Source organism: Bos indicus x Bos taurus, chromosome X, assembly GCF_003369695.1.
Source record: "Bos indicus x Bos taurus breed Angus x Brahman F1 hybrid chromosome X, Bos_hybrid_MaternalHap_v2.0, whole genome shotgun sequence".
In the NCBI taxonomy this organism is placed as follows: domain Eukaryota; kingdom Metazoa; phylum Chordata; class Mammalia; order Artiodactyla; family Bovidae; genus Bos; species Bos indicus x Bos taurus.
Genome location: NC_040105.1, coordinates 38,035,689 through 38,324,046, shown reverse-complemented (window position 1 = coordinate 38,324,046; position 288,358 = coordinate 38,035,689). Strand labels below are relative to the sequence as shown.

The window sequence follows — 288,358 nt, the reverse complement described above, 5'->3', positions numbered from 1 at the left end:
AATATATAAACATAGCATCTTCAACTCTGAAGAATGTGGCCCAAACAAGGAGTGGCAAAACAGACTTTGAATTAGCCAAAAGAGTTTAATTACTAACAGGAAACTCAAAGTATTTCACATTATGGTCAAGTTTAGCATGCAGCTCAATGCCTGACATGAAGAGCACCTTCAGTAAATAGTATGTGATCAGAGCCTGGTTCGTATCTGTCAATACAAATATATTTCATGATATGTCTAGCAATGTTTGGCATAAAAGTGGTGTGATAATATGTGTTGATTGATGGGAAGATAATTCTAAAAAAAAAAACACCATATGAAAAATATTTGATGTCACTAAGTAACCAACAATATTCATATTTAAATAAAATATCATTATTTCCCTATTCATTAGCACAGTTACAAAAGATGATACACAGTGCTCTTAAGGATGGAACCAGATGACAGTGTTGGGCAACATTTGTGTGGGTACAAATAGATACAACTGGTTTAGAAAGGCATTCAAATCAAGCCTTTAAAATGTTTATGCCCTTTATATCACTGCTAGGAATTTATCCTAAGGAAATAATTTTGGATGTAGGCAAACATCCAACATTATAAAGAGCAAGAAATATTGGAAACAGATTCCATTTCCAGCAATTGAACAATGAGTCAGTACTAGCTAATGTACATTTCACATTTATTATCTATAGAAACTATGTAAGGGACTCCCCTGGTGGTGCAGTGGATGGATAAGAATCCACCTGCCAATGCATGGGACATGGGTTCAAATCCCTGGTCCAGAAAGATCTCATATGCCAAGGAGCAGCTAAGCCCACGCGCCACAACCACTGAGCCTGCACGCTAGAACCCATGAACCTCAATTAAAGCCCACACAAAGCAATGAAGACCCAGCACAACCAAAAATAAAAACAAATTTTTAAAAAAAGAAACTAAGGTTTTGCAGGTATCTCATTTAACCCTTACAGAAACCATATGAAATAGCTAATATTATCCCCATTTTATAAATTGTGAGACTGAGGTCATTTGCGTTTTTGCAGAACTGAAACCTGAAAGATGAGGAGCAGAGTTGGGATCTGTTTGACTCCAAAGGATTTTCTCACACAGCACTTCTAGTCTATGAAATATGATGCATTCAAATGAAGTTTTAATGAGAGGCGAACATTTTAATGTTGAGTGAAAACAGGATAGAAAAATGTACATATTCAATCTTAACTTAGTAATATACACACACTGGAAAAACGTTTTCATGAAATTCCTACTCCAGGGGATCTTCCTGACCCAGGAATCGAACCCACGTCTCTTGCGTCTCCTGCATTGCAGGTGTATTCTTTACCACTGCGCCACCTGGGAAACCCCAAATATTATTAACAGTGGTTATTTCTGAAGGCATGTTCTATGTTCTCAGCTATTTTCTACTTTATAGTTTAGGAGTATTTCCTACATTTATGCTGTTATTAACAAATTACTTTTATAAAGAGAAAAAATGAAGTTGTGAGAGATATCCGTGTCCCCAGATAAACATGGGCTTATACAGCAGTAAAGATTCATCACTTGCTCTGGAGTCTGGTGGTAGGAGCACCAGCATACTCTGTAGGGATCCCAAAGTAATGTCTGTTTATTGGTTTTCATTTCTGTATCTCCCTCCATGAGCTATGTATCATGTGGATGGATGGAGGTAGATTTTCTATCTGACCCTGCTTTGCTGTGTGGGTTGTAAGATGCCTTCTCTTCATCCCTTCAAGCTAGCAGGTATCACATACCTGTAGCCTGTGAAGGTGTTCAGCCCTGTCCACTCACCATGTGATGGAAATGCATGTGGTGGCCTTATGGATGGGGGTCAGATTAAGCAGATCTTAATCCTGAGTCACAGCAGACGTGCCACACAGGACAGCCCTGAAAATACAGACCTTTTGTCACCTGTACCCTGAATACAGCCTGAGCTAAAGAAATGTGGACAAATGGCAGAATCCAAGTCCACACAGAAGCATACATATCATCTGTTTGGTTGTTGTTTCCTTGCTTGCTTGAGCAACTTGACTGCAAAGGATAATTGTCAGGTAGAGGTTTGTGGTGGTGGTGTAATTGCATTGTTGTAGAAGCTTCTCCACTTGACTCATAAAAAATAAGATATTCATTAAGCCATGCAGAGAAAACATTTCTTAACTAGTAAGAGACTGAGCCACATAAACTAGGAGGATTAAACTGATTTTTTTTGCTATCTCTTTTTTCTGTGACTCAATTGCAGAATCACATTGAGTTCTGTGCCCAAACACACAGTTTCTATACAGATGGTAGGGCTATCAATTAAAGGTCTGCGCACTGTGGCCTTATCAATTCACTAACATTCCAGCTGCCAGTTGGCTATAAATTATCTCCCCTCTCATCCTGTTCCTAGTCCATGAATTGGAGTTACTTTTAACCTCTATTGGTCTTCCTGCTCTGCTTTATTGAACCTATTTTGATGCAAACGTAATTAACTACTTTTTACTACATATTCATGAGCTAGTCAAGTTGGGCATAAACCTGCCTTATGAAATTGTACAAAGAGAAAGAAGGAGGAAAAGAGAATCAACTTTCTTTACTATAACAACATCCGCACAAGGCAGCAAGTATAAAGACAGCAGATATTAAAGCTCCTAGGTTCTCTATGTTATCTGGAGAAGTAATATACCAGGTGGACTCTTCATGGAAACTTAGAGTTGGACCAAGGTATTTTTGAGATAATATGATCCAGTGTCCTACTTATAGGACAACTAATGTAAACCCATTTGGAGAGATCTCTGCTAATTCACATCTTGAAGTCCTTCTGGAGTGATAACACACCCCTAGCTCAGAAACCCATCCTTGGGTTCTCTTGCTCCAGTTGACAAAAAGTCTTCTTTTTAGACCTGATGAAATTAGCTCCTGTCCTGTCAGAGTCTGTCCTTTCTTGCCTCTCCATGAACATGGGACAGAACTTTTTAGGACTCCTTTCTACCACCCCTGATCGCTTTATACCAAGGCACTCACCAACTTTCAGAAGTTCAGCCGTATGGACAAATGGGGAGTGAGGAAGTCCACAAGAAAATCTTTGTCTCTATAGCGTAGACAACTGCCCCAGGTTTGATTAATTAGTTCTGAACCCTTAGAGAATCACTCATCTTGAAAAATAAATTCTAAGAAATCCTAAGTGAGAAGTTCCTGGCGTAACTGCTAGAAACTTTCTCCATGGCTGGTGGTCCACTTGCCTGTTCTCTCCACATGGCATCATTCTTCAAGGCTTGAACTTCTTACAGCGTGGTGGGCTCATAGTAGTAACACTTCTTACATGGGACCTGACTTCCAGGAGACAGAAAATGGAGGCTAGCACAAGCTTAATTCTGCATTCTGTTGGTCAAAGCAGTCATGAAGCTTGCCTGAATTCAAGGGGAGGGGACATTGACCCCATTTCTCTGTGGAAAGTGTCAAAAGCTTGTGGCCATCTTCAGCCCACCACAACTGGGGAATTTGGATTATCTGCCTACCTGAGGCAATTGGACTATTGGGATATTAGAAACTTGCACAGATATCCTTGAGTGAGAGAATTTTCTGTCCCTACCAGAAGGTCTTCTTTATTGTGTGTGGTGGACAGAGCCTCAACTGAGGCCCACAGCTTCCTTCATTCAACAAGTATTTAAGAATTACCTTCCATATGCTGGCTACTGTTTCACATACTTGAAATATGAGTGAATGAAATAAACACAAATTCTTGCCTTCATAGAGCCTACATTCTAGTGGAATGTAGATGGGGAAAAAATGGGATAAAGTAACAATTTCCATGATCAGATGCTTGCTCCCCACCAGCCACTATACTTGGCACCTAGCTATATATTAACTCATCAAATCCTCATCAAATTCTAGAACCTCCAATGGAAACCCAGCTTCCATCCATGGGTTGGAAGAACCAACATCTGTGAAGCACCTACCATTTATAAAGAATTTTCATTTACTCTACCCCAACCACCATCATGTCCAACTCTTTGCAACCCCATGGACTGTAGCTTCTGTTCATGGAATTCTCCAAGGGATCTTCCTGACCCAGGGATCGAACCTGGGTCTCCTGCGTTGCAGGTGGATTCTTTACCATATGAGCCACCAGGGAAATCCCAACAACCATCCCATAAGGTTTAGAATTTTCTTTGCAGGTAAGAAAATGGAGATGCAGGAAGTTTCAAGGAATTATGAGACATCTGGTCCGAACCTTCCACAGGTCTGCCCAGATATGGAGACCTGGGCATAAGCACAGCCACAAGACTTGGAGGTCAGATCACAATCAATTAGAGAAGCCCATCTGGCAGGATACAATTGTTCCTCTACTATCATACAGAAAACTAGTGTCATGGCTCACAAAACTGCTCCCACAGGCCAACACTGAAAGAGTACTGACAATGATAGGAACCCATTGAAGAAATATTCCTCTTCTCCATCTACCTGTACGTCTCTCTTCTTCAAAATAGCCCTTTACTACCTTAATCCAGGTCAAAGGCTAACAGAGTTTTGCCAAGAGAACACACGGGTCATAGAAAACACCCTCTTCCAACAACACAAGAGAAGACTCTATACATGGACATCACCAGATAGTCAACACAGAAATCAGATTGATTATATTCTTTGCAGCCAAAGATGGAGAAGCTCTATACAGTCAGCAAAAATAAGACCAGGAGCTGACTGTGGCTCAGATCATAAGCTCCTTATTGCCAAATTCAAACTTAAATTGAAGAAAGTAGGGAACCACTCAACCATTCAGGTATGACCTAAATCAAATTCCTTACGATTATATAGTAGAAGTAACAAATAGATTCAAGGTATTAAATCTGATAGACAGAGTGCCTGAAGAACTATGGACAAAGGTTCATGATATTGAACAAGAGGTAGTGATCAAGACCATCCCCCAAAAAAAGAAATGCAGAAAGGGAAAATGGTTGTCTGAGGAGGCCTTACAAATAGCTGAGAAAAGAAGAGAAGCTAAAGGCAAAGGAGAAAAGGAAAGATATACCCATTTGAATGCAGAGTTTCAAAGAATAGCAAGGAGAGATAAGAAACCCTTCCTCAGTGATCAATGAGAAGAAATAGAGGAAAACAATAGAATGGGAAAGACTAGAGATCTCTTCAAGAAAATTAGAGATACCAAGGGAATATTTCACGCAAAGATGGGCTCAATAAAGGACAGAAATGGTATGGACCTAACAGAAGCAGAAGATATTAAGAAGAGGTTGCAAGAATACACAGAAGAACTGTACAAAAAAGATATTCATGACCCAGATCACCACGATGGTGTGATCACTCACCTAGAGCCAGACATCCTGGAACGCAAGGTCAAGTGGGCCTTAGGAAGCATCACTACGAACAAAGCTAGTGGAGGTGATGGAATTCCAGTTGAGCTATTTCAAATCCTAAAAGATGATGCTGTGAAAGTGCTATACTCAATATACCAGCAAATTTGGAAACTCAGCAGTGGCCACAGGACTGGAAAAGTTCAGTTTTCATTCCAATCCCAAAGAAAGACAATGTCAAAGATTGTTCAAACTACCGCACAATTGCACTCACCTCACACACTAGCAAAGTAATGCTCAAAATCCTCCAAGCTAGGCTTCAACAGTATGTGAACCATGAACTTCCAGTTGTTCAAGCTGGATTTAGAACAGGGAGAGGAACAAGAGATCAAATTGTCAGCATCCACTGGATCATCGAAAAAGCAAGAGAGTTCCAGAAAAACATCTACTTCTGCTTTATTGACTGGCCAAAGCCTTTGACTGTGTGGAGCACAACAAACTGTGAAAATTCTTAAAGATATGGGAACACCAGACCACCTGACCTGCCTCTGGAGAAATCTGTATGCAGGTCAGGAAGAAACAGTTAGAACTGGACATGGAACAGCAGACTGGTTCCAAATAGGGAAAGGAGTACATCAAGGCTGTATATTGTCACCTTGCTTATTTAACTTATATGCAGAGTATATCATGTGAAATGCTGGGCTGGATGAAGCACAAGCTGGAATTAAGATTGCTGAGAGAAATATCAATAACCTCAGATATGCAGATGATACCACCTTTATGGCAGACAGTGAATATCTAAAGACCCTCTTGATGAAAGTGAAAGAGGAGAGTGAAAAAGTTGGCTTAAAACTCAGCATTCAGAAAATTAAGATCATGGCATCTGGTCCCATCACTTCATGGCAAATAGATGGGGAAACAATGGAAACAGTGACAGACTTTATTTTGGGGGGCTCCAAAATCACCGCAGATGGTGACTGCAGTCATGAAATTAAAAGACGCTTACTCCTTGGAAGGAAAGTTATGACCAACCTAGACAGCATATTAAAAAGCAGAGACATTACTTTGCCAACAAAAGTCCATCTAGTCAAAGCTACGGTTTTTCCTGTGGTCATGTATGGATGTGAGAGTTGGACTGTGAAGAAGGCTGAGCGCCAAAGAATTGATGCTTTTGAACTGTGGTGTTGGAGAAGGCTCTTGAGAGTCCCTTGGACTGCAAGGAGATCCAACCAGTCCATCCTAAAGGAGATCAGTCCTGGGTGTTCATTGGAAGGACTGGTGTTGAAGCTGAAACTCCAATACTTTGGCCACCTGATGTGAGGAAATGACTCGTTTGAAAAGACCCTGATGCTGGGAAAGACTGAAGGCAGGAGGAGAAGGGGACAACAGAGGATAAGATGGTTGGATGGCATCACCTACTCGATGGACATTAGTTTGAGCAAATTCCAGGAGTTGATGATGGACAGGGAGGCCTGGAGTGCTACAGTTCATGGGGTCACAAAGAGTCAGACACGACTGAGCAACTGAATTGAATTGAACTGACCTTAATCCAAGCTTGGGCCCGCCCTAGGCCAGAAGCACTAATCTGTGTTGTGGGAAGAAAAACACTCTCCCATTATAAAATAATGTTTTCCACCTTGATGTTCCTATAAAAAACTTCACCATAACACCATATGGTGCCCTCCTTCTAGACTGAGCTCCTAGAGAGCAGGGACCAGCCTCCATCTTCATGTCTCCAATAACCAGTTTAATTTGTGACATATAGTAAGTGCTTTAAAATTTTTTATTAATTTTAATTAAGTATTATTGAGTCCCAACATGTCCTGAGAAGATTTTAAGGTCATTTATTTACTTTGGCCACCTGATGCAAAGAGCCAATTCATTAGGCAAAAGCAGGTAGGGGGCAGCAGATGATGCAATGGTTAGATAGCATCACCCACTCAATGAGCATGAATTTGAGCAAACTCCGGGAGATAAGGAAGGACAGGGAAGCCTGGTGTGCTGCAGTCCATGGGGTCGCAGAGAGTCAGACACGACGTAGCAACTGAACAACAACAAAATGACTTCAAATGTTTAGGGGTAGATGGCAATGACTTAATAAAATGTCTTTGGCATGTTTGTGGTTAAGCAGTATTAAAAATAAAATAAACAACAATAAGCATAAGTGTAGATTTCTGAGCATGCTAAAGTCAGTGTAAATATTAAAAGGGGCTTTTTTAAATAAAAGATTTTTTTGAAGAAAAATTTTAGGTTTATTAAAAAAATACATAGATAATACACCAGAGTTTTCACACACTCTGCATTCAGTTTCTACTATTATTAACAACTTACATTACTGTGGTAACTTTCTCATAGTTAACAAACCAACAATGACATATTACTATCACCTAAAGTCCATTCTTTTGAACTGTTGTATTGGAGAAGACTCTTGAGAGTCCCTTGGACTGCAGGGAGATCCAATCAGTCCATCCTAAAGGAGATAAGAGCTGGGTGTTCATTGGAAGGACTGATGCTAAAGCTGAAACTCCAATACTTTGGCCACTTCATGCGAAGAGTTGACTCATTGGAAAAGACCCTGATGCTGGGAGGGATTGGGGGCAGGAGGAGAAGGGGACGACAGAGGATGAGATGGTTGGATGGCCTTACTGACTCGATGGACGTGAGTCTGAGTGAACTCCGGGAGTTGGTGATGGACAGGGAGGCCTGGCGTGCTGCAATTCATGGGGTCACAAAGAGTCGGACACGACTGAGTGACTGAACTGAACTGAACAGATACTTTATCAATGGGCATTTGGTTGGTTCCAGTTTGGGTATTTTAGGAGTGAAAGGAAAATGGTTAGGAAGTCTCTATGTGGACAGATGTTTTTAGTTCTTTTGGATGAATACCTAGGAATGGAATTTCTATGTCATATGGTAAGTGTACATTTAACTCAAAGGGCTTATATTTTTAAAATAAGAAAGACAGAATAAATCTTTATCTTATTTTGGACTATATGGATTCTCTCACTGCTTGTACTTTCTCATCTCAGCTAGGAAAGAAGTTTTGAATTAAGTAAGAAAGTGGTGTCAGGGACATCCTCTTCCATTGTTTCCATCCCCAGGCAGAATTGCTTGGAATAGGTGATCAGACTTCATCAATTCCCTTCTCACTTGCACTTTGCCAAGCAAAAGTTGATGTCTCTTAAGTTCAGAACCAGAAACAGCTGTGTCTCTGGTTCTTTGGGTAATGTGTGTTTGATTTTTTTTTTTTTTTTTTGAGAAGATGTTTATAGAAAATGGCCTGCGGTATTGGCAGTTGTGAGAACAGATCTAACTTCTTCTTGGAACTGCTATAAATTTTTAAAACAAACCAAACCCTAACATCACAATATGGCTATGTAAGGTACCTCCAAGCCAAATCCATTAGATTGGGAATTAAATATTTATTATGATCTGAATGAGACAACGACAAAGAAAGGACTTTAGATTCCTTAAAGTTGTACTACCAAAACTTTGAATGTTTATTTTCCTACAATCAGTTGGTGGATTTAATCTCTGATTTAAATGTTTGGTTTAATTTAATAAGGTCTCAACATGATCATCAAGGAAGAAAAAGTTAACAGAATTCACTAAAGAAAAAGGAAATCTTTTCAAGGTTAAAAGTAAAGACTTATTTTGCTAATAAACCTTCCTAACCCATGTTTAAGGTAGAGAAAGCTATAAAGCTATTTCTTAGGCTTAAGAATTGTTTATAATATTCATGATCCCTCCTCTTAGCAGCTAGTAAGTGATATCCCCCAAATTTTAGAAATTCACAACCAAAGATAAAATTTTGAAAGCACATTGGTGAAATTTTTACTTTTCTCAAAAAATTAAATAATTTAAATTAGAACAATAAAGAACTCTGTAATGAAAGGAACAAAGATCTAGAAGCTGAGAGGCTTAAATTCTAGGCTTGCCTCTGTCACAGACTAGTTAATGGAAAATGCTAGATGATCTCTAAGCTTCATTTCAACTCTAACCTTTTTTGAATTCCATTGTCTAGTTTTCAATACACATGTAAATAATAGACTACATGTATTTGTATAAACAACCTTTTCATCAGAGTGTTTTAACTCCCTTCAAAGTAATCCTGGAGATGGGGGGCAGAGCACGAGATTCGAAGCATTTGTTAAATTCTTTTCTAGTATAGAGTTACTATTCACCTTACAAGAATTATAATACTAAATGTCTTCATTAATTTTTTTTAGTTACAATGTGATGAAAAATTTACATTACCTTTTACATCTTTATTTTTAGGTAGATTTATGTCTCCTTATTGTAAGGTTAAGCATTCACATGACACTTTGATGTTTACTAAGTGGTTAAGTATCATATGCAAGTCAATTCTCATGGGAGACATTTTAAAGGCTGTCTGGATTATTTAAATGGAAAGAAATTGCTTCGGGAAGAAAGTGTGTACAAATGGAGTTCACTTTGAAGGGAATATATGGCACCTTAATCTGAAGCCATCATGAGAAGCTGAGAGGGGCACCGCTATTGTCAGAGCGAGCTCCCTGCAGAGTGCATGACCTCCGTTCCTAAGGGATAACTAAGGTCACCTCTTGGGTGTTTCCCTTTCACATAGTCAGGATTACCATTTTGACAACTTTTCCATGCATCACATTTTTTTAATATCTGTGTTTTCTGTATTTGACACCTCTCTTCCCACACAATACCCCACAGTGAGGTACATCCCTTATTCAAATCATAAAATCATCTGCTTTTCAACTGAGGAAAAACCTATTGGAGTGGACAGTTCTGATGTTAGTCTAATAGTGTGAACCACAGTAACTGTCTTGGTGTGAAGATTTTTTTAAGGCCCCTAATTCACCTAAGGGACAAATGCAAATAAACAATAAGGTCATCTGCAAATTATATTCGCCATGAAAATGGAACCTTGACTTCTCTGACTTAAGTGATTAAAATATCAGATCTGAGTGTCATGGTGGCTTATCTTTCTGCATTTTAATATGCATAGTTGACAAAACAAAAGGCACTGTCCTTTTAAGTTGAAGAAAATCCAAACATATTGGCTGCAGGCATATAATGCACCATAGTTCGAAAACTATGATGTTCAGAATGAGTAGAGATAATTATATTGTTAAAATGACCAAAGAAAACAAATTACCCTACCATTGCTATAAAGGTAACATTATCACCTGAGTCCAGAAGTGAAATTTACCCACAGGCCTTCTTTCTGATGTAACATTGCTGATCATGATGCCATGAAGTGTCAGGACATAGTGTCCATGAATGCGTAGAGTCATAGGCTTATCTTGAAAAGGGAATTTCAAGCACACATAAGAATGTTTTTTAGACTACACTGTTTTCTCAGTTGAAAAAAGAAATGGTTTCTTTGGTCAAAAAATTTAAATGAACAAATGTAGACAATTATTTTTACCTGGCAATAATCATCAGATCTCTGTAACCCACTTTGGATAATAGTGTGTTTCCGTAACAGAAGAATTGTTAGTAAGAAACTGACCTATCCAGAGAAAAGGCTAGAATTTCTACCAGGCATCATACTATAGAACTAGACCATTTCTTCACATTTACAAATACATCTTTGAGGGGAGGAATTAGCTTGCTGAGATGGGGATGTGTTGGATCCTAGATAGCAAGATGGTTCTTTCTGTCTTTCTGGGAGGCATCTTCCAGAGGAGGCATGTTAAGAGTGACCCCTGTCTTCTCTTCGCATAGACCTTGGCTCTCACCTTGCATGTGGATGCCCCACCCCTCTCTCCTCAGCAGAAGGTGTGTCCTGCCCAGCAATGCTGGGCTTCCTCGTGGTCTGCTTGCTATCAGCAGAGCTGCCTTCCATGCCAGTCCTGCTGGCTCATCTTCTTTGCCTCCTTTTCCCCGTGGTTCAGCCCCCATCTCCCACCTTCTTCTTTCACTTATTATTCAACATACATTGAAATGTTTTGCCAAGTGTCCATAGCACTGTTGGCATAAAAGTTTGGAACCATCTTCTTTGCCCACTATTCCACACCTAAAATGATGTTCTCTATTCTTTCCTCAGTCTTCCCCCAAATGGATATTTGCATGGTCAATCTTCGTATGAGTTGAACATTTTAGAACAAATCATCTGTGTTAGCTATAGCCTGATTATTGTGCCCTGGGGTTTTGAACAGAGCCAATCTAGAGGCCTCTTGACTATTTGTAGTGTGTTGGGTTTGAGGGTGAGATTTGGGGTACATTTTAAAAAATGATACAAACCAACCATTTTAAAAGTAGATAAAAGTAGAATTCCTCCTATCAGTCCCACAGAAATACCCAGCAGTTGGAGAATATTCGCTATCCCTAAGGAAATTTTTCTATGGGATATACTCCAAGATGTATACTTTGCCTGCCTTGATTTTTAAAGGTATATGTGAACATGTCAAATTCTATGAAATGACTATGCCAAAGCCTTTGACTGTGTGGATCACAATAAACTGTGGAAAATTCTGAAAGAGATGGGAATACCAGACCACCTGACCTGCCTCTTGAGAAACCTATATGCAGGTCAGGAAGCAACAGTTAGAACTGGACATGGAACAACAGACTGGTTCCAAATAGGAAAAGGAGTACGTCAAGGCTGTATATTGTCACCCTGCTTATTTAACTTATATGCAGAGTACATCATGAGAAATGCTGGGCTGGAGGAAGCACAAGCTGGAATCAAGATTTCCAGGAGAAATATCAATAATATTTGCAGATGACACCACCCTTAGGACAAAAATTGAAGAGGAACTAAAAAGCCTCTTGATGAAAGTGAAAGAGAAGAGTGAAAAAGTTGGCTTAAAGCTCAACATTCAGAAAACGAAGATCATGGCATCTGGTCCGATCACTTCATGGGAAATAGATGGAGAAACAGTGGAAACAATGGCAGACTTTATTTTTTTGGGCTCCAAAATCACTGCAGATGGTGATTGCAGCCATGAAATTAAAAGACGCTTACTCCTTGGAAGGAAAGTTATGACCAACCTGGATAGTATATTAAAAAGCAGAGACATTACTTTGCCAACAAAGGTTCATCTAGTCAAGGCTATGGTTTTTCCTGTGGTCATGTATGGATGTGAGAGTTGGACTGTGAAGAAGGCTGAGCGCTGAAGAATTGATGCTTTTGAACTTTGGTGTTGGAGAAGACTCTTGAGAGTCCCTTGGACTGCAAGGAGATCCAACCAGTCCATTCTGAAGATCAGCCCTGGTATTTCTTTGGAGGGAATGATGCTGAAGCTGAAACTCCAACACTTTGGCCACCTCATGCGAAGAGTTGACTCATTGGAAAAGACTCTGATGCTGGGAGGGATTGGGGGCAGGAGGAGAAGGGGACGACAGAGGATGAGATGGCTGGATGGCATCACCGACTTGATGGACGTGAGTCTGAGTGAACTCCGGGAGTTGGTGATGGACAGGGAGGCCTGGCATGCTGCGATTCATGGGGTTGCAAAGAGTCGGACACGACTGAGCGACTGAACTGACTGAACTGAAGCCCTTTCTACCTCTTGTTGGCAGAGCTTCGTCTTCACTTGGGACTCTTCTTACAAGTCGCAATAAACAATAGCACATGGCTAAAAAGCACTACCAATATCCTAGACAGAAATGAAAACGCAAAAGGAGCGGGAAACACAAGAAACTGAACATTTCATCCACAGGCCTAGCAGAACACCTATGTCTTATGCCAGATCCCACACAGTGTTAATGATTACAGCAGAAAGAGACACAAGGATAAACACAACCATAAGACTCAAACCTCAGTTTGAGTCTTAGACTCAAACTAGTCTTAGACTCATCAAAGATCAGAGCTCTGATTCCTGCCTGCATTTCCCCTTCCTCCATGTCCAGGGCATCCCCCCACCCACCCCCCCAACCCTCTCTCTCAGCCTGTCTGTCCTTCCAACTTCCTCACCAGTGTGGCTCGAAACCCAGGCTCCCCACCGCCCACCCACAATGAAATGGGCAGTGTGGCCTCAGGCCCTGTGACTGTGCTGGCAGAGGATAAGGTAGTGGTGAAGTCATCACCATTAGAAACAAGATATCTGCGGCAAAGCCTGCTAGCTACCTTTGCCAAAATACAGTCTCCCCTTTCTCCTTAGGAACACAACTCTAATTTTTAGCTGGGCACATTGCCACCTGAAATAAACAAGTGCATTTTTCAGCATTCTTAGCAACTAAATATGTCTCTCAATGTAAAGCCATAGTCCTTCCAAAGGCTTTAAAAGTAAGTTGTGAATAAGATGTAACCAACAAACTATACACAGAATTATTTGTGGGAGGGCCAGGATTGCTGTTCATAAGGAACTGACTCAATTGAGAGTTTCTTTCTGCCCACCCTCCTGCCGGTAGAGTGAAATACGAACATATTATCCAGGCCAGCCATCCACCTTGTGCCATGAAGTATCCTTAAGGAGTGATGCCTAAGCATAAATTTCTGAGCTAGGAGCCTGATGGCACACCATGGGGTCACACAGTAGCATCCCTGGACACTTTGGCTTCATATTTCCTCTGTGCAGAGAGATTCTAAGTCCTTGTAATTTCAGTTATATTGATATCTGAGAAAAGACTGTTCTAGAAGAGAGGACAGTGAAAACAAGGGCCTCAATGCTGGAGCATGTCTTGCAAGTTTAAGGAGAACTGAAGTGGCTGGTGTGGCTGGAACAGAGTGATCAAGGCGGTAAGTAGGAGATGAGATCAGAGTGGTACTGGAAGGCACTCCATGTAGTCTTAAAGGCCTTCAGAAGGACATCAGCTATTACACAGAGAGATGTTGGGAGCTGTTGCAGAGTTTGGATCAGAGGAGTAACATGATATGATTAATGTTTCAATAATATCTATTTGGTAATTGTATTAATACATAAAAATTTATAGATGCAGAGAAACCCGTTAAGAAGCTATGACATAATCCACATAGGACATCATGGTGGCTTGAACCAGCACAATATTAGTAAAGCTGATGAGAAGAGGTTAGATATCTGGTATTTTATGAATACAGAGCCAACAAGATTTCCAGATAGATGTGACAGAAAGAGAAAAATCAAGGGCACCTCCAAAGATTTGGGCCTCAGCAACTGGAAGGTTGGAGTTGCCATTAACTTAGATGAGGAAGGCTGTAGCTAGAGCTGGCTTGTTGACAAGGTAATTAAAATCATCCCCCCTCCCCTAAAATCTGCTCCTTTGCTTCTGGTGCTTAGCTCACAAAGTCAGTGCAGATCTACTCAATGACTCCAGGAAGAATCCAAAAAAATCCCGCCCTCACTCGACCCTCTCCATAACCTCCATAACATCCCATCATGTCCTCTGATTTCTACTTTAGAAATTCCCTTTAGCCATCTACTTCTCTCATCCATTGCCATCACTTTATTCAAGGCCACCATCATCGCTCACCTGCATTATCACAAGAACCTCTGAGCTGGCGATACAACCATTGCAGATTGCACTATTCACGTCTCTGCATTCGGTGGCCACCATTTCCTATTGTCCTTGGATTCAGGCCAAAGTGCTAAGTGTATTTTTCGTTAACTCTTTGTTTTGAAATAATTTCTGACTCACAGAAAAGTTGGAAGAATAGTACAAAAACTTTCCATATACCCCTCACCCAGACATCCATTTTACTACTATCTCTATATGGAGAGAGCTATGAAAGTGAAAGTGTCAGTCACTCAGTCGTGTTCAACTCTTTGTGACCCCATGGACTGTAGCCCACCAGGCTCTTCTGTCCATGGATTCTCCAGGCAAGAATACTGGAGTGGGCTGCCATTCCCTTCTCCAGGAGATCTTCCCAACCCAGGGATTGAACCTGGGTCTCCTGCATTGACTGCATGACTAACACACACACATACTAATATATAAATATGTGTGGGTTATACAATGTATATAATTATAGTGAACACTCTTTTCTGGGCACAATTTAAATTTTAAAAGTGTTAATACAACACAACATATACAGTGGTGTGTGTGTGTGTGTGTGTGTGTGTTAGTCACTCAGTCATGTCTGACTCTTTGTGACCCCATGGACTATACCCAGCCAGGCTCCTCTGTTGATGGAATTATATATATATATATATATATATAGAGAGAGAGAGAGAGAGAGAGAGAGAATACATTGTAAAAATAATACTCTTTTACCCTAAATACTTGAGTGTATATTTTCCTAGGAATGAGAACAATCACTTATATAACTGTAACACAGTTACTACAATCAGAAAATTAACAGTGTTACAAAACAACTATGTAATATACAAACTACATTTTTTTCAGTTGAACAAATTGTCCATTTTCTCCTTCATAGCAAAAGAGATAGAGATGTAGATAGACATTGTTGGCATTACTGGCCCAGGAGCTAATCCAGGATCACATGTGGCATTCGGTTTTCCTGTCTCTTTTATTCTGGAACAGTTCCTCAGTCTTTGCCTTTTATGATATGGACACTTTCGAAGAGTATAAACCAGTAATTTTGTATAATGCCCCTCAGTTTGGATTTCTCTGGTGTTTCCTCATGGGTAGATTTAGGTTGTGCCTGTTGGGCAGGACAATCATGAAAATGACACATCCTTCTCAGTGCATCATATCAAGAGGCAGAGCCTTCGCACATTTTTAAAGTCTCTTCATAATGTTGCTTCTGCTTATGTGTCATCCTCATCTCTCACCCTCTACCCATCCTTGCTGCAAAGTTCTCAGGCATAGCCCCAGATAATCCATGCCAGCCCCATTTTCACCAGGCTAATCCATGCTGTTCCATCAGATCCCAACGTAAACTAGACTGTTTCTGGGTCCCCAGACCTGGTTTAGGGCCTCTCCTCTGAGCTCTCATAGCACCCTGCACCCACCTATAATAGCACTTATCAGGCTGCGTAGTAATTGCCTGTTTCCTTGTCTGTATCCTCTGGATGGCAAGCATTTAAGGCAGGGACTGTGTAATGCTCACTATGGTCACCGGCACATAGCCCAAGATCTGGTTCATAGCAGTTGCCCAACAAATATTTAATGAATGAAGCATTGCTGTGATGCAGGCTTCCTCTTGCATGTTCCCAGAGCCCTGCATAGCTCCATTATCTCTTCCATGGTGTTGCTAGATTGTTTGTGTACAAATGGTTTTCCCTGCTAGACTGGAAATGCCTGGAACCACATCTGAGCTCTTGCATTCGATTCCAGTACACCTTAACACAGAAGGAAAGAAAGGAGGGAAAGAGGGAGCGGGAGAGACGAGGCCTTTTGTCGTAGAAATTTGTTCCTTCTGAGTTTGTGTTGAGCAGGTACAGAGCGTTTTGGAACTTCTCTCCCAGCCACCCCTGCCCTCACAGCCCACTTCATGTTTATTCTGCTTTCCAGCATCACACTGGGGGAGGGGTGGGGCTGGGAACCATTCCAGTTGCTTTAGCTGCCTTCTCAACTCCCTGTCAGCCCCAATTCAGGAATGGTTGCCTTGAGATTGAATTTTTGCTCTTTATGAGAGTTTTTAACAAGATTCTGAAGCATCTAGTGTGAATTCTCCTCACCATATATACTAATGAGCAGTGAAGTAAAAGAAGAAAGAAATAAGAGAAGAAAGAAAAAGAGGCCTGAAATATTCACAGATTAAATAGAATAATCCAAAATTCGACTGCATTGTCTTATGAAACCTAAATGAACTAATCAGGTGAAAGATAAGGAACTCCTTCCTCAAGAGTTTCCTTTTTCTCCTTTCTCTGGCCCTTATATTTAATTAGTAACTAGCAAACACTTACTTTAAGATTTTACAAGTTATAATTCAATCTTTGTAATATCCTGAAGGTTTGGTTTTCCTTGTAACAACTTCTTTAAACCCTTCTTTCAGTATTAGGATTAGATTTGGCCATGAGCAACAGACAAGGAAGTGGCTTAAACAAGATAGCGGTTTCCTTCTGGCTTTTGAAAATGAAGTTCAGAGGTAGGTCATCCATGACAATCAGAAACCCAGGTTCCTTCTCTCCTGTTGTTTTGTTCTGAACATGTTGCTGCTGCCTTATTAGCTAAAATGGCCACTGGAGCTCCAGCCATCTCATGCCATTCCATTCAACAAGAAGGAGAAAGGAACAAAGGTATCTCCTATCCTTTAAAGATACCTTTTGAAAGTCAGAGGTGAAACTCCTGCTTTTAGCTCATTGGCTACAGCCTTGTCACGTGGTCACTCCAGCTGTAAGGGAAGCTGAGAATTAGAGCATTTATTTGTGGTGACCCAGTTCCCAGCTGAAGTTAGAGGGATAAGGAGAGAACAGATGTTGGGAAACAACAAGCAGTCTTTGACACAATTTGCTCTCTGTAAAATGAGGATAATACCAACATGTACTTCATGGAGTCTTTGTGGGTAGAAAGAGAGATAACACAGGTGTGCATCACTCTTGGTAACGACTTCATAAAAAGAAGAAAGTATATATAATAAGTGTGCTGCTGCTGCTGCTGCTAAGTCGCTTCAGTCGTGTCCGACTCTGTGCGACCCCATAGATGGCAGCCCACTAGGCTCCTCTGTCCTTGGGATTCTCCAGGCAAGAATACTGAAGCAGATTGCCATTTCCTTCTCCAATGCATGAATAAACCCAAATATGCCATCTCCTACTCATTGGAAAAGACCCTGATGCTGGGAGGGATTGGGGGCAGGAGGAGAAGGGGACGACAGAGGATGAGATGGCTGGATGGCATCACTGACTTGAAGGACGTGAGTCTGAGTGAACTCCGGGAGTTGGTGATGGACAGGGAGGCCTGGCGTGCTGTGATTCATGGGGTTGCAAAGAGTCAGACTCGACTGAGCGACTGAACTGAACTGAACTGAACTGATGTCCAGGTGCAAGCACTGCAGCAAAAGATCCCAGGTCCCAGCCTGTCTCACCAGGATACACAGAATGAACTGACAGAACTGGGACTAAATAGATTCTCTGACTCTAAATCCTGCTTTTTTTTCACTACTGGGCACCACCTTTCCTTCTACCTCCCCTCACCACAACCACCTCTCTTATTATGGCTGTCGTGTTCACCAAGACAACATCTGATATGTTTCTCCATTGAAAAGCCTTTACACTCCATCCCAGTACTAACTGCTCACCATTCACTGAGAGCTAGGAGTACTAGTGGTGAAGGCATTACTAATCAGATGTGGCTGTATAACTCTCTCTCATATATTACAGGTAAGAGAGTAAATGGTATAACCACTGTGGGAAACTCTTTCACAGTTTCTTATAAAATTAATTATATATATATATATATATATATATATATATATATATATATACACCTCTCTTATGAACTAGCAATTCCATGCCTATCTATTTATTGCCCCCCCCAAAGACTTGAACTAGAATGTTATTTATATATTTATTCCTGAAAGAAACAGAAACAACCTAAATGTCCATCAACAGGAAAATAGATAAATTGTGAAAATTTATGAAATGGAATACTGCTCAGGAGTAAAAAGGAATGAACTACTGACTTATGCAAAAGCATGGCTGAATCTCAGAAATACGTTGAATGAAAAATGCCAGACCCTAGAGTACATACTGTATGACTCAATTTATATGAAGGTCAATAGCAAGCCAAACTAATATATAAGGATAGAAATCAGAATAGTGGTTGCCTGGGGAGGGGGAGGGGATGATCAGAAAAGAACACAAGGAAACTTCTTAGGGTGATGAGAATATTGTGTACCTTTATCGAGGTGTCAGTTACATGAGTGTATGCATTTGTCAGATCTTAACAAACTATACACTTAAGATCTATATATTTTGTTGCATGTAAAATGTCAATAAAAAAAATAATAGTGAGATGGGAAAGCAGCAGAAATAAATGCTCTACATAAAGATCCAAGAGTATCTTCTAAAGGGGAAGAAGTAAGAATTTAAAAAATTGAGAGTGGATCTAAGATCTTAATCACAAAATAGGTAATAATGCTGCTATATTTGAAGCAAACCCTTTTAGTAACCTTTAGTAAAAGGTCGACTTTAGTAACCGTTAGTAAAAGGTTTACCTTTACTAAAAGTAACCTTTTAGTAAGACAGTGGCAGCCCCATAAGTCTGTTTCGTGTCTATGCAGGCAGGGCCACTGTCACCAGGACTAGAGCCTAAAAGAAAAATAAAATCTCTTTCACAAAAGAAGACTAAAAGTACCTTTCAGACTTGTTTTCACCAATTTGCTGTGTTTGAAATTCTATATTTTAGCTAGCCCCAAAAGCAATGAATGGATTAAGTGCCAAGAGTATATAACCTTTCATTTTCTGGCCACAGGCTAGAGGCCAAGTGTTTTAGTGACCTATTGCTTCTGTAACAAATTCCCACAAACTTGGTGACTTAAAACAATGTAAAATTACTCTCTTACAGTTCTGACAGTCAGAAGTCTATGATGGGTCTCATGGGGCTAAAATCAAGGTGCTGGAATGGCTATGTTTCTTCTGGAGGCTTTAGGGAGACTCTGTTTCCTCACCTTTCCCAGCCTCTAGAGTTGGCCTACAGTTTTTGGCTCATGGCCCCTTTCTCCATCTTCAAAGCCATTGAAGGCAAATTGAGTCCTTGTTATGCTGCATCACTCTGACTCTGGCTCTTATGCCCTCTACTTGCATTTCGAAAGACTTGTGATTAGATTCAACCCATCCCGATAATCCAGGATAATTTCAGCATCTGAAGGTCCGGTGATTAGCAGTCTTAATTCCAGCTGCAGCCAACCTTAATCACCCCCTGCCATGTAGGTGACATATTCATAGGTCCCAAGGATTAGGACACAGACCTCTTTGGGGGACCATTATTTTGCCTACCATGTCAAGCTTTAACAGAACTGTAAAATGCTACTTACCTCTCTCATCATCCATCACTTCTAAGCCTTCTATTCTCTACATCAGCCATCAGATGAATGTTTCCAAAGGTTCTGGGTTTATCTCAAGCTGTTACTCAGGTAAATGTGATAAACACAGACCCTGTTTCATAGATTACATTCTACTTTCAATTGTTTTCACTTAGTTCTACCATCTCCTGATATTTGGAAATAAAAAGTCTCTGTTCCCATTATCTATTGCTGAGTAACAAACCACGTAGTGGCTTAAAAGAATGAAAATGTTTTGCACACAAGTCTAAAATTTGGGCAGTGATGGATGGGGACAGCTTGTCTCTGCTCCACTTGGCATCGGCTTAGAGTAGCTCCAAGGCTGGGGGCTAGATCAGTTGAAGGCTTGCTCACATGTCTGGCAGTTGGCTGGGACCTCAGTGATGCTGTCAGCAGGAACACCTACATGTGGCCTCTCCATGTGGCTTGGGCTTTTTCACAGTGGCTTCAGCAGGGATCCAAGGATGAGGCTGTCTTTAAGAGATAGCCATGTATCTCATACAAGAGGAAAATGCCTGACCCTTTATGATCTGGCCTTGGAAGTGATGACCACGTGGATCTTTCAAGGCAGCACCAAAGCCCCACCTGAATTCAAGGTGAGGAGACAGAGATTCTGCTCTGGATGGAAGGTGGCAAGGTTGAGGAAGAGCATTTAGGGCCACAAATAACTGCCATCTCTTTGAGAAAATACAGTTTTCCACAACTTCTCTGCCACTTTCCATTTCTTCTCTTTATTTTAAGTCCCCTCTTCCTTCCATTCTATTTATCTCCCTTTATATAATTGCCCACCTTGCCCTTTTTTTGTCCGTCACTCCTTCTGTCTCAAAATCAGGTCAACCCCCAGTTGGCAAATGGCAATTTCATAAGGTGATGTAAGAAGCCTATAGCATGTCCACAGAGGGACATCTAGTTGCTGGAATCAGAGATTATTCAACCATTTGAGACTGACAGAAATGGCAATTTTATATGCTTCAACCTAACATTGACTGCCTGTCTAGGCAGAGAAAAAGGTACCACAACCTACTATGAGAAGACAATGATTACCTCCCCACTCCTCAGGTGTCCAGTGGGTGGGAGGACCCTGAGAGATTCCTTGCCCTTCTTCATCACTTCCCTTATCACATCAACCCAGGCAGAGATGGTGGAGTGACATGTCATAAATTTGGAAAGACCGGCTCAGTTTGGCTTTCTCGCTTGGGGTCAAACTGGCTGCAGGGATTAGGCTTTTTCCTCTGTTCCCCAACCCACTAAATGGAAAGGGCTACTGGTTTCTGAGATAAACATCTAAGTTTCTGGCATTTATGCCTCAAACACTTAAACTATTAAAGCACTGTCAACAAGTATTCACCACAACAGAAACTAAATTATACCCCAAAGTATCCATACAAGCTGCAATGTTAATTAGATGTCATGAGATACTACACCTTGTTTTGAATGACCAAATGTACACTAACTACACTCCTTGCGTTCTACACATAGTTTGACTGCTAGGGAACATATCCATGTTTTTTCACGATATATATCTTTCATTAAAAAAAAAAAAAAAAAAACAGGACTTCAAATTAATACCACATTGTGAACAATTTAAATAACTTGATCAGAACTGTGGTACTTTCATATTCATCCTTCCTTGACTACCAAACAGGAAATCTCTTCAATTAGATGTATGCTAAGTAGAAAAAAAATGCCATTATCCAAGGACACAACAAGTCTTGTCAGGTATTTCAACATGGTGGAAGAATAGTCAGGTTTTAATTGGTCCTACTGAGCTCACCCACAAGCTACAACATTCTTTACCTCAGCAGTGTGGTATTCAAAAGGAAAAAAAAAAAACTACAAAGTTAGTTTCCACCTTTGAAAACATCAAATGAATCATGTTCAGTTTCATCCTGTTAACTGAACGTGCTTGTTGATAAAAGTGCACATATCAACACAAGTAAGATTGGAATTGAAAAGTAAAACAGATTTGAGAAAACACCCCACCCCCAACATTGTTTATTTCCTCACAAAAATAAAAGAGCTGAGCTCTAGTTTTGCTAGTATTTTCCCAGTCTTCCTGTCTACTGGATTTGAAAGCACTTTCTTTAGACACTTCATAGTCAGACAGTGGCCTTTTTAACTCTGTTCTTAACTAAATGATAAGAATGTTCTCCAATCAAAATTCTTACCAATTTGGGATTATTAAAGTTGGGCACACCAGGAGATATATTTTTAAGACTGCTAGTCAAAGCATTCTGAAACAACAGACAAAGAAGTAATAAAATAAAAGAAAAAGAATGGGAAGATACAAAAATTTTTCCTCTTAAAAATAGAGAATGCCAAAACAGGAAGGGCTGATGAGATAGTTCTGGTTTTGGCAGGCTTTGTTTAGACAGATGCACAACCATTCGTTTTCTGCTTTAACTTGACCAAGACTTTTGACACTAAAAAGAAAACAGCTAACTCAATAATAAAAATAATAAAACCAAAAAAAAAGAATATTTGAGGAGGTGAAGTCTTCATGGTTTTATGGAAGAGGTATCCATCTGGGTCTTTACCATAATCACTACAGTTCAAGCACTGACTAGCAAGCAGCTGGAAAGGCCTATATATCAATGTACTTTTCCTTTTCCTTAACTAGCATTTCATTAATTAAATAACATTCTTTCAATGGAGCAAGGAGACTCCTGAGGGATGTGGAAAATAGAAGAACCATGGAATCTCCATTTGTCAATACTGAAAGAGGCCTAAAAGCTTGAGCTGCTTTTACTTCTTTTATTTCCTTTCTGCAGGCTTTCAAAACACTTGTTCACCCTGAAACCCAGGGAGGCCAAGACAAGAGAATAAACGGGAACTTCCAGCCTCCATTCCACCTTCTTATCTTTCCACCTAAGCACCATCCTTGGATAGCCCAGCTTGCATGGCCAAGCCCTGTCCACCGACCAAGCATGTCCACTCTCAGGAGGATAAACTTAGGGCAAATGCATATGAAATCGCTGCAATGGGCTCAGGGCCACCTGGACAGGGCCAAGTGTGTTATAGAGGAAGGGCACAAGCTCTGGGCACTCTGTTGGTTCTGAAAATTCCTTACCCATGGGGAATCGAAAGGCCTTACAAAGAATCAGCATGGGGGCCCCTCTAAAGTGGAGGGTCCCAAGGAAGGAGCCCTGGTCACATGAGGCAAAGGCCAAACACTACTGGCTTCCAGATACAGAAATAGTTACATTGGTCATGGTGTTGTTTAGTCACTAAGTCATGTCCAACTCTTTTGTGAACCCATGAATTGTAGCCCAAGAGGAAAATCCATAGGATTTTCCAGGCAAGAACACTGAAGTGGGTTGCCGTTTCCTTCTCCAGGGAATCTTCCCAACCCAGGGATCAGACCCAGGGATCGAACCCACATCTCTTGCATTGGCAGGTGGATTCTTTATCACTGAGCCACCAGGGAAGCCCTTATTGGTCGTAGATCGTCATTATTTCCACCACTTATCAGAAAGTTCTACTGGATGAACTTCCAGATGGACTAACTGGAGGCCTAATGTTTAGAGTAACTCAAGAACAACCTCTAAAATTCATTTAATGATTAAAAAAATTGAACATGGCCTTGAAACAGAAAAACATTTAAAAAATAAATAATTTCAAGTTGAAATTATCTTGCTAATTAAAGCAACTTAGCTTTGATCAGAAACTACAAAAAGTGTCAAATCTTAAAAAGATTAACATTCATTTTAAGAGACCATTAGTCCACATGTTTATAATTTTCATAAGTTTCTGATCCAGAATTTTTTTATTTGTTGGGGGTAAAAATTACCTTTAAAGAAAACATTCTGTCATTATTTTGTTCAGAATTCTTCAAAATATATCTCACAAGGATTGGTATAAATGTACTAGATGTCCCATAGAAAGATAATTACCTTTGGGGAAAAAAAGGTATATAAAATTTGAGCTCTCAGTCCATTAGGACTGTGTAAAATTTGCAAACATCTGAGACTCACAGAATAAGAGAAGGTGTGGGGTGAGGAGGGGAAGAAGAGGAACTGCCATCTCCCAAAAGATTTTTGTTCAGCAGCTAAAAATGAGGCATATGCAAATGACTTTCATTTTTTAAAACCATTGTTAACAGTAGACTAGTTTTCAAGTTGGTCCAAAGAAGGATAATCCCTGTAGCTGTGACATGCTAACAGTGGGTTCAGGTTCAGAGAAAGATTAAATCAGACCAGACCACTAAGGAACACTGTGTAAATGTAAAACCCCAAAAGCCCCGTGTGAGCAAAGCAGAAAGCTGTTTTGAGAGGCAAAAACAGGCCTTCTCAAAGGCTTTGGTGTGAGGTTTTGATGTAGAAAATGCTTATCAAATGTAAATATCTGGAGGGTAATCAATTCCCACATAAGCTGTTCCTTTTTGCCCAGTTCATCTACCCTCTGCCTTCCCTTTAGTCTCAAATTGCCACCGAGATAGGCCCTAGTAGACAACCTTGATCTCTGAGAGCTCTTTGAAGGAGGGGCCGTGCGGTGTTTGCAACTTTTAAAATCTATAAAGTACTTTGAGCTTCCTCAGGAAAGACCTAAAAATATATTCACTTATCAGTTGACCTTAGAAGTTAAACAAAAATTTAAATGGCTTGAGAAAATTTAACAGGTAAATCCGGTCAAAGGGATTTGACCTTGTATTGTTGCATAAATCAAACTTGAATAGTTATATCAATGGAATAACACTTACTGGGCCTGGGAAACCATACTGGTTCATGAAAAAAAACCCAATCCTCTTTTAACAGTGATCATCACTACTCCTAGGTCAGAATCACTCTTTATATATAAAAATACTCTCCATGAATATTTTCAAAAATAAAGTTAACAGCTTTATTTATAGTTTAGTTTTGCTATGAACATCTGCCTTTCTGTATTCTAAATACAAGAATGTTCTGAAAACATTTTAACATCTCATAAAGTTTTTGCTATCACTTGCCTAAACCATGACTATTTGATTTTAATTCAGTCTCTTCCCTGAGACTTAAGAGTTTACCTGTGGTTTCATGTATGTAATAGAAATTATGCTTTTCCTTAAAGTGAACATATTGTTGTAAGGTTCATATATTCCTCGAGAAAGGCAAGGAGGGAGATGAAGATACAAAGCAACATTCAGAGAGCTGGAAAGAACCTGTAGTGCCCTTCTGTAGTGCCTAAAGAAACTTCCACAGCAGCACACATTCTATATACAGTCTCCTTTCATTCTCGCTACAACTCCATGAAATAAATCTTGTATTATTATTACGTCTAATTTCAAATGTGGAAACAAGCTTGGAGAGTTAAATACGATAACAAGAGGACTTGAACACACAAATTCCTGGCTCCAAGTCTTGGTATTTCTACCACTTGGCTTCTGCAGTTTGCTTTTTTTGTATTTTTCACTTGCACTTTGATATTTTCAAGGGGATACAAGGTTAAGAGGCTGTATACCTTCTTTCTGGTGCTGCCTAGCTTATCTTTATGTATTAACCATTAACTTTCTCTGGCAACGCAGGAACCAGCCTTGACACTTCCCCATTTTTTCACGGCTGGTGAAAACTGATAATAGGCTTGAGCTACCCACAAGCACAAAAAAACTTGTGTTTTTTTTTTCTTCAAAGTTACATGTATTTTAAATTCAAGCTCTGTGAGCTTAGAGAATGTCTCATGACTCCAAGATCGAAAACTGAAGTTGATCTAAATACTTATTCCCGGCCTAAACAAATCATGAAATACAAAACACAGAGCATTGTGTTTCGCCTATTCCACTATCCCAGAAAAGCAGCATAATGGCATCTAAGGAAGTGTTCGGAAGGGCCCTGCTGCAGTCTTGCTCAGATCTGCTGTCCACAGCCGCAGACTGTCTCCCTGGAAAACTGGAAGCATTGCTGGACACTGCTTCCCAAAGCTTAGCACTTCACTGGGAATAGTCTAAGAGGCCACAGCGAGTGTTATAACACATTTAAGTCTCTCCTAAGATTAACATAGAAGACTTGTAAATACAAGACCTGCAAGGTGTGTGCACTAGTATTAGCTAGGGTTTTTCTTCCAATTTTTACCTCTCAGTAGCCAAGTGAAATTTCTGCCTTTAAGATAGGTTTCTAGGCCTCAAAATGCATGTGTGCTTGAGCCTCTTGAAAAATTCAAAATGTTAACTAAGCACTCTGATAAGCTAGTCTAGTTGGTTGAAAACTCTAATATATGTAACTTCCCATAAATACTCTGAGTATTTATGAACTTTTTGTTGAGACTTACCTTGGTATTGAGTTAGAAAGAAAAAGCTTGGAAGTAAATCTTGTTGGTAGTTTCTTCCCAAACAAATCTGAATACTTACAAAGGTGATTATCTACCACTTTGAAATACCAGAGAAAAATAAAATTAGCTTTTGCTAAAAAAAAAAAGTTTATTTTTATTTAATGACTAAGCCATTCATTGGCAGATTAGAAAGCAACAAACTTTTGTCAAGTTTCGTTAACACATTTGCTTTTTTTATTTTTTAGAATATAGTCTACATCTGGATTAAAAAAGTTTTAAATAAATTTAAGACATATAACAACAGTGGAACCCTTCATCATTCTATGTACAACATGGATAGAATGTCAGTTGGTTCCATCTCGGGTAAGTCCACTTTCTCATAATAATGTTATTATTTTCACCAAGTGGCAAGCTTTGTACAAGCTGGCACCGTGCCAGCTTACACATACTGGGGTGGGGGTGACATGAAAGGGATGGGATAGAGGTGCCACAGGACAACTATACAGTGTAACAGAAAATCATTAATAAACTAGTACCGGTTACCGACACAGTGCTGTTTGTGCGCTTATCACAATGGAATCGCCGAAGTTTCAGAGCAAGGAGGAGATTCGAAATACTTAGGACGGGGCAACTGTTACAAAAAGAAATAGTGCAAACAGGAAAACTGATGCAACCTTAGCAACACTGTGGCCTCCACCAGCCCAACGGCAGGGCGGCGGGAGGCTGCGCACCCGCCCAGCCTTCCCCAGCGCCCAGCTCCGGGCAGCGCTCCCAAGTGTGGCAACCCAGCGCCGCGCCCCGGAATGGCCTATTCTCGGGCCTTCTCCTCCGGAAAGAAAAGAAACTCCAGGAAAGGCACAGACTGAATGCAGGGCGTCAACTCAGGCCCATTCCCACCAAAGTAGAACACAGCCCCCTCATTCCCCCACCTCCGCCCGACCCCGCCGGGGGAGAGAAGGAAGTCCTTGAGCACTATCCCACCTCTTTGGCCACCACTTTCCTCTCTGCTCTCGCCAAAGAAGCCCCTTCCTCCATGCACCCTGCTGCGCCCCCATTATGTACGCAGCCCCCCAACTTTGCAGTCCGCCCATCGCGCCCTACAGCCAGAAAGAAAATAGCTTTAAGGAAAGAGAGAGGGTGAGATAGGGGCCAGGAAGGGTGCGGGACAGCCGCGGGCGAGCCGCCTCAGTGCCCCCAATTGCTGAAGCCGATCTCCTGCTTGTATCTGTTAGTGAGGATGTTGGCTTTGCGCGTGAGTTTGGAGAGCACAGTGTGCAGCCCTCGCAGGTGGTAGTGGAACTGCTGTTCCAGGTCCTCCTCGCCGGTGTCCGCGCCCTCCAGGTTGCTCAGGTCCACCAGGATGTCCTTGGACTTCCAGGCGCTCCCCTCCTCGCTCCCTGCCGCCGGCGGCTGGTGCAGGACCCCCCACTCGATGTCGTTGCGGATGGACTTGAGCAGCACGTAGTGGCTGTACATGTCCCGGGAGGGCGCGAAAAAGCTGCCATTGGCGCTGCCCGGGCTAGGGGCCGGAGGCGTGCGCTCCTCCATGCAGCCGCCACTGCCGCCTACCTCCACGCCGACGTCGTTGTCCAGCTCGGGCTCGGCCAGTGGCACGTCACGCAGCAGACTGGGCACCATCACCGTCTGGTCCATGTTGTTCACGGCGCCGATGAAGCGATTCATGGCGTTAAAGAGCGAGTGCTTCTGGTTGTAGGTGTCGCAAATTTGCATCATGGTGGCCGCGTGGGCGCCGAAGCACAGGGGCGCAGGGGCACGGGATGGCCGGCTAGGGCGAGGGGCTGCCCGCCTTCACGCGCTCTGAGAGGCCCGCGCGGGAGCCTGGCTACTGCCGGTGCGGCGGGATTCCCGGCTCCTCCTCCGCCCTCTCCAACTCTCGTCTTGATCGCAGCCCGGCCCTGCGGGATGCGCGACTTCTGGCTTTGGCGTCCGGAAGCTTGCGATATCAGCTCGTGGTCCCTGGGTCGAGCCCTTGCCTGCTTGGAAGACGGGGACGAAAGAGAAGATTATTCACCCAGCTAGGGTACCCGGTACCCTCGCCTGCGCGCACCGCCCCTCCCCTCCCCCACCCCCCCCCCCCCATTCCCTGGGTTACTGCTTCCCTGGGACGGCGCCCGGGTGGCTCCCAGCAATCAGGCGGTCCCACCTCCTAGCGCACCCAGTGCCTCTGAGAGAAAGAAAGTGGGCTCCCCACTCCCGTCTCCCTCCTCAAAGCCGGAGTCCAAGCACCCCCGAAGACCCGGCAGAAATGGGAAGGGGGCACGCACTTCCTCCGGCGCCTCGAGATCCCCTGCTGCTGGGTAGCTCAGTGTTCCCGCTCCCGGCGGCTGCTGCCTGCGGCTGCTGCGGCGGTCAGTGGCCGAACTGTGTTTGCGGGCGGTGGTGGTGGCGTGGGCCCCCTACCCATCCCAGGTGCTCAATTTATAGAGCCCCGGAAAGGTGTCGCCGACGCTCAGGGCCACCCCCTGTGTCTCCTCCTCCCGCCTCCACGGCAGCGCCGAGATAAAAGGCCCAAGCTGAGGATGACCGGGAGTAACACTCTCTGGGCCCTTTCTACAGCGGGGGCGGGGCGTGCTGGGCCAGCCCCGCCTCTCGCCTGATACCCGGGCGGAGGGAGGGCGCCGTGGCAGGGCAGGGCAGAGGAGAGATGGAGCAGCCAGCCGCACCCGCCAGCGCCGAGTGCAGAGCAGGCCAGTTTGGGGGGGAGGGTCAGGCGCTGTGTGGGTAAAGGAGGCGCCGCCGTTCCCTGCGGCCAGTGGGCGGGCTGGAGTGCGGGGGATGGGTGGGCCTTGCTCATGTTCCGGGGGTGGGAAAACCGAATTGCTGGTGCCCTGGTCGTAAAGTGAGCACCCCCCACCCCAACAGCGCATCTATGCTGGCAGTGGCCCGGAAACTACCAATCTGGTTTATTAATAGCCGTCGGGGAAAAGGGACCCGCAGTAGCAGCAACTCCATCCCGAGACTCTTACGTAAGAAGGGTGAAAGAAGGGTGACGGGGCATGCCGGCTGCACGTGGACGTGTGGTGCTCCCGCCACGGCCCTGGCTTTGGCCTACTGCGGGGGCGGGGAGAAGAGCCTCAGAGGCTTTTGCCTCCCTCCTGGCTGGGTCTTTCGCAATATTTCCAGTAAGTAACATCCGTTGCCAAGGGATGAAGAGCAACCCATCTTTGTATCTGCACAGTCTTCCAGGAGATCAGATGTGGCGATGGGAAGTAGCCAAATTCCTGACTTTTGCCCAAATCCCGCTACTCAGAGATCCGTGGCCTTTTGGCTGCCAAAGGGCCAGGAGAGAGTGACAGTAGGTAGGGTCGTGCCGGGTGTCTTTCATCATTTAACAGAAAAGTGGGGGAGGTGTCCAGTATTTTTTTTTAGGAGGGAGTTTGAAATGTTCCTTTCCAAAAATAGTTCTTAAAACGCAAGGTCATTCAATAGGGCCTAAAACTATGTACCAAATTGCTGGATTTAACTTTTCAGTCTTGCACCTTAAATTTCAGTTTGAGACTCTAAACCATAGCCCGTTTTCAGTTTTTTTTTCCCATCTCATTTCCTATGCCATGTCCTTCATCCAACAGTGTTTTCCAACAGTCCTACAGATAATCCAAGAAGACTCAAGTTTCTAATTTTTAATCTCTTTTCTCTAAAACCTTTTAAGGGTGCTTTTAGTACTGTTTTTTCACAGGACAAAAGTGCCAAAAGGGAGAAGCACAAAATAAGTTTATTTTTTCCCCTCTCTTTCACTTCAATAATCTATATTTAATTTTTTCCCACGGCAAACCATCTTCCTAATTGTCTTTTGAATGAAAATCTGACTTAGTGCTACAAGGGTGGGACAGAGGAGACAGAGCCCAGCCCGGGGAGCCCCCCTCCCAGGGCTTATTAGTTCTGCCAGACCATAGCCCTTGTTTTTTCATCTGTAAAACTGGAATCATGTTACTGGCTCAACCTATCAGGGTCTTTGGGAGAATCAGTGGAAAGAAAAATGTAGACCAAAAAAGCATTATATAAATTTCAAGCATTAAAATAATCTCATCCTCTGTTTACACATGTGGAAATTTACAAACTCATCCAGCCCCAATTTCCTCCTCAATAAAATGGAGCTTCTCCCATGGGCTGTGCCAAATTTTGGTTAATGGTGAATAAGATAATAGATATAAAATTATTATGTAAACTGTAAAGTATAAAGGTGAAATTATACTTAGTATAGGATCTTTTCATAGTCTCAAGGTTTTTACCTGAAGGGTCCGAAACCTTAAACATGTGAAAATGGTTCATGATGATTCACAGACCCTTCCCCACCGCCCCCAATGCTTAGACAACTGGCAAGTACAAAATACTCCAGCTTGAATTTAAGCCCTTTTGCACAATGACAGACAAAAATCATTGCAACAAGAAATCTCAAAAAAAAAAAAAAAAAGACGCACATCCAGTCTTCAATAACTGATTATCTATAAATTAAAACGCATTTTGTCCCCTATGACAGACAGGTTTGATATTTTAAGTACATATGCCTCTGGATGAAAATTTAGTATTCAGATTTGAGTTACTAAATGCTGGGATCCTGCCTCTTTTCTTCCCAGTTTCAGCAAAGTGTGATAATAACTCGCAGAAAACGGAAATTCAAGTGATCTAGCAAAGGAATCCCAGCAAAACCCCTCCCAGCTTGAGAGAAAGCCCCTAATGCCTTCTTTTCGGTCTCCACTCCCCACTCTGAGCTGTTTCCTTCCTTCTTCTGGGGTTGAGGTTACACTCCATCCCCCCAGTTTCTTGATTCCTTTTCTTTCACATTTCTTAAACACTGTAAGAGGAAGATGGCTCTTGCACCTGCCTGCAAAACTTCCCAAACCGGGCCTTCTCAGTTCCCCCAGGGCCAGAACAAGAACTCACGCCCACCGGGGTAACTCCGGAACAGAAAGGTCGGGATCCAGAGCTCCCGGCCCTTGGAATCACCCCACCACCGCCCCTCCGGCTTCAGCCAATCAGATGCTGTCCGGGAGTATTATGCAAATAACCCTTCGTGCCCTAGCCAGTGAGGAGACACGGCCCCCTCCCTCCAGCATCCTGTTTCACCCCAGCCGCGCCGAACTGGCGGCAGCGTCCTTGGCAACCGGAGCGCCGCCAATTTTCCCCTGCACAGAGGCTGAAAAAAAAAAAACATTAAAATGGTTCCTTGTGGTCATCTGGAAGAGGAGCGGGTGGGCCTGGCCAGGCCGCAGGCGAACAGCCTCTCCGTTGCTTCAGGCACTTTACCAGTTGCAATCTGGAACAGGCTGGAGATACTGAACAACCTGCCCAGGCCTTATTTTGCCTCTGGAAAACAGAAGTCATCCAGTGAGCAAACAACTTTTGAGTACTTTTTGCAGGCTAGCAGGCTCAAGGCTTCCTCCCAAATACGCTAAATTCTCTGTAAAAGCTTCGTCTGGAATCTGGCGCCCACCCGACTTCTTGATCCACAGCTCCAACTCCGGAGCTCAATTCAGATTAATTCCCCACGTTTACCTTCTTCAGCAACCAGAAAGTCACATTTTGCTGGTCTATCTCCCAATAAGTGTTCACAGATGCCCCCTTCTGTGTCCTTTGAATAGTTTGGGGAAAGATGGCATTTCAAGTAACCAGAAATTTATCAACAAATGCAATAAACTGGTCAACAGTAAACTGGTCAAAGAAGACAGATTGGAGAAAGAAGAGATTTGGCCTAGAGCTTATGTGAAGGTGGTATCCTTATAAAGCTAGAAACCAGCTCAACTCAAGAAAGTGGAGACTCTAGGTTACTATGAGGCAAAATGTAGAAGGAACCACTTCATGCTAAGTGTCCTAGAAAGATGATAATCAGACTGTCTTAAGACCATGTAGTCCAACCATTCACTTGTGCTGAAATTGCTCACAACATCCCCACCAAGTGGTCACCCTGGCCCACATTCTTATAGTTTCCATCTTCTAGGTTAGTTCTCCTGTCTTGAAGCAGCCCTCCAGGAAGCCATGGAGGACTGTCAGGTATTTGAAGGTAGATAGGTTCTCCAGTTGGAGAGTTCTCTTGCCTGGAAAATCCCATGGATGGAGGAGCCTGGTAGGCTGCAGTCCGTGGGGTCGCTAAGAGTCAGACATGACTGAGCGACTTCACTTTCACTTTTCACTTTCATGCATTGGAGAAGGAAATGGCAACCCACTCCAGTGTTCTTGCCTGGAGAATCCCAGGGACGAGGGAGCCTGGTGGGCTGCCTTCTATGGGGTCGCACAGAGTTGGACACGACTGAAGTGACTTAGCAGCAGCAGCAGGGTCTCCAGTTCAGTTTCTTCAAGCCAGCTATTCCAAGTTCCTGAAGCAGTTCTTCATGGTCTCTCTGGAGTTACTCATTCATCCTGGCCACCGTCTTTGGAAGTAGCTCCACTTTACTTGTAAGTGTGGCACCTGGAATTAATTCAAGCACCATCTTTTTTTAGGACAAAATGGAGTGGCATGGCCACCCATTTAACTTTAAATGGTACCTTTTCTAGATCATATTTATTGCCCACAAGTGCTTGGAACTTAGACATGCTAACACATTTAAACATCACAACAACTCTGAGAAGAAAGTAAGGATCACAGAATTTGAATGGCCAAAGTAGCAGAAGTGGGATTTGACCTAGTTTGCTGGTGCCAGAACCAATGTTTCTTCCACTACCCAACAAATATCTATTCCTTTACAATGTCACCTACCATTTAAATGGACTTGTTTTAGCTGCTACATCTATATGTAGCTGATTAACAAAATTCTGTGTATCCCGTTTGTTTTTTTTTAATCGGAGTATAGTTGATTTAAAATGTGTTAGTTTCAGGTGTACAGCAAAGTGATTCAGTTCTTTTTCAGATTCTTTTCCCTTCTAGGTTATTACAAAATACTGAGTATAGTTCCCTGTTCTCTACAGTAGGTCCTCATTGATTATCTGTTTTATATACAGTAGTGTGTATCTGTTAATCCCAAATTCCTAATTTGTCCCTCCTCCCTCATTTCCCTTTTGGTAACATTGTTTTCTATGTCTGTGGGTCTATTTCTGTTTTGTTAATAAGTTCATTTGTATCATTTGTTTTTTAGATTCCACATATAAGTGATATCATAAGATATTTGTCTTTCTCTGGCTAACTTTACTTACTATAATAATCTCTGGGTCCATCCATGTTGCTGCAAATGGCATTACTTCATTCTTTTTTATGACTTTTACACACACACACACACACATTATATATATATATATATATATATACACACACACACACATACATACATACCGCATCTTCTTTATCCATATATTGATGGATGTTTAGGTTTTTTCCATGCCTTGGCTATTGTAAGTAGTGCTGCAATGAATATTGGGGTGCATGTATCTTTTCAAATTATGGTTTTCTCCAGATAGATGCCCAGGAAGGGTATTGCTAGATCATATGGTAGCTCTGTTTTTAGTTTTTTTGAGAAATCTCCATACTATACTTAATAGTGGCTGTACCAGTTTACATTCGCACTAACAGTGTAGGAGTGTTCCTTTCTCCTCACACTCTCCAGAATTTATTATTTGTAGACTTTTTGATGATGGCCATTCTGATCAGTGTGAGGTGATACTTCATTGTAGTTTTGATTTCTCTAATAATTAGTGATATTGAGCATCTTTCATTTGCCTGTTAGCCATCTATATGTCTCCTTAGGAGAAATGTCTATTTAGATCTTCTACCCATTTTTTGATGTTGAGCTATATTGAGCTGTTTACGTATTTTGGAAATTAATCCCCTGTCAGTTTCATCATTTACAAATGTTATCTTTCATTCTATAGGCTGTCCTTTCATTTTATGATTTCCTTTGCTGTGCAAAAGCTTTTAATTAGGTCCCATTGTTTTTATTTCCATTACTCTAGATACAGATCCAAAAAGATCTTGCTGCAATCTTTATCAAAGATTGTTCTGCCTATGGTTTCCTCTAGGAGTTTTGTAATATCTGGTCTTACGTTAGGTCTTTAATCCGTTTTGAGTTTATTTTTGTATGCAGTGTTAGAGAATGTTCTAATGTATTTGGATATTACCCATATGTTTGATAACTATACTTTATATTTATCCAGGTTATTGATGATTTACAGGGAACACTGGCTGGCCAAAGGGCAAATTACTTTGAAACACTTGGAAAGCTTCTTCAGCTTGATATCAACCCATTAATTAGCATCTTTAAATAATTAATTAATTAGCACGTTTTGGCATATGTTGTTTCAGCCAGCTATGAATCATGTTAATTGTACAATCATCTAGCCCTTATTTTTCTTCTTGACCACAGAATATTATGAGAGGCCCTGCTAAGTGCCTTGCTAGAGTTCCAAGTTAATGGCCAGTTTTTCTTTTATGGAATTGGGAAGTTGGGTATTTTTGTCATCTGCCATGGAGGAACCACTGTCACATGATACAAAAATGCAGAAATGGCATCATAATATTCTGAGTTAAATTTGCAAGTGGGTGGTATTAATCTCAGTGTAATTGTCATCATAGTAAACACCCTCACAAAGATTTAGTTGGGAAAAGATAAGAAGATGCTAAAACCTGGGAACATGGCAGTAGTGAGTCTGCTGGCCTCCAACCTTGAGCTTGCAGGTTCTGGCATGTCCGAATATATTGTGGTTAGCACTTTGTCCCAATCTTGTTTTTAAGAAGCTTTTTTATTTTTTTATTTTATTTTTTTCTCTAATTTTATTTTATTTTTAAACTTTACATAATTGTATTAGTTTTGCCAAATATCAAAATGAATCCGCCACAGGTATACATGTGTTCCCCATCCCGAACCCTCCTCCCTCCTCCCTCCCCATACCATCCCTCTGGGCCGTCCCAGTGCACCAGCCCCAAGCATCCAGCATCATGCATCGAACCTGGACTGGCAACTCGTTTCCTACATGATATTTTACCTGTTTCGTTGCCATTCTCCCAAATCTTCCCACCCTCTCCCTCTCCCACAGAGTCCATAAGACTGTTCTATACATCAGTGTCTCTTTTGCTGTCTCGTACACCGGGTTATTGTTACCATCTTTCTAAATTCCATATATATGCGTTAGTATACTGTGTTTATGTTTTTCCTTCTGGCTTACTTCACTCTGTATAATAGGCTCCAGTTTCATCCACCTCATTAGAACTGATTCAAATGTATTCTTTTTAATGGCTGAGTAATACTCCATTGTGTATATGTACCACAGCTTTCTTATCCATTCATCTGCTGATGGACATCGAGGTTGCTTTCATGTCTTGGCTATTATAAACAGTGCTGCGATGCACATTGGGGTACACGTGTCTCTTTCCCTTCTGGTTTCCTCAGTGTGTATGCCCAGCAGTGGGGTTGCTGGATCATAAGACAAGAAGCTTTTTTAGACTTGAATCCAGGAGGAGTAGAGCAAAGGAAAAACTGAGACTACTAAAGACTACCTTTTATTGCTCTTAGTATTTCTGCATCTTTGGGGATTTTAAACCACATGGAAAATGAGGCACTTAATTTGGATGTGGTAAATAAGAAAATTGATTGATTTGTGAATTCTATAATTTTTTATAATTCACTATATTTTTAATCAATTTCTAGGTTTTCTTACCTACCATATAAGCTTTTCTCCATCTGATTATTCCTAGATCTCTTAGAATTCTAAGACTTTCTTACACCATCAGCATAGAAGGGACAATGGAAGTGGTCTTCCTTTCCTCTCTTCTGTTTGTGTCAATTTACTGAATTTGAATTCTTAAATTCAAAGTTTACAATTTATAGTACTAAAGTAACATTGAGAAAGAAGATATAATTATCAATATTTCATATGTTCAAGTCCTAACCTGAGTCATATATATGTGTATATATATGTCATACTTTACTGTTTTTATATACCATTTTTATATAGGCTTATATATACAACCCATTTAATTGAAACTACAATGTCATTAATGCAATGCTATCTGATACAAAACTTCAATAGTTCTATGCCATTATTTCCTCTTTTAACCCTAACAATAAAGGAAATTGGACCAAGACAAGATGCACTGGAGATGAGGGGACTCCATCTACATCATATTAAGTCCAGGTAGAGTATTTAGGCTAGTCTCATAATGGCACCCCACTCCAGTACTCTTGCCTGGAGAATCCCATGGACAGAGGAGCCTGGTAGGCTGCAGTCCATGGGGTCGCTAAGAGTCAGACACGACTGAGGTGACTTAGCAGCAGCAGCATAATTATGAGCCGGAAGAAAAGAATAGCATGGCAAACTAAAACAAACAAACAAAAGATAGTATGCAGAAGATATAAGTCTGGAAGTAAGTACAACACATAGACCCTTCCAGCTCTAGAAGACCTTAGTAAGAATACGAAAAACAGTAAACCATTAGGGAGATTTTAAAAAGGAAATGGCAGAGCAAAGGAACAAAATTTAAACACCTCCCCTCAAAGGCAAACAAACTAGTAGAAAGTTAATAAATAAATTATAAACAAAGTATTCATGAAAAAAGTTAAATTACTGGCATAGAGAGAGAGTTTAAATAATCACAGAGAATTAATAAAGAAAATAGAGAGGAAATGTTGGATATAGAAACAAAAACAACATGATATAAACCTAATTGACATCACTGAGGTAGAGATTTCAACAATCCAAGTTAGAAAAAAAATACGATATAGATATTTATATATCTAGATATAGATATATATGATATAGAAAACTTTGCAAACATGTTCCTCTGCAGATTTAATAAGCACACTATATACCAGGTAAAATTATTCAGAAAAGCTGACATTGAAAAACAAGCTAGTTATATTTTTCAACTTCAAGGAAGAAGAAAAAAGTCTTCAAGTATCCAAGCAGGAATAGAAGTCGTCAAAAAGATGGTGGTTACATAAGAGGATAGAATCAAACCAACTTGACAGAAACATTCAATGACAGGAGACAGTGGAACTATAAGTAAGAAATGTAACTCAAGAATATGATATTACTCAAGTGAAAACAATACTCAGACATTCTCAAATATGAACTCAGAGCTTTTCTTGAAAAAGAATACTCAGTGATAAAATTCTGCCAACGAAAAAAGGAATCAAAATAAATAACTCAGGAATGGAAAACTCTGATGAAGAGATTCATGGTGAACTTCAATCCACTGAAATATAAAAATAAGATTAACCAGTGAGGGTACTATGATTTCAGAACAGAATAAATATTTTAAACACTGACAGTGTAAAAATAATGCTAGCAACAAAATTGGTAGATGAGGGAATAAAGAGTGGCAGAGCTAATCACCTTTCATCATAGCAGGTCTATCAGTGAATCTAAAACCAAATTGTGCCATTTAAAAAATGAAGACACCAACATCTTAGTAATTTTCAAGATATTTTTTTCTTGACTTATAGGAATCTTTTTGCTGTTGCTTAATTGCTAAGTTGTGTCTGACTCTTTTGTGACCCCATGGACTGTAGCCCCGCCAGGTTCCTCTGTCCATGAGATTTTTCCCATGCAAAAATACTGGAGAGGGTTGCCATTTCCTTCTCCAGGGGATCCTCCCCACCCAGGCATCAAACCCGCCACTCTTGCATTGGCAGACAGATTCTTTACCGTTGAGACACCTGGGAAGCCTATAGGAATGTTTTAGGAACCAATATATTCTGGAGCAAGAATCTCTTCTAAAGTTCAGTATTTCAGTGTCATCTCACTACTCAAAATTCAAGTAAAATTAATTTTCACATTTCATTTAAAGTAGCATGCACAATAATGTTCTATTGCTTCATCTGAGTGCCAGCTGCTAGTAATAGAGGTGTGTTCAATTTGCAGAAATTTATTAAACTGACACATTTGAACATTTTTCTTCATATATGTTGTACTTGAATATATTTTTTGAAATTCTATTAATATAAACATCTCTAAGAGTGAAAGTGTGTATGTGAGAGAGACAACAGTCTGATATAGTGATCTGGTTTGGAATTAAATGCTCTCAGTATTGTTCTGGTAAAAACATTTGTGAACCCAAATATTAAGTGGAAATAAAAAAGTAGTAAGCCCTCTGAACTTTGGGTAAAAACACTATTGTTCTTGCTGTCTGTTCCTGTCAACTTGCAATTTAAGAAAGCCAATATTTGGAGCTTCCAAGCCTTGGTCTTAGAGAGATGATATTCTCTGAGGCAATTCCATTAAAACAGTGTTTTTCTATAACCCCCCTAAATACTGTTTCTAAAACTACCTTTGTACAGCACATTTATGAATAGGTAGCTGCCTCTGTAACATTATTCTATTGTTCATCTGTTAAGATGATTCGAAATACCTGGAAATCTGATATCTACTATTCAGTTTGTGAAGTCTGCACTTTTTTAACCCTAAAAATAGAAAAGTTCATGTTAGTCGAGTTTTAAGTCTCCTACCCACTTATCTACATCCTGAAATCTACAGTATATACAGTCATCACTCGGTATCTGCAGGATCTGCTTCCAAGAGCCCCTGCATAAACCAAAATCCTTGGATGCTTGAGTCCCATAATGGACCCTCAGTATCTGAGGTTTTGTATCTTCAGATTCAACCAACAGCACATCATGTAGGGCTGTAGTATTTACTATTGAAAACAATCCACATATACGTGGACCCTGGCAGTTCAAACACACGTTGTTAAAGGGTCAAGTGTATATACTGTTTACCATGCTACTGTGTATTATCCTGGCCACTTTGGCCTGCAGAGATTGGGCTCTAGATCAACATTGGTCCTGGGTAATCCAAAATTCAACTGGGACACATAATCAATTTCCTTTTTTTCCTAAATGGTTTCACAATTAGTAGAAATTTGAAAATTAACTCATGTGTACACACTATTAATAAGTGACTTTGTCATATTTATCATTGTTATAATTGTCATTTTGTTCCTGGAAGAATATTAGACAGGGAAATGTTTTCCATCTTTAAGACACAGAATGTCTTGTGTAATTTCATTTTGTGCCAAGAGGGTGATTACCTTGGCTGGAAGTAGAAAGTGTTTGTTTGTGGCGTAGAGTTCAGTCAGCAATATTTACCAAAAATGTTTATTTTGGGCTACATGGTATCTTTAGAAATGACTTATTTGGCTTCTGTTGGAGGGGGTCAAATATCATTCCAATCCTGATTTAAACTATAAGTGGAAATGCTGAGGTAATTCACATAGTAATTTGATTTTGGGTTTTAGAAAGAACAACCTTCATTTACTTAACAAAATGTCTGTAAGAGAAAAAATTGAACAGAGTTGCTATGTATGAAAACTTATCTCTCTCATTTAGTCTCCTTCACTAGCAGATTAACTAAATCATTCGAATCATAGTGCTTTGGATTCAGAATCCAGAATATTCCAAATTGAAGATTCTTCGGAATCTATAAAATATTAAATTAAGAAATTCTAGTGTGGGGTGTGATCCTCACCTAGAGCCAGACACCCTGGAATGTGAAGTCAAGTGGGCCTTAGAAAGCATCACACGAACAAAGCTAGTGGAGGTGATGGAATTCCAGTTGAGCTATTTCAAATCTTGAAAGATGATGCTGTGAAAGTGCTGCACTCAATATGCCAGCAAATTTGGAAAACTCAGCAGTGGCCACAGGACTGGAAAAGGTCAGTTTTCATTCCAATCCCAAAGAAAGGCAATGCCAAAGAATGCTCAAACTACTGCACAATTGCACTCATCTCACACACTAGGAAAGTAATACTCAAAATTCTCCAAGCCAGGCTTCAGTGATACATGAACTGTGAACTTCCAGATGTTCAAACTGGTTTTAGGAAAGGCAGAGGAGCCAGAGATCAAATTGCCAACATCCGCTGGATCATCAAAAAGCAAGAGAGTTCCAGAAAAACATCTATTTCTGCTTTATTGACTATGCCAAAGCCTTTGACTGTCTGGATCACAATAAACTGTGGAAAATTCTCAAAGAGATGGGAATACCAGACCACCTGACCTGCCTCTTGAGAACCCTATATGCAGGTCAGGAAGCAACAGTTAGAACTGGACATGGAACAACAGACTGGTTCCAAATAGGAAAAGGAGTTCGTCAAGGCTGTATATTGTCACCCTGCTTATTGAACTTCTATGCAGAGTACATCATGAGAAACGCTGGGCTAGAAGAAGCACAAGCTGGAATCAAGATTGCCGGGAGAAATATCAATAACCTCAGATATGCAGATGACACCACCCTTATGGCAGAAAGTGAAGAGGAACTCAAAAGCCTCTTGATGAAAGTGAAATAGGAGAGTGAAAAAGTTGGCTTCAAGCTCAACATTCAGAAAACTAAGATCATGGCATCCAGTCACATCACTTCATGGGAAATAGATGGGGAAACAGTGGAAACAGTGTCAGACTTTTTTGGAGGGGGGCTCCAAAATCACTGCAGATGGTGATTGCAGCCATGAAATTAAAAGACGCTTACTCCTTGGAAGGAAAGTTATGACCAACCTAGATAGCATATTCAAAAGCAGAGATATTACTTTGCCAACAAAGGTCCGTCTAGTCAAGGCTATGGTTTTTCCAGTGGACATGTATGGATGTGGAAGTTGTACTCTGAAGAAAGCTGAGCACTGAAGAATTGATGCTTTTGAACTGTGGTGTTGGATAAGACTCTTGAGAGTCCCTTGGACTGCAAGGAGATCCACCCAGTCCATTGTAAAGGAGATCAGTCCTGGGTGTTCTTTGGAAGGACTGATGCTAAAGCTGAAACTCCAATACTTTGGCCACCTCATGCGAAGAGTTGACTCACTGGAAAAGACTCTGATGCTGGGAGGGATTGGGGGCAGGAGAAGGGGACGACAGAGGATGAGATGGCTGGATGGCATCACCAACTCGATGCACATGAGTTTTGGTGAACTCCGGGAGTTGGTGATGGACAGGGAGGCCTGGCGTGCTGCGATTCATGGGGTCACAAAGAGTCGGACACTACTGAGCGACTGAACTAAACTGAACTGATGCAGTTATAGAATATCAAGCATATGGTAGGTAGTAAATATGTCACCTGGCTATGATATATATATATATATATTTTTTGTTTTTTACAATATATTGTATTAGTATATATCATGAGGCTCTATGTGAGGACTGTGAATGACAGTAAATACCTGTACTTTCTTGTAGCTCATCTATCTTTTGTAATGTGAAGCATTTTGGGAAGTCTTGAACCTCTTCCACTTGCAAATTTTGGGATTACATGATGCCTTTTTTTCTTTTCTCCTCCCTCTTCCTTCTCTTTCCTCTCTCTTTTCAGCTCTCTCATTATGCTCTCTCAGCACACATTCTTAAAACAATTCACAAATTCCTAATCGTACATAATGCGAATATTTACAGCACTCATGATTTAAATCTCTCAAACTTATTTGCCAAGAAAGAAAACATTTGAAGAAACAGGAATTTAGAGAGAAGTCATAAATGAAAGAAGGAGAGGAAGTTAGCCATGTGAATAGCTGGGGGGAAAGCAAGTCAGACAGGGGAAACAGCCAGTGCAAAGGTCTTGAGGCAAAGATGTGCTTGAAATTAGTCAAGGAATGACAAAGAGGCTGTTGTGGCAGTAGCAGATAGAGTAAAGGTGAGAGTATTAGGTGATGAAATTCAAAAGGCGATGGGGTCAGATCACAGAGGGATTTGTAAGCTATTTTAAAGACTCACTCTTACTGGAGGAAGAATTGTCATTGGAGTGTTTTGAGCAAAAGCATGACATGATTTGATTTACATATAAAAAGAACCCTCTGTTATTCTCCGGGTTGAGAATAACCTCCAGAGGAGCAAGAGTGGAAGCTAGATGAGCAGTCAGAAGACCATTGAGAGATGAAAGTGGCTTAGACAAAGATGGCAGTGGTGATAAGTGCAACCACTTAAATGTTCTAGGTACATTTAAAAAGTTGAGCCAGTAAAATCTGCTGATGGATTGAATTTAGGTGTCAGAAAAAAAGAAGATAATCAAGGAAGACAAGTTTTTGATCTAGGTAACCAAAAAGAGATAACACTGAAATGGGAAAGGCTGCTGGCAGAGCATGTTTGAGTGAGAAGATCAAGAATCCAATTTTAAACATGTTAATTTCAAGATACCTATTATACATCAAACAAGGACTCTGCATAGGTGATCACATATCAGTGTTGAATCATAGTAAGTGCTGTCCCAGATCTTTATTTTCGTAAGAGTGCAGTGGATCCAAAAGGTTTTGATGATAAAAAATCCACCACCAACAGTAAATATCCCTAACCCCCTCACCAGCCACACCATTCCTTTTGTACCCTGCACAAGCTGCCTTCCCCAGAGTTGTCTAAGCATCTCTGTCACCCCGTATTCACTCCTCAACCCACTCCACTCTAGCTTCTAGTGTCATCTCTCTACAGATAGTTTTCTCTGATGCTACTAGTCACTGTCCATAATGCAGATCAAGTTTTCAGTTCTCCTGCTACTTGATGTTGTCAATACTTGACACTGCCGACCAACGACATCCTCGTTGAGATGTGCTCTTTCCTCATCTTCCGAGTTTTTCTCCTTTCTCTCTTGCTTAGCCTCCATTGCTAGTTTATCCTTCTCTTCCCAGTCTTTAAATGTTGGAGTTCATAAAGACTCCCTCTTAGAGACTCTTTTCCCCTTGTTCTTTAGCCCGGGGAAGTGTCATCCATTCATGGTGTCAAATATCATCCATATGTGTTTGACTCAAAAATATGTGTCTCTAGGAACTTCCAGGGTGGTCCAGTGGTTAAGACTTTGCCTTCCAATAGAGGGGTTGCAAGTTTGATTCCTGGCCAGGGATCTAAGATCCTATATGCCTTGGGGCCAAAAAAAATGAAGCATAAAACAGAAGCAATACTGTAACACATATGAGTGGTAGCTGCTTCTTACAGCTCTTTTCTCTGCCTTGCCTCAGTTTTGCCTTTTTATCCTTTCAGCCCTCCACCACCTACATAATTAAATTCCAATATTAAAACCTCTCTATTAAAATACTTAGGGCAGTTTCTGTTTTCTCAAATGGGCCCTTACTGATACAACAACTTTGGTTATTAGTCCATCTGGGGTTTTTTCATCTTTCCTTAAGTCATTTTCAATACTTTTTATCTTCCTAGAGATTTATCCATGTTATCAGCAGACTTGTGCCAAGTATTTTCTTCTAGTTCTTTCAAAATCCTCTGTTTCTATGATAATAAACCTAATCGCATTCATAGATTTTTTTTTTATTCATTCTCATATTCTTCCTTATTTAGGGTATTTTAGGTTTTTGTCCCCTTTCTGAAGAAACAACTGCATTTGATTGACTTGTGAATTCTGTCATTTTTTATAATTCACTATATTTTTTATCTTATGAATGTATTTTTTTGCTTTTATCAGTTGTTTTCCTGTTTTTAAAAACATTAAGTTGGCTATTTAATTCATTTGTTGTCATCTTTCCTATCTAGTAATGAAACTGTTTAAGTGTATGGATTTTTCTTTGATTCCTACTTTACTTCTTTTAATTGTTCTTCTTTAGATAGACTCTTTCTGTGGCTTTGGTATCTTCTTTGGCCTAAAAGTTACTTGAGATTTTTTTAAAAGTGAAATTTGCTCAGTCATGTCCGACTCTTTGCAACCCCATGGAATATACAGTTCATGGAATTCTCCAGGCCAGAATACTGGAGTGGGTAGCCTTTCCCTTCTCCAGGGGATCTCCCCAACCCAGGGATCGAACCCAGGTCTCCACCATTGCAGGCAGATTCTTTACCAGCTGACTGACAGGGGAAGCTCTAAGTTCTATATAATTAAGTTATTTTAGTTTCTATACTTGTTATTGTCAAGGCTATGGTTTTTCCTGTGGTCATGTATGGATGTGAGAGTTGGACTGTGAAGAAGGCTGAGCGCCGAAGAATTGATGCTTTTGAACTGTGGTGTTGGAGAAGACTCTTGAGAGTCCCTTGGACTGCAGGGAGATCCAACCAGTCCATTCTGAAGGAGATCAGCCCTGGGATTTCTTTGGAAGGAATGATGCTAAAGCTGAAACTCCAGTACTTTGGCCACCTCATGCGAAGAGTTGACTCATCGGAAAAGACTCTGATGCTGGGAGGGATTGGGGGCAGGAGGAGAAGGGGACAACGGAGGATGAAATGGCTGGATGGCATCACTGACTCGATGGACGTGAGTCTGAGTGAACTCCGGGAGTTGGTGATGGACAGGGAGGCCTGGCGTGCTGCGATTCATGGGGTTGCAAAGAGTCGGACACGACTGAGCGACTGATCTGATCTGATCTGATACTTGTTATTAACTTAAGCTTCATTATTTGGGTCAACAAATATAATCTCCATTAATGTACTTGGGAGGACTTATTGAAGTTTTCTTTGCTTATGCCTTATTCCTTCAATTCTAATATAAACTTTAATTTTACTGCTCTTTTTATTGATTCTAAGACATTTTAATATTTATGAAATGTGACATCTTACCAACAATGAATGGTATCTTGCAGTTACCTATTGGTAGTGTTTTTACTTTCTTAGTGGGACATAAAATAGTATTAGATTTTACAGTCTGATGACATCTTAAATATAATGAATATATTTTGTTTAAATCACTCTAAAATTGTAACATGCCTCAAAATCTCTATGAAAAGAAATTTGACAGCTATTAGGTTTTTTCCCTACAGCTATTACTGAATCATTGGTGTATCTTATTGTTGATGAAATCTTACAATGAAGGACAAAGTCTTATAGTTCTACAGATACATGAAAAAAAAAAGCAAATACTACCTCTTTTCAGGGTATAAAGTTCAACATATATCTTTTTAATCAATTATCTTAATTATGTTGTTTAAATCCTTAGGAAAACCTTACTTAGATTTTGATGATAGTGGTACGTGAGGAGTTGGTATACTCAATCTGTTGTACCGCAGAGTAAGTCAGAGTCTCCAATTTTTGGACTTGTTTATTTCTCATTGTAGTTCCTTCAGGATTTAAATGTATGCATGTTGAATATACATTATTTGTTGCACAAATAAGTTAGTTCATTATTTGAATCTTACCTTTTATCATTAAAAATTGATTCTCTTTGTCATTTTAATGTGTTTTTAAAAATGTAACCTTACAGGATATTAATTTTGGTGACCAATTTTTCATTTTGGTTCCATTTGCCTGATGTTTTTGCCCATTGTTTTAATTTAAATCTCTGTATATTGAACTGTTTTTGTAGTAATTGGATTTTACCAGCTTCCCCAGGCCTTGGTTTTTTAATTTCAATTCATCTCTTGGTTGACTTGATTTTGTCATCAGGTGATTTTTTTCTCCCAAGAAGAGCTTGTGGGTGCAATATTCTCTGAGTTTTTTGTATGTTGTAAAATACCTTTCTTTTTTTATATCTGGACAACAGAGTGACTATAACATTATGGGGTCTCACTCCCTGCCTCAGAACTCTGAGCATTGCTATGGAGAAGTTTGAAGTCTCCCTGATTTATTCTAGCTTTTTTCATGGATGCCCATTAGATTCGAGGGCTTCCCTGGTGGCTCAAATGGTAAAGAATCCGCCAGCAATGCAGGAGACCCTGGTTTGATCCTGGCATCGGGAAGATCCCCTGGAGAAGGAAATGGCAACCCACTCCAGTATTCTTGCCTGGGAAATCCCATGGACAGAGGAGCCTGGTGGGCTACAGTCCATGGGGTAGCAAGAGTCAGACATGAGAGTGACTAACACACACGTAAGATTCTATGTCTTCACTGAGGTTCAGTAACTTTACTTGTATATGTCTCACTGTTTACTATTCTATATCACCTTTTCCCTTGAATTTAGTATACACCAATCCACAGATTCATGTCTTCCTTAATTTCAAGCGAATTTCCTTTAATTTTATCACTGAATATTTTTTCTCCTCTAGGTTTTCTATCTTTTTCTTCTGGTGCTTATCAGTATTCTTTTGTCTCCCATTCACAGCTGTCACTTTTTTCCCTATTTAGTTTCATTTATTTCCCCATTTTCAATTCAAGTTGGACAGTTTGTTTTCAAGGCATCTCCATATTACTTTCTTCTGATATCAGTAACATCTATTCTACTTTGTGTCTTTCAAATGTGATTGCATTCTGAAATACTTCATTTAAAGAAAGATTTTTAAAAATCATGGTGAATATGTCAATATTTGATAAAATTGGGTTGGAGGTACATGAGAAATGCATATCAAAACCACAATGAGGTACCATCTCATGCTGGTTAGAATGGCTGCCATCAAAATGTCCACAAACAACAAACGCCAGAGAGGGTGTGGACTAAAGGGAACCCTCTTACATTGTTGGTGGGAATACAAACTAGTATGGCTATGGAGAACAGTGTGGAGATTCCTTAAAAAATTGGAAATAGAACTGCCACACAACTCAGCAATTCTACTGCTGGGCATACACACCGATGAAACCAGAATTGAAAGAGACATGTGTACCCCAATGTTCATTGCAGCACTGTTTACAATAACTAGGACATGGAAGCAGCCTAGATGTCCATCGACAGATGAATGGATAAGCAAGTTTTAGTACATATACACAATGGAATATTACTCAATAGAACTCAATACTCAAAACTCAATTACTCAATAGAACAAAGGAATATTACTGAATATTACTCAAAAGAACACATTTGAGTCAGTTCTAATGAGGTGGATGAAACTGGAGCCTATTATACAGGGTGAAGTCAGTCAGAAAAAAAAAAAAAAACAACACCAATACAGTATATTAACACATATATATGGAATTTAGAAACATGGTAATGGTGACCCTGTATGCAAGACAGCAAAAGAGACATAGATGTAAAGAACAGACTTTTGGACTCTGTGGGACAATGTGAGGGTAGGATGATTTGAGAGAATAGCAGTTAAACATGTATATTCAGTTCAGTCACTCAGTCGTGTCCCACTCTTTGTGACCCCGTGAATTGCAGCATGCCAGGCCTCCCTGTCCATCACCACCTCCCTGAGTTCACTCAAACTCATGTCCATCGAGTGGGTGATGCCATCCAGCCATCTCATCCTCCGTTGTCCCCTTCTCCTCCTGCCCCCAATCCCTCCCAGCATCAGGGTCTTTTCCAATGAGTCAACTCTTCGCATGAGGTGGCCAAAGTACTGGAGTTTCAGCTTTAGCATCAGTTCTTCCAATGAACACCCAGGACTGATCTCCTTTAGGATGGACTGGTTGGACCTCCTTACAGTCCAAGGGACTCTTAAGAGTCTTCTCCAACACCACAGTTCAAAAGCATCAATTCTTCGGCGCTCAGCCTTCTTCACAGTCCAACTCTCACATCCATACATGACCACTGGAAAAACCATAGCCTTAACTAGACGGACCTTTGTTGGCAAAGTAACGTCTCTGCTTTTGAATATGCTATCTAGTTTGGTCATAACTTTCCTTCCAAGGAGTAAGTGTCTTTTAATTTCATGGCTGCAGTCACCATCTGTAGTGATTTTGGAGCCCCCAAAAATAAAGTCTGACACTGTTTCCCCATCTATTTCCCATGAAGTGATGGGACCAGATGCCATGATCTTTGTTTTCTGAATGTTGAGCTTTAAGCCAACTTTTTCACTCTCCTCTTTCACTTTCATCTAGAGGGTTTTGAGTTCCTCTTCACTTTCTGCCATAAGGGTGGTGTCATCTGCATATCTGAGGTTATTGATATTTCTCCCAGCAATCTTGATTCCAGCTTCTTCCAGTCCAGCGTTTCTCATGATGTACTCTGCATAGAAGTTCAATAAGCAGGGTGACAATGTACAGCCTTGACGTACTCCTTCTCCTATTTGGAACCAGTCTGTTGTTCCATGTCCATTTCTAACTGTTGCTTCCTGACCTCCATATAGGTTTCTCAAGAGGCAGGTCAGGTGGTCTGGTATTCCCATCTCTTTGAGAATTTTCCACAGTTTATTGTGATCCACATAGTCAAAGGCTTTGGCATAGTCAATAAAGCAGAAATAGATGTTTTTCTGGAACTCTCTTGCTTTTTTGATGATCCAGCGGATGTTGGCAATTTGATCTCTGGTTCCTCTGCCTTTCCTAAAACCAGCTTGAACATCTGGAAGTTCACGGTTCACGTATTACTGGAGACTGGCTTGGAGAATTTTGGGCATTACTTTCCTAGTGTGTGAGATGAGTGCAATTGTGCGGTAGTTTGAGCATTCTTTGGCATTGCCTTTCTTTGGGATTGGAATGCAAATTGACCTTTTCCAGTCCTGTGGCCACTGCTGAGTTTTCCAAATTTGCTGGCATATTGAGTATAGCACTTTCACAGCATCATGTTTCAGGATTTGAAATAGCTTCACTGGAATTCCATCACCTCCACTAGCTTTGTTCATAGTGATGCTTTCTAAGACCCACTTGACTTCATATTCCACATTCCCTTTAGAACTAACACCCAACAAAGATGTCCTTTTCATTATAGGGGACTGGAATGCAAAAGTAGGAAGTCAAGAAACACCTGGGGTAACAGGCAAATTTGGCCTTGGAATACGGAATGAAGCAGGGCAAAGGCTAATAGAGTTTTGCCAAGAGAACGCACTGGTCATAGCAAACACCCTCTTCCAACAACTCAAGAGAAGACTCTACACATGGACACTCTACACATGGACTCTATACATGGACAACACCAAAATCAGATAGATTATATTCTTTGCAGCCAAAAATGGAGAAGCTCTATACAGTCAGCAGAAACAAGAGCGGGAGCTGACTGTGGCTCAGATCACGAACTCCTTATTGCCAAATTCAGACTTAAATTGAAGAAAGTAGGGAAAACCACTAGACCATTCACATATGACCTAAATCAAATCCCTTATGATTATATAGTGGAAGTGAGAAATAGATTTAAGGGACTAGATCTGATAGATAGAGTGCTTGATGAACTATGGATGGAGGTTCGTGACATTGTACAGGAGACAGGGATCAAGACCATCCCCATGGAAAAGAAATGCAAAAAGGCAAAATGGCTGTCTGGGGAGGCCTTACAAATTGCTGTGAAAAAAGAGAAGCGAAAAGCAAAGGAGAAAAGGAAAGATATAAGCATCTGAATGCAGAGTTCCAAAGAATAGCAAGGAGAGATAAGAAAGAAAGTCTTCCTCAGTGATCAATGCAAAGAAATAAAGGAAAACAACAGAATGGGAAAGACTAGAGATGACTTCAAGGAAATTAGAGATACCAAGGGAACATTTCATGCAAAGATGGGCTCAATGGTATGGACCTAACAGAAGCAGAAGATATTAAGAAGAGGTGGCAAGAATGCACAGAAGAACTGTGCAAAAAAGATCTTCATGACCAAGATAGTCACGATGGTGTGCTCACTCACCTAGAGCCAGACATCCTGGAATGTGAAGTCATGTGGGCCTTAGAAAACATGTATATTACCATATGTGAAATAGATGACCAGTCCAAGTTCGATGCGTGAAATAGGGCACTGGGACAACCCAGAGGGATGGGATGGGGAAAGAGGTGGGAGGAGGGTTCGGGATATATATGTGTCCACAAATACACCTGCGGGTGATTCATGTCGATGTATGGCAAAAACCACAACAATATTGTAAGGCAATTAGCCTCCAATTAAAATTAATTAATTAATTCTAGAAAACAGAGTTTTTAAGATCTGTTTTAAGTTCACAGCAAAATTGAAAGGAAAGTGTAGAGATTTCTCATATATTCCCTGCCTCTACACACCCACAGCCTCCTCAACTCTCAGCATCCTTCACCAGAGTGGTACATTTGTTACAATCAATGACCATACATTGACTAAAGTTCATGGTTTACATTACAAATATAGTTGTTATTTCTATAATTGTTTTTGTTATTATTCGTATTTCCTGAGTCCTGCCAGTATATTATATTTCTTACTCAGTACCTTATCATCCCTTACTATCTCTTCCTTGAGCCCCTTTTCTTTTCCTCTTTAAAGACATGTAACTTAAAAAAAATTTTTTTGGAGTGTATTTTACAGTGTTGTACCACCTGAAAAGGTGTACAGCAAAGTCAACCACTTATACATATACATAGGTCCACTCTCCTTCTAGATTCTTTTCCCATATAGGCCATTACACACTGTACCATGAAGTAGGTCCTTATTAGTTACCTGTTTTATATATAGTATTGTGGATATGTCAACCGCAGTCTCCCAATTTGTCCCTCCCCACCATACCCCATGGTCACCATAAGTGTTTTTTATATCTGTGACTCTACTTCTGTTTTGTTAATAAGTTCATTTTTACTCTTTTTTTACATTCCACATATAAGCAATATCATATGATATTTTTCTTTCTCTGTCTGACTTGTTTCACTCATTATGACAGTGTCTAGGTCCATCCATGTTGCTGCAAATGGCATTATTTGTTCTTTTGATGGCTGACTAATATTCCATTGTATATATGTACCACATATTCTTTATTTATTCCTCTGTCAATGAACATTTAAGCTGCTTCCATATCTTGGCTATTGTAAATAGTGCTTCAATGAAAATTTGGGTGCATGCATCTTTTTGAATTATGGTTTTCTCTGGGTATGTACCTAGGAGTGGATTGCTGGGTCATATGGTAGTTCTATTTTTAGTTTTTTTAAGGAACCGCCATACTGTTCTCCATAGTGGTTGTACCAATTTACATTGCCACCAACCATGTAGGAGGGTTTCCTTTTCTCCACACCCTCTCCAGCGTTTATTGTTTGTAGATTTTTTTTGATCATGATCATTCTAACCAATGTGAGGTGATACCTCCTTGTAGCTAAACATGTAATTTATTTATAATTATACATTTCTTCTTAATTGAAAGCAGTTGTGTTTTTCCAGTTGTGTGTTTTTTTACTTCTTTACATCTCTCCTAATTTCTCATTGAACTCATCAATAAATTACTCTGGCTGAAAGTTCAAAATATCTCCAGGATATGATTTTATGCCCCCTTGCAGCTAGGAGAGGTGAGGTCTGGCCAATGACATGAAAGACGAAATTTCTCAGTGGCTCTCAGGTAAGACTTTTTAAAAGAAAACAGACTGTACTGGCATCTGCCTTTCGCCTTTTTCTATTTGCCCTTCCTCCCTTCTTACCATTGGAATAGCAGTTTCCTGCCTCAAATGTGGAGAAGGCAATGGCACCCCACTCCAGTACTCTTGCCTGGAAAATCCCATGGATGGAGGAGCCTGGTAGGCTACAGCCCATGGGGTCGCTAGGAGTCAGACACGACTGAGCGACTTCACTTTCATTTTTCACTTTCCACTTTCATGCATTGGAGAAGGAAATGGCAACCCACTCCAGTATTCTTGCCTGGAGAATCCCAGGGATGGTGGAGCCTGGTTGGCTGCCGTCTATGGGGTTGCACAGAGTCAGACACGACTGAAGTGACTTAGCAGCAGCAGCCTCAGATGCAGCATCCATTTGTCACTATAAGGAAGATAACCATATTTGCCTATAATAAAGCATGACTCTGTAAGAAAGGTGGTGTGGTCACTGTTATGATATGTGCAGGGGAGCACCATCTTGACTGATGGACACCATGGATGGAGTATATATTAGTTTCCTGTGGCTGCCATCACAAAGTGCCACAGGCTTGGTGGTTGAAAACAGAAATCTATTCTTTCACTGTCTTAGCAGCCAGAAGTCCAATATAAAGGTGTCAGCAAGATTGCTTTCTTCTGGACGTTCTGATGGAGAATCTGTTCCAGGCTTTTCTAGTGGTGTCTACCAGCTGCCAGCAATTCTTGGCTTGTATGTGCATTACTCTGATCTCTGTTTCTTCACGTGGCCTTCCTCTCTGTTTTTATGTATTGTCCTTTGCTGTCTCTTATACAGACACCAGTCTTTAGATTTAAGGTCCATCCTAATCCAGGATGACATTATCTACAGATCCTTACCTTAATTATAAAGACCTTTATTCCAAATAAGGCCATATCCAGAGATACAGAGTGGATATATATTTGATGAGGGGTACTATCTAACTCACTACATGTGTGTGTGTGTGTGTGTGTGTGTGTGTGTGTGTGTGTAGATAGGATAATATACATGCATTTTTTGTCTTAGAGCAGTCCTTTCATTTATGAATTTATTTCTTTATTTTTTGCTTAATTCTCCCTTTCTCTCTTCCCACATTAAACTTCATCATACTGATAATCCATAAATCAGGTTAGCCTATTGTAAATACTTTTATTTTATTCACAGAGATCTAATCCTATGCAAACACAATGTATATATACAGATAAACGCACACACACATATTGGTCAGCTAATCTGCATAATGAACTACCCCCAAACTCAGTAATTCAATACGGCAGCTACGTAATATTGTAGTTCATAGCTCATGAGATTGGAATTTGGTTCCTCTTGGATAGGTTCGCTCATACACCTCAGGATCAGCTAGGGACTCTACTCCAGGTTTGGTTTGTCTGTCTTTTATCTTTGCTAGAGTTGCTCTGATTCAAGGATCCCTCATCACCCTCCTGGAATCAGTGAGCTCACCCAGGAATATCCTTCCCATAGAGATAGGAGAAATATAGGCAGGCAAATTCAGTCACCCAGGCACTTTTTCAAGTGTCTGCTTGTGTCACATCAGTGAACATCCCTTTGGCTTACATCATAATCAGTGGGCAGGGAAATCTGTTTCATCTCTTTTTTTTCATTTTGAAGTTTTGGGGCTTAAAAAATTTTTTAACTTATTTATTTTTTAATTGAAGGATAATTACCTTACAGAATTTTGTTGTTTTCTGCCAAACATAAGCATGAATCAGCCACAGGTATACATATGTATTCCATCTCTTGATGGAAGAAATTGTGAAGTTACATGGCAAGGGCATGAGTACAGGAAGGAGCACAAAATTGGAACCATGATGCTATCTATCTTATACACAGATATGATAAACAAACATACATGCCTTCATCTGGTGAGTGTTTGCTTTACACATGTTGTTATTTAGTCGCTAAATCTTGTCTGACTCTTTGAAACCCCGTGGACTGTGGTCCGCCAGGCTCCTTTGTTCATGGAATTCTCCAGGCAAGAATACTGGAATGGGGTGCCATTCCTCCCCTCAAAGGTCAAACCCACATCTCCTGCATTGGCAGGTGGATTCTTTACCGCTGAGCTACCAGCGAAGCCCTTATGAACGTAGGTTTACACTAATTTGTTTGCATCTTTCTTTTCTCAATGACGCTCATGGAAATACCTCCAAGTCATTTTCATTACTCTGATTCAATTTTTTGGCTGCACCCCATGAGCAGTTTGTGGGATTTTTGTTCCCCAACCAGGGATCAAACCCATGCCCCCTGCAGTGGAAGTGTGGAGTCCTAACTACTGTACTGCCAGAGAAGTCTCTGATTCAATTTTTAAATGCTGCATATTATTCCATTTTGCAGATGTACTATAATTATTTAACCATTTCTCTCCTGATGGGTATTCAATTTATTTCCTTTTTTCTGGTTATTCATTTTGAATGATACAGAAAAAAAGTCTCTTCTGGGTAAAAGGTTATTTGTATTGCTAATTTTAATAGAAGTTTCCAGGTTACCTTTTAAATAAAGCTGCAGCACTTCAGTTTAATCAACAATTTATGTCATTCTTCCCTACATTACCCCTAAGAAGTGGGGGAATTGCTCTTTATTAATCTTTACCACTTTGTTGTATATAAAATGACTACTGATTCATTTTTCCTTTCTCTAACTGGTTCTGAATTTGAGCATCTTTTCATATGATTTCACCATTTGAATTTGCACTTCTGTTACTAGTCTGTTTATATCCTTTCCTCGGCTTTCTATTGAGTTGCTTTTCATTTTCTTATCAATTTATAAGAACACTTTGTATATTATAGAAACTATACCTTTGATTGTCTTATGCCATATAGTATTTTTCTGGCTCTTTGTTTATTCACTTAGTTTGTGGTATCCTTTGTCATGCAAAAGTTTTGTTTGAGGCTGCTTTTAATGTTTAAATACTTATTGAACTAAACAGTTCTAGAAACACTGCTGTGCTCACTAAGCCAGTGTAATCATTAGAAAGCTGAGTGGGGGAGGTGGATCATCTCTTGACACTGTGCAGAGCTTCCCCCAAATTCTCAGTGCGTGCAAAAGAGAAGTGAAATAGGGCATTTCAATTATACCTCTACAAAATTGAAAAAGGAGAGAGATAAATGAGAAGTCACAGGCAAAGGACATGTGACTGAAGCCCCAACAAGTGTTATTTAATGGAAAAAAGCCCACTTGGGTTAACTAGACCTGAAGGAGGGGCTCAGTTAGAGCACTGTATTCATTTCCTGGGGCTGCTATAGCAAGGTACCACAAACAGGATGGTTTCAAGCAACAGGAATTTATTGTCTCATAATTCTAAACATCTGAAATCAAGGTGTTAGCAAGGCTGTTTTTTTTTTTTTTTTTTTTTTCTGGAGGTTCTAAGTGGGAGGCTCTCTTGACTCTCTCCTAGCTTCTAGGGGTAGCTGGCAATCCTTGGCTTTCCTTAGCATGTAAACACATGACTTCAGTCTCTGCCTCCATTATCACCTGGCTTTTCTCCCTGTGTGTCTTGACATGGCCTTCTTATAAAAACACCAGTCATTGGATTTAGGCCCTACTATAATGCATTATGGTGACTTCCCTGGTGGCTCAGATGGTAAAGCATCTGCCTACAATGCAGGAAACTCAGGTTTGATACCTGGATCAGGAAGATTCCCTGGAGAAGGAAATAGCAACCCACTCGAGTACTCTTGCCTGGAAACTCTCATGGACGGAGGAGCCTGGTAGGCTACAGGCCATGGGGTTGCAAACAGTCGGACACAACTGAGCAATTTCAATTTCTATAATGCATTATGATCACATAACATGATCACATGTTAACCTAACCAGTTACATCGGCAAAGACCATATTTCTCAATAAAGTCCCATTCTGAGGTTCTGGGTTGACATGAATTCTTCAGGGACACCACTCATCCCAGAACAGTCTATCCTCTGCCTGCACCCCCTTCTAAAAATATCACATCAGTCTTGCGTGCAAATATATACCCAAAAGTCTTGTCACATTTCAGCATTGACTCTAAATCCAAAATCTCATACAAATACTATCAATTCAAAAGTTCAAAATCTTGGGACTTCCCCAGTAATTTAGTTTCATAAAACATTTGGGTAACCACTCAGTTCAGTTCAGTCCCTCAGTCGTGTCCGACTCTTTGCGACCCCATGAATCACAGCACACCAGGCCTCCCTGTTCATCACCAACTCCTGGAGTTCACTCAAACTCATGTCCATGGAGTCGGTGATGCCATCCAGCCATCTCATCCTCTGTCATCCCCTTCTATTTCTGCACCCAATCCCTCCCAGCATCAGGGTCTTTTCCAATGAGTCAGCTCTTCGCATGAGGTGGCCAAAGTATTGGAGTTTCAGCTTTAGCATAAGTCCTTCCAATGAACACCCAGGACTGATCTCCTTTAGAATGGGCTGGGTGGATCTCCTTGCAGTCCAAGGGACTCTCAAGAGTCTTCTCCAACACCACAGTTCAAAAGTATCAGTTCTTCGGCGCTCAGCTTTCTTCACAGTCCCACTCTCTCATCCATACATGACCACTGGAAAAACCATAGCCTTGACTAGACAGACCCTTGTTGGCAAAGTAATATCTCTGCTTTTGAATATGCTATCTAGGTTGATCATAACTTTCCTTCCAAGGAGTAAGCATCTTTTAATTTCATGGCTGCAATTACCATCTGAAGTGATTTTGGAGACCCCAAAATAAAGTCTGACACTGTTTCCACTGTTTCCCAATCTATTTCCCATGAACTGATGGGACCAGATGCCATGATCTTAGTTTTCTGAATGTTGAGCTTTAAGCCAACTTTTTCACTCTCCTCTTTCACTTCCTTTTTTTTTTTTCCTCTTTCACTTTCATCAAAAGACTTTTTAGTTCCTCTTCACTTTCTGCCATAAGGGTGGTGTCATCTGCATATCTGAGGTTATTGATGTTTCTCCCAGCAATCTTGATTCCAGCTTGTGTTTCTTCCAGTCCAGCGTTTTTCATGATGTACTCTGCATATAAGTTAAATAAGCAGGGTGACAATATACAGCCTTAACGTACCCCTTTTCCTATTTGGAACCAGTCTGTTGTTCCATGTCCAGTTCTAACTGTTTTGTTTTTTTAATTTAAATTTATTTATTTTAATTGGAGGCTAATTATTTTACAATATTGTATTGGTTTTGCCATACATCAACATGAATCTGCCACGGGTGTACACGTGTTCCCCACCCTGAACCCCTCTCCCACCTCCCTCCCTGTACCATCCCTCTGGGTCCATTGCTTCCTGACCTGCATACAGGTTTCTCAAGAGGCAGGTCAGGTGGTCTGGTATTCCCATCTCTTTCAGAATTTTCTACAGTTTATTGTGATCCACATAGTCAAAGGCTTTGGCATAGTCAATAAAGCAGAAATAGATGTTTTTCTGAAACTCTCTTGCTTTTTCGATGATCCAGCAGATGTTGGCAATTTGATCTCTGGTTCCTCTGCCTTTTCTAAAAGCAGCTTGAACATCTGAAAGTTCATGGTTCACATATTGGTGAAGCCTGGCTTGGAGAATTTTAAGCATTACTTTACTAGCGTGTGAGATGAGTGCAATTGTGCAGTAGTTTGAGCATTCTTTGGCATTGCCTTTCTTTAGGATTGGAATGAAAACTGACCTTTTCCAGCCCTGTGGCCACTGCTGAGTTTTCCAAATTTGCTGGCATATTGAGTATAGCACTTTCACAGCATCATGTTTCAGGATTTGAAATAGCTCAACTGGAAATCCATCACCTCCACTAGCTTTGTTTGTAGTGATGCTTTCTAAGGCCTACTTGACTTCACATTCCAGGATGTCTGGCTCTAGGTGACTGATCACACCATTGTGATTATCTGGGTCGTGAAGATCTTTTTTGTACAGTTCTTCTGTGTATTCTTGCCACCTCTTCTTAATATCTTCTGCTTCTGTTAGGTCCATACCATTTCTGTCCTTTATCAAGCCCATCTTTGCATGAAATGTTCCCTTGGTATCTCTAATATTCTTGAAGAGATCTCTAGTCTTTCCCATTTTATTGTTTTCCTCTATTTCTTTGCATTGATCACTGAAGAAGGCTTTCTTATCTCTCCTTGCTATTCTTTGGAACTCTGCATTCAGATGCTTATATCTTTCCTTTTCTCCTTTGCTTTTTGCTTATCTTCTTTTCACAGCGATTTTTAAGGCCTCCCCAGACGACCATTTTGCTTTTCTGCATTTCTTTTCCATGGGGATGATCTTGATCCCTGTCTCCTGTACAATGTCACGAACCTCCTTCCATAGCTCATCAGGCACTCTGTCTATCAGATCTAGTCCCTTAAATCTATTTCTCACTTCCATTGTATAATTATAAGGGATTTGATTTAGGTCATACCTGAATGGTCTAGTGGTTTTCCCTACTTTCTCCAATATAAGTCTGAATTTGGCAATAAGGAGTTCATGATCTGAGCCACAGTCAGCTCCTGCTCTTGTTTTTGCTGACTGTATAGAGCTTCTCCATCTTTGGCTGCAAAGAATATAATCAATCTGATTTCGGTGTTGACCATCTGGTGATGTCCATGTGTAGAGTCTTCTCTTGTGTTGTTGGAAGAGGGTGTTTGCTATGACCAGTGCGTTCTCTTGGCAAAACTCTATTAGCCTTTGCCCTGTTTCTTTCTGTACTCCAAGGCCAAATTTGCCTGTTACCCCAGGTGTTTCTTGACTTCCTATTTTTGCATTCCAGTCCCCTATAATGAAAAGGACATTTTTTTTTTTTTTTTGGTGTTAGTTCTAAAAGGTCTTGTAGGTCTTCACAGAACCATTCAACTTCAGCTTCTTCAGTGTTACTGGTTGGGGCATAGGCTTGGATTACCATGATATTGAATGGTTTGCCTTGGAAACAAACAGAGATCATTCTATTGTTTTTGAGATTGCATCCAAGTACTGCATTTCGGACTCTTTTGTTGACCATGATGGCCACTCCATTTCTTCTGAGGGATTCCTGCCCGCAGTAGTAGATATAATGGTCATCTGAGTTAAATTCACCCATTCCTATCCATTTTAGTTCGCTGATTCCTAGAATGTGGACATTCACTCTTGCCATCTCTTGTTTGACCACTTCCAATTTGCCTTGATTCATGGACCTGACATTCCAGGTTCCTATGCGATACTGCTCTTTACAGCATTTGACCTTGCTTCTATCACCAGTCCCATCCACAACTAGGTGTTGTTTTTGCTTTGGTTCCATCCCTTCATTCTTTCTGGAGTTATTTCTCCACTGATCTCCAGTAGCATATTGGGCACCTACTGACCTGGGGAGTTTCTCTTTCAGTATCCTATCATTTTGTCTTTTCATACTACTCATGGGGTTCTCAAAGCAAGAAAACTGAAGTGGTTTGCCATTCCCTTCTCCAGTGGACCACATTCTGTCAGACCTCTCCACCATGACCCTTCCGTCTTGGGTGGCCCCACAGCATGGCTTAGTTTTATTGAGTTAGACAAGGCTGTGGTCCATGTGATTAGATTGGCTAGTTTTCTATGATTATGGTTTCAGTGTGTCTGCCCTCTGATGCCCTCTCCCAACACCTACCATCTTACTTGGGTTTCTCTTACCTTGGACATGGGGTATCTCTTCACGGCCGCTCCAGCAAAGCACAGCCGCTGCTCCTTACCTTGGATGAGGGGTATCTCCTCATGGCTACCCCTCCTGACCTTGAATGTGGAGTAGCTCCTCTCGACCCTCCTTTGCCCACGCAGCCGCCGCTCCTTGGACATGGGGTTGCTCCTCTCGGCCGCCTCCCCTGACCTTGGGTAACCACTAGCCAAAATTAAATTAATTAATATAAAACTAATTAAAATTAAATGAAACTTAAATGCTGGAGAAGGAAATGGCAACCCACTCCAGTATTCTTGCCTAGAGAATCCCATGGACAAAGGAGCCTGGTGGGCTGCTGTCCATGGGGTCACACAGAGTCGGATGTGACTGAAGCGACTTAGCATTCGTGCATGCATTGAAGAAGGAACTGGCAACCCATTCTAGTATTCTTGCCTGGAGAATCCCAAGGACAGAGGAGCTTGGTGGGCTACCATCTATGGGGTCACACAGAGTCGGACATGACTGAAGTGACTTAGCAGCAGCAGAAACTTAATTACATATCATTAAAAATTTAGTCCCTCAGTTGCACTGTCATATTTCAAGTCCTCCACAGCCACATATGGCTAGTGGTTACCATATTGAGCAGCTCAGAAATAGGGCATTTCCATCATCGCAGAAAGTCCTATTGGACAGTGCTGCTCTAGAGTATCTGACTTTTTTTGTTTTTGAGCCTTTTCTTCTGATGTAAATTCTTCCTCCAACTTGTGTTTTATGTTTATTTTCTTCTTTTTTTTCCCCTAGTTTTGCAGGTGGGGGAGTAGAGGGGGTGCTAGAGGTGGTGCTAAGATTGATATAGGCCATGCAGGGTCCTTCTTTCCTTTTGCTTATCTTTATATGGTGGCAGTTCTGAAAAAGACCACTACTTAATAAAAACGTGATGGAGCTTTAGGCTTTCATCCATGCCTGACTAACTGGAAATGAACTTAACATCCGTCATAAAACACTAAAAAACTAGACAATATACAGGAGACAAGAGTTTGCTGACTTTAGACCACAGGTGGTAGTGATGGATTATCCTTGAGAGGATGGAACCACAGGAGGGGAACCTCAAATTCACGTCTCCTTTCTGACTTAGAGTACTTTTTGGATCATGGTGCAGACCAAGCAAAAGATGCCCATGTTTCTGAGTTGGGGAGGTCAGAGTTTGGGGCAGCTGCAGCATATGGAATTTTCTGACAGAGTACTAAAGAGAGATCAGAGCAGAACAGGACCTAGAATAGCCAATATAGTCTTGGGATTAAAAAAAAGAGTTGAAGTACTCAAACTATTCAAGTTCAAGGATTAATATAAAGCTACCAAATCAAGACAGAAATCAAGGCATAAAGACAAATAGATTAATGAATCAAAGTATAATACCTAAATAGATATAGATACCCAGTCAAGTCATTTATGATAAAGTGTGCTGTGTGCTAAGTTGTTTCAGTCATGTCTGACTCTTTGAGACCCTATGGACTGTAGCCCACCAAGCTCCTCTGTCCATGGGATTTTCCAGGCAAGAATACTTGAGTGGGTTGCCATTTCCCCCTCCAGAGGATCTTCCCAACCCAGGGATCCAACACGTGTCTCCTGGGGATCCTGCATTGCAGGTAGATTTTTTACCGCTGAACTATGGGGAAACCCTATGATAAACCCTATGATAAAGAGGCCAAGACAATTCAATGGAAAGAAGGAAAGTCTTTTCAAAAAGTTTGCCGGAACAACTATTCATCCAACTAATTTTTTTTTTTTTTTTTTGCCTCTTGATGAAACATAGACCTAAGCAAACAAGCTAAAATTATAAACTTTTGGAATTAAATGTAGGAAACTATCTTTATGAATTTAAAGAAGCAAGGATTTCCAAATCAAGACACAAAAGAAACTAATCATTAAAAATTGTAAATTTGGTTTCATTGAAAGCAAAAACTCCTCATTCAAAGTAAGTTAAGAAAATGAAAAGGCACGCTATGGTCTAGAAGAAAGTATTCATAATGTATATGTCTCACAAGGGATTTATATCCAGAATTCATAAAGAATGCCTTCAATAATAAAATAAGAAGCAGCCCAATTTTAAAATGCATAAAATACTTGAGAAGACACTTTGCAAAAGAAAATATATGAAGACCAATAAGCATATGAAAAGATATTCAACATCATCAGTCATCAGAGAAATGGAAATTAAATCACAATGTGATACTTCTTCATACCCATTAAAATGGCTCAAATCTAAAAGTCTGAAAACACTAAATTTTGGTGAAGATGTGGAGTAATTGAAATCCATCATTACAGCTGGAGTACAAAATAGTACAACCACTTCGAAAAACTGTGTTTCTTGTAATGTGAAATGCACACCTATACTATGACCATTGATTCTGCTCTAGTTCATTCAAAGAAATAACTTATGTCCACAAAAAGATTTGTTTAAGACCATTAACAGCTCTTTTTATTCATAATGACCGAAAATTGGAAACCATGCATATGTCTGTTGACAGAAGACTGGATATATGCAGTATATTCACAAGATGGAATAGCAGTCAGCAATAAAAATGAATGAATTGCTTATACATGGAACAACATGAATGAATCTTAAAGACATTATGTTGAGCAAGAGAAGCCAAACACAAACAAGTACATACTCAATGATTATGTTGATATGAAGTAGAAGAATAGGCAAAACTAATTGATACTGATAGAAATCAGAACAGTGATTGATTGTATTGGAGGGAGGGGGAAAGAGGAGTAGAAGTTGACTGCAAGGGGGCACAAGAGTGCTTTCTTGCAAGATGGAAATGTACTATTGTATTCTTGATCAGGATGGGAATTACAGAGGTGTATACATTTGCCAGAACTCATTGAATTGTAAATTTAAGATTTGTGCCTTTTATTGTAGGTAAATTTTACTTCAAACAAACAAAAGGAATATTGTGAGGACAATAAAAGGAAGTATGCTGTGGTAGCCTGCAGCTTTAAATCGGGTATGATGGCTTAGAAAACTGTCCAAATCTCTCTCTCTTCTATAGGATAAGGAGTAGATACTGTTTAAACTGGTTGGTTTAACTTTTCAGCTCATTGGAATTTTTTCTTTCATCAGTTTATGTTTTTCGTCTTGTTTGGTTTGGTTTGGTTTGGTTTGGTTTGACTTTTCTTTGCTATACAACTCTAGCTACTAGCTGCCTTCTGGCAAGCTGTTATTACTCCTGCCTCATCTAGTGAAAATTTATCTGGTCTGGGGAAAACAGAAATGGCATATCCATGGTGTTTTTTGTTTTTGGCTATGTTGCATGGCATGCTGGATCTTTCCTGACCAGGGATCCAGGGATAGAACCTGTGCCCCCTGCAGTGAGAGCACAGAATCTTAATCATTGACCACCAGGGAAGTCCATGCTGTCTTTTCTGTACCGCTGCCTTCCTTGTAATTCTTCAGGATGGAAATAAGTCTATTCAGTGATGGTCTCTAGTCCATCCTGGCCCACTCACCCTCTCAGCCCATTCTCAACCAACCCATTGCCTGTAGATGCCTTAAAACCCTCTCACTTATGTGCAGAACCCTGCTTGAAATCTGGAGAGTTATTTCTTAGCTCCCCGCATTCCCCTGGCATTGGCCCATAACTTTGCCCAAGGTTCCCTTTACTTGGCAAAATATCCTTCACTGCACTGTATGGGGGCTTAGTAATCATGTCTTACTTTCAGCATGGGTGGAATTTTCTTTTGTTTTCCTTCATTCAAATCTGTGGGCTTGGAGCAAAAGGGTGTAACAAAAATACATTTACTTCACCATCTTTTGTTGGAAACTCTGAATCTGGTGTGAGCTTTTAGAAATCCAGATTTGGCACTGCCCCTCCCATGGCAAAAGCCTTTGACTGGCCTCCCAGTGCCAAAGGTAGAGTCTCAAAGCCCTGAGATAGCTTACAAGGCTTGCCTTCTACTTAGCTTTCCAGTGTCATCTCACTGCTGGTCTCCCACATCTAGGATATCCCAGTCATTCTTTTTTCCTTTTAAGATAACTTTTACTGTTCTTTTTCAAATGATTAGAGTAACTGCATCCTGTGGTAGTGAATTGGAAATATAGAGAAGTATAAAAAAGAAAAGAAAATCACCTTTAATCATGCTTCCTAAAAGATATCACTGATAACATTTTGTCTTATTTTATTCCAGTGTTATTCCTATGCATAATATCCAGATAGTATTTTTATGTTATATTATATATACATATATAATATAAAATTTTAAGGCAATTAGAGTCTTTTAGACTTCTTATTCCACTCTACACTTTATTATAAGCATGTTCCTGTGCTATCATTTGCCATCATCATTATATTTTAAGTTCCAGTGAATATTAATAAGCATTTACTCTGTACCCAGTACTACTTGGCTAAGCGCTTGACATGGATTTTCTCATTTAATCCTTGGAACCATCTGTGAGGTACTAGGATGTTCCCATTTCACAGAGAAGGAAATAAGGGCTGAGAGAGGTTACATAACTTGCTCAGACTCACTGGTAAGTGTTGGAGCTGGGATCTGAATCCAGGTAAAGAAAATCTCAAAATTCTCCTGAGGTGTCAGTAGAATAGTCTTTTGAACATTGATTAAATATTGAATAGATTGTTGTTGTGTAGTCGCTAAGTTGTATCTGACTCTTTTGCAATCCCACGGACTGTAGCCTGCCAGGCTCCTCTGTCCATTGGATTTCCCAGACGAGAATACTGGAGTGGGGTGTCATTTCCTTCTCCAGGGATCTTCCCCACCCAGGGATCGAACCCAAGTCTCCTGCATTGGCAGGTGGGTTCTTTACCACTGAACCACCTGGAAAGCCCATTTATATCTGGGTTGAATTCTTTCAATAACCTGTTAAACAGCATCCTTGTTTCCAGTCTCTTGGCTATATTTGCCACCTATTTGGTTCCTTCATTAAACTGATTTTAATGATCTAAAATATATTTCTATTTTCAAAGTCAAAGTAATTTAACAAGCTGTGTTCAGAAAGTTTCACTTCAGTTACTATTTTCTCCACTCTGCTTCCTTCCTCTACTCTATAGGTAAATATTTTTCTTAGTTTCTCATTTGTCTTTACAGTGATTTCTTTTTTTGGCAAATACAGCAAAAATGTGTATCTGGACATATGTTTAGTCATATTTTCTCCCTTTTTAAAATATAAGATAACATGGTAAATACACTGCTTTGTATCTTTATTCCTTAATGACAAATTCTGGAGATGTATTATGTATAGAAATTGTCTTCATTCGTTTTTATGGTGGCTTAATATTCCATTGTGGGGATGAACTGTTCCTTTTCCAACCAGTCTCCGTATTGAACATTTGGGTTATTTCAAATCCTTTTACTGACAACAAATTTAATAAAAATACAATTGGTAGTCACGTCACTCCCTGCTCAGAAACCTCTGTGGCTTTCCATTGCTTGCAAAAGTGAAATGCCCTAGGAGGCTTTCTAAAGTCTATCGCAATCTACCTTCCCTACCTTGTTTCTCCCCCATCCACCTCGTAATCCTGTGTGGCAGCCACAGTGGAACCTGCCCACTCCATTCTCCAAATGTACTGCACTGAGCATTGTTCATGCAGCGCCCTCAACTGAAACTACCCTTCCCTACTGCCCCTCCCTCTCCACCTCTCCCCTGCACATTGGTTGGAATTTTTTCTCAATCCCTAGAACGAAAACGTCTCTCCAGGACTCTTTCACTGATTCCTGTCCCCACCCACACCTTCCCCCAAGTGAAATTAATCACTTCACCATGGTCTTTCCAAAGCATTGTGCATTTATTTTTATATTTTACTTTTTATAATTTACATCATGCAGTGTTTTCTGGTTATTTATGTACAGTTCTCTCCCCACACTCACCCCCTTATCAGTAGATTATGGAAAAAGCCATTCCTGCACAGAGCTTTTACATGGTTAAATACTCAATACATACTCCTTGAATTGTATGTTTTTATTAGATGTCTATAAAAATAAAGCACACATAATAACTAGAGCCAACATAGCTTATGGCTTTGAAAAACAAATGAATCTCACTCATCCTTCTACTTGCTTTGTTTTACACCACTGGGTGGTCAGGTGAGGGCCCGAAGCAGTTCCTGAAGAAATAAGGATTCTTGGGACAACTGAAGGTTGTTGTTTTTGTTTGTACAGCATATTTATGTAGTTTTAAAATTACCATGCTTGGACACATCAACCTTCCTCTTAATAGCTTTTTGCCAGCTACACTAAATTTCAAATTAAGTTAGTTAGGTTCTATCCAGAATGACTGCCAAGCACTTGTAGAGTTCAAGTGGTTTATTGATAACTGAAAATCAACACTTACATTTAAGGACATGAATTACCATTTCCCAGTGAAATTGATATGGCAGATTCAAACCATTTATTGTTGCTGTTCAGTTGCATTGCTAAGTTGTGTTCAACTCTTTGTGACCACATGAACTGCAGCACGCCAGGCTTCCCTGCTCTTCACCATCTCCCGGAATTTGCTCAAACTCATGTCCATTGAGTTGGTGATGTCATCCAACCTTCTCATCTTCTGTTGCACTCTTCTCCTCCTGCCCTCAATCCTTCTCAGCATCAGGGTCTTTTCCAATGAGTCAGATCATTTATGGGGTCTCTTTAAAAGATATATAGATCGAATCTCTCAGAATCCACTAGAAAATCCTTGGAAATATTTTATTTACTTCTTTCTGTTGTAAGAAAAGAATCCTCAAATTTTATTAAGCATCATAAGAAAGCATTATAATGAGCTCTTTCAAGGGAATTTTATAAAAATTAAGACAATGCTGTATGGAGTTTCTGATTCTAGTTTTTGTAGACTTTTTGGAAGACCTCAAAGATTACATCAACACTGATGGGATTCTGTCAGGTTCTAATTGACATGGATATTTCTGGTTTGTTAAATGTCAGTGTGTGTCACCAATTTAGTCCATGTATAGAATATGAGGTCTATACCTTAAAAGGCTTATATTCTCATTAGATATATAAAACCTCTCAGTGTGAGAACTATCAAAGACTGTGTGGCCATCTTTAATCCACCACAGACTTGGTCTAGGATAGTGACTATGAAAATAAGCAGATCCCAGGCCTAGCTCAAGCACAAAACCCCCATTTGTAGAATTGTTCCTGTCACTTAATATATATTTAGTGACTTAACAAATAGATATTAGAGATATTGTAGAGGAAAAAAATTAAAACAGCTGGGCTTTGTAGTAAATCATATGCGGGAAGCAAAGGGTAAGATGGAAACAAAAGGGATGAAGTTCTGAATTTGGGAAGCTGATGGGCCCTTTGATAGCAATCTCAAGAAAAGAATATTATCTCATTAATCATTGTGATGGATTAACTTTCAAAAAACCACTGAGAGACCATCCCCAGAAATAGTAAGCCTCAAATAATAAAAATAATAATGTTAGATCATGTCTTCAAGATAAGAAGCATAGGGGAAGATTTGGAAATCCTAGAATTACCAGCAATGGTTAAAAATGAAACAAATGATTTCATCCCTGGGAAAGATCGTAGCAGGAACGATTTTAAACAGTCACTGAGCAGCGCTGTTAATGAACACTATTACAAGAACATTTTTGTTGACCTTATAGGGGTTGTTCTCCCATTAGTGGTAGTAGGGGCTCCATAGAGATGGGTAGTAAAGATACCTCAATTCTGAGAAAGAGCCATTTTCCTTCCAGAACTTCAGAGGCTTCCCCAGTTGTCTGTTAAATTTGTTATCAGATGAAATATGGGTGACTCATATTCCATTCCCCGTTTCAAGTTTACATTTTTCCATAAACATTGATCTGGCTGGCTAGAAGGCAGAGGAAGCAGAAACCTCTTATGAATCAGAGCTGATCTGGCTGAGGTTTATGGAGGGGCCCTTGTAGCCTCGCGTTTAAATCCCTCCCTGCCTTCCTGGAGTGCAAGTTGTGAAGTGCTCCATCACCCCGTGACCAGGAGAAATGAGAGGCTCTGCGGAGACTGTAATCTCGCTCTAAACAGGTCTCCGGTGAGGGATGGTGAGTGGTGATACATCACGCCAATCACTCCTCTGAAGGCACCCGCTGTCACCTCCATGGGGCTCCTCCTCCCAGGGGGGAGATAGGAGAGCATCCAGGGAGCATCATATTGAGGTCTCCCGTGTGCAGCACACACGGTAGTTAGCCACTGAGCCATGGGCCTGGCCTGCAGCCTAATTATTAACATCTGAAAGTCAGCTGCTGGGCAACTGCACGAATCGCTCGTATGACATTTAAAAATATGGATTTTTTTCCTCCTTCCTACTGGACAGGCTTATCGCATATTAGTTTCTGGATATACCATCAATGCGGCTGAAGAAGCTATGGCCACTGTGACTTCTGTCATTATTGATTGCAGCTGGGATGAGACACGTTCTTCTAGGGACAATAAACATATATTGGGAAAAAAATGAAAGAAATATTCATATTACTATTTGAATATCAGTACTATTATTAGTACTAAATAATATTAGTAATATTAGTACTAATAATTAGTACTAAATAATATTAGTAATAATTAGTACTAAATAATATTAGTAATATTATTTAGTACTAAATAATATTAGTAATATTATTTAGTACTATTACTAATATTATATTTCTTTAACCACTTAGGTTCTAAATTCTATAAAAAGCAAAACTCTAGCAAAACCCTATCACTTTACACAGTATCCCTGCCCATAGGACATTTTCTGTTCTGTTTAGATAAAACAGACAGATGTGTTAGAACTACAGCCCACACATTCAATCAATAGGCCATGATGATTCATAAATAGAAAGTTCACTGAGAAATAGGACCTCCCAGCCTCTGAAAAAGCCTTCTGAGTTCCAAGAATATGCAATACAAGTATACATTTAAGAGAGTATTTGGAGCTGGACATATGATTGAATGCTAGAGAATGTGGGTTACCTTTCAGAAAAGGAATTTCCTCCATGCCCTGTCCGACAAATGGACCTAGACTGAACATGGCTCTGACAAGAGACAAGGGGTGACTTACGTGCCATGTGACATTTTCCCACAGTCACTGACAGATTCTAAGATAAGTCACATCCAGAGTGTGGCTAGTGCTGGCGTGTTGCTCCTTTCTTCAGGGAAGCCGAGGACCAGCTTCCACTGAGCATTCAGCTGATCGTGGGAAGGAAGCATCTGTTACAGAGATGCGCCCAGTGAGATGGTTTGGAACCTCTCTTCTTAACCCTAGATCACTCTCTCATTAAGGGCTGGTGCTTGCCTGATCTCCAGCTCATTGATTTAAAAGTCATTTTGTACTGTGGCCACAAGGAGAAAAGAGACATGTTCCAAGTTATTCACTTCATTATCCTATGACTCAGCCATTTCATCTGAAAAGCTAAAAAAAAAAAAAAAGAAAGAAAGAAAAATCAGAGGAAGAATACCCAGCCCAAAGTGGCTATTAAAAAGTAATGAGGGCTCCCCTGGTGCCTCAATGGTAAAGAGTCCGCCTACCAATGCAGGAGACACGGGTTCGACCCCTGCTCCGGGAAGATCCCACATGCCACGGAGCAGCTTAGCCCATGCACCACAACTACTGAGCCTGTGCTCTAGAGTCTGGGAGCTGCAGCTGCTGAAGCCCATGAGCCTTAGAGCCTGTGCTTTGCAACAAGAGAAGCTACCATAATGAGAAGCTTGCTCACTGTTGCTAGAGAGTAGCCTCCACTCACCACAACTAGAGAAAGTCTATGTGCAGCAATGAAGACCCAGCACAGCCAAAAATAAATAAATAAAATTATAAAAAAGTAAAGAACAAAAATTTTTTAAAGAATTTTCAAGTAAATAGCGATAAAAATAATAATCTACGTCTATAGAAAAATTTATATTAGGTCATGCTTTGTAAGTCACTTTGTATGCATTATATGGGACGTTTAAATCTCCAAGCCAACCTATGTAATGTACCAATACTTTATAAGTGATAAATAACTAATACCAGAACAAAGTAGCTTAAAAATTAACTTTATAGCTGACGTTATTTTAAATGAATAGAAAATCATTCTTTTAGTAGCTTAACATTGGCACCAATACCCCAGAAAGATAGACGATCTGACCTTAACTTTAAAGTTGTCTTCATTGTTAATTTCCATAAGAACCTTAACATTTGTCTAATTATAGGGTTCTGCATTCATTGATCTCACTAATTCAACTGTTTTATCTGAGTGCCTCTCTTGAATTGATATAATCTAAATTGCACATTTTCTAAACTGCTAAGCTCAGGAGAAATCTTGAAGGTGGTGCAAATGGCTGTTGCATCTTTTGCACCCGTCTAGCACCATCTACTGTAACTTTGTAATATTGGATTTATCGTTCTTTTCTCAAAACCATGATATTCAGATTCCTTTACCCTGTCCTGGCAATACTCCATCCACCAAAGGTGTATATTCATGGTTAAACTGAAAAGCAAGCAATTGGCTGGCATAACATATAAAAAGGAATTTTTGCCATTAAAATGAGTTTTAATAATCCAGTTGAATTTTACTATCAAGGAATGTCAATGATGTGTAACCATATTTTTATAAAAAGGGATTTAGACCGCATGGCACTATGCAATTTTATCATCAAGGAATACATTTCTCACATCTGGCTTGTCTTTCAGTCTGTTGCATCATAAGCTATATTTCTGCTACCTTTCTAAAAGGAGTGAGTAGTTACCTATGAAAAAAATTGTGGAGCCCTTGGATTTGCTTTGTCTGGGGAGAATGTGTTCACGTGATTCACACAACTTATTGTTTTATCATTTATCTACCTCCCTGGAAATAGCAGGACATAAAGAGAATGAAATCAATATTCTTTTCTACTTGCCTAGCACAAATGGATACTTACTTGGGGTCAATAGTCCTTTTTGAGAATTTTACGTAATGTTCAAAAATACCTCTACCCCAGGTAGGGAGAGGCCGGAGGATGGAATGATGGGGAAAACATAGAGTGAGCTGTAGTTATTACCAGGGTCCTGGCTTTAGTTTGGAACTGTGGATTCACAGGTGATTATTTTTCAAACTAACCAAGTAAACAATTTAAAAAAAAAACTAATTGAAGTAGACCAGGAATGGACAAATAAGAGAGTCCATTGTGGACCAAGGATTATGATAAATCCGATTTCTTACTCCCATAATCCATTGTGAAAATAAAATATTCCTACTTTGGTTTGAATATTAGAAACTGAAGACTTTCTGCCTAGTAAGATTTTGACAAGTGAGGCAACATCCCGAGTCAGATACTCAAAACTAGTTAGGAGTGGCCTAACTAGTTTCTCGATCTTCTAAGGAGTTTCTTTGTCACGAGTGTCTACATAGGCTACTCCTCGTTCAGGTGTCACTGTGATGCTGCCAACATTAGGAGATGGTATGTGCATCAAGAGACAGGCACAAGAAGGTTCCTAGAAGCACCATTCGTGATGGCCCCAAACTAGCAATAATCCAGATAGCCATCAACGGTAGGGTGGCTAAATGTGATATATTTACACACAGGCATACTCCAGAGCAATGAAAATCAATGAATCACAGCTACCAGAGCAACGCAGATGAAGCTCAAAAATACAACACCATGTAAGAAGCCAGACACAGGAAAGAATATATACTAACTTAAAGCATTTATATACAGTTCACAAAACAAGAAAATTAAACCATGTTTAAGGAGTGCATGTCTAGATAGTAAAATTGGTTTAAAAACCAAAGGTGTCATTTTCATAAAAGTCAGATTAGTGGTTACCCTAAAGGGGGTGAGAGAATGACTAGAAGGACTCATGAAGAGAGGACTCTGAGGCACTGGGAACATTCTGTTTCCTGGGTGGTGATTTCAGAGGTGTTTGCTGTTGTTGTTGTTGTTTAGATGCTCAGTCATGTCTGACTCTTTGCGACCCCATGGACTGTAGCCTGCCAGGCTCCTCCGTCCATGGGATTCTCCAGGCAAGAGTACTAGAGTGGGTTGCCATCTCCTCCAGGGCATCTTCCTGACCCAGGGATCAAACCTGAGTCTCTTGCATTGGCAAGTGGAGTCTTTACCACTGAGCCACCCCGGAAGCCCTTGAGAGATGTTTGCCTTATAATAATACCCTTAGCTAAACTTATGATTTATACACTTCTCTGAATTTTTATATTTCACAATTACAAAAAGGGTTTAAAGACAAATAAAGGAAAACCCTGCTATGTGTCTCCACTGCCCACACATTGCCTCATCTTATTCATCAGAGCTCCTCATATCTGCTCCCGGCTCCTGGCCTTGTCGGCTCCCCTCTTCTCCTCATCAGGTAATTCATGTTCTGATCATATTATGCTCTTCAGTGACTTTGCACTTTTTCCACTTCTGTGCCTAAGTGGACTCCTTTTCCCAACCCCATTCCCACCAATTGAATCCACACCCATCTTTCAAGGCATAGTCAAACCAAGACTTCCTTAAGGAAAGTGTCCCTGAATTCCTTGGCCAAAGTAGTATCTTCTTTTGAGTTCTCATTTCCATTTGAGCCTCTGTTACAACAACTATATTCTTGTTGTTCTGGTAGTGGGTGTGTGCCCTCTTTGTTCATAAGCGAAATGGTTTTGAGTTTGAGCACAGTAGGGGCTCAATAAATGTAGAATAAATTCATTCTTCAATAGATGAATGATTATCCATTTGGCTATTTGGGACTTAAAACAGAAGCTTGTCAACGGAAAAAAAAGTCATTGTTTGTTATAGGCACACTGAAGAATAACTCAACCCCTGCAGGAGACTTTACTGGCTATTATGTGAGCTGGGTTGCACCATTGTGGAAACTGACCTGCAGCCCTCAACTAGGTTACACAGGTCATTCTGTGCTGCTCATTCTGGGGTGTGTGTGTGTGTGTGTGTGTGTGTGTGTGTGTGTGTTAAGTCACTTCAGTCTTGTTCGACTCTTTGCGACCGCATGGACTGTAGCTCTCCAGGCTCCTCTGTCCATGGGATTCTCCAGGCAAGAATACTGGAGTGGGCTTCCATGCCCTCCTCCAGGGGATCTTCCCGACCCAGGGATCGAACCCATGTCTCTTACATCTGCTGCATTGACAGGTGTGTTCTTTACTGCTAGCGCCAGCTGGGAAGCCCTGTCCTGGGCTAAGTGACCCAAATCAGTTTTGTGGAACATATCTGAAAGGCTGTAGAAGCCAATGGGTAATTCCTAATGCATATAGTAAGACACCTTATCTGCATGTGAGTGAACATTTAGAGATCACACAAAGAGCCACCACTTTGTGTGTTGGGGGTGGGGGTGCACGTGTGCAATCACTTGGTAAATCCACATCTTCCAAATGTCTATGACCTTCACCTTGCTCCTCTCCCCAAAGTCTGTGGATCAGTGTGAAGAGAGGCTGAAACTGGGCCACAGAGAAGACTCTTAAGGCTGCTAACAAAAGCAGTTGATACCATCCCTGGTTAAGCTGTTTGTATGTTTACGAGATTCATAAGTTAGGCATTTCTGAGTCAAGAAATGCCTACATTATGAGTATGTATGTTCATGTTTACTTGTACATGTTATGGCCGGTATCTGGGAACCTGTTCACTAGCAAACCAGCGTCTCTTATTTTCATTGCTTCAGAGAATCATGCAAAAATAACTCATGTCACCAGATTTTGGAGGCAGGCTTGTAGTGATACAAATGTTGACTTGGGTAGAACTTAAAGCTAAACAGAGGGAAAAAAACAAAGCAATAAATCATTTAGAGAAGATTCTGGAGGACTTGGCTTGGGTAACTTTGAAAGGCACATAAAGTATCTTTGGATGATAAATCCTGTTAATCTGTTTAGCTCCAGTCAGAATCAATTGTTCAGATTTGGGAGGAAGGGAGGGTTGACCTGAGTGGTTACTGGTCAGGGCCATTGCTAGAGTTATAGGATCACAAATAAGTTAGTTTTACATGTGGACTCCAAATTGCATTATACACATACAAAGTATTAGATGCAAAGTGTAGTTAATGGCTAACAAATGTTTGAAATTCAAAGCTATTCCAGGAAAGGAGGAATGAAATGAGTCCATGTTATATTCATTAAGCAAAAGGCCTCAAAAGAGGGTATGTTTTCCAAACATTCTGTGAATTGCTGACTTTAACATGTTGCAATTTTTTTGGTTAAAAAATTACCAGGAAAATTCCATAGAAGTCATCAAAATGATACATGACACAATAATCCATGGAGTACTTTTAATTTAGAAGTCGTAGAATACTCCCTACACTTTTTCTCAGGTCCTAGATGAAATATAATTCAGGAAATGAAGTCATGCGATTAAAAAAATATCATTCACTTTCTTTGTATTATGTCATGATAACTTTTTGTGGCTTGTATAGTTTCTTTATAAGTCCCTTCTGCAAACTATAAACCAAATAATTATTTCTGTTTTGGAAAAATTTGGAACTGCCAGTGAATTTTATCTAGTTGTTCATAAGGAATCACAGAAAAAAAAAGTAGGTGACTGTTCAATTTTACCTTGAATTTGTTAGTTTAAAAGTATTCCAGCTGCATTTTTCATTGGGGTTCTCTGAAGAAATGTAGAGTTTTGATTTTGAATTTCAAGTTTGTCTTCTCTTTCTTTTCCTTCTTTCTTTCTTGCCATTGTCATTGACTATTTACAAGTGTTTTTGTGGATGCTGGAGAAAATGAAATAAACTGTAATAAAAATAATTTTGTCCAGGTGGTACATAAATCAGTTGAGGAAATACAGTTCTTTGTGGCAAATAAAAAACATATGTATTACCTAGTGCACCAAAATGTTATTATTCATCAAATGAATGTTAGAGATGTGTCAGGATTTAGAGACGTAAAGAAGAATATTAGGGCAGAACATAGTCATGTTGCATATTTTTGCCTAATGTGGAATAATTGGAAACAAATACATGGGGAATTTTACATGAATTTGGCAGAGCTGAAGTTCATTTCAGGGGTATACAGGGATTTCCCCATTAGGAAGATTATCTGTTATTTCCTCTTAATTTACGATTTGTTGAATACTGCCGAATTACTATCAAACACCAACTAGAGAATTCAAAAATAGAAACTGCAGTGGATACAGTTTTAGCTAGAAAAATACCTGATTATCAGTGTAATCTGGAAGCAACAGGAATGTCTAATTATATGTATGTGCTTGTGTGTGTGTGTATGTTTAGACTGTATATGTATACAATACATCTTTTTTTAATTTGGTTAATTACTAGGGTTTGTGAATTCTTTCTCTAACCTGAGATCAGACATTTCCATCTATGTTCGTTGTACATTTGTATAGACAGATTATGCTATATTATTTTATATTTCCATACTAATGTATTATTTTATAATTTCCTGGTTGTTTTATGTATATTACTTCCCAATTTGGTTTCAACTTAGAAATGATTTGAAACTTCTTTTGTAACCCCCCCATCTGCTACTCCCATAAAATACTAAATACACAAGACATGTAGGTACTTAAATCTGCTTTTAAACAAAGGAATGACTTATTTTTTTTGCTGTTATTTACCATTGAGTTATCTTAGTAGATTATACTCAGAGTTCAAGGAATTGGTGCAGGAATATTAAAAAGAAAACTTTAGAATGCTATAATTTCCTGGCTTTAGTTATAGCAATCATTTTCATATTTTCTTCAATTGTTTGTGTTTTTCTTATATTTTTATGCCAATTTTGCACGAAAGCTGGATGTTTCAGACTTTACTGAAAGTAAATGAAAATATAGTTTTGCTCCTTTTTTATGACATTTACTAAGCAGGAAGAGTCATTTCCATTTTAATTTTTAAAATGCTTTTCATGCATTATTTTCATACTCAAAATACTCCTTGATTTAATGAGAATCATTGTCATGTATCAGAAAGTCCAGCATCTGATAACAACTTTTTTTAAATGGAAATTTTTTAGTGGTTTTTCTCTTAAACCCAAATCTATAAATTATTTTGATGAATTTAATGTTGGCTAAATGAATACTACCATCATTTACTTTTTTAATGAACTTAATGTATTTATCACTTAAAACAGAGGTTTGACCTATGTCATGTGCTGATTGAATGCACATTTGTTATTCACAAATCATTTCTTCTTTGGTAATAAATTCCATCTCTTTAAATTTCACCCTCTTCCTCCTTCTCCCCCTCCTCTTCCTCCTTCTCCCTCTCCTCTTCCTTCTTCTCCCTCTCCTCTTCCTCCTTCTCTTCCTGCTTCTTGACCTGCAAATCATAAAGGGGGCAGAGGTAATAGAAATAAATTCTCAGAGGCTTATGAACATTTTGAAAAATAATATGAGTTAGAAAAGACCTATATGAACAATGACCTAAAACAAAACCAGAATGTTCTTTCTCGTGTAAGAATGTTTTACATTAAGACACATGTTTATTCATCTCAGCACACAGGTCAGACTGTGGTTAAAAAAATATTCCATGATTTAATACAATCAATTAATACAAGTTAAACTGATCACATGCACAAAATTATATCTTCTAACATGAGAGTCTTTGATGTAAACCTATCATGATGTGACAGTTCAGATCTGAGGAACATGTGTAGCCCCTGTGGTTGTCCCTAAGTGTGTGAACATGTCACATGGTCACATATCAAATGGGGACTTGATTGAAATGGTCTCACTTGATTTGTTACATAGTCAAACTTAATGTAACACTGGTTTTAAATGTGAAGTCAGCCAAGGGGGAGAGGATTGGGAAAGGGATAGATGGGGAGTTTGGGATTAGCAACCTAGTATATATAGGATGGATAAACATCAAGGTCCTATGTATAGTACTGAGAACTATATTCAGTACCCTGTGATAAACTATAATGGAAAAGAATATGAGAAAGAATATATACATTTATAACTGAGTCACTGCTGTACAGCAGAAATTAACATGACATTGTAAATCAACTGTACTTCAAAAAAAATTTTTTTTTAAACTGAAACTGGGGGGCTTCCCTGGCAGTCTAGTGGTTAAGATTCCACACTGCTAATGCAGGGGGCATAGGTTTGATCCCTGTTTAGGGAACTAAGATCCCGCATGCTTCACAATGTGGCCAAAAGATTTTTTTTTTTTAAAGTGAAGCCAACCGGTGATGAGGCTATCTTGGCTGCAGTATTGATCTTGATTCTATTTTAGTACTTAGAATATGGTCAAATGTGCTAAATAAATGAACTAATGTTTGTCTGAGGTATGGATCATTTTGTAAAATTAAGATTGGTCTATTACCCTTCACAATTCTGCATCCTTATTTATCAATAGAGGAGATCATCAATTTTGAGAGTGCTTTATGAAGTTGACAGTTGGCGTGTATTGTATCAGGTGTGTGGGAAGGGTAATCATGACCATCCCATTCACTTTGGGGACCAGAAAAGGAACAGCAAGTGCTTCAGGGAACTTGAGAGATCGAAGAGCTGACAGCTTCTTGGTGGTTCAGGGCTCTCAGATTTTATGACATTTTCAACATCCTCTAGTTCACATAAGAAATGTCACAACATGTCAGATCAGTGGTCCACCAATCTTGTGTTCTCTATCTGAAGGTGATACCACTCCTTTGTAAGAAAACGGCAATTCACATCCATGTCATCAACCTCAGGGGCTAAGGATGTAACTTGAACTTCCCTAATTTCCCCTTAGTGAACTGTTAAAGGTCTGTTATCCATGAATTGGTCCAAATTCTCCTTGACCACATTTACCTTCTCATCCTGCCCTGCTTTGAAGATGTAATGAATTCCATGTGTTTACTTGTCACTGCCTAAACAAATTCTCCATGTTTGTTCTGAAACCATATCCCATAAGCTTTAGGGTACATTGTACAGTCTATACTCCCATCAGTAAGCCCATCTTCATGCTGGCCATATTTTCTTGATGTTTTACATGTTGATCCTATTCCCTCTGTTTTAGTGGAGAATTGTACAAGGGAATTAAGATGTTCTAAGACAATGTTTCACAGCTAAGCCCAAATAAAATACATCCACGGTTTCAGAGTTCTGAAAAACTCTTTCAGAATGGAAGTTTTTCAGTGTTAGAGTTGCAAAACTCCCAGTGTGCTTACAATAGATTGGTTCTGTGACAAAGAAGAAGATTTGGTATGCAAACACGCCTAGCCAGAGCACATACTTTCATAATTCACTCAGATATAGCAGTCTAACCCTCAATATGTGATAAAAATTGATTATCCATTTAAAGTTGTTTCATGGTCCATGCATGTGTTTCCACTGGTGTTTTAAGTGGCTTTACACAGAGTGAAATAGCATTACTTAAACAGTAAAGTATAAACATAATATGGCTCGTTTATTAAGGTCCCAATGCTGCAGCTGGAAGGCATCCCAGGCAGTCTTGATGCACAGAAAATGTCAGCGTCCTTGGCTTCATAGCTACTGAGACAATTGAGACACCTCGATGTGGACTGGGACCCTTCTTTCCCTCCTCGTCAGGAATAGATGAGACACTGTGCTTTCATCTTTCCCTTTGTCTAATCCATTTCTTGTCAGCTGTGTGTTGTTCACCTGAGTTGTTTGGTAATAAAGTAGTCTTGTTAAAATTTCAGGTGGATTGAAGTCCATTTCAGTGTAAAAGGTTGGAGTCATCTTTGTGGGAAATCATGGATCACATCTTAGAAATATTCCACCCAAGGTAGGTATAAGCTGGGGTATTAGTCAGTTTCCTTTGTTGACTTCCTGGCACTGCCAGCCTGACTGACAGGTGAACCAAGGAGGCTCTGGCTCCCTTGCCCAAAGGCAAAGAGTTGCAGATGTGATCAGTTGAAGGCCATCTGATTGGCTTGCCCAGGAATGTTGACTGCCCAGGGGATACAGGTGGGCACTAAAAGTGTCAGCTGCAACAAGCATCCTGGTGTTTTGGATACAGCCACGGCTCACAGGAGACCAGATGTGGGAAACCTCACTAGGATTTTATGTGACTACTCAATAGTTTTTATTAACCACTTGTTTTCCATGATCTTGCTGACCACACTCCATCCTTTGACAACAACCATCAACAAAGATGACTGCTCAGTCACGCATGTCTTATTATTACCCCCGCCCTGGAATTCTTGCTTAGAAAAACTCCTTGCTCTCCCATTTATCTCAAGGTCTGATTCTAAGAGAATCCAACCTTAGACAATTTATATATATATATATATATATATATATATTCTCTGGTTTAACCTCAAATCAACTGCATCCATATCTCAGGGAAGTCAGTTGCAATAAATCCATATTTTTAACACATATAAGTGATCCTCATGTGTAACCCAGTTTGGGAAACACTACATCTGTTCACCACAATCCCTGTCTCCCAGCAGATCTCAACAGTGAGAAGGGAAGCTAGGAATGGCTTCCAGAACATGGCAGCCATCAATGGAGTTGTACTTACAGTGATAAAATATGGCTTCCACCACCTTCTTCCTGCTAGGAATCCCACAAACTCTAGGGAACTGTAGGTGAAGTTTGGATTGGGGCAACCTGCCCTTGTATTTTTTTAGACTTTCGGGAGGCCATTCTCTTTTATTTCCACTTGGATGCCATAGGTTAATTAGAAGGTTCTGAGTTGCCTACAGACCAAAATCACCAGGATGTCTTAAAACTGAACCGCATGTTTAGAATCGACTCTGGTTCATCTCAAGAACCAGGGTGGTTTTCTACTCTGTCTTTCAAGGCAAAAGCCCTTACTACTTAACAATGAAGAGTAATGCTAACTGAATTTAGGGACAAGAACCTCATTGTGCCTGTTAATATCTTTTAGTAACCAGTAGGAAAAGTTACCCAAAGCTGACCCCAAGCCAAACTTCATTCAGGAGTAATGAAGCGTTGATGGTTCAGAACTCGCTGAGGTCTTTCCTGATTCCTTAACACTAAAGGTTTTAGAGTAATTTCAAGAAGTCTGAATAAAATCACTGTGAAACCTAAAGAATGAAAATATAGTGTCTGAGAAGAAAATAGACGGAATTATGTTTATTTAGGGCTTCCCAGGTGGCTCAGCAGCAAAGAATATGCCTATAATGCAGGAGACACAGGTTTGATCCCTGGGTTGGGAAGATCCCTTGAAGGAGGGCATGGCAGCCCACTTCAATCAATATCCCTGCCTAGGAAATCCCATGGACAGAAGGGCCTGGTGGACTATGATCCATGGGGTCTGAAAGAGTCAGACACGACTTAGCAACTGAGCATGCATACATGCATGTTTATTTACTCTGAAGAAGATACTACTAATGGGATATAAGAATAAATTGTCATCGAACTAGGTCTTGAAGGATCCATAGGATTGTTGTAAACATTTATTTTCAGTAGAGATTCATTCATTTAGTTCAACGCATGCCTTTGTGTTGCTAATCAGGACCAGGTGCTATGTTAGACACAGGGTTACAAAGGTAAGTCAGGTGCAGAGCTGCTTTTTAATAAACTCACTAGTAGACAAAACGTCTAGTTTTGGGGGCATATGAACTGATAAAGTGTTAACATTCCTGTAAGGAACAGAGTGCTATATAACTACAGAGAGAGTAGTTAATTAAGATAATGTATGTAAGAAAAGGTATGTGTAATTGCTTTTAAGCTGTAAAGCACTACATAAACGTTATTATTATCGAGAACAGCTGTGCCTGGGGATGGTCTCCTAAAGACGATTTCAGAACCGCAGTGACTTTGGTGCTGGGGCTTGAAGAGGAGAAGGCTTCCAACAGGCAGGGGAGAAACGGAGGCAGTTCAGGGTGTGGGCCCAGTGTAGATGATGCTGGGAAGCTTGTATCTGGGGCCTCTTACTGACTGCCAATCAAATTCTGCAAGTTCTAAACATTTTCTATTCTCTCAAAGACCACCCACCTCTTCCTGCCTCCATTTTTCTCTCCCCAGCATCACAAGACAGCTCTGTGAACTTGCTGACTTGTCTTTCTCACCACTTCAACATCTCTGGATCTTTTTCCACCTCTCCTCACCAACCTCAGAGATGACATGTTCAGAAAGCATCAACTCAGCCCGTCTGCTCTCCACCATGGAGAGGTATCCTCTGCTCCAAGACCAGCCCCTCCCTCTGTGTCCATGATGTCATCTACCCTGGTTGTTGTGAGTTTTGAGCCCTCCCTCAATCCTGTCTGTCATCTTAAGTCTTTCCTACTCCACTGATTTTTTGTTTTTGCTTTTTGTTGAATTGCATATTCAAAGTTTCCCCTACCTTTTGAAACAAGACCCTGCCCAAACACCGTTCCCTTTCTCTTCCTTCTCCTATGAAATGCTAGCCCATCTCCCTTTCTTTCCTCCCCAGTCTTCTAGAAAGTTTCATCTATACCTGCTGCCTCTGCTTCCATACCCACTCCCTCTGTCATTTCTTGTAACTTCCTCCCACTTCCTCATAACCAATCTTTCCTCATGCCCCTGAGCTGTGCATTCTTTCAGGGCTTACCAGAGACCCGTATGGGTTTGCAGTCACCATACGAATTGGCGTCACATGCATCTCCCTACTGTTCTCTGGTCTGTCTCTACCCTCAGCTTTAAGGGGTGGAATTCACTCCTTTGTTCACTAAAAATCCTAGTTCTACCTCGTCCAGCTTCTCTGCTACGTGCCACCTTGATGCATGTGCAAATGAGCCTTGTTTAACTTTAAGGTGCTCACCCTCAGACCCCAACACTCAAGTCAATGTGTTGGAATAAAAGTATGTGCTGAGGATGCCTAGAATGCTGAATAGGCTGTGATTGTCAGCCTGGGTTTGAAGAAGTTTGGGGGATGATCCCCCAGGGCAGCTGTTGACTAAATGGCAGTATAGACAGCCATGCCACAAACAGAAGTGGAGAAGGCAGGAGAAGAAGCTGTAGTTTGTGGATGGTGAGTTCAGGTTCAGCTGTGGGGAGTGTGAGATGGACATTCATGAAGTCGAACCAGTCAGCCTGGTGCAAGATACGGACTAAAGAAGTGGGTTTGGTTGTCACCTGCTGAGGGGATGGCTGACACTAGGAGAGCTGGTGAGATCACTGGGAGGCAAGGCTACAGAAGAAGCAAAGAGAGCCAGGGGTGGGGCTTTGTGGTGAAGGCAGAAGAGAAACTAGTGATGCTCTGAAGGTGGTGGTGGGAAGGTATCTCCCCTCTCTCCACATCCTCCTCCACGCCATCCTGAGAATGATGGATTGGAAGCACAGATTTGTTCTGACCACTTCCTTCCTTAGAAACCCTCGGTGGCTCCCATGTGGCCTACAAGATAAAACAAATAGAAAAAAATATCTCCTTAGCACAAAGCGCTTCATGGTCTAATCCCTGCTTAGCTTCTCTCGTCTATCACCCTTCCCTGGCAGGGGCCATCCTCTAACCCAGTGGATCTGGACCTTAAGCATGCATCAGAATCACATGGCAGGAAGGACTTGTTAACACAGGGACAGCTCAGCCCTACCCCCAAAGTTTCTCAGTCAGTAGATCTAGGGTAGAGCCTGAGAATATACATTTCTAACAGTTTCCTAGAGATGCTAAGGCTTGTGACTGTACCATACTTTTAAGGACCATTGCTTTAATCCCTGTAGGTTCCCCTGACCGAGACAGAGCTCTCTGCCTCTGTGTGGATAATATTCTGGGCCTGTAATTCCACCTTCAGGGGCTTCCTAGGTGGCTCAGTGGTAAAGAATCTGCCTGCAATGCAGGAGGCACAGATTCAATCCCTGGGTCGGGCAGATCCCCTGGAGGAGGAAATGGCAACCCACCCTAGTATTCTTGCCTGGAGAATCCCATGGACAGAGGAGACTGGCAGGCTACAGTCCATAGGGTCACAAAGAGTCAGACACAGCTTAGCAACTAAACAACAGTTTCATCTTCTCTTCATTGCCCATGGCAATGTTCTAGAAAACTTCCTGGACCAATTCTCCTCAACAGCTGAACACCTTTATTCCTCCCTCCCTCCTGCTGATAGTTATTCTGCATTTCTGACAACAGAGACTCTGCTAGATTTGATCTGCCCAGGCAAATCACGGAGCAATACCAACTCAGCCCAGAGCCCCCGGATAGAGCCAGTCTTGATACGCTGATGTGCTGCCTGCCCAGGTCAGGACCCTGGGTGGTCCCACAGCTTGCAGGGGATGAGGGAGGAAGAAGGGACTAGCAGCTCTACCTGTAAGGCTCCAGAGAATGAATGATTCAGGGTCTGATGGTTGACAGTAGTGGCACATTTGTCTTTTGTCTCCCTCTAGAACACAGTTTTCTTAAATGCCAGAAGAAAAATCTCTTTGTATTCTGTGCTGCCTACAACTGCCTTGTACATAAGAAGTGCTTATTCTTGAATGAATGAAATGAGAAAGAGCAGTGTGTCCAATTTGTTATTGGCTTCTATGTTTATTTCAACAAAAGAGGCCATGACAGATGACATCTGTGCCTTATACATTTGTCACATTTATGTCACATTTATGTTAACATGCAGCTTTTGAAAGTACATTTCGTACTATCTCCATTATCTTCTGTTATCCTCCCGTTTTTATCTGATCAATTAGGAGGTAGCTTTTGACCAGCTGGCCATTAGGCAAAGAGACATATATTTACCTACTTGATAGAGCCTAGGCGACTGAGACTGTCCAAAATAGGGCATTTCTAAACAATGATTTTTTAAAAATAAGATATTAACTCCACATAGAACTTTATTTTCCAAAAATAAACATTGTTTTTTCAAAGGACAGTTCAATGGATTTGGATTTGGGGGATCAGTTTTATACCAAGCTTTTTCAGATGCCAGCACAGTAACATAGCACCATTTCGCCATCTAGTGTTGCAGGTCAGTATTACCTGTGATGGAAGCACCATGCACTTTGCTTCAGCCTTTATGAAAGCTTGCCAAGACGTCTGAGTCTGTAGGAGTCAAATATATCTTAGAACCCCCAAGTATCGATGTCTAAAAAGTCAGTCTTCTTTCTCATCCTTCCCTTCTCAAAGTAAACCAAGTGAACAGCCAGGCTGAGCTAACTTCAGACCAGATGGCAGTTGTGTCCTTAGAAATCACCCACATGCGTCTGCTAGATTTCCTTCTTGATGGGAGTAGATGGTGGAGAGGACAGTGCAGCAGCCACGGGAAATGAGCATGGCTTTGGCAGGGAGCCTTGGTTGATGAGGACGCCCAGAGCCAGGGTTTACACAGGTTGCTTCCTGGTGATGCTTTGTTGCTGTTGTTCAGTCGCTAAGTTGTGTCCAACCCTTAGTGACCTCATGGACTGTAGCAAGCCAGGTTCCCCTGTCCTCCATTATCTCCTTGAGTTTGCTCAGATTCATGTCCATTGAGTCTGCAGTGCTCCCCGGGTTCAAATCCTTGTTCTGCCTTTTACTAGCTATGGGCCTTTGGGAAGGCCATTTGTCACTCATCTGTCAATTGGGAACAATGATACTGGTTGTGGTTAGTATGAAATGAGTTCATACATGTAAAGAATACATGTTTCCTGCTGACTATATAATCTTGTTTGAATCTTTGGTCTCTTATTTGCTACTTTTGTGGATTTCAGCAAATTTTTTCACCTCTTTGAGCCTCAGTTTCCTTATTTATGGGGAGGATACCTTTCGGTTCTATGCATCACATACCTATCAATACTTGACACCCAGAGCACATTATTTTTAAATCTCCCTTCCTCTGCAGGTTTCCTAGCTGGTGCTAGTGGTAAAGAACCTGCTTGCCAATGCAGGAGACATAAGAGATGTGGGTTTGATCCCTGGGTCAGGAAGATCCCCTGGAGGAGAGCGTGGCAACCCACTCCAGTATTCTTGCCTGGGAAATCCCACGGACAGAGGAGCCTGGTGCCCTATGGCCCATAGGGTCGCAAAGAGTCAGATACGACTGAATCAACTAAGCACACACTTCCTCTATATGATGAAATCTTTTTTCAGTAATAATTATGAAATAAAACAAATGATTATAATGGCCAAGAAAGAAACACAAAGAGTGAAAAATCTATCTTTTGTTGAACTTTCCCTCTAGTAGAAATAGCAAATTGACTAAAAATAAAAGATGCCAGTCCAGGTTCGATGCACGATACTGGATGCTTGGGGCTAGAGCACTGGGACGACCCAGAGGGATGGTACGGGGAGGGAGGAGGGAGGAGGGTTCAGGATGGGGAACACATGTATACCTGTGGCGGATTCATTTTGATATTTGGCAAAACTAATACAATTATGTAAAGTTTAAAAATAAAATAAAATTAAAAAAAATAGAAAACTAAAAAAGAAATTATTAAATGAATAAAGATACAAGTAAAATAAAAAGAAATAGTGCCAAAAGGAAAAAGAAACTGAAGTGGATTAATATTTATTTATGTTAATGTATTTTTAAAATTTTTATTGGAGTATAGTTGACCTACAACACTATGTTAGTTTCAAGTGCACAGCAAAGTGATTCAGTTCGACACACACATATATTCATTCTTTTTCAGATTCCTTTCTCATATAGGTTGTCATCCGTTAATGTCTTTTTGAAGGAGGGGGAAACCACATGAAAAAACAAGTCCAACAGAGTAAGTCCCTCATGGTTCAGAGTCACCGCCCCTAGAATGACGATTGAAGCAACTCAACTTCTGTTTCTCCGTGTTCACAGTCACTGTGCTATCATTGTGTTTCTGAATCCCCTATTTGAATGAAGGAATCTGTAGTACCACCAGGACTGGAGACACAAACTTCAGCCCAGGGAAGCCCACATAATTTCAAACCAACACGATCTTACTCTAGAATCAAGTGTGTGTGTAGCCGAGATCACTGTGTCCATCACCTACTATGTAATTGGGGCTCTCTGCATCACCTCCCATGCAGAAAACAATGTTTCTTACAGGATAAGCAATGAAAATGTGCTCATCTGAAGCTTATATATTATTATTTAAAGTTCAACAGTAACTTCAGCAATTTTTGAACTTTAATAAGGTATTTGGGATATGAGAGGAGGAATATTATGACTTACATTGTTTAGAATTACTTGGACATGTTGATAATAAAAGACACCAACTTTTAGTAGGTTTTATTATTTTTTTTAAGTTCTCCACAAACAATGAATTCTCTTCTGGCCTGCATCTGGGGCTGACTGCTCCCACAGCCCTGCTCTGTTACCCATTGCCTGCAACCACTAAATGAGAAAAGCAGGACAATACATCCAATACTGGGTATTTAACACATCCAATATTCTTCTTCCATGACTTATCTCCTAGTTCCCTTCCTCTTTCCCACCCAAAGCCTGCTCTCCAACCTTCCATACATATATATGCATGAATAAATGATTTTGAAACTTTAGCTCAAACGAACCAACCAACCCAGCTGTCTATACTGTTGGATGATAAATAATCAACAGCTTATGTCTTCATTTGGAAACATGGGCCTTCTATGGGTTTCCTCTTGAGACATGTCTCAACTTCAAAAGATACAGTTGGACCAAGTTGCCTTGGCATTGGGGTGTGGAGGCAGCCTTGCAGGATGGGGCCCACGAATTTTTCATTTGCCTCTTTGCTCTCAGATCTCCTCCCAGCCCTTGGTATCTCCACTCGGTGTCATGAAGCGCCCCACTTCCCTGGCTTCTGGGCAGGTCGGGGCAATAGGAGGCCTAGGCAGGAGACTGCAGGGAGAAAGGAAGGAGGAAAAGCCCAGTGATCGCCTCCTCCCCTTACCACCTCAGGCACTGTCTCTGCAATAGCTCTATCTCCTCCATAGAGATACATTTTCTAAAAAGTTAATGAAGCCTAAGCTCCAGGGCCTCTCCCTTGCACTGCTGCTGCTGCTGCTGCTAAGTCGCTTCAGTCATGTCCAACTCTCTGCGACCCCATAGAGGGCAGCCCACCAGGCTCTGCCGTCCCTGGGATTCTCCAGGCAAGAACACTGGAGTGGGTTGCCATTTCCTTCTCCAATGCATGAAAGTGAAGTCGCTCAGTTGTGTCCGACTCTTATCGACCCCATGGACTGCAGCCTACCAGGCTCCTCTGTCCATGGGATTTTCCAGGCAAGAGTACTGGAGTGGGGTGCCATCACCTTCTCTAATGCCCTGTGTGTATACTTTTTTAACAGCTTTATTGAAATATCATTTACAAACCATGAAAATCACCCATTGTCAGTGTACATTTCAATGGTTTTTAGTAAATTTAGTGAGTTCTGCAAGTGTCACCATAGTCTACCCCCAATTTCCCTTGTGACTTTTCAGTGAATTCTGGCTCCCAGGCCCTGGAAACCACTAATCTACTTTCTGTCTCTCCAGATTTGCCTATTCTGGACATTTTCATATAAATGGAGTCGAATAGTATGTGGTCTTTTGTGACTGGTTTCCTTCACTGAATGTTTTCGGGGTTCATCCATGGTGTAGTATGAATCAATACTTCATTCCTTTTCATTGCCAAATAGTATTCTATTTTATGGCTCTTCCCAATTTGTTTATTCTTTCACCAGTTACTGAACCTGACCGTGATTTTTTATTTGTAATTTTTAATGCTTTGTATTTCAAGGGCTCCCCAGATTGCATAAGCTGTGGACCCCAAAACCAAAAGCTGCCTGTGCCTCTGTGGCTACAATCCTGTGATGGACAGCCTCTAAGATCTTGCCTCCTGCCATTCATGCCCTTGGTGATCCCTTCTTCTTGAGTGTGGGCTATACCTAATGACCCCCTTCTTACAAACAGAATATGGCTAAAGTGTTGCCAATGCAGGAGAGGCAGATTTGACCCCTGGGTTGGAAAGATCCCCTGGAGAAGGAAATGGCAACCCACTCCAGTATTCCTGCCTGGAGAATCCCATGGACAGGGTAGCCTGGCAGGTGACAGTCCACAGGGTTGCAAAGAGTTGGAAACAACTTAGCAACTAAACAACAACAACAATCTCTGTGTTGCTTGATGGACCACTCTTTGGCTTCTTACTCTTCTGTGACCAACACAATCAGCTACTGGTGTTAACCCCTCTCTGTTTGAAATACCTAGAGTGGTTTCTAGCATTGCAGGGGGAAACATTTCATCTTCTGTGACACGCAGGCTCACTTGAGCCTTCACAAGGCTGTTTAGAGAGAGAAAGAAATTAGTGTGGGACTGAGAGCCTTGTAGGTCCTAGAATCAGTCTTCATGAATAAAATAGGTTAAGACAGAAAGCCACCTGCTGAGCTACCAGATAGCACAGTAACAGCTCTGAAAGGTGATGACAGAGTGACGGAGCAGCCCTTCTCACATTCCAGTTTGCAGTGAGCATTCTCGGCCGGGTAGAGAGGGTGTGTGAGCCGGAGCATGTATTCCCCAGTGGCTGCAGCTATCCTGGGGATTCCCCTTTGCCAAGGCTCCCTGAGGCTCCAGTAGGGCGAGAGGCGGTCTCACAGCGTGGACACAATCATTCATGATCCTAGGAAGCAGAGCCCACCTCCTCTGGGACTTAGATGGCTTCACTGTGGGCTCCATACTGCTTACACGTGGCCCAGCTGCCCTGGGGATGGAGTTCAGCCTGCAACGTGTTGAAACAGTTTCTCCAAACTGCTGGAGGACTTGTGCCCTGGCAAAGGTGCTGTCTTCTTTATCCCTAGTGGACAAAGAAGTGGCTCTTTGCCAGACCAACCGGGAAAACAGCAGAGAAGCCTTTGGGCTAACTTCCTCATCTCTCAGTCCCTAGCTTGGTTGAGCGCAGGGGCTCTTGGCTGGGAAACTGTTTTCCTGGGAGATTATTTTTGCTTCCAGCCCCTAGTGCTGTTATCACGTCTTCTGAATGAGGGCTTGAGAGTAAACTGAGCAACAGACACAGCTCTGGGCATATTTTGGCCCTTCAGGGGCTCAGTGTCCTGCACAGCCAGCTGTCATTCTCCATACACCCTGCAGCCTGGGATTCTCTCTCCCCTGCCTCTTCGCCCTGTGTCCCATGTAGTTTCATGGACCAGCTCCTTTACACCCACCCCCAGCTCTGACTGAGGAATTGGCAGGTTCTTTTGACACAGCAGGCTTAGACACTCTTCCCACTCTGCAAAGGTGTGGAATTGCCCAGGAGTCATCATGTCCCTCTCAACGGGGCAGACACCCAGGTAACACAGGGACAGAGTGCTGGCAGTTGGCAAGTCTAATGTCAGAAACCCTACATGGAGTTTGTTTCGGACTGCACAGAGAGCACAGAGAGAAAGAGTGGAAAAAGAAGGAAATTAGGAATAAAATGGCTAGGAGAATTCTAAGATTGATTTCAATCTAGCTGCAACTATCAGCTGTTAGGGGAATCTGAGCCAAGGCCTCAGCTAGAGCTGGGGAGAAGTTAGACAACAATGGCTCATAAGAAAGACAGTTCTGCCTCTACAGACCACTGCTGCTCTCTCTGGCTGGAATAGATTTCACTGAGCAATTCAGTATTGACTCTAATAATTTACATCTTCATTAAATATTAATTTGGTATCCTGTAATTGTTCATTACTTTTCAATCTGGGCTGGATTCTGTGAGACACGGTGCTGATTTCTTCGGGATGTCATCACCGAAGGCTGTTGGGCAGGGGGCTTAGATCCAAAGCAGGATACAAGCTCACAAGCAAGGAAGTTCCTCAGTGCCCACCAGTGGGCTTGATGGTTATTACTCGTACGATGATGGGGAGGAACGGACATTATACAGCCTCTCAGGGCTCTGCCAGTGAATTACAGATCACTTTGTCCTTTCCCCTGTTAGCACATCCATAAATTACAACACAGCATGCGCAGAGCTCATATGGAAAACTATCCTTTAAAAAAGTCTTTTCTAATGCCTTTAACTGGTGGAGGGGGCAAAAATCAATTAGGTTACCAATCATCATAAACACTTAATGAGTTGAGAAACAGGAACCATCTCAATTTTGTGGATGAAGAAGACTTGAGGACACACAGTGGTGAATGTGGAAATGGGTGAGGGTTTGGAAAGGGTCTGTTCCCTTCAGTGGCAACTTCTGCACATTTTGACCAGCACATTAAAGTAAAACTGGATTTAGGTTCTATTGAGATACTTGAAAAGGAAAGAGCTCCTTTAATATGTATTAGCTAAGCTTTTGGCTGTAGATAATTATATACCCAACTAAAATGGCTTCACCACTAGGATACTTCTTATTTAATCAGTTCGGTTCAGTTCAATCGCTCAGTCATGTCTGACTCTTTGCAACCCCATGGACTGCAGCATGCCAGGATTCCCTGTCCATCACCAACCCCTGGAGTTTAGTCAAACTCATGTCCATTGAGTCAGTGATGCTATCCAGCTATCTCATCCTCTGTCGTCCCCTTCTCCTCCCACCTTCAATCTTTCCCAGCATCAGGGTCTTTTCCAACGAGTCAGTTCTTCACATCAGATGGCCAAAGTATTGGAGTTTCAGCTTCAGCATCAGTCCTTCCAATGAATATTCAGGACTGATTTCCTCTTGGATGGATTGGTTGGATCTCCTCACAGTCCAAGAGACTCTCAAGAGTCTTCTCCAACACCACAGTTCAAAAGCATCAATTCTTCAGTGTTCAGCTTTCTTTATTTTTATTTATTTTTTTTTAGACTGTTCTATACATCAGTGTCTCTTTTGCTGTCTCTTATAGTCCAACTCTCACATCCATACATGACTACTGGAAGAACTATAGCTTTGAATTATTTAATACACACAAAAAATCCAGAGGTGGGTGGGATCAGAGTCAGTTCATTGGCTCTACAATGGCACCAAGAACTCAGACTCCCTCCATCTTTCTGCTCTGTCCCCCTCAGGGTACCTAGGCATGTCCCCTCATGGTTGCAAAGTGGCTGTCATGGTCCCAAGCATTGAGTGCAAACATAATAATGCCCAACTGAAGAAAAGAGATGTTTCTACTCATGAAGTATTTCTTATTAGGGAGGAAGCCTTCCCCAGAAGCTCCCTTCCTCAGTTATCATTGGCCAGAATTGAGTCACATGTCCCTGTCTTAGCTGCAAGAGAGGCTGTAAAGTGAGAAGCTGGCATTTTCAGTCTCTGGGATGAGAGGTTCTCTGCCATCAAGAAAGGAGGAGGAAATGGCCTTTATGCTGATAATCAGCAATGTTATTCTACACTTAGATTCAACTTTTACTGAGGTCTTAGCCCAGGCTTCACACACTGCTAGGCACCTTACATTACTTACCTAATTAAGCTGTAATCAAGTTAGAATGGTCAATAAATTACCTGTTGGGGTCTTAGAGGCCACTTGTTCATCTGTTTATCTCTGAACCCCTGAGCTGTTCATTGGCAAATGAGAATACTACCCAGCCTATTCTAATAATCAAGTGAATTAAAAATCAGTATTAAAAAGAAAGACTAAAAAATTCCATTAACATGGGTTCAAACAACCTGGATTGTTAAGACTTGGATTTTCTTTGTTTCTAGCAGGGCGTTAAGCTAAAGAGACTGAACAAGCCACTGCTAACATCCAGAATAAAAGTCACAAGCTAAAAGGTCTTAATTCTAATTCTTTTTTTTTTTTTCTCTTTTTTTTTTCTCTAATTCTTTTAAATTGGGTCCGAAGCAATGTTGGCCACAGATCTAGACTCACTACAAGAAATGGCTCAGAGATAAAGATCCCAAGTACTCCCATGTTCCAAAATGTATTAGCTTAGGACAGTCCCATTGGCTGGGCTTATTTATTTGAGCCAGTGAGAGAGAATACACTGCCGTTTACCTACATTTTGCATTGGAGTTTCTGTCAACAAGTAATCAAGTCTCTCCAGATGTTTCACTTGCTATAACAAAGCTACTGTCACAAACAATAACACGCAGATGTTCCCTTTGAAAAGCAGATTAAAAATGTTTTTGTTAATGTTTTCAAATTATCTAATGAATTACAAAGAATATGGATGCAGAATTGGTTGCTGAAATATCTCCTTGAAACTGGATTTTTAAAAAATTAATTAACTATAACCTCTTTGGGTAAGATTAATCAAACTTCAAATAAAGGAGAAAAAACAAACTTCATGTTTTTTGTCAAGTAGGATTCAAGTGGTTAGAGGGTGTGAAATTTGCTTTTCACAGAAGGATTTTATTTCTGTTTCATTTTCTTTTCTTATCCCCTATTTCTCTTACTGTACTTCACATGGAGTCTATTTACTCTTGTGTTACTCTGAGTTTTTGTTTCTGAAATTTATTTTTTCTTTATCTGCTCATTCATCCCTAAGTCCTGAAAGCTCTTTTCAGACCCTCCTTTTGGTTAGCCATAGCATTTCAGAGCTTTGTCATTTCTGATTCACACTGCTTTTGTAACTGAGCAGGACTCAATGGGGGTCTTCCTGGGACAGACCTCTCCCCTATATCCTCTGCTTTAGCTCCTCTCTGAAGAACTCAGATAATACATTAGTTATTGCTGTGTTGTTTAGTCACTAAGTCATGTCCAACTCTTTTTCGACCCCATGGACTATATCCTACCAGGCTCCTCTGTCCATGGGATTTTCCAAGCAAGAATACTGAAGTGAGCTGCCATTTCCTCCCCCAAGGGATCTTCCCAACCCAGGGATCGGATCCAACCCATGGCTTTGTGTTGACAGGGGTATTCTTTACCACTGAGTCACCTTGGCAGCCTGATTCATTAGTATCTGACACTTATTCCCTGATTTTTCAGCTGCTAAAACTACCACCAAATGGAAGAAATTAACTACTTAATGATCGTGAGCACCTTGCCTTTAAAAATGTTTTGCTGAAACCCTTCGGGGACTTGCAATCAAAAGGGAAAATGATGGGAAAGTCCACACATTTTGAGGTGTGGGGAAGTAATTCTGGCTTATACCTGGTTTAACTTAAACTTTACTGATCAAATTAGCCTGTTTTATAGCCTTTTGGACATGTACTGTACATCTGCTTTTGGGTCTTGAGATGGGGAATGCATTTGAAAATCAAAATGGAGTAGCTGTGGTTCAGACATCCAAGGTAAAACTAGGTTGCCATTACGGACATGATTTCTGGCATGTTCCTGTATTGTTGAGAACTCGAATTTTCTGAGTTGTGTCATACTTAGGACCCCACCAGCCATTCTCAAAGCAGTGTCTGATGGCAGATGGCAGCTGCAAGCTTATAACCTCAAGGTCTTCTCTTGTAACTCTTAAATTTTTAGACAATAAAATTGCTTCGGATCAGATGTTAGCAGAAAAAAGGAGACGTGTAGTGACCATCAGCTCCTGTTATGTATATGTTAATACCACATCAGAAGTTAAAATCAGCTTAGATAAAAGTAGACAACTGGCTCCCCGGCTACAAGTCTCCCCCAAACTGCCAGGTCCAGACTGGTTTTCAGACTTATTCTCCTGAAGTCTTCAGGAAATGATATCTATCTTGGTGTAAGGTCAGGCTACTCAAAATGGCTACTGTCTTGCTCTCTGTACAACCCGTGCCCAACCAGTGCCTGCTTCACCTATACTAGACCCACACGACTGACGTTCCTACATACCTGTCCCAGACCCCAAGTACTGACTGTTTTTATACTTGTTTTCCTGGTAACCAATGAGCCCACCTGAAGTCAATTACCCTATAACTGGTAATTTACCCTTCCCCCTGGGAGCAAAAACTGCCACCATGCCCTGCCCACCATCTGCTTCACATGGTGGGGTTTGCTCCAGGATCTTGCCTCAGACATGTGAGCTCCCCCACCCATTAACCCACTGATGTCTCTGGTGCTGTCTCCAGGCCCTTTCTTCAGTCTTAAAACTGGGCAAGTACAGGATTTGTAGGCCTGTGGGATGCAGCCCAACACTTGTCTATTAAGTTTCAGTTGTCCCTCCTCCAGCTACTTCTAATTGGGTCAGCTGGCTCCAAAAGTGTGGACTAAGGGACTGAGATTTTAATTATACAAGACTTGGATCTAGGACCTGAAACTTGGAAATGCTTCCAATTCTGTCTCCATGTTACTGCACCAAACTTGGGTCCACTCACCCCCATGCAGTGAAGCCAATCTATTGATACCAGGTTGTGGTGAAGAAAAAAGGAGCATTTATTGTAAAGGCGCCAATACTAGGAGACAAGCGGCTGGTCCTCTAAACCCCCAAATTCCCCAGAGGGTTTCAGCAAAACATTTTTAAAGGCCAGGTGAGTAGGGGTGTCCCATGGTATGTGATCAACTCATGCACAATTCTCTGGTTGATGGTCATCTATCCTTAGGTTCCAGAAGGTCTGGGGGCTACTGCTCAGATCATCAAGCAGTTAATTTCTTCCATTTGGTGGTGGTTTTAGCATCTGAAAAACTCAGGAAATATGCATCAGATACTATTATCTAGGTACCTCAGGAGCTAAAAACAGAGGATGTAGGGGAGGGGTCTGTTGGGGAAAGCCCCATAGGGTTCTGCTTGGTCACATCCGTTCCCCAAGTTGAGACAGGACTACACCCCATTTGAGCAGGGAGTAGCCAGAAGAGTTCTCTCCCCATCCCCTGAAAGATTTGGGGAAGAATGAAACAGGATTGGAGATTGAAACCGAGTTTCTCAGCCGAGTTTACGATGAACCTCTATCCAAAATATTATTCTCTTTCTTTATATATATATTTACTTATTTATGTACTTGGCCGCATCGGGACTTAGTTGCAGCACTTCACTGAATCTTCACTGAATCATGTGGCGCACAGGCTTAGTTACCCCCGCAGCATTGAACCTGTGTCCCCTACATTACAAGGCAGAATCTTAATCACTGGACCACCAGGGAATTCTCCCATTACTCCCTTTCTTGTCCAACACCTGTTCTCCTCAAGATTGAGGGGTACAAAGTAAAGGGAGGAATTATAACTGAGCAGAACCCTACAGGCCCTTCCTAGGACAGACCACCCCCCCCCTCCCCGCCCCCAACACACACACACATCTTCTTCTGTAGCTCCTCTCTGAAGTACCTGGGTAATAGTATCTGATGCATATTTCCTGAGTTTTTCAGATGCTAATACCACCACCAAGTGAAACTAATTGACCAGTTGACGATCCTGAGCCGCTGGCCCCCAGGCCTTCTGGCACCTAAGTGATCGCTATCAACCAATCAGAGAATTGTGCACCAACTAATCACTACCCTGGGACGCCCTACCGTCACCTGACCTTTGAAAATGCTTAGCTGAAACCTTCTGGAAGTTGCAGGTTTTTTGAGCACAAACCACTCAGTCTCCTGCTCCAAACTCTGACATTTTGGTTTGTTTGGCCTTATGGGGCGAAGGGCACAAGAACTTCCATTCAGTAACACTTTTCCATAGCTTTATCACTTTCTTTTAACCTCATTTTGTATTATTACCTGAAAGGTTTTGTATCATAATTTTCTGCTGTGCCTTCATTATCTGTTGGCATGTTATTTGATTCTTCTTTTTTCCTTTGTTTCTTTTTAAAAAATTATTATTTTTTTGACTGCACTGGGTCTTTGTTGCTGCACACAGGCTTCCTCTAGTTGTGGAACGGGGCCGGGCTCCTCTCTGGTCACGTGTGCAGGCTTCTCATTGTGATGGCTTCTTTTGTCGTGGAGCATAGACTCAAGGGCATGTTGGCTCAGTAGTTGAGTTTCGGGATCAGTTCCTGCGGCATGTGCAAATTTCCTGGACCAGGGATCGAACCCCTGCCTTGGCAGATGGACTCTCATCCACTGGACCAGCAGGGAAATTCGCCTCTTTTTCCTTATTATATCATTGGAAAAGGTTTGATCATAATCACTGGTCATGTTTAAAGTAGATGGGTTTTCCTGTGTGTTTAGGAGATGGGTGCTAAATAGGGAAGAGGCAAACCAGAGCTGCTTTTCTAGCTTCCCTGCTCGAGGGTTCCCTTTCTGCTTTGGCTCCAAAGCACGGCTGGCTTCATGGGTACGTGGCCTGTGTAGCCACACAGGGTCCTGCTCCAGGTTTCATGCTCTCCTGTTACCATCTTGAAATTTTTAATCACTTGTGAACAAGGAGCTCTGGCTTTTCACTTTGCACTGTACTCTGCAAATTACATAACTGATTCTGCCACGGATTGTTAAAAACCATGGCCTTTCTGTAGCCACCTGCCCAGTTCAGAACCTGGCCAGTGTGTGAAAACTTTCTGTCTTCCATCAGTGTTTCTGGCTTGCTCAATTCAGATTCCACTCCCAACAAGCTTCTTTTGCAGAGAGAGTCTCAGTTCTTCTGGATGGGAGATGTTATTGTGTATTTTTGAAGTTCTTGTTGGTTTAATTTACCTTAGTACCCTATGACATCCCTTAGTGGGTTCTTGTAGTTCTTTCTGGACTTACTTGCAAATGGAAACTATGAAGATGTTTCTCAGTTGTTCTCAGATTCACCTACTGAACATTCCACTCAAAGTGGAGTACTTCTTTTGGAAGGATTTGTTGACAATTTCTGTGTCCTGGGTCTGCTAAGATGATCAGAACACCACTTTATCCTCCCTCTATTAAACTCGCACAGCTATTAAACCCATAGGGATCCTGCTGATGTCAGAGTTTGGACTCTCTCACACGTATTCTGGAATTCACGGGCGTACCAGTCACTTGCTTTCCTTGAAGATGTTACCTGTGGACTGTTTCTTTTGCTATCCTAGTTGCTATGAGGTGACTTGGAGAGATTAAAAAACTATATTGCCATCATGATCTTGCCCCCAACTAGAAGCTTTGACAAGAATGTTTCAGTTTGATGTATTTATTATAGGATCATTAACCATTAGGTAAGTACTACACCAAATTTCCAAGGGCTGCTTTCTCGAACTGTCTTTATCCAGGCATATATTATCTAAGAGGCTGAAGTAAACAATAGGAAAAGTGGTGTTGGAGAAGACTCTTGAGAGTCCCTTGGACTGCAAGGAGATCCAACCAGTCCATTCTGAAGGAGATCAGCCCTGGGATTTCTTTGGAAGGAATGATGCTAAAGCTGAAACTCCAGTACTTTGGCCACCTCATGAGAAGATTTGACTCATTGGAAAAGACTCTGATGCCAGGAGGGATTGGGGGCAGGAGGAGAAGGGGACGACAGAGGATGAGATGGCTGGATGGCATCACTGACTCAATGGACATGAGTCTGAGTGAACTCTGGGAGTTGGTGGTGGACAGGGAGGCCTGGCATGCTGCGATTCATGGGGTCGCATAGAATCGGACACGACTGAACAACTGAACTGAACTGAACACCAAATTTCCAAGAACTGCTTTCTCCAACTGTCTTTATCCAGGCATATATTATCTAAGAGGCTGAAGTAAACAATAGGAAAAGTGGTGTTGGAGAAGACTCTTGAGAGTCCCTTGGACTGCAAGGAGATCCAACCAGTCCATTCTGAAGGAGATCAGCCCTGGGATTTCTTTGGAAGGAATGATGCTAAAGCTGAAACTCCAGTACTTTGGCCACCTCATGAGAAGATTTGACTCATTGGAAAAGACTCTGATGCCAGGAGGGATTGGGGGCAGGAGGAGAAGGGGACGACAGAGGATGAGATGGCTGGATGGCATCACTGACTCAATGGACATGAGTCTGAGTGAACTCTGGGAGTTGGTGGTGGACAGGGAGGCCTGGCATGCTGCGATTCATGGGGTCGCATAGAATCGGACACGACTGAACAACTGAACTGAACTGAACACCAAATTTCCAAGAACTGCTTTCTCCAACTGTCTTTATCCAGGCATATATTATCTAAGAGGCTGAAGTAAACAATAGGAAAAGTGGTGTTGGAGAAGACTCTTGAGAGTCCCTTGGACTGCAAGGAGATCCAACCAGTCCATTCTGAAGGAGATCAGCCCTGGGATTTCTTTGGAAGGAATGATGCTAAAGCTGAAACTCCAGTACTTTGGCCACCTCATGAGAAGATTTGACTCATTGGAAAAGACTCTGATGCCAGGAGGGATTGGGGGCAGGAGGAGAAGGGGACGACAGAGGATGAGATGGCTGGATGGCATCACTGACTCAATGGACATGAGTCTGAGTGAACTCTGGGAGTTGGTGGTGGACAGGGAGGCCTGGCATGCTGCGATTCATGGGGTCGCATAGAATCGGACACGACTGAACAACTGAACTGAACTGAACACCAAATTTCCAAGAACTGCTTTCTCCAACTGTCTTTATCCAGGCATATATTATCTAAGAGGCTGAAGTAAACAATAGGAAAAGTGGTGTTGGAGAAGACTCTTGAGAGTCCCTTGGACTGCAAGGAGATCCAACCAGTCCATTCTGAAGGAGATCAGCCCTGGGATTTCTTTGGAAGGAATGATGCTAAAGCTGAAACTCCAGTACTTTGGCCACCTCATGAGAAGATTTGACTCATTGGAAAAGACTCTGATGCCAGGAGGGATTGGGGGCAGGAGGAGAAGGGGACGACAGAGGATGAGATGGCTGGATGGCATCACTGACTCAATGGACATGAGTCTGAGTGAACTCTGGGAGTTGGTGGTGGACAGGGAGGCCTGGCATGCTGCGATTCATGGGGTCGCATAGAATCGGACACGACTGAACAACTGAACTGAACTGAACACCAAATTTCCAAGAACTGCTTTCTCCAACTGTCTTTATCCAGGCATATATTATCTAAGAGGCTAAAGTAAACAATAGGAAAAGTAGTGTTATTGTAACTGGCAGGGCACATGTGCTCTCATTTATATACTGAACATTACAACTTTAAAATTTGGTTTAAAAAATAAAAACCTTCATTAAAGCTTCCATTTATGGGTCTTGTTAGCTGAGAACATAAATATGTCCATTACATTCTCCAAATCTGGCAAGTAGTAAACCCTGGGATAACTAAAGCAGATAAAAGTCACCCAATCAACACCTAGAAAAAGACACACCACTGTTTTAATTTTTTAATTGACATATAGTTGATTTATAATATCATGTAAGTCTCAGGTGTACAATACAGCAATTCAATACACACATACATACATACATATATACATACATACACTGGCTTCCCTGGTGGCTCACACAGAAAAGAATCTGCCTGCAATGCTGCAATGCAGGAGACCTGGGTTCAGTCCCTGGGTCGGGAAGATCCCCTGGAGGAGGGCATGGCAACCCACTCCAGTATTCTTCCCTGGAGAATCCCCATGGACAGAGGAGACTGGCAGACTACAGTCCATGGCATCACAAAGAGTCAGACGTGACTGAGCAACTAAGCACAACCCATATATACATACACACACACTTTCAGATTCTTATCCCTTATAGGTTATAATATTGAGTATAGTTTCCAGTGCTATACAGTAGGACCTTGTTGGTTATCATATTAGTGTCTGTTAATCCCAGCCTACTAACATACCTCTCTCCACACCCCTTTCCCCTTTGGTAACCACAAGTTTGTGTTCTGTATCTGTGAGTCACTTTGTGTTTTAGAAATAAATTCATGTGTGTTTTTTCTTTTAGATTCCACATATAAGCAATATCATATGATGTTTGTCTTTCTCTGCCTATCTTCACTTAGTGATAATCTCTAGGTCCATCCTTATAGCTTCAAATGGCATTATTTCATTCTTTTTTATGGCTGAGTAGTATTCCAGTGTGTGTGTGTACTGTATCATATTTATCCATTCATCTGTCAATGGACATTTTGGCTGTTTCCATATCTCAGCTATTGTACACAGTGCTGTAATGAACATGGGGTGCATGTATCTTTTCAAATTATGGTTTTCTCCAGAAATGTGCCCAGCAGGACACAGCACTGTTTTTTAAAAATTGTATCACAAACAAAATGAGGCAGTAATATATAATTTTCACTTAGTATATGCAATGATATTTTAGCAGAGTAGGACTGTAAAATAGGTACTTGACAGAAGTATTTAAAATCAGAATACCTGATATCCCAACAGAGTCCTTCTTCAACCAAAATTCAACTGCCATTTATTCATTCACTGATAAATGTGAAATGTACCATGTGCCAGAGATGCTTAGATAAGAAGACAGAGCCCCTGCTTATTAGAAACCAGGCAGGTAGTCTAAAATCCCATGGACGGAGGAGCCTGGTAGGCTGTAATTCATGGGATCGCTAAGAGTCAGACACAACTGAGCGACTTCACTTTCACTTTTCACTTTACTGCATTGGAGAAGGAAATGGCAACTGACTCCAGTGTTCTTGCCTGGAGAATCCCAGGGACGGGGGAGCCTGGTGGGCTGCCGTCTATGGGGTCGCACAGAGTCGGACACGACTGAAGTGACTTAGCAGTAGCAGTAGTCTAGTAAGTGCTCAGAAAATGTGATGGATGCTTAGTTCAGTTCAGTCGCTCAGTCATGTCCGACTCTTTGCAACCCAATGGACTGCAGCATGCCAGACTTCCCTGTCCATTACCAACTCTCGGAGCCTACTCAAAGTCATGTCCATCGCATCAGTGATGCCACCCAACCATGTCATCCTCTGTTGTCCCCTTCTCCTCCCACCTTCAATCTTTCCCAGCATCAGGGTCTTTTCAAATGAGTTGGTTCTTCGCATCAGGTGGCCAAAATATTGTCAGCTTCAGCATCAGTCCTTCCAATGAATACTCAGGACTGATTTCCTTTTGAATGGACTGGTTGGATCTCCTTGCAGTTCAAGGGACTCTCAAGAGTATTCTCCAACACCACAGTTCAAAACAATCAATTCTTCAGTGCTCAGCTTTGTTTATAGTCCAACTCTCACATCCATACATGACTGCTGGAAAAACCATAGCTTTGACTAGATGGACCTTTGTTGGTAAAGTAATGTCTCTGCTTTTTGATATGCTCTCTAGGTTGGTCATAGCTTTTCTTCCAAGGAGCAAGCATCTTTTAATTTCATGGCTGCAGTCACCATCTGTGGTGATTTTGGAGCCCTCAAAAGTAAAGTCTCTCACTGTTTCCACTGTTTCCCCATCTATTTGCCATGAAGGGATGAGACTGGATCTTAGTTTTCTGAATGTTGAGTTTTAAGCCAACTTTTTCACTCTCCTCTTTCACTTTCATGAAGAGGCTCTTTAGTTCTTTGCTTTCTGCCATAAGGGTGGTGGCATCTGTGTATCTGAGGTTATTGATATTTCTCCTGGCAATCTTGATTCCAGCTTGTGCTTCATCCAGCCCAACATTATGCATGATTTACTCTGCATGTAAGTTAAATAAGCAGGGTGACAATATACAGCCTTGATGTACTCCTTTCCCAATTTGGAACCAGTCTGTTGCTCAATCAGGGACCAAAAAGAAGGAAAGCTGTATTAGTTTGGGAGGTCAGAGAGGGCTGGGATCCACACTCTGACTTTGGTTCCTCCTATTTTATAAACTCAAGCTGCCCTCCAAGCTGAACTAAATCATTCTCTTTATCAAGTCTTAGTGATTCTACTTACTAGTTAAGTCTTACCTCCTCAATACCATTTTATAGTGACATTGCCCTTTCTTTGAATTCTGAAGTCCACAACACACAGTGTCATTTGTCTATATATGATTATAGAATCAGTCTACAGTTGTTTTGAGTGTTTATTTGTATATTGCTTTTCTCCAGCTGAACTATAAATATTTCCACAAGAAAAGACAATTGAAGATATAACTTCTATCTTCTCTAATATAGAATGTGATACTGGGCACACAAAGGACATCTAATAAGTACTTGTTAAAAAGGGAAGAAATAAGTGAGTAAATGAAGTTAGAGAGCTCAATTGCTGCAAACTAAAAAGTAAGGTTTGTTTATGTTCAATTAAGTTTGGTTTGCTACCTGAAATTTGATTAAATTGTTCCCACATATTTCCAAATGTGGGAGAGTGGAATTGCTTCTGAGATTTAAATGATACAATGATATTGGCCCACATTGGCTTTTTTTGCAAGGTAAATAAGGATTCTTTTACTGATACAAAATGTACCTTCAAGTGAGTTAAATTCCTACCTCAGAATATATAGCTTGTAGAGCATATAGCAAAATCGTGGAGTAGGAAGAATATAAGCCTTGGAAGAAGGGGCTGCTGCTGCTGCTAAGTCGCTTCAGTCGTGTCTGACTCTGTGCGACCCCATAGACGGCAGCCCACCAGGCTCCCCCATCCCTGGGATTCTCCAGGCAAGAATACTGGAGTGGGTTGCCATTTCCTTCTCCAATGCATGAAAGTGAAAAGTGAACGTGAAGTCGCTCAGTCATGTCCGACTCCTAGCGACCCCATGGACTGCAGCCTACCAGGCTCCTCTGTCCATGGGATTTTCCAGGCAAGAGTACTGGAGTGGGGTGCCATTGCCTTCTCCGGGAAGAAGGGGCACCTAGAATCAAATGCTGAGATATCATTCACCAACTAGGTGGTCTTAGAGAAGTTAATGAGCATCACTCAATCTGCCTCATGTCTTTATATGTATTTTGTGTACAATTACAGGTTTGCATTCTTTTTATGTTCTCAATTCAGCTCAATATAATAGGTTTTCAAGTCTCAACATTGTGTATTAATTGATACTATTATACAAGCTTTGCGTTGATGTTCTAAAATTGTGTTAGGGCCCCCAAAGTTTCTATAGTTATGGGACAGATCTAGAGAATGTCTTTAGCTTCCTGTCACATAGACGAGATCTTTCCTCCCAAGCCCCCATCACATACCATTAGAATATTGTTTGAAAATTGTAACATCTGAAACTTTTTAAAAAACATGGTCCTAATTCTTAAACTTGTCATACATGCAAAGCAGTAATTATAGGCTTCAGAACTGTAGAATTTTGTTCTGAGTTTGATGTAAAAAGGAACAGAAGCGTCTTTCTACCATATCAATACAGCAACTCATCCTATGATAAAGAAAGAGGTCAAATTCAATTCATTATTTGCTTGTCATCATTCTGCCAATACGGGTTCTCTTAGGCCATCAATTTAACAGGTCTAATATCAAGAGAGTATTTAATAAAGGAATCAGTTTCTCTTTTCCAGCTATTTTCTTCTTAGACTACAAAGCTAATGAAGCTGTTTAAATATGTTGACAAGAAAGAAAAAATATTTTTAAGAACTCTTATTTTTGTCTTCTATCCTCCATTTCATCCTGCTACCAAAACTTTCAGTTAAGGTCAAACTGAGAGCTCACAAATTTCATTCATAGATATGTAGAACAAATGTTTCCAACACTACCCTTCTGATGAACAGCTGAAAAACACAATGAAAATAGCAACACGTGGATGGTGAATCATACGAGACAGTATCTCGAGCAAACAGGAAAAAATAACCTTTCTTTTTAGAAAGCTTTCCATCTGTTCTCCAAAGACATGTGCATTTGGTGTATGTACACACGCATGTGTGAACAAACACTAAATAAGTCAAATGGTAGATGGTGTAAGATAGTGTAATGATTGCTATATCAATTTTTGCCTGGTAGTGAGATACTATTTGACATATTACTTATTTATTATATTTATTTTTTGGTTACACTGGGTCTTCCCTGCTGCTTGTGGTCTTTCTCTAGGTGTGGCGAATGGGGGCTACCCGTCATTGTGGTGCATGGGCTTCTCATTGTGGTGGCTTATCTTGTTGTGAAGCATGGGCTCTAGGGTGCTCAGGCTTCAGGAGTTCTGGCCCGTGGGCTCAGTAGTTGTGGCGCATGGACTTACTTGCTCTGCAGCATGTGGAATCTTCCTAGACCAGGGATCAAACCTCCTGTCTCCTGCACTGGCAGGCAGATTCTCAACCACTGGACCACCATGGAAAGTCCTATTTGACATTTCTGAGACTTTTAAAAAATACGTTAGAGAGATTTTTTTATAATTAAGTATGTAGTCAATTTTTGTAAGCAGTCTCCAATGTTTGAGAAAAATGTCTATTCACAAGCTGTTGGGTTTGGTTCTACAAAATCCATTAGCTCAAGCTTGTTAATTGTGTTGTTTGACTCTTCCATACACTTGAGTTTTCCTCTTCTTAACCTATATCTCTCTGAATGAGGTGTGTTAAAATTCCCCACTAATTGAATAGTTTTAGAATTTTTTAAATTTAAAAAATACTTTTAAAATTACCTATGCAGTATTGGTTTTATTTTATTTTATTTTTTGCTTTATATATTTGGAAGATCTGTTAAATGCATTCTGATTCATGACATATATATATATATATATATATATATATATATATATATATATTTCCTTTTTAATACTATGTAACAAGTTACTTTATCCCAAATAATGCCTTTTTGACTTGAGGATTATTTCATTTGACATGCATATTGTGGATATCTCATTTCTTTCTGTTCTTGAGTTGGCCTATTTTCTTCTTCTCTTTTGTCATCATATTTAAAGAATTTTTATTGATTAAAAAAAATCTAAGGTGATGCACACCCTGGACACCATGGGCTTGGCTGAGAACCAGGGCCCCAGGTGGAGGAGGTGCAGGATGTTGACAGGTGCAGGATGTCCACGACCAGCATCTATTTCCTCATGATCAGACAATTACTCAGCAAAGGTCCTGTTTCAGTGACCAAGAGCCCCTTGACTCTGCCTTGTCAGGAGGAGCTGGTGGGGCCTCTGATGAATCTCAGTAAGGTCTTCTGCTTGGTCCCTGAAAGAGTGTCCATCTGCAGCTCTGCATGGAAATACATAGAGACAGTTGCTGAAGTCCTGAGTGACTGTCCCCACCTGAGTACTTTGATGCATCATTACTAGTAGGTATTCTTGCATGTGCGTGTGAAGTCACTTCTGTCGTGTCCAGCTCTTTGTGACCCTATGGACTGTAGCTCTCCAAGCTCCTCTGTCCATGGATTTCTCCAAGCAAGAATACTGGAGTGGGTTGTCATTTCCTTCTCCAGGAGATCTTCCCCACCCAAGGATCTAACCTGCATCTCTTAAGTCTTATGCTTTAGTGGGTAGGTTCTTTACCACTAGTGCCACCTGGGAAGCCCCAGTTGGTATTCTTACAAAAGCCAAGGGTAAAAATGTTGGCCAGTCCTTGCAGGAGAAGTTGGACAAAATGAGTTGAATCTTCCAGCCAAGGGACAGAAAACTACTCATATCACCCCTCATGTCACCCTCCTGGCATCTTTAGTAGAAGGTGAGGCTGTTCGTTTGGCCTAGGACTTTGCCTGTGTCTGAAAAGCAGAATTTCCTAGTAAATACGTGGCTGAGTATTCAACCAGACCTCATCTCGGAGGACTGGAGAAGGCAATGGCACCCCACTCTAGTACTCTTGCCTGGAAGATCCCATGGACAGAGGAGCCTGGTAGGCTGCAGTCCGTGGGGTCGCTAGGAGTCGGACATGACTGAGCAACTTCACTTTCACTTTTCACTTTCATGCATTGGAGAAGGAAATGGCAACCCACTCCAGTGTTCTTGCCTGGAGAATCCCAGGGACGGAGGAGCCTGGTGGGCTGCCCGTCTATGGGGTCGCACAGAATCGGACACGACTGAAGCGACTTAGCAGCAGCAGCATCTCAGAGGACAGCATGTGATGGCAGCTAGGAAGAATATGGTGCTGGCTGCATATCAAGTGTGCAAAAGATTCACAGACCTTCTCAATCAAGACTGAACTCCCAATGGGAACAACCAGCCCACCCCATTCCTAGAGACCAACATCCAGAGCTGCTTGTCTCATTTCAGCCTGATTACCCATGGACTTGGCAACCAGGCCATCTGTGCTGCTGTGTCTACCCTGCAGAACTACATAAAAGAAGCCCTGAGAGTCATGGACCATCCTGGAGACCACAGTCCAGCCAATTCTAGCAAAACCCTAGAGAAGATGGAGAAGCACAAGAAGTAAAATGGTGGTGACCCAAGGGCCAAAGAGTCTAGAAGGAAAAGGACTCCCAAACCATCTCCACCAGGGCAGACTGGCACCTCGCTTGCCTGGGGGACAGAGTTGTTACCCACCTTCCTATGAAAAAGGCCTCAGTTGATTTCCAGGTCTTCACATGCCCACCTGGATTCCTTAGTAATTAAGGAGTGCTGAAGTGTCTCCATAACTCTGTGGATGAGATGTCAGAAGGTGATAAGTGCTGGTTCTTTGCCCGTTAAGCTTATGTTTTATTTTTGTGGAACTCCATTCTTCCTTTCTCTGAAAGTGGTGGTACAAGTTTTAGAACCTTTTAAATAAATTCCCCAGGCTAGCAAAAACCCACACACACTCGGCTGTTGAAATATCAAATGATATGATTCAGATCAACAATAACTTTCAGTGTTAAGGTAAAAGTATATAGCTTCTTCAGTCTCATCTTACATACCATAGAAGGCAAGGATCCTATCCCCACATAACAAGTGGTTAATAGGTGGTATTTGACACACTTTAAACCCCTTGTTCAAAAGGGCCCTTTGGGTTTTATGAAACTTGTAGAAACAAAGCCTACTGATGATTTTATGTTTTCCTTAAAAAAAAAAAAACTTTGAAAGTTAACTCTTCAAATAGGAGACTCTTTGAAATGACATGTTTTTTTTTTAAGGTACAGAAGCTTTATTCTGCATATTTATTTCACATCTTGGTGTTTCGAAGAAACTTGAAAAGGGAGGCATGAAGCATTGTTTTTTTGCTGTCTGTCATGCCCAAGTCCCAGAGGAGGCTCTGTGTTTTAAGAAACTGCATTGAATGTACAGATTTTATTTATGCATAATTTAATGGGGTCTGTAAATACGGGTGTACGTCTCATGATGTTTTGAGAAATGGGATTTGATTTTAATATTAATTTTTAAAGGTGACAGGGTAATCTAAGGTACATCTTTAGGTTTTATTTGTGTGTACTATTAAGAGTTAAGAGGATTTTGAGCTTTGTTCTTGACTCTGGAAGACCTATTTAATTGAAGCTTTCAGTTCACAAAGCAATAACTTTGTCTCATTTCTGTTGGGCTGAACCCAAAAATGTGTGTGTGGGTGAACAAGGAGTTTTAGAATTGAACTCCTTGCCTCTCAGTGTTCCCTAAATAATTGTTGAATATATGAAACCTGTGTAATAAAAAGTATTCTTCATAGAAAAAATCTGAGGTGAGAAACTGTAGCTGAGTTGAATAACTACATATATTTGTGATTACTAATATCTTTATTTCTAACATCTTTTTCATTTTCTGTGTATCATGCCTTCTCGTGGTTTCTATTTTTCACTGATTTTTTAAAATTTCTTTTTTTTCTCTCATTTGTAAGTTATCGTTCCATTTCTTTCTTTTAATGCAAACCTTTAAATGCTTAACATGAATACTTGACCTAAAAAGTTAGTGTCTTTACCCTCCACCTGAACAAGAGAAGATCTGGGAACACAAACTCTAAGCAGAATCCTCCTGCCTTCCATGTTTTTGTTGTCTAGTATTTAGCTGCCCCTCATTTATTAACCTCCCTTGTTACTGTTTTATAGTTAATATTTATTTAGATTTGAACTCCATGTTGAGCAATGACAACTCATATTACTCTTACATCCCAGTTCTTTATCTTGGGTTCCATTTCCTTCTTATTGAAATATATCCTTTAGAGTTTTTTCAGCAAAGTTCTATGCATGTCAACTCTCTCATTCTTTGTTTTTCTAAAATTATCTTTGTTTTGACTCAGTCTTGAATGAACTCAATCTTGCTGACAATAGAATTGAAGTTAACAGTTGAAGATAGTATTCAGTTATCTTTTGACATTATTGTGAAGTCTCAGTCTAATTTTTGTTCTTTGGTCTTTTTTCCTGTTTCACCATATTTTTGGTATTTTGCAGTTTCACTGTGTTGACCTCTACCCCATTCTCTCTAATCTCTCCTATTGGAATCTTATTAAATGTGTATTGTATCTTCTTATTCTTGCCTCCATGTTTCTTAGGTTTTTTGGGGCTATATTTTCCAACTCTTCATTTCTCTTTGCTGGATTATAAGTAATTTTCACAGGTTTGTTTACAGCTGTCTTTAACATAGACATTAAATTTCAATTTTGATTACTCTTTTTCAAATAACTCTCTTCAGATACTATTTTTTTCATGTTTTTCATTATTGTTTTAACTCCTATTTTTAAAACGTCTCACTTTAGTCTCCTTTTATATATAGCTTAAAAGTCAATGCATTACTCCCTCAGTAATAACTTCATTAAGTAGTTTGCTATGTATCCTTCTAGTGTTTCTTTATACAAATATAAGGATTTTTAAATGTGTATTGATTTTTCTCCCTTGTTTACCATAAGGCAACTTTATATACTATATTAACATTGGTCTGTTTTGCTTTTTGTAAAACATGACCTTATTCCTTTATGCCTTTATGTAGCATTCCATTGTGTGGATATATCACGGTTAATTTAACCAATACCTTACACTTGGATTGTTTCTAGTTTGTTGTTGTTGTTGTTGTTTTAACACTTAAAGATAATACTGTAGTGAAGGTCATTTTGAGAGCACTCAACTATATGGGATAGAGTCACAGAGTGGGATTGCTGGGTCAAAGCATAACTATAATGTAATTTTAATAGATACAACTCAATTGTTCTTCATAGTGGTTAGAACATCTTGTGCCCCACCAACAATCATGTAAGTGCCTTCCTGATTCTCCACAGTATCCCTAGTAATGAAAGTGTTAATCTCTCAGTCGTGTCCACTCTTTGCGACACCATGGACTGTAGCCCACCAGGCTCCTCTGTCCGTGGGATTCCCCAGGCTAGAATACTGGAGTGGGTTCCTATTCCCTTCTCAAGGGGATATTCCTGATGCAAGAATTAAACCCAGGTCTCCCACATTACAGGCAGATTCTTTACTGTCTGAGCCACCAGGGAAGCCCATATCACTAGCAGAGTGTGTGTCAAATTTCTTTAATAATTAAACATTTTTTAATTTTATATTATAGTTGATTTAATAATGTTGTGTTCGTTTCAGGTGTATAGCAAAGTGATTCAGTTATACATATATATTCTTTACCACCCTGAATGTCTGATCTCATCTATAATCATTTTAACATACATCACATCATCTCTTTTAGATTATTATGTCTCTAGTTCTTAGTATCTTCCTGAGTATTATTTGTGGACTTCTCCCTCAGTAAGGATCCTTTCTTCTCATGTTCATAGTTGTGTTAGTGAGCATCTCTTGCTCAGATTTTCTCCCCCTACCTTTTCTGATTATCTATTGCTACAAACAAATTACTCCAGAGCATAGTGGTTTAAAATGACTATGTTGCTCATGTTTTTGTAAGTCAGAAATTCAGGAAGGACTTGACTGAGTAGCTCTTACTTGAGTTTTTTCATGGTTTGGCCGTTAGATGCCAACTGAGCCTAGAGTCATCTGAAGGCTTTACTGGGTTAGACATCCAAGATGGCTCATAGTCATAGCTGGCAGTTGGTTCTGGATTCTGGCTATCAGTTAACAGCTCAGCTGACATGTAGGGGGGGCACCTACATGTGAACTCTCCAACATGGCAGTCTCAGAATGTACTTCTTTACATGGAGGTTTAGGGCTCTAGCATAAGTGGTTCAGCACACAAGGTGGTAGGTTCAAGACCTCTTTTTGTTAATTTATTTATTTTTAATTGGAGGATAATTACTTTACAAAATTGTGTTGGTTTCTGCCATACATCCACATGAATCAGCCATAGATTTACATATGTCCCCTCCCTCTTGAACCTCCCTTCCACCTCCCACCCCATCCCACCTAGCCACAGCAATCAGAGAAGGAAAAGAAATAAAAGGAATCCAGATTGGAAAAGAAGTAAAACTCTCACTGTTTGTAGATGACATGATGCTATACATAGAAAACCCTAAGAATACCACCAGAAAATTATTACAACTAATCAATATAGTAAAGTCACAGGATATAAAATTAATACACAGAAATCCCTAGCATTCCTATACACTACCAATAAAAAATTATAGAAATTAAGGAAACAATCCCACTCACCATTGCAATGAAAAGAAAAAAAATACCTAGGAATAACTCTACCTAAAGAGACAAAAGACCTGTATGCATAAAACTATAAAACACTAATGAAAGAAATCAAAGATGACACAAACAGATGGAGGTGGATTCTTTACCGCTGAGCCACCAGGGAAGCCTTGTATACACACCCCCCCCCCCACACACACACATACACAATAAAATATTACTCAGCCATAAGAAAGAATGAAATAACGCCATTTGCAGCAACATGAATGGGCCTAGAGATTGTCATACTGAGTGAAGTAAGTCAGAGAAAGACAAATACCTCATAGGTATAATATAAAAAAATATATAAATGAACTTATTTATAAAAACAAAAACACAGAAAATGAATTTATGGTTACTGGGGGAAAGGATGGGGGGGAGGGAAGGATAGACTAGGAGTTTGGGACTGACATGTACACACTGCTTATATTTAAAATAGATAAGCAATGATGACCTGCTGTATAGCACAGGGAACTCTGCTCAATATTCTGTAATAACCTAAATGGGGAAAGAATTTGAAAAAGAATAGACACTTGTATATGTATAACTGAATCACTTAACTGAATACCTGAAAATAACACAACATTGTAAATCAACTATACTCCAGTATAAAATAATTTTTTTTTTAAGAATGAAAAAAAAAATAATGTAGCATCACTTCAGCTGTACTCTGGTCAATGCAGTCATGAGCCTGCCCAGAATTAAGTGGAATATCAAGAATATTTTGACCAATATTTTCCAAGCCATCACATTTCTGAAGTCCCATGTGTCCTGGATTGTAGAAGGATCTCTACAGGATGTGTTTCCATTTCTTTCAGCCAGGTGGCTCAGATTTTATTGGTCTGAAACCAATATTGATTTTTCAGCTTAGGGATTCTCATACCATTTAAGTAGAAAATTCATATTACACATCTAGCAGAAACCTGTGACTTCATATTCTTCAGTTCAGTTCAGTTCAGTCACTCAGTCATGTCTGACTCTTTGTGACCTCATGAATCGCAGCACACCAGGCCTCCCTGTCCATCACCAACTCCCTGAGTTCACTCAGACTCACGTCCATCGAGTCAGTGAGGCCATCCAGCCATCTCATCCTCTGTCGTCCCCTTCTCCTCCTGCCCCCAATCCCTCCCAGCATCAGAGTCTTTTCCAATGAGTCAACTCTTCGCATGAGGTGGCCAAAGTACTGGAGTTTCAGCTTTAGCATCATTCCTTCCAAAGAAATCCCAGGGCTGATCTCCTTCAGAATGGACTGGTTGGATCTCCTTGCAGTCCAAGGGACTCTCAAGAGTCTTCTCCAACACCACAGTTCAAAAGCATCAATTCTTATTCTTAGAAACGAAATCCATTTAAAGTTGTGGGTGGAGACCACCTCCTTGTTAAATCCTTGAGCCAATCAGGGTTCTTCCCACGCCCAAGGTAAGAGAAACCCAAGTAAGATGGTACGTGTTGCAAGAGGGCATCAGAGGGCAAACACACTGAAACCATACTCACAGAAAACTAGTCAATTTAATCACACTAGGAGCACAGCCTTGTCTAACTCAATGAAACTAAGCCATGCCTGTGGGGCAACCCAAGATGGGCGGGTCATGGTGGAGAGATTTGACAGAATGTGGTCCACTGGAGAAGGGAATGGCAAACCACTTCAGTATTCTTGCCTTGAGAACCCTATGAACAGTATGAAAAGGCAAAATGATAGGATACTGAAAGAGAAACTCCCCAGGTCAGTAGGTGCCAAATATGCTACTGGAGATCAGTGGGGAAATAACTCCAGAAAGAATGAAGGGATGGAGCCAAAGCAAAAAGAATACCCAGCTGTGGATGTGACTGGTGATAGAAGCAAGGTCTGATGCTGTAAAGAGCAATATTGCGTAGGAACCTGGAATGTCAGGTCCATGAATCAAGGCAAATTGGAAGTGGTCAAACAAGAGATGGCAAGAGTGAATGTCGACATTCTAGGAATCAGCGAACTGAAATGGACTGGAATGGGTGAATTTAACTCAGATGACCATTATATCTACTACTGCGGGCAGGAATCCCTCAGAAGAAATGGAGTGGCCATCATGGTCAACAAGAGTCCGAAATGCAGTACTTGGATGCAATCTCAAAAATGACAGAATGATCTCTGTTCGTTTCCAAGGCAAACCATTCAATATCACGGTAATCCAAGTCTATGCCCCAACCAGTAATGCTGAAGAAGCTGAAGTGGAACGGTTCTATGAAGACCTACAAGAACTTTTAGAACTAACACCCAAAAAAGATGTCCTCTTCATTATAGGGGACTGGAATGCAAAAGTAGGAAGTCAAGAAACACCTGGAGTAACAGGCAAATTTGGCCTTGGAATATGGAATGAAGCAGGGCAAAGACTAATAGAGTTTTGCCAAGAAAATGCACTGGTCATAACAAACACCCTCTTCCAACAACACAAGAGAAGACTCTATACATGGACATCACCAGATGGTCAACACCAAAATCAGATTGATTATATTCTTTGCAGCCAAAGATGGAGAAGCTCTATACAGTCAGCAAAACCAAGACCAGGAGCTGACTGTGGCTCAGACCACGAACTCCTTATTGCCAAATTCAGACTTAAATTGAATAAAGTAGGGAAAACCACTAGACCATTCAGGTATGACCTAAATCAAATCCCTTATGATTATACAGTGGAAGTGAGAAATAGATTTAAGGGCCTAGATCTGATAGACAGAGTGCCTGATGAACTATGGAATGAGGTTCGTGACATTGTACAGGAGACAGGGATCAAGACCATCCCCATGGAAAAGAAATGCAAAAAAGCAAAATGGCTGTCTGGGGAGGCCTTACAAATAGCTGTGAAAAGAAGAGAAGTGAAAAGCAAAGGAGAAAAGGAAAGATATAAACATCTGAATGCAGAGTTCCAAAGAATAGCAAGAAGAGATAAGAAAGCCTTCTTCAGCGATCAATGCAAAGAAATAGAGGAAAACAACAGAATGGGAAAGACTAGGGATCTCTTCAAGAAAATCAGAGATACCAAAGGAACATTTCATGCAAAGATGAGCTCGATAAAGGACAGAAATGGTATGGACCTAACAGAAGCAGAAGATATTAAGAAGAGGTGGCAAGAATACACAGAACTGTACAAAAAAGATCTTCACGACCCAGATAATCATGATGGTGTGATCACTGACCTAGAGCCAGACATCCTGGAATGTGAAGTCAAGTGGGCCTTAGAAAGCATCACTACGAACAAAGCTAGTGGAGGTGATGGAATTCCAGTTGAGCTATTCCAAATCCTGAAAGATGATGCTGTGAAAGTGCTGCACTCAATATGCCAGCAAATTTGGAAAACTCAGCAGTGGCCACAGGACTGGAAAAGGTCAGTTTTCATTCCAATCCCAAAGAAACGCAATGCCAAAGAATGCTCAAACTACCACACAATTGCACTCATCTCACACACTAGTAAAGTAATGCTCAAAATTCTCCAAGCCAGGCTTCAGCAATATGTGAACCGTGAACTTCCTGATGTTCAAGCTGGTTTTAGAAAAGGCAGAGGAACTAGAGATCAAATTGCCAACATCCGCTGGATCATGGAAAAAGGAAGTGAGTTCCAGAAAAACATCTATTTCTGCTTTATTGACTATGCCAAAGCCTTTGACTGTGTGGATCACAATAAACTGTGGAAAATTCTGAAAGAGATGGGAATACCAGACCACCTGACCTGCCTCTTGAGAAACCTATATGCAGGTCAGGAAGCAACAGTTAGAACTGGACATGGAACAACAGACTGGTTCCAAATAGGAAAAGGAGTTCTATTGTCACCCTGTTTATTTAACTTATATGCAGAGTACATCATGAGAAACGCTGGACTGGAAGAAACACAAGCTGGAATCAACATTGCTGGGAGAAATATCAATAACCTCAGATATGCAGATGACACCACCCTTATGGCAGAAAGTGAAGAGGAACTCAAAAGCCTCTTGATGAAAGTGAAAGTGGAGAGTGAAAAAGTTGGCTTAAAGCTCAACATTCAGAAAACGAAGATCATGGCATCTGGTCCCACCACTTCATGGGAAATAGATGGGGAAACAGTGGAAACAGTGTCAGACTTTATTTTTCTGGGCTCCAAAATCACTACAGATGGTAACTGCAGCCATGAAATTAAAAGACGCTTACTCCTTGGAAGGAAAGTTATGACCAACCTAGATAGCATATTCAAAAGCAGAGACATTACTTTGCCAACAAAGGTTCGTCTAGTCAAGGCCATGGTTTTTCCTGTGGTCATGTATGGATGTGAGAGTTGGACTGTGAAGAAGGCTGAGCGCCGAAGAATTGATGCTTTTGAACTGTGGTGTTGGAGAAGACTCTTGAGAGTCCCTTGGACTGCAAGGAGATCCAACCAGTCCATTTTGAAGGAGCTCAGCCCTGGGATTTCTTTGGAAGGAATGATGCTAAAGCTGAAACTCCAGTACTTTGGCCACCTCATGCGAAGAGTTGACTCATTGGAAAAGACTCTGATGCTGGGAGGGATTGGGGGCAGGAGGAGAAGGGGACGACAGAGGATGAGATGGCTGGATGGCCTCACTGACTCGATGGACGTGAGTCTGAGTGAACTCAGGGAGTTGATGATGGACAGGGAGGCCTGGCGTGCTGCAATTCATGGGGTCACAAAGAGTCGGACACGACTGAGCGACTGATCTGATCTGATCTGACCCTCAGTGAAGGGACCACTCTTTTGGAAATCTGGTTTTATAAAACAAAAGACATTCCATCTCATCTTTCATTGATCCAAGGCCATATCTTCTGTCCCTATTGCTAAGTCGCTTCAGTCGTGTCCAACTCTGTGGGACCCCATAGACAGCAGCCCACCAGGCTCTGCCGTCCCTGGGATTCTCCAGGCAAGAACACTGAAGTGGGTTGCCGTTGCCTTCTCCATTGTGTGAAAGTGAAAAGTGAAAGTGAAGTCGCTCAGTCGCGTCTGACTCGTAGCGACCCCATGGACTGCAGCCTACCAGGCTCCTCCATCCATGGGATTTTCTAGGCAAGAGTACTGGAGTGGCTTGCCATTGCCTTCTGTCCCTATATGGCTATTAAATCCCAATACTTGGCCACAAGGAACTTTAGTTGGATCGGATGCTGCGCCCTATCCCCAGCCGAAACCCGTGGAGCCTTGTTTTCGATTTCCTTAGTTTTGCATTGTAAGGATTTGCTTTCCTTTATTTTGAACTAAGCTACATATTTGCAAGTTATTGTTCATTTATACTATCCAGCATCTCTGTGTGTCTGTAGTGAGAGGGTAATCTATAGTAACTCAGTCCAAGATGGTCCCCAGAGGTCCTCAGTTCTCCAACAAATTTCAAGGTTAGATAAAAGGAGCATTGTTGAATGATTGTCCTTGAAGGTAAGTTTAAGAGGTCATCATTAGTGGACAAGAATAAGCATTTTGCCTCCACTAGCCTGCTTTTCTGTAAGGGCATCTCTTTCTTACTTTCTGATCTAGATCAATGGGCAGATGCTATGTTAGCCAACCTCAAATGGCAGCTGAAGCATGTGTAGTCACTACCTTTTTGCCATCCAGTGCAGCTATTCTTCTTGTCATAGATTTGGCAGGATAATCAATAGGACCCAAATGGCAATCAACTTTATGTGATTGCACTTGGTTTCCCATCGATTTTAGTGCTGACTCTATGGCAGAATAATGAGGGAAATCTGATGCCAATCATTGCCTGTGAATGCCACTGCACATCTTTCTAGGTGACTGAACAACGTCAAAGAGAGTGGGAGACAGAGACATGCTGGCAAACAACAGTGAGGACCGAGCAAGCCCCATTGCTGAAGATGAAGAAAAAGATGTTAATAGAGATGTGAAAAGGAAAGCTTGACTTATGATACCCCTCTGATCCAAAACACCATTGTAAAACCTGCGTTGGTACAGTGGAGGATAAAATCAGCCTCAGGGCCACATAGCCTGAAAAAGATTTCAAAGTATGTTCCCCTAACAATCATGATGTTTAGTGGCTTAATCTTAGTGAGGAAATCCTGGCTTTAAGTTCACATTTGGAAATGATTAATTGCTTTTTGACCATCAAATGTCACTTTCTTGAAGCCAAGAATCACATTTTTATTTACCCACAAAGTACTCAGCCAACCTATGCCATATAAATTCTCAATGAATAATTGATGGAAATCTATGTTATACATTTTATAGGTAGCTTTTTATAATCCTGGACCTAGTAATGTACTATAGTATTCCTCACACTTATCCAGCCAATATTGACATCATCGTTTGACATATATCAGAGCCATCACACCAAGCAAAGGATCACAATAGATCTTAATAAGGAAGCAAAGTTAATAAAAACAATGAAACACATTTTACTTGGAGCTTATATTTTAGAAGAAATCTACTCCGCCTTTGTGTTATTTAGTTCTGACTTTGGCAAAAATTTTCTGCAGAGTATGTTTTTAAATGTTATTTCTATTTTTGAAAAGGAAATGTATTCACAGTAGCCAAAACTTCAAGTAATATGGAAAGACATATATTAAAGCATATCCCTTCTGCTGTCTCCATCTACTTCTTTCTCACCAGTCCCTTTTAGGCAATCAGTCATCCTACTTAATTGTGTTGCAGTGCTTGATGCAATCACAAGCAAATATGAGTAATTATTCCTATAGTCTCCATTTCTTCTACAAAAGGAAGCATACTCTAGATGTTCTTCTGCCTCTCTTTTTTCACAATATAACCTAGAAATTTTTTTCCATATTGGTACATAGAAAATAATACTTTCATTCAGTTTGAGCAACGGCATAGTATTCCATTGTGTGGCTGTGGCAAAGTTTATTTAACCGATACCCTATTATTGGACAATTGGGTTGTGTTCAATCTTTTGCAATTACGAACAGTGCTGCAATGAATAACCATGAAGATGTATCATTTCTTACATGGGCAATTGCATCTGTGTAATAGGTGCAAAAGGTAAACATGTTGGTATTTGTGATATTGTCAATCTGCCCTCGATTCAGGTTACAGCGTTTATATTTCTACATGTGCTGTGTGGGCGTATCTGCTGCCCCACAACTTTACCCGTAGAATGGGTTGTCAAATGTGTATAGAGTTTTGTCCACCTGACAGGTGAGAAATAATAGCTCTGTGTAATTTTAACTTGCATTTCTAAAATGATGACTGATGTTCAGCATATTTTTACATGTTCTAAGGGCCATTTATATTGGTTTTTTTTTTTGGTATGTGTTAACTATGTCTATTCTTTGTCTATTTACCATGTTTATTGACATGCTTTGATGGTTTTCTTGTTTCTTGCTTACATTTAAATGTTCAATTCATTTGAAACTTGTTCAGTTGTACAGTTTGAAGTATAGATACAACTTTGTACTTTTTTTTCCGTTCACAACCAAGTAGTATAAAGTCCTTTATAAGTCTACCTACGGGAAATGACATCTTTAGCAAATGCTAACATCATGTACGTCAAGGCTGTGTATTGTCACCCTGCTTATTTAACTTATATGCAGAGTACATCATGAGAAATGCTGGGCTGGAGGAAGCACAAGCTGGAATCAAGATTGCCGGGAGAAATATCAATAACCTCAGATATGCAGATGACACCACCCTTATGGCAGAAAGTGAAGAGGAGCTAAAGAGCCTCTTGATGAAAGTGAAAGAGGAGAGGGAAAAGGTTGGCTTAAAGCTCAACATTTAGAAAACTAAGATCATGGCATCCGGTCCCATCACTTCATGGGAAATAGATGGGGAAACAGTGGAAACAGTGTCAGACTCTATTTTTTGGGGGCTCCAAAATCACTGCAGATGGTGACTGAAGCCATGAAATTAAAAGACGCTTACTCCTTGGAAGAAAAGTTATGACCAAACTAGATAGCATATTCAAAAGCAGAGACATTACTTTGCCAACAAAGGTCCGTCTAGTCAAGGCTATGGTTTTTCCAGTGGTCATGTATGGATGTGAGAGTTGGACTGTGAAGAAGGCTGAGCACTGAAGAATTGATGCTTTTGAACTGTGGTGTTGGAGAAGACTCTTGAGAGTCCCTTGGACTGCAAGGAGATCCAACCAGTCCATTCTAAAGGAGATCAGTCCTGGGTGTTCATTGGAAGGACTGATGCTAAAGCTGAAACTCCAGTACTTTGGCCACCTCATGCGAAGAGTTGACTCATTGGAAAAGACTCTGATGCTGGGAGGGATTGGGGACAGGAGGAGAAGGGGATGACAGAGGATGAGATGGGTGGATGGCATCACCGGCTCGATGGATATGAGTTGGAGTGAACTCCGGGAGTTGGTGATGGACAGGGAGGCCTGGTGTGCTGTGATTCGTGGGGTTGCAAAGAATTGGACACTACTGAGTGACTGAACAGAACTGAGCGACTGAACTGACCTGAACATCATGTACATGGTTTAATTTCTGGACTTCCTAATTCTCTTCCATTGGTCTCATTCTTTATTCAAGCACTTTTTTTTTCTTATTTGTCTGTGTTGCATCTTACTTGTGGCATGCGAGATCTTCATTGCTGTGTATGGGATCTTTAAGTTGAGGCATGAGGGATCTTGTTCTCTGACCAGGGATTGAACCTAGGCCCTCTGCATTGGGAGCATGGAGTCTTACCCACCGGACCACTAGGGAAGTCTGAAAGCACTTTTTAAGTTGCTGAGCAATCCAAGTATGTTTTAATTCTGATAGGGTCAGTGTCCTTGTATGGTCTTTCTCTTTCAGAATTCCACTGGCTACTCTTGCTTATTTTTAAGTGAGTGTTTCTTATAGTTTTGTTTGTGATCATTTAACCTTGGGTGTGAGGACATGAAGGATGAAGCAAACTTCTGCATATTTCATAGAAACTTCTTTATATAGATTCTTTTTCTCTCCTTGATTTAAAAAAAAAATGAGGCTGAATGTTTAGATGGGGAGTTTTCTTTTGAATCTAAGGTTAAGTTTGCATTGGCTAACATATCCCCAAGGAAGTTTGTTATGAAAAATTAACTTGTCTTACCAAATAAAAATAGCATGGTGAACCCATGGTAGTCAGAATACCATCTTCCCTGGTCCTAGAATGGATTAAGCCAATAAGATCCTGGCTTCAGGTCTAACAGTCTTAAGGGAAAGGGTTCAGGAAGCAGTTTTCTGGCTCTGAGTGAAAGCTGGGAGAGATGCCTTGACATTTGTGAGTGAATGTTCCACAACTAGCTAGACAACTAGCACAAAAACACAGAAGTTCAGGGCTGCCTAGTGCATTCCGGGAGTGGCAAGTAATTCGGTGGAGCAGTAAGGAGATACATGGGGGCATGGGTGAGGCCTATGTGGCCAGATAGATCCTGCAGGGTCCTCTATGTCAATGCCTGGACCCAAAATCTAACTCCTTTCTTTAGTCTGTGGGAAATCACTGAAGGATTTGTTATTTTGCTGTTTTGCTGTTAAAAATGGAGAAGGAAATGTCAACCCACTCCAGTATTCTTGCCTAGAGAATCCCATGGACAGAGGAGCCTGGTGGGCTGCCATCTATGGGGTTGCACAGAATCGGACACGACTGAAGTGACTTAGCAGCAGTAGCTATTAAAAAATCTTACTTTCATACTAAAAATAGTGCCCATAACTCTTTCTTGCCACACTCCTCTCTTCCAAAAAGACTACTGCTGCAATTTCTTGTATGTATTTTCTGAGTTTTCTTTCCAGAAACATGTAAACATTATGAGTATATGTCCTTTTTAAAAGGAGATTGTATTATATCATACTGCAATTTGTTTTTTCTTCTTCTTAACTTAATTACTAGTCTTTTCTATAACTGCCCTTGAAAAGCCACATCAATTGAGGGAACACTATCTTTTTACAATCGGTATAAAATAATGATTTTCCTCCACAAAAAATACTAAATAAATGCAATATAATGAGAATTTTGACACTGTGGTTTCAAAGACATACTCACCAATTGACTTGAATAACAGCAGTTTCTAGTTGGAAATGAACTACTTTAAACTGTGTACTGTGTTTGGATGAAGCCAAAAGCATCTTGTTTTGTGTATGGGGACCCAGAGAAAGGGATGAAGCAGTGGCACCTCCCGCATATCTTCAGTCTGGAGTTCAGGTCGTCTATTTCCTTGTGATCCAAGCACTCTATGTTTTAGCCTTTAGTTCGCTCTCACTATCTTTTTTTTGTGCTATGACTTTATTTTTAAGAACAGACACAGGGCAAGGTAACTGAGCCACAGAAAAGTGAAGAAAATGGCACAGAAAGCAGAATTTTTAATAGGAACAGCTTCCTTGTGCCCCCTCCACCACCCACCATCCACTACGGGTAAGAACAACGAACCTTAATTATGTGCACACTTGCAAAAGGATGTGTATTCTTTCCAGAAACTTGTTTTCATAGTTCCATTGATTTCTTCTTTTAATTCACAAAACATTTGGGGGTATTTAAAGTTAGATTAGAGCACAACACAGTTTACCCAGTACAATTAACCTAGATAGTCTTTCATGAAACAGCTCTTCACTTAGTGGCCAGGCTTTCAGGAACAAATCATAGTCTAGGAGGGAGGATGTGATGGGTCTCCAAGACTGTAGATCACAGCCAAGGCCACAACAGCATGCGCTGATCTGTACAGTTTGGTTTATGACTCTCCAGGGTGTCCCTGGTAGCTCAGCTGGTGAAGAATCCACCTGCAATGCAGGAGACCCTGGTTCGATTCCTGGGTTGGGAAGATCCCCTGGAAAAAGGATAGGTTACCCACTCCAGTATTCTTGGACTTTCCTGGTGCCTCAGACAGTAAAGAATCTGCATGCAATGCAGGAGACCTGGGTTCAATCCCTGCATTGGGGACATCGCCTGGAGGAGGGCATGGCAACCCACTCTAGTATTCTTGCCTGGAGAATCCCTGTGGACAGAGGAGCCTGGCGAGCTATAGTCCATGGGGTCGCAAAGAGTCAGACACGACTGAGTGACTAAGCACAGCACAGTGTCTGCAGATAGCATAGTGACTCAAACCAGCCCCCTCTTTTAAGATTTTTTTTAATATGGACCTTTTTAAGAAAAAAAAAGTCTACTGAGTTTGTTACAATATTGCTTCTGTTTTATGTTTTGGTTTTTTGGCCACAAGGCAGATGGGATCTTAGCTCCCCTACCAGGGATCAAACCTGTAACCCCTGCGTTGGAAGGTTAAATCTTAACCACTGGACTGCCAGGGAAGTCCCTAACCAACCCCCCTTACTAGATGATCTAGATTTTATTTTTTAAAAAAGTCTACAAAAAATGCTGCAACAGAGAACCTTTTACACACGTACTAAAACCCTTGAGCAAGAATATCTTTAGGAGACATTTGGGAGTAGAATTGCTGGGTCAAAGAGTGTACACATTTACAATGTGAAAGCCAATGCCAAGTTGTCCTTCCCAGAAACTGCAACAATCTTAAACTGCCATTAACACTGATAAGAGGATGATAGCAAATACTTTCAGATATGAAAGTATCTGTTTTTATATGCATTTCTTTAAATGTTAGTGAAGTATACGAATGAATGAGAAGTATCTTTCATGTGCTTATGGCTATTTGCAATTGTTTTCTTTGAATTGCCTTGTCATGCCCTTACCCCACTTTTTCATTAACTTGTTAGCCTTTATTGAATTGTGAGGCTTAAGGATTAAAATACAATCATATTTTAGAAAGTTCTTTGGCTGTAAAGCACCCCATTATCACAGTTTTTATATATTAAGTGAATGATAAAGTACACATATTTAGTGATTTCTGAAGATTCTGAGCATAGCTTTCTCTGAGGCTCTCTGACGGAGAAAAACTGCTATTAAAAGCATGCCGTTTATAAAATCTCACAGGCTCAAGCTCACTGAAATACAAGTCTTTTTTTTTTTCTTCAAGTCTGAGGTTTAGACAGAAAATAACAGTAACCAGGGAACTTGATAACCAAAAGAATTGGGAACTATATCTTCTGGCAAATAGACACGGGGAAACAATGGAAACTGAGAGACTTTATTTTTGGAGGCTCCAAAATCACTGCAGATGGTGACTGCAGCCATGAAATTAAAAGACGCTTGCTCCTTGGAAGAAAAGCTTTGACCATCCTAGACAGCATATTAAAAAGCAGAGACATTACTTTGCCAACAAAAGTCCGTCTAGTCAAAGCTATGGTTTTTCCAGTAGTCATGTATGGATGTGAGAGTTACACTATAAAGAAAGCTGAGTGCCAAAGAATTGATGCCTTTGAACTGTGGTGTTGGAGAAGACTCTTGAGAGTCCCTTGGACTGCAAGGAGATCCAACCAGTCCATCCTAAAGGAAATCAGTCCTGAATATTCATTGGAAGGACTGATGCTGAAGCTGAAACTGCAATACTTTGGCCACCTGATGCGAAGAACTGACTCATTTGAAAAGACCCTGATGCTGGGAATAATTGAAGGCAGGAGGAGAAGGGGACGACAGAGGATGAGATGATTGGATGGCATCACGGACTCAATGGATATGAGTTTGAGCAGTCTGCAGGAGTTGGTGATGGACAGGGAAGCCTGGCGTGCTGCAGTCCATGGGGTCTCAAAGAGTCAGACACTGAGCGACTGAACTGAGACCTTCTGAAAATAAGAATTTGATTTGTCAGACTATTCAAAAGTAGAAAAGAAGAGATACATCAGTATTGTATTAATTTCATAAAAACACTGCTTTCCTTTCTCTATGAGGGTTGGAAACATTTCTTCTTTCTCCTCTTTGGAGAATGCATACTTGGTAGCTGCTGCTTAATGAAGGCAATGTTTTCCTGCTCTGAACTTTCATTTCCCCTATACACAATCTTCATGGCCCAGGTGGGCATTCAGGCATCTTTCAGCCCTGGTTCGAGCCACATTTCCAACAGGATCTGTCTCTCTTCTTGAATGTGAAGTGGGTGCTCCGTCCACAGTAGACATTACTTTGTTGTCTTCTTGGCCTTTGTGGTCAAGTTTCCATTCTTAGGAGAATCTCCACCCTGGCCCCCAAGGTCAGCCAGGTCTTGCTTCTTTTAGAAATCTTGGTTCCCTCAGTCCCACAGGGTCCCTCCAGATCTTGCCCTTCACAGCTGTTTGCCTCTTCCTTAGGCTTTCAACTTCACCTCTTTTAGGAAGTGTGTTTCATTTCCCAACTAGATTATGAGGCTCCTGAAGTCAAGAATCCCGTGGTCAATTTCTTAGTGGCCCCCTCCTGAATGGGGCCTGAAACACTGCCAAGCTTTCAAATAATTATTGACTGGATATAAGTAGGAACTTGGGTGCTTTTAGCCTGTAATCTGAGGTCCTTGTCAGACCTTCCTACCATAGATGGTTTCTTCTGACCATTTCTTCTCTGCTTCAGCCTGGTGACCCATGTCCTCACCTATCTCTTCAACCTTGGGGTTCTCTGACCATTCAGTCCTCACTCTTCTGGTCTACTCATTCTCAGGAAAAATCTCATTGACTCCATATTTTCTGCCAGCAGTGACAAGAGGCCTAGCCAACCTCTGGAATTCAACTCAGGCTCACCTGGCTTAGTCACGTGTTCATCAGACATCTGCAGGTGGACAGCGCTGAGGTGCCTCCAACTCAGCCTATCTGAAACCAGACTCCTTGCTATCTCCCAGCCCTGTTCATGTATCCCCTATCTCTGCCGGTGGCCCCACTGCCCTCCTAGTCATCCAAGCTAGAAATCTAAGCGTCATCCATGATTCTTGCTCACATATCAAACCCTGCCCATTTGAATCCCCTAGTGTCACCCCTTCCCACCCCAACTCTCAGCGCCTTAGCTCTGGAGAATTATAGCCTCTTAACCAGCCTGACTTTAATCTCCTACTTCTCAATGTCTTCCAGAATGATCAAATTTCCCCCATTCAAAACAGTTCCCCAGCTCTCTGTTGCCTACAAGGTGAAGTCCTCTATCCTCAGCCAGTTGTATAAGCCCCAGAGAGCTCTGTCCCTCAGGACTCCCGTTGCACACACAGCTGATGCTATCTGCTCACCCGCACCACACCCATGCTATTCTTAGCTCGCCTCTTGGTCCAAATGCCTGCCTTGGCACCAACCTTCTTCCACTTCCTCTTGACCTGGTCAGCTCTGTTTGTCCTTTAGCACTGGTCTCTGGGCACTCTTCTTCAGGAAGTGCAGCATTTGTTTATATCTGATCCCTTGTGTTTCAGCCCCCTACTCCCAGCTAAGCAGTACCCCAGCCAAATCACTGTGCTTTCGCATGAAATGCAACTTTCTGTTTATTCACGTGATCTTTCTTTTTCTGTATCTGGCTTCCCACTTGATTGTGAGCTCCTGAGCACAGGGTTTGTATTTTATGTATCTTTAGTCTGACACACATTAAGTCTGCTGAACGAAAAACAACAGTGTTTATTCCTCCTCAGGATATAAACAATCGCCATGAGTGATATATGGATGAAATTGTTTATGGTGCTTTATAAATGAACCTTCTACTGCCTTACAGAACATATGTCTGTGAGTTTATGTGGGATAAAGATTTTAGAATTGGTGTCAATGCCATGTTTTATTACATATATTGGGTACTTGTTTGTTCCTGTGCAACTTTTTCTGGCTAAACATCAACACATCATGACAGAGTGGGAGGCGTGAACTCCGTGCCTGTTGTGAAATGACCATGGTATAGGTTAAATGTGTGTGGCAATAGGTTGCTTATATAATCAAATTTGTCTGGATGTTGCTTCTGGGATAAGAGCAAGCTGCCAAATGTTGAGGGGGTAACCACAAGCATAAGCCAGAATAAATCAAGTGGCTGTCAGGATAAAGAGGACTATAAAACTGGCAATGGAGAGGAAAAGAAAGCAAAACAGTAGTGCCTTGTATTCGTGTGGCTGCTATCAGGGCTCCTGGGTCAGTATTTCTTATCAAATGGTAACTCTAGCATCAGAATAGAAAAGAAAGAATCAGGCAACTTTATCTTGGTTTCAGGTCCTTAGTAAGGAAATATGATAAATTTTCAGATTCAGCTTAACATATAGGACGCAATTATCAGCAGTCTTTCAAGTCACTCCAAGTGTGAATGTGTTCTCAGGGGAACCTGTTGGTCAGCTTCTGTCTCCTTCTGCCCCCTAGTGGTTCATTTGGAGTTGTTGACACGCTTAACCTTGAGCAGTTGGGGGCCCCTTGTGCAGGAAAGGGAAGACAGTTTTGCCTAGAAATGAAGAAAACAGTATCTCTGTATATAGACCCTAGCATTTTTAAAATTAGAATTTACAGAGTATATTTCTTTTGTAGCTATCCAGAAATCACCCACTCCTGAAAGCCTAGTTTAACCTATAAAACCAACATTATCAACCCTTACTTTACATAAGCCTGGCCATGCCCTCAAAAAACATTGTGGCTTCTTGATTCTTGTAGAATGATTGACACATTGATTTTATTACCTTCATCTTGTCTAGAATTATTAATAGTTCCTTGTGCTGCTTGATCTTCCTTCCCTGTTAATCTTCGTGAGATTTGTGGTTTGTAATCGTTTTGTAGCCAGCATTCTCAAATAATGTAGTTTTCATTTTATATTAATCTGAAATGGAATGTTATTGGGTAAAATACCCCTTAGGAGTATAATGAAAAGGATGCATTAATTTTCAGGGCAAGAGGGCTAATAAGTCCCCTCTCCCTTAAATCTGTATTAATTGCTAATAACTTTTAATAGAATGGAGTACATGAAGCTAATTTCGATTACTTCTTTTCAATGTGCAGCATATCTGAAATGCTTGGCCAGAATAAGAAAAGAAGCTCTAGAAGGTCGAGTACTTAATAAATATGCTTTATGATACTGCAGTTTGTAAATGAGCCCAAATTGAAAGAAATTTGGGGCTTCAAGAGGGAATGCTCGTGTTTTGAATTAAAGGGGAATGTAATACGGAGACTTGAACATTTTATGAGCACACACACGAGCAAAGCTTCATAGGATATACTTACCGCAGGGGTCCCCAACCTCTGGGATCTAGTGCCTGATGATCTGAGGTAGAGCTGATGTAACGAAAATAGAAATAAAGTGCACAACAAACATAATGTACTTGAAGCATCCTGAAGCCACCATCCCCTCCCCAGTCCATGGAAAACTGGTCTTCCACGAAACTGGTCCCTGGTGCAGAAAAGGCTGGAGACCGCTGCTTTATAGCGTCATTATAGAAAATAAGCAAGAGGCAGCATAGCGTGGTGGCTAAGTGTGTGGTACCGGTTCCAGATTGATTGAGTGAGAGTCCCAGTTCTGCTAGGTGACCTTGGGAAAGCTGCTTGACCTTCTCATTGCTTAGTTTATTAATCTGTAAAATGGAGATAATGAGAGTGCTTTCTAATTCATATTGTTGCTGTGAAAATTAAATGGGATAAAGCCTTTAGAACAGTTCTTGAGATGAATGTCATCAATCAACATTAGATATTTTTAGTACTAAAAGACATTCTCCTTTTGCATGCCTATGTTCACTGAAGCACTATTCACAATAGCCAAAAAGTGGACGTGATCCAGATGTCCATCACAAGACAAATGGATAAACAAAATGTGGTCTACCCATACAATGGAATATTATTCAGCCTTATAAAGGAGGGATATCCTGTTTCATGCTACAAGATGGATGAACATTGAAGACATCATGCTAAGGGAAGGCAAAAAGGCAAAGCACTTGCTCAGTCGTGTCCGACTCTTTGAACTCCATGGACTGTAGCCTTCCAGGCTCCTCCATCCGTGGGATTCTCCAGGCAAGAGTACTTTCCTTCTCCAGGGGATCTTCCCAACCCAGGGATTGAACCTGGGTCTCCCACATTGCAGGCAGATGCTTTACCGTCTGAGCCACCAGGTAAGCTCATGCTAAGGGAAGCCAGTCACAAAAAGACAAATACTGCATGAATCCACTTACATGAAATATTTAAAATAATCAAATTTATAGAAACAGAAAGTAGAATGTGGGGGAAGAGAAAAATGAAAAGATTTATTTAATGCATATAGCATTTCAGATTTACAAGATGAAAATTTCTGCAGATTGATTGCACTACAGGGAAAATATACTTAACACTAATAAAATGTACACTTAATAGTTAAGATGATAATTTTGGTGTGGTTTTCTACCACAGTTAATAAAAAAAAAAAAATCTCTTCTGAACAAGAGTGATTTTCCAAGGAGCTGGGAAAGTTCTATGTCTTGATCTTGGTGCCAGTGATATGAGTGTGTTTACTTAGTCAAAAATCATCAAAAACATGTTTATGATAGGAGTACTTCCTGTTTGTGTCTTACACTTCTATGAAGAGTTTAAAACAAGGATACTCCCTTTAGAGACTTAAGCTTGCAATCTCATAGCCAGCCAAAGCAAACAATTGCTTATGGAAACAGAGTTTTAAAATACTAACATATACAGCAGAAATGACTATTCAGTCAAATAGAAATGACTGTTTGGCAAAGCAGGTAAGCTCAGAATTCAAAGAATTAAAAAAAAAAATCTTTGTATAATGTTATAGCCAGAAGAAACTTAAGAAAATGTGACACAAGGAAATGGAGAAAGAATTCTTGCTAATCTGTACAAGGATTTTATTCACTTTTCCAGCCACCCATACTTAGGGGAAGACTCAGAAGAACTCAGTGACACAAAATATACCTTTTTAAAAATAACACACAAGCACTTATGATAAATTTTGCCTATTTAAAGTGTACAATTCAGTTATTTTCGTATATTCAGAGTTGTGCAACCATCGCCACAATCAATTGTAGAACATTTTCATCACCTCAAAAAGAAACGCTGTATCTTTTAACACTTCCAGTTTCTCCCCAACATCCACGCCCTCGTCCATCCACCCATGCTGCTGCTGCTGCTGCTAAGTCGCTTCAGCAACCACTCATCTACTTTCTGTCCCTGTAAATATACCTGTTAATTACATTTATATAAAGAGAATCATACAACATATGATCTTTTTCTGACTGGTTTCTTAGTGTAATGATTTTGAGATTCAGCCATGTTGCAGACACATTTCTTGTGTGATTGTTCTGGCTAGAACTTTCTGAACAAGGTAGAAAAGAATTGCTAATTCCTGGGATAAAGCACTATGAGTTAAAACATATATTGTTTTATATATTGTTATATAATTTTATATATTGTTAGATTTTATATATTTTATATATTGTTAGATTCGATTTGCTACTGTTTTGTTTAGGATTTTTTTCCATGTTCATTGGGATATTGATCTGTAGTTTTCTTTAATATCTTGTTTAGGTTTTGGTATAAGAATAATATTGTCCTTGCAGAATGATTTGGGAATTATGCCCCCCTACCTTTTTTTTTCAGTTTTATGGAATATTTTGTGTAACTAGTATTATCTCTTTCTTAAAAGTTTTGCAAAATTCACCAGTGAAGTCATCTGGACCTGGAGTTTTCTTTGTGGGAAGATACATTTTTCCCTCCTGCACTCTATTATTAACTTACTAACTGACTTATTTACCTACTTAATTTTTGTGATAAGAACATTTAAAATAAGATCTACCCTTAGCAAAATTTTAAGTAAACTATGCAGTATTATTAACTGTAGTCTCTATGCTGTTATTCTAGGAGTTATTCATCTCGTCTAACTGAAACTTTTTATCTTTTGACTAATCCCTCCTTGTTTCCTCCTTCCCCTAGACCCTGGCAACCACCATTCTACTCTGCTTCTGTGATTTTGACTATTTTAAATTCACAATAGCGGTGGTATCATGGAGTATTTGTCCTTCTGTATCTGGCTTATTTCACTTAGTATATTGTCCTCCAGGTTCATCCATGTTGTTGCAAATGGCAGAATTTCTTTCTTAAGGCTAAATAATATTACACTGTTGTGTACATCACATTTTAAAATCCAGGCATCCAATGATAGACATTTGGGTTGTTTCCACGAATTGGCTATTGTGAGTAATGCTGCAATGAACATGGGAGTACAGATAGCTCATTGAGATCCTGATTTCAATCCCTTTCAATACAAACCTAGAAGTAGGACTGCTGGGTCACGGTAGTTCTATCTTTACGTTTTTTAGGAACATTCGTACTTTTTCCCATAGTGACTGCACCAGTTTACCTTGCTACCAAGAGTAGGTGAGGGTTCATTTTTCTCCACACCCCTGGCAAAAATTACTTCTTTGAAAATAATAGCCATCCTAATAGCTGAGATGATCTCTCATTGTGGTTTTGATTTGCATTTCTTGGGTGATTAGTGATATTGAACACCTTTTCATATACCTGTTGGTCATGTCTTCATTGGAAAAATTTCTATTGGGTTCCTCTGTCAATTTTTAAATCAAGTACTTTGTTTTTGGCCATTGAGTTGTAGGTGTGCTTATATATCCATATATTTGGATATTAACCCCTTATCGGGTTTATGGGTTGCAGGAATTTTCTCCCATTTCATAGATTGCCTTTTCTTGTTGTTTTGATGTACTCCCACTTGTCTATTTTTGCTTTTGTTGCTTGTAATATTGGTATCGTATTCAAGAAATTATTGCTAAAGCCAATGTCAACAGGCTTTTTTCTGTTTTCTTCTAGGAATTTTACTGTTTTAGGTCTATATGTAAGTCTTTAATCCACTTTCTATTTGACTTTTGAGTAAAGTATAACAGTCCAGTTTCATACCTTTGTGTGCAGATACACAGTTTGCTCAGCACCATTTTTTGAAGAGACTATTCTATCCCCATTTTATACACTTGGCACCTTTGTCAAGTACTAGTTGACCGTAAGTGTGTGAGTTTATTTCTTGGCTCTCTATTCTGTTCCATTGGTCTGTCAGTTCCACACTATTTTGATTACCATATTTTTTTTTTGAGGTATAGTTTTAAATATAAGATTCAAGTACACAATATAGTGCTTCACAGTTTTAAAGGTTGTACTTCCTTTATAGTTATTATAAAATATTGGCTATATTCCCTGTGTTGTGCAATATATCATTGTAGCCTATTTATTTGATACATAGTGGTTTGTACCTCTGAATCCCCTACCCCTGTCTTTCCCCTCCCATCTTCCCTCTCCCTACTGGTAACTATAAGTTCATTCTCTAAGTCTGTGAGTCTGTTTCTGTTTTGTAAATAAGTTTATTTACATCATTGTTTGTAGATTCTGCATGTTAGTGATATCATGTGATATTTGTCTTTCTCTCTCTGACTTACTTTGATAATCTCCAGGTACATCTGTGTTGTTGCAAATGGCATTATTTCATTCTTTTTAATGGCTGAGTAATATTCTACTATATATATATATATGTGTGTGTGTGTGTGTGTGTGTACCACATCATCTTTATCCACTCATCTATTAATGCACATTTAGGTTGCTTCCATGTCTTGGCTATTTATTTCATTCTTTTTAATGGCTGAGTAATATTCCATTATATATATGTACCACATCATCTTTATCCATTCATCTATTAATGGACATTCAGGTTGCTTCCATGTCTTGGCTATTGTAAATAGCACTGCAATGTACACTGGGGTGCATGTATCATTTTAAACCATGCTTTTCTCTGGATATACCCAGTAGTGTGATTGCTGGATCACATGGTATTTCTATTTTTAGTTACTTAAAGAACCTCTGCATTGTTCTCCACAGTGGCTGTGCCAGTTTCCATTCACTCCAACAGTGTAGGAGGGTTCTCTTTTCGCCACACCCTCTCTGGCATTTGTTTGTACACTTTTTGATAATGGCCATTCTAACTAGGTGAGGTCCTATTGTAGTTTTGACTTGCATTTCTCTAATTAATGATGTGAAGCATCTTTTTATATGCCTCTTGGCAATCTGTACGTCTTCTTTGGAGAAATGTGTATTTAGGTCTTCTGCCACTTTTGATTGGCTTGTTTATTTGATATTGAGCCATACGAGCTGTGTGTAAATTCTGGAGATTAATCCCTTGTCAGTCACATTATTTGCAAATATTTTTCCCCGTTCTGTGGGTTGTCCTTTTTTGTTTATGGTTTCTTTTGCTATGCAAAAGCTTTTGAGTTTAATTAGGTACCATTTTTTTATTTTTGTTTTTATTTCCATTAGTCTAGGATATGTATCAAAAAGGATCTTGTGGCAATATATGTCAGAGTGTTCTGCCTCTGTTTTCCTCTAAAAGTTATATAGTATGTGGTCTTAGATTTAGATCTTTAATCCATTTTCAGTTTATGTCTGTGTATGGTGTTAACCTCAGATATGCAGATGACACCACATTTACAGCAGAAAGCGAAGAAGAACTAAAGAGCTTCTTGATGGAAGTGAAAAAGGAGAGTTAAAAAGTTGGCTTAAAACTCAACATTCAGAAAACTAAGATCATGGCATCTGGTCCCATCACTTCATGGCAAATAGATGGGGAAACAGTGGAAACAAACTTTATTTTTCTGGGCTCCAAATGGTGACTGCAACCATGAAATTAAAAGACACTTGCTCCTTGGAAGAAAAGTTATGACCAACCTAGACAGCATATTAAGAAGCAGAGACATTACTTTGCCAACAAAGGTCCATCTAGTCAAAGCTATGGTTTTTCCAGGAGTCATGTATGGATGTGAGAGTTGGACTATAAAGAAAGCTGAGCACCCAAGAATTGATGCTTTTGAACTATGGTGTTGGAGAAGACTCTTGAGAGTCCCTTAGAGTGCAAGGAGATCCAACCAGTCCATTCTAAAGAAAACCAGTCCTGAATATTCATTGGAAGGACTGATGCTGAAGCTGAAACTCCAATACTTTGCCCACCTGATGTGAAGAACTGCCTCATTTGAAAAGACCCTGATGCTGGAAAAGATTGAGGGCAGGAGGAGAAGGGGATGACAGAGGATGAGATGGTTGGATAGCATCACCGACTCAATGGGCATGAGTTTAAGTAAACTCCGGGAGTTGGTGATGGACAGGGAGGCCTGGCATCCTGCAGTCCATGGGGTCGCAGAGTCAGACATGACTGAGCAACTGAACTGAATGGACTGGATGGTGTTAAAAATGTTCTAATTTCATGTTTTTTACATATAGCTGTCCAGTTTTCCCAGCACCATTTATTTAGGAGACTGTCTTTTCTCCATTGTATAGTCTTGCCTCCTTTGTCATAGATTAATTGACCATACGTGCGTGGGTTTATTTCTGGGCTTTCTATCCTGTTCCATTGATCTGTATTTCTGATTTTCTGCCAGTATCATATTGCTTTGATGACTGTAGCTTTGCAATATAGTCTGAAGTCAGGGAGCCTGATTCCCCCAGTTCCATTTTTATTTCTCAAAATTGTTTTGGCAATTCAGGTTCTTTTATGTCTCCATAAAAATCGTAAGATATTTTTTTGTTCTAGTTCTGTGAAATTCCATTAGTAATTTGATAGGGATTGCATAGATTCTATAGATTGCCTTGGATAGTAGAGTCATTTTGACAATATTGATACTTCCAATCCAAAAACATACTGTATCTTTCCATGTGTTTATGTCATCTTCGATTTCTTTCATCACCATCTTAATAGTTTTCAGATTACAGACCTTTTGCCTCTTTAGGTAGGTTTATTCCTAGGTGTTTTCTTCTTTTTGATGTAATGGTAAATGGGATTGTTTTCTTCATTTCTCTTTCTGGGCTTTCATTGTTAGTGTATAGAAATGCAACAGATTTCTGTGTATTACTTTTGGATCCTTCAACTTTACCAAATTCATTGATGTGCTCTTGTAGTTTTCTGGTAGCATCTTTAGGATCTTCTATGTATAGTATCATGTCATCAGCAAAGTGACAGTTTTACTTCTTTTCCAATTTGAATTCCTTGTTTTTTATTCTCTGATTGCCATGGCTAGGACTTCCAAAACTATGTTGAATAAAAGTGGCAAGAGTGGACATCCTTGTCCTGTTTCTCATCTTAGAGGAAAAGCTTTCAGCTTTTCACTGTTGAGTATATTAGCTGTGGGTCTGTCATATATGGCCTTTATTATATTGACGTATGTTCCTTCTATGCTCACTTTCTGGAGAGGTATTTTTAATCATAAATAGATGTTGAATTTTATCAAAAGCATTTTCTGCATCTATTGAGATGATCATATGGTTTTAATTCTTCATTTTGTTAATGTGGTGTATCACACTGATTGATTTGTGAATATTGAAAAAATCCTTGCATCTCTGGAATAAATCCCACTTGATCACAGTGAATGATCCTTTTAATATATTGTTGGATCTAGTTTGCTAGCCTTTTGTTGATAAATTTTGCATCTATGTTCATCAGTGATATTGGCCTATACTTTTTTTAAATTGTGGTATCTTTGTCTGGTTTTGGCATCAGGGTAATAGTGTCCTCATAAAATGAGTTTGGGAGTGTCCCTTCCTCTGCAATATTTTGGAATAGTTTCAGGAGGATAGATGTTAACTGTTCTCTGAAAGTTTGATAGAATTCACCTGTGAAGCCATATGGTTCTGGACTTTTTATTGTTGGGAGTTTTTAAATCACAGTTTTCAATTTCAGTACTGGTAATTGGCCTATTCATATTTTCTATTTCTTCCTGGTTGAGTCTTGGAGATTGTACCTTTCTAAGAATTTGTGTATTTCTTCTACATTTTCATTTTATTGGTATATAGTTGTTAGTAGTAATCTAAGATCCTGGTGTCAGTTGTAACTTCTTTTTCATTTCTGATTTTATTGATTTGGGCCTTCTCCCTTTTTTTCTTCATGTCTGGCAAAAGGTTTATCAATTTTATCCTTTCAAAGAACCCATCTTTTAGTTTCATTGATCTTTTCTATTTTTTTACTCTATTGCATTTATTCCTGCTCTGATCTTTATGAGTTATTTCCTACTAACTTTGGAATTTGATTTTCTTTCTCTAGTTTGATTTTCTTTCTCTAGTTGCTTTAGGCATAAGGTTGGGTTGTTTATTTGAGATTTTTCTTATTTGCTGAGGTAAGCTTTCATCACTATAAACTTCCCTCTTAAAACAGCTTTTGCTGTGTCCCATAGGTTTTGGATACTTGTGCTCTCATTTTCATTTGTCTCTAGGTATTTTTGATCTACTGTTTGAGTCCTTCAGTGATCCATTAGTTGTTTAGTCACAATTAACAATACATCAGTGGATTAAGTCATCAACTTGTACACTTCAAGCCTATACAATATCAAATACATCTCAGTAGTGTATGCATGCTCAGTCATGTCTGAACTTTGTAGCCCGCCAGGCTCCTTTGTCCATGGGACTTCCCAGGCAAGAATACTGGAGGGGTTGCATTTCCTCCTTCAGGGCATCTTCCCAACCCAGGAATTAAACCCGTGTCTCTTGCACTGCAGGAAGATTCTTTACCACTTGAGCCATTGGGAAGCCCATAAAGCTGGAAAAAACTAATTGACTATATGTGAAAAGTCAAATGATAGGCTGAGAGAAAATATTTGCAATAAATACTGATACATCCAAGTAAGGATTTGCATCCAGAATACATAAAGAATTCCTACAAATCAATTAAGATAACTGAAAAAACGCACAAGACTTGAATACCTCATAAAAGAAGATATCGGGAATTCCCTGGCAGTCCAGTGGTTAAGACTCCATGCTTCCACTGCAGGGGGCACAGATTTGATCCCTGGCCAGGGAACTAAGATTCCACATGCCACACAGTGTGGCCAAAAAATAAAGATATCAAAGTAGTCAATGACAAAGTGAATGTTCAGTATTACTAATTATAATGTGAAGTCAAACTGAGATACCACCACACATTCAGAATGGCAAAAAAAAAAAAAAAAAACTAAGGCTGAGAATAACAAGTGTTGATGAGGGTGTGAACAAACTGGAACTTTACTACTCTGTGGTGGGAGTATGAATTAGCATAATGACTTTGGAATAAGGTTAGGCAATACCTTTTAAAGCTAAATATACCTTATTTCTGAGCAAGGTTGAAACATAAATACTTTATAGTTTTAAAGTCAAATAAATCTTTGTTAAATGTTTCACACTGAAATTATATAATGGTGAGATCCAAATTCAATTTAGAAAGTGTATAGATTTGTTTACCAAAGTATAACAGTATTAGTATACTAGTGAATGCATAGTTTGCAAAAAGGTGAACCATGGATGGGGCTCTATTTAGAATTTTACAGAAAAGCCTCATTTTATTATATAACAAAAGAGAAATGTAAATGAAACTTTGAAAAGTTTTGGGCTATAGAGAAGAGATCTCTAATTCTCTAAAAATGCTGACCTTTTGAAGAGGGAATATCTGAGGGTGTGGGTCAGATACTGTAAGCCTTTTAGGGTTTACTTCCTGTAGAGTTCAGACTAATATGTGGATATAGTTAGAACACCATCTCCATCAGAGAAGATCCTCTTATTTGGGAAAAGATCAATAAATGCTTCTACTAGTTTTTAAGGATGATCCATTAAGAAGGAATGGAAAAGGAAATGGCAACACACTCCAGCATTCTTGCCTGGAGAATTCTATGGACAGAGAAGCCTGGAGAGCTATATAGTCCATGGGGTTACAAAGAGTCAGACATGACTGAGTGACTAATACACACACACACATATTAAGAAGGAAAAAAATAGATTGCAGATAATATGTACTGTACCTATTGCTAAAATGCTCTTTAAATCAAGTATAAGGATTTCATACTTTAGTATTAATATAAGCCATGGCATTGGGACAACTGAATGGTATGATGTCATCTCTTCTCTAGATTGAGTTTATTCAATCCAGAGAAGAATAAAGGAAGGGAAGAATACATGATCATTAGGAACAATAAAGGGGAAAGTAGATGTTTGTTTTTTTTTAAAGTGACATTCAGACTTAAAAACTCTGAAATCTTTCTGCCTCTAGCCTGAAATATGAAGATTCTATTTTTGCAGCCAACAATACATCCTGTTTATGATAAATGATTCAAGTTCCTGGAATGTCCATTAAAAAAAATCTATCCCTTCAATTTTTACACTGTTCAATGCTATGTAGTGGAGTTGGAGCTTGTAAGGGGGGATGTGTCAGTGTGTACAGTGGCCCACCTCCGATCCCCTATGGCAGTGGTCCCCAACCTTTTCGGCACCAGGGACCAATTTCATGGAAGACAGTTTTTCCACAGACCGGGGGGAAGAGGGGATGGTTTGGGGATGATCCAAACGCATTACATTTATTGCATACTTTATTTCTATTATCATTACATCAGCTCCACACCAGATCATCAGGCATTAGATCCTGAGGGTTGGGGACCCCTGTCCTATGGAACAAAATGGAACAGAAATGTGTTTAAAAACTTTAAGAACAAGACCAGAACACAGTAATTTGTAATGACTATTTATTAATACATGTATCACAAATGTTCACAATATCAATGCATTCTTGTTGGCATGCGAGACAGAGGCATTTTTAAAGATCTTTTAAAAATATCTTGACTTTTGTTCCCCCTTCACACTCATTTTTAAATTGATTTTGATGAGGTCCTCGATGTCCGTAATGTCAATGCAAAGAAAAAATATAGAAAGAAGTAAAATAACACAATAGCAATTAATTGGGGAAAAACAGAAGTAATTATTTCCTTCACAGGAAGCAACAATACAGCTTTGTAACAGGGTTATACAGGTGCACTAAACCCTCTATATGTTCCCAGGCATGTAACAGCAAGGAGTAAGGAGGCCACCCAAAGCTCAATAATCTCCTTCGTGCATGACACATGCCCTTTTCTCCTCAAGGACAATTGCAAAGTATTACATGCCTAGGCAGCCTGAAGAAGGTAGGAAAGAGCCTTAGTAAAAGGGAAAACCCAACCAAAGGAGATTAAGCCAAAAGAACAGATAGCTATCTGCTTATCTATATCTAGGGGGTGTGCAGCGTTTATCAATCATGATCAAGGGCTAACAGGAGCCTCCCACACTACATGCAGGGCCCAGCAGGGCCAGTGATGGTGTGGAGAACCAGTCACCTACAATGAGCTGCAGTTGGACCAAGTACAGATGGAGGAGCTGGCACGCACAGGGCCTTGGGCGGGGTCCCCTAGGACTAGATGCAGGGAACCTGGCTACACTGTGGCACAACAGGGCTTCACGAAATGGAATGCTACGCATGACGCAGGCTGAAAGGTGGAGCAGAGGCTGTGTGGGAGCGTCAGTTGCAGTTGCACGCGGGGTGGGGTGGGGGTTAGGACAGGTGTATTATGTACTGTGCTCTAACATTCTTTGGAAGTCTTTCAAAGATTGCTGCAGTTCCTTTTGAAAACAGGTCTCTTATTCCATCATTCTTGAAAGACTAAGAGAGAAATTAAAACACGTAAATGACTCACCATTAATAAGGACTTAAGGTAACAAGCTGAAGAAAGCATTTTGATATTTTTCACAATAGCAGTAATCACATCTCTTGCCCAGCACCAGAGAAATGAGGCTTTGGCACATGGCCAAGTGCCACTGAGAACAAGGAGTGAAGTGACCAACCAGTACCCTCATCCCTTTGAAGGGGGGAGTCCAGGCCCCAAAGGGAGAGCCCTCCCCACCGCCACTCACCTCCTTACACCATCTCATACTGGTTGGCCGTGATGAACCGGGACAAACAGCAGGCCAGCAGCATGCCAATCAGCTGTTGGCAGAAGGAAAAAGACAACACGCTCTCAAGTCACTGAGGTAACACATTTCTTTGACCCGCCCCCCTCCACCCAGATATAATTTTTAACGACTGAGGGCTTTTGAACATGAGTGGGGAAAGGGCACTAGGGAAAACAGTCAAGCCTCATTTCAGTAGTGGGACCAAAGACTTAGGAAGTCTAGGTGCTGGTGGAGGACAGCTAGAAAGTCTTGAACTGGCCATAAGGTTACAGTTCTAGCTCACTTTGACCACTGAAAAATGACTTTTGACATGTAAGTAATATTAAAATGTGTTCCTATGTTCTGAGAGTAATGAAAAAAATTAAGTTACTACAGCAAGGTAGTAGTAACTACCCGGCATTAGTCTGGTAGAATTGAATGCCAGGGTTGAATTTAGAACCATAACCACATGCACTGGGAAGCTATCTCAGCACAGGCTGATACCCCAGCCATACCTGGCTGACAAGATAATAGTTCTTTCCCTGAGACAATGGGATGCTATTCTTGGAGAGTTTGCCAAGTCAGTAAGTCATGAAGTAAGTCATGGTTTGTGAGGTTGAGGGGGGGCGGGTTTGAACTTCTCTTTATCTCTAAACCATGTAGATATTGTAGGCCTAAATGGGCCCATCTACACCCAATGTCTACCCCCTGGTTTTTCAGCACAACCAATATCAGAGTACTTCCACCCTCCCAATCTTCTACCTACTTTGTGCTTTGACTTAACTTCTAACACAAGTGAATCTGATAAAAAGCTGTTACTTCACTGTATCTGTTCTGCTCACTGGAGACCACAGTTCTCATTCCTGACTCAGGAAGATCAGCACTTTTTGGACAGGACCCTGATTGTGTACTTGAGTCTGACTGTCTGCAGCTTCTCTTGGCTTGGTGAGGGTCACTTCTTCTTAAGCAATTGGCCATGTGTTATTGGTTCAGAGGTGGCAATGACCTTGAGAGACAGTCTAGTATAATGTCAGCTTCCCTGGTGGCTCAGCTGGTAAAGAATCCGCTTGCAATTCAGGAGACCTGGGTTCAATCCCTGGGTTGAGAAGATCCCCTGGAGAAGGGAACGGCTACCCATTCCAGTATTATGGCCTGGAGAATTCCAGGGACTGTATAGTCCATGGGGTCGCAAAGAGTCAAACACAACTTAGTGACTTTCATACTCTTCTGTGGCCCCAGGACCACCCAAATCAGCATCATCTAGGACTGGGGCCCAGAAACTGATGTTTTAACCAGACTTCTAGGTGACAGAACCACTCATCCAGTCTATCTGGTCACCCTTATCTTACAGATTACACACTGGGTCCTACTATTGATCAAGGCAACACCCAAACTCTATTCTCCTTCCTCTCTGCTCAACCCTGCAGGCTGCAACCCACCTGATTCCCCCTCTCGGTCAAATCCCAGATTCTTCTCTTCCTTTATGAAATGGAAATTGTGCTATAAAACATGCAGATTATAACCTCTGTCAGGTAAGGAAAAGTCACCACCTTATTGGACTCATTTCCTACCAAGACTCTGGCCATCATTTTGTGCCACAAAATACACAGTATTATGCCTATACCAAGTGGCCAAAGTAACCATGGCTGTAACCTCCAAAAAGTGTTAGTTGTCAGTCGTGTCTGACTCTTTGTGACCACATGGACTGTAGCCAGCCAGGCTCCTCTGTCCATGGGGATTCTCCAGGCAAGAATACTGGAGTGGGTTGCCATTTCCTTCTCCAGGGGATCTTCCCGACCCAGGGATCAAACCCAGGTCTCCCGCACTGCAGAAAGATTCCTTACCCTCTGAGCTACCAGAATAGCGTGCCAAATGAGAAAATAAAATCCCCTCCATGAGTACAAGGATTTTGAACCTTATAGTTTGTCTCTTTTCATTACAACTGCTATTTTTCAGGACCAATATACACCAGATCACACTTTAGATACTCTCAAAAATCAGATGCCAGCCAAAAACCAGAGGCACACTGAACACTTGGGAATACCGAGTTATTTAATCCCTAGTACATACCTGGGCAGTACTACCATCCCAATTTTTCAGATAAGTAAATGGGTTCAAGAGAGGTTAAAGAACCCCCCTCAAACCATACAGGAAGCCCACACAGTTTATGGCTCCAGCCTCTTCTTCTAACCAAGAAGAGCCCCCTTTCCAGCCTAGACCCTTTCCTCTCCAGAATAACTCCTTTGCCTCTCACCACCAGGGCTCCCTTCCTGCCTTACATTGCAAACTTCAGGGAGAGGGCTTTCAGTGGGCATCACTTTATTTGATCTCAAGTTCCTAGACACTCCTTTCTTTGTAAAGCTTATTAGCACTTCAGGTTTTTTTTCATTGACCTCCTGTATGTTTCAGCACTTACAGTAGTCAGCATGCCACCTCACAGTTTGCAATGCTCCTGTATTCAGTGGTCTGCAGTGCTCTCAGCCCCCATGCCAGTTCACAAGCCACACAGCCAAAACATTCTGTAGTATGCATCAGTATTTCTTGTATCTAAAATGCCTATTTTCAAGGCAATATAGTGTGTTCCTCCACCTTTTTACCCCCAAACAGAATCAGTATCATTTTTAAAGCACTGGACAGACTTTCTCACAGAAATAATAACTTTAAAAATATAAGTAAAAAATAAAAGCTATTTGCTTTCAAACTGTATTTTGTATTTCTAGGGCAAGAACATACCTTCTTCTGTTTGTTCATGGGAGAAGACAGATTTTTAAAAATTATTTTTTAACATCTACTAAGAAATTGTTCCTTAAAAAAGTCCTGAGCTGGGGTATATACAAGCTTTGTGAAAACACTAATTTACATACATTGGCTTTTATTCTAGTTAATTCTGGTGTAAGAAAAACTAGAATCTGGGATACGGTGGGTGTTCTGAATTATTTGCAGGGTTACTGATTTCACATTTGCTACAGTGTTTCACCATATTTGAGAGAGAATTTTGATCTCTCGTTTCCCTTATCCCCAAGTTAAAGGAAAATGGGGAGGGGGGAACATGCTATACTTAATACCATTTATTAACAGATTATTTCTAGGTACATAACTGAAAACCTATTAAAGGTAAAGATACGGGCTCTTCCTCAGTCTGAATCAGGACCAAATGCTCACTTGCCACTAGACCCAATTATTCTATAGATAGAAAAATCCATCCTTATTTAGATGAAACCTTTCTTTAGGTTAAATATATGTAACTTCCTCAAGAACAGAGGTATGTTTTGGGGCTGATGTGTTAAGGCGGGAGTATGTGGGCTCCAAAATCACTGCAGATGGTGACTGCAGCCATGAAATTAAAAGACGCTTACTCCTTGGAAGGAAAGTTATGACCAACCTAGATAGCATATTCAAAAGCAGAGACATTACTTTGCCAACAAAGGTCCGTCTAGTCAAGGCTATGGTTTTTCCTGTGGTCATGTATGGATGTGAGAGTTGGACTGTGAAGAAGGCTGAGTGCCGAAGAATTGATGCTTTTGAACTGTGGTGTTGGAGAAGACTCTTGAAAGTCTCTTGGACTGCAAGGAGATCCAACCAGTCCATTCTGAAGGAGATCAGCCCTGGGATTTCTTTGGAGGGAATGATGCTAAAGCTGAAACTCCAGTACTTTGGCCACCGCATGCGAACAGTTGACTCATTGGAAAAGACTCTGATGCTGGGAGGGATTGGGGGCAAGAGGAGAAGGGGACGACAGAGGATGAGATGGCTGGATGGCCTCACTGACTCGATGGACGTGAGTCTCAGTGAACTCCGGGAGCTGGTGATGGACAGGGAGGCCTGGCGTGCTGCAATTCACGGGGTCGCAAAGAGTCAGACACGACTGAGCAACTGATCTGATCTGATCTGATGTGGGTACAGGGACAAACTTCTGCTTTAACCCCCAGAGAGAGAGACAGGAAGAGGAGAGCTTGCCTCTTATGCTAAAAAGCCTCAGGACAGAGATCCCAGAGCCACCTCTCCGTCTCCTCGTGGCCGGTGAAATGCCAAATCCCATACAGCCTAGGGAGTTTGAGATCAGATTCCTGGTATTTGGTCATCTAAGGCTTTGTAATTAGCCTTCGTCTAATTGTTGGAAGTAACATTTTATTTCTACCACTCAGCCTTGTCTGTACTATATTCTGCTTTCTTTTGGGTCACGAAAGCCTCAGGGAGGACCTTCACGAACTGAGAAGCCACAGAGGGAAGGAGAGAAAAAAGGCCCTTGACTCACAGAAGGCCAACTCTAGCTTTCTCAAAGCTTCCCCACAAAGAGAGCTCCAGTAACAGGGATCGTGTCAATGGGGCTCTGCAGATCCCCAGGAACAGGGTGGAGGCCAAGGGGTGGGGGAGAGGGGCTGAGAGAGGGTGGAGTCTAGCTCAACCAAGACCAGGGCTGTTGGAGGAAATGGGGCAGGGGTATCTTCCCCTGCAATCACCGTGGCCACCAAACGGGCCAGTCCTGATCCCTGAGGGGCAAAGAGAGGCCAGGTAACAAAGCTATAAAAGACAACTTGCTTAACAATAGGTCTAAAATTTCAATCTTCTCAATGCCTCCCCTGGTGGCTCAAATAGTAAAGAATCTGCCCGCAATGCAGGAGACCTGGGTTCGATCCCTGTGTCGGAAAGATCTCCTGGAGAAGGGAATGGGAACTCACTCCAGTGTTCTTGCCTGGGAAATTCCATGGACAGAGGAGCCTGGTGGGCTATAGTCCATGGGGTCCCAAAGAGTTGGACACAACTGAGCAGCTAACACTTTCACTTTTCATAATGCCTGTAGAGATTTTATGTTGATGGCCTAACTGGGAAAGTAAATAAAACTTCCACATCTTTAGGAACATGCCAAGGAATCCGATTTAAAACAAAACCATATAAATACTTTTAGGGACTGTTTCAGAGCCTGAAAACAGTAGGGGAATAGGTAAAAATTCTGTTAGCCTTATTTAGCCATGTCTCATCAAGGCTACTGACAGCTTTGTCTTGTCCTCGATACAGAAAAGATAAACAAGTCCTGGAAAAGAACCCTCGGTCCATAACAAATCACGGCAGCAGCCTGTGGGCCCTGGAGGAGGCCCTGCAGAGGAAAGGGTTGGGCAGGACAAGGATGGGTATTTTTTGATGAGGACCTTTCTCCTTGCAATTTCATGGACTCAAACACTTTCATTATAAAGGCACAAACTGACTTCCATTTAGGTGCTACGTGAGTCAAGAACAAGGGTTATATTTGGCCTAAATGTTGAATGCCGTGGACCAGATGAGATCATCTGAACTGTATCTACACTAGTCACCCAACGTCAAGCAAGCCGCTCAGCTCTCCCTTATGGAAAACAGCTCTCCCATCCTTACTCAGGACTGTAACATTCTGTGCTTTGGGGGGATTAATCCAGCCTAACAGTTTCCAAGTCTAGTGAAGCTGATTACATCGTAGACAGAAGTGCTAAATACAGAGACCCCATAGCAGAAGGCCAACCAAGTTCCAATGCAGTATCACAAAGTAATATCAGTGTCTGGACTTGGATGCTTGGCTTCCAGTTCATGTTAAGCGTGAGGGAGGCGATGACTGTGTGTGTGTGTATGTGTGTGTCCATCCCCAAGCCCCCTCAAATAAAAGAGTAGCTGCCAAAGATGCAAGGGAGGAGGTACTCTATCAAAACACACTCAGCTACCTGCTATAAATTAATAGGGCAGCAGGACCTGCCCATCAAGTCTGGACAAACAGGCTTTGCCTTGAGAGGGTAAAGGCACCTGGGAATTTGTGGAGAGAAGTATTTAATGCCTGCCAAACCCCTACTGTCCAAAACCAGCACTCAAGGTCTTTAGCTAAGTTAGTTAACAGGGGACCGAGCACTCACAAGTCTATTAAAAGCTTAGACTTCAGCTTAGTTTTCCTTGTCCACTATACCACATTTAGGTACATTATACCACACTTATGTTTAATTTCTAAGACAACAGGTGTGCAAGACCGGTTTGTTCCAACCAAGGACAGCATGGATGTCATGAGAGCAGCTGAGGAGAAGGGTAAGCAGAAGGTAGGGGCAAGTGGGGAGTTGAGGGGCGGGGGTTCTATTCTTTTCTACCTACTTTGATCTCCCTATGGCCTCTCCTCAGCAAAGCTCGCTTTATTACTGGAAGCTCAAGACATATTGATTTAGCCAACATTTATTTGCTAAGTGTCACTCTGACACTTGTCCTAAAATTTCTGAACACATGTGGCTGAAGCTTTGGTGCAAGGTCAGTGACCAGGATCAGCAGGGCTGGTTCTTCTTGAACACGCATCTGCTAAGTGGCCACCATGGTCCCAGAGAGGCCCTGGATCCACTGACATCTGGAAGCCCGCTTCAGCTTCCAGGTTCCCTGAGGCTCCTGGCACCATTCAAAGCTGCAGCTCCCAGTGCATCTGACTACCAAGAGCCACCCATGGCCATTCTTCTCCCTGCCCCAAGGTGAACACGGCAGATCTCAAATCTCTGCACTTGACCAGCCACATGGGTGAAGGGTACTGCCTCTGTGATGCTCCTGGGTTTTGGGTTTTGTTTTCTTATCCCAACAACTCTGGAATACCTTGATGAGACCTAAAGTCTCTGTGGAGAGAGTCTGTTTCAGGCTTCCTTGGGGCTTCCCTCTCTCACTGCCCACAGGGCCACAGAGCCAACTCAGTGAGCCCTGCATCAAGGGTTTCTCCTAGGCAGCACAGAAAAACTTTTTGACTTACCTCAGGCTAGGCCCTCCATATGCAAAAACTGCCAGGCTAATGTGCTATTCCTTGATGGTAAGTACACAGATAGGCTCATCTTATGATAACTTATTAAGCTGTATACTTACAATTTCTGCACTTTTCTGTATATGCCATATTTCAACAGCAAAGTTTTAGGAACAAATTTAGGATTAAAGTGTATCTGTATTGGTTCAGCAAGAAGGAAAGAGGTCTGGGGCCTGCGGGGGCAGGGGGATAGTAATTATAGTCTGGGAGGGCTGATGTAGAATTCAGGCAGGTAAAACCAGAACCATGGCAACATGATTGAGGTGACATTAATTGGGCTTTGTTGGAAAAAATGATCTATTCATCTGAAAAAATTCTGCATTATGTTTGTTGTTGTTGTTAGGTATATATGCTCTATCATCTGACCGGGAGATCAGAAGCCCATGGGACAACACACTGCCTGGTGAAGGTGGGCAAAATTTTAGATTTCACTTAACCATGTTGCATCCTTGAGTATATGTGGCCCGCTTAGTTTGCATAATTGCTTCTCTCATTCTTTTCTGGAGGCCAAGTGGAGATAAAGGGATATAACATTTCCTATACACAAATTCAGTTTCCTCTTAAGAAACAACAATCAGACCTTCAGATCAAAATAATGATCACAGGATGAAGTTCGCTACATTTTTTTTTTTAAGGAAGAGATCTCATGCACAATTCCCAGGAACTAAGAAATCAAAAAAGGACAGGTCAACCAGGAAAAGAGCCTCTCCCCTCTCCCCCCAAATCCAAATCAGCCATTTGATGTTTGGAGTTGTTTATGCTCCAATTAAGGCAGCACTTTGTTCAGCTAACCTCCATTTGACCTACAGAAGAAACGAGTTGTTTTTCTGGAGCTAGTCATTAGTTGAACTGTAACCGATATTCCCTCGATGGCAAAACTTCATTTAAGTTGAAAAAGGAAAATCAATAAACAGATGACCTGAGGATTAATGAGCAAGGAGTTCTGACCCCATCCATCAGCTTTTCCCCAGGCACAGGGAGGCCGCCAGAGAATCTGCAGACCACGAAAAGTGAGCAGGAGACAGAGGAAAGGCTAGACCCGACCACAGGATTACCTGGGAGAATGCAATCCCAAAAGCCACTCCAGCGATGATTCCCATGTTGGTCTCCATGAAACTGGTCACCAGATCATAACAACCCTGAAAACACAGAGACACAGTCTCAGAGACATGTTTTATCCAGGCCAAATGGGCCTGGGTTATCTTGCCACACTCACACATACACCCCAATCTTCATTTCGCAAATACAATGAAAAATTTCAAACAAACAAAAGGAACAGAGGGTGGTACAACAAACTCCCAAGTGACCCTGCCTCTAACATCACAATGAACATATGGTCAGTCTTGTTTCACTTCAATTGCTTCAACACTCATCCCCTGGCTGGAGTATCTAAAAGCAAATCCAAGATATAGGCTTTCGTTCACAAATGTTTCCATCATAGGATGAAACTGAACAAGAAGGCTGTAAGATCTATGAGACCAATGCTGTAGGGATACAGAGGCAGATTTGAACAGATGAAAAAGCATCCCGCATCCTTGATCAGGAAAGCTCAGCATGATAAACACATTTACTAGCATTTTCACAACAAATGACAAAATCATAGATAAAGTGAAATCTGGTTAGAAGGAGGTGGTTGAATGCCTGCCAACTTTATGGCACTTTAGGGTTCTTCATACAAAGACTGCTACTTTTTTTTTTAGTAGGGAAAAACCTATGTTCGAGAGTCACTTTTCCATAGATTTACTGTGTGACCTTGAACAAGTCACTTTCCCTCTCTGTCAATAACCTCATTTGTAAAATGAAGTGAGTGTCCCTTTGCCATCCTGTGGAATCTCTGCATGTTGTGATTAAGCTGCTGCATTGCCCAACTGTGCTGTACTCAGTCGCGTCCAACTCTTTTGCAACTCTATGGACTGTAGCCTGCCAGGCTCCTCTGTCCATGGGATTCTCCAGGCAACAGTACTGGAGTGGGTTGCCATTTCCTGCTCCAGGGGCTCTTCCTGACCCAGGGATTGAACTTGGGTCTCCTGCATTGCAGGCAGAGCCCATGTTGTGATTAAAACCAACACCGATTTTACCAATTTCAATTGTTTAGTTTAAAATGGATAAAATTCAGTTTCTTTAAAACAAATGATCTGATTTTGATTTTCTTTGGAACTGGGCCAAATCAACCAAGCCTTCTGAAGTGATGTATTCAGCTTTGGAAAATACGGTCTTTTTCTAGTTCTCTGGAAAAGGGCTTCAAACTTGAATGCACGAAGCCTGTGAAAAATCAAGACATTCATTTCAAAAGCAGGGTCCAGAGGATTGTAGTTTATCAAGAAAGGCCCACTGAATTGTAATAATATCTGAAGAACAAGAACAATGAAAAACATGTCTCCCATTTTTTAATTCAAAATGTAATGATTTAACATTTCTCATGGAGCCTAGGAAAATCCCATCAATGCTGTATCTTCTAGTAAGTGATATTTTATGCATTCATATTCTGTTTGCAAAGAAAGATGCATTCATTTAGCAGCAGTGCTTTGACACATGTTTTCAATGCAATGAATAAACTATGCTCCTCGGTTACCTGGTGCAAATTTGAAGGCCAGGGCAGGGGCGGGGGGGCAAAGGAAGTGTATTGTTGTTCATGGGAAGTTTTATAGGAGGAGCTTGCTCACTAATTTCATTTCTACTAGTGAAATTATACATCGCACTCTTTTCCAACAGGTATCAGAAAGGAGGTCAGTTCAGGTTAAGAAGTCAAATAAGAAGAGAGGTTGATATTCTATTCATAATAGCACTAATAGCACTTTCTCAAATGGCAACAGCTAAGGTAGTGTTTTTCTGTGCTGGTCATTGTTCACTGCTGTATCTCTTCCCCACAGTGATGTGGGGGAGGTGGAGAGATGAAGTTCAGACCACCAGTGTTACATCAGCTCAAAATACAGAAGCACAAGCCCAATAATAGAAACCAGAGAGAAGTCATGTGGTCTATTTTCTTACTCTGCAAAATAGTTTGGAATCGGTTTGTTTTTGGAATAGTTTTGTTTTGTTTTGTTGCTGTGAACTTCAGTTCTACACATAAGGTGAATATGTTTTCCTAAAGTATGATTTCTTCTCCAGTCAGTCAGTCACATTATTTTTGATAAGTCCATTCCAACCAGTAAGAGAAACCAGAAAAATGAAGTAAGGGCTTTGCGTTAGCACAACTGTGGCAAAATCATTCCTTTAAAATCTGGCTCCTCAAAGCGGGGTTTTCTCTGAGCAGCAGCAGTATTCCTGGGAGTTTTGTTAGAAATGCAGAATCTGAGGCCTCAGTCCAGACCTACTGAATCAGAATCAGATCCTGGGGTCACTCATTTTTAATAACTTTTCATGAATGTTAACAATATGTCTAGATGTTTCACATGCCCATTAAAGTTGGAGAAGCACTCTTCTCTAAGTTCCCCCACTACTTTTCACTCCAAAGAAAGAACCAATTAAATTATAGCAGTAAGAGAGTTAGTTAAGATGAGAAGATGAAAGTGATTAGCTTCTTTGTTTTTTCAACAATACAAGATCCAGCTTGCAGTAAATGCTTTCTGTCTCCAGTGTTTTCTCGTCATTCACTCTGTGGACCCACAAGCCCATTTCCCAGGACTTGGCCTAGCTGCTGCTGCTGCTGCTAAGTCGTTTCAGTCGTGTCTGACTCTGTGCGACCCCATAGATGGCAGCCCACCAGGCTCCCCCATCCCTGGGATTCTCCAGGCAAGAACACTGCAGTGGGTTGCCATTTCCTTCTCCAATGCATGAAAATGAAAAATAAAGTGAAGTCACTCAGTCGTGTCCAACTCCTAGCGACCCCATGGACTGCAGCCCACCAGGCCCCTCCATCCATGGGATTTTCCAGGCAAGAGTACTGGAGTGGGGTGCCATTGCCTTCTCCGAAGACTTGGCCTAGCTCTGCCCAAACTGCTTGGATCCCACAACCCCAGTGCATGTTTGTCTTCCACCTTAAATTCTCCGGGAAACCACGATCTTATCTGCCCATAACGATCTCATTTCATGTCCTAAAATGAAAGCCTGGTTGTCTAGTGTGAGATCCAGCCACAGAGACCTGCTAAGTGTCCTAAGAAACATCCAGAAACAGCACAGGTAATTTGCTCAGCCTCTCAGCAAGTCTAAATCAACAGAGTCTCTGATGGGAAACACCTGGAAGTGGCAGGCTTTTCGGTAGCAAGAGTAGACGGCTGCTCTGCGGCAGGCTCTGGGAGGAGGCATCTCAGAATAACTTTCTGTCTTCCTCTTGCCCTGGCAGCTTTAAAAACTGGCAAGAAATTCCTAGGTGGGAGGGGCTTGGTCAGTGCTATGAGCTAACTGAATCTATGGCCATTTCATCATTGTGTGTAGCAAAACCAAAACTGTCCTCAAAACAATAAACATCCTGCTTAACTGTTCTCACCTCTTGCCTGCTCTCTTCCAGTGATTTGGACAAGACTATCCCACTCCATATGCATCGCCTTTAAAAAAAAATATTTATATGTTTATTTGGCACCATTGGCTTCATTGGGGCACATGGTCTTTGTTGTGGTGGGCAGGCTTAGATGCCCCATGGCATGTGGGGTCTTAGTTCCTCTCAGTTCCCCAACCAGGGATCAAACTCCTGTGTCCTGCATTGGAAGGCAGATTCTTAACCACTGGACCATCAGGGAGGTCCCTCGCCTACCTTTTATAGATAAGGTGTCAAGAGACTCAGACCTGGGAAGTAATTTGTCTGAGAAGTTCAAAGTTCAAGTGGACGTTCAATGAGAATACCTAATGAAACTTAAACTAGGCCAATTTCAGTTGTCACTCACTTTTTCTCCGGAGAGGGAGCCAGATAGGAGAGTAAACAGGAAGTGAGGGGAAAGTACCTCTTCGAGGTATCTGAGATGTTCAGGAAAATGTAAAGTAGGATTGGGGGGATGGCGCTGAGAGCGAGGTAAGTTTGTAGGTTATCAGTAGAGTGAAAAAAATGCTCCCCAATCTTTCTTTCTGGAAATCACTGTCAGGATTAGAGAGATGCACTATAGAAGCTGCCTCTAAACTTGCTTTTGAATACAAACAAAAGACTCTGGCTCCAAGGACCTGCTACATCATTTCTAACGAAAGGTACAGTGTGGTAGAGTGCAAGACAGATGTCACTGTCATGACATTGACACCACAGCTGCCATTTAACATGACAGCTAAAATGTTCTTGTCCTTACTCTCTACCATACAGTGTGCTTTAGACACTTTATCTCATTCAATCCTATCAATCCTAAGGGGCAAGAATTATTCTCTCCATTTTACAGATGAGAAAAGCGAGGCTGCAATAACTTGATCAAGATCACATGACCAACAAGTGGCTGAGCAAGAACTTAACTGCAGTCTGATGCCAGACCCTGTGGTCCTGACTTCGAAGTCCTCAACTTTCACAAAAAGTAGTAGTTTGAGTGAAAAAAAAATTTTTTTTTTAAAAAAGGCTTTTCTCAAGAGTGATGACTGCTGTATCTGCAAAGGATCTCCTGAGGCTCTGCTGTACCAATATCTTATGGCCATAAAGCACATCTTGCCTTTTATACATTGGAGCACCCACTGAGGGCCAGGTCAGCTCAGCACTACATACAATGGCAGCATAATGACAGATAGGGGATTAGTGGAGGCGTCCAGGAAGAAACCAGGAGTCACCTCACTGTCAAGAGGTGAACGAGGCCTCAAAAATTCCAGTCAGAACAAATGTCCTCTTGGCTCAGACAAGCAGCTGTCTGTACTGAACATCTTACCTCCCCACATTGACAGAAAATAATAAGCCCAGAATGACAAATTGAGCTTCTAGAATGGCAACAATGCCTTGTAGCACTTCTGCTACAAGTATAGACATTACATGGGTAAAATATAGAAAGCATCTTTCTACATTCAAATCTTGAAAGGATTTCTGTGAATCATTCAGTAGTTGGCCCAGATCCCATAGGATTTTGAAGATCTTCACTTGACCTTAGTCAGAAAAGAAAAAATTTACCTGATGGTGGCAACCATAGGTAAACGCAACAGTAGGGTTTTGCTCCCTTTTGTTTCACCAAAACATATTTCCTACATGGCATTTCTCTAGATCTTTAAAAATAGAGACGGCCCTCACACACAGCTGTGCCATGTCCTCAGAGTGGAATACAGAATTGATTTTCCTTTTTCTCTGACTACCTAAATTTCATTTCCCTCATTTCTACTATGTACTAACTTTCAGATTGCTCTTGGACAGCTTTTTCCTCTGTCTAATTTCTTTAGAAGTCAGGATGTTGACAGTGAGCCGAATTGAAGTCGTTGATTTCTTTTCCTATAGCAGTGACGTCCCTAAAATCAAGCCCCACCCCCCTCCTTGCAGAACCACATGCTGTCAACTCGACTCCCTCTTTCCGCTGAGGACTGGCACCCAGCTGGGAACAATTTCATGTTTTGAAGGTATATTAAGCAGAAGACAGACACCCAGAAAGAAGAAAGGCAGTGTTCCCTGACATCAGCATCAGGGTTAACAGGAACCACTTGCAAACCCTTCCTAACTATGCCTCAGAGAGTCTCGCTGAGGGACAGGAATGCGAGGCAAGCGGAGGCACAGCTTTCTCCTTCAGAAATGGGGCGCCCAGGGCCTCTCCCTGCCCAGAAAGAACCACAGAGAAAGATTCTTGACTCTCTCCAAGATGACCATTTCTAACCTATTTGTCATCATTTCACAGAGACAAAAAAGCCCTCTGCAGATGTTCACCACTGAGTTCCAAGTGGTCGGGAGGGAGCGAGTACCTTCTGGTTCACTTTAGTGGCGGCAACAGTCAGGTTGTGCAGATCCTGGGGGTTGCAATAGGTGTCATTCATGCAGCAGCTCGAGGGGACGCCGTGCTCCAGGAAGTAGGGGCTGGTGCTCCAGTTGGTATAGTTCTGCACGCCACAGCAGCTCAGCTGTTAACAGAGAAAGGGAAAGAATTAAGGGTGGCACATCAAAGGCACTGTGGTCTCCGCACTTAGCGCCTTGCAGCTTTTAAAAGAAAAACATGGGCCCAGGCCCTAAGGGGACAGGCACAGCTTTGGTGAGCCAAGATGTGCTAAGGCGCTGCTAACAATTCTACTTACTGACCAGCCCGTGTGAACTCAGCAAAGTAAGTGAGTTCTAGATGATATGTCGTGTTGGTTTCCTTAGCATCTCCACAAAGCCAAAGAGGTGCTCTCTGGCCTGGCTAAGCACCAAAATGAGCTAGCGTGTGACTGGGTGCTGCTAAAGAGACTGATATAGAGATCAACTGAATTGAGATGGTCGACGGGGAGCTGAGACAAAAATCTTTTACAAAGCTCTCCCCAGGATCTGCACTAACAGGTACATAAGTGGTTTAGAGCAGAAAAAGATGCACATGGAGGGAGAGAGCTGGTGTGGGTAAACCACAGCCCGCCAGCCACCTGGTCTTGTAAATCAAGTTTTACTGGGACACAGACGTGCCTATGTGTTACACGTTGTCTGGGGAGGCTTTTGTGCTCCAAAAGCAGAACTGAGTGGCTGTGATGGGCTGCATGGCCTTCAAAGCCTAACATAATTCTTGCTTGACCCTTTACAGCAAAGATGTGCCAACTGCTGACACAGAAGATAGGGAAGCACACGGGGCAAAACATATCATCAGTTGGTGAATCTAGGGAAAAGATGTTCAGCTGCTTGTACTATCCTTGCAATTTTTCTGGGTAGATTTGAAATCCTACCAAAATAAATAAGCAGAAACATAAAAAATAAGAACGTCTCTAGGTGATCCTGATGGGCAGTCAGGCTTGAAACAAGCCAGGTTTGTTTCCAGACAAGAAACACCTACTTTCCTCATATCCTCTGTAAAGATCACCATGCAGCCTAAACCATTCACATGCGTGCAAGATCCCCAGTTTCTCTGAGATCTCCCCATCCCCATGCCCACTGTAGCCCTCAAGCCCACGAATGCAGCTCAACTGAATTCTCTGCCCAGCCTCAAGACACCATTTCCAGAAGGCTGGTCTTAGGGAGGCAACTCAAAGTAAGGTTGTCCCACACTCACTGCCTACCTCCTTTCCAAGGCTTAAAATGTTTTTTTTTTTTAATTTATTTTTTACTTGAAGGATAATTGCTTTACTGATGCTGAAGCTCCAATACTTTGGCCACCTGATGTGAAGAGCTGACTGATTAGAAAAGACCCTGATGCTGGGAAAGATTAAGGGCAGGAGGAGAAGGGACGAGAGAGGATAAGATGTTTGGATGGCATTACCGACTCAATGGACATGAGTTTGGGCAGGCTTTGGGAGTTGGTGATGGACAGGGAGGCTTGGCGTGCTGCAGTCCATGGGGTCGCAAAGAGTCAGACACAACTGAGCGACTGAACAACAACAATTGCTTTACAGAATTGTATTGGTTTCTGCCAAACATCAACTTGAATCAGCCATAGGTTTACATATGTCCCCTCCCCTCTTGAACGTCCCTCCCACATCCCATGTTGTCACACCCTCTAGGTTACTTCAGACCCCCTGTATGAGTTCCCTGAGTCATACAGCAAATTCCCATTGGTTATCTATTTTACATATAGCAATTTTAAGGGCAAACTAGCTCTGCTGTCCTTGGGATGCTCACATCCTTATGCATGAAAAGCAAACCAGACAGGAGTGCTCCTTGACACTAATTACCTGGATTAGTGGACACTGAACAAGTACTGTATGTCCACTCTTGGAAAGGGAAGTGAACCAAGAGGTGGGGAGTGGGGATCAGCCACAAACACTGCCGGTCCAGTGTCACCTGTCACCGGCAGCCCACAAGTCCCCCAACCTCGCAGACAGTCGCAAGCCCCACCTCCTAGCTGGAACTTACGCTGAGCTGCACGTGGTCCACTGCCCGGCTCCTCTCGTCGTTGCCATTGTAATTCTGCATGGCGTCTGTGTAAGTCCTCAGGAAGGTGTCCTTGATCTAGGGAAGACAATGAGGGATGGGGTTCCAGTCTACTACGGCCCAGGTGGACACAGATTTATACCAATTTACACCCCCAAAATAGCCTCTTCTGAATAAATGTAGGCCAGGGAAGGGATGCCCTGCTTTCTGAGACAGAAGAGCTCAGAAAATTCACCAAGAGGTTTATTAGCTCAGGAGTTTAAACAAATTGTTTCCATTACCCCCAATTCAGAGGAACCCTGCCTAGTTAAATGAGCCACTGAAAGTGGTCAGATTCAGAGGGGCTCTGATGGTTTTTTAGTTATTTTCTTTGAATTGGTTAATGACTATCCTTCTTTCTAAGACTTTTTCTGCCCTTTCTCAGAAGAATGACAAAGAACAAGCCATTGGCGGTACAGGGGTCAAGGGGAGGCAGAAAGACTGATGTTTTGACTCAAATCAGACCCCTGGTCTACCATACAGGAGTGAGGCAAAACCAGCTTCTGCTTACCTGTCTTCATTGAAACAAAAAATAAAGGCTATAAGGACATGGACTTTACTTGTTAATAAATGGTTAACCAAACCCTTTCTCCTCTGTGAACACATTTGACCTTGGGTTAACTTTCATGTTCTGTTTCCCTGGAAACCTACTGAAGGCGGAGCATCAGAGTGTGTTACCAAGCAACGCTGCTTATGGTAAAAAACTGCCCCCTGATTGGTGAAATGACTCAGGCCTGGAGGAGAGCAAATGACAATTATTACCTGGCAGGAAGTTTAGGGCTAAACATGGAGACTCTTCTAACAAGTCATGTTCCTTGCTGAAATACTGGACACTATGCCCGTGGGACAGTTACAAGAGATAAAAAACTCCACAGGGAGTTCCTAAGACAAGGAGGTAGCCACATCCAGCTGTGTCCTCTTGTTTTATTGCATGTGCATTGTCTCTTAGGCAAGGGCATGTCTACACAGGCTTGAGCCTGGGCCATTTTGAGGACTCCTGATGAAGAAACCACCCACTGCTGCCCTGCCTGCTCATTGTATTTCCTTTACTATACCCTTCGCAGTCAACACTGCCAGGTTGTGACCTATTCTCATCATATGTGTTTGCCAAACTGAAGCCCACTGCTGGTGGCCAAAGAGTGGTGTTGCAACCCCCAGCCACCCCTTTCCACTGTATTTTTTTTTCCAGTGAAAAGAGTCTAGGCAGCTGAGGAGGTTCAGGTCCTACATATCAGGAACCATGAGGGGTAAAGCCCTACATGGAACCCAGTCCCAACAGCACTGGGAGGGAGCTGGGCCTGGCATTCACACGGGCACTGGGGGCACCTCTTGGGCTGTCAAGGCTGTGACTTCATCAGGTTTTACTTCAGCTGAGAATAAGAATGGGGGGGTCTAACTTCGGATGCAGCACCCACATGAAATGGGCATCTGAGAGGCCATATCTGGTAAAGGCGAAAGCAGGGCTGTAGGGGAAAGGCACAGACAGTGCCTAAGGCAGGCTCACCAGACTCGGCCAAGCACAAAGGCAGGGCCTGTGAGCAGCTGATGCCAGACTTCAGGAGCCCCAGTAACATGCCACCTCGCTGTCTTTCTCACCTCCCTCTTGCTATTTCTTTCCATCCTAACACAGGTATAGCTGCTTCTATCTTTACTGTTATCTACAGCAGGGGTCCCCAACCTCTGGGCTGCAGACTGGTGCCTCTGGTCAGATCAGTGGCAGCATGAGATGAGAAATAAACTGCACAATAAGTGTCAGTTTATTAAACTGACACCCCCTTACCCTCGGTCCATGGAAGAATTGTCTTCCAAAAAATCGGTCCTTGGTGCCAAACATGATGGGGACCGCTGGTTTAGAAGGGACAACAATGAATTTGGGGAGGGGGGTTAGAACCAGAATTTATTGTAGCATATACACTTTCCAACCTCTCATCAGTATATACATCTGAAAAGTGATACTGCAGTGGCTACAGATCGTAGGAGAGCATCCCATCTCTGCATTAGCATCTCTACATTGTCTAGAGCAGCCTCAACAATGGTACGTGGAAAGATAGCCACACGTGACATAGGACAGCTGGCAGTATCCTTGAAACGAGCAGTTATGATCACAAAACAGGATTCAAAATGATTTTCCACCAGCTGTAGAAGTCTCAAATTTTACATGTAAATGGAAAACAAAGTGCAGCTGTAGGGGTTTTCAATCATGACTGTCTTCTCTCCTTTTCTCCACACCACCAAGCAAAGCCACAGGGCTCCTCACCAATGGGGTGTAGATTTTACCCCGGTGGGCCGTGGGCACCGCACAGGGACTCTGGGGAGCAGGCAGGAGAGCACAGGCTGCTTTGGAGAAATGGAGCACTTTGTCTTTGGCAAACGACTCATCTGGTTTGCCTTTGCCCTCTGAGAATTCCTGATATACAGACACACGCTTGTGCCTCGCTGCAGAGGCTTTTAAGGTATTTAACCTATATGGAAGGTCACTGTTTTAAAACAAGCCAGAGAATCCTTTTATGTCGCAGCTAAATAAAGAAACAGTGAGGGTCAACAATAAGGTTTCAGATTTGGCGAAATTTCTGCATGTAGAATTTTCTGGGCACTTCAGCTCACAGTAGGTGGCATTTGGAAACTAGCAAATATCACTGGAGATGCCAGCTAGCCTCTCTGTACCCTTTACACATTCCAAGAGGTTTCAAAAGTCTCCCCCCAGAGACCCTTGAACTGAGTTCTCCACTTGGTGTATACTCACCTCATGACGAAACACGAACCCTGAAATGCCAGCCACGAGCTCAGCCAGAAACACCAAGGACAGAAACATGGCGTACTGCAAGGCAAGTAGACACGGACACCGTCAGACATGGTGGGAGGGAGGACACTGCCTCTTTGGACTAAGTTCCTTCTTGTCAGAGGGAATTAGACAAGTTGTTCTATTCCCTAGGTGGAAAAGTGGGAAAATCCCCTTCTCCAGATGTCCCCACACGACCCTCCATGTTAGCTTGTGTCTATTCAATACATAGAAGCATTTGGGGGCACATGGGCCAAGGACAGTGCATCCAGGGACCAACATCAGGCCTCCCAGGTTGGCTCCAGCAGGAGAAATCTGGAAGGGCTTTTTACAACTAAGTATCCATTACTGTGGCTCAGATAGCAAAGAATCCGCCTGCAATGCAGGAGACTTGGGTTCAATCCCTGAGTCAGGAAGATCCCCTGGAGAAGGAAATGGCAACCCACTCCAGTATTCTTGCCTGGAGAATCCCACGGACAGAGGAGCCTGGCGGGCTACAATCAGTGGGGTCATAAAGAGTCAGACATGACTGAGTGACGAACACTTTCACTTTTCTCATCCGCTATTCTTCATGTTAGGCTCCTCAAGGTAGAGTGTGCTAGGGGAGGGGGGCGTGAGCCCTTTATACCACGTTCTTCATCAAGGTCACTTGGAGTCCGCAAGTTGAGAACACTCCCACCACCTGCCCATTGCTGGCAGCTCATTCAGCTTTTAAACTATTTCGATTGCTAGAAAGCCTTCTTCGCCTTGGCCACAGTGGGCCTCCTTGTAACTTCCACTGGTTGGAGTCGGATCTGTCTTCAGGAGACACGAGAACCAGCCCGACTTCTCTTCTATGCTACAGCCCTTTGTGTGAGAACCCAGTCACGGATGGACCCAGCTGCTTCTCTCCCTTCGGGCATCCCCTCCCATTTCCTTAAGCACATCTCCTATGAAGTGGCTTCAAACCCCCTTCTTTTGTCAGAAGGGCCGGAATATGCACAGGCGACATGACATACTTCCTTGCTCCGGCCTGAATGCAGCCCCTGCAGCGATGGGACTCTTACCTCTGTGTTCTGTGGACTCGATAGCCTTTTGAAAAGCAAATCGGCTACGCTACTGACAAATAATGTTTGCAAGCATTGAAAACCCTCACTGCTTCTTATACATTTCATGCTTCTTGTACTTTCCAAGGCGATTGTGTGTATGTGTGTGTGTCTGTGTGTGTGCACGCGCACGTGAGCATGTGTGCCCAAGTTCAGGGATATTACACGGTACTTATGAGACATTAAGGCTTTCCATTTTTGCGACTTTGAAAAGCAGATAAAAGGAAAGAGAATTGATTCCTTTCCTACGAGGCATATGTCTTACAATCTGCTTCTTCTCATCCTGAAATGAAATACACCAGTCCCGAATGTTGGGAATGGTCCTTGGTGATGCCCTGGAATTTGGGTACCCTGCACATGGCCATATTGCTTACTTGTAAAATACACATCTGTGCACAGGATCATAAATTATTTTTTTCTGCTAGGGGCATCTATATTCGGAGGAGGAAATACAGCCTTAAAATGCCAGTCTCTCTGCACGTTGAATGCACAGGCACTACCAAACACACAGTAATGAAATGAAGGCTCCATGTATACAACTTCCTCTCTCAACTTGGCACAATGCACAATTAGAAACACCCTTTACTCTAGGGAGAGTCTCACCCCAGGCCTAGACTCCACGAGACAGTACTGTGAGACAGTAATTGTTAGGAGGCAGGTAGGAGGAAGAACTTTTGACTCTGTGGTCAGAAATCCTCCTGGATTTGAGTCCTGGCCATGTTGTAGAGTAACTGTTAGGCAACAGGCCACCGCTCTGAGCCTCCATAAAGTGAAAACAGTTATTTTTAGTTGTTTTGCAATTAATGAGGTTAAATGAGGACTGTAAAATTCTAGAGAGACAGTTAATCAAGTGACTTCTGTTCTGCTCAGCTAGATCAGCAGTTTCGCGTCCCTGGGAGGTTCTCGGCTTCTGGAAGCTTCCAGACAAGAGCTGTTGCTCCTTCAGAAGGCATACTGGGGAGAGCCTGCATTACATTCAGGTGGTAGGGTTCAAGTTTTCTCCAAATGAAAATACTGCAGTACAAACAGTCCTGGCTTTGGAAAGAAGCTTCTCTGGGTTCCAAACCCAGGTCTGTGAACACAAGTTGTGTGAATCTGCACAAGGCTCACACATACCTCCAAGTCTTGATCACATAATATGAAAATACAACCTGCACTTCACGGCGGTGGTGAGGAATAAATAAAATGTAGTACGCCCACAGGACAACACGGAGCAGGGAACAGGAACCAACCAACCCCCAGCCCCAAACTTCTCGACTCCCCAAAAGGCTTGCTTGTCAGTAAGCTCACAAGTGTTAGGAGAAAATGGAAGCGTGGTGTGAAACCACCTTCAGAAGAGGCCAGAGACGACTGTTCCATTGTTGCATGCCCTCTTCTGCTTCAGTCATAGTCTTTAGGTTGGAAGAAACCTTGGTGATTTAGTCCCATAGTGTTCTTTCATAAATGGGGACAGAGGCCCAAAGAGGTTACATCTTTGCCGTCAAGACTTAAGCCAGTTATTGTCAGGGCCTGTCAAGGTCTCCAAGTCTCTTCCCTTCTTGTCTGGACAGGCGGATCTGCAGAGGTCTCTGCCTCTGGAGTTAATTCTCCCCTTGTTAATCGCTGTACCCAGGAAAAGGGTCTCAGCCCTGGCTGTGCAATAGTACCGCCTGGAGAGCTTTCAGAAAATACGTGGCCAGACCCTCACCACCATAGATTCTGGTTCCATTGGCTGGGGGTGGGTCCCTGGCAGAGCTGCCCAGGTGACTTAGACATGGATCAAAGTTGAAGACTACCAACCCTAGACCAAAGGAAACACTAGTGCCTGCAAGAAGTGAAGGCTGACTCAGGGTCCTAGTGAGGCAAAAGCAGCAGAAGTGCCTCAGTGTGGTCTCACTACGGCTTTTCCACCAACCTGGAGGACCAGTGGTGGCCAGGGTATCAGCTTCCCACATGGTCTGCAGGGCAGAAAGTGGCCAAATCAAGCACGAGCTCCATGAGGCTGTCAACAAAGAGACCAGGAAGATGGGTCCTTTGGAGTGAATCATCTTCACACCCATATCTGTCACTAGACGGTATTAAGGGTTACTACAATCTAGGGCTAAACAAGAAAGGACAGGCGACACAGCACTCATGGAATCTCCTCTCTCCCCTTTCAGAGAACAAGAAGTCTGAGAGAAATCCTTTTAAATAAAGTTGTCTTTTGAGGAGAGCCCCTTGCAGCCTTTTATCTATGAAAAGTATTGAAAGTGTTAGTCACTCAGATGTGTCCAACTCTGCAATCCCATGGACTGTAGCCCACCAGGCTCCTCTGTCCATGGGATTTTCCAGGCAAGAATACTGGAGTGGGTTGCCATGCTCTCTTCCAGGGGATCTTCCCAACCCAGGGACTGAATCTGGGTCTCCTACATTGCAGGCAGACTCTTCACCATTGGAGCCACCAGGAAATCACTTTTATCTATGAAAATGTTCCACATTAATGGGCAAGAGAGTAGAGAATTAGGCAACTGGTCTACCAAAAAGTTGAGACTTGCAGTAACCATCTTTCAACAGCCTGCCTTACTCTTTGGGAAACATCACTGCTGTGTTTGTCCTATTACCAGGTCCGGGTAGCCAATACTTGGTCCCATATCAACCCTCTACTGAGTGGGGAAGCTCTGGCTTAGTTCAGCTCCCACCACATGGAGCCAGGGGATGCAGATGTAGAGGAGAGCATGCCCGTGCATCCAAGCACGGCCAAGCTCAAGGAGGCAGAAAAGTATTTCTCCACTGGGAACTTGGGCATGAAAGGATGCTTATGTTCAAGATACTGCCTCACCCACCAAGGCTGCATATCACATGCTTCAAGAGATTTCTAAGACTGAATTCAAAACTAGAACAGGGCATCTTGCTATAAATGGCTATAAACGGCTTATTGGAACTGCTGGCCACTGCTCTGTCATCATCTACCTCGAGGGACCAGGACTGGATTTTTTGTGCCAGGCTGTGTCTGGGCTTGTCTGTCCCTCTAGGGGACTAAAGGGTAGGTTAGGTAAGAGTCTGAACTAAAATTAGAGTCAATGAATATCAAGGTCTCGTCTGTGGCTTCAAGAAGGGCCACTTCGCTTTCACGTGATTTGCATTTTTACAAAACAGAATCTGGAAGCAGTATTCCACTGTGACCTACTCACCAGTTTCAGCATCCATGGGCTACCACGGCATGTGGCAAAGCATCCAAACAGGCCAAACACGACGATGGTGGTGCCAGTGCCGATGAGCACATAGGGAGCATTTGTGGAGTTCTCGGCGATAAGGGAGATGTAGGTGCCCAGAGTAAGTTTGCCCCAGACTCCAACGGCCAGCAGGATCACCCCAGTGATCTGAAAAGGGCAGGAGGGAGAAGGGACAGTAAGACTGCTGTTGAGAGACATGAGAATCGACACCGAGCAACGTGGCCAGAATCTGCAGACTCCAGTTTCCGGGGAACAAGCAGACACTTGCTGTAGGAGTCCCTGAAGCACTGGGAAAGGCCAGAGCCCATGAGCCAAAGCCATTATACAGGAAAGACACTTTGATTGTGTCCCTTATACAATCCCATAGGCAGGTACCATGTTAACTGGAAGTCAAGCCAACATTCAAGAACTTAAAAAAAAAAAAAAGCTGCTTAACACATTATTGGACTTCCCTGGTAACTCAGTGGTAAAGAATCCTCTTGCCAGTGCAGGTGGTGTGTGTTCAATCCCTGGGTTGGGAAGATCCCCTAGAGGAGGAAATGGCAACCCACTCCAGTATTCTTGCCTGGGAAATCCTAAGAAAAGAGGAGCCTGGTGGACTACAGTACATGGGGTTGCAAAGAGTTGGACACAACTGAGTGACTGAAAAACAACACATTATTGATGCCACAGGCGTTATCTTCTATAAAAATCTCTTGGTCAGGTCAATGATGTGTTTAAAAGTACATCCTAATACAGGTCTGAGCACCTTCCCAGGTCTGGTCTGAGAGCTGCTGCTCGACACAGAGCTGGGCACGACTGCAGTAAGAACATCAGCTGACCTTGATGGCACATGTGTTTACAGAATATTTTAAGGATATCCTGCATGATGTTTTCAAGAACAAGGTGATCTTCTTTGACTATCATGACAAAAATCTCTACAGAAGCAAAATACTGAAAGTATTTTTTAATCCCTATTGATGTGCTGCCTTATTTGTGATACTTCATTCACTATAAAACAACAGAAGAATCTGAATAGTTCCTGGAGTTAGCTATAACACGATTTGTCAAATTGCTCTGATTGGCCCAAAGGAAATCCCCACAGTGTACTAAACCACAGAACCGTCCATCAGTCGGGCCCTTACTTCAGGGCACAGACTTGGGGCTGTGCACCATGTCTGACTCTCCAATCCCTGCAGGTCACGCACCCTGGCAGCCTTAGCTACTGAAGCCAGCTGCTGACTTTGTGTCTCCAGCTTCCCAGTCCATCTCTCCCTCAGTTTACCAACAGCTGAGCAGCTCATTTGAACGGACATCCCTCCAACTGCCACCACTTCTGACATCTTATAAGGCTTGAAAAGAGGCCTGAGTGTCCAAGGTAGCCCTTCTGCACCTTCTCCTACCCTATCCCCTGATGACCCACACCAAGTGCTCCCCAGGAGATGCAGCTTTGATCCCTGGGTTGGGACTGAAGGAGGGCATGGAAACATACAGATTCTTCACTTTACTAAATCTATTACCACTTGTCAAGTGAGGAGAAAATAATAAAAAGAATGAACTAATGGATGGAAGTTGAGATGATTATATGGAGTGAAGTAAGTCGGATAGAGAAATCTGCCTGCAATGCAGGAGACCTGGGTTCGATCCCCAGGTCAGGAAGATCCCCTGGAGAAGGAAATGGCAACCCACTCTAGTATTCTTGCCTGGAGAATCCCATGGACAGAGGAGCCTGATGGGCTATAGTCCATGGGGTCGCAAAGAGTCGGACATGACTGAAATGACTTAGCAGGCAAGCGAGCACAGATAGGTAGATAGATAAACAGATAAATATAGAGTGAGGAGGCAAGATAAGAAACTGAAGAAAATCTGTATGAAACAAATCAATACCAGCCTCTCCAAGGTTTCCCCTGTCAATTAACATACCGTTCCTTAACGTCTGTAAGTGAACACAGGCTACACGAGGAATCAAATACCTAGACCAGTGGATCTCCAGGACTTTCTCTCTTGACACTTCCTTCTGTAGTTTAGAGCCATCAAGCTCCACCATCAGATTGTCTCTCTGTGCAGGAAAAAGAACAGACCCTCCACCTTTCCCCATATCAGCTAACAGGGGGCTCCAGCAGTTTGGGGAACGGGATCAGTGGAAATAACAGGAGCTTGGTGAATCTCCCCTACCCCTACTTTGGAGAACCATCACCGTGAAAGACAGACATAAAATCTTTTAAGTAGAAAAAGGTCAAGGAATTTGTGCTAATTTTATAAGGTGAAGGAATGTGATACAATTTTGAGGAGAAAGTGTTTGACTAATATTTGGGAGAAAGCGGCCCAACGGAGGTCTACCGCCTTTGAAAAGTCAAAAGAGGGATGGCCTTAGTGAGTTAGGAAAACCAAGCACACATTTGTTGTCAAGAGTTCCAAGTCCTCTACTGACACCTGGTGGTTGCTAAAGAAAGTACCTCCCTTGAACACCTTTTCTGCCACTCTAATCCAAAGGGAAACAGAATGCTTTTCGTCCACTAGAATCAAAATAGAAGATTCAACTCTACTCCTTAGGGTAAGATTGCAGTGAACAGTAGGTAGTAAGGACAGTGCCATCTTTTATTACTCAACGCTTAGCACAGTGCCAGACTCAGAATAAATGCTTAATATTCATTGACAAACACATTTCATTTTTCTGCGTCTTAGACCTCTACTTTATAAAAGAGTCTTTCACATGCCAAACAGTTACAAAACTTTTCCATCAAGTAAATACTGAGAGGTAACTTAAAATGAAACTAAAGAGAATCTTTCTCCCCTAATTCCCTCTTTGGCATTAACTGCCTAAAGATATAAATATTAATAATGTAAGTGTAATGAACAAAACAAAAAATCCCATTAAATTAGGCATTGTTTAGACTGAATGAATATGTCTCATCCAGACACCTGTGATTTCATATGACTGCCCCCAAAGATTTAGTTACCCTTCATACATACACTGAATAGCTGTATTCTATATACTATTATTGCCGGTTATTATTGGAACATGATGGCTTTAATGCAAGTGTATACTTCTCACCAAGTATAAGAGTTTGATATTATCTTTTACTTCTGTGGCCAGTGATTTCATGAAGTTCATTTAATAACCTAACAAAGATTATATGCAGTATGTCAAAGTTAACACAAATCCTGATTTTAAGGCAAACAGTATAACATTTTTATTCCTTTTCTTTCAAAAAATAATTTCTGCAAATGCAGCCATTGCTTTGAGTATAAAATGTCTCCTCATATAATATCAACTTGTTAGAATGTTCATATAACGTAAATTATACAAATAATCCGCTTTTTAATTTTTTGGCAAAAGGACTATTTTTGCAGACCTCCAAGTGTACCTCTTAAAGACTGCCACTGGGCACAAACAAACACAACAGTGTTAAGAAGAAAGAAGAAGAGCAGCAGCAGACAAGGGAGGAAAGGGGTCAGGTCGAAATGGGCCCTGAAGTGAGTAAAACTGTATTTGCTAGAAATAGTGGTGGTGGACTTGGGATGAGCCTTGGAAGAAATCGCCAGGTAGTTGAAGGGAAAAAAACACAAGCAAAGGGCTAACGAGGCAATGTGCGTGCGTGTGTGTGTGTGTGTGTGTGTGTGTGCGCGCGCGCGCGTGCGTATGTGCGTGTTCAGTCATGTCCGACTCTTTGCGGCCCCTTGGACTGTAGCCTGTTAGGTGCCTCTGTCCATGGGATTTCCCAGGCAAGAATACTGGAGTGGGCTTCCATTTCCTTCTTCATGGGATCTTCCTGATTCAGGGATTGAACTTGTGTCTCCTGCATTGGCAGGTAGATTCTTTACCGCTGCACCGCCTGGGAAGCCCCATAATTAGCAAACAAGCACTTACTTACGTCTTTCCTACTAGAATAATGCTTCTTAGCAAGAAAAAGAAACATACTATAGGATTTTCTTTCTTTCCTTTCTTTTTTTTGACCATACCACAGGGCATGTGGGATCTTATTCCCCGACCAAGGATTGAACCTGCGCCCTCTGCATTGAAGTGTGGCATCTTCACCACTGCACCACCAGGGAAGTCCCCGGATGTTCTTTCCTTGGATCCTGCTCACACACACAGCAACTCTCACCCCTACATGTGCCTTGATGAGCACCCACAGAGTGCAAAGTAAAGAACAGGTTCTCTTGACCTGTCTCTTATGCACTGGGCTGCAGTGAATAAGTGGGTTCAAAGCTCACCAATGCAATTTTGAGTCTCAGCTCTTAAGAGACCTTAAATTCTGAAATCAAGCAGCATGTCACTGACTTGGCTTTCTCATGGAAGTTTTGCTTCCTTCTCAGAAGAATCAATTTGTAAGAAGCCAATAGCGCAGCCAAAGAGGGGACAGATTAGAGCCAAAACCACGCTGAACAGTCTGGCGAAGGCCCTGCCACCTTCCACGCTCCTGCATCGACCACAAACAACGAGGGCAGGCCTGGTGCCCACCAGCAGCAGCCAGGCTGAATCTTGGTCTTTTTTAATTCCCAGCATCTCATGGTGGCTCAATATTTTCTGCATGCCTGCAACACAGCTCAAAATGTATGGGGGGCGGAGCACCTCCTGCTACTACTAATTTAGGCTTGGTGAGGAGACTGAGAAAACTGTAATGGTAGCATCAGAGAAGGTAGATCAGAGCTAGAAAAGGTTTGGTGTGATCACATTACTTGAAAATTATACTGAAAGAAAACCATAGATGGGTTTGTCACTGTACTAAGGGGTGTCTGAAATGCTCTGGAAGAGACTTCCTGAGGTTTATGTTCATCTCGAAGTGGATACAGAGGGGGAACGGGTAGCAGCGAGGAATGAGCCCCCTTGCTTCTGACAGATCAGCACTGCGAACACTGGGAAGTCTCCTCACAGCATCCTCATCCTCGGAGAGTGGCCAGGGACACAGCAGTGCCATCCATTTCACACACCCAGAGGTGTTTTTTTTAATTGTTTTATTCTTAAAGTTTTTATTGGGGCATAGCTGATTTACAATAATGTGTTAATTTCAGGTGTACAATGAAGTGAGTCTCTTCTACATATATCTACTCTTTTTTTAGCTTCTTTTCCTATATAGGTCATTACAGAATATTGAGTAGAGTTCTCTGTGCTATACAGTAGGTCCTTATTATCTATTTTTTATATAGGATTGCATATGTCAATCCCAATTTATATGCCCACATGTGTATGATCTCCCAATTTATCTCTCCTCTACCCTTACCCACCCCCAGTAACTATAAGTTTATTTTCTGCATCTGTGACTCTATTCCTGTTTTTTTGATAAGTTCATTTGTACTCTTTTATTAGATTCCACATGTAAGTGATATCATACATTTGTCTTCCTCTGTCTGACTGACTTCACTCAGTATGACCATCTCTAGGTCCATCCGTGTTGCTGCAAATGGCATTATTTTGTTCTTTTTATGGCTGAGTAGTATTCCATTGCATATATATACCACATCTTCTTTATTAAGAGGCTTTTTCTTGAGCCTACTCCCTTTCTGCATGCAGACCACAGACCTCCTGATTAAACTGTAGCCACTCCTCTTGTGCCCGTGAAAGGTTGTGCTAGGTTTGGGTTTGACAGAGTAAACCCACATATTTTCTTTTTCTTTAACTATACAATACACTAAATAGGAGTTTGTGGCATCATTAGGATAATATGAAGATGCTCACGTAGAAGGTGAGGCTCATGAGCCATGTATTATGAAATTAAGGGGAAAAAGATAACAGAAAATTGAACACAAGCTATCTAGAAGACGCACCCTTCCCTAAGAAGCTATATGGGGTAGAAAACACAGGATCTAAAACTAATGGAAATGAACAGGCAGAAGAAACTGTGGGCAGAAATCTCAGCTAGGGAGCCATTTTAAGTGAAAGCCACAATTCAATTATCCCAGAGGTTTATAGGTTAATTCACTCTACACGACACCCAGATATGGGGAAATGTTCTTCCCCCATTCCAGATGATTCTGTAACTCAGGAAAAAATGCCTGACACACAAACTCCATATATATCATCAATAATGCAAACCCAGGTCCTTGGAAGTTAGAGTTTAAAAGGAAAAGTATCCAACCAACCCTTCTTTCAGTTCATTCTTATGTGTGTGTGTGTGTGCTGAGAGGACGGCGGGGGAGAACAAGTCTTTGCAGTTTGCTGACCTGGTTTCAGAAAGATGGATAAAGCAATCAGAAAGACAGAGAAGCCAGCAGCTTCCACCCATGAGCTGATGGAAGTTTACTTCTTAAGTGTGAAGAAGTAACAGTGTGAAGCTCTCATATTTACAACTTAAGCTATTATTATGAGTTATTTGTGTAAATGTTTAATATGTTCAAATAGCCTAAGGACCAGGATTTATTGGGGTTTTTCAGTGGGCTTGAGGACTCACATCAGATGAGCAGCAGAAAGAGATTCAACATATTTAAAAGGCAGGTGAATGCAAGAGCTCTAGACTTGGGGTTATAATACTAGCACTTCAGAGGCAGTTTTGTCACTAATAAGCCGTGTGACTTTGGGCAGATTGCCTAACCTTTCTGGGCCTCAGTTCCCCCTTCAGTAAGATCAGGAGGTGGGAAAACCTGATTGCCGGGGCTTCCTCCAACAACTACACTCTGATACAACAAGTCCGAATCTCAAACTTGACATGCCTATTCTCTCTGAAATGCATTTTTACATGTGCCACTGGGCAAATAAGCACCAGGAAGTTTATTAGTTCCTCCCTGTGACTGACAAACCATCAGTTGTGGGGACAGGAAGGTCAACTCATTTCTGGATTCAAGGCCAGTCGACTGTTCTGCCAGCTTTCCAAGGTGACAAGTGCTTGCTGGGAAAGAGAAAGAGGGTCATGCACTGTAGTTATACCCAGACATCCAAGAATGAGTAAGGTCACCAGCATATCAACAAGCTTTACTTTTTATATGAAGATGACACTGTCATCTTAAGAGCAATAAGATATATGCATTGTGCTATTTAGGAGCCTGGTGGGCTAAGTCCACAGGGTCACACGGACTTAGTGACCAAACAACAATTTCTTTCTAGGCAAGTATATTAGCCAATTCAACCCTTTTGATCTGTCACTTTTACGTTTATATGTGCATGGGTGAATGTGTATATGTACAGAAGAGGACACACGTTCCATGGCAGGGAGGTTAGTGGTATCATTAAAAAGATTTAGGGAAGTTGTGAAAGGGAAGATAGAGAACTGAGATGCTCTTAAATGCTGACTGGTTAAGACTGAGTTTGAAAATCAACAGGGAACCTGAAGACCATATGGTCCAGGTCCTGTTTTCTGTGGTGTTTGAGGTGACCAAAAGCCATGCGGTAACAGGTTCAGGAGGCAGCTGTGGATGTGGGACTGGAGCTCGGGAGGGAGTCCGAGATGCAGGTGAGGGCTGAGGCTGGAAGTGACAGTGAGGGAGGGGTGTATCTCCGGAAGTGGAAGCAGACCACACTGGTCAATAGCTTTTACCAGGGGCTGGTGTGGCTGGGCTTTGTGCTCAGCCCGGGGGAGTCCAGCTGGGGACTGGTTCATGCAGCTGGCTGGCTGGAGACTGAACCCTCTCTCTAATGTCCTAGAGACCCAGAAAGTAGTGGAAATGGATCAATAGGGTCACAGTGATTTCTGAATTAAAAACTGGGTCTGAACACATTAGAGACACCTGAAATAGGCCTATTACAGAAAATCAGGGCTCTGCTGCTGCTCAAATCATAATAAAGACCACTTTATCAAAATACAGCCTTTTACTAGCTGAAAAACTCACCCCCTTCGAATGCAGCCCAAGCAGTTCCACCTGATACTTACTTCCACTATTCAACAAAGGGTCATGGGAAATTTGCAAACATGTTATTAGGGACTCTGTATATCCCATTAGGAAATGATAAAGAATGGCAGTCCTGAATTGGTTTCACATTTCCTGGATATTATTCTAAAAGATTCTGGACTTTAGATCTCCACCCTCTTAAACAAATCTCTTAAGAAAGGCCCCAGAATAAAAAAGAAAATCCTCCATGTTTATTAGCACACTGAGAAACATTCCATTATATCAGGCAGCTTTTTCTGAGCCTCTTGGCGTGGCTTTTTATTGGTAAGTATTACTGTTTCTGCAAATGTTTAAAACAAACTGAGGGGGTTTTTATTTACACTAATAGGAAGCATCTTACTCTGACTTCCAGTCGCCAGGAGCATGTGAAAAGAAGTGAGCAAACCAGAGGTTAAGACTGTCTGGATGTAGTTCACACCTCTGGTTTTGCCGATGACTCAGATATTTAAATAGATGGCATATAGGTGAATGCCTGTTAAGAATGGGGGCCGGCACTTACAAGATTTAGAAATCAGGATCAGCTGCAGTGGCTAAAATGACAGAAGCTCAATGTTGGGGGGACTCCCTTTATGCCATGCCTCCTACATGGAACCCCCAAGTTGATGTCACTCATATTTAAAATCTGCTGGGCCAGTTCACACACAGAAAGGCAGGGGAGTGGCAGGAGTCCCAAACCTTAGCCTCCTTAGCAAGGGCCAACCAACCAAAGGAAGAGCTGTGGGGAGACACCACGTCCCTTTATCAGTGCTCTGAAAATAGGGATCAAATTGCACGCTAATAAGAAAAGATATTTTAAAAGAAGTTCACATCAGGGTAAGTGTATAAACAAGAGCTGCTGCTGCTGCTGCTGCTGCTGAGTCACTTCAGTCGTGTCCAACTCTGTGCGACCCCATAGACGGCAGCCCACCAGGCTCCCCCGTCCCTGGCAAGCTATAAGTCTATTATTGATGTGTGTTGACAGACAATTGGTGCTGACCACGCATTTATCTTGTATTATTGTATTGTTCTGTATTGCCTTGTATCTTGTTGTATTGCCCTGTATTGTTAAGTGTCTGTCCATCAAGATTCAAAGAGACTTATGGGAGGAAATAAGGTCTGTTACCTCCTTTGTCTCCATCAAAGCCTCACCCACATCCTGCGCCTGATCTTCCGAGACAACAGGTTAATCAGACATTCTGTCCCAAGGCCTTGGGAGTCACTGCATGGGAATGAAGCCAGTTAAACTAGTCCTAACAATGATTCCTTAAACATGACCCAGAATGCCAATCTGTGACCCAAGAGCACACGTCTCTCTCGGATTATGTTGTTGAGCAGATTTAGCTTCCTGGGAGTTCCATTTGGTTTTTTTTTTTTTTTTCCCAAAAGTGAAAACATTATTTGCACAATTTCTATATGGGATCATCATCTTTCAAACATCTACACCTATCCATGTGCCTTATACATACAGGTAAAAAGGAAATGAAACTGGCAGTCAGTGAAGAAATCCCTGAAAGCCTGTGCTCTAAGTGTTGATGGGGGTGGAGGTGGTGGGGTGTTAGAGGGAACTCATGCCTCTTTGCAGGTGAAATTGGATAAGACATCATGCCAGAGGACCTAGTACTAAATGAGTAAAAACATCATCTGTGGGAGAAATGTGTGTGTGGTATTCAATAACAAGATTCTTACATCAATGATGAGATGGTGTTGTCCTCTTAGTGGTCCTAACTCCCTCCTGAGATGATTTATGGGGGAAGAAAAAACCCACTTCTATTAGTGATGTAAGTAATTTTCAACATCAAATATCTACACTGCACACACCAAATAAGACACACAGAGAGGGGGCTTCCAATGGTGATCCAGTGACTAAAACTCCACACTCCCAACACAGTGGGCTGGGGTTCGATCCCTGGCCAGGTAACTAAGTGCTGTATGCTGCAACCAAGAGTTCACATGCTGCAACGAAGACACAGGCAACCAAATAAATAAATAGTTTTTAAAAATACACACAGGAAAACTTCAGAAGTGGAGCAGAATATTGTGGGGGAGAGGAATTAACCTCAGTCATCTCAGAAAAGTACAAAGAAGACACTTTGCCATCTCCAGCAGTATTACTTAGGCTAAGCCACCATCTCCTCTGTCTCTCCTAGCCTCCAGCTTTGCCCCCATGCTGTCTTTTCAACCCAGTCGGGGTGATCTGTTCAAACCGAAGTCCTTTACTCAAAACTCCTCCCCTTCCAATTAAAAATAAATTTTTTAAAAATTCAACAACAAAAACATTCTTCTACACATTCCAGGTTTCAGAACAAAAGCCAATGTTCTCAGCCTAGCCTGCAAGGCCCTATTTGACCTGCACCCCTTGATACTCCTCTGACAGGACCTCCACTGGCTCCCCCGTGCTTACCACACTTCAGCTCCACAAGCCTCTTTGCGGCCCCCACCACTCCTGACCTGGTTCCTGCCTCTGAGACTTTGAACTTGCTCCTCCCTCTGCCTGGACTTCCAAGATCTCTCATTCAAGTCTCTGCTCCTCGTGGGCCCTCTTAAAGCGAGGACCTTGGCCTTCCAGCATTCCTCATTTCCTCCTTTCCCTGCTTTATTTTTCTCCACTGTACTTATCTCCTTTGAACACTGCTGAATTTACTCTTTTTTTTTTTTTGGTCACACGGCATGGCATGCGGGATCTTAGTTCCCCAATCAGGAATCAAACCCACACCCCCTGCAGTGGAAGTGTGGAGTCTTAACCACCGGACCTCCAGGGAAGTCCCTTAATTTACTTTCTTAGTCTGTCTCCCAAAAATGAATGCAAGCTCTGTGAGGGCTGGGAATTGGGCCCTGTTTTATTCATGTAGCTCCAGAGCCAAAACAAATGTCCACTCATAATAGGTGCTCAGTAAATAGTTGTTAAGTGATTGAATATAAGATGACAGGCAGGTGAGCAAGGGGGAGCTTTGGAGGCCATGAGATGGGTCGACACTAAGGAAGCCATGTGGTGGACTTGACTCTTACAAGGCCCGGGCAGTTGCCCTGAGATACAATTCAAGTCTTTGGCCCATTGGCTTCTTATCCAGCACATCGCTTCATCCGTGTCTGCTTTTGACCACAAGGGGGACTAAGTGAGAAAGCACAGTCCCACCTAAATCCATCACCACTAATGGAAACATAAATCAAAGCCCAGCATCCTATAACTCCATGACTATAATTGATGATTGGGAGTTGAGAGAATAAGCAGTGCTTATATCAGCAAGATTTCTCTTTAAAAAAAAAAAAATGTACTACAGCAGGGGGTGGGGGAGACAAGCGCTTACTATGTGCTGGGCATGGGCACGAGGCTAAGTGCTTTAATGCTTTATCTAGCTCAATCCTCCTAATAACTCTATGAAACTAGCCTGAGGTGGTCACTGCCAAGTGGCAGAATAGGTACTCACAGTCCTGGCCCTCAACCATTGCCTTCCCTGCACGTCCTCTTAAGCGGCCTGCTTAAGTTTCTTTCTCCCAAACTCTCCACACTTAACAAAGAAAAGCTCACAAGCCAGTATCCTGCATCCTGGCACAGAGGCCAGGTTGGATTCTCAACCCTGAGAATTTGGCTGCCACAATTAAAAACTCAAATCCGCAGGCTGGTTTCCAATTTATTTATCTAAAAAATGCTGTCCATTATTTCTCCCATTTCAAGCAGGAAAAGCTAGAGAAATGGAAACATGTTCTGTTCCAGCTACAGCTTGATACTTTAAAAAACAGGAGTTGGGGGGGAAACAGATGTGTAGATGGGAATGAACCAGAAAGGTTAACAATCACAAACGGCAGATACAAATCTACATACTGACCAATCTGAAGAATCAGTAAAGCTTGACATGCAAACAGAGAACCATAGCATGTTCTGGGGAAAGTTAAGGTAGTTTTGGGTTTGGGTTTTCCCCCAGAGAAGAGGAATGAGAGACCATGGCTGAGACACACATGAGGAGAACCACTCTGGAGCTGTGGAGTCATCTAATTTTCAAAGCAGACGTGACCCAAAGTGATGGGCTGAGTCACCAGCTGAGGTAGCGGTATGGTATCTGACTGCCCTACAGCCCAGAAGGGAGATGCGATCAGTCCTTCACGAACTAAGGGCAAAGTCCAGAAATACACTTAACTGGGTGTACAGGCCTGTGATGAATGGCATTTGCTGAGTAGGTGGTGCAGTGGTAGAAAATCTACCTGCTAATGCAGGAAACACAGGAGGCATGGGTTTGATCCCTGGGTGGGGAAGATCCCCTGGAGGAGGAGATGGCAACCCATTCAAATCTTCTTGCCTGGGAAATCCCATGGACAGAGGAGCCTGGCGGGCTACAGTCCATGGGGTCGCAAAGAGTCGGACAGGACTGAGCACGCACACACTGTGCTCTCTATATAAGGTTATCACATTTACTATTCATCTGTCTTGCAGATAAAAAGCAGGCTGTGAAAACTGAGGCTCTGAAAGGTTCAGCAATGTGCTCAAAGCCACAAAGCTAAGTGGTACAGGCCTGAGTTAAATTCATCTCTGTCCTACCTCAAGGCAGTTTCCCAACCATCACCATCTCTGCCTCCTGTGTGGGCCACCTTCTAGAGCAGGGGTCCTCTTGGCCCAATATTACCCAGTCCTCGGTCCTCCCCTCTAGGTGGGTGAGTGATGGAAAGAGAAGCCTGTTTTTCTTTACACTGCCCCAGTGCACCTTAAGAGGGCATGATGAGAAAACCAGCTTTCTGAATCAATTTCCATGAGCTCTTTACGCAATTTCTAATGTTCAACGTGCAGGAAATATGGGGAAGGGCAGGGATGGGAAGAGATGGAACTTACAGACTGCCCCTGGGAGCAATGGTCTTCCCTTTCTCCTTTCTTAGGGCCTGGGCCTCCCTCCCCTAAGCCCCTACTGGGCGTGTTCCAATGGATGAATGGGGTTGCATTCCAGATTACTGATACACTACTTGTGTGCAACTCAGAATGCATTTTCTGTTGGAAACTGTATTAGACCTTGTGCCTGTGTTTGTAGGTCAGTCCTCAAAGGTCTCTATTTAAGCCAGTAATGGGGAAAGTTAGAGGGAAACAGACTGTTGTCTCCACACAAGGAAGTCCTACGGATGGGAAGCTAGCAGCAAATGCAGATTGCCTGAAAAGTCATTCTGAGCCTGCCTAGTGCCCTGGAAGCCTTGTGCTTTTCCTGGCTGATTACCTCCCTAGATTTTCATACATGAATGAACAGTACCTGCAGCAACACAGGAACCAGGGCAACCACTTTCCCAGACTCCAAGCAACCTTTCTTTCCTTCCTTCCTTTTTTTTTTTTTTTTAAAAAGAAGTCTTTTTTTGTGTGTGGACCTTCCCTCCCGCCCCCCCCCCCACCCCTGCCCCATGTTAGTTCTAGAAGATCCTGTAGGTCTTCACAGAACTGTTCAACTTCAGCTTCTTCAGCATTAGTGGTTGGGGCAGGGACTTGGATTTATTGTGATGTTGAATGGTTTGCTTTGGAAATGAACTGAGATCATCCCAACCATTTTTAAAGTCTTTATTGAATTGGTTACAATATTGCTTCTGTTTAATGTTTTGGTTTCTTGGCCGTGAGGTATGTGGGATCTCAGTTCCCCAATCAGGGATCGAACCCTCACCCCCAGCATTGGAAGGTGAAGTCTTAACCACTGGACCACCAGGGAAGTCCCACAACATTTCCTTTGATCTGCAAGCATAAATGCTAGGCCACATACTTCTGTCACATGAAGAGTAAGAGCAATACCTGCTCAGTGAAATGACATCACAACTAACATGAGCTGTGTTCTTTAAAAAGGGGAAATTGCACTTAAAGGAAGGTTTGCTCGATTATTCTAATCCCGCCATCTTCCCCAGGCAAATAGGCGCACACTCCACAATTTCTCAGCCAGGCATTCCTGGCTGGCTTTCAGCATCAGTGAAGCTGGTTAAAGATAAGTGTACAAATGCTACAGAGGCAATCCTCATTCTTTTCACATAGAGGCAAAGACTCTTTCAAAAACCTGACATTGAAAGTAAAAAAAGAAGGTGTCCAATAAAATGCTGCTAGTAATGGTGTACTGCATCAGAAATTTTTTCTCTCTAAAATAAGTACATAGCTCCTCAGAAGAGCTATGTGATTAGGACTTGGTTATGTGTGGACAAATACAGCTCCACTATTTACCCGAAGCTCACCCCTGCCTGTCTCAGGCTGCTTCTGTGTGCTCGACCCTCCTGCCCCATCATTGCCCAGCCAGGTCCTCCGGGCCCTTCAAACACAACTAAATTGCCCTTTCCACCCAGAGGCCTTCCCTGATGCTCCAAGATAGTAATCATTTCCTTAACACGATTAGGATTCATCACCTACGTCATAGGACTGCCATTTCACTGGGTTGGCCGAAAAGTTCGTTTGGGTTTTCTATACCACAGTAAGAAAAAAACCAAACGATTTTTTTGGCCAACCCAGTACCTTGCACCCTAAGTGTCTGTGAATACCTTCCCACTGAAGGTTGAACCTCTTCCCACTGGAGAGGAGGGGCTGTGAGCAGGCTACCTGGTCAGCCTCACTTTAAACACTCTGTGGACCTTGTGGCACCAGAACATTCTGCTGGTGACCAAGTCACTGCTCCATTTCCAGCCCAACCCCAGATGTGCCCCTTGTGTGTTAGTAACTATGACATTGAGCACTTGCTTTCGATGACTAAATGTCATCAGAGAGTGCTTTCATAGCACAAGCCTCATGGAGGACAAATCAACAGGCACCTGACCTTAGCCCCTGAGGTTGCTGAAAGGGCCTGGGATGGGTGAGGTGGGTGGGGGTCTGGACAAATAGAAAGGACTGAAGATACACCGATAGCCAGGTGTGGTACCCGCATCAAATGTTAATGCTTGCCTCCATGCTGTGCTTAGAAACAAACACGACTGCCGTGGGCTCTGGCAAATGAGCCGTTCCGAAAAGTCACCAGGCACCCCAAACTCAGGGGCCACTAATCTAAGTCCCCTCTTTCCCTGACAGTCACCATCTACCTTCTTTTGAAAAACAGGCTTCCCACATATGGGAAAAGACTCTTTAAAAAGAGTATGTATAACTGATTCACTTTGCTGTACACCTGAAATGAACATAACACTGTACATACGGCAATAAAAATGAAAAAAAAAAAAACTTTTTAAAGGCTTCCCAGCAAAAATCAGAGATTCTTTCCCACTGACAGAGAGTACTGGCTGAAAGTGACTGCAAGGAACATGTAAGTGACAAGATCAGCTGAGGCCCCTGTACTCCACACGAGTTAAGGACCAACAACATTCCTTCCTGGGCGCAGGGGAAGCGGTCAGATCTTCCATATTGGCACTCAATGTCAAGAGCCATTGAAGGCTTGGCACACACTGTAAGTGACTGCCTTGCTGCCCAGGTGGGCCAGCAGGCACCATGGGTATATTGTGGCCTCTGAGACCAAGGGCTATTGTTATTTTTGCTAAACTCTTCTTTCAACTTATCTGACCTTGCATTGTTCAACCAGAAAGTATCACAACCCTGGACTGCAAGGTTGCAGGGAAAAGTGTTACCAGCCACCTGGAGCAAAAGGGGGGGGTGGTTTCATTGAGGGCCCTGGGCACCTTAGGGGGCAGCTCTGGGGACAGGTACCAGGGACGTACCCTTTCCCTCCTCTAGAAGCAAGTGCTCTGGTTTGTGCCTCCATTGTACATTTGCCACATTCTTCTCCATGTGCGTAGACTGGGTCTCTCCACACAGTGACAAAAGCCTCCCTTGAGAACACCACCTAATGCAAACATCCAACAGAGATCAAAGGACACTGATTTCAAATCTGTGGAGGAGAGAATGTGAGGGGCCCAGAGTCAGGTCAGGTAACCTCTGGCATGACCGGCTGTGATGGGGGCAAGACCATGTCCCCATGCCTCATCTTATCTGTGACTCTGAACTTGCTTTTCCTTCTGCTTGGACTTCTAAGATCACTCATTCAAGTCTCTGCTCCTCCATGGGCCCTTCCCTAGTGACTCTTTAAAGTGAGAACCCTGGTCCTCCAGCATTCCTCACTTCCTTCTTTCCCTGCTTTATTTTTCTCCACTGTACTTATCTCCTTTGAACCCTGCTTAATTTATTCTTTTTTTTTTTTTAACCACATCACACAGCATGCAGGATCTTAGTTCCCCAACCAGGAATCAAATCTGCACTTCCTGTGAGCTGGGCAACACACTGATCAGCTTGGCCTTCCCCTTCCTCAGGGAACAAAGCAGAGGGGCTGCAACGCAGTCTACCTGCTTGGTCTCGCTTTAGACACTCTATAATGTGTGCAGCACCAGGACATTCTGGGGGAAGAAAAACCAAGTCACTGCCTCTTGAGAGAGTGCCATCACCAGCATAAGCCTTTGCCCAGAAGAGGCCCTGGGGTAACCTCAGTAGGGCAGCCAGAACCAGCTTACATGAGCATTAAGTCTTGACCCCCTAGCTGAGGTGCCTGGTGGGGAGCGTACACGGTTGGCAACTCCCAGGAGGTCAGATACTGTCCTAAGCTCCTCCCTCAAAATGTGGCCTGGGCTCTTGACCACACCTGAAGCCCACTGCCAAGGGACCTCAAATAAATGAAGACACAACCCTAACATAACCTGTAGGTTCCAGAACAGACTCCACTCTATGGACCGAAGCCATTCTCTATTAAATCTTCCAGTGGGGTTGGCGGGATCCTTCGGACACCCTCATGCCTATACTGCCCCTGTCGCCACATCGGGTTAAAACCCAACCCTCTTCTGACTTGCCAGTTCAGCCGACAGTGGTTCCCACTACTGCAGCTGGGACTCTACCGACACGAGGATGAGAGCTTGGCTGCTGGGAGAGAAATGGGTAGCTGTGGAAAATACTGTATAGGAAAAGGCATCCCGCTGTGTCACAATCTGTTAACACAACCATTTGGGAAGATGCAAGAGCCTGAGGACCAAGTACATGTGAAACAAGCACCTTCCAAAATGCTAGAGGGTATTAATTTTTTTAAATTTAAGTAAATGATACAGTAAAAAAAAAAAAAAAAAAAAAAGCAAACAAGTCTGAAGTTGCACCAGGGGCCCCCATTACACCACGGGGATAACATAACATTGGCATCTGTTGATTCTTCAGTCATTTAAATTGCAAGAGTCTAAACTAACCTACATTGACAGCGATCATAAGAGTGATTATCCACAGAGGGGATGAGACTAACAGGAGGGGGTGATAGAGATGATCTTCATCTTGATTGAGATGTATTTTAAGGAAGGATTGCAAAACACAAAGAGAAAAAGAGTAGGGAAAGAAATGGTGTTATATAATCATGAGAGAGCACAGGAGGAAGAAAATGGCTCTTGGATCTTATGTAAGTAGTAACATTAAAATATCAGCTCATGTCTGAAATGTGCTTTGCCATCTCGAAAGTATTTTCATTCAGAAAATTCCACTGAATACTCATAATAACCCCATGAGGCACACACAATTCACACTTCCATTTGCAAGATGAAGGAGCAGGTGCAGAGAAAATTAAGTTCACCAAAGTCCCACGTTCTGTAAGGGACCAGTTCAGTCACTCAGTCATGGCCAACTCTTTGTGACCCCAAGACAGAACTAAAACCCAATGCCCTGGTTCAGGGGCCAAGTCCTTTTGATTATACCATATTAGTAACTTTTATAAACTAACTTGCCTGACAGTTTAATTCATTTTATTTTGTGTATCTGACTTGGGCCTGAGTTGGTTCTCCAAACGAAGTTCCTCTGAAGTGAGTTTATTAACAACATCACCCTAATGTATAGGAATCAGGGTTGACAACCTACTGCCAACTACAGAACTCCATCTGTGCTGAAATCCAGTGTCTAGGGCTCTCAAGTAGTCAAACCCTGAGAATAAAGACTCCAAAGCGAAGAGTTAAAATAAAACCTATTCGATAAACACTGCTACAACCGTGTCAGTTCATAAACTGCAGTTTCGATCTGTCTTGAAAGTTTCCAAGTGTCCATCTTGTCATTTTTTTGTCATGCCATATAATTTTATTCTTTTCTCTTTTCTCTTTTTTATATTGAAGTATAATTGATTTACAATATCATGTTAATTTCAGGTGTAAAGTGATTCAGTTTTACGTATGGTGGTGGTTTAGTCACTAAGTCACGTCCAACTCTTGCGACCCATGGACTGTAGCCAGCAGGCTCCTCTCTCTATGGGATTTTCCAGGCAAGAATACTGGAGTGGGTTGCCATTTCCTTTTCAGGGGATCTTCCCAACTCAGGGATTGAACCCGGGTCTCCTGCATTGTAGGCAGATGCTTACAGGAGCCACCAGGAAAAATTTCACATAGCAACTTTCGAAACAAAAAAAGAAAAATGTATACATATATATGTATGTATGTATGTATGTATGTATGTATGTATACGTATAGTATATATATACACACACACAGACATACATATATGCTTCTTTTCAGATTCTTTTCCTTTATAGGTTATTACAAAGTATTGAGTACACTTTCCTATGCTGCAAGGTAGGTTCTTGTGGGTCATCCATTTGATATATAGTAGCTTTCATGCATTGGAGAAGGAAATGGCAACCCTCTCCAGTGTTCTTGCCTGGAGAATCCCAGGGATGGGGGAGCCTGGTGGGCTGCCATCTATGGGGTCGCACAGAGTCGGACACGACTGAAGCGACTTAGCAGCAGCAGCAGCAGTGTGTGCATGTCAATCCCAACACTTTGTCATCTTAATAGCATGCCAGCAGTAGTGGTCAGGAACTGAGCCAGTGTGTTTTACATTTCCAGTAGCCCCCAATGGCACCCTACTTATAGTACCCACTGAAGAAATGCTTGTTTTGTCAATAGATTTGGTATCTTTTCAAAATTAACAGTGTTAAAAACAGAATCCTGTGACACAAAATTCTGTATCACAGAAATGTACTTCAGTAAAACTCAGGACAAATTTACTATGATGGTTTGTGTATTAATTGTGTGTGTCCTCTCCCTTTAATCCAGTGGGAGAATAACTGACAGAGTGTAACCAAAGGACTACAGCTGGTGAAACCAACCTGTCAGAATTTCTGTGTTAGAACAGCAGGGAGGATAATTTTTCAAATGTTTGCATTTCTAGCTGAGCATCATCAGAAGAAAAGCTCTAGTCAGAACAGCCCTTTTCAAACTTCAATGCCTATCTTTTCCTCGGAGCATCTTAATTCTTTCTGAAGGTCAGATGGCTTTGGGGTTGAGTTATCTTTAAGACACACTTCAGTTTTGTTCTTTCTAAGTGGAGCACACAGGGATGTAAGTGACCCTAGTAAAGAACTCTGAGTTGCGACAACCTGCTCTCCCATGGGTACCAATCTCTGGCAACAAATATTCTGGAAGTAAAGAGAGCAAGGATGTTGCAATGGTGCCAGCTCACTTGCTCTCTCTGAAAGGTGAAATTTTTAAAATCGAGTCACACCCCATTCAAATTGCACTTGAATGCAATATTTTAAATTTACAGACATTTCAGTTCATAGGACTGCAAATAATTACAGCATATAAATCACATCATTATGTGCTTAAACTGTGAAGCCACTGGAGCATCTGATCTTTTAAAATTATACTCCTTTTGGCAAGCACAAAAAAGCTCATGCCCTCCTTTAAGAAAATCTGGAATTTCCAAAACTCTTCCAGGCAATGGCAAGTGTGAACTCCTTTTCTCCAGCTACACCCATCACTCGCATCTGGTTTCTGACATCTCTGGTTGAGGACCCCCATTTTACACACACCCATCCCTTCCCAATCTTTCCACTCAAAACCACTGCCACCCTATTAGGGAAAGAGTAAAAACAAATGCGTGCTCAGCCACTCTGTCCTGTCTGACTGTAACCCCATGAACTGTAGCCCACCAGGCTCCTCTGTCCATGGGATTTCTCAGGCAAGAATACTGGAATGGGTTGCCATTTCCTCCTCCAGGGGATCTTCCCAACTCAGGCATTGAACCCACATCTCTTGCATCTCCCACATTGGCAGGAGGATTCTTGCCAACTGTGCCACCTGGGAAGCCCAAAAACAAATGGCATCTTCACAAAACCACACAGTTCTACATGTTAATTTCTCTGAGCCAACTGGCCATGCCAAATTTACTAATAAGATCCACAGCCACATTCCATTCTCCACAAAATCGTGGGGCTTTTCCTCTCATTAGTGAACATGCAATAGAAATGCTATTAGAGCAAAAGCTCTATGGTCCTGTATCTATATTTTTTGCCAGAAGACTTTCCCCAAAGCTTTACAGGCTTCATTCGAAAACGCACCACCAATGGCCAGATGAATGACCAATAGTTATAAACTGCATGAGCTGTTCGTGAATTTTGGAGACTAATCAATCCCTTACTGGCCATATCATTTACAAATATTTTCTCCCATTCTGTGGACTGTCTTTTCATTTTGTTTATGGTATCCTTTGCTGTGCAAAAGGTTTTGGGTTTAATTAGGTCTCATTTGTTTGTTTTTATTTCCATTACTCTGGGAGACAGATCAAAAAAGATAATTGTTATGATTTATGTCAGAGTTTTCTGCCAAGATGTGGTACACATAACACAATGGAATATTATTCAGTCATTAAATGAATGAAATGCTGCCATTGGAAGCAACATGGATGGACTTAGAGAGTGTTCTACTGAGTGAAGTAAGTCAAAGAGAAATATCATATGATATCGCCTGTATGCAGAATTGTTTTAAAATGATACAAATGAACTTATTTACAAAACACACAGGCACTCACAGGCTTAGAAAACTAACTTATGGTTATGGGAGGGGGGCAGGCAGGGGGAAAAGGATAGTTAGGGAGTTTGGGATTGACACGTACACACTGCTATATTTAAAATGGATAACAACAAGGACCTACTGTATAGCACAGGGAACTCTGCTCAGTGTTATGTAACAACCTAAATGGGAAAAGAATTTGAAAAAGAAGAGATACATGTATACGTATAACTGAGTCACTTTACTGTACACCTGAAACTAACACAACATTGTTAATCAACTATACTTCATTACAAAAAAGATTTAAATTAAAAAAATCTTTTTTAAGTCCATAGTTTTAAGTCCATTTGGCCAATAAAAAGTCTGAAACTTGTCAGTTCAGTAACTTGTTGCCAGGTGACAGACACGCAGTACTCTAAGTTGAACAAAAATTGGGCAGACACCAGAAAACACAACCCTATACTTCCAAGCTCTTCACGTGTACAATGGCTCTATTATTTCATAAGGTTGATGAGTGGTTGAAACAGACAATATGGCTAATGTACTCAGCAGCCATTCATGCCTGATAAGCAGGAAATGTTAAACAAAAAATCACATCTATTCCATTGTTATTCTATTAATATTGATCTTATTAACTCTTTCAAGTATTTCCACAGCCATGAATGCTACCAAGAACCTGGACTGCCTAGAATCCTTTTATGTTTCGAACTGCCTCTTGGAAGAGTCTTTCATTCTGTTAAGCATCTAGATAGTTATGAATCTAGAAGTCTGCTCTGGCTTTTAGGAAAAAAAAAAAACATGGTTTTTGCAGCTACAGAATACCCATCTCCTCATTTTCTGCATGGCCAAATTTCTGCCTTCTCGAGAAAAGGCTTGTTTTCATTCATATTCAAATCTGTGCTAACAAGTTGTTTTAACCTGAGCTCTTGGAACAGGCACAGGGTCTGGCAGCTCCTTCCACTGCAGGTCTGCTTGGGATTCTTCTGCAGGGATCCTGGTCAAGGGGGGTGGACTCGGCCAGGCAGCAATGGGCTTCTAGGGCAGCAGGACTAAAAGTTCCTTAAAGAACCAACATCTCCGGAGATGCCACACATCAGGGGAGCAATGAGCCGCCAGAGCAGGTTCAACCTGGGATTGTCAGAGGACGAGTGCAGATGAGTGGGGTGGCTTCACTACAAACACTTGAGGTCAGGACGTTTCCTAGCCTCCTGCCCCCCGGATATCACATTAGAAGTCACCTATATCAGCAGGGAAGGAGTGAGAGGCTGGGGGCAGCGGTGGCCATGAGAACAGGCTCAGGGGCAGCTTTCCTGGGTTAGAATAATCATGTCTACACCACTTACCACCTAAGAGATTTGTTTCAAGTTATCCAAATGTGTGGCAAGTTACCTGTGGGGTGAGGGATGATAGTATCTCCTTGACTGCGCTGATGGGAGGATTGAGTTAAGATGTATAAAGCACTCGATGTACTTACCTGCTGCATCAGAAGCTTTCAATCAATGTCTTCATCAACATCATCACCTACTCCCACTCCCACAATTTGATAAATGAGAAGACTGAGGCCCAGAGAACCAAAATGTTTGCCCAAGATCACACAGCTAGTTAGAGGCAGACACCAAAAAACAAAACACAGAGCCAAGACTAGAATCCAAGTCATTCATCAATCCATCCAGACACCTTCAAAGTGTCCCTTTAAAGGCCTCTAAACAGTTTATTTTACAGAGGAGGGTTTAAGAGAGTTTCTAGAGAACATGGGTAGATTTATCAGGACTGTGTATAGTGATAATATTTCATTTACTCTGAAATTAAAAAATCATCAAGAAATTGCAAATGTCACAAATTAAAATATCAGGACTGTGTACAGTGATACTGTTTCATTTACTCTGAAATTAAAAAATTGAAAACATCACAAATTTTAAAAGGATTACCATATGTAAATAGGTGGCCAGTGGGAGTTTGATATATGCTGCTGCTGCTGCTGCTGCTGCTGCTGCTACTGCTAAGTCGCTTCAGTCGTGTCCGACTCTGTGCAACCCCATAGACGGCAGCCCATCAGGCTCCCCCATCCCTGGGATTCTCCAGGCAAGAACACTGGAGTGGGTTGCCATTTCCTTCTCCAATGCATGAAAGTGAAAAGTGAAAGTGAAGTCACTCAGTAGTGTCCAACTCTTCACGACCCCATGGACTGCAGCCTACCAGGCTCCTCCATCCATGGGATTTTCTAGGCAAGAGTACTGGAGTGGGATGCCATCGCCTTCTCCAGATATATGACGCAAGGAACCCAAAACCGGTGCCCTGTGACAACCAGGAGGGATCGGGTAGGGAAGTAGGTGGGAGGGGTCATATGTATACCTATGGCTGATTCATGTTGATATACAGCAGAGACCATCACAATATTGTAAAGTAATTATCTTCCAATTAAATTAATAAATTTTTAAAAAAGACACATTGAATTAGTGAAAACCAAGCTATGGACATACTGTATGAAGATTTCTTTTGATGTCAGTGTGATTTCTCCCCATTCCCAATCACTGTCCTGCAGTCACAGAAAGTTGTAAAAAGAGATTATATATCACAGAATCCAAGTCATTATCGTGTCCCACTCTTTGCAACCCCATGGACTGTAGCCTGCCAGGCTCTTCTGTCCATGGAATTTGCCAGGCAAGAATACTGGAGATCCCTTCTCCAGGGGATCTTCCCAACCCAGGGATTGAACCCAGGTCTCCCGCATTGCAGGTGGATTCTTTACCGTCTGAGCAACCAGGAAAGCCCGTGTATCACAGAGCACCACCAGAATAACAGTGCTGCTGCTGCTTAAACTCAAGGTCAGAAGCATCAGAGTTTCTCAGCAAAATGATTGCCTAAACAGGTGACTCGAAATAATTTCAACCTATGCATCACCCTATTGAATCCAAGTCTCTCTCCTGTGCATAGTTTACTGAGGTCAGTGCAATCTGAGAAGAAGCGGGGTGCAGTCTGGGCTCCACTCATTTTATCACACCCACTGGAAGCATCCATCCTACACTGAGAGCAAAATTCATACCACTGGAGTGACAGAAGCGTGGAGCATTCCTGGGATGCTGTGAACTCCGGCGAGTTACCTCATTGGTCTTTTACAGCAAAGATACCAACCAGCCTCTCTGCCCTTACTTCTAACCTTTCATTCATTACCAGGAAACCAAAACTGGCTTAAATTTCCAATTTCCCCTTCTTAACCTGTGCTTTGTCCTCTTTTCACCAAGTTCTTTCCTCTCACGCCCAGCCTCCTTCCTAACAATTTTCCTTTCCTTAGTAAAATCAGGGAAACTCAAGTTTATTTTAGGCTACATCTCAATTCCAAAGATGTCACAAAGAGTCAGACACAACTGAGTTCAGTTCAGTCGAACTGAACATCTCAATTCCATGTTTTAGCATGAAGTCCTTTCTCCTGAGACTTAGCAACCAACCACGTGGCTGGAAATGACCCCCACTTGCGATCTTTTTTGTATATTCTTTTGTATTTGTTTGAGACAACAGCCTCAACTCTATACCTTGGCTCATACACTCCCTGCAACCTGAAAAGCACTCCTTCCTGCCTATCAATATTCTAGCCATCCTTTAAAGCCCAACTTGGGTCATAATTTCTCCCAGGGTTTAAATCCCCTACATTTAAATCTGACATTTAAGTTCTAGGGAGCTGCCCTGTCTTTGCCTTCACAGAGTTATTAGCCAGGGCTGCATACCATGTCCAACCAAGTCAGGGCACACAGTGGGGAATCCTTTTCTTCAACAGGCCCTAGAGAGTAGGGGCAGTGGTTTCCTGGGGGCCCCAGGACTGATAACAGTCAGCTGGCTCATTTGGGGCTGGGGCAATCCATTACCTCTTGAGGGGCCTGCAGCATACCTGATCCTGACATGTCCTCTGCCTCATGATGAGACTCAAACTGCAGCAACATGAAAAGTGGTTCTTTCTGCATCACTCAACTGTCACAGTGTAACTTCCCAGGTTGTGACAGTGGTAAAGAATCTGGCTGCCAATAAGGAGAGGCAAGAGAGGTGGGTTCCACCCCTCTGTGGGGAAGATGCCCTGGAGGAGGGCATGGCAACATACTCAACTATTCTTGTCTAGAGAATCCCATGGACAGAGGAGCCTGGTGAGCTATGGTCCAAGGGGTTGCAAAGAGTTGGACACGACTGAAGCAACTTACTCCTTGGAAGGAAAGTTATGACCAACCTAGATAGCATATTCAAAAGCAGAGACATTACTTTGCCAACAAAGGTTCGTCTAGTCAAGGCTATGGTTTTTCCTGTGGTCATGTATGGATGTGAGAGTTGGACTGTGAAGAAAGCTGAGCGCCGAAGAATTGATGGTTTTGAAGTATGGTGTTGGAGAAGACTCTTGAGAGTCCCTTGGACTGCAAGGAGATCCAACCAGTCCATTCTGAAGGAGATCAGCCCTGGGATTTCTTTGGAAGGAATGATGCTAAAGCTGAAACTCCAGTACTTTGGCCACCTCATGCGAAGAGTTGACTCATTGGAAAAGACTCTGATGCTGGGAGGGATTGGGAGCAAGAGGAGAAGTGGACGACAGAGGATGAGATGGCTGGATGGCATCACTGACTCGATGGACATGAGTCTGAGTGAACTCCAGGAGTTGGTGATGGACAGGGAGGCCTGGTGTGCTGCGATTCATGGGGTCGCAAAGAGTCGGACATGACTGAGCGACTGATCTGATCTGAAGCAACTTAACATGCACGCACGTGACGCCCTAATGTGTGACCTTGGGCAAAGCCCCCCATCTCTCATGTGTCAGTTGGGGATCACAGACTTTGCTCATGGAGGGACAGTCAGGATTACGTGAAATTGGGGCTTGGGATCCTACCTAAATGCTAGAAAATGCTCAAGAAATGTACTGCTCACTGTTGTGACTTAACCTCCAGAGCTGAGTCCGCCACAACTCTCAGGCAGATCTTCTACTTAATGTAATTTGAGAAGCATGAGGTGGGATCCTGCTCTAATCTTTCCTTTCCAGATAAGTGTCAGAGTCCCTGAAATGTCACTTTAAAAGGCATATTTCATAGTTAAATTTTGGCATTAGGGAGAAAAAAATAACCTTAACAGGCAATAAAACAGCAATTCATCTCAAAGTGCAAGTGATCTGATCAAGTCAGTCTTGGCAAGGGGGTGGAGAGAGCTTGTTCAGGAGAGACTCACTGAGAGAGTCTATCTCTTATTCCACACAGAAAATTTCAGAGCTTCTCCCTGAACAACAAATGCTGTGGACAAAGAGCTTTGGGGATAGGTGGTATGCACGTGTGCTCGATGCTCAGTCATGCCTGACTCTTTGCGACCTGATGGACTGTAGCCTGCTAGGCTCCTCTGTCCATGGGATTCTCCAGGCAAGAATACTGGAGTGGGCAGCCATTCCCTTCTCCAGGGGATCTTCCCAACCCAGGGATCGAACCCGGGTCTTCTGCATCGCAGGCAGACTCTTTTCCGCTGAGCCACCTGGGAAGCCCAGGGGAAGGTGGGCCTGGAGTCAAGCCAGCCTTATCAGATTGGGGCCAATGTACCCTTGAGCACCACTTCACGGAGCCAGCTTCCGTCACTCTAAAAACACTGATAAGATGTGATCTTGGGAATGGCCCATTTGTTCCCGTATTTTGTTCTTAATGTTGTTTATGAGTTTTCAAAGGGGGATGGGGGGAAGCCGGAAGGAACAGAGCACATTGAATGTGGAGCCAGCACAGAGCAGGAGCTCAAGAAATTATAGCTTTCCTTCCCTGGTGGCTCAGATGGTTAAGCATCTGTCTACAGTGCGGGAGACCTGGGTTCGATCCCTGGATCAGGAAGATCCCCTGGAGAAGGAAATGGCAATCCACTCCAGTACTATTGCCTGGAAAATCCCATGGACGGAGGAGCCTGGTAGGCTACAGTCCATGGGGTCGCAAAGAGTCGGACACAACTGAGTGACTTCACTTCACTTCACTTCACCTTACAAAGAAAGCTCTCTAGACATCCAGTCCTGGTAAACCGAGTTTCAATTACCTTTCAGACTTTCAAAATGCAAAGAAAATCCAGTTTTGATACTGGCATATTTAAACCTACTTCTATTTTTCCTGCCTTCCTCCCCATTCCCTTTCAAAACTCATGAAGGTATGTTAACAGCAAAAAGTGGACCAGATCTGTTCATTTTTGCTTGGGTATATATTAAAAAAAAAAAAAAAATCCCAGTACAGCTGAAGTTCCTAAAAGAACTGGTCTGACAAATACAATCAGAAAATCAATGATTGTCATATAAAATCACTTCACAGTGATTCCTGTGAGGTGAAATATTCTCATCCCTCAAGAATAAGAATCATGTGGAAAGAATTGAGAGGTTTGGCTTAGTATATACATACTATTGATACCATGTATAAAATAGGTAAGTAATGAGAACATGAGGGGCTTCTCTGGTGGCTCAGATGGTAAAGAATCTGCCTGCAATGCAGGAGACCTGGGTTCAATCCCTAGGCCAGGAAGATCCCCCGGAGAAGAGAATGACTACCCACTCCAGTTTTCTTGCCTGGACAGAGGAGCCTAGTGGGCTACAGTCCATGGAGTCACAAAGGGTCAGACATGACTGAGCACAAGCACAATAAGAACCTACTGTATAGCACAGGAACCCCTACTCAGCACTCTGTGGTCACCTAAATGGGAGGGGAATTCAAAAAACAGGCGATATATGCATACATATGGCTGATTCATTTTTCTGCATAGCAGAAACTAACATTGTAAAGCAACTATGCTCCAATAAAAATTAAAAAAAAAAAAAAAAGAACAAGGATCACTGCTCAGAGATGAAGGAAAGGTGGAGCCTGAACTTGAAATTGCCAAAGCAGGCCCCACTGATGATGAGAGTGGGTACTTCCTCACTGAAACCAAAGCAGCAGCAATAGAGCCATCCACTGAGAACTGCACTGTAAGAGCAGGTACCACGTCTGACAGCAATAAGTCAACATGCAGCAGAATGTGCCATGCCACAAGAAGGACAAACACGTGCCCTGTGGGTACAGGGAACAGGAAATCGCTTCACGACAGTTAACATTCAGGCTGGTGCCTGCCAGATGGAATAGATTCTGACGGCAAGGGATAAGCAGGAGAGAACATTTCAGACAGGAGGGACTATACAATCAGTATAAAGAGGCCACCCTGCTCCCCTTGGCATGTGAGTGCTGGTTTAATGTGCTGGGCTTCCTGCACTGGAACTCAGGCATGCAACCTTGGATGCTACGCAATTTCTCTAACACCCAGTTTTCTTTTTCCTCAAAGGGGGATGATGACAGCCACCTGGGAGGGTTGTTAAGCGGATCAGATGAGACAATATGAACTAAGTCACTTAGGCCCATGCCTAACAATCAACACCCAAGCAACTGCAACTGCCACTGTCTCATTTCATTCTCCTTCTAAAGACTAAATAAATATGTCTTTGAGGATACTTTCTCAATGTGGCTCAGAGGAGCTTGCTAGAACAATTCCTTACCTATGCTCTGGGTCGGAGGCCCAGGGTATTGTACCACTCCCACTAGGAAGGCCCCGCCTATCACAGCATGAACACCAAAGGCACCAAGGCCTGCCCTTTCCCCAGAGAAGGTCCCGGCCTGCTGCCCACTTTACCCTCCTCCTGGGTTCTAGGGAGAAGCGCCAACGAACCTAAGTGCTTACAGTGTTGTGTTGGGGCCCAGTTTTCTTATTAACTGAGAATTAATAGAAAAACCAATGTGTTGTAACTCATAAAAAAATTCTTAAGTCCATGAGTATATCCTTCGCCTCAGAGAGTACAGTGTGGCCATGATTTAATCTGTCTGATGATTTAAGACCTAGCAGTGCCCCAGGTTATATAACTAAGACTGGTTCTGCACAGTGGAGGTTTTGCAGGATACAAGCTGGGCCACTTGGAAAAGCAAGTTGATGGGAGAGTGAAAGTGTTAGTTGCTCTGCTGCTGCTGCTAAGTCACTTCAGTCTGTCTGACTCTGTGCAACCCCATAGACGGCAGCCCACCAGGCTCCCCCGTCCCTGGGATTCTCCAGGCAAGAACACTGGAGTGGGGTGCCATTTCAGTCATGTCCAATTCTTTGCAACGATATGGACTATAGCCCACCAAGACTCCTCTGTCCATGGAATTCTCCAGACAAGAATACTGGAGTGGGTTGTCAATTCCTTCTCTAGGGGATCTTCCCAACCCAGAGATCGAACACGGGTCTCCTGCATTTCAGGTAGATTCTTTACTATCTGAGCCACCAGGGATTCTGTTTATGGGAATGGGAGACAATTTGAGATTCAACTAACAGTCAAGGGTTTCAGACTTGACCACGATCGATCTATGTAAGAAATAAGATTTATATCGAAACCCTGTATATACAACGTAAATGAGGGTTTCTCAAAGCAATACTTACCCTCATTCTGAACATGTATCCTAGTGTTTTCTACTCTACTGAAAAACTTTTTAATAAGTAGCACTCCTTGTACCTCAGAGGGCCTCCTGCCTTCTGTGCTTTAGAGAGTGTACCACATAGAGTTAAGGACAAAAATCCATACAATTTCTATTAAAAAATAGAAGATCAGAGGCTGCAGCACTTTTCCATAATTGGAGAGTGAGAGGGGAGAGACGTTCAGCTCCCGAAGATGCCAAGCTCTAGGGAGCTGCCCTGTTTTCGCAGAGTTATTAGCCAGGGCCGCACGCCATGTCCAGCCAAGTCAGGGCACACAGTGTGGAATCCTTAATAGTTTTCTTCAACAGGCTCTAGAGAGAGGGGGCACTGGTTTCCTGGGGGGGGGGGGCTCCGGCACCAATGTAACAGCCACCTGGCCCACTTGGGGCTGGGGCAATCCATTACCTCCTGAGGGGCCTGCAGCATACCCTAATCTTGATATATCCTCTGCCTCACAATAAGCCCCAAACCACAGCAACATGAAAAGCTTTTTTTTTTTTTTTTTTTTTGCATCACTCAACTGTCACAAATATGTGTGGGAACCCTAAGCACACCAGAGGAACTTCTCCACAAAGAATCATCTCTCAGAGAAGAGCCTACTGTGCCACGGGCCACCTGTGTGGCCCAGTCCACCATCCAGGGAAAATCAACTGCTTGAACTAGACAAAACCATTGGCAGCCATCGATGCTGGCAAGCAGCCACGTGCACATGGAGAGATTTCCTATCAGCAGGGGTTTGCTCTCCTGTGGGGAAAGATGGCAGCGTTTCAAGAGGCAACCGGGAAGGAAAATCTGAGTTCAGCATCCCCAACCGTAACAATCATAAAGCAGTGCGGGAAGGGAAACAAGCTCTACTGAACTGGGCCACCCTAGGGACTCAGAATGGAATCGAAGCAATGCCCGTCACGACGATCCTAAGCCTAGGACCAAAGGCGCAAGATTACATATGTCTTAGATACAGACACAGCCTTGAACATGTAAAATGGAAGCCAACTGGGGAAATCTTAGCGGAAGCAAATGTGTGTCATAGTGTATGAGGTTTAAAGCCATATCAGAATAAGTGGATTCATAGGAACTCATGGGTCATAGGAATTAACAACTGCACTTTGAGTTTTTTTGTTTGTTTGTTTTAGTTGAAATATAAGAGACTTACAAGCACTTTTGGAATTTGACAGGAAGGAAATCTGCCCATTAGGATACCCAAAGGCCAGTTTGCAGGATAAAGCAGCAGTAAGCTGAGATCACAGCCAGGACACAGGAACTCCCAGTGTGGCCAGCTAAGGAAAAACCTCTCAGAAAGTCACGATGCAACAATGATGTTGAGTTATGAAGGGGTAATTTCTTACAGGCACACGCTTTGTGACAGCTTGGCAATGTGCCCTGGGATGTTTCTACAACACGACAATAGTCTGATGAGAGAAGGAATGGGGAAAAAAATCCCTGCCTGGCCCTCATCCTGATTATTGGTCACAAGGGGGACAGGGCCTGGGAGACCCCTGGGCTGGCGCATTCCAGCAGGTGCCTCAGCACTGACCTCAATATGGTGTCATCAATGGCCTTGGGGCTAGAGTTCCAACTTTTTCCACATTGTTCTACTGTCTTTGTGTTAATTCTCATCCAAACATAACCTTGGAGATTTGCCTGGTGGTCTCACTGATCCTAAGTGTTAAGACATTTGACTGGGAACAGCAACAACTCTTTGGAACAGAGCTTAACCTGCAATTTTAAATGTTTCTCTACCAGGAAAGAGTGAATAATAGCTATTCACTCAGAGTACTGGTTATGAAACAATTTGAGCAAGGGGAAAAGAAAACAAGAAATGGCTTCTGTCTTATGGCTAAGTGGCTTGACTTATTCAAGTGTGGAGAGGGCAGATATTCTTAGCTATTCTAATCAACAGCAAGAGGGTTTTGCACTATTTGGCTCAAATGTGGCCTGAGGCTAGAGTACAATCTGTAGAAGTTTGGAAAATAACCTCCTAATTAGCAAGTGTGTACACAATAGTAGGGCTTCCCTGGTGGCTCAGTGGTAAAGAATCCGCTTACCTATGCAGGAGACACGGGTTTGATCCCTGGGTCAGGAAGATCCCCTGAAGGAAACGGCAACCCACTCCAGTACTCTTGCTGGGAAGACAGAGGAGCCTGGCGGGCTATAGTCCATGGAATTGCAAAGAGTTGGTCACAACTGAGTGACTAAGCACATGCACACGTACGCATGCACGCGCACACACACAGACATTAGTGGAGCTTCCAGTAAGGAATTTTCAGTTTCATCTGGAAATGACTAACTGAATCCTTGACCAGAAATTGGAAGCTTGTAGTGAAATTTGTTGGGGTACTAGTCACCATCTAAGGCCTGTATAGCCCCTCTCTGGAGTTTGCAATGGGGGAGCCACACGCTCTCTACCTCAGTTTCCTTATCTGTTAAATTACTATCTAAAAAGGTAGTATAATACAAGGTCTGCAAAGGATTAAATGAGGTGACACAGTGTGGAGCATACAGTAAGTTTTCAACAAACATTAAGTATCACTTAATTATCAACAAACATTAAGTATCACTTTTCTCAAGGTTCTCAAAGCCTGCTTTATTTTTCTTCTCTTTCTGGCAAGGACATTTCCAAAAGTGAAATATCATTAATTTTCATCAGTAAAGGATGGGAAGTGGTGTCAGTTTCACAAGTGATTTAACCAGAGACCTACACCATCTTTCCCAGGGAAATGGAAATAGTTCAGAAGCAACATCCTTTTCTGACATTGCCTCTGCCCCCAAAAGTCGTGCCAAAACTCAACAAAATTTAGCAGAAGAGATAGTCCACAACAGTTTACTTTCTTTAAAGGCGCCTCTCCTGGAAAATCCTTCCTCCACTCAAGTTTGAGTACAAAATTCAAACTACATCTTGGGGCATGTTTCCTTTAAAATTAATCTAAAATTGGGACTTCCCTAGTGGTCCAGTGGTTAAGATGCTGCACATCCAATAAAGAGGGCACAGGTTCAATCCCTGGTCAGGGAACTAAGATCCCACATGCTGCATGGCATGGCCAAGTAAAAATAAAATAAATAAAATTAACCTCAAATTGATTTCATTGACTAGATTAATTAGGTCTTTTCCAAACTTTGGGGTTCAGGGTAAAGATGTCCTTTATTTTTGTAGTGGGAAATCATAAATCATAGTAGGTTGCCATTTCCTCCTTCAGGAGATCTTCCTGACCCAGGGATCGACCCTGAGTCTCCTGCATCTCCTGCATTGCAGGCAGATTCTTTAATGCTTGAGCCATCAAGGAAGCCCCAGAAATCATAGAAGGATCCTCTGTGGAAGGTTGCTATCAAACCAAGAGGATCTGAGAGGGCAGTAATAGAAGCTGCACGGAATCCAGTCAGCAGATATCAAAGCTCCAGGACCAGACAGCGACCCCTGCCCGGATGTTCATGGTGGAGTCAGAACCAGGGCTATGGCCCTGCCTGCTGGACCACACCCTGCTTCTCTTGTGGCCTTTGTCTGAGCTGAGTGTCCTCACGTTTGTTCAAGTGAGCAGAAGGGCTCATTTCCCAGACACCTCCTGACCACAGCTTATCAGCTTATATAACAGGCAGTTGAGGGTTAGCAGCATCAGACAGCTGAGTTTCAAGTGCTAGTTTTTACACCTCTGAGTCTCAGTTTTGTGATGTCCCTGGCCTATCTCACAAGGCACCAAGAGGCTACAAAGAAGTTTTATGAGGACCCTCTGGATACTGTAAACAGCTGTGTCAATAAATGTGAGGCCCCTCATGAAGGAAAGGGGGCAAGGCGGCAAAAACTCTGGATGCTGAGAATCAAGTCCCTAAGCAGACAGAGGAATGAGGAATGCTGCTATCATGGAGACTCTCTCCTGTCCATTCCTAAAAGCCAGCCAAGGGACTTCCCTGGTGGTCCAGTGGTTAAGACTGCACTTCCAATGTAGGGGGCACAGGTTCGATACCTGGTCAGGGAACTATGATCCCGCATGCCACAAGGCGTGGCCAAAAGATAATTTTAAATAAAAGTAAAAAAGTGAGAATGACTCATTCTAAATATTTTGATTAGCATACTTTCCAAGTATTAACTACCATGAACTAGGATAATAGTGCTATCTGACATCAATTTTTTCCTAATATGACTGAACTAGTTCTGACATAGGCATCTGTAAGTCATCGCTAAATATAATAAAATTTGAAGGCAGGAGTTGGGTCACAAAATTTAAAAAAAAAATATATATATATATAGATATATATATATATATATATATATTAGCAAAGAGGTAGATATCTAAAAACCCAGAATAAAAGATCCTTAAAAATGATAAGCATTTTAAAAACAAAACAGCAATACAAACTACAGGTATTAAATATATGTTTGCTATGGTCTGCATGAAAGTGTTAGTCTCTCAGTCATGTCCAACTCTTGGCAACCCCATGGACTGTAGCCTGCCAGGCTCCTCTGTCCTGAGGATTATTCCAGGCAAGAACACTGGAGTGGGTTGCCATTCACTTCTCCAGGGGGTCTTTCTAACCCAGGGATAGAACCGAGGTCTCCTGCCTTGTAGGCAGATTCTTTACTGTCTGAGCTCCCAGGGAAGACTACTTTATCCAAACTGAGAAAGTATTGGGAAATATAAAAGGAAAATAAAACCTAAGAGACCGGATGGCACGAACTCATAAATAAGAAATGCTCCATTAGCGATGCTGCTGCTGCTGCTAAGTTGCTTCAGTCGTGTCCGACTCTGTGTGACCCCATAGACGGCAGCCCACTAGGCTCCCCTGTCCCTGGGATTCTCCAGGCAAGAACACTGGAGTGGGTTGCCATTTCCTTCTCCATTAGCTATATGACCCAATAATTAGTTCACAATGAAATGAACAAAATATCCAAATTTCAAATTCCATAACAAATGAATAAAAAGAAAAAAGTTTAAAAAAAATTCAGAGAATATACTTTCTTTGTGAATGTGTATGTTCAAGAAATTTCTCATGATGAAATTCACCATCTAGATTTACTTGGAGAAGTAACTGAATCTCTACCTCAGCCAACACTGTAAATTCTATACTAACCAATTAACAAAATTTTTCTGATATAAAAATTACTTCACTGAAAAACATTAGAAGCACTTTTAAAATTTAAATTTATTACCATCTATAGGAGTACTGGTCCACTTTGTAACCACCATTTGTGTACATCAGATCAGATCAGATCAGTCGCTCAGTCCTGTCCGACTCTTTGCGACCCCATGAATCGCAGCACGCCAGGCCTCTCTGTCCATCACCAACTCCCGGAGTTCACCCAGACTCACGTCCATCGAGTCAGTGACGCCATCCAGCCATCTCATCCTCCGTCGTCCCCTTCTCCTCCTGCCCCCAATCCCTCCCAGCATCAGAGTCCTTTCCAGTGAGTCAACTCTTCCCATGAGGTGGCCAAAGTACTGGAGTTTCAGCTTCAGCATCATTCCTCCCAAAGAACACCCAGGGCTGATCTCCTTCAGAATGGACTGGTTGGATCTCCTTGCAGTCCAAGGGACTCTCAAGAGTCTTCTCCAACACCACAGTTCAAAGGCATCAATTCTTCGGCGCTCAGCCTTCTTCACAGTCCAACTCTCACATCCATACATGACCACAGGAAAAACCATAGTCTTGACTAGACGAACCTTTGTTGGCAAAGTAATGTCTCTGCTTTTGAATATGCTCCTTCCAAGGAGTAAGCGTCTTTTAATTTCATGGCTTCAGTCACCATCTGCAGTGATTTTGGAGCCCCCCAAAATAAAGTCTGACACTGTTTCCACTGTTTCCCCATCTATTTCCCATGAAGTGGTGGGACCAGATGCCATGATCTTCGTTTTCTGAATGTTGAGCTTTAAGCCAACTTTTTCACTCTCCACTTTCACTTTCATCAAGAGGCTTTTGAGTTCCTCTTCACTTTCTGCCATAAGGGTGGTGTCATCTGCATATCTGAGGTTATTGATATTTCTCCCGGCAATTTTGATTCCAGCTTGTGTTTCTTCCAGTCCAGCATTTCTCATGATGTACTCTGCATATAAGTTAAATAAACAGGGTGACAATATACAGCCTTGACGAACTCCTTTTCCTATTTGGAACCAGTCTGTTGTTCCATGTCCAGTTCTAACTGTTGTTTCCCGACCTGCATACATACCTTCTATTATTGGACTATGGCTCTTAAAGCCAAATTCAGGTATTATTTAACTTTGTAGTAAGGTCTTATTCAAAGGATGTACTCAATAACTAGCTGATGGTTGAATGAATGAGGATGACCTGCTTCTTAGAAAACTAAAATACATCTTCTCCTTAACAGTTAACTGAGCTGGCTTTAGCATCAGGAAATTGTTAAAGATCTCTTAAAAATTTGTTTATCACATGCAAATACAAGTGAACTTATTCTGCTTTGCTCCCCAAAACAAAACAAAGACCAAAAAGATAAATGTTTTAAGAAGGCACATTCAAGAAAATGTCTTTGCAAAATTCGAATTCAAAAACATCCATGCACCCCTATGTTCATAGTAGCACTAATTACAAAAGCTAAGACATGGAAACAATCTAAATGTCCATTGACAGATGAATGGATAAAGATGTGTGTGTATACACATACACACACACATATACATACAGTGGAATATTGCTCAGCCATAAAAAAGAATGAAATAATGCTTTGCAGCAACATGGATGCAACTAGAGATTATCACACTAAATGAAGCAAGTCAGAAAGAGAAAGACAAATATCATATGATATCACTTATATGTGGAATCTAAAAATAAAACACAAATGAACCTACCTATGACACAGAAACAGACTCACAGACATAGAGAAGAGACTTGTGGTTGCCAAGGGGGAGAGCAGGGGAGGGAAGGAATGGGAGTTTGGGATTAGCAGCTGCAAACTATTATATACAGGATGGATAAACAACAAGGTCCTACTACATAGCACAGGGAACTATATTCAATATTCTGTGACAAACCATAATAGGAAAGAATATGAAAAAGAATAAAATTTTGCTATACAGCAGAAATTAACAAAACACTGTATAATAAATCAACTATACATCAATAAATTCTTTTTAAAAGAACAAAACAATAAAATGTCTTTGTATATAAACCTATAGAAGACTGCCTTAGACTACTTCATGGGGTTATACGTGCCCCATCTCTGGAGGTTGGATTTTCCTTGATCCAGGAAACAGTGGGAAAGACTTCTTCAGTTAAAAAGAAAATCTAAACCAAATGACTCTAGTCTTCTCTCCCTATGTGGCTGAATAGCCCCCTGAGGTTTGCCCTTCTACAGATGATTTTTATTCCTCTTTATCAGTTAACAATCTGGTTTATATTCTTGAATAGTAGAGCAAAATTTTTTCTCATTAATAGTGATGACAATAATGAAATCATTCAATATTCAAATCTTCAAAGTGTCCCCTCCCTGATAAGAGCCATTTTGTAGATATTCACACATGTCACACTCGGTAGAGATAGCTTCCTGACCGTGTAACAGTGAGACAGTCAGCGACTATTACGGCATTCAGTCATGAAATGAAACCGGACTTCAACCTTTTCCAAGATTAATTAAATGCCAGCAGCCAACCATTTCAAACCTTCCTTTCTAGCTGCCAGCAGGCAAATGGAAGTGAACTCTGGAAAGTACAGTAGCTCAACAGAATTAATAGCTAAAATGAACTCTGGCTCTGCTTGTTAACACAATTTTCTTTGCCCCCAGCTCAAACTTAATATTCTAATGATTCTACTTTGTAGATTATCTTGTAGCAGCATTGCTCTGAAATAAAATGGTCTAAAAAAGGGTTAATAGCCACTGATTTGGATGTAAAAGGAGAGTCTACAAACCAACCAAAGAAACACTATCCTGGAATCCTACAACTCCGTGCTGTGGAATTTTACCAATTAGCATCATCACTGCTACAGGTACAAAATGAAGATCAATTGTCTGGGGTGACTTCAGAATGCCAGACTGATGAAACCTTAATGGTATTAGCTCAATTAGATGGCAAGCAGTTTACACCAATTAAGGTAGGTGTAATTTTAGAACCAATTCACTAGAGAATGTTCTCTAACTGATGTGTCTTCTACACAGTCCTAAGACTACAGATTTCATTGCTTAAGATACAGCACAGATTTATTAGATCTGCAAAAGCCTTTGGAAGTTTAACACGTATTGGAACCACTGTCCTGGACAAGTAACGTCATAACACCAATGAAAGCTGAGAGTTTAAGCAAATACATTCAACTTTATCCTAAGGTATAACAGATCACGTGGGCTTCCCTGGTGGCTCAGTGGTAAACAATTTACCTGCCAATGCAGGAGAAGCTGGTTCAACCCCCTAGTTGGGAAGATCCTCTGGAGAAGGAAATGGCAACCCACTCCAGTATTCTTGCGTGGAAAATCCCATGGACAGAGGAGCCTGGCAAGCTACAGTCCATAGGGACGCAAAGAGTCAGACACTGAGTGACTAAACAATGACGACAAATAGATCATACAGCCAAGAAGTAACTGCTCTTTCTGGAACCTGCATCTCCCAAGTTAGGAGAGCAATAGAGGTGATGTCTTAAAACCGTAGCAACTTCTCCATTTTGGAGAAACTTCCAAACAAAGAATGAGACAATGCTCACTGAATGATCTCTATGCAAATAGGTGAGGAAGTGAAATTTCCAAAAGGACTGAGGCAATTCAAAGGCTGATCCTCACCTTTAATTTGTCCCCAAGCTTCCTGCCACAAAATGCCCTGAGACCACCACCATTAGGAGGCTAGAATAAAAAATAAACTCATAATTGATGTTTAAGACTCAGATGGAAGATACTTTTAAGGTCAGTGGATTAAAAAAATAAGAAAATTTAAAGCAGTTTGTTTTTAAAAAGTTCTTACACCTATGATTAATGAAGAATCTATCAAACTGATCACTTACTTGATTTAAAGGGGAAAAAAGTCGTAAAATTCAGAAGCAAAAATGCCGGGGTGGGGGGAGTCTAGCTGTCTCACTTTGCCCCAAAGGTAGGTATAAATGAAGATGAATTCAGCTCTTGGTTCTCCTGCTCTTGCACTGTGTACATATGGACAGGAGCAGTGCTCACTTGTCACAGATGGGACATTTCTGCACAACAGTGATGCAGTATCACAGTGGTCTTCTCCAGGTGACTCAGGAATAATAATAGATCATTTGAATCTATTCTGTGTGTGTGTGTGTGTTAGTTGCTCAGTCATACCTGACTCTTTGCGACACCATGGACTGTGGCCTACCAGGCTCCTCTGTCCATGGGATTCTCCAGGCATGAATACTGGAGTGGGTTGCCATTCCCTTCTCCAAGGAATCTTCCTGACCTAGAGATTGAACTCAGGTCTCCCGCATTGCAGGCAGATTCTTTACCATCTGAGCCACCAGAGAAGCCCAAATCTATCCTGCTGCTGCTGCTTCTGCTAAGTTGCTTCAGTCGTGTCCAACTCTGTGCGACCCCATAGATGGCAGCCCACGAGGCTCCCCCGTCCCTGGGATTCTCCAGGCAAGAGTACTGGAGTGGGTTGCCATTGCCTTCTCAGAAATCTATCCAAGACCATACCAAAAAAAAAAAAAAAAGTAGAAGGAAAAAAATCAGGGGGATTTAGAAGGACAGAAATTCTGGCCCCCTAAATGGTCTAAAGGTATATTATAAACCATAAGATAATCGTTTTATCAGAACTGTTGAGCTATGCACAAAAACTGCCCTATATATATTAAGTTCCCATTTGAAGACATGTTTTGGTTTTAAATCACATTATGTTAAGGATATTGCTACAGCCAGAAACAGTCTTTACCCAGGCATACCACTGTGGCATAATCCTCACTATTGAACCCAACTTTGAGTCTGAAAGTGAAAGTGAAAGTTGATCAGCCGTGTCCGACTCTTTGCGACCCCATGGACTGTAGCCTACCAGGCTTCTCCCTCCATGGGATTCTCCAGGCAAGAGTACTGGAGTGGGTTGCCATTGCCTTCTCCAGGGGATCTTCCTGACCCAGGGATCGAACCCAGGTCTCCCGCATTCCAGGCAGACACTTCAGACGCTTTAACCTCTGAGCCACCAGGGAGTCTAAATGAGGGTAAATGTGGTCCTACCACGGGAAATGGAAACACAAACTAAATATAAAACAAAAACACCAAACGTATTTATAATAATATTTCTTAGGAAAGCCTGTGCATTTACCATCCTTTAAACCCATAGTCTGTTGATTTTTTTAAATCATTAATATAAAATAGCTATAGACCAGAGAGGTGTATCTGATACCTATTTTCTCCTAGAAACAAGTACACGTTTGGCCATAAATCAAAATCACAAATGTAACAGAGCATGGCAACACATTTTAGACTAGAGGAAGGACACAATCATTTTCTAAACTGACTTGGACATTGTGGATTGTGTGTGTGAGCATGCTAAGTCACTTCAGTCATGTCCGACGCTTTGTGACCCTATGGTCTGTAGCCCATGGCTCCTCCGCCCATGGGATTCTCCAGGCAAGAATACTGGAATGGGCTGCATGCCCTCCTCCAGGGGATCTTTCCAACCCAGGGATCAAACCTGGGCCTCTTATGTCTCCTGCATTGGCAGGCAGGTTCTTTACCACTAGCGCCACCTGGGAAGCCCTTGTGGATTGTAACTGGACATAAACTAGCTAAACTAAAATGATCGCTTTTTGCTCTTTTCTCCTTTGTAACAAACAATCCAAAGCTTGGAAATGCCCATTCTTTTTCTCAAGCACCACCGCAAGAATCCTAAACCTACCATAGTACAATATTGTAGAAGCTAGACTCATTTGGCCATAACTATACAGTTAGACCAATTCCTGAGTTCCTCTGGCCTCTCCCTTTACCAAAAAAAAAAGTCAGTAACATTTGTTTTTTCCTCTAGTTCCCTGTACTATATGGTAGGTCCTCATTGTTTATTTATTTTATATGCAATAGTGTAGTATATGTTAACCCCAAACTCCTAATTTATTCCTCCCCCCACCAATGCCATTTAGAGGAAAATGGCCTGGTTTCCAGCTCCAGAGGAAATTCTACCACCATTGTACAACAACAAATACTAAATTGAGCAGGGATCTAAAGATGAAACAAGTCTGGGTGGAAAAATGGCCATGAGAAGGGCCAGATTTCTTAAAGTCCTACCTACACGTGTACTACTAGCTTCAGGGCACTGCAGGTCCTTAGGTCAGAGCAGCATTAAGCTGCAACCAGTTCTAATGCTCTTAGATACTTTTGTGCGGAGTATCACACCTCCCGCCCAATTTCCTAAGAAGAGTGACTATAGCCTTGAATCTGTAATCATGCATATGTGGCCACATGAATGCAGTTCTGCATCACAGTCAGGCTGAATCATTTCTGATTAGCTTTGCCATTCCGGGGCTCTTTCAGAAACAGCAGTAGTTCTCCACAAGGTCTCCTCCAAACCTACTCAAAAAGCAACAAGATGCTGAAGGATAATCAAATGAACAGTGTGATGACTACAGACGTAATTGAGACACTTGAAATTTATCACCCCAAAGTCAATCAGGATTCATTTTGATATTTGGCAAAACTAATACAATTTGTAAAGTTTAAAAATAAAATAAAATTAAAAAAATAATAATTCAGCTAACAAAATATGAGAACTGTGGCGAAAGGTTCTCCACACAACATGCCACCCTCTTAATACTGTCAGGTCTGCGCTACCCATTATAGGAAGAAACAGCAGCCACCGTGGCTACCATGCACTTGAAACATGGCTAATGCAAACAGAGATGGGCCATAAGTGCAAGCTACACACCGGGTTTCAAAGACAGCCTGCAAAATAAGAATGAAAAACATTTCATGCATTTTACCTCTTTTTACCTTTCAATGTGGGCACCAGAAAAATGAGGCTCATATTTTATATATATATATATATATATATATATATATAATTACTTTTTAAATGTTTTTAAACAAATTTTGCTTATTTTTGGCCATGTTGTGTGGCATGCAGGATCTTAGTTCCCTGGCCAAGGATCGAACCCATGCCTCCTGCAAATGGAAGCATGGAATCTTAACCACTAGACCACCAGGGAAGTCCCATTTTTTGACATTTTTAAAAATCAAAGTACAGCTGATTTACAATGTTGTGTTAATTTTGGGTGTACAGCACAGTGATATAGCACAGACATATATATATACACACATATATATCTGAATCACTGAATATATATATATAGGTTATTAGAAAATACTGAATATAGTTCCCTGTGCTATACAGTAGGTCCTTGTTGGTTATCTATTAGTATTTTCATGTTCTATTTCTATTGAACAAAACTGTTGCAAACTTTAATAAGAATATAAAAGAGAAAAATTTGAAATACACAGCATAGTTCTTGTCTCTATTTAGGCTACTTAGCCCAAGCCAAAGATTATCTAAGACCTAAAAGTGAATGGCCACCAAAAACAGCTATAAAAATGCAAAACATCCCTCATTCCACTAATTCCCTTAGGTCAGAGGTTCTCATCTGTATTTGGCCACAGGCAGAGGTGCTCTGGGTCTCTCTCAGTCAGGCTCTCATAACCCCGCTCCCCTGCTGTTAGTCCTGTCTCCCAGGAGAGCCAGGCTTCCCAGGTGGTGCTAGTGGTAAAGAACCTGCCAGTGCAGGAGATGTAAGAGATGTGAGTTTGATCTCTGGTCCAGGAAGATCCCTTGGAGAAGGGCACAGAGACCCAATCCAGTATTCTTGCCTTGAGAACTCCCATGGACAAAAAAGCCTGGTGCGCTACAGTCCATGGGGTTGCAAAGAGCTGGACACGACTGAAGCGACTTAGCATGCATGCACCCAAGAAAGCCACTTTGGCAGGTGGTCTAGAAAAGCAAGTGGGGACAGAATTTAGCAATGGGGGACAGAATTTAGGAAGAAGAAAGCACACTGGGTCAGAGTTCTTAATCTATGCATCTTGCAGATGTTAACGTTTTTCAGATTGTCAAAATCACAATGAGGTAATACAGTTGAAAACACCTTGTGAATGATGAACTTATGGTGTGGGGATAGGTGTGCATAGATCACTGGCTAACCAGCTGCATGTGAGTAAACCCAGCCAAGATTCTCAGAGCCATGTCGAGGAATGTCAGGGCCAAATTATCATGTAAAGTCTGGATGTCTCAAACTTATACCAATGCTTTAGTGACTCCAACTGCAGGTCTCCTGGGGGAAAAAAAAAAGTCTTCTCAGTGAACCTCAGCTCCTTTGTTGAGGAATAAGCTCCTCTCCTTGGAATGTCCCTTTCAACTCCTGTCCTCTACAGAACCCAGGTCTCCTCTGAGGATACCATGTCTTCTGTGGCCTCTGCTCCTATACCCAACACACTCATGGCCATGAAGCTTCTTAGAATCTTTCTTATGACCCAACGCCACTTCCAGGCCATTGTCCTTCCACTTGTAAACAGCTGATGCTCAGACCACACTCTACCTCTTCCTATAAAGTACCAATCTCTGCATGTTTTTGAAGATTGACAGGTGGTTGGCAGTTTTACTCTCCACTCCACGCCCTAACGGGGCTTCCCTGGTGGCTCAGATGGTAAAGAATCCACCTGCAATGTAGGAGACCCAGGTTCCACCCCTGGGTCGAGAAGATCCCCTAGAGAAGAATACTCCAGTATTCTTGTCTGGGAAATCCCATGGACACAGGCTATAGTTCATGGGTTGCAAAAGAGTCAGACACGACTGAGCAACTAATACCCACCCACCCATTCCCTATCATCCAGGGTGACTTCTTACTTTTAGCATCTCAAGCCTGAGGTATCCCCCAATGGCAATGGTCTTTACCTCCATGCCACTGCTGCTATCTACTCCTGTAGCCATAACCCAAAATTTGTCAGCACATGGAAACACTCACCATCCAGGAGACTAAATTAAAATCCCACTCTGTGTCCATACCCTCCCATTTTCCCATCTCTCACTTCCTTAGTGTTACTATATTTATTCTTCGATAAGTCAGCCATTTATTCAGAATCTGCCAGGCACCATGCTGAGCACTGAAAGAAAAACTAGCAGTGAACAAGAAACACAGTCTGTGCAGTGACACTTTCACATAATTTCCATTCTTCATGAATTCCTGACACTACCTCTATTATCTCCGTAGTATCTCTTTCCCACTCTTCACAAGAGTTTTTTTCAAACATCCCCTCCAACCACCCACCCCACCTCATGATGTTCCCACAGATAACTTATTTCTTAATATGGAAAGTCCCATATATACCAATCTTCAAGTTGCAAACTTTCAAAGATGCAAATGTGTGTTCACATGTCCAGTCACATAAGTTCACGTATCTGGTGAACATTGTCACGTGCATGCATCCTCTACAAGTGGCTGCACTTTTATGGACTTCACTGTACAGTACTCCATCACTGGGAAAGGTCGGTTTTCATTCCAATCCCAAAGAAAGGCAATGCCAAAGAATGCTCAAACTACCACACAATTGTACTCATCTCACATGCTAGTAAAGTAATGCTCAAAATTCTCCAAGCCAGGCTTCAGCAATATGTGAACCGTGAACTTCCTGATGTTCAAGCTGGTTTTAGAAAAGGCAGAGGAACCAGAGATCAAATTGCCAACATCCGATGGGTCATGGAAAAAGCAAGAGAGTTCCAGAAAAACATCTATTTCTGCTTTATTGACTATGCCAAAGCCTTTGACTGTGTGGATCACAATAAACTGTGGACAATTCTTCAAGAGATGGGAGTACCAGACCACCTGACCTGCCTCTTGAGAAACCTATATGCAGGTCAGGAAGCAACAGTTAGAACTGGACATGGAACAACAGACTGGTTCCAAATAGGAAAAGGAGTTCGTCAAGGCTGTATATTGTCACCCTGCATATTTAACTTATATGCAGAGTACATCATGAGAAACGCTGGGCTGGAAGAAGCACAAGCTGGGATCAAGATTGCTGGGAGAAATATCAATAACCTCAGATATGCAGATGACACCACCCTTATGACAGAAAGTGAAGAGGAACTCAAAAGCCTCTTGATGAAAGTGAAAGAGGAGAGTGAAAAAGTTGGCTTCAAGCTCAACATTCAGAAAACTAAGATCATGGCATCTGGTCCCATCACTTCATGGGAAATAGATGGGGAAACAGTGTTAGACTTTATTTTGGGGGGCTCCAAAATCACTGCAGATGGTGACTGCAGCCAGGAAATTAAAAGACACTTACTCCTTGGAAGGAAAGTTATGACCAACCTAGATAGCATATTCAAAAGCAGAGACATTACTTTGCCAACAAAGGTCAAGGCTATGGTTTTTCCAGTGGTCATGTATGGATGTGAGAGTTGGACTGTGAAGAAAGCTGAGTGCCGAAGAATTGATGCTTTTGAACTGTGGTGTTGGAGAAGACTCTTGAGAGTCCCTTGGACTGCAAGGAGATCCAACCAGTCCATTCTAAAGGAGATCAGTCCCGGGTGTTCATTGGAAGGACTGATGCTAAAGCTGAAACTCCAATACTGCCACCTCATGCAAAGAGTTGACTCATTGGAAAAGACTCTGATGCTGGAGGGATTGGGGGCAGGAGGAGAAGGGGCTGACAGAGGATGAGATAGCGGCTGGATGGCATCACCAACTCGATGGACATGAGTTTGGGTGAACTCCGGGAATTGGTAATGGATAGGGAGGCCTGGCGTGCTGCAGTTCATGGGGTTGCAAAGAGTTGGACACGACTGAGCAACTGAACTGAACTGACTCCATAAAGTACAGTAGCACAGTTTCTTTATTTCAAGGCCAGGATGTCTGGAAGCAAGTGTAAAAGCTGTGGTGTAGCTAGTACTTCTGTACTTTTCAAGATATCATACTGTAAGATTAAAAATATTTATTTTTTGTTTGCTTTTTATGACAAGTATTATAAACCTATTACAGTACAGTACTATACAGCTGATTGTGTTACTTGGGTACCTCCGTTAACTCTGTTGGACTTATAAATTGGACTTCCAAACATGCTCTCAGAATAGAACTCGTGCCTATGTAGGGGACTTCACAAAGAACAATGGAAGTCATCAGAAACAAAGCTCACCTTAACTTCCTGCCAGACCCCTAAAAGCTCTTGTAACCACACTGCTCCTTCCTCCCTCCCTAAGATGTGTCCTTCCATCCGTTCAAGACTAACACTTCCACCTATGCTCTGAGTGCCCTGTCCCAGGCTGTCTACTCCATTCTTTCTCCCATCCACTTAATCTCCAGTCTTTCACTGAGTCATCAATGCACAGTAGCTACCTTCATGTAGACCTAGCTGCTCATACAGTTAACTCCCCTGCCAAATGTCTCCTTTAACATTATTTTTCTTGTTCATGTGGAATTATATGGTGGCTATTTAGCAAAGACATCCTCTCTTGCAGCCAGCAGATGGGGAACAATGGAGGATGATACGGGATCAGGGTTCAAATGTCAAGTCTGCCACTTACCAACTAGGTAATGGTGAGCTGGTCTCAGGACTTATAAACATTATGGGAGATGCTAATAAGAACCTCTTACACAAACAGGGCATGAAATGTATCTGCTCCATGCCATGGGAACTGGTGATGGACATGTGGCTAGTGCTCCAAAGTCTACAAAAGTATCATGTTTACAGGCGAAGGGGAACTGTTTTTTTGTTTTCATATCTCCCACAAGTAAGTAAAGATCTGGAAAATCCCCAGGAGGCTCTGGTCTCCTCCAGAAAACAAAAAATTAGGACAGATGTCTACAAAATATTTTTAAGTCCCTGTTAGGAGAATTCTCAATCCTTGGTTGCACATTAGCATCACACAAGGCTCCCCAGGTGGCGCTAGTGGTAAAGAATACACCGGCCAATGCAGGTGATCTAAGAGACGCAGGTTCAATCCCAGGGTCTGGAAGATCCCCTGGAGGAGGAAATGGCAACCCACTCCACTATTCTTGCCTGGAGAATCCCATGGATAGATGAGCCTGGCAGGCTACAATCCACGTGGTCACAAAGAGTGGGACATGACTGAGCATCTGAGCACATGGGGAGTTTTCAAAACTCCTGATGCCTGGTTCCCACCCAAAACCAATTCAATTAGACTCTCTGGGGGGTGGAACCCAGGCAGCAGGGTTCCTCAAGCACCCTGGGGACACCAATGTGCAGCCAAGGTTGAGAACCATCACCTGCAATGACTGGCCACTTATTGTATTTTTGCTTTTTAATTTGAGTAAGCAAGCTACAGAAAGATTAAATATAGTACTTATAATCAAGCCAGATTCTGCCTTGATTGGTTTCTTCTCACCTTAATCTTTTAGGGTCTAGGAAATATTTCTAGGCAATGATTCTTAGTTCAGAGGCCATTAATACTGAAACCTACTTCTAAGGTTACTCAGAACTCACAGGTTACTGTGAGCTTACTCAGTCCTATTGAGACCCTAGTAAGAGCAGTCAACATTTATTAGTTGGAAAGCAGAGAAATATCTCCACTGCTAGCATGCATAAATAATTTAATAACCTGAAAATAAATACAATAATTTGCCCTTCCAAAGCACCTTGCATCATGAGCTGGTTTTCAGGGTCTCAAGAGATGTACCTGGTCAGAAACCATCTGGCAACATTTCCTCTGGCTGGTAGGCTTGATACAGCTTTATGATTCACAATTTTAAATAACAGCACTCTTGAGGGCTGAGGATTGTGGTTGACTGAAGAGAAAATGGAAATACTGAATGGAAAATCATGGCTGATATATTATTTGGTTGCACCTCTTTCCTGGAGCCAGCCTGGGCTATTATGACTTTAATTCCACTGAGATGGCTGGGAAAGGTACCACCCCAAAGTTCACACAGCTGTTTGCTGAGAAAACAAGAATCCATGATACCTGGCTGGGAGACCCTGGACTTGTGGCCTCAGCCTTCAAACAAGTGGATGACAACGTGTTTCAACTCTAAAACTGGGATACTTATTTCTCCTTCATGTCATCCTTGGTGAGGAGGGGGAAAAACATGAAGAAATATCTAGAAAATAATTGGGGAAAGAAAGAAGTGGGAGCTTAAGGAAGGGCACAACTGCAAGTAGAACTGGTTCTTGGTGGGTCTTTGTTGTTGTTGTTGAAAGAAGATGATCAGTTTAGACTAGGGACACACTGAGTCGGAGACATCGAACTAGAGAAGGCAGCCGGAGAGGAGTTTGCATTTCAGGAGAAAGTCTGGGAGTTTCAGGGATTTACTTAGTATTTAAAAAGTCGTGAAATGGAATAAGGTCACCGAGGGAACTGCTTTCAAGAAAAGAAGCACACACTGAGATCTGGGACCCAGCTACATACAGATTGAGGAGAAGATGAGCTACAAAAGGAGGCTGAGCAAACCAGTGAGTAAGGGAAAGCCAGAGAACAGGGTGCTTTGGAAGCCTGATGAGGCTTCAGGTTAAGAAAAATTCCTAAAATGTATGGCAAGCTTTAACACTCTCACCCATTGAAGTTCAGTCCTATTCTTGCTTAATTGGGGGAAAGGAAGTTGAGCTGCAGGAAGGCTTTTGATCTTACTCACCACATGCCCTTCGCTCCAGTAGCTTATCTCATCATTCCAGTGAAAGCCAAGCTTCTCAGAAATCATGGGGTCTGCCAGTCACACTTACGAAGGGAAATAAATAAAATGGACCATGATCTTGTACAACACAGGGAATTCAGCCAATATTCTATAATGACTCTAAGTGGAATATAACCTTTAAAAACTGTGAATTGCTGTCTTGTACATCTGAAACTTATACAGTATTGTACATCAACTATCAGTTCAGTTCAGTCACTCAGTCGTGTCCGATTCTTTGAAACCCCATGGACTGCAGCACTCCAGGCTTCCATGTCCATCACCAACTCCCGGAGCTTACTAAAACTCATGTCCATCCGAGTCAGCGATGCCATGCAACCATCTCATCCTCTGTCATCCCCTTCTCCTCTCGCCTTCAGTCTTTCCCAGCATCAGGGGCTTTCCCAACGAGTCGGCTCTTCGCATCAGGTGCCAAAGTATTGCAGCTTCAGCAACATGACTTCCAATGAATATTCAGGACTGATTTCCTTTAGGATTGACTGATTTGATCTCCTTGCTGTGCAAGGGACTCTCAAGAGTCTTCTCCAACACCACAGTTTAAAAGCATTAATTCTTGAGCGCTCATCTTTCTTTATGGTCCAACTCTCACATCCATACATGACCAGTGGAAAAACAATAGCTTTGAATAGATGGACCTTTGTCAGTAATGTCTCTGCTTTTTAATATGCTGTCTAGGTTTGTCATTGCTTTTCTTCCAATGAGAAAGCATCTTTTAATTTCATGGCTATAGTCACCATCTACAGTGATTTTGGAGCCCAAGGAAATAAAATCTGCCACTGTGTCCATTGTTTCCCCATCTATTTGCCATGAAGTGATGGGACCAGATGCTATGATCTTAGTTTTTTGAATGTTGAGTTTTAAGCCAACTTTTTCATTCTCCTCTTTCACTTTCATCAAGTATACTTCAATTGAAAAATTAATTAAATAAAATTAAAAAAAATTTTTGAATGACCAGGATCACACTTCGATGTTTACAAAGTGCTATCTCACACAGGCTCCCCGTAGAACCCTAGAACCTCCCTATGACATAAGAAGGGGTTGTCCGCAAATGTGCAGATTGAAATTTTTCTTTAAAAACCTAACTCCATTGCAATTTGTTCAAAGTCAGCCATTTCAGACTGTAGAAAAGCTTGATGAGAATTTGACTCCTCTGACCTCAGATCTCTGGATTCCACCTCCCAAATCATATTGCTTGCTGTGTAAATGAGGAAAAACCCAGCTTCTTCTAAACCTCAGTAGGCAAGTTTCTCCCAGAAACAGAGAAGTACACAACTAATATTTGCACACTGCTTAGTGGATCATGCTATCGTGTGCTCATTACCAAAGAAAGAAAGAAAAGAACCAAGCCTCAACTGAATGACTTATTGAAAGCAAAATTAAACAGATGCAAGAAATATGGCTGTTTTTCTTTGCCTCACCATCATCTTACATTACACTGTACTGAAGGTAAATTGCCAACATGATCATCATTTCCTCTACTTTTCCAGTTTCCCTGGTGGCTCACATGGTAAAGACTCTGCCTGCAGTGCAGGAGACGTGGGGTAGATCCCTGGGTCAGGAAGATCTCCTGGAGAAGGGAATGGCTACCCATTCCAGTATTCTGGCCTGGAAAATTCTATGGACAGAGAAGCCTGGTGAACCCCAGTCCATGGGGTCGCAAAGAGTCAGACATGACTGAGCAACTAACACTTCACTTCTACCTTTCTAAGTAGGACTCAATCCTGATCTAAAGCAAGATATCATGTACTGCTGCTGCTGCTGCTAAGTCGCTTCAGTCGTGTCCGACTCTGTGCGACCCCATAGACGGCAGCCCATCAGGCTCCCCTGTCCCCGGGATTCTCCAGGCAAGAATACTGGAGTGGGTTGCCATTTCCTTCTCCAATGCATGAAAGGTGAAAAGTGAAAGTGAAGTAGCTCAGTCCTGTCCGACTCTGAGCCATCCCATGGACTGCAGCCTATCAGGCTCCTCTGTCCACGGGATTTTCCAGGCAAGAGTACTGGAGTGGGGTGCCATCGCCTTCTCCGATCATGTACTAGCAGAGTCTTAACCAAAGTTACAGCATTTTATTTAGTGTCAAGGAAATTCAGTTACTTGTAGCCTTTCAGTACCGGGCAAATTAAAGAAAGTTTAGATCCTAGAAGTAAGCAGGAAAAACTTCAAGTTTTTTTTTTTAAAACTAATTTCAAGACTGATAATCAATATACTGGCCAAGGCCTGGCAGCCTGAAAATTTTAGGACTCGCTTCAGAGATCTAGAAGCAGAGGACTACATCTGTTTGTTGTTTAGTCACTAAGTTGAGCATGTCTGAATCTTTGCGACCCCATGGACTGTAGCCCACTGGGCTCCTCTGTCCATGGGACTCTCCAGGCAAGAATACTGGAGTGGGTTGCCATTCCCTTCTCCAGAGGATCTTCCTGACCCAGGGATTGAACCCAGATCTCCTGCACTGCAGGCAGATTCTTTACCATCTGAGCCACCAGGGAAGCCCACTGGTATCTACAACCCCTCAATAAAAAGATGATGTATACAATGCAGGACAGCCCCAAACAATCCTAAAATTCCATTCTTCAACTGTATACAATTTTGCAGTTGAGTCTCAGTATGCTGAGCCAGCAGTCCATGAATACAGAACAGAGAACAACACAGAAGGTGGAAGTCACAGAGCTGCTTGGATTTCCAGTCCAAACTAGGAAGTAAGGGTTCTGAATCTCAAAGGACAATCTGTGCTGCCTGGAAACAGGCTCCTGCCTTTCACACAGCTATCAGCTCCTTCTCAGCTTCTGTGCTTAACTCTAAAACTAAGTGGCCAAGGATCATTTAAGAAACAACCCAAAGACCTTTTGAGTCACTTCCTGAGAGGGATCCAAGGTAGAGGGCACGCCTTAGCTGAAGAACACTGATCACCCTCCCATCCCAGGTGCCCTGGAGCGGAAACAAGGCGAAGGCAGGCAGAATAACTCCTGCAAAAAGGGAACAGCACACTTGCCGGGTTCTTTCAGGAGGCACCAAGCACTGTGAGCAGAGCGAACATAGCAGGTGCTGGGTGGCAGCCTGCGGGGCACACATGGGCATCCCTGACCCAGGCAGGGCAGGCCCTGGTGAGACATTCCTGGTGGAAGTAGGGCCCAGACAGCTGCCATGGCTGCTGCCACCTCTGCCTCCTGCTCAAGCAGGAGACCTGGGATAGCCCAGGGGCCGCAGTGCCTACTGGTAGGACATTCTTATCACTTAAGTTCTTGACACTCATATCTTTGGCTTAGACTTCAGAGTGAATATAACTCGACATTGCCAGCAACACAGGCAAGTTCTGAGATTTACTCTCAAGGAGAAGACAAGATAGGGATGAAACCCTCAGTAAGATGCAGGTGTTAAAGGAGCATACTGTGCTCAAAGCCAGCATTTAGACACCAGGAAGTAAAGCCGTTCAGCTTGCAGTATCACCTACCCCTTGTCCACAGTGTCTGCCACCAGGAATGCCTCCCACCTACCACTGACTCCCAACTCCACACAGCCATTTTCCCTTGTGTTCCCTTGTGTCCCTGTGTCCCTTTTCCCTGAAAGCCCCCTGCACAGCATCATTCAGAGAATGAGGGGATGGAAAAATGTCTGCCCTTTAAATGCTGAACTCACCAAGCTAAGGAATTCACATGAAGGCTCTCCCACTAGCATGAAATGATACCATTTCCAAGGTCGCTCTGGGACTAGGGCTCCAATCTGAGAAGCTTGAACTGTTTGAATGAAAGACTTTAAAGGGGCAGGGGGCACTGAACTCTTCTCTCTCCCACCTTCACTGTGATACAAAGGACTGTTCCCACTAGAAAGCAAGTCAGAGGGAAATTCCATCTCAACCACCCTGACTTGCCGATAATTTCCAGATACTCTGTATCAAGGACACCCACCCATCCGCCCCTATGCTTTTTCAGACAGAGAGAAAACTTAGCCAAAAGGAAGTCAGCTTGCTGACAGTCAGATTTTTCTGGACTTCCCCATCCTCAGGAAACTCACAAGACAGGTTCACTGGTCTGGCCAAAGAGGAACAGCATCTGATGGACCAAGACAGGGCTGGTGGTTAAAGATGTGCAGGAAAGCAAACATATAAACGAGGGCCAACTTAATGAGTTCTGAGTTCCCTAATGTGTTTATTGAAGTCTCTGTACTCCTGATTGTTTAAAACTCATGCTTCCTGCTTTCCCAGTCTGTGTCCACCCTACAGCCTTTTCCAGCACAGGCCTAATTCTCCCAGTCTCTCTCTACCTTCCTCCAACTGTACCAAGAGCATTCAAGGTTCACTTATCCTCTGTGGCAAGCATCCTTTCCTTAGTTCCTCTAAACTATTTTTATTATCAATTCAGGTTAAGTCTCCCCCTCCATCCTTCAGTCCCTCTCCCTGACGTGAGCAAACAGTAAAGATAGAAGATGAGAATGAATGTTGCTCAATATCCAAACTTCTCCGCTCCCCACTGCATCTGATAACAACAACAAAAAACTATTTGTCACCTGTCTGGTCAACTGTATGGGAGAACCTCACAAGATGGGGTTGCTTTCCGTAAATCAGAGGAGAGAAGCATGGAGCAGAAAGAAGGAAAAAGAGCAGGCAAACAATGAACCTTCACATGATGTTACTCCAAGTGTGGTACGAAGCCTTCCTGCTGGACTGTGGCTTGGAGTATGCAGATTTCTAAGCATAACAGAACCTACAGGACCAGTGTCTTGGAGGCGTATGAAATATGCGTTTCAAAGGAGAGCTCTGCATTATCTACACATGGCACACCCTTCCAGATCATCATGTTCAAGCTCTCACTCCCCTTGAGCTTTCGGGTGTGTGTGAGTGCTCAGTCGCTCTGTCGCTCAGTCGTGTCTGACTCTTTTGCAACCCCACGGACTGTAGCCCACCAGGCTCCTCTGTCCATGGGATTTCCCAGGCAAAAATACTGGAATGGGTTGCCATTTCCTCTTCCAGTGGATCTTCCTGACCCAGGAATCAAACTCAAAATCTCCTGCATCTCCAGCATTGCACGCAGATTGTTTATCACTAAGCCACACACGCAACTCTTTAAATGATAGGTGACTGGTAGACATTACAATGGACATTGTCCAGTTTTGAATGACTTTCCTCCCCACCCTGCAGGAAAAAATCAGATTTGCCGCCATATGCAATTCAATCCCTTCACTCAATATAAGCGTATGCTTTATTTTATTTTATTTTTTAACTTTACAATATTGTATTGGTTTTTTACTTTTTCCCTTTGAATTACTTAGAGTGTCTGCCGAGTTCCTTAACCCAAGTAAAACAGAATCGTTAACCTGTGTTCATTTTCACAACTGCATGAGAGAAATCATTTTACTTTTTTCTGAGTATCAGCCTTGTATTGGGGTAGCACCCAGGCATCTCTATCTAAAAAGGTACGCTTAGGCACTGCAAAGTAGGGAAAAGCGCTGTGCAGGGTTGACAAAAGACAGCTCTCTTGTCAAATGTGGCCAGCCAGCTTCTTTCTGTAAATAAAGTCTTCTTGGAACACGGCTGTGCCCATCCATTTATTTATTGTCTGTGGCTGCTTTCAACCTACAACAGGGAAGTTGTGACAGAGACGCTATGGTCTGCAAAACTGAAAATCTTTACTGTCTGGTCCTTTATAGAAACACGGTGCCAGCTCTTGCTCTAGGGGTGTTGCTTTCAAAGATCTGTATTTACCAAGTGAATCTTTCATAGTCCCTTCGAGGCAATGACATTCAGGTTGGCTATGGGGATCAGCTGTGCTGCAGAAAACTCAGTAGAAATGCTGATGCAGGGTTTGGCACCAGCTCTCTAAGGCGAAAGGAGGTGCACAGGAAAATTGAGTAGGGGACTCTGAAGAAAACACATTTTGCAGAGGAAGCATGGACCTCCAGAAAAAGTTCCCATCTTAGGAAGTTATGGAAATTCCTTCACATACTCATTCAGCCAGCACTTATGGGGCACCTACTATTGTTGCATACAGCACGCATTTACTAGCTGTATAACCCAAAGCACACAAAACTCTCCGGGCCTCAGTTTCCTCATCTGTAAAATGCGGATGTTAATGTGTATGCCTCAGTTTTCTCATAAAATGGGGATATTAACATTGTATCTATCTTAGAAGGTTTTCATGAGGCTTTAATGAGTTGCACATAAAACCCTTAGAACAAAGGCTGCTGCTGCTGCTGCTAAGTTGCTTCAGTCGTGTCCAACTCTGTGCGACCCCATAGACGGCAGCCCACCAGGCTCCCCCGTCCCTGGGATTCTCCAGGCAAGAACACTGGAGTGGGTTGCCATTTCCTTCTCCAATGCATGAAAGTGAAAAGTGAAAGTGAAGTCGCTCAGTCGTGTCCGACTCTTAGCGACCCCATGGACTTCAGCCCACCAGGCTCCTCCGTCCATGGGATTTTCCAGGCAAGAGTACTGGAGTGAGGTGCCATTGCCTTCTCCAAGAACAAAGGCTAGTAGGCAGTAAACACTGTCAATTACTGCTATATTATGACTAGAGCTCCCAGTTGTACACTGCTTGTTACAGCAGACTCCCCATGTGCATTCTCTCTAAACTGTACAGTAACCATGCAAGTTGAGATGTATTTCCATTTTACTGCTATAGAAACAAGCCCAGAGAGGTCAAATGACATTTCCCAGAATGCAAGGTATGGGCAGAACTGAAACCTAGAATTCTGAAGTCTAGGCTTTTTTTAGTAGAAGCTCCCCCCTGCAAGGTCTAAAGAGATGATGACCTCAGGATTGCAGGTCTATGCTGACAAGATGTTCTAAATTTCTCTTCTGATTCAAAGTTTGGCTATGGTATAGCATATGTTTCTGATATGAGGCACCTAAATATTTTCCTTTGGGTAATAAGAACAGAGGAGATGATATTCCCATGATGAAAAATGTTTAAAAAAAGAAATTAAAATATAAAGGTAAAACTTTATTACTCCCAAAGAAAATACTCAAGGTGTATGTTATCCATCATTTTCTCTCCTAGGTAAAGCTGTACTTACATTTGAAAGCCAATACTGTAAAGCAGTTTACAGAGTGCCCTTAAAATGTTCTTTTCTTTAGAACTTGAGAGAACATAAAAAAGGCCCCAAATGTGCATTTTAAAGCAGCTGAAATTGGTCCAGCACTCTTTTAATCCCTTTAAATGAAAAGGGTTCTCTCCACAGAGAATAAAAATAATTTGGCTCAAAATGGTGTATTAAAATGTAACCCCAGCTAATTTCAAGGGTTCATAGGCAGAGGCAGGTTAATAGTGCTTTGTATTTAAAAAAAAAAAAAAAAAACCTATTTCCGACCATTTGTGTTTTTTATTACATTCTTCTAGGCAAAGGACTACCTTTAGTTATGGGAAAGAATACAAACAGAAGTATTCTTAACAAGCAAGCAGCCATGTTTAGAAAGCTCACTGAAGCTATTTGGGAAAAAAGTCTCATTGTTTACCAATATTTCTAATACTCTAATATGCAAACCTATCAAGTCCCACCTTAAAGCTTTAGGCAACACTTAAGCTCTGAAGTACACTTCTTTGGGACACATAATTTGGTCTGAAAATTCTGGTTGGAATAGAGGTTGCAAAAAACCACAATAAATAATTAAATCTGTACAGACTTTAAAGCTTCTATTTCTGGTTGCATGTCTTTTCCAAATCAATGCCTTCATAATGCTGCAGAGCAGAAGCAAAACTGTCAATAGGAAAATGAGATGGTGGTGCTCAGGACGCTGAATGGACAATAGAGTTACCCAGACCTGTGGCTAGACAGAAAAGAAGCCCTTGGTCACCACACATTCTCACCAGAGGACACACCTTCTCCTGGGTGGGCCAGAAAATCATGTACACTTTGTTCTACAGACAGATGGTACAACAGTGCCCATGACAGACCTTCAGCTGCACACCCAGCTAGCCAGGAGGCACGAGGTGCTACAGCTGGGGAAAGCAGATGCTTCTCAGGCTTTGTGGGTGCCCCCCCATTCACTTTTCAAAAGCCCAGGCTAGGTTACTCAGCCCCATACATGTCAAAATCTTTTGCTCCTTCAAAGTCCAATGAACTCAGAGCTTCTCATAGAATTCACAGGCATTTGTTCATATCAGCTTTTAGGATAAGGAAATTCCTGGGCTTGTTAAAAACTTTCACAGGGTTTCAAAAAGCAAATCTTGGACTACATTCAGATCCCAGCACTGCCACTCTTTTAGCAGTGACCTTGGGTGCACGGGCTGAAGTGGAGGTCAGTTTTGTCTTTTGTAGACTAAGGATGACAGCCATTCCTACTTGGATGTGTACACATGGCAAGGGCTGGACGGCACCTGGCACAAAGGTGTTGGCTGAATGGTCAGAAACCTTGTTAATGGACTTGACCTTTGGCTTCCGATAGTTAAGATGTGTACTGGATCCAATGATGTAAAAAAAAAAAAAAAAAAAAGACAAGAAGTTCCAGCTTAAGTTGATAAATTGGTAAACACATGCATCTAATTTCACTCTCCTATAACCCCATCAAGACCACATAAAGGAACTGCTGTTTTAAAAATACAAGTTTAGGAGAAAAGAGGAGTAAGGAGCAACAAATTTTCAGATTCTGCAAAGCAGAGAGGGGAGGGCTAAGCGATTCAGGAGGTGAGGAAGAAAAAAAAGATCTCAAGCCATTAGGGAGGAAAGTGGAAAATGGGCACGCTGCTCCTCCAGAGCTGGGGAAACAGAGGACAGGAAAAGTGCAAAAGGCTGGAAAGAAAGCTGTTTTAGAAGCTAACTTCTAGCTTCTCATCCCATTCCATGGAGTGACTGCCCCTTCCCCACCAAGGCAAACATCCAGAGAGATTTATTTCCTGAAGAGGGTAAAATACAGGGCCATCTGGCCTGGGAGGCATCACGAGGCCATGGGTAGTCTGGTGAAAATAGGGGTGTCACATGAGCAGACATGCACACTGAACCCTGAACATAGACAGCGCCCACCCCAGATCTCTTCCCCCCAGGAGCTGCCAGGCTGAACTCCAGATCCACCCCTCCTGGGAGAGACTGAAAGTTTCTCTCGGACATCTAAGCAGACCAAGAAGGAAGGCCTAAAGAGACCAACATTGGGGTTTTCCACCAAATACCCAACCTGGATCACTCTATGGGGAAATAAATTTGACAAGGTCCACCCACCTGCTCAGAACTTCACAACAGCTTTCTAGACCCCAAGCAACCAAGGATTATCAAACACCTGTGAAAACCCTCTGAAAGTGAAAGTCACTCAGTCATGTCAGACTCTTTGCAACCCCTTGGACCACACAGTCCATGGAATTCTCCAGGTCAGAATACTGGAGTGGGTAGCCTTTCCCTTCTCCAGGGGATCTTCCCAACCCAGGGATCAAACCCAGGTCTCCCGCATTGCAGGCAAAAGCCTCTACAAAGATGATAAAGATCAAAACAAGCAAAAAGAAGGGAGCAAGCTGGAGAAAGCCTGAGCTTCAAGCAAATGTCAGCAAATGTGTATTAATGATATTCATAGAGAAGATCGAGTATCCATGAAAATAAAAAAGTGATAAATAACAAAATCCAGAAAATTAAAAACCAAAAAATTCGCAGAATTTAAAGAATGTTATGAGAAATTAAAAACTAGAAGTGTTAGATGGTATCTTCTAAAAATTCAAGTATTAAAGAGATTAAAAAGAGGAGAAAATGAAAAATCAAATAATGGCTATGGAGAGTCCAGCTCCTGAATGCTACCTGCAGGATGAGAAGAGAACATGGAGAACAAAAAGAACATTCAAGAAAGATTCCCAAAACTGAAGGAACTGAGGTGTCAGAGGGAAATGGCACATAGTATGTCAGAGACCATCCAGCACAGTGAATGAAAAGAAACCCATGTTTTGGCCCATGAGCGGGACATTTCAGATCCTTGAGGACAAAAAAGACATTACAAGCTTCCAGAGAGAAAAAAAAAAAAAATCAGGTCACACGAAGCCTATCAGAAATCAGAAGAACTTCATACTTTGCAACAAAAACAGTGGAAAGAGAGAACAAACAGCAATGTGTTAATTTCCCTTCAGGACTTGTATTTCAAACTTGCAATTCTATTTCCAAACTGCCAATCAAGCGTGATGGTAGAACAGACATTTTTAGGCCAGTTGAGCTTCAAAAAATTTACTTCCCACGAACCTTTCCTCACAAAGTTACTAGAGGATGTGCATTACCAGAATAAGAGGAAGACAAGATCGAAGGAAAAGCAACTCTAGGGGACTTCCTAATGGCCTCATGGTTAGGATTTGGTGCTTTTGGTATGGAGGCCCAGGTTCAATCACTCATAGGACTGAATCATCCTGCATGCTGTGCAGCATGGCCAAAATACAAAAATAAACAGATTTTTTTTAAGAAAGCACCTCTAACCCAGGAAAGGCCAAGGGAACCCAGGATGAGAGAGAAGGAGGCGTCCAGGATGACAGCCAGGCATCGAAAGTCCAGATGGGAGCAAGGAGACTGGATGGGTACACTGAGGGCTGTCCTCACTAGACCCTTGCTGCCATTAAACCTGAGGACAGAGTGACCCAGGAGGGCTCAGATCCTTAGATCCTGTGTTGCTCTTCCTGACCACTGGCTGATGTCAGCCCCACTCTTCCCATCAGGCACTCCCCAGCAGCATTCTGCTTTGACCTATTACTATGCACTGGGAACAGGTCCCAGTGAGCTAAAAAGAAGAAAATGCCGAGGTGCCCATCTCCCCCAACTTCCTATTGGGCACCTAGTACCTGGCCCTAAACCACAGCACCGTCAGAGGTCCTGACACGGAGAAGCCCCCATTATCCCTCAGACTCATTTGTGGCCTTGCCCATCAACTTCCCCGGAATAACTTCATGGAACCTAAAGCCCACCTTCTCCTGGAGACCTGGCTCAACTGACCCCCACCCCCACCCCAGCCTTGGGAGCTTCAGCGACAAGAAGTGTGGTCTCCCTTTCCTTCCACAGCTAGGTGTGTGCACACTACTTGGTTTTCAAAGCAATACAGTGTGTAAGGAGACACACACACACACACACACACACAGATACTAAAAAATAAGAAAATGAGCAACACAAGGCAGGACAATGGTTATATCTGGAGGGAAGGGGGTACCATGCAGCTGCGGCAGGGTGGAGTGGAGAGGTCTCTAGGGAGCTATTAGGGTCCCATTTCTTAAACCAGGGGGTGGGCACATGGCAGATTATTATTCTCTATACTCCAGTTCCAGCTACGAAATCATCTTCTGTATTTAGCATATATCTTGCCATTTAGGGAATTCCCCAGTGGCTCCGGAGAAGACAATGGCACCCCGCTCCAGTACTCTTGCCTGGAAAATCCCATGGATGGAGGAGTCTGATAGGCTGCAGTCCATGGGGTTGCTAAGAGTCAGATACGACTGAGCGGCTTCACTTTCACTTTTCACTTTTCACTTTCATGCATTGGAGAAGGAAATGGCAACCCACTCCAGTGTTCTTGCCTGGAGAATCCCAGGGACTGGGGAGCCTGGTGGTCTGCCGTCTATGGGGTCGCACAGAGTCGGACATGACTGAAGCGACTTAGCAGCAGCAGCAGCAGCCAGTGGCTCAGTGGTAAAGAATCTGCCTTTAATGCAGGAGATGTGGGTTTGATCCCCAGGTTGGGAAGATCCCCTACAGGAGGAAATGGCAACCCACTCCAGTATTCTTGTCTGGGAAATCCCATGGACAGAGGAGCCTGGTGGGCTACAGTCCATGGGGTCGCAAAGAGTCAGATACAGCTGAGCTCACATGCACCAATCTTTGCCGTTTGGGTAATAATTCAGGTCACAGATTATATTACAAATCCCACAGAATCTGTACTGTTTGTCTCTGCTAAACAGTGGTAGACAGCATCTATTCCCATCACCAGCATCCCTTTTATATGCCCTGAGACAGCCGTCACACAAATGCAATTCTCGAAGACACTTTGACAACAGGAACAAAGAGAAAAAGGACCCCGTGTAATTAGCTTTTGTGTACAGTCATAACGAGAAATGCCCTAGTGCACCTCTGCCAGTGGGATTCCCTGCGTGCCTGATGGACTTCTGAGACAAACTCAAGTGTCCAGGAGAAATGACTGTGCTCACCATTTCCTCGACAGATTTTAGTCTTGTTTGAACAGGCTGCCAATTCTAAAATAAATGCCCCGACCCACAGGTTCACTTTCCCAGCATGATTCAGATGGAACAGCAGCCATGTTGACCATTAACTACTGACCCAGCGTTGGTAGATTTCCTTAAATGCTACGGATGCTCTGCTCACCCCGCCATGGCTGGAAGGCATTATTCTTGAAAGGCTATTCAATTTCACAATGTCACTCCAACAGAAAACTTCTTTCCGAATTCTCACCTTCTCTTTTCTGGCCAGTTAAAGAAATAGAGTACTCCAGCTTTTCACAGAGAGCAGAAGAGGCCACAGCCTGAGCCTCTTGCTGTTCTGCCATCTGCCTGAGACCTGGCCTTGCTTCCCGACTGCCACTGATTTTGTTCCTTCTTGTGAGATTCAGCTGGAGCAGATCAAAACCAACTAGGCTCAGATTCAACTAAGGGCATCGATCCCACTCACCCAGGTAATAAAGCGAAACAGCTGGCTGAATTATATGACCACAGATGGATTCACAGCCCCGTCCCCAGACTTGTCTCAAATAGTGTCAGAACCAGAATCTTCAGAAGGAATCATTCTTTCCCACGCTCAAACTGCCTCTGCTTGAAACAAGACTGCTCTTTTGTGAATAAGCTCACCTCTGGAGGAAATCAAGACGTGGCCGCAGTGCTTCTTCCATGAGATGTTTTGCGAAAGTCATGGCCATCAGTAATGTATCTTCTCCTAGATCTGGACTTCTCAACCTTGGCTGCACATTGGAATCACCTGGCGAGCTTTAAAAACTACCAGGCCTGGGTCCCACTGATTTCCTGGGTCAGAGGTGTGGCCGGGGGCTCCTTGAATTTGAAAAGTGTGCAGCCAAAGGTGAGAACTACTAGTCTATTAGAGAATAATGGTGACCAGTTTCTTTCCGTCAAAAATAGAGGCTATCATTTCCTAAAACCCTTTACCTGCCAGGCAGCACAGCTAGGGATCAGGAGTCAGGCTGCCTGGGTTTGCCTACTGGCTGTATCACTCAGTATTCTTGGGCAATTTATTAGGTTGCTCTGTGCCTCAGTTTCCTCACTTGTGAAATGAACTAATGTTAGTACCCAGATCTCATAGGATGATGGGTAGTATTGGGTTGGCCAAAAAGTTCGTTCGGATTTCCCATACCATCTTACAGATGAATCCGAATGAACTTTTTGGCCAGCCCAATAAATTAGATGATATTTTTTACAGAATACTTACAATGCTAGTTATGACACAGAAAAGGCCGGGGTAGAGCACAGAGAGCTCAGTTCAGTGCCCTAAGGTGGCCTAGAAGGGTGGGATGAGGTGCGCGAGGGAAGCTCAAGAGGGAAGGGATATATGTATACGTATGTCTGATTCACTTTGCTGTACAGCAGAAACGAACAGAACGTTGTAAACCAATTATACTCTAATAATAAAGTAAAATGATCCTTCTATAACAAAGAAATGCTTGTTTAATAAAATATCAAGCCAGGTTTCTGTCAAGGCCTCCTCAAGAGAAACTAAAAAAGAAATTGGCAATTGTGTTAACTGAAATAATTCAGAATCAGATAAAACTTTCTTTGGGATGCCAACTGCACATTCGGGGGACAAAAATTCCTAAAGTTGTCTCCACTACCTCTTACTTTTATAAAGAACTTTATTCAGCTCTGGTGAAAGAGGCATTTCTAAGGTCAAGAGGGAACTTTAACATAACATGGCAAGATTCTCTCTTGCCATATCCACCCTTCTCTTCATTGTTTCAGACATCCATGTCTTTGTTAATAAGCTGGTGTGAAATCTGAGGTCTGTATTTGCAGGACTTGGCAAGAGTGGCTTTAGAATTCCAAGTTTGTCTTTTCAAAAGGAATACATCCCTGCCTCACTCAAAAGATAAAGCAGTATTTTTTCCAAAGGGTTCTCTGCACTGCTGTAGGAAAACAGGTCCCTGAATTTTTTCTATCTTCAATTTTTTTAAGCTGTATGCCAAGCACCACGCACAGGAAACCATTCATTCTAAAAATATATTTAAAACAGGAGATCAAGACTGAATATAGCCTTGAAATGTATGTGTGAACAGATATTGGGCTGCACAAGCTTTTTAACTTCACAAATAAATATAAAATAGTATTTGAGGAAAGATATTTTTATACATGCAGCTCCTAAATACAGAGGAAGCCTGATGAGCAAACATCTCAGAGTCCTGCCCACTGGCTTCTACTAATTAATCAAGACTGCTTCATCAAGGCAGTGCAAAAATGCTGCAGAAAGATTGTGTGAACAGAAAGCTCCAAATGTTATTCACCAGCAATACTTCAAACGCGTTCAGCTCGCTAAAGCTTTCATTCAAGAACCATCACTTAAATTCTCTAATGCCATGAAGTAGCGTCTTAAAAATAATTTAAAAACTCATTTTGAAACACGCAGATTACTAACCAGACACTCCTGAGAGTATGTGTAAAGGGAGCCAACATCTCTACAGTGCAATTAGGCACTGGGAATCAAAAGCATGGAAAGACAGTATATCCTATGAACCAGGATTCAGCTTCTAAGGATTTATCCTTGGGAACTAACTGGACACACATGTAAAAATGCACATTCCAGGAAGTAACGTTATCACATTGCTTAATAGCAAAAAAGGGTGCAGAGTATCATAGAGCACTGGTTACCTAGAGAATGATATATTCACAAGAGTCATGGGGCCCAGACATGTATTGAGCTAGACGGAAAAATATCTGCAATAAACTTAGCAAAAAGAGGTGGTTAAATTATTTGAGTAGTCAAACTCGATTTCTGTAGAAAATATGGCAACTTCATTTTGTAGAAAATATGGCAACAAGTCATTGAAAAAAACATGGTGGACCTAGATATCATCATACTAAGTGAAGTGAGTCAGAAAGAGGAAGACAAATATCATATATCACTTAAATGTGGAATATAAAATAGAACACAAATGAACCTATCTTTGACAGAGAACCGACTTGTGGTTGCCAAGGGGGAGAGGAATAAGGGAGAGAAGGATTAGGAGTTTGGGGTTAGCAGATACAAACTACTGTATATAGAATGAATGAATAATAAGGTCCTACGGTATAGCACAGAGAACTATATTCAATATCCTGTGGTAAACCGTAATGGAAAAGAATGTGAAAAGTCATTTTGCTGTACAGCAGAAATTAACTCAACGCTGTGAGTCAACCATATTTGAATAAAACCTTAAAAAAATGTTCAAAAAAGTATGAAAGGCTTTACACCAAAATGTTACAGTAAATTCCCTCTGATAAATAGGATTGTGGGAATTTTTCTTTTGAGGAGTAATTTCTGACTTTTATTATGTATGGCTTTTCAAGTAAATAAATGAATAGAATATGAAACATTTTAAACAATAGACAGTGAATAAAATAGAATAGACTACTTTGTAACTTTTCTCCCATTTCACAAGTGCTCTATATGATAAGCCTCAGGAATAACACCTAGGAAAGGAAAATATCACATGACTCTTATTCACAAGAAATGGCCAGAAAAGACACACAGTTGGAATGAACGTTTCAAATCAAACACTATCTTCTAAAGTGAGCACTTTCCACACTGGATTTTGCTGCTGGGGTGGTTAGCAGCCAAGTTTTTCTGGAATGTCAAGTTCTCAAGACCCTAGCTGTGACAAATGCTAACAGTTCAGTTACCCTTGCTTTCTTTTCTTTAAATGGCATCTCAAGAACTCTCCCAGGGGTGTGAACTGTCTATAAGAAACAAATATTGAAAGGAACTAAAAGCTTAGTGTCCTCAACTTACTTTGACTTATTAAACTCTTTGCCCTCTTCATCTTCCCTTTTATTTCTCCAGTTCTCCCATATTTTCCCATAGGCAGGATCCTTTCTTACCAAGACCAGGAGCTTAAGTCAGGGAAGATTTGGGTAATGCCAGAATTTGGGGATGCCTGGGAGGCAAAAAGATAGAACACTGAAGCCATTCAAGACTCACATGTTAATCTTAATTCCAAGTCAGAGCTAGCTTGTCCTCTGTTTTTCTCCCAAGGCTAAAATAAGACCGGAAACCAGTCTGTCTGTAGACCCTAAGCATGGCCATGATTTGGTTTCCGCAGGGTCAGCAAGTGAGTCCTAAAGATGGTTGAGCAATTAAGTGATCAGGCAGTGCTCATGCCTCCTGTGTTGAAACATCAACTTACAGAATTGTAGAGCTGAACTGGGCCTTCTCAATTTTACAGGTGAATGTGACCGAAAGCATGGGAGTTCAGCAGCATTGCTTGGGTATGAGTTTGCGGGCCTCATCACGGGTCTTTTGAACCAGAAACTTTGAGGTGGGGGGTCCATGTGTCTGCAAGCTCTCCATGTGCTTAAGGATCATCTAGGGGAAAACGAAGGCCAAGGGGCTTCCCAGTTGGCTCAGTAGGTAAAGAATCTGAAGTAGAGGAGATGCAGGTTCAATCCCTGGGTGAGGAAGATCCCCTGGAGGAGGCCATGGCAACCCACTCCAATATTCTTGCCTGGGAAATCCCAAGGACAGAGGAGCCTAGTGGGCTACAGTCCATGGGGTCCCAAAGAATCAGACATGACTGAGCATGCACAGGAGAAAGAAACAGAAGCACAGTGAGGGTATAATTGTTTGTCTTCACAAAACTAAGAGACAAAAAGCAGTTGTTCTAAGTGAGACATCCAAATAAAGCTATAATCCCATTTCAAGATCCACAAATACTGTACCTACGGGTCTCTAGATTATCTTTACATCCTAGCAATCTTTTCCCTTTTCCATCACTACACTTAGAGAAACTGAGGTAACCAAGACAGAGCAGCCCAATGCAGTCTTTGGAGTGTGAAGAAGCATTTAACTCAAACTCTTTTTACAAATCGCTGGTGGATGGTGACTGCAAGGAAATCACATTTAACAAGATAAAGAGCCTACTTCTACATTAGCTCCCAGAACGTTGGACCAACAAACACTAGAACAGGAATTTGATGATGCACAAATCTACCAGAAGAACAGCAGCTCCTTATCTTATTTTCTCAGGCTGTCCTCCTCTGGATCCACACCAAGCCTCAGAGAGGAGCTGGTGTGGTAGGAGGTTCTCTCACAAAAAAGCCGGGTTCCCAAAAGATCATTTCTAAATCAGTTATTTGAAACCTGGACACATTTCCTCATACAATGTTATGCATGGACTTAGCTATCTAATCACAATAGATTTACATAAAGCTGATATTATTTAAATAAAGTTTTTGGTGAAAATGTCTTTTTATTTAAAACTGAATGAAGTTTTTGGCCAAGCCAGTATCAAAATATCTTCCAGCTCAAGTTGTACAGCCAGCTTTCCCATTGCTTGGTGTTAGCTCAGGACCTTATCGGGCTCTGACCTCAGCTTGAAATGCTTCTAGAGCACATGGGCTGTGCCCTCACCTCATTCAGGCCTCTGCTCCAATGGCACCAACTCAGAGAGGCCTGCCCTAGAATTGTAACTCCCCACTCCAACCTCAAAAGCAGAGACATTACTTTGCCAACAAAGGTCCGTCTAGTCAAGGCTATGGTTTTTCCAGTAGTCATGTATGGATGTGAGAGTTGGACTGTGAAGAAAGATGTGCACTGAAGAATTGATGGTTTTGAACTGTGGTGTTGGAGAAGACTCTTGAAAGTCCCTTGGACTGCAAGGAGATCCAACCAGTCCATTCTGAAGGAGATCAGTTCTGGGTGTTCTTTGGAAGGAATGATGCTGAAGCTGAAACTCCAGTACCTTGGCCACCTCATGCGAATAGTGGACTCATTGGAAAAGACTCTGATGCTAGGAGGGATTGGGGGCAGGAGGAGAAGGGGACAACAGAGGAGGAGATGGCTGGATGGCATCACCGACTCGATGGACGTGAGTTTCAGTGAACTCTGGGAGATGGTGATGGATAGGGAAGCCTGGCGTGCTGCGATTCATGGGGTCACAAAGTCGGACACGACTGAGCGACTGAACTAAACTGAACCCCAACCTCTCCATTCCCTTGCCCCTCCTTTATATGTTGTTGTTAAGTCGCTCAGTGATGTCCGACTCTTTGCGACCCCATGGACTGTAGCCCACCAGGCTCCTCCGAACATGGGATTCTCCAGGCAAGAATACTGGAGTGGGTTGCCAATTCCTTCTCCAGGGGATCTTCCCGACTCAGGCATCGAACCCCTCCTTTATATAAGTGCTCTGAAAAGACTTCAGGAATTGATATTTGTTTGTCAGAACCTTAAATTTGTTTGCCTTTCTTTGATTACTGGTTGACATGAATGTTTTCTTATGTGTCTACTGCCAGTCATGTGTATATTTATATTTCTTCTTTTGTAAACATCATCTTCATGACTTTTGCTGATTTTTTCTATGGACAGATTTGTCTGTCTTGTTAATTTTTAGGATTATTATCCCTTTGTCTATTGTCTATAATTTTCCCAGCTGTATTTTCCTTATTCATTCTCAGTGCTTGCCATGTAAGAGTTCTTCATTTTTATGTAGAGAATCTATGAGTCTTTACATTTATTCACTGCTTTGGGGGCCTTATTTTCAAGAATAAGCCAAAGGATTTAGTTTTCTATTTCAGAGACTTTCCAAATAAATCCATTTGCCAGAGTGTCACATTACCCAAGAAACTTCATCTTCTCCTCTCCTTAGCTCTCATCCTTCATCACAGCAATGAGAAGATCTGCTTCCATTTCACCGAAAGCATTTGGCTCAAAATCCTTCCCAAAGTCCACTGTGGGAGATAATGACATTCACACCCCCAACCAGTCACACCTCTCCTATCCAAGCCCCCGTGTAAGGTTTTCTCCCACAAGGCCTCTGGGTGTGGTGATGGGATTTGCTGTGGTGAGTGGGACTCTGGTAAACATAAGGTAGATCCAGGCGTGAAGAATGCTGGTGTGTTACTGCCAGGAACTTTCCTGCTAAGATGTGAAAAGGCTCAAGCTGGTCCCCTGGAGGACAGGAGAGAATGAGGAGATAATGCCTATTGTTATTAGAAAGAACATAGAGCAGTTTTCCTGCTAATTAGGGGGGGAAAATGCCTTTAAGTTAGAAATTACCCAAATTCAATCAGGCAATAAGTCTATGACACTTGCTGTGCCCAGACAAGGGCAATGAGGCTTGGAAAACACAAAACCATTGCTAAATTATACTCTCTCGGGCCTCCTATTTATAGAGAGGCAAACAGTTAAGATTCCCCTTTTAGCTGGGCTGGACAGACACGACAGAAACAGCATAATATCTCTGGAGGTGACAAACAGCTGGCAGAGCTTAAGAGCTTCCCTTACAAGAGGGAAGAAACAGAACAAAGGGCGAAAGAAGAGATCGGCAGCCAGTAAGCTGAGGTGCTTTTCACAAGAGGGCCTTCCATTTCTGTGCTTTACAAAAAAAAAAAAAAAGAAGAAGAAGAAGAAGAAGAAGAAGAAGGTAGGGGGTTGGGGAGAAAAACAAGATCAAGGGAAACTTAAGACCCTTTGTCTGCTTAGGCTTCCCAGCTGGGTACACAGCTCACCCAAATATCTATCCTCTCCTGCTGTTACTAAAAATACATGGACGAGCTATTCCAGGAGGAAAATGGTCACAAGTCACCAAGGAGACAGGAAGACCCTCATGATATAGTTTTAAAAATGACTTTGGAATCCAAGCAACGCTCAGTTCCTCTCTCTGGATTCCGCCAAGAGGACTAACGAAAGCTCCTGCTGAAAGAGAGAAAGAGAATTCAGATAGAATTTTGTCTGTTTGCATCAGCTCCTGGGAATCAGCTGAAATCTAAAGGGCCTTAAAATGAGCTCATTGTGAAGGCAGACATTCTGGCATGAAAACTCGAAAAGGCTGCCACCAAAATAAATGCGCATTGTCTTGTACCAACTGCTACTAGAAAGAGATTTCAAGGATCGTAGCAGAAAAGGGAATGTAAGAGTGACGAGAAATTGAGCATGAGAGCAAGTACTGGTGGGAGAAATGTAAAACCAAATCATTTTCAAAGGAAAGACATTTCTCAGAAAATTGGAAGACAAGGCTCTTTTTCTGTGGTCTGCAATGGGCAAAAGATAGGATGCGTGTTTTTGTTACAAGCCTCACACAGTTGTTCTTCTTTGAATAGTGCCCTCTGCTTGCTTCCTGCTGCCAAGAAAATGTAGGACAAGCTAATACAAATGCCACAAAATGAGGGACGGCATTAAAGCTGATTGCAATTCACCACCACGTTTCCAGGACTTGATTGACTCAAATAAGACAGGGTCTTTGTGCCCTGTTTCCTTTACTTACTCATTTTCATAATGCTTATTGTCTTGGAATTCACTGTTAATATTCTATTTTATATCATCATTTTATTCACCTTCTTCCCTATATGCAAAATTTAAAATTCTTACGTATGTAAGAATTGATTCACCTTCTAGATAGGGTTAACGGTGGAAGCTTCCCTAACATTTCCAAACAGGGATTTTTTTCACTGTAGAACTCAGGTAAAGAGAATTAGATAAGTCATAGTAATCAAAGTCTTTAGTTCCTGACCACTCATCATGGCCTTGTTTATTAGTGTTTATTATATTAACATACACACACACACACACACAAATCCACTACTTAACACAGAAACTAGAACATGGACATTAACTTATCTCTTTCTACGTAGTCGTCCCCCTTCCCTCCCTACGCCTCCCTCCTCCCAAGGTAACCACTATGTGCAATCTTATAATGAACATGGATACACACACACACACACACACACACACACACCATGTAATCTTGAGGAACTTATTTTCATTTATTACATTAATAAGATTCATCCATAGTGTTCTATATAGCAGTAGTTCATTCATTTTTGACTGCCATATATTACTCATTGTGTGAATCAGAGAAAGGAGGAATTAAAATCTAGAGTGTATCAATGCTCTGTTACATTAATTCACTCTATGTTCTTCTTGAACAGTTGCTACACTAAACATCACATGTTTTAAAACAACTGACCGCATAAAACAAGTTGCTACTGTTTTAATTGTACTTCATAACTAATCTCTTCACCCTCTTTTTTTTTTATTTTCCAGGATTGAATGCTCATTGTGGATTTATTTTGTGCTGGGTTTCCTTGAAGGTGAGTGATATGAGAAATGGGCTGCTGATACAAAACTAGTTTGTTATGATACTAATCAGATCAGACTCACTCCTAAATTCTCATTTATTCAACACTGTGACCTCATGGCCAGATACTCTTATGAAAGGGCAAGTGACACCTAGCTGAACATTCCTTTCCATCAAGGCTCTAACAGAGAATTTTTTTTTTTTTTTTTTCTACAGTCCCAACATGAGAGGTACTTTTCAGCATCTTAGACTCAGAGGCAACTTCCTGGTAGATGAAGAAGAAAGGGAAGCAGAGAGACAGAAGTCATCTCTGAGAGAATCTTGAGCATTATTCCAAGGTAACTGGGAGTCACTGAGAGATTTCACAGGGAGAAGGGAAAGGATCCGATTGACTATAGTAGCAAGTGGGCTGCACTGGAAACTGGACTGTAAGTAAGTGCATTTGGAAATCAGGCTCCAGGCAATAAAAGATGTGGATCTGGACTGAGGCAGCCACACAGATCATGGATGCAGGAAGAAAGTTATGGGTTTTGAGAAAGACAACACAGACCCAAAAGAAAATGAGCTTAACACACAAATTGGAGGTCTGAAAGTAGCTGTCGTACAATTGCCTTCACAAGCCTCAAAGAAGGCAACCACACAGGAAGACCGAAGCCTGCTTATCACATTGCCTCTGTCCCAAGAAACCCTCCAAATACTGATGAACGGCTTTCTGTCAACTACCAGGTGTTTTTACTTGAAATTGCACTCCCAGAAAACAATTAAAAGTTTCTTATTATAACAAGTTAGTCTTGTCACCATCCATAAAAGAGAAAATGATGCTCAGCTGGAAGCCTAGCCTAATTGATTTTTCAACATACACTCGATGCCCATTATTTGCAGCAGTTATGTTCTATTAAGTCGCCATAAACACTGAATGTAACAAATACTGACCTGTTGCTTCTAATGGAAATACAGAGTTTGCTTCCTAAGAACTTTGGGTCACAACAATTTGAATAACCAATCAACATATAACCTTGATTTATGTGTGTTCCTGGTTTGTAACATCTTATTTTGTATTGGAGTATAGCCAATTAACAATGTTATGATAGTTTTAGGTGAACAGCAAAGGGACTCGGCCATATGAGTGAGTGAATGAGTGAGTGAGTGAAGTCACTCAGTCTTGTCCAACTCTTTGCAATCCCATGGACTGTAGCCTACCAGGCTCCTCTGTCCATAGGATTTTCCAGGCAAGAACATTGGAGAGGGTTGCCATTTCCTTCTCCAGGAAGTATAGCAATTATTAGAGTATAGCCAATTAACAATGTTATGATAGTTTTAGGTGAACAGCAAAGGGACTCGGCCATACACATACATGTAATCATTCTCCCCCAAACTCCTCTCTCATCCAGGTTGCCACATAACATTGAGCAGATTTCCCTGTGCTATACAGTAGAACCTTGTTGGTTATCCATTTTAAACATAGCACTGCGTACATGTCCATCCCAAACTCTGTGTTTCTGTTTAAAGACATTTATTTTATAATATACTGTTGGTTCACTAACATTAACTCATGGCCAAAATCACTAGGGCCCGTGCCTGAACGAAGCTTATCTAACACACATTTTCTCTGTAAGGCACATCACAGCCTTCTTATGCTGAGGGAACACTAGTCAGCACTTCAGCACTATACTTGGGGGCCATTTTTAAGAAGTAAAATCACCAACAAAAAGCACAAAAATGGGGACAAAGTGGTACTTAGTAGACTGCAAAGAGGACACTTAGTTAAAATATGAGAGCTGAAACAAGGCTAAGCACTGCATCCTTCAGCCTCCAATGGGAGTATCTGTGTCAGGTGACTCAAACTTTTTGCAACTCTGTGTGTCCATGAATGACTACAAGCGCGGTGAGTATTGATTTGGGGATTACAAATGGGTTTTAGCACAAATCCGAAAATACAGAATCCATGAAAAATGAGGGCTGACTACATCTCCAAGGGATCATTCTCAACCTTAAGGTATCAACAGGGATTCAGTAACAATGTGAAATCTTTATTTTTTTCACCATTTCCCAAGTAATTTTATTTTCTTTAATTTTTATTGGACTATTGTTGCTTTACAATGTTGTGTTTGTTTCTACTGTACAGCAAAGTGAATTAACTATATATATATATATATATATATATATATATAATCCCTTGTTTTTTGGATTTTTTTTTAAATTTCCTTCACAATGCCAAATTTTTAGCCATGTACTTCCCCCCAATGAGTTCAAATGTGTCTCTTTAGACATTATATCAAAAGGACCCTTTTGTTCATCTTCTGTGAGCTAGGAAAAACCCAGTTATAAATCAGTTTTTTTTTTTTTTTTTGGCCACATTGCTTGGCATGTGGGATCTTATTTCCCCAACCAGGGATAGAATCCATGCCCTCTGCATTGGAAGTGAAGAGTTATAACCACTGGACTGCCAGGGAAGTCCCTATAAATCACTTTTTAAATCTTAGAAAAAGCAAAACTTTGGAGAAGACAGATGTTCTTGTTTCAGAAAAAGAAAAATGAAAAGAACCAAGAAGAAATTCTTCATGCCCTGATTCCTCAACAAATTGTTCATCTTCTAAGTTAGTGCTTCTTGAACTTTACTGTGCTCATGAATTCCCTGGGAATCTTGTAAATAATGTAAATCTTGATTCAGGAGGTCTGAATTCTTTATTTCTAAGAACTCCCAGATGATGCCAAGGTTGCACATACTTTGAGCAGCAAAATTTATTTCTACTCAAGAAATTCATCAGCCCCACCATGGACCTATATTCAACAATCATGCCTTAGATTAAAAAAAAAACAAAAACAAGCACTTCAGTTTAAGATTATGTTACATAGTAAAATGCAACTAAGCTTTCAGAATATCAACAGTGCTATATGTAAAATAGTCTAAACAATGGCATTCAATTTCCTACCCAAGTCTATCAGTGTTGTAGGGAAATTAAAACAGAGTATTAGAATCTCTGAAGGGCTTCTCAGGTGGGTAAAAAACCCACCTGCTACTTTGGGAAACCTAAGAGACACGGGTTTGATCCCTGGCTCAGGAAACTCTCCTGGAAAAGGGAATGGCAACCCACCCGAGTATTCTTTCCTGGAGAATCCCATGGACAGAGGAGCCTGGCAGGCTACAGTCCATAGGGTCGAAAAGAGTTGGATGCAACTGAGCAAACATATTAGAATCTCAATATTGCTTTCCAAATAAGACCTCGGATTTGGGGGTATTTTTCTCTTCTTCCAACGGACCACTAGCAGCATTAAGGAAGTAAAGGAACAGTCATCTGAAAGGTACAGAATGCTTCACCTCCTAGCAGCTGACATAGTGGGCAAAGTACCATTTGACCATTTTAACATGCAGATAAGGGCTAGGGTTATTAGGAAGCTGTTCTCTGCAGATAAAGGCATTTGCTTCTCCTTGCCTTTGAGCTCTTACCCCCAGATACATACAATCAATCAAAGATGACTTTGTGAAATAAAGGACAGCAGAAGTGCATATCTGGTGACCTGTCATTGCGGAAGGAAATCTGGCACCAAGGAGCCTGTGAGGAGAACACTGTGATGCAAAAGCCCCAGTGGAAATTTGGCTCCCAAGATAGAGTTCAAAGGAACATTAGTCTCCCACAAAGATTTGCAAAGCTGCAAAAATAACAGCATAGCAGATAAAAAGAAGAGTGGGTTCACTGGTGCTTCAATGAGTGAAAATTGCTCAGTAGTATCGAGCAACCCCATGGACTATACAGTCCATGGAATTCTCCAGGCTAGAATACTGGAATGGGTAACTTTTCCCTTCTCCAGGGGATCTTCCCAACCCAGGAATCGAACCAGGGTCTGCTTCATTGCAGGCAGATTCTTTAACAGCTGAGCTATCAGGGAAGCCTGCTTCAGATGGGCAGACATTAACGGAAGGCAGAGAGTAAGAACTGCCTTTGGGGCTATTCAAGACTGATCCTTCCAGGCTACTGATTGCAACTTGATACTTTGTGTTTGCAATTTTAAAAATTCCAAGTTCCATTTGAGACCAAGCTTAGGGTTCTCCATCAGGCAAGCAAGTCTGATTTTCCATGCCACTTGAAAACTATCCATAGTGGTCTTTTCCCTTTAAACCAAGCTTCTTTCAGCACATATGGCACCAGAGGCAACTAAGAAGAAAAAATTACTATCTTCAATTGACTATCATGATGGTAACCCCAGTTTTGTTGTATTTTTAAACTTGACAAAATGCAGATAATTATACTTCTAGAAGCCAATCCCAGCTTTGGCTACGAATTAAGGACATTTCAGAACATACATAAGAGAGTTCTAGGAAAACAGATATTTAAAGAAAGAGGGAGGAATGACTACAGGAATCTAATGCTCAAGGGATGAAGATTAGGTATTACAAGGGGTGTATTTGAAATACTGACTCTTTGTGACCCCATGGACTGCATGTAGCCCACCAGGCTCCTCTGGGATTCTCCAGGCAAGAATACTGGAGTGGGTTGTCATTTCCTCCTCCAGGGGATCTTCCTGATCCAGGGATCCAAACTGGCTCTCCCGTATTGCAGGCAGACTATTTACTGACTGAGGCACTAGGGAAGCCCTATTTGAAATACCAAACACATTAGAGAAAGTCCTCATCTACACTCCTATACAAATTTATTTTTGCTTCACTCAAAACCATGAGAGGAAGGAAATGCAAAGACAGGCTACTATTTTCTGATATTAATGAGAAATTTTTCAAGCAGACAGAAGGACAAAAAGGGATATTGTGTTCTATGAATCCCACTTCTAGGAATCTATAGTAAGGAGACATCTCCAATACAAAAATACTTAGGCAAAGATTACTCATTGTAAAATCATTGTAATTATAAAATATCAGAAACAACCTAAACATCAATACACAGTTGAGTGCTTAAACTATGAAACACACAGCCACACAGCAGTGTTTTGCTACCATAAAAAATAAGGAAGATCTCCATAAATTGATATGGAATGGTTTGCAGGATAGAGTATTAAGTGAAAAGGCAAAATGCAAAAAAAATATCTATGGTTATACTACACTTCAGAGAAGGAAATGGCACCCCACTCCAGTACTCTTGCCTGGAAAATCTCATGGACGGAGGAACGTGGTAGGCTGCAGTCCATGGGGTTGCGAAGAGTCGGGCTCGACTGAGTGACTTCACTTTCACTTTTCACTTTCATGCATTGGAGAAGGAAATGGCAACCCACTCCAGTGTTATTGCCTGGAGAATCCCAGGGACGGGAGAGCCTGGTGGGCTGCCATCTATGCGGTCGCATAGAGTTGGACACGACTGAAGCGACTTAGCAGCAGCAGCATACTACACTTCATGTAAGAAAAAAGAGGCTATAAGAAAACATTCATGTAGCTGCTCATTTGTGCAAAAAAAAAAAAAAAATACAATAAGGCTAAACCAGAAACTAAAGAAATTGGTTATCTAGTGAGATGGACAGGAAGGGATGGAAAGGGGAGCAAATGGGAAGAAATAGTAGGGATGAGGAGGGACTGACACTTGTGAGTTCACCCTTTTGTATAACTCTGACTTTGAGAACCATGGTGATGTTGACATACCAAAAATATAGATAATTAAAATCAACCAGCATGTGTGTGCTTTAGGGGAAGAGAGCAAAATGGAATGCAAACACTAAGAATTCAACTGTATCACAAGTGAATAATGTAACCACATTGAAGAGGATGAGGCAAAAAAAAAGAATTAGTCTTAGTAACTGGAAATAGAATCTTAACTTGAAACTGTTAAGACCAAAAAGAAACTGTGCCTAAAATTGTACTCTAACTAGTAAATGCGTTTCCCACAAGAGTTTGGGTTAGAAATTCTCAAACCACTTTTGTATACTAGGATTAAGGAGGTTAGCAATCATATTTACATATATTGTAGATAATGAGAGTCTTACTTCTCACATCAGAGAAAGAAGGCTAGAATAAGCCATGGATTGGAATCAGAGGTATAAATATGAGCTCATGACTGGATAATAGAACAGACACACAAAAGAATGAAAGAAGACAGATACAGACACATGTGTTTGCATGGTTAGTTAGTTCAGTCACTCAGTCGTGTCCGACTCTTTGCGACCCCATGAATCGCAGCATGTCAGGCCTCCCTGTCCATCACCAACTCCCAGAGTTCACTCTGACTCAGGTCTATCGAGTCAGCGATGCCATCCAGCCATCTCATCCTCTGTCATCCCCTTCTCCTCCTGCCCCCAATCCCTCAGTTATGTCTTAACCCTTAGGAGGGCCTAGAAGCAATAACATTCCAGCACCACAAATGGACACTAGAACCCTGGCTCTAACTTCTAAATACCATTCTGCAATAAAAGGCAACAAGAAAGGGTGGGGACAGAAAAAACATTTCTAGAAATATTGGCTAATAAGCCAACAGATGAGATAAAACAGAATCATTAAGAAATAATCAAAAGTAAGGCAGAATCAAGGGATAAAGAAAAGGTGGGACAAATAGGAAACACTGCAATATAATATTTAGATTTAAACCTAATCATATGAATAATCATATTAAATGCAAGTAGTTTAAACACCCCAATAAAAAGGGAGAGACTATCAATTTGGATAAAAAAGCAAAGTGTGTATCTTGTATCCAACTATATGCTGAATACAAGATACATACTTTACATATAAAGTCACAAATAGGTTAAAAGTAAAAGAAGAGAAAATATATATCATACAAACACAGTCAAAAGAGAACTGGAATAGCTATATTAATATCAAAGTACATTTCAAAGTAAAGAATATTACTAGGGATGAAAAATGTCCATTTCATAATGGAAAAAGTGCTCAATTTATCACAAGGACACTTAAGAACAGAGCTTCAAAATACATGAAGCAAAACTGATAGAACTTTAAGGAGAATTAGACAAATCCAGAATTCTAGTTGGAGATTTCAAAAGAATATTTCAATTGATAAAACAAGTATTGGAAAAACTCGTTAAGGATAAATTTGACCATTATCAATGTTGACATACATAGAACATTCCACACAAGAGAAAAATACATATTATTTTCTAGCACACATGAAACATTTGCCAAGACCTTATTCTGGGCATTTTAATGACTTTCAATAAATTTAAAATGGTTTCAAGTCATATCAAGTATATCTTTCTCACAAAGAAATTAATTTAGAAATCAATAAAACACATTCCAGCTATTTGGAAACAAAGTAACACTATTCTAAATCATCCATGAGTTAAAGAAAAAAAATCAGAGACATTAGAAAAAATTTCGAACTGAATGAAAATACAAGATATTACAAATTTGGGAATGCAGCTAAAACAGTATTTAGGGGGAAAGTTACAGCATTCAATGCCTATATTAGAAAGGAAAAAAGATCTCAGATCTCAAATCCATGATTTCATCTTCTACCTTAAGAAACTTGGGGAAAAAACATTGAACCCAACATCAGTAGAAGACAAGAAATAAGATCAGAGCCAAATCAATAAAATTTTAAAAAGTTAAAAAAAATAGAGAAAAATCAATAAAACAAAAACTTGCTCTTTCAGAAGAGGAATAAAGTTGATAAACCTCTAGCAGATTGATGTAGAAAAAGAGAATGAAGATACAAATTACAACATAAAGATGAGAAAAGGAAACATCACTATAGATTCTACAAATATTGAAAGCATAATCAGAGATTATTATTAAAAAGCATTATGCTGATAAATTTGATAACCTACATGAAATGGACTAATTCCTTGAAAGATACAAACCACCACAGCTCACTCAAAAAAAATTTAGATAAACTGAATAGATTTATGCCTTTTAAAGGAACTGAATTTATAGTTTAATACCTTCCCGTAAAGAAAACTCTAGGCCCAGATGGCTTCACTGGTGAAGTCTATCAAATATTTAAGGAGGAATTAATACCAATTTTGTATGATCACTTTCAGAAAATGGAATAAAAAGGAAGAGCAATCAGGAGGTTGATTATAACACTGCTTGATGTTAAGCATTATTATAACGCTTCAGTAATCAAGGCAGTATGGGGGTAGACTAAGTATAGAAAAATGGATGGAGCACAACAGAGAGTATAGACATGGAGCTATACAAATAGAGAACCGATTATCAACAAGGGTGCGAAGTCCATTTAGTAGGAAAAAAACAGTCTTTTCAACAAACAGTGTTCAAACAGCTGGATACCCATATGCAAAAAATATACAAATAAACTTGAATCCACACTTTGTACTATACAAAAAAATCAAACCAAAATTGATTATAGACCTGACTGAATACAGAACATAAAAGTATAGAACAGCTAGAAAAGAACACAGGAGAAAACTTTAGTGACCTTGGGTTAGGCAAAGATTTCTTACGTATGAAACCAAACACATGATCCTTAGAGGGATAAACTGATAAAGATCAAAAACACAAGCTCTTTCAAAGACACTGTTAAGAGAATGAAAAATAAGCCGCAGACTGGGGAAAAATATTTGTAATTCACATATCTAATAAAGGACTTGTATGGAAAAAATATAAAAAACTCTCAACACTCAACTTTAAGAAAATAACCCTTCAAAAACTAACGGGAAAACAATTTGAATAGACATCTCACCAAAGAATATATGTAGATGCAAATAAGCACATGGAAAAATGCTCAATATCATTAACCATTAGGGAAATACAAAGGAAAACTACAATGAGATATCATTACACATCTTTAAAATATATAAAAATTTTAAAACTTACCATGCCAAGTGTTGGTGTGGATATGGAGAAACTGGAACTTTAGGTGTGAATATAAAACCTTATAATCATTTTGGAGACCAGTCTGGCAGTTTCCAGAAAAGTTAAACAGATACCTACCATATATGATCCAGCGATTTGACTCCTGGTATTTACCCAAGAAAAATGAAAGCATATATCCAGAGAAACATTTGTACATAAATATACATAGCAGCTTTATTGCTGACTGCCAAAAATTAGAAAAAACACAAATGTCTGTCCATCAACGAATGAATGAGTAAACAAACTGAGATACAACCTTTTAATGAAAAACTACTCAGGAATAAAAATGAATAAACTTGAAATGAAATTTAAAAAGAAATGAAATAAATACACATTGCCTCAAGATGAATCTCAAAGTAATTTTGCTGAGTGAAAAAAAAACAGATTAAAAAATACATACTGCATGTTCCAAGTATACAAAATTCTGGGAAAAATTAATTATAGTAATGGAAAACAGATCAGTAGTTGCCTGGGAATGGGGAGTGGCATGATAAATACGCTCACTTTCTTAACTGTGATGATTCCCAGGTATGTATGTATGTATGTATACACACACACACACACCAAAATTTAGACTGTACTCTTTAAATATGTTTAGTTAACTGTATGTCAATGATATCTCAATAATATCATTAAAAACAATCAAACAAAATCCTATGTTTTATTTCCATGTCTATTTCATGCCACCCACCATTGGAATATAAACTCCTTTAAGAGCAATGAGTATGTTAGACATTCATGCCCAGGCTAAAAGACATGAACCATTTCCAAAGCCTATGACACTGTAAAACTAAAGGGAAATTTTCTTAGAAATTAAAAGACAGCATTTATTAGGTAACTTGGATCAATGACTCAAGTAGCAAAGATAAATAACTTTATGCAATTAAAAGTAATGACTTAAATACAATAGAGTAAAATTTTAATCCAGCTCATGAGGTATGAGACAATTAGGAAAAAATGGGTGAGAGAGGCATAAAATTGCTTGAGAAAAGGAGAATCCAGACCAGACCAGAAGTGCTCAGCTATAACGACTTAGGACTATGACCAGTTGGATCACAAAGAAGTAAATGGACATTTATTCCAATATACAATACAGCATTATAGCTATATATGAGTTTACTTTTTATTTTATCAAATTCATAATTTATATGGCTCCTCCCTCATACATTAGAAAGGAATGACAAATTAGGTAATCTGCAACAACAATAACAAAATGGATTGACAGCTTTACTCTATAAACACTCTTATAAAATAATACAGTAACAGAAAGACAGTCAGAAAAAAGGACAGACAATTCATGAAAAACAAATAGACTTTCAAAGGATCACTTTATAATTAAAATATTTATATATAATTTACCATTTTAATCTATGAATTCTAAATTTTTAGAAATATTTATCAATGGCAAAAGAGTACTGTAATTGACATTTTCTTCCACATTTAGCAGAGGGATATTGGCAAACATCTTTCCTGAAAGCTCTTCAAGCCAAAGTTTTTAATATTTAAAAACATTTATATTTAATTCTACCATAAATAAATTAGCTTAAGCAAGTAATGAAATGTAAACCAAAAGATTTGCGAAGTTACTAATCACAATTTTCTATTAGCAAAAAACTAGAAACAACCTATAAATGCAACAGCAGGGAAACTTCTAAATAAATGAACCTCAGGATGGAAAAATACATGGCCATTTAAAGCTATTTTTAAAGAATTTTTTTTAAAACATGGGAAAATTCTGATTGAAGGAGAAATATCTGGACACAAATCTGTTTAGAACAGTATGATTCCAAATCTCTCACTCCTCCAGATTTTGAAAGTTTTGCCCTGCTCTTTAAGTACTTTCATCAAATTATGATTTTAGTGGCTTACTGCCAACCATATGGCTAACCAACTAAAGGCCTGAAAGCATCATCAAACAAAAATTCTGAACTCAGAAAATCCAACCCATCCTTCTCATGCTAACCTGGCGACAGTCTGGGGGTTTAATAACCGCAGATCCATCAACAAAACACCCTCCATTTCAAGAGGGACAGGAAATAAGCAGTGAATAAAAATAGGTGCAAATGGGAAATTCAAATGCCTGAGATTTTTGCCCAGACTCTAGTTCATTAACAAGAATAATCTGGGATCATTCTGTAATATTAACACCCTCTTTGAAACAAAGATAAGGTCATTCACTCTTGGAACTCAGTTGCCAAGATGGCACCACCTTGGGCTGAGAGGCCAAGGAATAAAGGACTGAGGACAAACATCCCCACAGAAAAAAATCTTTTCTTAGCATTTGAAATGTTGTTCCAAAGAGTCCTGATTTTCTCAGGTCAGAAGCCTTTTCATCCTGAATATTCTGAAATACTAAGATTACCATAAGGGATGACAGAAATGATCCCAAGATTACATGGTGGAATTGGCAGAATTATTCAATATGACTTTATCCAACCATTCTTGATGGGCACATAAGACCAAGAAAGGAAAATCAGCAAACACAGCATTTTCAATTTGGGTGTACATTTTTTTTTCCTTTTCACAGAGTATGATTTCAATGCTGTTGATAGTTTGCCACACAAATAAAACCAGCAAGATTCCTATGGTTGTTCCAAGCCATAGCCTACAGTGTTAGAACAAAGTTAAATACCTCCTAAATGCTGCAATGCTCCAATCCTTACCTCATTTTTTATTATACACAATTGTTATATTCTCATTAGAGCACAATATGACCATAAATCACGAGTAACTGCTTACACCACCTTTCTACCTAACTTTTCCATTTTTCTCTTTGAGACATGTGGACAAACTCCCCATGAAACCTGAAATATGAATACCACCTTTACTAGAAAGCAAACTAAAGGGGAAAAGTGAAAACACTAGCCAAGCACTCAGACTCACTTATCACTCCAAGTCTCATCTCAAACCATCTCCCAAACTCCAATTACAGCAATTAGTGGTCAAGGCAGAGCTCCCCCTCTGAGAATGTGGTTCAGCAAAATAAGCAAGGGTTTCCATTCGCTTTACCACAGACAACTGCTACTACTTACCGAGGTTAAAGTCAACCACCAAAATAGCCAACATTCTGGAAATTAGCCTCTAGGAGAAAAATGCATATTCTGTATTTGCTTTCAAATACCAGTTTTAGTTTAACCTGCATGAACCAAAAAAACACTACAAAGTGCAAAGGGAATCCAAAAAGTTGTAGACCATAAAATTCAGTACTAAAGATAGAAGCTAATATAGGTTTTCTGTTTTACACTGAAGCAACTATCATCTAAGCCAGTCTTTCAGAGGTCTGAAAGCAACTCCTCCCCCAGTAAAAATAAAGCACCTACTAGATTCATATTAAAATAGAGTGAAATTCAGAACTCAGCTCAAGGGCATTATCCTTCACAAACTACCATATACATTCCACCTATTAGCCATGAGCTACTCATTAATACTTGAATTACTTTAAGTTTCCTTCTGCCCTGGAAGATAGTATCATTTAATAAACATATATGTGAAGCTACAGAATTAAAAATTAAACACATTAACCATGATTGCAGCGGTGGTTGCACAACATATACATTTGTCAAAATTCACCAAACCTTACACTTAAAATTGGCAAATTTTATTGTGTAAGTGTGTGTGTATAAAATCTCTCCAACAATATGAATTGTATTAGAGCTCCACGGAACGTGAATGTGAACTGATAATTCACTCATAAAATATGGATATAACAGTGACTGAGAGGGAAAGAGAAAAACTAACATATACTACCTCAGGCCTTCTCAGCCCCAGTATTACTGACATTTGGGGCCAGATGCTCCTTTGTTGTGGGGGAGTAATCTTGTAGGATGTTTAACAGCGTCAGGGGCCTCCACCCACTGGACACCAGTTGCATCTTTCCCCCTTTGATTGTGACAACTGAAAATGTTTCCAGACATTGCCAAATGTCCCCTGGGAGGAAAGCCACCGCCTGGTTGAGAACTCTGCATAGCTCCTTTTTACAAGATCTATTATGTAATTATGTAAATTCAGCTAAAGCTAGAGGTAACAATCACAGAAAAAGAAAAAAATGGTGAATGATGATGACTTAGGACTTATACAGGATACTTTCAAATATAGGAAATGAATATAATCAATGCCCTCCTCCATAGCTAAAGACAGGTAACTCTGAAAACACTTCAAGTCCATTTTTCCACCTTTTGTTGTTAAGGTTTCATAGCTATACATCATCACCATGGACCAACTCTCTCAATAACTTTGTAAAGTGGTCATTTGTTCTGGTGCAACATAAAGGAATTAAAGAACTGATTACACACTCTGAGGACAGAATGCAAATAAGCCCCAGACTTTCAATGAAAATGACATTTTAAAACTCAAGTCCTTAAATTCAACATTTGGTGACATTCAAAGCCCTAGATGTCTGTTGACAGATGAATGGACAAAGAAGTTGTGGTGCATAACTCAGCCATAAAAATTGAACACATTTGACTCAGTTCTAATGAAGTGGATGAACCCAGAGCTTGTTATACAGAGTGAAGTAAGTCAGAAAAAGAAAGACAAGGTATATTAACGCGTATATATTGAATCTACAAAGATGGTACTGATGAACCTATCTGCTGCTGCTGCTGCTGCTAAGTCGCTTCAGTCGTGTCCGACTCTGTGCGACCCCAGAGACGGCAGCCCACCAGGCTCCCCCGTCCCTGGGATTCTCCAGGCAAGAACACTGGAGTGGGTTGCCATTTCCCTCTCCAATGCATGAAAGTGAAAAGTCAAAGTGAAGTCGCTCAGTCGTGTCCGACTCTTAGCGACCCCATGGACCGCAGCCTACCAGGCTCCTCCGTCCATGGGATTTTCCAGGCAAGAGTCCTGGAGTGGGGTGCCATTGCCTTCTCTGATGAACCTATCTATAGGGCAGCAAAGGAGACACAGACATAGAGAAGAGACTTGTGGACACAGTGGGGGAAAGAGAAGGTAGAACAAATTAAAAGAGTAGCATTAAAACATATACATTACCATATGTAAAATTAGATAGCCAGTAGAAATTTGTTGTATGATGCAGGGAGCTCAAACCAGTGATCTGTGACAGCCTAGAGGGGTGGGATGGGGTGGGAGGGAGGTTCAAGACGGAGGGGACATATGTATACCTATGGCTGATTCATGTTGCTGTACGGCAGAAACCAACACAATGTTGTAAAGCAACTATCCTCCAATTAAAATTAAATGCATTTTAAAAAAGAAAAAAAAATTGACACCATCTCTGAACAAAATCCCTATTAAATAAGGCCATATATGAGACACACTAAGTAAATAACTAGTTTCAACTGTCCACCTCCTAACACAATAGAGAACAAGCTTAAAAGAAATAAACTGTTCAATAATTTCATGTTTGGAAATATATTCCAAGGAAAAAACCCCCAAAAGAAGTTAGATCACAAACATTCAAAGCATTACTGATAGCAATTATTGCACAACTCCCAGTGCTGCAAACTAAGGCAAAGCAATAGACATAATATTTTATCAGACACATAGATGATGGTTGAAAGAAACCTGAGTCTCTAGTCCAATGCCTGGTCTCCAAACCACTGAGGGGACCTGAAGGTACGAAAGAGGGCTTACTGGCCATTTGCACAACTTCTTTTTTAAAGTGGTAGCTCCACTACCATCCAGGTAGTGGTGCTAAGCCGCAAGATTCAGAAAAACAAAGAAACAAGCACAGTCAGATGGATAAATGACCTGGTTAGCCATTACATATTTTTGTACTGCATACAAATTATTATTTGTATGCAAATACTATATAATATATTGTATATAAACATGAACAGTTAGATCTACAAAAAACAAAGTATAATTTGTTAGTCAAAAAAATCTTTCAGATTACAGAGTTAGGGGAAAAAATGAGATGCCTTTTTACAGGGAAATGAAATATGGCCCCAGAATTGATATAAGAATCAGCAAGAAACATATGAGAATATAGACTTGCTCATTATTAACCAGGGGAACATAAATTAAAAGCACAGTGATGCTATTAAACATCCAGCAGGTTGGAAAAACGTTGAAGAGTTTAAACAAAATCAAGTGCTGGAGAAGATGTAAAATAATTAGAATTCCCACCAACTTACAACCACTTTTAAAAAGAGTTTATTTTGTTTGGTTTGGTGTGTTTATTTTTTTTCCCACACTACACATTGAATGAAAATCAAAACGGAAGTTTCAGGAAATGGCAGGCAGGCTCATCCTAATTTTATTCGCTCATTCCAATCACAATTATATTTAACACCAGAGTGCTTTATATCATGTTGCTTGTTGTTGTTTAGTTGCTAAGTGGTGTCTGACTCTTATGTGACCCCATGGACCATAGCCTCCAGGCTCCTCTGTCCATGGGATTACCATCTCTTAATTCCCCAGGTGTAAATTAACCAAGACAGTCCTTTTCCATTTCTACTCCATGGTTTATATACCTCTCTTAAAAATAAATTTAAAAATCAGGTTTGTGTTTTTTCATGCTAAAAGAATAATTAGGAATACAAATCTGGTGCTGCTGGCAGTTGGGGGTAGGGGTCAGTGGCAGCCACCCAAAAGAATAAATTTGCTAAGTTACCTACTTCAGCACAGATAACTGGACTGATCAGATTAACAATGGTCAGAAAACAGCAAATAACACACTGAATTCTGCATCATCCAAATGCAAAATTCTGGGTCCTCCTTTTTCTTTGGGACTCAGTTCAAATGTCACCTGCTTAGGGAGGCTTTCTGTGATCACTGTATCAAGAAAGCCCCCATGCCACTGTCCCATGAACTCTGTCGTTCAGAGAACATATCACTGAAAATGTCATCTCTGCTTTCTTTTTTATTGTCCATTTTCCTCCCTTCCTAACAGAGTATCTTGTTCATTCTGTTAAATCCCAGAAACTGACATAGAACAGGCACCCAGTATTCCTAGAAAATTTCTTGAGCAAATGCAATGAATAAATAGGGAAGACTGGCAGGTAAGCAGGTAAATGATTATCATACGAGTACTATCAGCAAACACACACAGAGAGACAGATAAATCTAACTTAGGCAGGTAACATGAAAGAACTACCGGTTTTCAGCAGATTGTTTTATTTCAGAACAATTGCCTCAACGTAAGAGATGGGATGTAATGAGGAGATAGGGAAACAGGAAAACGCTGTAAAGGTGAGAGAAGAGTGGTAGTAAGACAGTGGTAGTAAGATGGAGAAAAGGAAAGTGATACGCAAGCTATTAGAGAATCAGAGCGTAGTGATTCACAGGATAAGAGTGAGGGTGAGGCCAAGCAAAACTCCAGCATTTATAACTTAGCCAACTGGAAATAACAAATACATATGTAAGCAAAGATTTGGGAGAGGTAGGAATGAAAGGGGGGAAAACAAGACTAACTCCATTCATTAATTGCTGGAGGGGGTTGTTGGGAGGCTCATATACAAAAGACAACATAACTTGGCATAAGCTGCTCAACCTGGACTTAACCTGAATGCAGCTTTTTCTGTCTCTCTGATCAATGGCCCCACCTACAAACAGGTTTTTTTTAATGTCTTCCAGAATCTTTATTAAACTTTACAATTGTAGGGACCTGATGCAGAGGGAAGTGAGAGGGCCCCAGAGCAGGGTCAGAAAATGTTGCCATGGTTACACAGGAACACTAGACTGAAGACAGGTCCCTTGAAGCTGGGCCCCAAGTCAACAGGCCCCAAGGTCCAAATCACTTCTTCTGCCACCTGATTGATCTGGGATGGTGATCTGGGACGGGAGAACAGTATCCCAGTTTGGATGATGGTAGAAGTAGAACACATGTGCGTTAACTAACAGAGTTCAAAGGCTAATTTCTGTTAATTGTCTTTGTAATGTATGACAGGTTATTATCACTGTCTGTGTATGGTTGATCTTATGGTTTTAGAAAAGGCAGAGGAACCAGAGATCAAATTGCCAACATCTGCTGGATCATGGAAAAAGCAAGAGAGTTCCAGAAAAACATCTATTTCTGCTTTACTGACTATGCCAAAACCTTTGACTGTGCAGATCACAATAAACTGTGGACAATTCTTCAAGAGATGGGAATACCAGACCACCTGACCTGCCTCTTGAGAAACCTATATGCAGGTCAGGAAGCAACAGTTAGAACTGGACATGGAACAACAGACTGGTTCCAAATAGGAAAAGGAGTACGTCAAGGCTGTATATTGTCACCCTGCTTATTTAACTTATATGCAGAGTATATCATGAGAAATGCTGGGCTGGAGGAAGAACAAGCTGGAATCAAGACTGCTGGGAGAAATATCAATAACCTCAGATATGCAGATGACACCACCCTTATGGCAGAAAGTGAAGAACTAAAGAGCCTCTTGATGAAAGTGAAAGAAGAGAGTGAAAAAGTTGGCTTCAAGCTCAACATTCAGAAAACTAAGATCATGGCATCCAGTCCCATCACTTCATGGCAAATAGATGGGGAAATAGTGTCAGACTTTATTTTTCTGGGCTCCAAAATCACTGCAGATGGCGATTGTAGACATGAATTAAAAGACGCTTAGTCCTTGGAAAGAAAGTTATGACCAACCTAGATAGCATATTCAAAAGCAGAGACATTACCTTGCCAACAAAGGTTCGTCTAGTCAAGGCTATGGTTTTTCCAGTGGTCATGCATGGATGTGAGAGTTGGACTATAAAGAAAGCTGAGCGCAGAAGAATTGATGCTTTTGAACTGTGGTGTTGGAGAAGACTCTTGAGAGTCCCTTGGATTGCAAGGAGATCCAACCAGTCCATCCTAAAGGAGATCAGTCCTGGGTGTTCATTGGAAGGACTGATGCTGAAGCTGAAACTCCAGTACTTTGGCCACCTGATGCGAAGAGCTGATTCGTTGGAAAAGACCCTGATGCTGGGAAAGATTGGGAGCAGGAGGAGAAGGGGACAACAGAGGATGAGATGGTTGGATGGTATCACCAACTCAATGGACTTGGGTTTGGGTGGACTCCGGGAGTTGGTGATGGACAGGGAGGCCTGGCGTGCTGCGGTTCATGGGATCGCAAGGAGTCAGACATGACTGGGCGACTGAACTTACTGACTGATCTTACAAGCAGAAAAGGAGGCCCATCTACTGGATGTGATTTTAGCAGCCTGGAAGGGACTTCCTTTTTAAAACTAGATCTTCTCCAGTGCACTCCAATGTCTTAAATTCTTTTCATTGGAGCGAAGATAGCTAATTACCCTCATATAGACAAGAATTCCTTTTGCCACCCATAGTGAGTAAAAATGACTGGTCAGATTGCTTCCTGAAAGCAAGTTCAAGGGAGGAAGCAAGATCACTCTAGCTAACAAACTTTTACTTGGTAATGGTGCCTGTGAGCTTTATCTGTGTTTCTATTTGTAGATTAGATAATTGTATTTAGGCTGGTGTCAGCTCCACAGGAAAATGCCTGATGATGCCCCCTGCTTTCAGCTTTGTTTCCTTAAAGCAAAGAGAAACTGCATCTCCATCAGTTTTTAACGCCTTGGCTTCCATCCTGTTCAAAGTGGTTGGGAGCATAAAAGACAAGTTCACACCCTTACCATTCTTACCAGCAGCAGGAGAAATTATACCCATGCAGTTTGGGCCAGTAATTTGGAGCCTTTCAGGCATATGATTTTTTTTTTTTTAATGAGAGTGGAAAGACTCTCAGGATTTCTTATGTCTTGACCACACAAGCCACAAACTATAAAGGGGAAAAGACATTTACAGGTTCAAACCTTTGGAAGTGAATGGGCAGTTGCCCAGCTGTTCAGGAGGAACCCTGAGCCTGACATTAGGACCCCTTAGACAGTCTTGAGCATCCACTATCTGTAAAAGAGTATAAATCTCACTTGGGAAACTGAAGTTTTGAAGTGGCAGGATCGGAAAAAATGTGACAAGATGGCCCTGGCTTCCATTTTCTACAAAGGAATCACGTGGGATAACTACTCCCACTGAAGTTGTAAATTTTGACCTTTCTGGAAAACCTAGACTTCTCCTTTGTGAATGAAGCCTTGACCAGCCTGTGGGAGCCAAGGCTGAAACCAATGAGGAGTTTACTTCACAGCAGTGTGGGTTCTCAAAAAATACCCTCTAACCCATCTACCAAGGTTGATCGGAGAACTGTGCCCCTGGACATTGAGCATCAGGCCAGGGCAGGTGGAGAGGTCCAAACCAAAGCCTCATGTGAACATGACCTTGGGCTAAACTCTGAATCTTAGCTGCCTCTTCTCAAAATGAGGCATGGCAATTACTACCTCAACAGGCTGTTAAGAGGATTAAATAAGATAATGCATGTGAAGTGTTTATCCTTGTCCTTTCAGAAATGCTCAATAATCATGTAGCAACTATTAATAGTACCAACAATAACAACAACATCACCAAAACCTGAATACACTTAAGTGCATACAGTCGGTAGTGCCGTGTTGCTACCAGGACCATTTTGTAAATCTTGCTTTGCTCCATCTGGACCACTCAGCACTTTTCTCTCTTCCAGCAATAAAAATTCACTTGTAGGAAAACCATTTAAATCAAGAATTAAAATATCTTTTCCATCTCAAACCACTACATAACATGCTTATCAGCTACAGGGCTGGTAATCCAATCTGCCTTGGATTATTGTTTGTTTGTTTTGCTAAGTATGAAAAACACACCAAAATACAGTAAAAGCTCAGTTGTTTCATGATCCATATGCCACACTAGAAACTCTCTCAAGTCACATGGTAAGAAGATAAATATATATACTGCTGCTAAGTCGCTTCAGTCGTGTCCGACTCCTAGCGACCCCATGGACTGCAGCCCACCAGGCTCCTCCATCCATGGAATTTGCCAGGCAAGAGTACTGGAGTGGGTTGCCATTGCCTTCTCCGAATATATATACTACTGTTCACCAAAACACCATTTCTTACAAGTAAACAGGAAATAAGTGTCCACAGGCAGGAAAATGGATAAATAATGATATATCCATACAAAGAATCGACTAGATAAGAGGTCAGCAAACTTTTTCTGCAAAGGGCCAGATAGTAAATATTTTAGGCTTTCCAGGCAGTACAGCCTCTGTCACAAACTCTGCTGCTTGGTGTGAAACGGTTGTAGATAATACATGAAGTTTATTTACAAAAAGAGGTGGCTGGCTAGACTTGGCCCAGAGGCCACAGATTGTTAACCCCTGAACTTGATCCACATCCATCAAAACGGACACACGTCAAGCAATGTAGAGCCAAATATGCAAGTTTCAAAACAATATGCCTGGTATGATTCATTAACTCAAAGTTTAAATATCTGAAAGCACTAACTACTTTCTAATATTTGTGTATATGTATATATTAGTAAATGTATAAAAACAGGCTCAACTGATAAACTCTTGAGTTCATGACAGAGAGATGTAGGAGAATCAACTGCAATTTTTTTTTTATATTTCTTTAAAATCCAAATATCCAACTCCAAAGCAAATAAGGCATAATGCCAAGACCTGATAAAGCTGGGTGGGAGAGACAGCTAATTATCACATTATTCCCTGTCTCAGGATTATATTTGAAAAACATCTCAAAAATTTATTTTTAAATGTTTAGTAAAAACAGGCATTTCCCTTTATTTTGAGGAGACAAGGCTTAAGAATCAAGTTAAATGTGTTTTTGCTCTGCATTAGTCTAATCCAATCGCTAAAACAGACGGAGGACTAAAGAACTGCTACATTATAAAGGAGTCCAGGTGTAAAAACAAACACTCTGAGAAAGAAAACTACGTACTATAAAACACCTAGAAAAAAAGTTGTTTTTAAAACAGCATTCACTGTTTTCTCAATTATAAAAGAATTTGTGCTATGTGTAAGAGGAGAAGAAAAACTTCGGGGGGGGAAAAAAAACAAAGAAAAATGTTACCCATGAATTACCCTATCACCCAACCATAACTATTAATATTCTGATGGGAGTAGCTGTCTAGGATTTGTTATGTGCATTTTTTACTTACAAAAATGGCATACCATATATACATTCTGTTTTGTAGACAGCTTATTTGAACAGCTTTTTTATTAGAATATTCATGGATGCACCTCTCTTTTCCTGGATTTTTATCTCAAAGTAGTACACATGCTATACACAGACTTCAGTCCTGACAGCTTAAAAGACTTTGATCGGACTTACCAGCCAAGTGGAGAAGTGCATTTCACCTCCATTCGTCATCTAGACCAAATCGAAGCTTCCTCAAAGCCCTCACTGAGTCACCACTCAGAGCTGCTTATTCTAAGCTGTTTATAACAAATGTCAGGTTAGCTACCACTGCTGTAGACCAGGACTATCTAATGAAAAATACAACCTACAAAACTATTGCTTGTTGATCATGAAAACATCTCTTAAGGATAAAAACTAAAACAACTGCCAACCTTACTTTGCAAACAGAGCAGCTGTTGTTAAGGAGATTAATAAGTAACTTGCTCCAATAACTTGCACCTACCCTATAGCAGAACCTTCATCCCTTGAACAAGATTTACTGGAAACTCAGGGTTCCATTAAGCCAGAGTTAATGGCTGCTGGCTGAATGCTGTGCTACATCTACTACACTTCTTATCAGCAAGTAATTTAGCATCAACTGCACTGAGCCTCCAGGGAAGCTGGAAAGAATATTGTTTATAATCTCATGCCTCTTACATGAACAAATTGAGCTTTTCTCAACTTTGCATTTCCACAAAACCCTCTTTTCATTCCAAACCTGCCTTTGTAACAACTCCAAACATCCAACTAATCACCCGTCTTGCTTGGCCATGGAACATTACTGTTCAGTCGCTCAGTCATGTCCGACTCTTTGCGACAACATGAATCGCAGCACGCCAGGCCTCCTTGTCCATCACCAGCTCCCAGAATTCACCCAAACTCGATGTGCATCGAGTCAGTGATGCCATCCAGCCACCTCATCCTCTGCCTTCCCCTTCTCCTCCTGCCCCTCATTACTGTTAGGAAAAAGAAAAAGGAGGGGGGATAAGGAGGAAAGGAATCAAGCCCACTTGGCCATGCCTCACCAGAACCTAGAAAAGGCACTCTTTCTTCCAGGCTGGAAAGGAAAAGTATGGGATGCAGCAGATATGTCCAGGAATCTATGTAGTCTAGTGGCCAGGAGTTCACTGATCCCACTCACCCCTCCATCACTCCCACTGACGCACTTTAAACTTTTTCCCCGTGACTTCTCCCTGTTTCTTTCTCTTGTCCCTACACCAGCTGTCTCTCTTGTATCTCAAGTTCAAATGCCTAAAAAAGAACCGCTCCATTTGGATCTTACAAGTCTAATCATCTCAAGTTCCACTGACCAGCCAACAAGCAAATAGCCAAGTTCAGATCCTTTTCCTTGATCAATTAACTGCAACTGTGGTGGATGGCGGGAAGGGTCAAAAGTACAGAGACAGCCAAATCTAAAGAACTGCCCAGGCCACTTTTGCCAGCAGAAGACTAAAGTGAGCAAGCTTCTGAGAGCTGGCTGGTCTTTTAAAGCTACTGGTAACTCATGCGAAACATTTATTAGTCTCAAACCAACTTCTAAGGTCTGCATTTCCGTGAAGGCATTACCAATATCCAGTTCATCAAGCAGGATAACACTGGGGTTCTCACTCATTCACAGATATCCTTGCCACAATATAAAGTGGCTTTCCACTGTCCTCTATTCTCCATTCCCATTTCACCCTGTATTAGACCTTTGGTCTTTCTTAGTTAACTTGGTTTCACTGTTTATTGCCTTTCTTATTCCAACCCAATCAGTTTATTTTTTCTTAGATTAGATCTATAAACAACTTTCAAAGTTACCACTCCCTGCTCAAAGCTATGGTCTAGTCATCTCATCCCCCTTCCCTCCCCTGCTGGCAGCCAAAATAGGTCCAAACGCTAACCCATGCAGACGACCCACAATAAGGCTTATGCCTACTTCCCAGAGTCATCACATGCTTTGTCCCTTATTACAGCTAAACTCACTTCTGTTTCAACACACAAACCATTCTGTGGTCTCCAGACGTCTCTTTATAACACTTCCTCCATCTGATAGCATTTATTACCTTCCTAGGGTACCACTTGCCAAAATCCTGTCATTCTCCAAGGTCAGTTCTGTGCACATAGCCTTTCCAAACTCCCCAGCAAAATGAGCTCTCTCCCTTGGTCCCATAGCACTTAATTGAAACTTCTATTACTTCTAGTCCAGTGCTGTCCAGTAGAGATGTGTCTAAATTTCCTAGTAGCTACATTCAAATTGAAAAGATGAAATTTAATAATATTGAACTCAATGTCAAAAATACTACCAGGTCAACATGTAATCAATATAAAAAGCGAGATATTTTGTATGTTTCCATATTACATCTTCAAAATCTGATATGTATTTTACACTTAGAGCATATCTCCATGAACTAGCCATATTGGAAGTGCTCAAGTGGCTGCCTTTTTGGATAAGGCATGATCAGCTCTTTCGAGCTAAAAATGGTATTGCTTCCTTCATTCCCACTCCATAAGCCCATGTTAAGACTTTAAACTTTGATTTTCTTTTAGTCCCAAGCTTCTAATTTATCACTCCTCCTCTTTCCCCTTTGGTAACCATAAATTTGTTTTCTATGTCTGTCAGTCTGTTTGTTTTGTAAATAAGTTCGTTTGTATCATTTTTTTTAGATTCCACATATGTGGTATCATATTTGTCTTTAACTTACTTCACTTAGTATGATAATCTCTAGGTTCATCTGTGTCGCTGCAAATGGCATTATTTCATTCTTTTTATGGCTGAGTAATATCCCACTGTGTGTGTGTGTGTGTGTGTGTATCAATATACACACACCACATCTTTACCTATTCATCTGTTGATAGATATTTCGGTTGCTTCCATATCTTTGCTACTGTAAACAGTGTGGTTATGAATGCTAGGGCACATGGACCTTTTCAAATTAAAGTTTTCATCTTTTCTGGGTATATGCCCAGGAGTGGGATTGTTGGATCATATGGTAGCTCTATTTGTAGTCTTTTAAGGAACCTCCATGCTGTTCTCCATAGTGGCAGTACCAATTTACATTCCCATCAACAGTGCAGGAGGGTTCCCTTTTCTCTACACCCTCTCCAGTATTTGTCATTTGTAGAGTTTCTGATGATGGCCATTCTGACTGGTGTGAGATGCTACTTCAATGTAGCTTTGATTTGCATTTCCCTAATAATTAGCAATGTTGAGCATCTTCTCATGTGCCTGTTGGCCATGAGGATGTCTTCTAAACTTTAGTTTTTCAGGCTATTATACCTTCCTTATATTGGTATCATCTAGAGCAGAAGTCAGCAAACTAAGGCCTAAGAGTCAAATCTAGCTGGCCACCTCTTTTTGTAAATAAAAGTTTTATTTTAATATCTTTGCTTATTCATTTACATTTGTCTATGTTGCAAGCAAATTCCAGAAAAACATCTATTTCTGATTTATTGACTATGCCAAAGCCTTTGACTATGTGGATCACAATAAACTGTGGAAAATTCTGAAAGAGATGGGAATCCCAGACCACCTGACCTGCCTCTTGAGAAACCTATATGCAGGTCAGGAAACAGTTAGAAGTGGACATGGAACAACAGACTGGTTCCAAATAGGAAAAGGAGTACGTCAAGGCTGTATATTGTCACCCTGCTCATTGAACTTATACACAGAGTACATCATGAGAAACGTTGGGCTGGAAGAAGCACAAGCTGGAATCAAGATTGCCAGGAAAAATACCAATAACCTCAGATATGCAGATGACACCACCCTTATGGCAGAAAGTGAAGAGGAACTCAAAAGGCTCTTGATGAAAGTGAAAGAAGAGAGTGAAAAAGTTGGCTTCAAGCTCAACATTCAGAAAACAAAGATCATGGCATCTGGTCCCATCACTTCATGGCAAATAGATGGGGAAACAATGGAAACAGTGACAGACTTTATTTTCTTGGGCTCCAAAATCACTCAGATGGCGACTGCAGCCATAAAATTAAAAGATGCTTACTCCTTGGAAGGAAAGTTATGACCAACCTAGATAGCATATTCAAAAGCAGAGACATCACTTTGTCAACAAAGATCCGTCTAGTCAAGGCTATGGTTTTTCCAGTGGTCATGTATGGATTCGAGAGTTGGACTGTGAAGAAAGCTGAGCACCGAAGAATTGATGCTTTTAAACTGTGGTGCTGGAGAAAACTGACAGTCCCTTGGACTGCAAGGAGATCCAACCAGTCCATTCTGAAGGAGATCGGTCCTGGGTGTTCTTTGGAAGGAATGATGCTAAAGCTGAAACTCCAGTACTTGTGGCCACCTCATGCAAAGAGTTGACTCATTGGAAAAGACTCTGATGCTGGGAGGGATTGAGGGCAGGAGGAGAAGGGGATGACAGAGGATGAGATGGCTGGATGGCATCACCGACTCGATGGACGTGAGTTTGAGTGAACTCCGGGAGGTGGTGATGGACAGGGAGGCCTGGCGTGCTGCAATTCATGGGGTTGCAAAGAGTTGGACACAACTGAGCGACTGAACTAAACTGATGTTGCTTTCACAGGACAATGGCAGAGTTGAGTAGACACAACAGAGACCATATGGCCCACAAAGCCTAAAATATTTACTATCAGGCCCTTTACAGAAACAGTTTGTCGATTCCTTCCACAGAGCAGTAATTCACAAAGTGTGGTCAGTAGGCCAGAGCTGGTCAGCAAGCCATTATCAGTCTCAAATGAGAAGGAGGTTCCATCAGAACGTAGATTTGTTTTTTTTCTATAAGATTTTCTTAATGAAGAAAGCAGTATATTAGCTAATAGTCTGGCACTGGGTCTGAGTCTCACTATAATTGTTTAATTGATTTTATTGTACTTATGTCACATAATTTAAAAAATTGTATAGGCAAATACAACAATTTTTTAAATAACACATTCATTTATTTAGGGCTGCACAGGGTCTTCATTGCTGTGCCTGGGCTTTTCTCTAGTTGCAGTGAGCAGGGGATGCCCTCTGGTTGTGGTGCACAGGCTCCAGGGTGCATGGACATCAGTAGTTGCGCTTCACGGGTTCCAGAGCACTGGCGAGGTAGTTGTGGCACACAAGCTTAGTTGCTCCATGGCATATGGGATCTTCCCAGACTAAGGGTCAAACCTGTGTCGCCTGCACTGGCAGGCAGATTCTTAGTCACTGGACTACCAGGAAGTCCGATTTTTTAACTTCATTGCTTCTGAGGCTCCAACTTGGATAAAAGAAGTTTCTCTGATTCCTGTATTTATATATCATCTCTATACTTTCTTACAGAATTTTGTTTTGTGTTCATATCTAAGCATTTAAGCCAACTAGACTTTTTAATAAAATTCAAGTAAGGGCTCCAATTTTATTTTTTCCAAATATACAGTAGTATTAGAATAATTTAAATGTAGCCTTCTCTAAAATGAATGTCCCTTTTCATATATTAAATTATATACACTAGAATTTATTACTGGATTCTCTATTATTTCACTGACCCATTTGTCTCTTTATAAGTCAACATCATACTGAATTAACTAGGGACTTTATAGTTTTATTAACTATGCATTGCTATGTAACAATATTATAAGAATAAAACAGCACACAGTTACTACCTCAGAGTTTCGGTGGGGTCAGGAGTCTGGGCACAACTTTACTCTGTCTTCTGTTTCAAGATCTCATTAAGCTTCAAGTTGGGTGGTTGCAGTCTCATTTGAAGCCAAAATGGGGAAGGATGTGCTTCCAAGGTCACTCGACTGATGGAATCATTTTGTTCCTTGTGCACTGCCAAACTGAGGGCCTCAGTTTCTTTCTGACTGTCAGCAGAAGACTGCCTTCAGTTCCTGCCCTGTGGTCTTCTCCATAGGATAGATCGCAACAAAAGAAACTTGTTTCTTCAAAGCCAGCCAGGGACAAAGTATCTCAGGAAGACATTACAATCTTATCTAATATAATCATGGACATGTATTCACACACATTGAAATACCTTTGTTGTATTCTCCTAGTTAGAAACTAGTCGCAGGTCCTGCCCAAACCCAAATGAAGGAGATTACACCAGAACATGAATACCGGAAACGAGGATGATGACAGTGGCCATCTTATATACAATAGTATATTCTGACAACAGCGGTAAGGCATATACTTCCTTCCCCCTGTTCCATATGTCTCTTGCCTTCTCAGGCATTTATTCTTCTACATAAACATTGTTTATATCAAGTGCCACTCCCTCCCCCCAAAAAGTTCCATTGGGACTCTATTTGGAATTACATTAAACACATTTTAAACTGATAATTTTATAGTACCAAATCTCCCAATTGAAGAACACAATGTTCTTCAATCTGTTCAGATCTTATAATCTTCAATAAGATTTTAGTTTTCTTCATATAAGAGCCTTACTTTTTTTTTTAACTATTCTGAAGTCGTTATGATTTCTGTTGCTACTGAGACTGAAATTTGTCCTCCCTTTTCTTTTCTAAGGCTTATGTAAAATAATGAAAAGCAATTAATTTTTGTATTTTTATCTTGCATCTAACCACTTTACCAAATTCTCATATTAGTTTATCTTTAGACTCTATTAGGTTTCTTCTGATACAACAACTGCATCTGTGAAGAGAGAAACTCATCTCACTGAGAAATAAGGATTGGTAATCTGAGGCAAGAATAAAAGTCTCTACACTCCTGGGGGGAAGAAGATTGATAATTCAGCAGGCATGGTAACTACCAGCACCCACTTCTAAACCAATTCGATCAGTGGCAATTCAGCTTAGTCTAATCATCAGTGACAACTCACCTTGTTTCAGGGAATATACTTCTAGAAGCTAATTACAGTGACAGCCTCACACAACTCAAGGTCAACCAATCAGCAGCACAGCAGTGACTATGCTTCCCAGAGGCAATCAACAACAGTCTCACCCCAATAGCCATGATTCTAAGGCCAAGGGCAACCACTCCTTCTGTAACCAAAGCAACCATCAAACACCACCAGGCTTCCCCAAAAGAACAGCAATCTGTTTCACTCATAAACTCTGCTTGACTAGTACTGCTCTCTTACTTTGTTAAGTAATAAATTCAGGGTTTTGTTTTACATATTGAATAACAATCTAATCTTTTGATAGAGGGAAAACTAAGACTTCCTAACTTCTCAGTGCAACTATAAACAAATACATTCCCCCTAAGGAATGGAAACTACTCCAAACTCCAAGCATTCAATTGCAGACACGTGGCAGACACCAATTCAGTGGGTGAGAAAAATACTAGATTGGCTGCATCTTGCTTATGGAACCTTCTCCTCAAACTAGCCTCATGGTACTACAGATCACAGGAAAGCATATGTTAAGAATTTATTTATAACAAACTATCACAGGCCAGAGTCATATCCCAGAAATCAGAATCACCTTAGGAATGGTTTCAAAAAATACATACCCAGGTCCCTCTGCAGATCAATTAAAATGGAAACTTTATGAGATAGGACCAAACAACTGTGTTCTCAAAGCCCCTTAGTGATTCTGATGAGCACTCCTCTAGTTAGGAATGATTAGCAAGGTCTCCTAAGAGTGACAAGGCCATTTTGGTTTACTAAGAGATACTGGACACCTAGCCTCAGACTTTTGGGCAAAGCAGACCAAATCAACAGTCCCATGCTAGACACTCAATAGGGTTTCCCTGGTGGTTCAGTGGTAAAGAATCTGCTTGCCAAGCAGGAGATGTGGGTTCAATCCCTGAGGCAGGAAGATCCCCTGGAGAAGGAAATGGCAACTCACTCCAGTATTCTTGCCTGGGAAATCCCATGGGGAGAAGGAGCCTGGCAGGCTACAGTCCATGGGGTTGCAAAAGAGTTGGACATGACTTAGCAACTAAACAATAACAAGCTACTCAATAGCCAGATATTCCCTAGCTATCTCCAGATCCAAGATGAACCAGGCCTGCTATTACACTGTTCTCTCTGAATCAGTGGCTCTCAATCCTATTTGCACAGCTGAATCACCTGGAAGATTATTTTAAAACTATGAAAGCTGGCACCCTCCTCCAGGCCAAATGAATCAGAACCTCTTACCATGAAGTCTAAGCATATACTATTTTAGGGCTCCTTAGGCAACCCTGATGGGCAAATAGGATTGACAACCATAAATGTACATTGCTCACCTGACCCAACCCATCTTTTATTTTAGTACAAGGCAACTGCAATTTCCCCTACAACAAATGATGATGAAAAAGCCTATCATACCTTACAAAAAGCACAAAGAAAATCTTCCACAGTAGAACTGGGATCCTTAATTCTATCACCAAACTCTTTCACAGGCTTACAAGTTCAAGTGATCAAATAACCAAAGGGAAATCAAGACAAAGAAAAGCTCTTTCCTATCTTCCCCCCTTTATGTCATTTTCTTGATGAATACTGGGACTCTACAGGAAGGAAAGGAAAGTCACTCAGTCATGTTCGACTCTTTGTGACCCCATGGACTGTAGACTACCAGGCTCTTCCCTCCATGGGATTCTCCAGGCAAGAGTACTGGAGTGGGTTGCCATACTCTATAAAAAGGTATAAAAATGTTCAGCCAGGAATGAAAAGTATCCTGTCAAGGCAAGTAGGATAACAGCCAAAAAAGGAAATTTAGGAGCAGTAATCCAACGATCTGCCTGTCATGTGGAGATAAGCCAAATTGGAAGCTGCTGTAATGGGTCCAAAGGAGAAAAAGACATAACAATCTATTTTTTACAGTGCACTTCAAATTGCTTTAGCGGTGCATTAGTCACCTATGTCAAAGGTTTAACATGTTTAAACAGAGAAACACAGTCACAGACGACTTTCCATTCAAAGCACCTTCTTGAGTGCTTCCTTAAAACAGTACATAATGCTGAGCAGTCAATGAATCATCAGGAATGGAGCCCACGGTAGGGTCAAATCAAGAACTCTAGCTGTAATTAAAATTGAGCAGAGTATTTCAATCTATCTGGATAAAAAGTCAGCTAGTTTCTAAGCAACTGAGCGACTTCCCTTTCACTTTTCACCTTCATGCATTGGAGAAGGAAATTGCAACCCACTCCAGTGTTCTTGCCTGGAGAATCCCAGGGACGGGGGAGCCTGGTGGGCTGCCGTCTCTGGGGTCCCACAGAGTTGGACATGACTGAAGTGACTTAGCAGCAGCAGGAAGTAGAAAAAACTTAACGTTCCACAATGCTAAAAGGTAGTGCAAGTGGCCTAACTGTATGTTGCATACAGGAAGTAAAGTGAATTAAATAAGAAAAAAAAAACTCTTCAGATTATAATGCACAAGTTGTGCAATAAACACAGAGGGTTATCATTGTGGTAACAGAAAAATAGAAGAGCCCTGACCCATGCAACATCAAGTTCCCCACCATACTTTGAAACTCTGCTGCTTCCACATTAAATTAATCCAGCAAGGTCTGAATTAGATCAGAAGACACACGGGCCTCCACTTGATGGGAAGAAATTCAATGAACAGGAAAAAACAGCAGCAACCTTCAGAACTTCGTTCCCATTTATCCAACTCCATTCCCTGATGACCAGATAACCTTGAAGAGAATGCGGTTTAGTAAGCCTGTTCCAACCTAGAACAACCTCCTTAACATCCAAAAGCTCTTTAAAAGTTGAAAAGTAGGTACCAATATCTATTAGAAGATCCCAACTGTTGCCATCTCAGATGCTCTATTTAATCACTCACAATCAACTCCGTATTTAATTAGTTACATGCAAGGTAGAGATAAAGATATAAAGGACTTCCAGTTAAAGATGATGGATTGAACACATCCATTTACCTTGGCTAGCACCCAAAAGTCCACTGAAATGACTGGATTTTTTTTTTTAAACCCACAATAACAAAGAGAATGGAAGAGGAGACAACCACAATGACATTTTGGAAGCTGAGAAAAAGCCAAATCTTATGGCAGCTGTGAGCAAATCCAAGAATAAAATATTTGCACACAAGCACCCCCAGAAGGCAATTCCATGCACTCTTGGGACCAGGCACAAAAAGGAGCTAAAATATGGAGAATCTGGGAAAAGCTTTTTGAAAAGCAATTAGATGCCCTCCAACTTCCAGTCTCTGTCTTCTCCCCCATTCTATCATGGGTTCAGAGATTTACTATCTAGGGAGAATGAACTAGAGAAGAAAAGCACAGTGGAGACTGGATTCTACCCTCGAAACAGGAGCTTAAACAAAGGTCTATTTATACCACATGTGGAGACATCTATATCCTTAACCTTGTTCATCCAGAGAGAAGACCTGGAAGATTCTTCTATAGCAAATCTGATTAGACCAAAGGAAAAGACTCAGTTCCAAAACTCAATGGCCCAGCTAAATCACCCAACTTACAAACTCTCACTTCATGCTAAGAGGTTCCAGTCAGCATTTCTAGAGCTCCGCTCTTAAACATATACAGAACAGAGAGCAAATGGTTACCAGAAATTTGAGGTCAGTCTGTAGTATGCCAGATAACACAGAAGCTGGGAGGAAACTGCAGAAGGAAGCAGACTTTAAAAAAAAACCCATCATTAATATTGTCAGAAGATCTTAAAATATTACATTTATGGTGGGATGCTAGAAAAAGAAATGCTCAGACCTCAACAGGGAGCTCCTAAAAATCAACATATAAAACACAAGAAAAATGCAATAGCAGGCAAGGTAAACTGGGAGAGATCTTCCAGAAGGCAGAACAAAAAGACAAAGAATTAGAAAACAGAAGGGAGGAAAATTAGAAGATCTAAGAGGTCCAACACTGAAACAGACACAACAGAGAAAATGAAAGGAAATTTAAAATAAAGCAAAACAGAACAATTCAAGAAAGTTTCCCCAAATGGAAGGACCTGAGTTTGCACAATGAAAGGGTACAGAGGAAAGATAGAAATAAACATATGGCAAGAGGTAATATTGTGAAATTTCAGAGCACTAGGAACTAGAAAGATTCCAGATGCTTTCAAAGAAAAGCACAATTTAATAATAAAACTCATTTGGATTTCTCAACAGCAACAAGAGCAAGAGACCTAGGGGAGAAGAGGAAGTGACAGAAAAATTCTGAGGGTAAATGATGTATGAACTAGAATTCTATACTCAGCCAAACTATCAAATTATGTGCAAGAGCATAATAAGATGTTCATACCTGCAAAGCCTCAACAAATTAACCTCTCATGAACTCTTTTCCAGACAGCTACTAGAAGGTTTGCTCCACCAAAATGGATGAACGAAAAAGAGGAAGAAGACAGGACATCTAGGAAACTGAAGACTCAACATAAAAGGAGACAAGATTCCCCAGGATAATGGTAAAGGGAGATTATAATGATGTCAGCTGTTTCAAAGGCCCAGCGAACACTAGCCTACTCTGGGAGAAACATCTCTAACAATATTAATGATTGTTTTTTAAGAATAAAAAACTGACAGGATACACGACGTGTTTCAATACACTAAGTGAAGATATGCAGCTCTTGGGGGAGAATACGCGGATAATTTAGTGATGAATGAAGAAAATTAACAAGTGAAGGATAAAACAAGGCAACTTTTAACTGAAGGGGAAAAGCTGTGCAAGCAATCATAATAGACACTACAAGGTTCAGCTGTGAATCAGCTTACCTAATTAATATGATCACTGACTACTGCTCTAACCAAGTTGATATGATAACTGATAAAAGATATATTGGGGTCTACCCAATTTAGGAAAGATGTGAGGGAGGGAGAAAGGGGTAAGAGAACTAGATCGTGATCTTCCATAGTACGAAAACAATATATAACACCTAATACTGAAAAGTAATAGATTAACTGCTTTATTTAGAAACGAAGGTAACATGGTAAAAGCAGCGCTAGTAAAAGTTGGTAAACATTCATTTGAAATACCTGGCATACAAGACATTCAAAGAATGTTTGTTGAAATCCAAAGATACGCAAAAGGGTAAGTGTAGCCTTAAGTGTGCACCCAAATTCAAACACTTTGTAAAACGTTAGGGGCTGTTCTTTAAGACTTTCCCCCTCTACTTAATCCAAGTACCTAAACTTTCTGGATGACAAAAGAAATATTCTGACCATTATTTCTTTTAATCTTCTCCCTAAAAAGATTAGAGATGCTTCCAAAATTAAAAAAAAAAAAAAACACTGATATTTCACCATAAGAAAATTTGGTATCATAATTGATCAAGCTAATTTCCTCTTTGGATCATCAAAGAAGAAACCAAATCCAATATACACTGGAACGAAGCAAGGATATTTCTCTTTACCATATTATTTAGTGGATGTAACCATAGTGGATTTCAATCTTAGCTTAGAACTCAGATGGGTGTTTAAAATACATTAAAAATTTTTCTAAATCAAAACAGAATTTACCTTGTAAGCATAACATTTATAGTTTTCCTATTCGTTGTTGAAAAAACTATTTGTCATGGAGTTTTTGTTGTTGTTGTTTTAGAGTAAGATAGATATCTTTTCTTATTCAAGCTTAACAAATTAAATTCCAATTAAAATTTTAGATAATTAAAGTGGCTGGCAAACTAGCTGATCATAAAAATATAATAACTGAAGTATCATTAGAAGATCAAGTCTCAAAGTTCTCTACTCCACCTTTCCACACATCAGTCAGGAACACGTTTAAACCACCACAGGTAGACAGAAAATATCACTTTTAAAAACCCTCCCAATTGAGGTGAGTTGAAATAAATACATGAGCCCAAAAGTAGTTAATAAAATTTCATTCATTTATTCATTTGTTAAATACTTCCAGAGTAAACCTTCTATGTGTCAGGCACTGTTTGCTAGTCTTAAAGCTCAGGATAACTTACTACTAGGTGTGTTTTTTCCTCCTTTGAAAATGAAACATACAAATCAAGGACCATAATGGAGCCACTTACCTAACATTCAGGTGATACTATTTAACTGGAGGATCATCCCATCTATTTCAATACTATTACAAAAGAACCACCTACCTTTATCTCCAAATAAAAAGGAGAATGTTTCTCTTCTTACTTGCAATTGTGCTGTGAGTGCTTGGGTATGGTGGTTCCAAACAGTAGTAAATATAGGAGTTTTGCATAAGATTCTCTTTTTCTACATATTAACTTATTACTATGTAAAGTCCACTAGTGCAGAGGTTGTGGGCACTGTTGACATTCTGAGCCAGATAATTCTTGTGAAGGGTTGTCCTGAGCCTTGCAGTATGCTTAGCAGCACCTGTGGCCTCTACCAATGAGATGCCCGTAGCACCCCACTCCCAGCTGTGACCAAAATACGTCTGCAGACATGGCCAAATACTGGGGGAGGGGAGACGCAAAACTGCTGCTGAGAACCACTGCTTTAGAGGAACATCTCAGAGAGGGAGAGTAATTATAAATAGAAGAGGCCAGATAAAACAAGATCTCTCTTACTTTCTTTTTTTAATTTATTTTAATTGGAGGCTGATTTACAATATTGTGGTGGTTTTTGCCATACACTGACATGAAACAGCCATGGGTGTACATGTGTTCCCCATCCTGAACCCCCCTCTCACCTCCCTCCCCATCCCATCCCTTTGGGTCATCCCAGCACACCGGCCCTGAGCACCCTGTCTCATGCATTGAACCTGGACTGGCGATCTATTTCACATATGATAATATACATGTTTCAATGCTATTCTCTCAACAATCCCACCCTTGTCTTCTCCCACAGAGTCCAAAAGTCTATTCTTTACATCTGTGTCTCTTTTGCTGTCTTGCATATAGAGTCATTGTTACCAACTTTCTAAAGTTAAGTCAGAAAGAAAAACACCAATACAGTATATTAACGCATATATAAGATCTCTCATAACTGTAGGTACATCAATCTCTTGATGCTACTGGTCTACCACCATTTTAAGCTCAAATGTCTTCTAGTCCTAAATCTGAGGTATGGGAAGAGAAGTAGTCACATTAAAATGATTCAAAGAAAACAGGAAGGAAAAAATTCTGCCTAATCTTTTGTCCGTCTTCCACTTAAAAGAACACCAAGATCATCCTTCTTATAAATTACCTAACATAATCCCAGAAGTTTTGACAAATATTTGAGTACCTACTACATGCCAGAGAAAGATACATTCATCAACTACATTTACTGAATAGACAAATCACTCTTATAGACAGTATTTTCTTCATAAGCTCTCATTTGGTAAAAATTCTTAAATATGATACTAAAAGCACAAACAAAAAATAGGTAGATTGGACTTTATCAAAATAAAAAAACCCTTTGTACGTCAAGGGACACCACCAAGAAAGTAAATAAACAACCCATAGAATCAGGGAGACCTGGCATGCTGCAGTCCATGGGGTCACAAAGAATCAGACATGGCTGGACAAATGAACAACAGGAGAAAATATCTGCAAATGATGTATCTGATAAGAGACTTAAATCAAGAATATATAAAGGACACATACAACACCCACAACAATGTTTAAAAAATAACTGAAATAAAAGTTGGGCAAAAGACATGAACAGACATTTCTTAAAGGAAGATATACAAATGACCAATAAGCACATAAAAAGATGCTGAGTATCACTGCTCATCAAGGAAATTCAAATCAAAACCACAATGAGATATCTACTAGCATGGCTAGAATTTTAAAAGTCAGATAATAACAAATGTTGGCAAGAAAGTGGAGAAATACTTTAAATCACAGTATTCATACACTGCTGGAAGGAATATAAAATGGTGCAGTCACTTTGGTAAACAGTCTGGCTGCTGCTGCTGCTGCTGCTACTGTGAAGTCGCTCAGTCGTGTCTGACTCTTACAGACCCCATGGACTGTAGCCCACCAGGCTCCTCAGTCCATGGGATTTTCCAGGCAAGCATACTGGAGGGGGGTGCCATTGCCTTCTCCAAAACAGTCTGGCAGGTCTTCAAATGATTAATCAGAGTTACCATATGACCCAGCAAATCCACTCCTAGGTATATACCCAAGAGAAATGAAGACATATGTTCACACAAAAACTTGCACGTAAATGTTTACAGCACTGACACTCATAATAGCCACAAGATAGAAATAATCCAAATGTCTATCAGTGGACAGATGAATGAACAAAATGGGATACAGTGTATAAGCATGCAGTGGAATACTATTTGGCCATTAAAAGGAATGCACATGAATGAGAACATTATGCTAAGCAAAAGAAGCCATTCACAAAAGACCACATACTATATGATTTCATTTAGATGAAATGTCCAGAAAAAGGAAATCTATACAAAAAGTAGATTAGTGACTGCTTAGAGTGGTGAGCGGAGAAGGCAATGGCAACCCACTCCAGTACTCTTGCCTGGAAAATCCCATGGATGGAGGAGCCTGGTAGGCTGCAGTCCATGGGGTCGCTAGGAGTTGGACACGAATGAGCGACTTCACTTTCACTGTTCACTTTGATGCACTGGAGAAGGAAATGGCAACCCACTCCAGTATTCTTGCCTGGAGAATCCCAGGGATGGGGTTGCACAGAGTCGGACACGACTGAAGCGACTTAGCAGCAGCAGCAGTGGGGTGGTGAGGGTTATTGAGAGCAGAAAAGAGAATGATAGCTAAAAGGTATGGGGTTTCTTTTTCAGGTTATGAAAATGTTCTAAAATTGATTGAGGTGATGGTTACACATTATCTGTGAATATACTAAAAACCACTAATTTGTACACTTTAAAAGGGGTGAAGTATGTGAATTAAATCTCAATAAAGCTGTTTTTTTTTTTTCTTGCCATTTAAGGTATAATGGAAAACACAGCATTTGTACCATAGTTTATTCACAAAAATGTCTAATTTAAAAATACCCTTGCATCTAGAGAGATCTCATTCGTTGGTTGTGAAGTATGGAGTGATTATTAAATGCTATTTAAACTATTAAATTTGTCAGGTAAACATTTAAGAGACTACAGAAATCTTCAAAGTTTAAGGAAAAACATGAAAATGCAGGCATCAAGGAACTTCAGAAGACATGAAATGTACTTAAGATGTATTAGCGTGCATTAAGTAATTGGATTCAGGAGGTTGGGGAGGGGAGGGAGTAAACAAGAGTTTAAAAGCTCCCAAGAAAAGCCTTCCTCTAGAAGGCTCCCTTCTTTACCAGCAAGCAGAAATGCTGGAAGATTTTTCAGGAAGCTAAAAATAATTACCCATATGATTTACTTCAGGAACAAATAGGAAGTCAAGTAAATAGGAAGGGCCAAACACGAAGAGATATAATGAAACAAACAAACAAAAAAGCTAAACCAGTTCCCAGGAGAGCTTACTGGGAAGTTTCAGCAACCAGCATGCATTCTTGCTTTTACCAAGAAGAACATAATATAGGATCTGGGCAGAGCTCACAATTCCACTACTGAAATTTCAGCCCAAATAAATTCCATTTCTGTGGTTGCCTGTGTGATATACCAGTTAATCTATCTTATCTCATTGCAGAGTTCTTGGTATACCTGATCCCCAGAGTCCACAGATTCCTGACCTGAAGAATCGCCAATGACAAGGAATGTCCGCGGGGGGCGGGGAGCGCATTAGGATTTTTTTTTTTTTTATCCTTAATAAATCTCAGTTCCTGCCTTGGTCATTACAAACAGCCTGTTTCACCATCAGGCCAAGTCTGAGCACCTCATAAAGCACTGTGCCCCACTTTCAACCCAAAATTAGGGTTGTGGGGCGGGGGGAAAGGCAAAGAGAAAACCACCAAAAACGGGGATTGGCTTTTTCTGCAGAGCCTCGGGTTTCAAAATGACTGCCTTGAAAACTGAAGTGACCCAGATCATTGAGGGGTGGGTAGTGACATTCATTCTCCTGTAGGGTGGCTGTGGCTTGGTTCAGGAAAGGAAAACTTGGGGAGAAGGGAGTCTACACCGAAAGAGAAATAACGGGGAATGGTCTTTAGGTACCACCTACTTCAAATGAATCACTGCAGTGTCAGCCCTGCACTGATTCCACGAATTGCCGAACAGGATGAGGTAAGGCACAAGCCTGGAGTCCGCCCCCCCCCCCCCCACTCCTCCTCCAGCTCGCAGAGGCTTCTGCTGAGGGGCTGACGTCACCCTTCTGCATTGAGGTTCAAGGACCGATAGCAGCACCAGCTAAGACGGGGAGCAGAGTTGGGGAGCTATTGCTGTCATCAAGTGGTGGGGGTCCTTCCCTGGGGCTCTGCAGAATGGGTTCACGCAACGACAGAAAGATGAGTGTAAGGGTGCAGGCGAGTGGGCAAAAGGTCCTAAGACCTGGGTCTCCGAGAAAGCGCAAAGATGCCCCTGGTTTATGTAAGACCCTCTTCCCTTCGTGCGTTTCGGCGCGGCGGCGGCGCCCACCCCCTGTCAGTGCGCTTGGGGGGCCTTTGATCTCCCTTGCCCAGCCAAGCAGCTCACGGCTCCCGGCGCCTGCCTCTCGCAGCCCCGCGGGGTCGGGAATAACCGGGAATCTGGGATCAAACCCTGCGCTCTCGCGCCTGCTCCCAGCCGGCCACAGGTTAGCTCCAAGAGGCGCCGCGAACGGGCTGGTAAGGGAGGATGGGGAGGGGGGTCCAGAGAGGAAAACAGCTGAATAAAACCGCAACTTTCCCCAGAGGCTGACCCTAACCCGCGAGCTTAAAAGAATAAGTCAATGCATTAAAATATTTTGGAAAGGTCGACAACCTGCAATCATCGCCACCACACAGCCCTTTGCAACCTACACCGGGCGGGGTGCAGGGTCCGAGCAGCCCCAAAGCTGCACCCTGCCATCCTGCAGCCCCAGCCCTGCGCCTATCTCCGTAAGGAGGGGACCGAGATTTGATTTTTGCTTTGGTTTTTTTCCTCCCCCATCCCTTCCCGGAGCATCACTACACTGACCGATGGACGGCAGCGCAGCCGCCGGTCCGGCGTGGCCACTCACCCAGAAGACGAAGGAGTAGATGATGAGGAGGGTTTTGAGACAGGTTATCACAGGTTTGGTCTCCATTCTCCTCGATGCCATACTACAGAGCTCCGGCGGCGGCGGCGGCGGCTGGAGGCGGGCGGGCGCGCGGGAGGGGGGAGGGGGCGGGGCGGGGCGGGGCAGGGGCGCGTGCGGCTAGAGGCCCCGTGCGCGCGTGCACGCGAGGCTGCGCGCGTGCTTGAGCGCGCACCCGGCAGAGCGCCCACTTAAGGAATCGACCGGCGGAAACTGCGCATGCGGAGGAGGCCGTTCGCCCGCGCGAATCCGCACAGGCTCAGCCAGCCAGCCAGCCGAGGAGTGGGGCAGGGCCTCCGGGAGTGAGTAGAAGAGTTTTTGCTTTGTACGCAGTAGGGCTTTCCATTTGCAGGATTGTCTGCACCTGGTTTATTGCCATCCCCGGAAAGCAATCGGATTTCTACATTTGGACGGCCCACCAGGCCATCTGAGATGGAAGTGGCCCAGTAGTCGTGTCCTTGGAACAAGCTGGCCTTGTCTGTGCCAGTAACAGACTGTGACAGGTGGCCGGAGATACAGCTGGAGGGATGGTTAGGAACACGGGAGCTCAGACAGACACCCCCAGTCCTTGCCACCACGGGCGCTCCATGCTTTCTTGACATTTTGGAAGCCGAATGACAAGGTTCTATGTGAAAGTACCATTCATTCTTCACATAAAATGTATAACAGAAAAAAAAGTGTTTAAAGTCCCTGAGACTCATGTTCCCCACCCTAACAAGTACAGACCAGCTCACACTCAGGAAAGAACTGTTTTAAGGTCAAAAATTAAGGTTGGAAAGCAATTCAGAAGTTCCTCAAAACGTTAAACACAGAGTTACCATATGACCCAGTGGTTCCACTCCCAAGAGAAATGAAAACATGTCCACACAAAAGCCTGCCCATGAATGTTCACAGCACCCCAATGTCCATCACTTGTGAAGAGATAAACGTAATGTAGCACATTCATACAGTGGAAAATTATTTGGTCACACACACACACACACACAAAACAACGAAGCACTGATATTTGCTGTAATATGTTTGAGCCTTGAAAATATGCTAAGAAGCCAGACACAAAAGACCACATACTGAATGTTCCATTTATAGGCAATGTCCAGAATAGACAGATCCATAAAGACAGAAATAGATTAGTTTGCAGGGGGGCAACAGGAATGAGGAGCGACTGTTGATGAGTAGGGGGTTTCTTTGGGGAGTGACAAAAATGCTCTGGAATTAGATTGTGATGATGGCTGCATAATTTTGTGAATATACTAAAAACCACTTAATTGGACACTTTAAAAGGGTGAATTTTATAGCACATGAATTATATCCCAATAAAAAAGCAATGTACACTCCACCCAGATTTCCTGTGGCTGGTTTGCAGAGGAACACACAGTACAGATTCTGTGGGAGATTTTGCTGGATTCCTAAGAGACTCTGCAGTCAAAACAGTGACATTCTCACAGTCTAACCTAATTGTGGATGATGCTAAGGATGCCTTTTGTGAAAGAATGAAAAACGAAGTCAATAAAGCTCGAAGAAAGCCTGCCAAGGTCAGTTGCAGGAGTAATTATTACCGCCAGTGGGTTCTACATGGTCCCAGGTCAGTGAGGTCATTGTGTAAATAGGACCCAAATATGAGGAAGAGGAGAACTTGCTTAAGGTAATGACCAACCATGACAGAGAGCTAAGTGGGCATAGAGGGGAGTGGAGAGGAGTGTGGGTGCAGGTGGAAAAAAAGATTAGGGACAGATTGGCAATGTTTCTCTTATAAACGAAGATCTTGCAGAGTGATTTTCTACTCTGGTTGCTTATTTGCATCACCTGGAGAACTTAAACACTAACAACAAAGCCTTCACTGCCTGTGCCCAATCCCAGGTAGCCTGAATCATTTGATTTGGAGTGAGGGCGTGGCAGTTTTCAAAGTTTTCCAGGTGGTCTTAATGGGAATCAAGAGCTCAAACCACAACATGCTCAAACCCACCCTCAGAAAGGTGCTTTCACCTCCACTTTCACGGTCCCTGGGTGGCACAAGGAAAGGATACGGAAGACGTCAAACCCAGTGAGTATTCTTATCCAAAAAGATCTTTCCCGTGCATAATTACTCTGCAGAGGGTTCGACCCAACTGGGACAACGCTGAGCATCATAGATAATTTCATGAGTTAATATAAATACAATATTCACATATGGCACCCATGAACTCAACTAAGTCACCATTTCACGGTTTGTCTGAAGCTTTTTGGGGGTCAAGATTCTTGAAATCTTGGGCTATTCTAGCAAAAAATAATTTATTTAAATGTAAAGATAAATAAGAGTATTAAGTAATGTAATTAATGGGTAAATCACCATAGTTCATAACTAGAGCCTTGCTACTCAAAATGTGGTCTGTGATATAATAGGGTGACAAACATTCCAGTTTTCCCAGGACTGAAGGGTTTCCTTTAACTCTGGATTTTTATTGGTAAAACCCAGACTAGTTGGCCACCATATCGGTGAACCAGCAGCACAGCTATCAGCTGGGAGAGCTGATTGAAAGTGCATAACCTCAGGCCTCACACCAAGCCTGTGTTAACAGGATCCCCAGGGGATTCAGAAGCACAGTAATGTCTGTCAGTTTGTCATGGATTGAATTGTGTCCCCCAAAATGATATGGTGAAGTCCTCACCCCTTTACCTCAGAATGTGACTTTATTTGGAAATAGTGTTGTTGCAGATGTAATTATTTAAGAGGAGGTCACACTGGAGTAGTGTGGCCCTTAGTCCAATATGACTGGTGTCCTTAAAAGAAGAAAAGACCCAGGAAGAGGGCCACGTGAAGACACAGACACACACACAGGGTAAAGGCCATGAGACTGATTGAATGATGTAGCTGTAAGCCAAAAGTGCCAAGGATTGATTGTTACCACTAGAAGCTAGGAAGAGGAAAACAAGGATTCTACCTGGTCTCAGAGGAAGCCTGGCCCTCCTAACACTTTGATTTCAGACTTTTGGCCTTCAGAACTGGGAGAAAATAAGTTTTCTGCAATTATTTTAATTGTACTTTGTTACCACAGCCAAAGGAAATTAATCCATGTCAAAGATTCACTGATCTTGTTCCTCAAAATATGACCACAGCTACCACATCACGTAGCAGTTCGCTGTTAGGTATACACCCCCAAGAATTGAAAGCAGGGATTCAAACAAAAACATGTACATGGGTGTTCACAGCAGCGCTAGTCACATTAATTGTAGGGTGGAGACAACCTAAACAAATGTCCATCAACTAAGGAATGGATAAACAAAATGTGATAAATCCATACAATGGAATATTATTCAGTCATAAAAAGGAATGAAGTACTGACACATGCTACCATATGAATGAATCTTGGAAACTTTATACTGAGTGAAAGAAGCCACACAAATACCACACATTGTACTCATTTTTGTGAACTGTCCAGAATAGGCAAATCCATAGAGACAGAAAGCAGATTAATGGTCTCCCAGGGGCTGGGGCAGGAGGGAATGGGAAGTGATTGCTTAATAGTCCAGTATTTCCTCCTGAGATGATGAAAAAGTTCTGGAGCTAGAGAGTGATGATGACAACATTGTGAATATCCTTAATGCCACTGAGTTGTATACTTTTAAATGGTTAACATGGTAAATTTTATGTATATTTTGTCACACATGCAAATAACATATAACCACAGCAAGTCCAAAGGTCCTGTGGCCTACTACATTCGAAGAACTGACAGAAGGTCAGCAAGGCTCAATAGCAGGGGCAAAGATGGTGTGCAGGAGGCTGGAGAGAGGTCAGCCCATTCAGGTCCTGTTAGATGATGATAAGAATTTTAATATTTTGCTTAAAAACAAGAGGAGCTTTTGATTTGTTATTTGTCTTAAATGGAGCAAGTACTTCAAGGCAAACCAGACTGCCACCAAAGCACCTACCTGCTCCCTGCTCCTACTGTCACCCCCAATGTGTTGTTCCCACAGCAACCAGAGTGATCTTGTTCAAACACAAAGCACATCATGTCACTTTCTCACTTAAAGCCCTCCAGTGGCTTCCCATCATTGCCCAAAGAATCAAATTCCAACTCTTTACCCTGACTTAGAAAGCATATATGAGCTGACTCCAACTTCATCTCCCACGGCTCACCCTTTACCCCTGTGCTTCAGTTGCTCTGCCTTCTTCTGGCCCTTCAATCAGACTTCATTTTGCCTGAAAGCCTTCACAGTGGCTGGTCCTATCTTTAGAATGCTTTGCCCCTTAAACTCTGAATAGCTGGTCCCTCCCTTCCTGTCATTTAGATCTCAGTATAGATGTCACCTCCTTGGAGAGGCTATTTCAGATGGAAATAGCCACCCAGTCAAAAATAGCCCCCTAGTCGCTATATGTTCCAATTCTCTGCATCACACTTACCTAACATTTTCTTATTTGTGCACTTGTTTTGTTGTCTGCCTCTCCCACTAAGCTCCACCAAGCAGGTAATTTTGTCTGTCTTCAGTTCAGTTCAGTCATTCAGTCGTGTCCAACTCTTTGTGAGCACACCAGGCTTCCCTGTCCATCACCAACTCCCAGAGTTCACTCAGACTCACGTCCATCGAGTCAGTGATGCCATCCAGCCATCTCATCCTCTGTCGTCCCCTTCTCCTCCTGCCCCCAATCCCTCCCAGCATCAGGGTCTTTTCCAATGAGTCAACTCTTCATATGAGGTGGCCAAAGTATTGGAGTTTCAGCATCAGTCCTTCCAATGAACACCTGGGACTGGTCTCCTTTAGGATGGACTGGTTGGATCTCCTTGCAGTCCAAGGGACACTCAAGAGTCTTCTCCAACACCACAATTCAAAAGCATCAATTCTTCAGCTCTCAGCTTTCTTCACAGTCCAACTCTCACATCCATACATGACTACTGGAAAAACCATAGCCTTGAATAGACGGACCTTTGTTGGCAAAGTAATATCTCTGCTTTTGAATATGCTATCTAGGTTGGTCATAACTTTCCTTCCAAGGAGTAAGTGTCTTAATTTCATGGCTGCAGTCACCATCTGCAGTGATTTTGGAGCCCAGAAAAATAAAGTCAGCCACTGTTTCCATTGTTTCCCCATCTATTTCCCATGAAGTGATGGGACCAGATGCCATGATCTTCGTTTTCTAAATGTTGAGCTTGAAGCCAACTTTTTCACTCTCCTCTTTCACTTTCATCAAGAGGCTTTTTAGTTCCTCTTCATTTTCTGCCATAAGGGTGGTGTCATCTGCGTATCTGAGGTTATTGATATTTCTCCCAGCAATCTTGATTCCAGCTTGTGCTTCTTCCAGCCCAACATTTCTCATGATGCACTTTGTATATAAGTTAAATAAGCTTATTCACTGCCATATCCCTAATACCTAGATACAGTAGCAATTCAAAAAACATACTGAGTAGATAGATGGGTTGTACATAGTAGCCAGTGAATAGACAATTGTTGACTGATAGAAGAAGGATGTAGTAATTGAAATAGACATCGAAGAAAGAAGAGGATAGTGGTAGTCTTTGAGCAGTGGAAGACCCAGAGGAGGAAAGGATGCAGAAATGTTGGTTGGAGGAGGATCTTGCTCAGGCCAAATTTGACTCTCTTGTTTAGGCAGTATGGGAGTGACGTGATCTGACCCATGTTTTAGCAGTTATTTCCCAAGGAAATTTGGGAAGCAGTATGCAGAAGTGGAGGTTGCAGAAGAGAGAGACTAGAAACAGGAAGAGAGGGGCTTCCCTGGTAGCTCGGTGGTAAACAATCTGTCTGCCAATGCAGGAGATAAGGGTTCGATCCCTGGTCCAGGAAGAATCTCTCACATGCCATAGAACAACTGAGCCCATGCTACAGAGCCCAGGAACCTCAACTATTGACCCCATGTGCCACAACTACTGAGTCCACACGCCCTAGGGCCTGTGATCCTCAACAAGAGAAGCCACTGCAATGAGAGGCCCACGCACTACAACTAGAGAAAAGCCTGCACAGCGATGAAGACCCACACAGCCTAGATAAATAAAGAAAATTATGTACAAAACAGAAACAAGAAAAGAGTTAGGAGGTAACTGCAATAACCTGATTGGGAGTTGATCAGGGCTGGGCCTTGGGAAGTGGCATGGGGCTGGAGGAGGGGCCGGGGCAGTGCATCTCAACTCTGGCTGTATTAAAATTCACTGAGGAGAAAACCTCCACTTCCAGGCCACTGGAGAGGCTCACCCACCCATTAGTCAGTGCCCCTGCCCTGTTCACGATACAGCCTGCTTCTCCAAAGTGGTACAATCAAAGGAACTATGTCTTCATTGAATTTTGTGTTGAAGACAGTCAAGATGTTAATGTAAATTTTGAGAACTCCAAACTTACATTCAGTTGTCTTGGAGGAATTGATCATTTTAAACATTTAAATGAAATTGATCTTCTTCACTGTATTGATCCAAATAATTCCAAGCATAAAAGAACAGACAGATCAATTTTATATTGTTTATGAAAAGGAGAATCTGGCCAGTCATGGCCAAGGTTAACAAAAGAGAGGGCAAAGCTTAATTGGTTTAGTGTGAACTTCAGTAATTGGAAAGACTGGGAACGTGATTCAGTGGCAGACATGTCTAATTTTAATCGTTTCTCTGAGATGATGAACAACATGGGTGGTGATGAGAATGTAGATTTACCAGAAGTACATGGAGCAGGTGATGATTCACAAGACAGTGATGAAAAAAAAATGCCAGATCTGGAGTAAGGAATGTTGTCATCACTGGATTTTGAGAAAGAAAAATAACTTCTCTGCAAGATTCTGTAATTGAGAGAATTCCTGAGTTGATAGCTCTAAAGGCAGATACTATATTTGCCTCCTATAACCCATTTTTCAACCTGTCTGCTTTTTTAAAGGCTTCACTAAGGGTTGATATATAACATTGTACTGGGCAATTTGGGGGCATCCCTGGTGACTCAGTTGGTGAAGCATCTGCCTGCAATGCAGGAGACCGGGGTTCGATCCCTGGATCAGGAAGATCCCCTGTAGGAGGGTGTGGGAACCCACTCCAGTATTCTTGCCTGGAGAATCCCATGGACAGAAGATCCTGGCAGCAGTCCATGAGGTCGAAAGAGTCAGACACAACTGAGTGACTAAACCTCCACCACCAGTTTTTCCATGATGCTGTTGAGGTCCTAGGCAATTGATAAAGCAGTTGTGATAAATAAAAACATTTCACCAAAGTCTCCTTTACTTCACAACCTAGATACTGACATGATAGGAAGCACTTAGCTTAGGGAAAGGAACTAAATTTTAGATTTTAGAACATGGACTCAAAGTGGCTGAAACAATTGGTTGATACTTTAACCTAGTAACATGTTGTTCCTCTGGTATATCTTTCAGAATTATTCCACTAAAGTTTTATTTTTCAAAAATTTGCTTCACATTATTGTGCATAAGTGATCATTTGTCAGTGTTCCAGATGTATCTTGGCTAAAACTAGCGAATGCTGTAACTTGATGGTTTTGAAGCCTGTGGTTTGGTATTGCTTGATACTTAAACGTCTACGTTTCTTAGCACAGAGGATGGAGAAAGGATGTACATTGTTGCTTTAAAGTCTGTACATTAAGACCAAATTTGTATTTGCACTGTCATTATGACAAATGAGTGGGAAAAATGTTAAAGCACTATTGGATTTTTTTCATTCCTTTCTTTCCTTTTTTTTTTTTTTTTGATTCAGCTTGTACCTGGGCTGAAAACCTCAATCTATGTTCATGGCAGTGGGGAATTTTTTTTTAAATGTCTACATTCTTTCTAATAAACTGTTGGAAGACTTCTTGGCTATCCTTTCAAGTGTCTCGTTTACTGTAATTTCATGTATTGCCATTTACTAGAATGGAGTTTTTATTTTTACTTGAGGAAGAATTTGAGAATATTCCTCTGAAAAAGAAAAGCTTGCTGTAATGTCACAGAAAACCTTTTAAAAATGAATCTGTAATAGAAAATTGTAGATACACTTTGCAACAGTTGCAAAAGAAAGCGTGATTTGATTGAAATAAAACTAAATGTGTTGTCCTCCTCTAAAAATTCACTGGGAAGCTTTTAGACTTGTGGGTACCTGGTCTCCATCCCCCAGAGATTCTGATTAGCTCAGTCTTTGGTGGGGCCCCAGCAATCATTATTTTTTAAATAATGTTTAAAAAATTAAACATTAAAAATTAAAATCCCTATATGTTCTAGCTGGGATTGAAACCACTGGGACAGGTAAAAGAAATTGTTCAGAAATAGAATAGTTGGCCGTCAAGACTAAGTGGCTTTGGATAATGAAGGAAAAGGAGGAATTGAATACGACTGACTTCTAGTGTGAGTAAACTTGGAGGACGGCTTTTAAAATACCATATAATCTCAATAAATGGTACATCCAAACAAGGGACTTGTTTATGGTTGTTAGGAGGTATGTAGATGAAGAACTTTTTTAGTCACAAAGGGACATTTTTGTTATTAAGGAAAAGTATAAAAGTAGAAAAATATGTATGTACTATGATCTGAACCAGGTAAGAACATATAAACAAGAAACTGGAAGAAAATATGTATAAAATTTTCACACTGGTAGCTCTGGGGGTGGGGGTTATAGGTGATTTTATGTCCTATGTTTTGTATTTACTTCTTTTCCTCAAATTTCTAAATGATCATCTATAACAATTATCATAAAAAGATATTTTTATAAAGGAAGCCCTCTACATTAAAGGTTAAAGTATTAAAAATTTTAGGGCTTGGGGTGGGGGGAAACCTTAACTGTTTTGAGAATTTGCTGAAGTGAATGTTGAGCATTTGTCCATTCATCTAAATTTCTGTATTTATTAATATATCTGTGTGTTTCCAGGAGTTCCCACCTGAACACCACAAATGACTTTTACCCTGGGATTCAGAAATGTCTACAGGACAGAGACTGGATCAGCTAAAGGTATGTCTGCGAAAGTCACTCAGGAAAGCACTCAACCAAAGAGAGGAGAGAACTAAGGTTTGTAAATTTAGTCTAAGGAGCTTTAATGTGAGCATCAGAGGGTTGTTCTGAGGACAGCTCAATATATATTATACATGGAATGAATGAGGCTGCTGCTGCTGCTAAGTCACTTTAGTCGTGTCCGACTCTGTGTGACCCCATAGACAGCAGCCCACCAGGCTCCCTCGTCCCTGGGATTCTCCAGGCAAGAATACTGGAGTGGGTTGCCATTTCCTTCTCCAATGCATGAAAGTGAAAAGTGAAAGTGAAGTCGCTCATTCGTGTGGGACTCTCAGTCCATGGGATTCTCCAGGCAAGAATACTGGAGTGGGTTGCCATTTCCTTCTCCAATGCATGAAAGTGAAAAGTGGAAGTGAAGTCACTCATTCGTGTCGGACTCTTAGCGACCCCATGGACGGCAGCCTACCAGGCTCCTCTGTCCATGGGATTTTCCAGGCAAGAGTACTGGAGTGGGGTGCCATTGCCTTCTCCGATGAATGAGGCAAGCCTTTATATTTCCTCATTGGGAATTTACCCCTGAGCCTTGGGGGAAAGCAGACGTTCCAAAAATAAAAAAAAAATAAAATAAAAACTAGATAAGAAAAAATTTTCATAGAGATATTGAGAGCACAAAGTTTTACAGCCAGTATAGCCTGCTTAACAAAAAATTGCAAGGACAACGGGTACTGTTCTCATTTCCACAGAATGACAGCCGGATGTCTCAAAACATGGGGTAGAAACATAAGAGACTCAGACAACTTCCCCAAGCAACACACGCTAAAAAGAAGGAAAAGGCCCATGCCACTTTGTAACAGGACTACATCTGTGAAACCGTTCTGGCAGGTCTAAGTAATAGCTAGAAAGACCAGATTTGTAAATACAAGTGCCATCTCCCTTCTCACTGGGAACTTCCTGAGAGTATTGGGATAAATTTGAGAGGGGTTGAAGTGCTTCAGTTTTTGTGTTTGTTTGTTTTGGTCTTGGCAACGCATTCAACGTATATTTATAAGATTGCTAATTGCCAAATTCATTATTGGAATAGTGAAAGATGGAGAACAATACGAATATTCACCTGTACTGTTTTGCCGTTTAGTCATGCATTCTATACAATTTTGAAACATCTGCTATTTGCCAGGTGCTTGTCTAAGCATTAGACATTCAGTGACCAAACCAGGCTCCTGTCCTCAGGGAGCTTATACTCTACTAAGGAAAATGAACAATAACATGAATTTTAGCATATCCATCCTATAGAATGCTATGATATGGTTTTTATATATTATGTATATTTAACTGTATTAAAACAAAAGGTTCATCAAAATATAATACATAATATCTAATCTTTTACTTACAAAGGCAAGTTATAGAAGAGAATTGTAACCTGTGACTATAATAATAAAATGTATTAGAGTTCATAGGAAAAACTCAAGATGAAATATACATGATAAATCTTTGAATGCTATTAGGATGGAATTTTACCCCTGAAAATGCTTGATTGATTTTTTTACAAGCAGTATTAAACATTTATAATAAAAAAATTAGTTAGTAAAATGAAACACTGTGTACAGAGGCTAAACCTTAGAAATGCTGTTTGTAACATTGCCATTGGGATTTTATGTTTATCCTGTGGCTATTGGACATAGGGAAATGCAGCTAAAGCTTTTGCATACAATGGTGTTTTTTGGATACAAAAATTATAATCATAACTTCAGAATATTTCCTTTACACCTCAACCAAATGGGAATGCAATGTGAAGGAAATAATTTTGGAGGTAAACTATGTGATGATAGCTCCACATGGACAGAACTCTGGTGTTCATCCTGTCTCGAAGACATAAATCTACCCTTGGAGGGACAGAGCAGAGCTACTCTGAGCCATTCTCTTTTATGTATCATTTGTTTATTGCTGAGCTCGAGAAGGATACATCCCTTCTTAAATGGCTTTCTTAGAAATTAAATATCATTGTCCATTGGGTTCAAAAACTATCCCATTGATGGCTTTGCTTTCCACGTTTATGTTGTATTTCCAAAGAAATAATCTAAATATCCAGCAATGGGGGATTTGTTAAATGAATGATATTATTGTACAGTCACTTTTCACTTGAGTCTCAGCTATACTTTTGATGCTCTTCTCTGTATCACAGGTGGTTAGAAACCAGTAAACTCCATTTTGCAGGGTCCCTTTCAGCTTGCATCCCGTTAGGCTTGCTACTGGGAGGCACTGGTGGGGAGACTATAAGGTGGAAAAGAGAATAGCCTTTTAGTTTGTCTCAAGGGGTCCTCTAGAGGCAGCAACAATGATTACAGGCAACTATGTGTTCCCAAAACATCTGTGGCACTTTTAACAGATTCATAAGGTTTTAGACTCCTAGGTTTCTACTCCGTGATAGCAGTACCTCCAGATGAGGCAGCAGCAGTACCTCTCACAGATCAATATTAAGTGCCACAAGCGCCATCACCCACGTATGGGCTCCAGCCCCAGGCTGCGTTTCAGGTTTCAGGTGGCAGCCTTCAGGTTTCCTAGGTAAGACACACTGGCATCAGTCATTTGCAGAACTAGCCAGAACTCTTTCTCTCCCTGTTTCCATGCCCTTGTGCAATGCAAATTTGCAACTTTCCACATAAAAAGCAGAATCTATTTCTCTACTCTTTGAATCTGGGTTGGCCTTGTTCCTTAGAATAGTAGATGGCAGAGAAAAAGGCACTGTGGTAGTCCCAAGCCTAGGCCCCCAAAGGACCCTCTGGCTTCTGCTCTTTCTCTTGGAGCCCCTTGACTGCCATGGAATAAGCCCACGCTGGCCTGCCAGAGAATGACAAACCATGTGGGTCTGAGCCTAGCCAGTCACCTTGTGCCGGCTGAAATCCCCAAACATGCAAAGGAGCCCAGCCAAGATCAGCAAAGCCAGCCCACAGCCAACCATAGATGTATGAGAGCCCTCAACTGAGACTACAGAAGTGCTGAGATGAACCCAGCCTAAATTGTTAGCCACAGAATTTTTCTTAAATTCTGGTTTTACACAAGTAAGTTTGAAGTGGTTTGTCACACAGTGATAGCTCACTAAGACACACCTTTCTCCTTTTTTCTTCTTCAGCACTTTTTATAACTTTATAGCAAAATATTAGCATTAAGTCTGTTTCTGTATTAAATGTATAGAGTGGTTTCTGTTTGCCTGCTGGATACTGACTATTAAAATGCTATGTCCATAGAATGGAATTCTGTGCAGTCATCAGAGTAATGTTCAAGTCGAATATGTTGACACAGGAAAATTCCTGTAGTATGTTTTTAAGTGAAAATATGAAATTATAAAAAGTACATATAGTATGATGCTAATGTAAAGATAACATATCACATATTAATAGTGATAATTATTACCTCATGTGATCTGATATCTGATCATTTTGTGATTTCTTTCCCTTAACTCTTACATTTTCTGCATTTACTAAATGTTTTATAAAAGCGTGTGTTTCCTTTATAATTAGAAAAAAAATTTCATTTTAATTTCCATTATTGAAATATAGTTGATTTACAATGTTGTGTTAATTTCTGCCGTATAGCAAAGTGATTCAGTTATATATATATATGTGTGTGTGTGTGTGTGTTTTCCTATTCTTTTCCATTATGGTTTAGCACAGGATATTGAATATAGTTCCCTGTGCTGTACAGTAGGACCTTGCTGTTTATGCGTCTAAATCTACTAGTCTGCATCTGCTAATCCCAAACCTCCACTGCATCCCCACCCCTTTGACAACCACAAGTCTGTTCTCCATGTTTGTCAGACTGTTTCTGTTTCATAAATAGGTTCCTTTGTGTCCTATTTTAGAGTCCACATATAAGTGACATCATATGATATTTGTCTTTCTCTTTCTGATTTACTTTGCTTAGTATAAAAAGCAACTCTATTTTTAGTTTTTTGAGGAACCTCCATACTGGTTTTCACAGTGGCTGCACCAATTTACATTCCTACCAAGAGTGTGAGAGGGTTCCCTTTTCTCCATAGCCTCTCCAGTGTTGGTTATTTGTAGACATTTTTTAAAAATGTTAATTGAAGTATACTCGATATACAATGTTGTGTTAATTTGCTGTATAGCAAAGTAACTCAGTTATGCACATATATACATTCTTTTTTACATTTTTTCCATTATGATTTATCACAGGATACTCCATATAGTTCCCTGTGCTATGGATTAGGACCTTGTTGTTTATCCATTCTAAATGTAATAGTTTGCATCTACCAATCCCAAACTCTCAGTCCATCCCTCTCCCACTCCCCCCACCAGCAACCACAAGTCTCCGCTCTATGTCTGTGAGTCTCCTTCTGGTTTTGTAGACAGGTTCATTTGTGCCGTATTTTAGATTCCACGTAGAAATGACAGTATATGGTATCTGTCTTTCTCTTTCTGACTGACTTCACTTAGTATGATAATCTCTAGTTGCATCCATGTTGCCGCAAATGGCATTATTTCATTCTTTTGATGGTTCAGTAGTATTCCATTATATATATGGACCACATCTTCTTTATCCATTCCTCTGTCAGTGGACATTTAGGTTGTTTCCTTGTCTTGGCTATTGTAAATAGTGCTGCTATGAACATCGGGGTGCATTTACCTTTTCAAATTGTAGTTTTGTCTGGGTAGATTCCCATGATTGGGATTGCTGGGTCATATGGCAACTGTATTTTTAGTTTTTTGGGATACCTCCATACTGTTTTCCACAGTGACCCCACCAACAGTGTAGGAGGGTTCTTTTTTCTCCACACCCTCTCCAGCATTTTTTATTTGTAGATTTTTTAATGATGACCATTCTGACTGGTGTGAGGTCATACCTCATGGCACTTGATTTGCATTTCTCTAATAATTAGCAATGTTGAGCATCCTTTCATGTGCCTGTTGGCTATCTGTATGTTTTCTTTGAAGAAACATCTATTTAGGTCTTCTGTCCAGAAATAATCTTAAATTGTTAATTTAAAGGACGTCTGGATTGATATTTGGTTTGGGGGAACCATGGTGTTTTATGTAACTCTCTCTTTAGCAATATATACAAAATGACTTTAAAAAAAATAGGTGGCAGGAGAACAGTGTTTTATATCTGCTAACAGTATCCCAAGCTAGGTTGCAGTCACTGTTATTGCCCTGTAATTTCTCATCACACAGTAGCATATGAATTGGAGCATAAACCAATTTTTCTTTCTTTTTAAATCCTTCAAGTCATCTGACAACAAAGCAGCTGCTGAAATATCTTCTTGACATGTATCCTCTACATGTGTCCAGCTCTAGATAATTCACTCAGCAGGTGTATAAATCTTTGATCACTGATAATCTTGTATTAAAAGGATGCTATGCTTCTATACTGACTTCACTACCTGTGATAAATATTGTATTTATCTTGTGACATGAAAGATATGATTGATGGAGACATGACTCAGAGGAATTCATCCAAAAAGATAATAGTTCCAGGTATCCAGATTCTGTGCAGTTTTTTTTATTTTTTATTTTTTTACCATTTTATTCATTTATATCATAACGTTTTTTGACCCTATTCTTAACATCCAGAGATTGATTACTGTTCACTGACTTCAGTAAGAGTATCTTCTACATAATGGTAACTAATGTGTTTTAGTTACATTCATTTATTAGAGGAGTACTTTAATAAAACAATACATAAAAATGAGTATGTTGAAATTCCTTCTATCTAGTTACAGGGGAATAAACTCTAGACATTCAAGCATGCAGATGTTATATAACCCAGGCCAGAGCCCCATCTGGTATAAGTGGCTAAATTTAAGATAAAGACTGGGCCAGCATGGCTGAAACAGAGCAGAATATTGAGCTGATTATCAATGACTAACTTCTAAATTCAGTCAATATACATGACCTCGATCCTAAACTTCCTTTTGTTAGAACTGCCCCCATCACTGAGCTGATGGCTGCCAATGATTGCAGTATATTGTGATCATCATTACAAGTAATTATTCATCAAGCACTGGCATCAGGATTTGAACCCAGTCTCACTTAGGAGCCTGCACTCTTGACAACTGGTTTTGAAGTCAGACTGCCTGGGTTTCCTCCTGGCCTCTGCCACTTACCAGTCTTCACATCTGTGAAATGGGACTATCAATAGTTACTAACTTATTTGGAATAGTTATGGCATAGTGGGTGTTCAGTAAATGTTAGTTGCCATTGTAATAACACTGTGCAGTCTCCTAGTTACAAAAGTTTTGATCTAAAAGGGACCTCAAAGATGATTAAGTTCACTATTTTTCAACTGCAGGTCACAACTTGTTAGTGAATTGTGAAATCAATTTAAGGGCTCACTTCCAGCACTTCATAAACCAAATAAGAGTATAATCAAATGGAAATTATCTAAGTGCATTGCCTGTAGTAAGTGTTGTTTCATGAAACATTTGTTTTGGAGAGAGAGCAGACATGATTGATCCCCTGCTCACATCACCTCAGGTCTCTTGCTGGTTCTGCCCATCCTCCAGTGTCTTTGTGCTTCTCTCCTAAAGAATCTTCCCTGTAGTTTTTCATAAAACTTCCTTTCAGCTACTGGAAACACCAGCAGTTCAGTTCAGTCCCTCAGTCGTATCCGACTCTTTGCGACCCCATGAATTGCAGCACGCCAGGCCTCCCTGTCCATCACCAACTCCCGGAGTTCACTCAGACTCACGTCCATCGAGTCAGTGATGCCATTCAGCCATCTCATCCTCTGTCATTCCCTTCTCCTCCTGCCCCCAATCCCTCCCAGCATCAGAGTCTTTTCCAGTGAGTCAGCTCTTCGCATGAGGTGGTCAAAGTACTGGAGTTTCAGCTTTAGCATCACTCCTTCCAAAGAAATCCCAGGGCTGATCTCCTTCAGAATGGACTGATTGGATCTCCTTGCAGTCCAAGGGACTCTCAAGAGTTTTCTCCAACACCACAGTTCAAAGGCATCAATTCTTCGGCGCTCAGCCTTCTTCACAGTCCAACTCTCACATCCATACATGACCACAGGAAAAACCATAGTCTTCCGTCTAGTCAAGGCTGTTTCCTGTGGAAACACCATAGCCTAATGTATTTGCATTGTCTATCTGTTGCCACAGAGCAAATTTTTCAAAAACCTAGTGACTTAAAATGACAGCATTCATTATGTTACACGATCTCTGAGGGTCAGGAATCCAGACGTAACTTATCTGGGTGATTCTGGCTCAGGGAGTTTCATGCTTGTTGGCAGGCCTCAGTTCCTTGCTGGCTGTCAGTTAAAGGCCTCAGGTCCTTGTTATTAAGAGTCCATCTCATGGGCCTCTTTATAGGATTGCTCATAAAATGAGACCTTGCTTCCCCCAGAGACAGGGAAGAGAGAGTCCAAGATGGAGGCCACAGTCTTTCATATTTTAATCTGAGAAGTGACATACCATTACTTGTGCTGTATTTCACTGGTTGCAGTGACCAACCATGGGACAGCATAGGTGGAAACTACACAAAGGTGTGAATTGTACAAGACAGGGATCATTGGAGGCCATCTTTGAGGACTGGCTACCATAGGTACCATGAGCTTCAGTTCCTGGGAGGTTACATCCTGCTGGGGTGGCCTGTAACCAGCTCTCTTGCCTCAGGGCGAGTCAGTCTTGGGTGTATTTTATGCTTCAGAGCTTCCCATGAGATTAGGCTGGGGCTGAGACTTCACCTGAAATCTGACCCTTGGTTGATTTCTGCACTTTTCTTGCTCTGCCTCGTCTATTCCCATACCACTTTCTCCCGAAAGCATCTTTGATTAATCACTCACACTTAAATCCTTATCTCAAGGTGTGATTCTGGGAAACCATGGTGTATGTGTGTTTGCAGAATGGGTCAATATAAAACATTTCTTACTGTAAGTCATAGTCAAAAATGTTGAAATTTTTTCAGTTTGATCTATATCCATTCCTTCGTTTTACAACTGAGTAAACTATAGCCCAAGCAGGTAAAGTCATTAACCCAGTATTACCCAACCCTTAGCAGTTAGGTGAGTCCTTAGTTTTATTTATTCCTGTGCTTAGCCCTCTGGCTATAAAATCACTTCCATTGGATTGAACTTCAACTCTGCCACTTGATAATTGTGTGACATAAGACAGTTCAGTCCTTCTGGGCTTTAGTCCCCTGATCTGCAACATGAGAGTAATAACAGCTCTGAGTTGTAAAAAAGGTTGGATCAAAATGAAATCAAATTCAGGCTTCACAAAAGTGAAGTGAAGTGAAGTCGCTCAGTCGTGTCCGACTCTTTGCGACCCCATGGATGGTAGCCTACCAGGCTCCTCTCTCCATGGGATTCTCCAGGCAAGAGTACTGGAGTGGGTTGCCATTTCCTTCTCCAGGAGATCTTCCTGACCCAGGGATTGAACCTGGCTCTCCCTCATTCCAGGCAGATGCTTTAACCTCTGAGCCACCAGGGAAGCCCAATTCATTGGCTTTTTCCCTGCAGTTTTTTTTTTTTTAATTGTGATGAAATACACATAACAATGTACCACCTTAACCATTTTAAGTATAGTTCATGAGCATGTGGGCATGATCAACTCTTTACAACCCCATGGACTGTAGGCCACCAGGCTCCTCTGCCCATGGGATTTTCCAGGCGAGAATACTAGAGTGGGTTGCCATTTCCTTTCCCAGGGGATCTTCCAAACCCAGGGATTGAATTCACGTCTCCTGCCTTGGCAGGTGGATTCTTTACTTCTGAAGAGCCACGTGGGAAGCCCTCAGTGGTATTAGGCACATTCATATTGTGCAGCCATCACCACCATCCATCTAAAGAACTCTACAGCTTTGCAAAAATAAAACTCTATGTCTATTAAACAATAGTTCCCCATCTCCCTCCCTACCTAGCCCCTTGGAATCACCATTCTACTTCCCATCTCCAAGATTTACCACTCATTGGCTTTTTGACCTTGAGCAAACAATGCAAACAATGCATTTTCATTCCCCTCATCTTGAATGAAAAGAATACTTTCTAGTGTACGTGTGTGTTAAGTCGCTTCAGTCATGTCTGATTCTTTGCGATGCTATGGACTGTAGCCATCCAGGCTCCTCTGTCCGTGGGATTCTTCAGGCAAGAATACTAGAGTAGGTTGCCATGCCCTTCTCCAGGGGATCTTCCCAACCCAGGGATCAAACTCACGTCTCTTACATATCCTGCATTGACAGGCAGGTTCTTTACCCCTAGCACCACCTGGGAAGCTAGGGAGGTCCCATTCTAGGGCACAGTTTATCAAAATACCTGGTTTATATAATCAACAGCAGGCTTCGCTGGTGGCTCAGATGGGAAAGAATCCACCTACAATTCGGGAGACTTGGTTTCTATCCCTGGGTTGGGAAGATCCCCTGAAGGAGGGTATGGCAACCCACTCCAGTTTTCTTGCTTGGAGAATCCCATGGACAGAGGAGCCTGGCGAGCTACAGTCCATGGGGTCACAAAGAGTCGGACATGACTGAGCAATTAAGCACACATATAATCAACAGCAGCTGGAATTACTGTCGTGTACATGGAAGTGCTTTGTAAACTATAAAGCACCATAAAAATGTGAGCCATTGTGGTTATTGTTTTAGCACTATAATAGGACCGTATTATTATTAGGACCTGCTTATTCATATAGGGTTATATATCAAAGCATTATGAATTTTTGATCAACCTCATGTCATTATTTTAAAATTAATAGTATCACCAAGCTTGTTTTTATTTTTTCTTCTGAAAAAAATCAATTTTGCCTTATGGGAAAATTATCAAAAGATCTATTTCTAAATGAGTGATTTAATATTTTAAGTAATTTTTAGGTATGTGGAAAAACATAAAAAGATAAATTATAAATAAATGAGGGGTTTTAGTTCATTGTATGTCACAATCTGGTAATATTTCTGACAGTAAGGGAGAATTTGATGATATTTAGCCTCCAGGGACATTTCTTCTTTGAGGAGAGAAGTGTAGTGAGTTTATAGTCTGTATTAACATGAGTCTGTATCTCCATTTGGAGCTGCTACCACTCTGTCTTGATGGATCAAATATTTCAAAATTTTAAGGAGAAACAGTTAAATGGATCATGTAAACAGAAATTTTAGCAGAAACCAGAAGAAATGATGTTTTAAAATATAATAACTTGAAGCCTATATTTAGAAAAGAACCTATTTTCACTTGGGTTAGCCTCTCTGCAGATTAAAAGAATGAATTTGCCTACATAGGGAAAAAAATAAAGCCTGATTCTGGCCGAGGGACTGTAAAACTAGTTTTTATTTTAATTTTTTAGTTAAAAAAAAGCAACTGAGTTCACTGAAAACTCTGGCCTTCTCTGTAAAGAAATAAGCACTCATGTACTTTCTTGTGGAAAACAGTATATCTTTTATAAAAGGCAATTTGGCAGTATTCATCAGAATTCCATATGCAGTTTGGACCTGGGAATTCTTCTGGGCATGTACATGTGTGCACTTGTGTGTCACTATTCTGTCAAGTGTTTCTTTTGTAGTTGAATAGATTATATAGATAATACAGGATCTCTAAGCAGACTTAGGGAGACTTAGAAAATTTTTACAGGCATCAAAGTCAACATTTACTTACCGTATGTGTGCACACACATATATAAGAAAATTTATATGTGAGGTTGTTCATTACAGTGTTTATTTTTTAAATTTTGGTAATAGATGAAAGTTTGAAAGCCATCCAGTGTCTGTCCATTAAGGATTGGTTTAAGAAATTATGATACACCCACATGGTAAAATGCTATGCCATTATGAAAAGACTGAGGTCGCTTTTTATGTGCTGATGTACTACAAATTCTAAAATATATCATTAAATACAAATGTCAAGATGCAATGCAGTACATATGCTAACTTTTATGTAAAAAGGGAAGAAATATTAATATTTATGTTCAAACACTGGTAGGATAAACAAGCAAACAGAATACCCACTTTCTCAAAAGTAGAGATAAAATGCATATGTTCAGTCCTCCCCTTTGCATAAGGAAATGTACCAATAATTGAAAAAATGGCTTCTCAGCATTTGAACTTGTCTCTGAGAGGGTCAGACATCAGTCTCCCAAACCCAGAGGCAAGTGTGAAGCCAAGTGGGCCCCTCAAAGTATTTATATGTCTTCAAAAAAGATGATATGCTAAGGATCGAAAAATGTTGTTTTTGTTCCATCCTCTTTGCAAGTCTTCGGGCACAGGAATGTATTTGGAATATACTGGTTTTTCTCCTCCTTTGGGGACTCAGCCGAAACTGAGGCAGAAAGAGTTTCATTTTTATATCTTCTTATACAATTTTACTATTCACTAGCAGAATACAGAATTGAGCTTATCAGTAGTAACTCCTAAAATTTTCCTGCACGTCTCAACACTTGGGTTATCTGTTACCTTATTTAATAAACCACAATTGAACAATTATTCTTGTCCTTATATTCCCTGCCTCACCTAGCACAGGGCCTCATTTAACAGATGCTCAGTAAATGTTTGCTGAATTAAGCCACCTGTTTTATTTTACATTGATAAAATCACCCACATGCAGATAAAATGTTAAATGACTTGCATTTTGGTTGTGAAATTAAAATCCAGAACTATGACCTTCCTTTGAAATATGAATTGCTTGTCTCATAAAACCCTTTGTCTATCATTTTGGAAAATATGCTCTTGTACTTTGATTCCCAATCCCTAGATAATTGAGGTAAGACAGTATTCAATGCTGCTGCTGCTAAGCTGCTGCTAAGTCACTTCAGTCGTGTCCGACTCTGTGTAAACCCATAGACAGCAGCCCACCAGGCTCCCCGTCCTTGGGATTCTCCAGGCAAGAACACTGGAGTGGGTTGCCATTTCCTTCTCCAATGCATGAAAGTGAAAAGTGAAAGTGAAGTCGCTCAGTCGTAGCCGACTCCCAGCAACCCCATGGACTGCAGTGCACCAGGCTCCTCTGTCCATGGTATTTTCCAGGCAAGAGTACTGGAGTGGGGTGCCATCGCCTTCTCTGGTATTCAATGCTACCGGAATTTAAACCAGTGGCAAAGACATGTATTAAATGTATTGATTTGGTTTTTTTCCAGCATATATTTAGTCCTCTTTATGTTGTTTCTTTTTCTCCTGATCCAAGTTGGTGGTCAGGATGTAATTTACAAGGTTTCTAAAGTAACTAAATTATTGCCAGCTATTGGACAACTGCCTCTTCAATTTCAAACCTTAGAAAAAAGCTCTACCAAAATACAACTTCCAAATGATATTTGTCTTTCTCTGTCAACTTATTTCACTTAGTAGGATTATCTCTAGATCCAACCATGTTGCTGCAAATGGCATTATTTCATTCTTTTTCATGGCCGAGTAGTATTCTATTGTATATATTGTATGTACCACAGCTTCTTTATCCATTCATCTGTCGATGGACATTTAGGTTGTTTCCATGTCTTGGCTATTGCGAATAGTGCTGCTGTGAACATAGGGATGCAGGCTGGATAGTCTTTCTATAGCTGGAGAATATGATGATTTTAAAACCTACCTGAAAGTTTTTGATTCCTCTCCCCCATCAAAAGATGGAGTCTGCCCCCCTGATTCTTGAACCTGGGTGAGCATTTGTAGTTATCTCAATGACTAGAATGTGGCAGAAATGATGCTGTGTGATTTTGGACCTACATTATGAAAGACTGTATCACTTCTACATAACTTTCTCTTTGGGGATGCTCACACCTGAAACCTAATCATCATGTTATAACCAAGGCCAAGCTCCATCATATCAAATACTAGCTTTCTATGTATCACATTGATAAGAGAAAACTGAGTATTTTGCTTAAAACACTATCTCATGGAGTCTGAGAGAGTCTCAGAGAAAGAAGACAATACAACTGGTGCTATCTTGAGAGTTGGCAGGTTGGCTTTAAACTGGATCTTTCCATACAGGGGCTTGATTCTGTTTGGGTAAGGATCTTAGGATTGGTGGCCACAAGCTGAGTATTTTGAGGTTAGAGGCTCAAAGACTCTTGGCACTCTTCCACTGAAGAGTGGTAAGTCTTTCAAGAAGTTCTTTATAGAAAGAACAGTGATTTTGTCTGCAACTTTTATCTTCCTGGGTAACAGGAAGTTAGGTTAACAATTGCAATGGAATAGCAAAGTCAGTTTATGGAGAAGGCAATGGCACCCAACTCCAGTACTCTTGCCTGGAAAATCCCATGGACGGAGGAGCCTGGAAGGCTGAAGTCCATGGGGTCACTAAGGGTCGGACACGACCGAGCGACTTCACTTTCACTTTTCACTTTCACACATTAGAGAAGGAAATGGCAACTCACTCCAGTATTCTTGCCTGGAGAATCCCAGGGACGGGGGAGCCTGGTGGGCTGCCGTCTATGGGGTCGCACAGAGTCGGACACGACTGAAGTGACTTAGCAGCAGCAGCAGCAAAGTCAGTTGCATGTAGAAAGTAAGTTGTGTAGGGGTAAATAGTTTCTTTATGGAGAGGAGATGTGTAGCTGTCTGGCCAGTGCCCCAGGTAAAGTCACAGCCTGAAAGCCATCATCAGTCAAGAGACTTGTAAGTGAGTGAGCCATCGGATGATTCTAGCCTGCAGTTACACTGAGTCAAACAGACCTTACCCACATTGCAGATTTGTGAGCAAAATAAATGTTGTTGCTTTAAACCACTGAATTTTTGGATGGTTTACACATACCCAGGCATAACCAGAATGAGGAAATTACCATATCTG

The 288,358-nt window shown here is 41.5% G+C and overlaps 2 protein-coding genes and 2 pseudogenes across 4 annotated transcripts; 2 read left to right on the top strand and 2 right to left on the bottom strand.

The window, feature by feature from the left end:
• Positions 1–26,489: 26,489 nt before the first annotated feature.
• MID1IP1 (MID1 interacting protein 1) lies at positions 26,490–28,973 on the bottom strand. Of its 2 annotated transcripts, none has more exons than XM_027534140.1 (2): positions 28,641–28,973; positions 26,490–28,352 (listed from the first exon to the last, which is right to left on the bottom strand). In XM_027534140.1, exon 2 carries the CDS (start codon positions 28,087–28,089, stop codon positions 27,541–27,543), a length of 549 nt encoding a protein of 182 aa, XP_027389941.1. In that variant the 5' UTR covers positions 28,090–28,352; positions 28,641–28,973; the 3' UTR covers positions 26,490–27,540. The 2 variants fall into 2 exon arrangements, with proteins under 2 accessions (XP_027389941.1, XP_027389940.1); XM_027534139.1 differs by having other exon boundaries at positions 26,490–28,349.
• A 73,918-nt stretch (positions 28,974–102,891) lies between these two features.
• On the top strand, positions 102,892–104,573 carry LOC113888027 (annotated as a pseudogene).
• Positions 104,574–134,549: 29,976 nt separating this feature from the next.
• On the bottom strand, positions 134,550–265,824 carry TSPAN7 (tetraspanin 7). Of its 2 annotated transcripts, none has more exons than XM_027533624.1 (8): positions 265,698–265,824; positions 158,476–158,664; positions 154,206–154,280; positions 151,406–151,501; positions 149,341–149,496; positions 143,619–143,702; positions 135,765–135,837; positions 134,550–135,513 (listed from the first exon to the last, which is right to left on the bottom strand). In XM_027533624.1, the coding sequence occupies exons 1-7, from the start codon at positions 265,776–265,778 to the stop codon at positions 135,769–135,771; spliced, it is 750 nt and encodes a 249-aa protein (XP_027389425.1). In that variant the 5' UTR covers positions 265,779–265,824; the 3' UTR covers positions 134,550–135,513; positions 135,765–135,768. The 2 variants fall into 2 exon arrangements, with proteins under 2 accessions (XP_027389425.1, XP_027389426.1); XM_027533625.1 differs by lacking the exon at positions 265,698–265,824 and adding an exon at positions 248,059–248,252.
• A 6,009-nt stretch (positions 265,825–271,833) lies between these two features.
• LOC113888026 lies at positions 271,834–272,524 on the top strand (annotated as a pseudogene).
• The last annotated feature ends 15,834 nt before the right edge of the window (positions 272,525–288,358 follow it).

What these genes read in the sequence shown, in the direction of transcription:
- MID1IP1 (XM_027534140.1), bottom strand. Translation starts at nt 28,089, where the DNA reads ATGATGCAAATTTGCGACACCTACAACCAGAAGCACTCGCTCTTTAAC.
- TSPAN7 (XM_027533624.1), bottom strand. Translation starts at nt 265,778, where the DNA reads ATGGCATCGAGGAGAATGGAGACCAAACCTGTGATAACCTGTCTCAAA. An exon ending in TCTACTCCTTCGTCTTCTGG is followed by an intron (nt 158,665 to 265,697) that starts GTGAGTGGCCAC and finishes TGCCCTTTTCAG; the next exon opens with ATCACTGGGGTGATCCTGCT. An exon ending in CCACTAAAGTGAACCAGAAG is followed by an intron (nt 143,703 to 149,340) that starts GTACTCGCTCCC and finishes CTGTGTTTTCAG; the next exon opens with GGTTGTTATGATCTGGTGAC.